General features: G+C 41.1%; 1 protein-coding gene and 1 long non-coding RNA gene across 3 annotated transcripts; one reads left to right on the plus strand and one right to left on the minus strand.

Moving 5' to 3' along the window:
- Positions 1-101,760: 101,760 nt before the first annotated feature.
- On the minus strand, positions 101,761-221,401 carry LOC126069706 (uncharacterized). 2 transcript variants are annotated; one of them, XR_007516019.1, is made up of 4 exons: positions 221,366-221,401; positions 116,493-116,576; positions 107,085-107,140; positions 101,761-102,016 (listed from the first exon to the last, which is right to left on the minus strand). It is a non-coding gene; the product is annotated as an uncharacterized LOC126069706 (long non-coding RNA). The 2 variants fall into 2 exon arrangements; XR_007516018.1 differs by lacking the exons at positions 107,085-107,140; positions 116,493-116,576; positions 221,366-221,401 and adding exons at positions 103,509-103,745; positions 104,386-104,759 and having other exon boundaries at positions 101,979-102,016.
- Positions 220,822-243,417, plus strand: GEMIN8 (gem nuclear organelle associated protein 8). Its single transcript, XM_049873349.1, has 4 exons — positions 220,822-220,905; positions 229,908-229,952; positions 230,598-231,054; positions 242,215-243,417. Exons 2-4 carry the CDS (start codon positions 229,941-229,943, stop codon positions 242,469-242,471), a joined length of 726 nt encoding a protein of 241 aa, XP_049729306.1. The 5' UTR covers positions 220,822-220,905; positions 229,908-229,940; the 3' UTR covers positions 242,472-243,417.
- The last annotated feature ends 18,158 nt before the right edge of the window (positions 243,418-261,575 follow it).

Raw genomic sequence — 261,575 nt, forward strand, 5'->3', positions numbered from 1 at the left:
TCATATTGCTTAATCCAGCATTTTTAAACCTAGTTACTCATTAGCACGCTTTCCGTTCAATAGTAACATCTCACAGGACACTAGCATCCATAGTTTGGGTAAACCTTGGGTTAGGAAACAATAGTGACTTTTCACTAATCAAGAATATGAATTTCAACAGCTTAACCTCTCTACGCTTCAATTTCCTCCTCAGTAAATCAGGACAAGGAGCTTTGGTGGCGCAGTGGTTAAAGAACTCGGCTGCCAACCAAAATGTCAGTGGTTCGAACCCACCAGCTGCTCCACTGGAGAAAGATGTGGCAATCTGCTTCACTAGAGATTTACAGCCTTGGAAACTCTGTTCTATAGGGTCGCTATGAGTCAGAATCCACTCGATGGCAGTGGGTTTGATTTTCGGTTAAATTAGTATAATGGTTTTATGAATGGTTTACATGAGATGTAAAAAACTATGTAAAAGCAATGAATTACTAAGTAAATACAAAGAATTGTAACCATAGTGATTATTAAAAACCACAGTGTAACCATGCAAGTGCCCATTAAGCATAACTGAGAAAGACTACGCATACCTTGAGCCTATGGGGAGGGGAAGAAGACAGAAATAGGCAGGATACAGGTAATGGGAATAAAGAAAATGGCCCATAGCCTTTGTGGGGACATCTGGACATCTTAACGGTCAGTGTTCCAGGAGTTGTGGCAGCCACAGGTTCAGAACAAAGGTGGGATGTTACATAAGCAGAAATCCAGGCACTAGAACATAGGCAAAGCAACCTGGGTAAAGTATCCTCTTAGAAGAGGACGCTAGGTAGTGTGTATGGTGTGAGGAGCTGAAACAGGAGCAAGGCACAGCCCCTGTTGGAGGAAACGTAGAAGAGTTAGGCATGATTGTAGTCATTCATTCAACAAACATTTATTTTCTACTAGGTGCCAGATCTTGTCCAGGCACTGAGTACAGAGCAGTAACCAAGACAACATCCTTGCCCTCATGAAGCTTATATTCTAGTCACTCAGTATTTGAGTTTTTAAAATTCTATTAAAACTGAGTTTTTAAAAAATGATATACAGGACTCAGTCCTATGAATTCTAATTCAACTGAGTTGCAGTGAGACATGGACATCTCTTCAAAGCTCCTTCGGTGAGTTCTGTATGCAACCAGGGCTAACAGCCACTGTCCCCAGATCAATCAGGCTAGATTCTGCTCTGCTGCAAGAATAAATAACGCTCAAATCTCAGTGGCTTAAAATGAAACATATTTATTTCTTCCTCATGCTACGTATCTTTCACAGAGTTGCAGGACTGCTCTGCTCATCATATTCATGCTGATGGGGCAATTGCCATCTCAGATGTTGCCAGTCACCACTCAACAGAGAACGAGAACTCTGGAAGTTCTCATTCCAGGATTAAATGCCCAGTCTGAAAATGACACACCTCAGTTGCCGTCACAGTGCCTTGGCCAAAACAGGTCACATGGTACCACCCACTTACAAGGGGGCTAGGAAGTGCAGTCCTTGCATATGCCCAGAAAGCAGAGAAACCATAAATAGTTGTTGACCAACGTTAAAGAAAGCCGTTAAGGATAACCACTGTTGTCCAGCATTTAAGAAAATCATTAAAGCATCAAGTTGACCCACATTAATGATAATTACTGTGGACCAGTATTAAGAATAACCATTAAGGATACCTATTGTTGACCAGCGTTAAGAATAAGCATTACATTGACCAGCATTAAGGATAATCATTGTGATCAGCTAATACTGATAAGCACTATGTTGACCAGCAATAGGATAACCATTGTGAAACAGCATTAAGGATAACCATGAACAATAAGCGTTACATTGACCAGCATTAGGATAACCATTGTTGACCAGCATTAAAGATAACCTTCCAAGATACTTCCTTCAGGCCAGGGAACTTAGATCATGGATTCACGATCTCTACAAAGCCCATCTCGACCATTCAACCTCCCCGTCTTTGCTGTATTCTGACCCTATAAATGTTCCTGGCCCAGGAGGCATGAAGTAACCCTCTTTTGGGTTTTCATGGCATCGTGAGTTGAATTGCACCACGGTGTGTACCACAATGACTTCAAATAATCTGTTTACATTGCTGAGGGCAGGAACTACGATTTATCTTGGAATCCCCAGCACCTTCCATGGGGTCTGGCACATAGTATATGCTCAAGAAATGTGTGTGAAATTGACCTGAATTAGTGCAGTTCTTAAAATGAGCCCCAGGATCCATAGAGCAACTCCTGGCTGCCAGCTGCATGAGCCTTCCAACTACTCCGTCTCCCTGAATGTATTCCTTCGGTGGGTTAAGCTTCTCTGCCCTGCACACAGTGAGTCCGAATACCCAGGCTGATGAACTGTTGCCACTTAATTCCCCTGATTCGATATGCGACAGGGGTAAACACAGCAATGCCTCTGTCAACATGTGGGTCTGAATTTACTCGTTGAATTAAGCCTCTGCTGTCAACATGGTGAGATGAACTCCAAACAGCAGCAGAAGCACACAGCTTACCATGAAATACAATCCTGGAAAGTTGTTCGTCATAAATACTAATGACTCACCACCTTGCCTGGTCAGATAATATTTCCTTACAAATTATAGCACAGTAAAAGCCTAAGAATGCACTGTGGAGGAACCACCGTATTTTCAGTCTGCTCCTCTTCCGTGTGTTCGCTCTCTCTCTCTCTCTCTCCCTCCCTCCTTCTCTCTCTTTGCACATCTTTCTCCACTTCTCCCTCTCTGTCTCTCTGTACCTCTGTCTATTCTGCTTGTGTGTATGACACTCTGTCTCTTTACTTCTACCTGCCCCAGGTTCTCTCTCTCCTTTTCCTTCTTCATCTTTTTTTCTCCTCCTTTTCCTCTCGGTTGCTCTCTCTTCCCTTATCTTTTTCTCTCTGCACTTGACTCTTCCTCTGAATATCTGTTTCTGTCTGTATGTCTCTGTCGCTCTCATTCTCTCTTTCCCCTCTTCCTCTCTGCCTCTCTCTCTCTTTCTCTGCCTCCTTCTGTGTGTGTCTCTCTCTGTCCACAACCCCTCCCCTCAATGCCTCATTAAGTGGATAACTGTGTGAACACCACTTTAAGGATATATTATAGCCTTCATCTCTACCTAGATAATAGAGTGAAAACCAGGGAAATTGCTCTCAATGGGAACAAAACTCATTTATCACCAATAAACAGCGGCTGCTGATGCTTGATAACAACACTGTCCCTCAGCACACTGAAATATTCAGGCAAGGCCGCGCTAATATCGGAGCATGTTACTCTAAAAATGCTTGATAAACAGAAGTGAGGATATAGGTTGAAAGGGATGTTAAATGAACAAAGATAGCATCTTTTTAAACTGGAAATAAAAATAGGTATCTCACCTCTGAGATACGAGCAGCGGGGCTCTAGTCGGATTAGACAGTTATTTAGCATCTCTAGCCTCACAGAGAAAAATCAGGCTAAGAGACAAATATAGATTATCTGAATGGTCCAATTACCCTCCAGATGCATATTTCTTACATTTAAAATCCCTTTTGTATTGAACAGGGAAGCCTGTACGTAAGAGTCCAATAGAATAAACTAATGAACATGAATTCATGTTTATATCTGCCCCAACAGGGTATCTTTTTGAGATCCTTTTTTTTTTTTTCCAATACCATCTACAGTCTCTTCCTCCATTTTATTTTGTAGCCAGGAAATGGCGCCTGTAGCCCCTAGCCATGGCAAGAAAGTAATCTTAAATAGGTTTCTATGTAGAGCTCCAACAAGTCCTACAAGGGTCCAACATATAACCTTGGCCGTAATAATCCCATCCTCCAACTAGATGTTCTTTTTTCTATTCAGCATATTTATCTTCTTCTCTTAGGAACTGGACATTACTTCAAATGTATCTCATGTAGAGCCACCATGCTTTTATGTCACCCTGTTCCCAAGGTCAGGGTTGATTGGCCCAGAAGTGGACTCTGGCCTCAAGCCAGGCCAATGAGAGTTCTTCCTCATGTGTTTTCTAACTGGCACTGAGTACAAGGTTCTGAATATGCTGGCGAAAACTACAGCATATGATACTTAAGAGCAATTGGCAGCCATGTTCCTTGCTTGTAGAGGAAGCTGGTATGTTGTGGAGAAAGCGGAGCCAACAGGCAGAGATAAGAGACGAAAAACAATCTAAATAGTGTTTGTAGTGGACACTGTAGGCATCCTACCAAGATCCCTCTGAGAATCCCTTTAACTATTTCTGTGCATCCCTTTTCCACCTTCTGTGTGCTTTTGCTGCTAATGGCCTACACCTATGAGTAGATTAGGACTCCAGCCTTTGGGTTATTGGAGCTGCTGTAAAATTTGACTTCTAATGATCTACACCTGTGACTCTATTGGGCCGACAGCTTTTGGGTTCCTGGGGCTCCTGTGTGTTTTTGACTTCTAATGGTCTACACCTGTAACTGACTCTATTCGGCCAATGGCGTTAGGGTCACTAGAGCCTCCTTGCCCTGATATGCTGAGCCAGAGTGCCTGTGAGATACCTCCCCCCATGGTGGGGGGTGAGAGGCTTAGCCAATGACTGACTGGCACAGGTACAGGAAACACAAGCTCCCTGGCCTCTATGTGGAGCAAACTCCAGGGCCCCCCTACAGGATTAAGCTGAGGCTGGGACTTGGTTTGGCAGCAACCTTGGATGCAAACAAAGTAGCATCCTTGTTTGGCTTCTTCACTTTCTCTGTCCTGCTTCCATAATCCCTTACTGGTTTCTCCAAGCAGCACTGGGAACTCAAGCTAAGAAAGTGTTTACATGAGTCCCTGGTCCCAGTCATCCCCATGTCTCTTCTGTATAACTCCAAATTTTGGCTACTAAGATGCCCCAGTGTCCTTCCAAACATTATTTCCTCTTCTTAAACCAGTTTGAATAGGGGTTCTGTCACTTGCGACCAAAAGACCCATACCCAATTCCACAACTGAGACACCTAGCTCAATGGAAGGGCTTATTTTGTAATCCAAAACAGTTATTTTATAGAATATGTTCATGTGAACAGAGCAGTTTATGTGCTTGACTAAACAAATGGTTTGGCTGTTCTTTATTTTTGACAGAATTGATTAGTCAACTTCATGAAAATTATCAAATCGATTTGTATATCTCGATATAGTCACATTTACCATTTATAGCCTTGCAGACAGCATAGTACAGAAGAGACGGTTCTGTTGATCCACCTAGTTTTACAAAAAGTGGCATAGCTGAATACCGAGCAGGATATTAATAACGCTTCCAATCGTATTATGATTATAGACAACATGTGATTTGCAATGAATTTTAAAGGCCCAGGAGAAGTTTACTGATGCTAATTATAAGAAACATTTTGACAGCCACCATCTGGAGCAATGCTTAAGTGAATAAAAGCTGCTAAAAATGAGTTTAATATGATAACCAGTTTTTGGGGCAGGTTACAGAAATATCTCTCTACAAACTATTCATCAGGGATTGAGATCATTTGCTCAAACTTTTCTAACATTTCCCTCCCAGTTTGAAAGGAGGAAGCACAACCACCAAAGACCCAGGCTAAATGAGTTATAGATTTGGGACTAATTGATGCCTGATTAAAGCCATTCAGCCATGACCACGCTGTAAAGTAGAAGCAAGAATGGGGCCCTGGCAGGCAAGCCCATAATTATATGACAAGGAAACAGCATTCTCTATGCTAAATTAAAAATGGAAGCGTCTCATACTTCCTTGAGAAAGGAAGTTCCATCATAAGACTGCCTTTTACTCATATAAATGATCTGTGAAATCCTTATTAAATATTAAATTTAATATTAGAAAAGGTGCCTTGTGCCTTGTTCACACATGATCACTAAGCATTAATTAAGCCACTAACCTCAGAATAATTAAGTGACGGAATGGATATGATGCCAGTTCACAATTGCTACACGTTAGTGGCTTTCAGGTATACAGTCCATTCTTTCCACACAACTTGTAACAGCTACTTAATCAGTCCCGACCAAGCCTGCCTTTCTATTAGCAGCACCATCCTCACCAGCTGGGGATGTCTGGAAATAATCCTGCTGTCCTAAGCTCAGAAGTCCCACACATGTGGAGTGTATCCCAAGGGCCCAAGTACCACGAAGGATGCAAACCATTCCCCTCACTACACTGTCAATCAGCATTAGAATTGATCTTGACTCTGCTTCCTGAGTGCCCTCCAGGCCCCCTCCCTCCACTAGGGCAGGAGAACTTTCCTGATCAACAGACCATTCTATTGAGGTTTATCATGGGGCACAAGAACACATTTAATTTACCTTGTAAACATGCTGGACCTGTTTTGTCTCTGTCCAGATAGAGGGGGACTGTATATTTATCAGGTCCCTGGGTGGTGCAAACGGTTTGTGCTTGACTACTAGCCCAAAGGTTGATGGTTCAAACCCACCCAGTGGGGCTATGGAAGAAAGACCTGGCAATCTGCTTCTGTAAAGATCACAGCCAAGAAAACCCTATGGTGCAGTTCTACTCTGTAACACATGGGATCACTATGAGTCAGAATTGACTTCACAGCAATGGGTTTGGTTTTGGTATATTTATCAGTCATGGGTAAAACCTGCTTGAGGTTTCTCAATCTTTGCCTAACATGATTCCACACCTCATGACTCTGCTCATGAAATTCTCTTGACTTGGAAAAGTTCATTCTTCCTATACACCTGGAAAAAATCCTACTCTATTTAAAACCAAATTCAAATGGCACGCTTCTGTGAAGTTTTCCCCTCTAGATGCCTCCCACTTCATCTACCATCCATTTTCCGTTTCTTTCCAACCAAGGTGTTCTGAAACCTGAGATATATATATACACACACACATAGATATACATGTATATGTGTATATACATACAAATCACATACAAATGCATATATATGTATACATTAAAAAAAAAAACATTGTGGTGGAGTCATTCCAACTCATAGAGACCCTATAAGGCAGAGCAGAAAGAACTGCCCCGTAGGGTTTCCAAAGAGCAGCTGGTGGATTCCAACTGCCAACCTTTTGGTTAACAGCCAAGCTCTTAACCACTGCACCACACTGGAAGCCATAGGATAAAATGGGTGCATCTTTCTAAAAAGTCTATTTTAAATTAAAAAAAATTGATGGAAAATCATTGAAGATATTTCTACAATAAAGCTATAATGAATATCTTATAAATTTATATGCAGAATTCACTTGACATTTTATGATAAAACAGAAGATTTCAAAAAGCTTTGAGTTTTCCATGGGCACCCTTGCACTCTCTCTTCCATTAGGAAAACATTAGTGGAGACATTTGAGAGGTATTTTTTAATTTAATCCTAATAAATGTGTGATGTTCAACACTTTGCACTTGTAGAGGTTGAGGCTCACAGAAGTTATTAATTTGCCCGAAATATTACAGCTTCCTTAATTAGAAAATTTCTACTGACGTTTAAATTTCAGTTTGAACAGAAACAAATAGATGTAAGTGGATAAGGGCCGACCGTAACGTCTCAGTGTATATTATTATATATTAGCACTGACATTTCAAACTGTTATCTTATTCCACTGTTTCTGTCTAAAACAATAAGAAATTTTTTTGAGATCTAACTAAGTGCTTCATATGTACAAAAAACAGAAAACTCTCAAAGCTCCTTATATCAAACCATTTCTATGAGATTTATCATAAACTTTGAGTTGCCTTTCAAAAAGCGGTACTTCACTGATTGCATTAGGGATATCACTTCCTCATGCATTAATTTTACTTGCTCAGAGAGGTTAAGTGATGAGCCCAAGCGCACACAGCTGGCATGAAGAAATTATGGCATAATTTATGATTTCAGTGGTTATTGACATAATAAGGTAAACTCTTCAAGGAGCTACGGGCCACAGATGGAGCCTAAGGTGTAACAACTTCTCTAAAAGAACTTAACTGCCTCAAGACCCTAAAGTAAATGGAAGAAATGATGAAGTAAAATTGCCGAACAGAAAATTTCAAAGGGCGACTCGAGAAGACAAAGTGCAGTATTCTAATGAAATATGCAAAGACCTGGAGTTAGAAAACCAAAAGGGAAGAACAAGCTTGGCATTTCTCAAGTTGAAGGAAATGAAGAAAAAATTCAAGCCTCAAGTTGCAATACTGAAAGATTCCCCAGGGAAAACACTGAACGACACTGGAAGCATCAAAAGAAGATGGAAGGAATACACAGTCACTGTACCAAAAAGAATTGGTCAACGTTCAGCCATTTCAGGAGGTAGCATATGATCAAGAACTGACGGTACTGAAAGAAGTCCCATCTGCACTGAAGACACTGGTGAAAAGCAAGGCTCCAGGAATTGACGGAATACCAATTAAGATGTTTCAACAAATGAATGCAGCGCTGGAGGTGCTCATTCGTCTATGTCAAGGCGTTTGGAAGACAGCTTCCTGGCCAACTGACTGGAAGAGATCCTTATTTGTGCCCATTCCAAAGAAAGGTGATCCGACAGAATGCTGAAATTATCAAACAATATCATTAATACACAAGTAAAATTTTGCTGAAGATCACTCAAAAGTGAGAACTGCCAGAAATTCAAGCCTAATTCAGAAGAGGGCATGCAATGAGGGATATCATTGCTGATGTTAAATGAATCTTGGCTAAAAGTGGAGAATACCAGAAAGACGTTTACCTGAGTTTTATTGACTATGCAAAGGCATTTGACTGTGTGGATCATAACAAATCATGGATAACATTGAGAAGAATGGGAATTCCAGCACACTTAATTGTGCTCATGAGGAACCTGTACGTAGACCAAGAGGCAGTCGTTCAAACAGAACGAGGGGATACTGCATGGTTTGCTATCAAGAAGTGTGTGCGTCAGGAAATTAAGTGGAACAAAGAAATTGTCAACAATACACAAAAAAAGGCATGTCAAAATGGCAACACTGAACTCATACCTATCAACAATAAGGACAGAGTAGCAGAATAAAAAAAAAACACGACCCATCTATATGTTGCCTACAGGAGACACACCTTAGACTTAAACACAAAAACAAACTAAAACTCAAAGGATGGAAAAATATATATCAAGCAAACAACAATCAAAAAAGAGCAGGAATGACAATATTAATCTCTGACAAAATAGACTTTAAAGCAAAACCCCCACAAAGGATAAGAAAAGACACTATATAATGCTTAAAGGGTCAATACATCAGGAGGACATAACCATAATAAATATTTACACAGCCAATGACATGGCTCCAAAATACATAAAACAAACTCTAACGATATTGAAAAGAGACATAGACAGCTCCACAATTATAGTAGGAGACTTTAACACACCGCATTTGGTGAAGGGCAGAACATCCAGAAAGAAGCCCAATAAAGACACAGAAGATCTAAATGCCACAATCAACCAACTTAACCTCACAGACATATACAGAACACTCCACCCAACAGCCTCAAAGTATACTTTCTTTTCCAACGCACATGGAACATTCTCCAGAATAGGCCACATATTCGGCCATAAAGCAAGCCTTAACAGAATTCAAAGCATCAAAATATTACAAAGCATCTCTTCTGACCATAAAACCATAAAAATAGAAATCAATAACTGAAAAAGCAAAGAAAAAAATCAAACACATAGAAACTGAACAACACCATGCTCAAAAACTACTGGGTTATAGAAGAAATTAAGGACAGAATAAAAAAATTCACAGAACCAAATGAGAATGAAAATACATCCTACCAGAATCTTTGGGACATAGCAAAAGCAGTGCTCAGAGATCAATTTATAGCAATAAATGCACACATCCAAAAAGAAGAAAGAGTCATACTCAAAACATTAACCCTACAACTTGAACAAATAGAAAGAGATCAGCAAAAGAAGTCCACGGGCACCAGATGAAAGGAAATAATAAAAATTAAAGCAGGATTAAATGAAATGGAGAATAGGAAAACAACCAAAAAAGTTAACGAGCTCAAAAGCTGGTTCTCTGAAAAGGTCAACAAAATCGATAAACCACTGGCTGAATGGACAAAAGAAAAACAGGAGAGGAAGCAAATAAATGAGATAGGCGATATCACAACAGACCCAACTGAAATGTAAAGAATCATATCTCATATGCATGAGAAAGCTGGACAATGAATAAGGAAGACCAAAGAAGAATTGACGCCTTTGAATTGTGGTATTGGCGAAGAATAGTGAATATGTCATGGACTGCCAAAAGAACAAACACATCTGTCTTGGAGGAGCTACAATCAGAATGTTCCTTAGAAGCAAGGATGGTGAGACTGAGTCTTACGTATTTTGAACATGTTGTCAGGAGGGATCAGTCCCTGGAGAAGGACATCAAGCTTGGTAAAGTACAGGGTCAGCGGAAAAGAGGAAGGCCCTCAATGAGATGGACTGACACGGTGGCTGCAACAATGGGCTCAAGCATAACAACGATTGTGAGGGCGCAGGACCGGGCAGAGTTTCATTCTGTGGTACATAGGGTCATTATGAGTCGGAACCGACTCGATGGCACCTAACAACGACAATAACATCCCATTTATACTATAAACTCAGTGATTTGTTGTTGGTGGTGGTGGTAGTGTTAGCTGATTTCCAGTCAACTCTGACTCATGGCGGGCAACCTTATGCACAACAAAACGAAACGTTGCCCGGTCCTGCATCATCCTCAGGATTGCCAGCGTGTTCGAGTCCATCATTGTGGCTATTGTGCCAACCTATCTCACCAAGGGTCTCCTCACTCTTGCTGGCCCTCTACTTCACCAAACATAATGTCTTCCTCCAGGAATTGTTCTCTCCTGATGATGTGTCCAAAGAAAGCGAGTCAGTGTTCTTTTGTGATCCATAACGTTTTCATTGGCTGATGTTTGGAAGTAGATTGCCAGGCCTCTCTCTGTAGTCTGTCTTAGTCTTGAAGCTCTGCTGAAACCTGTCCACCGTGCTGATATTTGAAATAATGGTGGCATAGCTTCCAGCATCGTAATAACACGCAAGCCACCACAGTGAGACAAACTAACAGACAGGTGGTGGACTTTCAGTGATTAAAAAAAAAAAAAAAGTGGTGGACTCCCAGTGATTAGGGCAGGGAAAATACTACCTTAGGAAGGAGGAGGCTGGAACCCAGTCCCTCTCATGGGGGAGAAGTGGAAAGTTCACCTTCTTCCCTGGTGGGATATGGGGAAGAGGAAGGAAAGGGTGAGAACATGTGACTTGCCTTCCCTACTCTGGGTTGACTCTGCAGTGGAGAGTATGACATGGTCTGAGAGAAAAGTGGAAAACAAGCACGTGGGAAGGAGACTACTTTGTAAAGGGTGGCCACAACTGAGGAAATTCAGCTGTTCAGCATCAATAAAGAAAGCCTGAGGTGACACTCTTGTGTCACCTCCAAGTCCATGTGCCCCAAAGGAGGACCAGGGTAAAGTTGAGAATCTACTAGGAAGCTTGTCACAGAGAGTCCCTGTGGAGGATAAAGCAGCCTAGTATCTGATGGATACAGAGAAGGCCACCCAGGGAGTGGCTGAACAGAAGAGTGAGTCATCCCTTGGAGAGTGCACAAAGCCAGAGAGAATTAAAGTGGGACACAGGAAACAGAAGAGATGGCTGACTGTTCCAAGAAAACAGACCACAAGGTCTACTAGCCATGGACTTCAGCAGTGGACACCAAGGGGTCCGCAGGTCCACAACCAGCACACGTCACAGGATCACAGCCAACACTCAGCCAAGGACCAGACTAACCCTATGAAGGAAACAGCCTAGGCCCCCATCACCCCCTCCCACCACTAGGGACTGTCAACTTCGCCATCCAACCACAGCCGGGGAAGAAATATAAGCAGGAAAACAACCTTAGTAAGTAGTGGACATTCGAATTGACTATTACCCAAAAGAGACTTTTTAAACCAGAAGAGACAGAAAAACTGTTAACTGACAACTTCAGATTTGTCTCTCTTATCAGTTATCTATGGCCATGCATAATTTTCTATTGCTGTTGTAACAAATGACTGGAAATTTAGCGGCTTAAACAATGCAAATTAATTGTCTTACTGTTCTGGAGGTTAGCAGTCCTCCAGAACAGTAAAACATGTCTCCCTGGGCTAAAATCAAGGTGTTGGCAGGGCTACCTTCCTTTCCAGAGGCTCTGGGGGGAATCCATTTCCTTGCCTTTCCAGGTTCTAGAGAACACCCACATTCCTTGGTTCATGGCCCCTTCCTCCATCTCTACAGTCAGCATCTCTCTGATCATTCCTTCATAGCCACATCTCTCTCTGACTGATCCCAGAGGTTCACCATTTTTACGGACTCGTGTGAGTCCATTGGGCCTACCTGGATAATCCAGGATAACCTTTCCATCTCAAGAATTTAACCACATCTGCAAAGTCCCCTTTGCCAGGTGTGAAGGTTAAAGTTGTGTGTCAACTTAGCTGGGTCATGATCCTCCATGGTTTGGCAGTTATGATATATTTGGGCAGATTTTTAATAATGTAATCACCTCCATTATGAGTTCTGATATAGCGTGATCACCTCCATGATGAGATCTGCTGTAAGCAGCCAATCAGTTGCAAAGAACTTTCCTTGGGGGTGTGGCCTGCATCCAATATAGGTGGATTTCCTGGCAAGGCTTGTGGGCTTTTGCTTGCGCTGGATCCTGCAGCTTGCTCCCGTTCGCCTGATCTCTGGTTCTTGGGAATTGAGCTAGCAGCTTAGCTTCCATCTTACCTGCCTATCTCGGGATTCGTCAGCCTCCACAGACTATGAGTCAGAGGCTGGACAACTGCAGTGGCTTGGCTGTGCTCCATAGGTCTCTCATCCTCCAGCAAGTAAACCTAAGCATATTCCAAGGGGATGACAGAAGTGTGAAAGGGCAAGCCAAAATGCTCAAGGCCCCTTTAGGCCTAGACTCAGAACAAGCCCATTGCCACTTCTGCCTCATCCTAGAGCCCTGGCCTGGAGTCAGAGTAGGGCCACCAAAGAGTTGCTTGGCAAAGGGCATGGAACCAGGGAAGGTAGAAGTATCTAGGCCATTTCTGCAGTCTACCACATCTTCCATCCTCTCCTAATACAGCTCCCTCCTGTGAGCCAAAGACAGAAGCTGTGAGCCAACTTAGACTGCTCCATGCTTGCATACAGTGGTGTCACTCAGTGCAGTAACTCATGTTGTCACCTGCCATGGGAGGACCTCCTCACGTACCAGACCATATAGAATCCTTAGTAATGTTTTTTGTACTAATGTTACTCGTAAATCGTAATTGCTGTATATCACTCCTTCTTTTCCTTTAATTACTACTTCATTCTCAAAAGAGTGATTGGTATAGATTCACAAATACTAATTACCACAATATTATAGCTAAAACGCCAAAAAAATTGACAAAATCCGTGACTAGAAAAACACCTGCAGCAACGAAAACAACAGCCCATGCTTATAGCCACGTAATTCAAAGAGTCATTATAATTGGCTAATAATGACAGCTCTGACCAGAGTGCATTAGAAGGTTCAAAAAGTCAATTAGCATAGAGTTTTAGCTTTGTAGGTATATTGGTACATGTAAGCTGGGCTTATGAAAAATGTTTTTGTTGTTAAAACTAACTACAGGGATATTTTTATAAAAAATAATAGATTTTTGAGGAAACACTGCACAAAAATTTTATAGACAGTCTTTTTGGTGTCACCTCCTCTGACAGTGTCACTCGGTATGGTCTGCACCCCCCACACCCCCTTAGTGATGCCACTGCTTGCATACCACTAAGTGGAAGCTGCATTATATCATTAGACACAAGGACACAATAAATGTTAGACAGAATGAATTTTAATTCTACAATGAACAGGATAATTATTATATGAGCCTATCAAAGCCGAAGAGGTCCCTGAGTGGTGCAAATGGTTTGCACTCAGCTACTAACGGAAAGGTTGGAGGTTCGAGTCCACCGAAATGTGCCACAGAAGAAAAGCTTGACGATCTACTTCCAAAAAATCAGCCATTGAAAACCCTATGGAGCACAGCTCTACTCTGACACACATGGGGTTGCCGTGAGTCAGAATCGGCTTGACGGCAACTGGTTTGGTTTATCAGAGCTGAAGAAAATATAAGGTAAATGGGAACAAAATAACTATATCATCTTTGTTTATTTAGTGACTTCTGTTAAAATGATCATGTTTTCTGCTTAATTATCTCCACAATTTGTGGCTTCCAGCCAGGTTTCCTGCTTGTAAATGTAGCTTTTTCCTACATAGTTAAGATTTAAAAAATAAGAGTATCTGCCTGGGCAAACCCTGGACTAGTAGGGAAAAAGTAAAATAAAATATTAACAGAGAAATACATATACTTACTGGAAAATTGTCAAAATCCAAACACTTGTCAAAACTCTACTTTTTTAAAAATTATATTTTGATCCATTTCTCTTTTATTTCACAGTAGAACTGCTTTATAGGTGCATATTTATTCATTTTCAAAAGAAAACCTTAATAAGGTAAGGTTATATAACAAAGAAAACTTGGGGGTTGGTATTTTTTTTTTCCTGAAATAAACTCATTTTGAACAATGAGCCCAAATGGCTTTTTTCTAAAACGATCGAGGCAAGACTAAAAGCATGTGAGTCTATTTGAAAGTAAATTTTGATTCCTCAAAAATAATGAGGAAGGTCATGCCAACACAGTACCTTTGGTTGATCCCCCTTCCAGTACGATTCTGATGATAGATGTTTTCCAGGCCCTCCCTTGTTCCTTCATTTGTCTAGCATTTGTCGAGTCCTTTCCCTGCATTCACTGCTGGGTGCCACCCCCACACACCAGTGCTCCTCACTTGTGCTCCTGAGTTGCTCATGGTTTGGGAACTCTCTGATTTCACCAGTCCCAGAGAGGGTGGAGTGAGGTAGGGAGGCCTACTACATGAAGGATCTTGTATGGCATCTGGGGAGCCCTTCAAGGCATACCCTTATCTCCCCCTACCCTTTCCCATGTCAAGTCATCCCGCCCCATCCTCTGGCAACGGGGACGATTGAAATACGAGTCTGATGAAATCACTCTACTGTTTAACAACCTCCCATGGGTTCTCATTACAAATAGAATAAAACCCAAACTTTTTACAATGGCCTCTATTTTCTGCAAGAGGCAATCTCTACATGCCTCTCCGAACGCATCTCCGTCTCCTATCTCTTAATTCACCCTTTTCCAGCCACTCCAACCTTCTTTCTGTCTCAAGACTTTTGCACTTGCTGTTCTCTCTGCCTGAAACTCTTGATAATTCAGTCCGCAAATATTTTTTATATTGTCAGGCGCTATTCGAGTTCATGTGAACTGTTGTTGTTAGTTGCTGTTAAGTTGATACCAACCCGTGGCAACCCAAGTGTGCAGAGAAGAACTGCTCCATAGGTTTTTCAAGACTGTGATCTTTCAGAAGCAGATCGCCAGGCTGGTCTTCCGAAGTGCCTCTGGTTGATTCAAACCACTGAACTTTCTGCTAGCAGTCAAGCGCTTAGCCGTTTGTGCCACCCAGGGACTCCTTAATGTGAACCGAACAGACGTAAACCCCTGTCCCCTGCCCTAGAAGTGCATAAATTCTCTTCCTCGAATCTTTCGTGGCTCTTTCTGGCCCTTCACTGGTTTTCCTAGCTAAAGAGCTCTCCACCTGTGGTCACCCTATCTCATAAGCCTCTTGTTTTCTTACAAATTCTTACCATGTGTGAAATTATTTGTTTATCAGTTCAGAATGTGATTTTCATGTCTGTCTTGCTCTCTTCTATCCCCCACTGTCTACAACTGTTCTGGGTAAATAAGGGTGGGGAGGGAGCACACAGCAGAGTTCACTAGTCCCTGAAATGGATGTGTCAGCACTCAATCTCTGTTTACATGCTGTTTTCATAGAAAATGCACCTATTGGAATAAATGATCAGTTATTATGATTACCCATTGGAATTCTGCCTAGCAACAGTAGTAACTTAAAAAAACAGCTACCATCGTGTCGACTCTGACTCATGGCAAGCCCATGTGTTGCAAAGTAGGACTGCACTCCATAGGATTTTCAGTGGCTGTGACCTTTTGGGAGTATACTGCCAGGCCTTTCTTCCAGGGCACCTCTGGGTGGATTCAAACTGCCAACCTTTCAGTTAGTAGTCAAGCACTTAACTATTTGCACCACTCAGGGACTCCAGCAAAACAGAATTATGTAATTAAAGAAAGTCCTACAGTAGATTTTAGAGATGATTGTTCTAAAACTTGCTTACTTTTGAACATAATAAAGTGATTTTGGATAAGATGGAAGAATGCAGACCTTGGGAAATAGTTTTTAAAATTGTGATTGTCTATTGTTCTGTCACCCCGAGCTGGAATGGGTAAGCCTGTGACCATAGCAGTTGAGGTAGGTTAGGTTGAAAATTAGGAACAAGGGCTTTGGGGCTCAAGAAGACTGGAGATAGTGGGTTCTCAGGGTTATACGTGAACTTCCTTGGCATCATGGAGGGAAGCACAGTGAGAACCATCCTGGTGCCTCCTTTCTCTCCCTCCCTCCTGACTTTGCTGGTGGGGGTAGCAAGTTGTAGAATTCAGTTCCACTAGGAGCAACATGGAAGGCAAGAGTGATCATTCTTGAACACAGATAAGCTAGGTCTTTCTTCAAGGTTCTAAAGAAGGCTAACCCATACCCAGTGCATTACTAATGCTGGAATGCCTTCAGACCCAGACATATCTGTGGTGGTGTAGAGACTTCATCCTTCCCAAGTGCACCCAAAGAGACTTCCAGTCCAGCAGTGGTGGTTTGTGTTTTTCTTGTCTTCACAGGAAAAGAGGACTGTATCAGGCTGCTTGACCATTAGCAATACCACGAGACAACAACAACAGCAACAGAAGAGCCTGGAACTCCTGGGCCAAAACAACAACAAGGACAAAATATTTCCAGTGTTCTTTGTTCAAGGTAATAATAATCAGGACTGAGCCCCTTGGGCCAAACAACCAACCCTAAGAGTCCTAGAATTATCATCAAGAGTGGACTCCATGTGTCTTAAAAGCCTGTGAGCGGCCATCTGGGATACTCCACTGGTCTCACCGCTTCCGGAGCATGAAAGAATGAAGAAAACTAAAGACACAAGGGAAAGATTAGTCCAAAGGACTAATGGACCGCTTCTACCACGGCCTCCACCAGACTGAGTCCAGCACAACGAGATGGTCCCCCGCTACCACCACTGACTGCTCTGACAGGGATCACAATAGAGGGTCCCATACAGAGCTGTAGAAAAAGGTGGAACAAAATTCTAACTCAAAAAGAACGACTAGACTTGCTACCCTGACAGGGACTGGAGAAACCCTGAGAGTATGGCCCCCAGACACTCTTTTAGCTCAGTAATGAAGTCACTCTTGAGGTTCACCCTTCAGCCAGAGATTGAACAGGCCCATGGAATGAAACGAGACTAGAGGGGCACACCAGCCCTGGGGCAGGGACTGGAAGGTAGGAGGGAACAGGAAAGCTGGTAATAGGGAACCCAGGGTTGAGAAGAGAGAGTGTTGACATGTTGTGGGGTTGTTAACCAATGTCATACAACAATGTCATGTACTAACTGTTTGATGAGAAACTAGTTTGTTCTGTAAACCTTCATCTAAAGTTCAATAAAAATAAATAAATACACACTACATAATTTTTTAAAAAAGTGGACTCCACAGATAAAAGAAAAACATCCTTGCAGATAAGAGGCATCAGGGCTGGGAGCTGATAGTGTATAAATTTTTTTTTAAATCATGAGAAATTATTTTATATCCAACCTGGTAAAGCAGGACATGTCCGTTTCATAAATATTTAAAGCACAATTTTGAAATGAACACTTATTTCCCAAGAAGTAGGATTGTTTACATCCCTAGAAAAGACTCTTAGAATGCACTTTGCTATATCAAAAGTACCCATGAATTTATTTAGAATCAAGTCTAAAGATCCCATTGACATTGAAGGACTGCCTGTGAATTGTTCTGCTCTGTAAGAGATTAAAACTTTTCTTCTTACGCAAGTCTGAAGGTTATTCATAAAAAGAGTGTATAGATAGAATGCAGATCAGTGGTTTCTAGGAGCTAGGGGTAGAAGGTGGGGTGGGTATGATTATAAAGGAGTAGAAACGGATTCTCTCTGTGGGAATGGAGCAGTTCTGTATCCTGGTTTTGGTGGTAGTTACATGAAACTATGTACGTGATAAGGAGCCCTGATGGGGCAGTGGTTAAGCGCTGGGCTGCTAACGAAAAGGTCGACGGTTCGAACCCACCAGCAGCTCTGCAGGAGAAAGGTGTAGCAGTCTGCTTCTGTAAAGATGACAGCTTTGGAAACCCTATGGGCAGTTCTACTCTGTCCTATAGAGTTGCTGTGAGTCAGAATTGTTATATATGTGACAAAGTTGGATAGAACTACACACACATGCACATACTAATGAGTGTATGTAAAAACTAGTAAAATCTGAATAAGTTCTGTAGATTGTACCAATGTCCATTTCCTGGTTTTGATAGTGTGCTGTAAGTGATGGAAGATGTTATCATTGTGAGAAGCTGGGTGAAGGTACACAAAACTACTCTGTACTGTTTTTGCAACTTCCAGTGAGTGTACGATTATTTCTAAATAAAATCTTTTTGAAAAAAGCATAACTTTCGTAGGCCGAAGTTAGAGGCTCCTTGTTCAGGACTTGACGAGAAATAGTCAAGAAGAGGCCAAATGTACTAGGCCTTGCTTGCCTCAGATATGTTACACACAGACAGGCTAAACCATTAGTAATCTAGATTTTGGAGGTCTGAAATGGAAAACAAAATTTCTCCACCAAAAAACTGTCTTTATTTCAAATTTTGGGACCAAAATCATATGTTTTTATGGCTGTCTTAAGTTGGATTCCCCCGAAGCAGATCCTGATACAAGGATGTGAGTGCACATAGTTTATGTGGGATATGATCCTGGGAAGTATCAGTGAGCAAGTTAGACCAGAGGAAGGAAGAAAGCCAATTAGGGGCACATTATGAAGCAAGTTACCACTGTAGGATACTGAAGTCCAGTCTTACTGGGGAACTTTGGACACAGTCTATACACATCAGAGTTATCTTAAATGGGAAAGAGGGAGCTGGGGTATTTCCCAGCAGTCATTGGCTGAGGGCTGCATCAATTCCTCAATACTTCCAGTCTGTTCTGCTGATTGAAAGAGATGGCCCTCAGGGAAAAGGTCTTAGGGACTAGCAGTTAGAAACCTTTGAGTCCATGGGAATGGTGAATATGAGGGAGTATGGGCAGCCTACCAACAGTGCCTTTACAGTGACTCATCAAAAATACCCAAAGGATGATAAAACATAGTGAGTAAAAACATGACATATCTAGTTATGGTATCAGCTATGGATAAAGGTTAAGTGACTTGTCTGAGACTAAATCATGTCTCTTCTAAGGCTTGGGACCTGCTTTTCCTTGATTGCTTCTGAGATTCTCATTGCCTTTGGTATACTGGAATTTCACAAGGATATATCCAGGTGTAATTTTAGTTTTATTAATCCTCCTTGGAATACTTGTGATTTTGGAATCTGAGGTTGAATTAATTCGTGAATTATAGAAAAATCTCAGCTGCTATTGCCCAAATAATTTACTCTTCTACATTCCCTCCTTCCAGAGCTCCAAATAGATGTATGTTGGTTCTTCTGATTCTATCCTCAGTGTCTCTTCATGTTTCTATCTCTTTATATCTCTGCTACATTCTGGAGCGATTTTCTAGTTCACTAGCTCTCTCTCCAGCTGAATCTAATCTGCTTTAAAACTTGCAATTGGATTTTTCATTCTCTTGGCTCTATTGCTCTTTTCTAGAAATATATTTGGTTCTTTTACAAATACACCTATTATTTTTTCATAGTAGTCTTTTACTTCTGTCTTGATGTCTTTAATTATTTCCAACATACTTATTTTATCAGCTTAATCAAATGGTTTTATTATCTAAAGTTCTTGGGGGTGTATGCCAGCTGTGGTTACACCTGATGATTCTCACTTATGGTGGCTTGTTATCCTGTGAGCTTCCCAATTTTGGATTGTGTACTCAAGTTGAATGGGGCTGTTTGCTTAAGAATCTGTGTGGCCAGAAATGACAGTACATTCCTTCAGGATTTCTATATGCACTTTCCAGTTGCACCAAAAGTTTCACTTGTTTATAATCACTTTTCTGTCAATTCTTTGACTTTGTGGTTCCTGGGTCATCTAATTGAAGTACAGGCCTATTATGGCAAATTTTCAGGGGAGACTTTTCACCATCCAGAGCCCAGGCCAAGACAAACAAGATTCCTTTGATTTCTACCTGCTCTCCTTGAAGGATATTTTTTTCTTGTCCACCCCTTAATTAAGTCTACCAGTCAGAATTCAGCCTAGGTATTTCTTGCAGGAATAGCAGTAAGTGCTTACATAAACCGTGGCAGATTTTGGATGTATTAAGGTCAGGGAAAGCGGCCACAGCTCCATTTTCCCACTAGGTTTCAGGTTGGGATTAGTACAACCACTCAGATTAATCACTTCAAAAAACACCTTGGACTAATAGTAAAAAATTACTCTAAAGCAAAGATAGAAGATAAGGGAGAAGGGAACATAGAGAATTGGAAATGGAACAACCAGGACAGAATGAATGAGAATGACGACATATTGTGAAAAATGTACCAATATCACTGAATAATTTGTGTAGAAATTTTTAAATTGGAACCTAACTTGCTGTGTAAACTTTCACCTTAAACACAATAACATACTACTAAAAAAAAAAAAAAAAAAAACAACTTGGAGGCTCACAGTTTCTACACCACCTTGGAGGGTGATTCACAGTATTATACCAAGAGGCCACTGAAAAAATTCACATCTGCAGTTTATGCTTCTGTGTATGACCTATGCATGACAGAGGAATAACAATGACTTTAGCACCTCTTCCATCCTCAAATAGTTCGCACTTGTATCTCATTGGCCAAAGCTAAGCTAGAATCCTGTTTGCAGGGGATTCTGGGAAATATTGTTATTAGGCATCTAGCTACTGCAATATTGGACTGAGCATAGCATTGAGAAATATGCTTTATGCCGACAGATAATCCAGTAAACTAGGAATATAATCCTTAAACTTCTTGGGGGTATGCAGGAGTCATGGTTCCAACTTTCTTCCTCATTTGAGACCAAAGGCTCGTTATTTGTTTCCATATACTAAAACCCAATTTTTGATGATAATAAGACTTGCACCCTCCACTCCATTTACACCATGGAAGCTGCAATTTCAGATCATAATTTTATTTCTCCTTTACAATCCCCTCTTAATTTTTCAGCTCCTGAGGGTTTCTCTCATTTTTTGTGAGCTATGCATTTATATTAATGTTTGTTATAGTTTATCCAACATTTCTAGGCATTTCATAGCATGTGGATTTTCCTATTAGCAAGCTTGCCGCATTGCTAGGACCACCATTGTATGTAATTTTTATCACAAGATTTGCATTGCTGTGGGTTTTAGAACAGATTTTCTTCCCCACTAGAACTTGGTGGTTTTCACTTACCTCATTTAAGTTTTTAACTTTTCAGCTTGGGGTTCCTGAACAACACAGGTAACATCAAATCAGAACCCATTCTTCATGATGTTTTTATTCTCACAAATGACTCTTTTACTCATTCCACATTCTCAGGAAGATGGCAACATTCTTTGTATCACCCTTAAGCAAAGGAAGAGTTATCTGCCTTGCATTATTGGGGCAGCCTTTTGGGACTCTTTACATATAGGGACTCTATTCCAGCATCCTTACATGTACAGTCCCAAGGACCAATCTTCTGTCCCTGTGTAGGCATCAAAGTGCAGTACCTAGCCCCCAGGACCTGACACTCTAATGAGCCTCAACTGCATTATCTTCTGCCTCCTGCTCTGGTGTTCAGTTTACTCTTCACTTCTGGTATCAGGGGGTTTTCTTTATTTGCTTTCAAACTCAACTGTGTTTAAAAAAAAAAAATGCTACATTTTGCCCAGCATCGCTGCCTCTTTCGAGATGTAGAGTTTCCTTCTCCTTATCAGTTCAGTCTGCCATATTGCTGGAAGCTTTGAGGCACTTTCCATTTTATCTAATATCATCTATAAAGGGCAAAGGGCTACAGCCTTTCAAGTGTTCTCTGTAGTTTAAGCTCATAAACATAAAAATAGAATGTGATGAAAAAGATAAAGAACATAAAAGGAATCCATGACATTGAAAATATCAGAAATGGAACAAAGTTTTAAAAGAGATTCCGTCTCAATTTCACATATTTTAGTTTAATAAAGAAAGTACATCTTGAAAACATTGCTCATTTGGTAAATCAAAGGAATCATGGAAATGCAGTGTGTCTTGAAATCAATAATGCATTTGATGGAGTTTTGTGATATTCACGTAGATGGGCCTGAAGCGTATTCACTGTGGGCTAATATGTTTAGGTAGAGGCATAGCTTAGTAAGGATCACTACTGAAATGAGCCTCTTCTTATGACTAGGGGGCTTTTATTATCTGAGAGTAACTGGAAATATTATGGTGCCTGCTCTGAGGTTTCCTTCCAGGGAAAATACGATTCCACTGAGCAGTTGGAGAAAAAGAGTAGTTGTTTTAAGCCGTTTCAAGGTCCTACCCAATCGAGTTCCACTCATTCAATAAAACAGGTACAACCTGTTATTACAACATTTGATAGGAATACTTTCTGTATTTTTCTAAGGCTTATGTTTAATGTTTTGAATAAACCATTGACATTTAAGGCTACAGCTAATTGAATATGGGGCCCCAGGTACATCACCAGAAGGTCGGCTTCATGTGTAATGGTAGATTCATGGTCTCTAACAGATATGAGCCACAGATGTTTGCCCATTTGAAGAAGGGTGAGCTTTTTGCCTAGAAAGTTTTTGTTGAAATTTTGACTATCCATTAAATATTATTCTAGACTAAAATGTTCAGATAAAAAAGGGAGGTGTAGCATTTATATTTGCAAAACAGACAAGATTTGAGTAAGTATAATTCAAAACTTCAAAATTTAGAGTGCAAACTTTCAAAGTGGGGTTTCATCCATTTTTGACTAGTCATTGTAGAACCAATTGGGTTGTACTGCAAATATGATTCAAATGTCATGAAAACCAAAACTGCTATGATGATCATTTTTCTACCTCATCATTTAGTCAGAGCCAGAATAAGGACTACATTTATGAAAATACCAAATCTCCGCTCGTGAGATATGACAAGTTTGTGGCAGATGGTTGAGTGGTTAACTACAGATATTTCATTGCTCAGTTATTTACCATATAATGGTTTAGATATGTTCCTTCTTCATCACTTTTCTCATTAGTAAGGATGGAGAATTTGCCTTGCCATTTGCTTCTTCATGGAAGTGTACTCCTCCAAATGAAAGTGGTATATTATAACTGCAAAGCACTGTGGGAGTAACTGAACCTTCCTAGCAGTGCCAGGGCTTCGGTAATGCAATCCTTCAAGGTCTGTTCACTACGTTTTGTAGAAGGAGAAACAGATGTAGGGAGTGGTAAATAATTCGCTTTGGAAAAAAATTAAGTCAGTGAGAGGAAGCCTGAAATTAAAAATTTGGATGCCAAATTTCATGGCTTCTCCATTCTGCTAGAATTCTTTATTCATGGTACATACACTTAATAAACATTTACTATGTGCCCAGAATTATATCTTTGGGAATTTGAAAGTAGAGTATATGTCTATTGGGGAGGTAAGACTTGTGTACATGAAATAAATAATGATAGTGAACTTCGTGTGGGGCAGTGGTGGCTAAGTGGTAAAATTCTCACCTTCCATACGGGAGACCTGGGTTTGATTCCCAGCTGATGCACCTCATGCAACACCCATCTGTCAGTGAAGGCTTGCCTGTTGCTACGATGTGAACGCATTTCAGAGGAGCTTCTACACTAAGATGGACTAAGAAGAAAGACCTAATGATCTACTTCCAAAAATCGACCAATGAAAACCCTAAGGATCACAACAGAGTTATCTGCAGCCAATTACGGGGATGACACAGGACTGGGCAGCTGTTCATTTCATTGTCCATGGGATCACCACAAGCTGGGGGCCGACTCCACGGCAGCTAACAACGACAGTGGACTTTAGGGAAAATCTGCAAGTAGAAAGTACACTGCAGTTTTTCAAGCCAGCTCTCCCTGCTGGAAGAACTCAGTTCTTGTAGGACCGCCCTTTTTGGCAAGCCATGCCAGGTATTCCAGAAATTTGCCCAATGAAATAGTTAAAGAATATATACAAATACTCAGCTACAAACATGTTCATCCAGCCATGCTTACAGAAAGGGGAAAAAAAAACTCTAATTATCAGCAATGGTGAATTGTATTCAATAAATTGCTATAGCCATACAAAATTCTATACAGTCATTAAAAATAATACCGTAGGTGAACACTTAATAGCATGGGAAGAAGTTCTCACTATATAAAAAAAATTAAACAAGTTATCATATGACTAGTTCAGATCTTGTTTTTATTTATTTTTATTATAACTATATATTGAAATAAAGCTTATTTTCAGTTAAAAATAAATCTGTGCTTTTTCATGGAAAGAAGACAGAAGTGATTATCAATAAAGTGTCAACAAGAGGATGAGAAGATGGGCGATTTAAAATTGTCTTCCCCATGGTGTCAGGGGACATCTAAGTCAATTGGCATAATAAAATCTATTAAGAAAACATTCTGCATCGCACTTTGGAGAGTGGTGTCTGGGGTCTTAAAAGCTAGCAAGCAGCCATCTAAGATGCATCAGTTGGTCTCAACCCACATGGAGCAAGGAAGAATGAAGAACACCAAAGACACAAGGTAATTATGAGCCCAAGAGGGAGAAAGGACCACATAAACCAGAGACTACATCAGCCTGAGACCAGAAGAACTAAATGGTGCCTGGCCACAACCGATGACTGCCCTGACAGGGAACACAACAGAGAACCCCTGAGGGAGCAAGAAAGCAGTGGGATGCAGACCCCAAATTCTCGTAAAAAGACCAGACTTAATGGTCAGACTGAGACTAGAAGAACCCCGGAGGCCATGGTCCCCAGACCTTCTGTTACCCCAAGGCAGGAACCATTCCAAAAGCCAACTCTTCCGACAGGGATTGGACTGGAAGATGGGACGGAAAATGATGCTGGTGAAGAACGAGCTTCTTGGATCAAGTAGACACACAAGACTATGTTGGCACCTCCCATCTGGAGGGGAGATGAGAGGGCAGAGAGGACCAGAAGCTACCCGAAAAGACACGAGGAGAGAGAGTGGAGGGAAGAACTGTGCTATCTCATTAGAGGGAGAGCAATTAGGAGTGTCTAGCAAGGTGTATGTAAATTTTTGTATGAGAGACTGACCTGATTTGTAAACTTTCACTTAAGGCACAATAAAAAATAAAAAGAAAAAATAAATAAAATTGTCTTCCTTTGGCTTGTCTATATTTTGTAAATGTGTAATAAAGATATAACAATTTTTAGCACTATGTAGAGTGAATTGCAAATGGCAGCAGGCCCATGGACAACATTCTGCCTTCTGTTCACAGGACAGACTGGTAGACATGTAGAGAAGCCCCACCCACATCTTTGTAACAACGTCACTTAGGAAGTTGGCTTCATTCTCAAAGCAGAATCTCAAAACCTGATGGAGATGAAAAAACTGTCTGGATGCTCTTCCTGACACTCAAACCATCTCCTGGGGTCAAAGAGCTGACATATATCATCTTAAATGACCTGATCATAAAACTGTTCATAAAGCATTGACCACTGAAGAATTTAAATCTCCCTAATGTTTCGGCAGTCCCCACGGTTCACCCTGAGGACATCCCTATAATAAATAAGACTCAGACAGAGAAAAGAATATGGATAATTAATGGTATCCTTTCAGAAGGAGATTTTTTTTTACATTTCAAAGAGTTTTTTTAAATAATTTTTATTGTGCCTTAAGTGAAAGTTTACAAATCAAGTCAGTCTCTCACACAAAAACCCATATACACCTTGCTACACACTCCCAAGTACTCTCCCCCTAATGAGACAGCCTGCTCTCTCCCTCCACTCTCTCTTTTCGTGTCCTTTTCGCCAGCTTCTAACCCCTTCCACTCTCTCATCTCCCCTCCAGGCAGGAGCTGCCAACCTAGTCTCAAGTGTCCACCTGATCCAAGAAGCTCACTCCTCACCAGCATCCCTCTCCAACCCATTGTTTAGTCCAATCCCTGTCTGAAGAGTTGGCTTCGGGAATGGTTCCTGTCCTGGGGCGATAGAAGGTCTGGGGGCCATGACCACTGGCGTCCTTCCAGTCTCAGTCAGAAGGAGATTTTAAATGATGGCAGATACATAATTTTTGCCATAGTTTAATTATATTTGCAAATTGGTTTTAAGAAATAAGGGGGCAGCTCTTTGGTCACTGGGTGATTTCAGCTTATTGTGCAGTCTATTGAAAAACTAAATTATCATAACATTAAATTCTGAAACAGGCTGCCAAATTGTTGTAAAGATACAGAATGTAAGATAAAATAACCTATTCTCTCAAATTTGAAGATCCCTTTTTGGAAAGGGCTCATGACTAGGAAAGCTGATGACAATGTTTAGCTCATGAATGGCCATCACCACTTGTAGGCAAGGATGAGATCATTTCCCCCTGAATCTAGTCATTATTCCCTGTCTCCACACCTCACGCCCTACTCTGTTGGTGCCTTTTCATAAAGGAAGGAAGTGTGGGTATGTCAATAGAGAGCACTTGAAGTGAACTTGACATTTACATAAAAGTTCAAAACAGGGCCTTCCCTTTTTTTTTAAAGTCATGACTACATTTAAAATAAGATTTAATTTACAAGCATGCATTTTACTCACCATTTGTCAGACACAAGCAAGCACCACAAATTAATACTCTTCCCCATTCCTAAAACCAGTTGCCATTGAATTAACCCTGACCCATGGCAACTCCATGTGTGTCAAAGTAGAACTGTGCTCCATAGGGTTTTCAGTGGTTGTGATCTTTTGGAAGTAGATCTCCTGGCCTTTCTTCCGAGGTGCCTCTGGGTGGACTCAAACCTCTAACCTTTCAGTTAGCAGCCAAGCATAAAAGCAGACCTCTGACTTCAAATCATCCCCCTTCTTCCTAATTCCAGGTAGAGAGAAACCCTAGGGTGGGATCAAATACACTGGCTTCACTGCAAGAAAACATCTACTGTAGGACGACCAACTATAGTGGTTTGCTCAAGACAGCCCCAGTGTTAGAACTAACGGTTCAGCTTCCCAGGGAAGTCCTCAATTCCAGGCAAACTGGGACATTGATTACTCTACAGGCCATCTCTCAGTACTACCTGGCTTTACTTCTTGTTTTACATTTTGTCACCTTAGACAGGTGACTCAATCTGTCTCAAGTAGGTACAAAACAGTACTTATAAGAGTGTAGTGATAAGATGGTTTTGTATGTGTAAAGCCATTATACCATGCCTAGCCCTATTATGAGTACCAAATAAATGGTGTCATTATTATTAATCAGGAGGGTCATAGAAAAAGTGACCTTTCAACCACGCATTTGAAAACAAACATTTCGGTGGATACCTAGGTCAATTGGCATAACAAAATTTACTAAGAAAATGTTGCATCCCACTTTAGTGAGTGGCGTCTGGGGTCTTAAAAGCTTGCGAGCAGCCATCTAAAATGCATCAATTGGTCCCAGCCCACTTGGAGCAAAGGGGAATGAAGAACACCAAAGACACAAGGAAAATATTAGCCCAAAGGACTAAAGGGCCACATAAACCAGAGACTCCATTAGCCTGAGACCAGAAGAACTAGATGGTGCCCGGCTACCACCAATGACCGCCCTGACAGGGAGCACAACAGAGAGTCCCTGACGGAGTGGGAGAAAAGTGTGAAACAGAACTCAAATTCACTTAAAAAGACCAGACTTAACAGTCTGACTAAGACTGGAAGAGCCCGCAAAGCCATGGCCCCCGGATGCTCTGTTAACCCAGAACTTAAACAATTCTCGAAGTCCACTCTTCAAACAAAGATTAGACTGGACTATAAAACATAAAATAATACTCATGAAGAGTGTGCTTCTGAGTTCAAACAGATACATGAGGCCAAATGGACAGCTCCTGTTCAGAAGCAGGGTGAGAAGGCAGGAAGGGACAGGAGCTGGTTGGATGGGCACAGGAAACCTGGAGTGGAAAGGGGGAGTGTGCTGTCACATTATCGGGATTGCAACTAGGGTCGCATAACAATATGTGTGTAAATTTTTGTATGAGAAATTAACTTGAACTGTAAACTTTCACCTAACCGAAACCAAAAACCAAACCCACTGCTGCCGAATCTGTTCTGACTCACAGCGACCCTATGGGACAGACTAGAACTGCCCTATAGAGTTTCCACGGAGCACCTGGCGGATTTGAACTGCCGACCTTTTGGTTAGCAGCCATAGCACTTAACCACCACTTTCACCTAAAGCACAATAAAAATAAATAAATAAACAAAAGGAAAAAAACAGTTAACCAGGAGAAGGAAAGGGCAAAGAGAAAAAGATGGGTAAAAACCAAAAAAAAAAAAAAAAAAAAACCCAGTGCCGTCGAGTCAATACCAACTCGTTGCGACCCTATAGGACAGAGTAGAAATGCCCTGTAGAGTTTCCAAGGAGCACCTGCCGGATTTGAACTGCCGACCTCTTGGTTAATAGCCATAGCACTTAACCACTACGCCACCAGGGTTTCCTGGGTAAAGACAATCCACAGTAAATAGATTATATGGAAATAAAGCAAGATATTTACTTAAAAGCGAAATGTATAAATAGTGGAAAAATGCCAACGCCAAAGAAATATTTTGCTTTCTCTGCTAATTATTTTTAATGACAGACTTGATCTCAAATGCAACTCCCATTACCACATCTTTCTAAAAAAAAATTTCTAGGATGTATTTATTAAAAACTGCAATCTCACCTCCAATAAAACATCCAACTGACAAGCAAAGTTTTACTTATTGAAATAGAAGGAAGGGAAGAGCTGCTGAACATAAAAGCGGGATTCTTATTTATGTCTTGCCTGTTATCTCCTATTTGAGGGAAATAAAACCAAAAGCTGTCAATTCAGCTTTTTTCTGTTGCAAAATCAAAGGAAAAGTTAGCCTGGGATTTCTATCTCAGTAAATAAAGCCATGGCAACTTCAAATTAGCTGAAGTGTCAAATATACTTTCCTTGTATTGCATGTACATATAAACTTTTGTGTCATTATGAAATCACAAAGCCTTACCAATATAAAAATGTTTGCATTGTTGAAAAAAAAAATGATCCAAAATAAATTATTTGAGTTTAAGGCAATTTTTGAAAACTTTTGATAATGGAAACTTTCAGGCAGCCACAAAAAGAAAAATAACAATATAATATAATAAACCCTGATGTACTCATCACCCAGATTCAGCAGTCAACATTCTGCCATCTTTGTTTCATTCATTCACACACACACATGCACACACACACATGCACACATATCCACACAGAGACACACTTTTTTTTTTCTTTTGCTGGAATAGCTTAAACCAAATCCTAGACATCATGTCATTTCACTGTAAATATTTGTTTGTGTCTCTGATAATGGCATCATCTGTAACCTAAAACCATGCCATTAGCTCATCAAACAAAATTAACAATTCCATAATTGTGTTTATTGTTCATAGCAAAAAATCATAATCATGTTTGTTAATTTTACATATACGCACACACAAACATAATGATAGTGAACACACACACACGTACAATTGGAACGATGGTAAATATAAGCAGTCACTGGATGTTCCCCTTCCTTTGGCATTCATAAAGTAGAAGGATGGTGTGATGGTATCGGCTGCCCAACTAGGTTGAGTTCAAGCCTGAGCATCATAGCAACAGCCTGTGGACCACTGTATAGGGCCAGCACTTGGATACAGTGATTTCTCAGATTTCAGAAGAGGTTATAACATCTGAGGTGACAACAGAGTCTAAAACTAGTCATCCAAAGGACTGTAGCGTTTTTGACAGTTGAAGAAGGGGAGGCTTTATTACTGTAAGGTGGAAAAAATATGATTCTGGGTTCATCAACCTAGGTTCAAATCTTGGCTCTACCACTTCAGAGCACTTAAACCTTGAGTAGAGGGGGTGTGAAAGTCAAGGATGTCCGTAGAAAGGTGTGACCCTCAGACTTGATTTGCCACTCTTCAACTCTGTTGCCCCTGGAGCTCTTTGTAAAACCTTCACATGGCTGTCCAGCCTTGACAGAATACCTGGATCTCCCCTAGGTATATCCAGAGGGCAGTTCTACTCAGACACACAAGGGACCGCCATGAGTCAGAATCGACTCGATGGTAATTGAAAACCAGTATGCCAGATACATGGTGAAGCTGAGAGAGAATTGCCCTTACTGTTGTCAGATGTAGCAGCTCCTAGCAAAACTGACTAAAGCTATACCTGATTCAAGGTGGACAAGGATGGAAGGTCATTAAGAGTGCAGATGTGCCCCCATCATTTGTGAACTTCCTGTACTTTGCAGGGCAGACAATTTAAGGTTTATATTTCCTGTAGAGAAGCCACACTTACCCAGGGCTTTGGAAAAGCTCAAAACGTTTATTTGCAAAATGATCACAGATGTTATGCCAGCATTTTGCTACAAACCATAGGTATAACTATTACCTAGGGAACAGTCATTTTGGTAGATGATACAGAAGGTATCCAGATTCTAGGACAAAACATCTAGATTCTAAAAAAAAAAAAAAAAACAAACGAAGCCTGTTGCCATTGAGTCAATTCCACCTCATAGCGGCCCTGTAGGACAGAGTAAACTGCCCCATAGGGTTTCCAAGGCTGTAATCTTTATGGGGAGCCCTGGTAGCATAGTGGTTAAGAGCTAAACTGCCATCCAAAAGTTTGGCAGTTCGAATTCACCAGCTGCTCCTTGGAAACCCTATGGAGCAGTTCTACTCTGTCCTATAGGGTCGCTATGAGTTGGAATTGACTCGATGGCAAGGGGTTTGGTTTTGGGGAATCTTTATGGAAGCAGACTGCCACATCTTTCTACCTGGGAATGCTCGGCTGGTAAGTTCGAACAGCCGACCTTTTGGTTAGCAGTTGAGTGCTTAACCACTGCGTCACCAGAGCTCCTATCCAGATTCTAGGTTTAGCTATTAGAGAACCATGAGTTTATGTGATAAACTAGTTGCTTTGGCATTTTTTTTTTTTTTTTGCTTGTTGGCTGGGCCAGATTGCACCATCTCACAAATCGGTTGCCAGGCAACAGATAAAGCCTCCATTGGACCATGTAAGATCGAGCTCAGTAAATCTTTTAGCTAACACCTCTTCCTTTGGACGTTATGCTCGCCAACATTTTATTCCCCAGGTATGTAGCCTGTAAAGTAGAAGAGTTTAGCTTCACATTTTATTGCCTAAAATGCAGATTTCAATTGGGTGCTGATATGATGCAGTTGACATTTCATTAACATGTAAAATGAATGCAAAGCAGAGACCCAGAGGGAAGGTAGGTGGGCCAGGTTCCCAGATGTTTTTGGTGAGTCCAATTCTGGTGGGAGAGGAGACTCCAGTGGTGCCTCAGGACCAAAGGCGGAATATGTATCGGTTCAGACAGAGGTACCCAGTTGTGAGTCCCAACTCTATCACTTACCGTCACTGAACCTTAAATTAAGCAGGACTTGTTGAGCGACCCAAGTCTCAGTTTCCTCGTCTGTAAGATAGGGATATTAGTAAGAGAATGTGCCTCAAAATGTTGTGGAAAGGATTAAATGAGAAACAGCATGTAAAATGCTTAGCTGAATGCCCAGCAAACAAAAAGCCTAAACAAATGTTCACTATTGCTTTTACACTCCAGTACTTCCCCTTTGTTCTTGTTTGTCCCACTGCTTCTAGCCTATGAGCCACCTCCTTCTGGATGCCAGCTTCAGGTCATTGCACATCTGCCTTTTCCAAGGCTCGATCAACTGTTTAGTGCAGGGAAAAGAGCAAAAACAGCTTGGAATCATGAGACTTGGGTTCAGATCTCAACTCTACCTCATATTCATCCTATGATCTTAGAAGAGGGACTGGGCTAAAAACATGCAGGAGTGGCACTCAGAATTAGGGGCTGGCAGACCACCTGAGCCCATGTGGATCCCAGCAATGGATCCAGGGAGGGGTTGCCTGGGTTTCTGAACCTGGACAGTAGCAGGCAGGTGAGACAGGCCCCTGGCCTCTGCTCCTAGAAAAAAGGAGGGAAGCTTGCTCACATTTAATTATTTACTTACCTGCAGGGCTTTAGTCATCACCTCTGAACACTGTTTTACTAGCTGTCTCATTAAAACCAAACCAGTTGCCTTCCAGTTGATTCCACGTGTGTCAGAGTAGAACTGTGCTCTACAGGGTTTTCAATGGCTGTGATCTTTCAGAAGAACACTAGTCCTTTCTTCCGAGGTGCCCTCTGGCTGGACTTGAACCTCTAATATTTTGGTTAGCATTAACCCTTTGCACCACCCAGGAACTCCAGCTATATCATTAAGTTATACCGTTTGTTGTATAAGAACTCTGGATCTCAGTTTCCTCATCTTTAAAACAGGGATCTTTACACTACCCTATTGTATCCTGCAGTTGCTACCTCCATGATATCCTAGAGTACTCTTTTTATACTTTCAGTTACTTGGTTGAGAACTTCATTCGGTTAATGGGTCTTTTTGTGAGGCTCGATTGTGGTAACATTATGAAAACCAAACCCATTGCCATCGAGTCCATTCCAACTCATAGCAACCCTATAGGACAGAGTAGAACTGCCCCATAGGGTTTCCAAGGAGCACCTGGTGGATTCAAACTGCCGACCTTTTGGTTAGCAGCCGTATCTCTTAACCACTGTGCCACCAGGGTTCCCAACATTGTGAAAGTACTTTATTATATTCTAAAGTATTTCACAAGTCTTAGCTATTTGCTGCAATAATCCCTAACTGGTTTCTCTGCTCTCTCTTGTCTGCATCCTGCACACAGATGTCAAGCTCCTCTTTTTTCTCCACCACCACTTCCATCAGGCCATGTCCCTGCTCGCCGATAGGCCACACTAGAGGAAATCTCAGCTCCCCTCCATTGACTTCAGAGTCCTCCAGAACCTGGCTCCACCCTTGTTGTCAAACTGTGTTACCCTTTGAGATAGCACTGGGCAATCTAGAACGACTGCAAGGTACTTGGTACCCCTCATCAATGTTACCACCCAGGCAAGAGAAAAGGAAACAAGTGTTGAAGACCAACAGATTGCAGGGAATTTTACCTCTTACCAGTGGTAGAGACCTGAGCAAATGTGGCAAGAAGACTCTAAAATGGCCCCAATGACCCCCAACTGCTGAAGTTCACACCCTTGAGTAATCCCTTCCACTTGAGTGTGGGCTGGGTGTAATGTCTTGCTTCTAATGAATAAAATGTGGCAAAGTTGGTGGGATGTCACATGATTAGGATGCAAGAAATTTGGACTTACAGTCTTGCTATTTGACTCTCTCTATTGCCTTCTTGGAGCCCTGGTGGCTTAGTGGTTAAGAGCTCAGCTGTTCGCCAAAAGATAGGCAGTTTGATCAACTCTTCAGACAGGGATTGGACTGGACTATGGGATAGAAAATGATACTGGCGAAGAGTGAGCTTCTTGGATCAAGTAGACACATAAGACTATGTGGGCAGCTCCCATCTGGAGAGGAGATGAGAGGGCAGAGGGGGTCAGAAGCTGGCTGAATGGACATGAAAATAGAGTATGGAGGGAGGGAGTGTGCTGTCTCATTGGAGGGAGAGCAGCTAGGAGTATATAGCAAGGTGTATATAAATTTTTGTATGACAGTCTGACTTGATTTGTAAACTTTCACTTAAAGCACAATAAAAAAATTTTTTTTAATGCATGGCAATGTTTTTTTGCTTGGTTGGTTGGTTTATCGCCTTCTCAGCTTGCAACCTTTGATGAAGCAAACTGCCATGCTGGAAAGACACACGTCACAAGGAACCAAGGGCAGCCTCTGTCCAACAGACAATGAGGAACTGAGGTCCTCAACCTAACAACCCACAAGGAAATGAATTCTGCTAGCAACTATACGAGAAACCCTGGTGGCGTAGTGGTTAAGTGCTACGGCTCCTAACCAAAGGGTCTGCAGTTTGAATCCACCAGGCGCTCCTTGGAAACTCTATGGGGCAGTTCTACCCAGTCCTGTAGGGTAGCTACGAGTCGGAATCGACTCGACGTCACTGGGTTTGGTTTGTTTTTGGTTTAGCAACTATGCGAGCTCAGAAGCAGATCCTTCTCCAGTTGAGCTTTAAGATCGCTACAATTCTGTAGCCTGTGAGAGACTCTAAAGTAAAAGATCCAGGTAAGCTACACCCAGATCCCTGACCCACAGAAACTGGGAGGTAATAAATGGGTGTTGTTTTAAATCACTAAGTATTGGGGTAGTTTGTGATATAGCAATAGATAACTAACACAGCAACTGAGGCTAGCTCTCTAAACCTCAGTCTCCCCACCTGTAAATTAGGTTCAAAAATGTTGTTCTTGTAGGGTGATATGAAGATTAATAAGATAACATCCATTAAAGTTCCCCATATATATTAGACTCTCCATTGATGCTAATTTCTTCCCTTCTACCTTCATCCTCTAAAATTTAGTTGAGATTCAATGCGCTGAGGGCATAAATGTTTTGATTAGGATGGAAGGCGGCGGAAGAATTCTGAGTCAGAGCCCTCTGTGAGAAGAGAAAATCTTAGCTCCTGTTACTCCACAAAATAGAGATAACTTAGCACGTCGACGGCACTGGGTTTTGGGTTAGCACAACAAAAGGATTCAGCAGTTCAGGAATGAGGGACACCTCCTAGGGACAGTACAGGAGAGGTTGACTAGAGGCCAACAACGAGCTGTACCAATCACGAAAATTTCTTATGTAATGACCTCAAACCAGGAATAAGGAGGGAATTCTCTTCCTATTCCACTTTCCTCCAGTTCCACAGACTTCCCAATTTCTAGAATTATGCCATGCTCTATACACAGTACAGGCTCAAGAGACTTCTGTGGTCGGTTTGCCACATAACCATCAATTGCAGTATTGTTGCCATTATAACATGTGCCCTTGCGCCCTTGTAACATTGTAACGTGTGGTCTAAGTTCCAAACAGCCAGCTGACCATTTTCTTAAAAAGTTGTTCAGTTTTAACTTGATAACTCTTTCCAAAGTTAGGGGCTAGAATTACTCAATGAGGAAAGACCCTTGGAGAATATCGATATCAAAACACCAAATGGAAATAGAAAACAGTCAAGTAGCTAGAAAGTCAACTTCCATTTGGGGGAAAACCAAAGCTATAGTCGAGTACAGGAAATCTGAGGAGGAAGGGAAAAGGTAGATGAAGAAGGAGAAGGGTGTAAAAACAACAAGGGAGGTGTGGGGAAGTGTCTTAGTTTCTTAGTGCTGCTATAACAGAAATACCACAAATGGGTGACTTTATGAACAGAAATTTATTTTCTTACGGTTAGGAGGCTAGTAGTCCTAATTCAGGGCACCAGCTCTAGGGGAAGGCTTTCTCTCTGTCAGCTCCGGGGGATGGTCCTTGTCTCTTTTCAGCTTCTGTTGCTAGGCTCTTTGGAGATCTGCATGTGGCATCAATCTTTCCCAGTTTGAACTTGCTTGCTTCTGTGCCTAAGCTGCTCCTTTTATATCTCAAAAGTGATTGGCTTAAGACACACCCTACACTGACATGGCCTCGTTAATATAACAAAGAAAACCCTATTCCTGCATGGGATTATATTCACATGTACTTGACTCAATGGCACTGGGTTTGGGTTTTTGGTTATGCTGTTGTGTGCTATCCAGTCAATTCCAACTCATAGCAATTACCCCATGTGACAGAGTACCACTACCCCATAGGGTTTCCTAACCTGTAATCTTAACCAGAGCAAATCGCCAGATCTTTTCTCCCACGGAGCTGATGGTGGGTTCAAGACCTTTCGAACTCACCATCAGCAGCCAAGCGCTTAGCCATTGTACCACCAGGGCTCATTTCTAGGTGTATAAAAAAACCAAACCTGTTGCCATCCAGTCAATTCCAACTCATTGCGACCCTATGGGACAGAGTAGAACTGCCCCATAGGGCTATCCAAGGAGTGGCTGGTGGATTCAAACTGCCGACCTTTTGGTTAGCAGCTATAGATTACGGTAGTTCTTGACCATTGCACCACCAGGGCTCCATTCCACATGTATAGGGGTTAGGATTTACAACACATATTTTGGGTAGACACAATTCAATCCCTATCAGGAAGGGAGAGAAGAGTGAAAAGCAGCAGAGTAGCCAGTTCTCAGAAAGAAAATCTGAGAGAGCCCTTCCTGCCTTGGAACAAGAATCATGGGATTTACTGTCTCCAGAATAAGAGAAAAATGGGTAAGATCAGAGAGAAATGTAGCTATGTAGATACTTAAGCTTCAGGCTTAAGTTCTGTTGTACATAGGGTTTCTGTGAGTCAGAACCATCTAGACAGCACCTAATAACAACAATAAAGCTTCAGAGGCTACCATTTTCCAGGCTGGGGGAGGGGATGTGGTTGGGCAGCCACAGATGGGGGAGGGGATTGGTCTTCAAACCACCCTTGTCCCACTTAGTACAACAGAAGATGGAGCTCTGTCTATAGCCAGGCTCTTGGTTATTACAAAATGTAATAACTTTTCAGCAGACCTCAGTTCTCCCAGGAGTTCTGCCGTGAGGGCTGAGGTCAGTACCAAGGATAAACCTATTTCTTTTGAGAGTTGGAAGGCTCTCATCTTTATGCTTCAGTTATTCTCTGAAACTCACTTTCTCATACTTTCATCCTTATCTTGTAAAATGGAAAGAAATAAAATTGGACCAAGTCCAGCACCTCTCTTGCTTACCCTTCTTAGAGCCTTCTCTGACAGTTTGGATACATTCAAAATGATGCAGAAGTAAGATATTTCTTATATCCTAAAATGCTTGTTACATTTATAATTTTATGCTTCCAATCATACATAGGAAATGTCACTTTCCTTAAAATATGAAATCTTGATTTAAGCAGACTGGTTTAGAAATCTTTGATTTACTCTGGAAAGGAGGTAAATCAAGAATGTGGTTGGCTGTACATAGGCCCAAGAGTTAGCATTAAGAGATGGGCTTCTGCAAAGGGAATTCAATATTTGTTAATGATGTTCATGTGGCCACCCTCCTGGCAGCAAATTTTCCCACTCGAATCTTCAATTTCTACATTAAATAGTTTTCTCTGTGGCAGTGTGCAAGGTTAAGGACTTGATGGAACACTATTTATAGAGCAGGAGTCGACGAACAACAGCATGCAGGCCAAATCCAGCCCAATGCCTGAGTTTATAAATAAAGTTTTATTGGAATACAGCCATTCCCCCTCATATATATATTGTCAATGGGCTGCATTCATGCTATAATGCAGTGTTAAGTAGTTACAACATGTCTGGCCCACAAAGCCAAAAATATTTACTGTCTGGCCCTTTACAGAAAAGTTTGCCAATGCCATGTAATGTACTCCACCACTCATCTGTCAGTTTATCATACTATGGTGGCTTGTGTGTTGCTGTGATGCTGGAAGCTATGCCACCAATATTTCAAATACCAGAAGGGTCACCCACGGTGGGCAAGTTTCAGCAGAGCCTCCAGACTAAGACAGACTAGGAAGAAGGACCTGGTGGTCTACTGAAAAATTGGCCAGTGAAAACCTTATGGATAGCAGCAGAGTATTGTTGGGTATAGTGCCAGAAGATGAGCCCCTTAGGTTGGAGGGCACTCAAAATACGACTGGGGAAGAGCTGCCTCCTCAAAGTAGAGTCAATCTTAATGACATGGATGGAGTCAAGCTTTTGGGACTTTCATTTGCTGATGTGGCACAACTCGAAATGAGAAGAAACAGCTGCAAATATCCATTAATAATCAGAATGTGGAATGTACGAAGTACAAATCAAGGAAAATTAGAAGCCGTCAAAAATGAAATGGAATGCATAAACATCAATATGCTAGCCATTAGTGGGCTGAAATCGACTGGTATTGACCATTCTGAATCAGACAATCATGGTCTACTATGCTGGGAATGACAAATGAAAGAGAAATGGCATCACATTGACCATCAAAATGAACATTTCGAGATCTATCCTGAAGAAAAACGCAGTCGGTGATAAGATAATCCATACGCCTACAAGGAAGACCAGTTAATATGACTGTTATTCAAATTTACGCACCAACCACTAAGGCCAAAGATAAAAAAACTGAAGATTTTTACCAACTTCTGCAGTCTGAAATTGATCAAACCTACTCTCTCTTTCTGGCTCCATGTGACTGGGTGAGTAAATCCCATGGGAAAAAAAGTCTCAGACTATCCACAGTTCTCCATCTCTCTTTCCTGCACCAACTCTTCCTCCACTTTCAGTTTCTTTTTCTCCTCCTAATCTTCCTTCTTCTTTTTCTTCTTCTCCTCCTCCTCCTCTCTTCTTCATCCCCAACTCATCTCCTTGCGTTAGTCCCTAGGTTTTTATGGGAGAGAAGGCTCTACATGGCCCTGATATGCTCTACCATACTTTTACCGGTGTCTAACTTTATGGATAATCACAAACAAGTACTCTGATTCCCCTTTGGCATTGTTCAGTCAATTTGGGGGTGACATAGGTCTTGGAAGGCAAGCAAGTGCAGGCTGCTGCCAGAGAAGTTATGGAGTTCAGGCTCCAAAAGAAGATGCAGGGAAGCTGCAGCACACTAAAGAGGAGCCAGGAGGAGGAGGCGGGGCCAAGATGGAGGACTAGGTAGACGCTACCTCGGATCACTCTTGCAACAAAGACTCGGAAAAACAACTGAATTGATCACATACATAACAATCTACGAACCCTGAACAACAAACACAGATTTAGAGATGGAAAATGAACAAATATGGGGAAGCAGCGATTGCTTTCAGAGCCTGAAGCCAGCGTCCCAGTCAGCGGATTTTCTGGAAAAACTAGTTTCCCAGTGATGGCTCTGAGACAGCAGTCCATATCAAACCACATAAAGAAGCAGACCATGACAGCTTCTACAACCCCCCAAACAAAAGAATCAAAATCTTTCCCAAATGAAGATACAATTCTGGAATTATCAGATACAGAATATAAAAAACTAATTTACAGAATGCTTCAAGACATCAGAAACGAAATAAGGCAAACTGCAGAAAAAGCCAAGGAACACACTGATAAAACAGTTCAAGAACTCAAAAAGATTATTCAACAACATAGTGGAAAAATTAATAAGTTGCAAGAATCCATAGAGAGACAGCATGTAGAAATCCAAAAGATTAACAATAAAATTACAGAATTAGACAACGCAATAGGAAGTCAGAGGAGCAGATTCGAGCAATTAGAATGCAGACTGGGAAATCTGGAGGACCAGGGAATTAACACCAACATAGCTGGAAAAAAATCAGATAAAAGAATTTTAAAAAAATGAAGAAACCCTAAGAATCATGTGGGACTCTATCAAGAAGGATAACTTGTGTGTGATTGGAGTCCCAGAACAGGGAGGGGGGACAGAAAACACAGAGAAAATAGTTGAAGATCTACTGACAGAAAACTTCCCTGACATCATGAAAGACGAAAGGAAATCTATCCAAGATGCTCATCGAACCCCATTTAAGATTGATCCAAAAAGAAAAACACCAAGACATATGATCATCAAACTTGCCAAAACGAAAGATAAAGAGAAAATTTTAAAACCAGCCAGGGAGAAAAGAAACGTTTCCTTCAAGGGAGAATCAATAAGAATAAGTTCAGACTACTCAGCAGAAACCATGTGCAGGCAAGAAGGGAATGGGATGACATATACAGAGCACTGAAGGAGAAAAACTGCCAGCCAAGGATCATATATCCAGCAAAACTTTCTCTGAAATATGAAGGCGAAATTAAGATATTTACAGGTAAACACGAGTTTAGAGAATTTGCAAAAACCAAACCAAAGCTACAAGAAATACTAAAGGATATTCTTTGGTCAGAAAACCAATAACATCAGATACCAGCCCAACACAAGGTCACAAAACAGAACATCCTGATATCAACTCAAATAGGGAAATCACAAAAACAAATTAAGATTAATTAAAAAAAATGCTCATAACAGGGAATCACTGAAGTCAATATGTAAAAGATCACAATAATCAAAAAGAGGGACTAAATACAGGAGGCATAGAACTGCCATACGGAGAGTGATACAAGGCGACATAGAACAATACAAGTTAGGTTTTTACTTAGAAAAATAGGGGTAAATAATAAGGTAACCACAAAGAGGTATAACAACTCCATAACTCAAGATAAAAGCCAAGAAAAACGTAACGACTCAACAAACATAAAGTCAAAAAAAAAAAAGTCAAGCACTACGAAAATGAGGATCTCACAATTTAATAAGAAAAACGTCTCAGCACAAAAGAGTATGTGGAAAAATGAAATTGTCAACAACACACATAAAAAGGAATCAAAATGACAGCACTAAACACTTATTTATCTATAATTACGCTGAATGTAAATGGACTAAATGCACCAATAAAGAGACAGAGAGTCACGGACTGGATAAAGAAACATGATCCGTCTATATGCTGCCTACAAGAGACACACCTTAGACTTAGAGACACAAACAAACTAAAACTCAAAGGATGGAAAAAATATATCAAGCAAACAATAAGAAAAAAAGAAGAGGAGTAGCAATATTAATTTCTGACAAAATAGACTTCAGACTTAAATCCACCACAAAGGATGAAGAAGGACACTACATAATGATAAAAGGGACAATTGATCAGGAAGACATAACCATATTAAATATTTATGCACCCAATGACAGGGCTGCAAGATACATAAATCAAATTTTAACAGAACTGAAAAGTGAGATAGACACCTCCACAATTATAGTAGGAGACTTCAACACACCACTTTCAGAGAAGGACAGGACATCCAGTAAGAAGCTCAATAGAGACACGGAAGACCTAATTACAACAATCAACCAACTTGACCTCATTGACTTATACAGAACCGTCCACCCAACTGCTGCAAAGTATACTTTTTTTTCTAGCGCACATGGAACATTCTCTAGAATAGACCACATATTAGGTCATAAAACAAACCTTTGCAGAATCCAAAACATCGAAAAATTACAAAGCATCTTCTCAGACCACAAGGCAATAAAACTAGAAATCAATAACAGAAACACTAGGGAAAAGAAATCAAATACTTGGAAAATGAACAATACCCTCCTGAAAAAAGACTGGATTATAGAAGACATCAAGGAGGGAATAAGGAAATTCATAGAATGCAACGAGAACGAAAAGACTTCCTATCAAAACCTCTGGGACACAGCAAAAGCAGTGCTCAGAGGCCAATTTATATCGATAAATGCACACATACAAAAAGAAGAAAGAGCCAAAATCAGAGAACTGTCCCTACAACTTGAACAAATAGAAACTGAGCAACAAAAGAATCCATCAGACACCAGAAGAAAACAAATAATAAAAATTAGAGCTGAACTAAATGAATTAGAGAACAGAAAAACAATTGAAAGAATTAACAAAGCCAAAAGCTGGTTCTTTGAAAAAAATAACAAAATTGATAAACCATTGGCCAGACTGACTAAAGAAATACAGGAAAGGAAACAAATAACCCGAATAAGAAACGAGAAGGGCCACATCACAACAGACCCAACTGAAATTAAAAGAATCATATCAGATTATTACGAAAAATTGTACTCTAACAAATTTGAAAACCTAGAAGAAATGGATGAATTCTGGAAAAACACTACCTACCTAAACTAACACATTCAGAAGTAGAACAACTAAAGAGACCCACAACAAAAAAAGAGATTGAAACGGTAATCAAAAAACTCCCAACAAAAAAAAGCCCTGGCCTGGACGGCTTTACTGCAGAGTTCTAACAAACTTTCAGAGAAGGAAAGCATAGAAAAAGACAGAATACTACCCAACTCATTCTATGAAGCCACCATCTCCCTGATACCAAAACCAGGTAAAGATATCACAAAAAAAGAAAATTACAGACCTATATCCCTCATGAACATAGATGCAAAAATCCTCAACAAAATTCTAGCCAATAGAATTCAACAACATATCAAAAAAATAATTCACCACAATCAAGTGGGATTTATACCAGGTATGCAAGGCTGGTTTAATATCAGAAAAACCATTCATGTAATCCACCACATAAATAAAACAAAAGACAAAAACCACATGATCTTATCAATTGATGCAGAAAAGGCATTTGACAAAGTCCAACACTCATTTATGATAAAAACTCTCAGCAAAATAGGAATTGAAGGAAAATTCCTCAACATAATAAAGGGCATCTATGCAAAAAAAAAAAAAAGCAAAGCCAACAGCCAACATCACTCTAAATGGAGAGAATCTGAAAGCATTTCCCTTGAGAACGGGAACCAGACAAGGATGCCCTTTATCACCGCTCTTATTCAACATCGTGCTAGAAGTCCTAGCCAGGGCAATTAGGCTAGACAAAGAAATAAAAGGCATCCGGATTGGCGAGGAGGAAGTAAAATTATCTCTATTTGCAGATGACTTGATCTTATACACAAAAACCCTAAGGAATCCTCCAGAAAACTACTGAAACTAATAGAAGAGTTTGGCAGAGTCACAGGTTATAAAACAAACATACAAAAATCACTTGGATTCCTCTACATCAACAAAAAGAACATCGAAGAGGAAATAACCAAATCAATACCATTCACAGTAGCCCCCAAGAAGATAAAATACTTAGAAATAAATCTTACCAAGGATGTAAAAGACCTATACAAAGAAAACTACAAAGCTCTACTACAAGAAATTAAAAAGGACATACTTAAGTGGAAAAACATACCTTGCTCATGGATAGGAAGACTTAACATAGTAAAAATGTCTATTCTACTAAAAGCCATCTATACATATAACGCACTTCCGATCCAAATTCCAATGTCATTTTTTAAGGTGATAGAGAAACAAATCACCAGTTTCATATGGAAGGGGAAGAAGCCTCGGATAAGCAAAGCATTACTGAAAAAGAAGAAGAAAGTGGGAGGCCTCACTCTACGTGATTTCAGAAGCTATCATACAGCCACAGTAGTCAAAACAGCCTGGTACTGGTACAACAACAGGCACATAGACCAATGGAACAGAATTGAGAACCCAGATATAAATCCATCCACGTATGAGCAGCTGATATTTGACAAAGGACCAGTGTCAGTTAATTGGGGAAAAGATAGTCTTTTTAACAAATGGTGCTGGCATAACTGGATATCCATTTGCAAAAAAATGAAACAGGACCCATACCTCACACCATGCACAAAAACTAACTCCAAGTGGATCAAAGACCTAAACATAAAGACTAAAATGATAAAGATCATGGAAGAAAAAATTGGGACAACCCTAGGAGCCCTAGTACAAGGCATAAACAGAATACAAAACATTACCGAAAATGACGAAGAGAAACCAGATAACTGGGAGCTCCTAAAAACCAAACAACTATGCTCATCTAAAGACTTCACCAAAAGAGTAAAAAGACCACCTACAGTTTGGGAAAGAATTTTCAGCTATGACATTTCCGACCAGCGCCTGATCTCTAAAATCTACATGATTCTGTCAAAACTCAACCACAAAAAGACAAACAACCCAATCAAGAAGTGGGCAAAGGATATGAACACACACTTCACTAAAGAAGATATTCAGGCAGCTAACAGATACATGACAAAACGCTCTCGATCATTAGCCATTAGAGAAATGCAGATTAAAACTACGATGAGATTCCACCTCACACCAGCAAGGCTGGCATTAATCCAAAAAAACACAAAATAATAAATGTTGGAGAGGCTGCGGAGAGATTGGAACTCTTATACACTGCTGGTGGGAATGTCAAACGGTACAACCACTTTGGAAATCAATCTGGCGTTTTCTTAAACAGTTAGAAGAAATCCCACTCCTCGGAATATACCCTAGAGAAACAAGAGCCTTCACAGAAACAGATATATGCACACCCATGTTTATTGCAGCTCTGTTTACAATAGCAAAAAGCTGGAAGCAACCAAGGTGTCCATCTACGGATGAATGGGTAAATAAATTGTGGTATATTCACACAATGGAATACTACGCATCGATAAAGAACAGTGAGGAATCTGTGAAACATTTCATAACATGGAGGAACCTGGAAGGCATTATGCTGAGCGAAACCAGTCAGGGGCAAAAGGACAAATATTGTATAAGACCACTATTATAAGATCTTGAGAAATAGTATAAACTGAGAAGAACACATACTTTTGTGGTTACGAGGGGGGGAGGGAGGGAGGGAGTGAGAGGTTTTTTTCACTGATTAATTAGCTGAAAAGAACTGCTTTAGGTGAAGGGAAGGACAACACTCAATACATGGAAGGTCAGCTCAACTGGACTGGACTGGACCAAAAGCAAAGAAGCTTCCGGGATAAACTGAATACTTCAAAGGTCAGTGGAGCAAGGGCGGGGGTTTGGGGACCATGGTTTAAGGGGACTTCTAAGTCAATTGGCAAAATAATTCTATTATGAAAACATTCTGCATCCCACTTTGAAATGTGGCATCTGGGGTCTTAAATGCTAACAAGCGGCCATCTAAGATGCATCAACTGGTCTCAACCCACCTGGAGCAAAGGAGAATGAAGAACACCAAGGTCACACGATAACTAAGAGCCCAAGAGACAGAGAGGGCCACATGAACCAGAGACCTACATCATCCTGAGACCAGAAGAACTAGATGGTGCCCGGCCACAATCGATGACTGCCCTGACAGGGAGCACAACAGAGAACTCCTGAGGGAGCAGGAGATCAGAGGGATGCAGACCCCAAATTCTCATAAAAAGACCATACGTAATGGTCTGGATGTGACTAGAGGAATCCCGCCGGTCATGGTCCCCAAACCTTCTGTTGGCATAGGACGGGAACCACCCCGAAGACAATTCATCAGACATGAAAGGGACTGGACAGTGGGTGGGAGAGAGATGCTGATGAAGAGTGAGCTAATAATATTAGGTGGACACTTGAGACTGTGTTGGGATCTCCTGTCTGGAGGGGGGATGGGAGGATAGAGAGAGTTGGAAGCTGGCAAAGTTTTCACGAAAGGAGAGACTGGGAGGCCCGACTCATTAGGGGGAGAGCAAGTGGGAGTAAGATGTATATTAACTTATATGTGACAGACTGACTTGATTTGTAAACATTCACTTGAAGCTCAATAAAAGTTAATTAAAAAAAAAAAAAGAGGAGCCAGGAGGGCCTACTGTAAGTTGATTCCAGCCCTGGATTAGATGCTGGACCAATGGGAGGGTATCTCCCGGGCAGAATTGCCCTACTCCGGCATTTGTCTAAATAATATATGTTTTGACATTTTCATAATTTATTAACTTCGTATCCTTCGCTATGGGGACTTCTCAGCAGAAAATACGAAAGAGTATATTAGAAAAAGAAATGGTGGGGACTTAACACCAGGAGGAAACAAAAGGAAAGGGGATATTCTGACCAAGCAAATGTGTGTTAACCTACACATAGCAAAAGAGGAACAAGACCAACTTACAAAAGAGGTTGAAGTATTAAAAAGTTAGTTCTGCTGGCTTGGAAAGCACATGGAAATAATGGAGAGAAATGGAACAAAAAAGGCACAATTCACAGAGAAAGAATTAGAAGTAAGAAACATTTCTCCTATTGCCATCGGGCTGATTCTAATTCCCAGCAACCCCGTGTGTCACAGAACAGAACTTCATAGGGTTTTCCTGGCTATAAACTTCATGGAAATAGATCACCAGGCCTTTCTTTCTTCAGTGGCACCAATGGGTGGATTTAAACTGCCAGTCTTTTTTAGTAGACAAGCACAAACTGTGCCACTCAGGGACCTTCAGAAACATTTCTAATGCCACTGAAATAGCTTAAGTTACTGAAAAAACCCAAAATTTGTATTTTTAACATGCCTCTTCAGCACACTGAAGGTTGAGAACTACTGGTTTAGAGGTAGGTAGAAGAGAAGAAGCAGGCAAAGGAAACAGAGGAAGAGAGGCCAGAGGAGTAGGAGTGCTCATTCTGCTGCTATGGGGGCTGATAAGAGGACAGCAGTCAATGTCTGCTGGATTGGACCCCACAGAAGTCACTGGTGACCTTGGTTAAAGAAGCGGTGTCAGTGGAGTGGGGAAATGGGTAGAACTGAGAACGGCGGGGAAGGGGAGCTTTCACAGACACTGCTGTGGAGGGAAGAGGAAGACAGTGCCAGGTCATGTAGCTTCTTAAGTCTCGTTTTCTCAAACGAAAATGAGGATAACAGTGAATCTCACCCCTCTATAGTGAGAATTAATGAGATAACAAATGTAAATGTGGTTAAAATGGGCCCTTAATAAGATACTTAATATATTAGCCGTCCAATTATTCCTTCTCTCCCATTGCCTCTAGTCTTTCTTTCCAGGACTCCATTCTGTTCTGCATATAGGGTCGCTATGAGCCAGAACCAACTCAACAGCACCTAAGAATAGCAATTAGGCATATGTTAGAACTTTTTCTATTATCTTTTATGTGTCTTAATCTCTTTCAAAGTTTTTAACTCTCTGTCTATGATAATTACAGCTAATTTTTGCAGATCTGTCTTCTAGTTCACCAATTCCTTCTTCAGTTGGGCCAATTTCCTGTTTAAAACTTACAAAGATCTTTTTTATTTCAATGACTATATTTTCCTTTTCTTGATATTCTATTTGATTCTTTCTCAAGGGCATGTGCTTTTAAAAAATAATATTCAGTTTATTCTTTGGAGTTTTTATTCCTACTTTTCTCTGTTATTTTAAATGCATGTTTTTCTTTGTAATTTTTTTAGTTACTGTAAAAATACAGATAACATGGCATTTGCTGATTCAACATTTTTCATATGTTCAATTCAGTAAAACCAATTACATCATACTGTTAAACATGCTTTTTAAAAAATAGATTCTCCAATTGGATTTGTTATCTCAAATTCCAGGGTGGCTAATCCTCCTGTGTTTTGTATCTGTTGACTCATACTCAAGGTGAATCATTTCTTCATATGATTTGTAATTTTCTACTGTGAGCTCCCCTTCAGCAGGAATTCCCCTACTCCATTAAGAGTCACAGCCCCCTTAACTTGTGAAAGTTTTGCTACAGAACAGGTTTAAATTGTTTCTGTAAAGAGCTCAGTGGGTTTCATCCATCCTTGATGAGTTTTTATGTTAAATTCATAGCTTGGGGAAACCCTACACAAAGTGGATAGCGTAAATTTAGACTCCAAACCCATGTATGGTGTTGGACTCGGGCTCCAGTTTTTCGTGAAAGATTTTATTTTATTTTTTATCCAGTCCCTTAATAAAGACAAGAAAGGTAAGCTTCCTTGTACATCCCCTGGGATGGTGGGCAGAGTTTTTAGTTCCTCTTCTACCAAGGGGATAGTACTTCCATGATCCTGGACTTATGCAGGCTTCTTAGTTCCAGCATCTCCTCACCTTCATTGTGTATGCCAACTCTGTGTTAGTTTCCTAGGGCTGCCTGTGAATATCACAAATTGGATGACCTTTTGCGAACAAAAATTCATTGTCTCACGGTTCCGGAGACTAGAAGTCCAAATCAGGGTATCAGCCATGTTGATTCTTTCTGAGAGAGAAACTGTTCCATGCCTCTCCTAGATTCTGGTCCCTCTTGGCAATCCCTGGCATTCCTTGATTTGTACATTCATCTTTACATGGTGATGGTGACTTCCCCTGTGTCTTTCTGTGTCTGTTCTCTCCTTTTATAAGACACCACTCGAAAGGAATTAGGCCCCATCCTATGCCAGTATGACCTTCACATTAACCTAACAGATAACATCTTCAAAGAAGACTTTATTTCCAAATAAGGCCACATTCACAAGTACAGGGATTAGGGCTTTTTGAAGGATGCATACATTCTGTTATTTATGACGGCATTAAAATCTCTGGCCCTGTTTTGTTCACCTATTGCTATGTAACAAACTTATTGCTGAAATTTACTGATTTAAAATAAAAACATCCATTTATCCTCTCTGGAGTCTATAGGTTGACTGAGCTTAGCTAGGTGATTCGTCTGTTCCATACGTGTAGCATTTGGGGCTGCAGTCGTCTGGAGGATTTACCAAGGATGGAACTTTCAAGATGGCTCACTCATACTGTTGGCAGTTGATGCTGGATGTTGACTGGAGGCTTAGCTGGGGCTTTTGGATAAGATGTATTGGTGCTCCTCCAAATGATCACTCAATGGGGGCTGCTTGAGCTTCCCACAGCATAGTAACTGCATTCAAACAGGGTGCATTCCAAGAGGTGAAGGTGGAAGCTACAGACCTCTTCAGCCATGACCTTGAATGCTACACAGCATCATATCTTTCTCATTGTGTTGGTCAAAGCAAGTAATTGGCCAGCCTCGGTACAAACAGAGAGGAAGTAGTCTCTATTTCTTGGTGGAAAAAGTGGCAAAGAATTTGTGGTCATCTTTAGTCCACCTCAGACCCTATGCCCTTAGGGCTTATACGTATTTGGTCTATTTCCCCCAAACCTCTCTGACCTTCCACTCATAAACGTCCACTATGAGTTTACATTCCATCTTTGTTTCTGGCAACTTGCAATTAATCTCATTTTTCCTTTCAAACTCCGCTGAGCACTTAATTTTTTTTTTATTTTAATTTAGTTCTCATTTCTGTATTTTCCACTTGAGAGCAGTCCTGCCAGAACTCTGTATTTCTTTTGTGCTCTCTAAGGTTTAGGAAACCGAGATATGTTTGTTAAACAAAGCCAATTTTCAGCTATTATTTTCCATAAAGCTGCAAAATTTTTCTGGTATGCCAATGGAGAATTCCTTCCATGAGGAAAAGATATAATATTTTATACATGTGCCCTGTGCCACCACAGGTACACAATTCGCCTGATTTTTTTTTTCTAGCTGGGAAACATTGCTCCTGAGTTGTTCCCTGTTGGCTGATCAACAGAAAGGCCATATCCAACAGCGGCACAGCAATTTGTCTTTCACTGTTAGAATTAATTATTAGAATTAGGTCAAAAAAGAATATCACTTGAGCTCAGTAGTAGTCTAGAATGCAGAAATCACCAGAGAGAACCAACACGGTGAGTTCTGCCTTAGGGCTGCTGATCGAGAAAGTAATGAAATGGAACAGAGAATTCACCCTGTTTCTGTTCCAGTCCAAACGTTCTTGTTCTTTTTAAATGCTAAGACTTCTAAAAAGGTGTATTTGGGTATGGAGTATTGTTTTGGTCCTGCTGACAGAAGGAATCCACCCTCCTTTTAATTCCAGAGTTGTACCCATGTCCATTTAGTGTGGCTCATTTCCTTTCCAAATGAAATGAAATTTGCATTTATATAGACCCTTACACACCACATGGGATACTAAAAAGCCCTACACAGCAGAAACTTTTCACAAGCTTAGAACTTAAGTTTCTATAGCAGACAAATCCATCTTCACAGTCTTAGACCACCAAATGCTATCTGTTCTGAGTGCCGAATGGGCTAGGACCAGGCAGGCAGAGAGGTAAAACAAGGTGTACTTTTAAAAAAAATGAACTGCCTAGGTGTACATGTGCCTGGATTGAGCTGCTGAAAGAGCTCAAATGGAGGTGTAAATGTGTCTAAAAATGTTTCTCCATCGACGTTGATATGGCCCCATCTAATAATAATGTTGATGCTAATGTTTTCTTCTCGTGTTGAATGAGAAGAGAATCAAAAAACAAATGTAAGCAGAAAATGTGCTAAAGGTAATAAGGGACTACACCTAACCTTACACATTACAAAAAAATTAATTGGAGACAGAGCAAGACTTAAGCGTGAAATAAGTCAACACATCTTCTACCTTCATAACCTTAGAGCTACTTAGAGCAGGACAGAAAAAGCATCAACTAGACAAGAAAAGGTTAAGTTAAACTTTACGAAAGTTAAAAATTTCCGTTCATCCAAAGACAACATACAGAGAGTGAAAAGACCAGCCACAGACTGGGAGAAACATTCACAATACATACGTCTAAGAAAAGAGTTATGCCTAAAATATATAAAAAAAGAAGTACTATAAATCAATAAGACAATTTTTTTTTTAATGGACAAAAGATTTGAAGAGAGACTTGATAAAAGAAGGTGTCCAAATGACCAGTGTTGCTGTTGTTGGGTGCCGTAAATTCTGACTCATAGCGACCCCATGTGACAGGTAAGTACACACCACGGTGCTCAACATCACCAACCATCAGGGAAAGGAAAAATAAAAGCTCAAGGAGATACCACCTCACTCCTTCCCTCTTTAGACTCTGGTCTTGAGGTTTGTGAGATTGGGGAGGATGGACCAGAGCATAGGGCTTCCCTGACTTCCCTCTTAAAAAGGCCCAGGTCAAAGAGAGAAGTTTTAACTTTAAATAAATTAGAACTGTTTAATATTACAAAGGCATTACATTCTAAATTCTGAATTGGTTCTGTATTGGCAACTTAAAAGGACATTTGCACAGAAAAGTCACGAGGCTGCCTGAGCTTTTATCCAGGATCAGGGGTAGAATTTCCCCCACTGAATAAGTTGTGAAAGGACAGGGAAGACAAAAATCAACATGCTTTCTGGTTATGTCCCATGAGTTAGGTTTGTTCAACATACTGTTTCCATTTAGAAAACATAAGCGCTGTAGAGTCTTTATTTCTTTAATCAAGGGGGCCTTAGAGAGCATCAGGAGCCCCGTTGGCACAGTGGTTAAGCGCTCGGCTGCTAACCAAAAGGTTGATGGTTTGAACCCACCGGTGGCTCCACGGGAGAAAGATGTGGTGACCTACTTCCATAAAGATTACAGCCTTGGAAACCCTATGAGGCAGTTCTACTCTGTCCTACAGGGTCACTGTGAGATGGAATTGACTAAATGGCAATGGGTTTGAGTTTGGTTGTAGAGCATCAGATATTTTGATTTTACAATTGAGAATTCTTAAGTTCAGAGACTTGGATTCAAATGCCAACTATCACTAGGGAATAAATTTCCTTGGCCAAGGACCTGAGTCTCTTGAGCTTCATTATCCTCATAAGCATATCCAAAATCTCTAAAAAAAAAAGTAATAATAAGAATATCTGCCTCCCTAGGTGTCAGTATCAAATGATACAATGTGTGTGTTGTTGTTAGCTTCCATGGAATCGACTCCGACTCCTGTGCATCATCCTCACCATCACCAGCATGTTCCAGTCCACTGTTGCGGCTATTGTGCCAACCCATCTCACTGAGGGTCTCCCTTTCCCTCGCTGGCCCTCTGCTTCACCAAACATGATGTCTTCCTCCAGTGGTTAATTCCTCCTAATGGCGTGTCCAAAGCGAGCAAGTCAGACAGTGTTCTGTTGTGAGCTATAGGGTTTCCATTGGTTAATTTTTGGAAATAGATCACCAGGCCTTTCTTCCCAGTCTATCTTAGTCTGAAATCTCTGCTGAAACTTGTCCACCATGGGTGACCCTGCTGGTATTGGAAATACCGGTGGCATACCTTCCAGCATCATAACAACATACAAGCCACCAAATGGGACAAACTAATAGACAGGTGGACGATGTGTGTAGAAGTGCTTTAATTGGTAAAAAAGACATACATGTATAATTTGTCGTTATTGCTGGCAACAGGCTTAGGACTAGAATCGGGGTCTTCTGATGTTTTATCTGGTCACTTTGCACTTCACTGCACTCCCTCTGTTTTGCATATTTATGATATATGCCATCAGAGAGGTAAATCCATTTAAAGAATGGATACCTCAATGTAGATACTCTATTTAATTGACAGGTAGTTGACTTGAACTGGCTGATCTGAGAAAATGGTCAACCCATTAGGTTTATATACATATTCTAACATGATTTCATAGCTTCAAAATAGCAATTTGTCTTGAGTTACATTAAAATAAAGCTAGCATTAAAGCTTACTTCAATTACCAGGATATAGTAGATATTGTAGGTCTGGTAGGTTGAACAACACCTATTCTCCAGAATATAACTTAATACATAAAATCTGATATTAGGATTTTACTTTTATGGATCATTTTACATAAGAGGAGAGTGAACAAAATTTTTAAATCCAGTTATTTAAATTTTTTAATTTTTATACTAAATTATATGTGTGTGTGTGTGTGTGTGTGTGTGTAACATACATGCATATATTAAAAAACCAGTTGCTGTCTAGTCAATTCCAACTCATGGTGATCCCATGAGTTACAGAGTAGAACTGCTCATAGGGTGTTCTTGGCTGTAATCTGAATGGAAGCAGGTTGCCAGGTCTTTCTCCCATGGTGCTACTGGGTGAACTCAAAAAATCAACCTTTGGTTAGTAGTCAGCGCAAACCATTTTTACATACATTAAATACCCCTAAAGTCCACATTCCAGCACCTCACCATTACCCAGCATTCTGTGACAATCCAGAATCCACTTCCCCCTGCCCACTGATCTTCTTTCCTACTGTCTCAAGAGAAATCAGTAATGAACCTAAGAAGTGATTCTTTATAACCTGTATCTATGGAAATTACTCAGCAAGCACCAAATAACACACTTTGAAACTAGCCAGTTTCTTGGATGAAAAACACAAAACTATCAAAACAGAGCTTCAGTTCCCCAGAATTCAAGGACTTTCCAAAACAGGAGATTATGAACTCCAACTTAAAAAAAAAAAATAGCAGTATATGTGTGGAGCAGAAGTCAAATGAATGGGTCAGAATATCAGAGGGGGAAGAAAACATTTCTCTTGCAACATTGCATTCTTTGTTAGAATCTGGGCTAGTGGAGCAGTCATCATGGCCAAAAATTGCCAGCACATGTTACAAAAGCCACAGTCCATTTCTAAATTGCCCCTAGCACTGGTTCTACCAAGCTGAGGAAGAAAACAATAATTTTTCAGTAGATGCTAAAAAATCAAAATTAAAAAGCATGCATCTGGTAGATTCACTGTGAAGGAAATTAAAAGGGATGACGTGTCCTTTTAAGCCCCCCCGCCCTTTTTTTTTTTGGAGCAAACTTTAGCGGAGCACATCTACATTACACAAAAATGTAAGTTCATGGGCTTCCCCAGGCCTGGGTACCAGGTGGCTGGCTCCCAGCACCACCCCACCAGGCTATGGGCTAGGACCAGGGGTGGGGAGAAGGAGGGGCGGAGTCATGCGGAATGTGGCATCTGCCAGTCCCTCTCCTGGGTCCTTCCTCTTCCGAGGGCTGCGGGGAAAGGGCAGATGAACCCCTACTCCCCTGAGCCAAACTCCTCTTTGGGAGCCGCAGCCACAGTACCAGATGTCAGGAGTCTCATGCGTCAGACTTTGTCACTAGCTCCTCTCCCTGCTGCCCTGACCTCTTCCTCTTCTACTGACCTTCTACTGACCCGGGAGTTTTTCTTTATGACGGTTCCCCTCAGTGTGGGAAGCATATCCTCTCAGGTTGCCCCCACTCCCTCCTCCTTCCTTCGGGTGATGTTTACCTACAAGTCTTAGCCCACCCTGCCATCATCTCGTCATCTGTGGAGAATTCCAGCATCATCGAATCTGAGAGAGGGAAGCTGATTGTTTCTCGGGGGCAAAAGAAAGCAACCCTTAGGTATCACTTCTCCTTGGACCGCATGCCTTTTTATAGCCAAACTTCTGTGTATTTCGTAAATGGATTTCGCATTAATGGATATTTATGTAATAATTAGACCTCTCCAATTATTGTGAGGGGGGTTGGGCTGGAAAGGGGGAGGGGGTGGGAAAAGGGGTGAGGGGTAGTTCTTTTCTGTTCTGTATTTCCCTTTTTTTTGTTTTAATTTTTTTTGGTCATCTCAAAAAAAAAAGTAAGTTCAGAGGAATTTTCTTTTAATTATGCTCTGGAGACCAGAAACAAGCCACCAGTTTTCCCTTCTATATAATATCAGAATGAATCAACAAGATGATTTTGCAGAGATGACATATGGGACAGGAAAAATTAAACATATTTCTAGGAGGAAATTGCAACCATCAAAAAAAAAAGTGAAGCAAAATCTTGTCAAGTGTACAGGTAGAAAAAATAATTCAGTTTGGTCTCTACTTGTCAGGAGAAAAAGAGAAAGAAGGAAATCAAAATCTCACAGAAGAAACTAGACTACAAGGCTAACAGCCTAAGAAGCCACAGCCTCATCTACCTTGAGACCAGAAGAATTAGATGGTGCCTAGCTACCACTACCAAGCATTCGAATCAGGGCTACAAATAGATGGACCCCGATAGAATGTGAGAATAACACAGAACAGAACTGAAATTCTTAAAATGTCCAGACTTACTGAACCAGTTGAAACCAGAGGACTTCCTGAGACTATCACCCTGAGATAATCTTTAAAACTTGAACTGAAACTATACCAAGGTCACCTTTTAGCAAAATGACATACTGGAACAAAAAATAAAGGATATTACCCATGAGTATGGAGCTCCATTAAAAAATCATCCATATCAGACCAAAAGGTCAACAATTACTCTAAAGCAAAGATGAGAAGATAAGGGGGCAGGAAAACTAGAGTACTGGAAACACAACAACCAGAACACAATTAAAGAGAATGTTGACACAATGTAAAAAATGTAACTAATGTCACTGAACAATTTGTATAGAAATTGTAAAATGGGAACCTAATTTGCTGTTAAACTTTCACTAAAAACACAATAAAATGTTAATAATAATGTTTGGAAAAAAATAAAACTCTGTAACTTCCTACCCCGGAAAACTTCTCCAGGGCTGACCACAATATAGCATTTGTTGTTCATTGTTTTCCTATATCCAAGTGCAGAAAATATTTCTCTGACTTCTAAAGTAATTGAAAAAAAAATTGCCACCAGTTATATATGCATTTTGTGTGCAGATATAGTGTCTCAGTTATCTAGTGCTGCTACAACAAAAATACCACAAGTGGATGGCTTTAACAAACAGAAATTTTATTCTCTCACAGTCTAGGAAGCTAAAAGTCCAAATTCAGGGCACCAGCTCCAGGGGAAGGCTTTTTCTTTCTGTCAGCTCTAAGGGAAGGTCCTTGTCATCAATATTCCCCTGGCCTAGAAGAGTCTCAGCACAGGGACCCCAGGTACAAAAAATGCGCTCCGCTCCTGGTTCTTCATTCTTGGTGGTAGGGGGTCCCCCGTCTCTCTGTTCATTTCTCTCTTTTATATCTCAAAAGAGATTGATTCAAGATACAGCCTAATATTGTAGATTGAGTCTTGCCTCATTAACATAACTGCTTCTAATCCTGCCTCATAAACATCATGGAGGTAGGATTTACAGCACGTAGGAAAATCACATCAGATGACAAAACGGTGGACAATCACACAGTACGGGATATCATAGCCTAGCCAAGCTGATACAGGTTTTGGGAGGAACAATTCGGTCCATAACATATAGATAAATACTTTTTCACTTTATAATGCCAGTTTGTTTAAATGCCATAAAATTGAGGATCACGTCTTGGGCATTTTTATTTCTCCCTATATTAACCTCACCCTCAGCTAACTCCTGATGTGGTTCTTCACCAATAGGTATTCAATAATGTTTGCAGGATCGCTTTCATCTTGGACTACCTTGAACCACTGCCAAAGAACTACTTGTCTGATGAGGATTTTGGCACACTGCTCAAGAGAGAGGCTCAGAGCTGCAGAGATAAAATATTACAGCACGATCACTTCAAACAAGTGTCTCAGGGGCTCAGATTTGAGAGCCCTAGCTATGAAAATCCAGCAGATTCAGACAACGCTTCAGGTGTATGAAGGGCTGTGGGTTGGCTTACCGGGGCTCTCGTTGCAGAAGAGGACAACGTTTTCTATCAAAGAGCTCATCCCAAGGAAACAAAGCTGATTTGGGCACTTAAGTGTCACCCAAGAGCCATGGGTCTGTATGAAAAGAGGGGACACAATCCTGAGTATGTGCCGCTCAAGCTGGAATCTGACTGACAATTAGGAGAGCACAATGGCTAAAGCCTACAATAAGTAGCTCTGTGACATTGGTCGGAAACCCTGGTGGCGTAGTGGCTAAGAGCTACAGCTGCTAACCAAAAGGTCAACAGTTTGAATCCACCAGGCACTCCTTGGAAACCCTATGGGGCAGTTCTACTCTGTCCTATAGGGTTGCTATGAGTTGAAATCAACTCGAAGGCAACGGTTGTGGTGGTGACATTTGACAGATGACTTTAGCCTCTCTAGGTCTGTTTCTTTGGCTGTAAAATTGAGTCATTACTATTATCCCATGCTGTTGCTGTTATTAGTTGCCCCAGAGTTGATTCTGACTCTGGAGACCCCATGTGTGTCAGAGTAGACCTGCTCCATAGGATTTTCAGGACAGTGACCTATCTGAAGCAGACCGCCAGGTCTGTCTTCCACGGTGCCTCTGGGCGGATTCAAACCGTCAAACTTTTGACTAGTCATCAAGTGCTCAAGCATTTGCGCCACTCAGGAACTTCCATAGGGTTGTGAAAACTAGAGTGGCTTCTAGTTTCTGAAAAGCTGACAAATCCATGAAAAGCTGAGGAATCCATGAACTAAAGAAGTAAAATTATGAAAACTTGAAGATGCCCTGAGGGGATGAGAGCAAGGCTGTCACAAATGAGCGGGAAGAGGAGAAGGTAGTACCCTGGGGTGGAAGACAGCAGCTGCGATAAGGGGTGGTCGGTTGGGGGACAGCTTGAAAGTTTGATTGCAATTTTCCTCACATTGCCTTGAGGTTATCATTGTCTGTCTCACCACTGGAAATATCCAGGCTGTCCAGGGGCTGTGAGGGTGATATCCAGATATCACAGAAGTCCTTCTGTGGTGAACAGCTAATGAAAAGAGGTGTAGAATGGAAACGGAAAAATAATAACTCTATAGTGGAGTGACTTGGCAGCCACATCAGTCGTTCGTCACGTTGCTGTCACGTATCCCTGATATGATGCAGTGAGAAGGGAAATTTACCTCTGTGGTATTTTTCCTAAAAACCCAAACCCTGTTATAATTCTGAAAAAAACAACAGGCAAACACAAATTGAGGGACATCCTACTAAATACCTAACCCAAATAAAACCAAACCCGTTGCTGTCGAGTCAACTCCGACTCGTAGTGACCCTATAGGACAAAGTAGAACTGCCCCCATACAGTTTCCAAGGAGCAAACTGCCAGCCTTTCGGTTAGCAGCCAAGCTCTTAGCCACTGTACCGCCGGGACTCCAAATACCTAACCAGTACTCTTCCAAACTGTCAAAGTCAGGAGAAAGAAGGAAGGCCTGGGAAGCTGTCACAGATCAGTGAGACTAAAGGAGATACAACAAATAAATGCAACGTGGGATCCCGGACTACATAGTGAAACAGAAAAAAAGGACATTAGTATAAAAACAGATGAAGTATGAATAAAGTGGGTAGTTTTGTAGATAGTATTGAGTTAACATCAGCTTCTTGTGTTTGAGAAATATACCATGGTTATGTAAGATAGTATCATTAGGGGAAGCTATAGGGTCGCTATGAGTTGGAATCGACTCAACAGCAACAGGTTTCTTTTTTTTTTTAACAAGGTAAATAGTATACAGGAGTTCTTTGTACTCTGTTTGCAACTTTCCTTTAAATCTGAAATTATGTCAAATAAACAGTTTTTTAATGTAAAACAGGTGCAAGAGACTCTGCAGTCCTCAATATTTGCTTATCTAACCACATGCCCTCCAAACCCCCAGGACTGGAGGAGATTGACTCGACTCATGCTGTTTCCTTCTAAGAGTTGACTGTTGAATCCCCAGCAAGTGGAGTTGCCTGGTAGAGTAGCACCAGATGGGGTTTATCAAAAGTGGTTTATGAAGTTCTGTTTCTAGAAACAGTAGACTAGGTTGTTTTGGACCAACCCTTCCACCGAGGACAAATAAAATATTGGACCAAAAAACCCAGTGCTGTGGAGTCGATTCCGACTCATAGCTACCCTAGAGGACAGAGTAGAGCTGCCCCATAGAGTTTCCAAGGAGCGCCTGGTGGATTCGAACTGCCGACCCTTTGGTTAGCAGCTGTAGCACTTAACCACTACGCCCCAGGGCTTCCAAAATATTGTACAAGTATTTAAATGTCTTCTTCAATTCTTCAGGCAGCTACCAAGGAAGTGAAGAATAACAATCCAGGAGTCGGGAAAGAAGAAAACTCAAAGATGTGAGCCTAACTTTTGGGGCTTTATTTCTACTCAGACTAATTTTCAATTCAAATAAAATACAGAATGATAACGGTGATTTTTCTAAATAATAAAAAAATCTTACAAGCAACTATGTGTTAAAAAAATTCGAAAACCTACACTAGATGGATAATTTTCTGGTGGAAAATGCCCAAAAGGAGTAAAACATTTATAGATGAATAAGCATTAATTAAATTGAAATGAGAAGTAAAGACCTTCCAAGCCAAAAAAGAACAAGTCAAGATGGTTTGGCAGGTGAGTTATATCAACTTTCAAGGGATAATTCATTATCTTACACAAGTCATTCCAGAGTGTAGAGAAAGTGTGAAAGTTGCTAACTTGTTTTGTGAGGCTAATATCATCTAGATTCCCAAACTAGTTAAAAGCCAGTAAAACTTAAAAAAAAAAAAACACCTGAACGGGGCCATTTCAACATGTATGAACGTGATCTAAATATCGTAAATAAAAAATCAGCAAAAAAATCCAACAGTGCACTAAAAATGCATCTTATGAAGTAGGTATCCATGCAAAATGGTTCGACATTCCAAAACCAAACCCACTGCTGTCAAGTCGATTCTGACTCATAGCAACCCTATAGGACAGAGTACAACTGCCCCACAGGGTTTCCAAGGAGCGCCTGGTGGATTCGAACTGCCGACCTTCTGGTTAGTAGCTGTAGCTCTTAACCACTATGCCACCAAGGTTTCCCAGGCTCAACATCAGGGGGAAAAAGTTCTATTAATGAAACTCACACCAAGGGAAAATATCTGGTTTTTCTCAACCAATGAAGAAAAAAAAAATTGAACAAAGTTTCAACATCTGTTGTTGTTAGGTGCTGTCAAGTCGGTTCTGACTCATAACCACCCCATGTACAACAGAAAGAAACACTGCCAGGTCCTGTACCATCCTCACAATCGTTGTTACGGTTGAGCCCATTGTAGCCCCCGCTGTAACAATCCCTCTAGCTGAGGGTCTTCCTCTTTTTTGCCGACCCTCTGCTTTACCAAGCATGATGTCCTTCTCCAGAGATTCATATCAATCAGATTCCATTTAACGACATGTCCAAAGTAAGCGAGACAAAGTCTCCTGTTTATGATTTTTTAAAACTTTAGGGAACTAGAAATAGAATAATATGTCCTTAATATTATAAAGATGATAAGCTAAAAATACGCAGCAAATAGTGTACTTATTGGGAAAACTTAGGCACAAACCCTTGAGATAAGGAACAGACAAGGCTGCTCAGCATGCTGAAGATCCTGGCCAACGCTCTAAAGCAAGAAAAGAAAATTAAATGTGTCCATTGGAAGGGAAGATATAAAACAGTGCCATTTGCAGAAAGTAGAATGAACTGCATTTTTAAAAAGTCAACAGAATCAAATGATAAATCATTAGACTGAATAATAGGAGAGCAAGGATACTGATTCAAGATCAACGTAGAAAAATCAATATTTTCCTGTAACAGCAATAACCAACTAAAAATATAATAAAAAGAATGTCATCATAATAACAATAAAATGTATAAAATATCTAAGAATTAACAATAAATACACTAGACCTCAGTAGAGAAATTGTTGAGCTCTAAAAAAAAATTTTTTTTTTTTTTTTTTATTAGACAACTTGCAAGGAGCCCTGGTGGCACAGTGGTTAAGCACTCGGCTGCTAACCAAAAGGTGGGCGGTTCAAACCCACCAGCAACTCCAATGGAGAAAACACCTGGAAACCCTATGGGGCAGTTCTACTCTGTTCAACAGGATCGCTATGAATTAGAATCGACTCGACTGCACACGATGACAATATTAGACAACATAAAAGATCTGAATTTACAGAGAGAGATTTTATGTTCTTGGCTAGGTCAACTTACTACTGTGAAGAAATCAATTCTTCCAAAACTAATCTATAAACTCATTGTAATTTCTATCGGTATTCCAGAGGGATTTAAAAAAAAAAAAACTTGTAAAAATTATTCTGAAATATATGTAGAAGAGCAAATATACACAAATAGCTATTCAACTTCGAAAAAAAAGGCAAAGTGGAAGGACTTAGCCTAGCTAAGATTTAAGATATCCATAAATGCCATAATAAAAAAAAAAAGTAAGACATTGGCCAAAAAACAAGCAAATAAATCAATGGAACCAAAAAGAAAGCCTTGAGATAGATCCATGAATGTATGAAATCTTAATATCTGAAAGTGCACTAGAAATTAATGGGAGAAAGAAGAACTGCTCTTTGTAGCCCTGGGGAAAATTGGTTCATTATACAGAGAAATATAATGCTGGATTTCCTCTATGCATCATACACAATGTGAGCTTGAGCTTAATGAAATATCCAAGTATGAAAAGTAAAACTATAAAATAACAGAAGATAATGTAGGAGAATATCTTTGTGATGTAGGTGAGGGGAAGAGCTGAAACAAAACAAAAGCGCAAGCCATAAAGCAAAAATTTTATTAATTTGACGGGTTTCGGTGGATCGTCCAGACTAAGAGAAACTAGGAAGAAAGCCCTGGCAAGCTACTTCAGTCTGATTCAAAAGATATCATGAGAATGGCATGGGACTGGGCAGCTTTTCATTCAGTTGTGCATCGGGCGCCCGTGAGTGGGCCAAGGGGGACGGACAACACCACAGCAGCTAACAATTGACAAAGAAAAGCAAGACAAAAAACATCACACATCATGGTCAGGTTTTTGGTTTTCTTTTCTGATGGGAATTCTGACTGCAAAGGCAGAATCTAAAAGTTTGCATGTTCAAATTTTCGTATTTTAAAATTCATCCTGCATGGGGTTTTGTAATTTTGCTCAGACATTTGGCAACCCTCAAGCAACTGAGGCCCTTTTAATGAGTCTTCAAAATAAACAAGAAATATAAGGAAAATGAGTTACCTCTGGATAACTCCCCACACATACTTTTCCTCAGTAAATGAATAAAGTCGTGTATTTAAACTCTAAAAGCAGTGGAGATGAATACAACATATTGGTGTAAATCACAGAGATCTAGGGGGAAGAACAGAGTAGCAAAATGCTTAGCACACCAGAGGAGGTCTGAGGAGGAGCTTTTCTGTAAATTCAGTGATGTTTTTTCTCTGCCAAGAGAGAATGTTGCCTAAGAGACAACTTTTATCACCCTGAGAGCCACTCTGCTGAATGCCCAAAAATTGTTCAGCCTTCCCCCAAAGCTCCAGTAAATTTTCTTCCAAATTTTGTAGACAAAATTAATTTCAGTGAAAATTTTCATAGTGTTCAAGAATTCACAGTAAGATAGTACCTACCCTCTTAAGCTACCAGTTAAACTAGTTACCATAGAGTCCATTTCAACTCATGGTGTCCCCATGTGTCAGAGTAGAACTGTGATCCAAAGGGTTTTCAATGGCTGATTTTTTTGGTAATAGATTGCCAAGCCTTTCTTTCGAGGCACCTCTGGGTGGACTCGAACTTCCTACCTTTCAGAACTCCCACACAATCACCACTACCTGCCACTTTACTTTCAACCTAAAACCTCCAATTGAAAGCATCACTCAGACCCTATTGTTAAATAATAACTAACGGACCTCTACTTGGTACCTAGCCATCATGTAACATAAATCCCTCTGATAGCTTGCCCTTTTCCACATATGGTACCAAACCCAAAAAACCCAGGGCCATCGAGTCGATTCCAACTCATAGCGACCCTATAGGACAGAGTAGAACCGCCCCGTAGAGTTTCCAAGGAGCACCTAGCAGATCCGAACTGCCGACCTCTTAGGTAGCAGCCGTAGCACCTAATCACTACGCCACCAGGGTTTCCCCCACATATGGTAAGTTGAACAATATGAAGAAAATTCAGATATGGGATAGTCAACTCTAAACATAAATATTGGTCTAAATGTAGAATTCTTTATTATCTGATAACAGAGCAATATTTGCTGGTAGGATTTTAAAAAACATATTGTCTTAGTTATCTAGTGCCACTATAAACAAAAATACCACAAGTGGGTAGCTTTAACAAACAGAAATTAATTCTCTCACAGTTTAGGGGGCTAGAAGTCCAAATTCAGGGCACCAGTTCCAGGCAAAGGCTTTCTATCTCTGTCGGCTCTGGGGGAAGGTGCTTGGCATCAATCTTCCCCTGGTCTAGGATCTTCTCAGCACAGGTACCCTGGGTCCAAAGTATGAGCTTTGCTCTTAGCTCTTCTTGCTTGGTGGTAATGAGGTTCCTCTCCTCTCTGCTTGCTTCTCTCTTTTATATCTAAAAAGAGATTGACTCAGGATACAACCTAATCCTATAGATTGAGTCCTGCCTCCTTAACAAAATTACCTCTAATTCTGCCTCACTATTTTTTATCATCATAGAGGTTAGGATTTACAACACATGTGGTAATTATATCAGATCACAAAATGGAGGACAACTACGCAATACTGGGAACATGGCCTAGTCAAGTTGACACACATTTTTGGGGGACACAGTTCATCCATAGCACATATATAAGGCATTTTCATTTTTCAAAAAGAGAGCTTGAAAAATTAATGTTTGAGAGAGTAGACACAGCTGAGAAAATGGCAGTGACAGCAGTGGCATTTCTGAATCTCTTCAAGTTCTCACATTTAAAAAATACAGAATGATTAGAGAGCAAAATCAAAAACCCATGTTGTTGATTTTGTCGTTGTTAGGTGCCGTTGAGTCGGTTCCAACTTATAGCGACCCTATGCACAACAGAACGAAACACTGCCCGGTCCTGCGCCATCCTTACAATCGTTGTTATGCTTGAGCTCATTGTTGCAGCAACTGTGTCAATCCACCTCATTGAGAGTCTTCCTCTTTTCCGCTGACCCTCTACTCTGCCAAGCATGATGTCCTTCTCCAGGGACTGATCCCTCCTGACAACATGTCCAAGGTATGTAAGATGCAGTCTCGCCATCCTTGCCTCTAAGGAGCATTCTGGTCGCACTTCTTCCAAGACAGATTTGTTCGTTGTTTTGGCAGTCCATGGTATATTCAATATTCTTCACCAACACCGCAATGCAAAGGCGTCAACTCTTCTTCGGTCTTCCTTATTCATTGTCCAGCTTTCACATGCATATGATAAGATTGAAAATACCACGGCTTGGGTCAGACGCACCTTAGTCTTCAGGGTGACATCTTTGCTCTTCAACACTTTGAAGAGGTCCTTTGCAGAAGATTTGCCCAATGCAATGCATCCTTTGATTTCTTGACTGCTGCTTCCATGGCTGTTGATTGTGGATCCAAGTCAAATGAAATCCTTGACAACTTCAATCTTTTCTCCGTTTATCACGATGTTGCTCATTGGTCCGGTTGTGAGGATTTTTGTTTTCTTTATATTGAGGTATAATCCATACTGAAGGCTGTGGTCTTTGATCTTCATTAGTAAGTGCTTCAAGTCCCCTTCACTTTCAGCAAGCAAGGTTGCGTCATCTGCATAACGCAGGTTGTTAACGAGTCTTCCTCCAATCTTGATGCCCCATTGTTCTTCATGTAGTCCAGCTTCTCAGATTATTTGCTCAGCGTACAGATTAAATAGGTATGGTGAAAGAATACAACCCTTATGGTGAAAGAATACAACCCTGACACACACCGTTCCTGACTTTCAATCAATCAGTATCCCCTTGTTCTGTCCGAACAACTGCCTCTTGATCTATGTAAAGGTTCCTCATGAGCACAATTCAGTGTTCTGGAACTCCCATTCTTCGCAACGTTATCCATAGTTTGTTATGATCCACACAGTCAAATGCCTTTGCATAGTCAATAAAACACAGGTAAACATCCTTCTGGTATTCTCTGCTTTCAGCCAGGATCCATCTGACATCAGCAATGATATCCCTGGTTCCACATCCTCCTCTGAAACCAGCCTGAATTTCTGGCAGTTCCCTGTCAATACACTGCTGCAGCCATTTTTGAAAGATCTTCAGCAGAATTTTGCTTGTGTGTGATATTAATGATATTGTTCTATAATTCCCACATTCAGTTGGATCACCTTTCTTGGGAATAGGCATAAATATGGATCTTTTCCAGTCAGTTGGCCAGGAAGCTGCCTTCCATATTTCTTGGCATAGACAAGCGAGCGCCTCCAGTGCTGCCTCCGTTTGTTGAAACATTTCAATTGATATTCCATCAATTCCTGGAGCCTTGTTTTTCGCCAATACCTTCAGAGGAGCTTGGACTTCTTCCTTCAGTACCATCGGTTCCTGATCATATGCCACCTCTTGAAATGGTTGAATATCGACTAATTCCTTTTGGTATAATGACTCTGTGTATTCCTTCTATCTCCTTTTGATGCTTCCTACGTCTTTTAATATTTTCACCATAGAATCCTTCACTATTGCAACTCAGGGCTTGAATTTTTTCTTCAGTTCTTTCAGCTTGAGAAACGCCGAGTGTGTACCCTTTTGGCTTTCCATCTCCAGCTCTTTGCACATGTCATTATAATACTTTACTTTGTCTTCTCGAAACACCCTTTGAAATCTTCTGTTCAGTTCTTTTACTTCATCAATACTTCCTTTTGCTTTAGCTGCTCGACATTTGAGAGCAAGTTGCAGAGTCTCCTCTGACATCCATCTTGGTTTTTCTTTCTTTCCTGTCTTTTCGGTGACCTCTTGCTTTCTTCATGGATGATGTCCTTGATGTCTTTCCACAACTCGTCTGGTCTTTGGTCACTAGTGTTCAATGCATCAAATCTATTCTTGAAATGGTCTCTAAATTCAGGTGGGATATACTCAAGGTCATCTTTTGGTTCTCATGGACTTGCTCTGATTTTCTTCAGTTTCAGCTTGAACTTGCATATGAGCAATTGATGGTCTGTTCCACAGTCGGCCCCTGGCCTTGTTCTGACTGATGGTATCGAGCTTTTCCATCATCTCTTTCCACAGATGTAGTCAATTTGATTTCTCTGCATTCCGTCTGGCGAGGTCCACGTGTATAGTCGCCGTTTATGTTGGTGAAAAAAGGTATTTGCAATGAAGAAGTCATTGGTCTTGCAAACTCTACCATTCGATCTCTGGCATTGTTTCTATCACCGAGGCCATATTTTCCAACTACTGGTCCTTCTTCTTTGTTTCCAACTTTCACATTACAATCGCCAGTAATTATCAACGCATCTTGATGGCATGTTTGATCAATTTCAGACTGCAGCAGCTGATAAAAATCTTCTATTTCTTCATCTTTGGTCCTAGTGGTTGGTGTGTAAATTTGAATAATAGTCATATTAACTGGTCTTCCTTGTAGGCGTATGGATATTATCCTATCACTGACAGCGTTGTACTTCAGGATAGATCTTGAAATGTTCTTTTTGATGATGAATGCAACACCATTCCTCTTCAAGTTGTCATTCCCAGCATAGTAGACTATATGATTGTCCAATTCAAAAAGGCCAATACCAGTCCATTTCAGCTCACTAAAGCCTAGGATATCGATGTTTATGCGTTCCATTTCATTTTTTGACGATTTCCAATTTTCCTAGATTCGTACTTCGTACATTCCAGGTTCCGATTATTAATGGATGTTTGCAGCTGTTTCTTCTCATTTTGAGTCATGCCACATCAGCAAATGAAGGTCCTGAAAGCTTTACGCCATCCATGTCATTAAGGTCAACTCGACTTTGAGGAGACAGCTCCTCAAAGACCCCCACACGTCTGTCAGTTTGTCATACTGTGGGGGCTTGCGTGTTGCTGTGATGCTGGAAGCTATGCCACCGGTATTCAGATACCAGCAGGGCCACCCATGGAGGACAGGTTTCAGCTGAGCTTCCAGACTAAGACAGACTAGAAGAAGAACCCGGCCGTCTACTTCTGAAAAGCATTAGCCAGTGAAAACCTTACGAATAGCAGTGGAACATTGTCTGATATAGTGCTGGAAGATGAGCCCCCCACGTTGGAAGGCACTCAGAAGATGACTGGGGAAGGGCAAAAACCCATAGACAATATTATCAAACAAACTAGCTGACAACGTATCCCCAGGAACTCCAAGATACAAGTGGATGAGGGGGAAAAAAAATCACCAAGAACCACAAGACTTGCATGGTATCAGCTTTTGTGTGGGAGACAGCAGGGAGATATATCAGGTACTGAAGGGCCAGAGAAAGGGAGAACCTCAAAACAGCCAAGGTGTTCCCCTGGAAGTGGGGTGGACTGGTTTGAGAACAGCAGCTAAAACTGCAGGGTTTGGCCTACTCCAATAGGAAATGAGGACCAGGGGCCTCCGTAAGAAAGACTAGAGGGAATGACACAACCAAGGTCCTCTGTGGAGTCTCAAAATTTACACAGCAGGGCTTTTTTCCAGGACAAGGTCCTACAATTAAGAGAAGCTGCAGGGAGTGGAATCAACATCGAGCAGGACAGGGACAACAGAGATCCAGGAAAGATATAGTCCAGATAATAGGAGAGAGAAAAGCTGAACCAGGAAGTCTCAAAAAAAAATTAACGTATTCTCAAACATCCTGTGGAACCAAGAGATGAGGTAGCTCTTTGAATCTAGAAAGGCTATCCTGAACCTCACTTGCTCCAAAAAGTTCAGGATAATTATGTTTAGGTAAAAATAAGCAACCAAAATTTACCAAGGTCGAATGCCATTAAAACTTATGAAAAGAGAGAATAATAAGTGAAATAGCATCCCCACAGAAAATGCAAGCATGCCAGAAAATCATACCCACAGAATAGGTCAAAACCTTCTCATTCAAAATGAGCTAAAAGACAGTAAGAGAATGATAAAACACATGAAGAGATCAGAGATAGAAAAGCCCAGAAGAGAGGTGATGGAACTCACTGAAGAATTACACAATGAAATGTTGTTGTTGTCAGGCACTGTCGAGTCGGTTCCGACTCATAGCGACCCTATGCACAACAGAACGAAACACTGCCTGGTCCTGCGCCATCCTTACAATCGTTGTTATGCTTGAGCTCATTGTTGCAGCAACTGTGTCAATCCACCTTGTTGAGGGTCTTCCTCTTTTCTGCTGACCCTCTACTCTGCCAAGCATGATGTCCTTCTCCAGGGACTGATCCCTCCTGACAACATGTCCAAAGTATGTAAGATGCAGTCTCGCCATCCTTGCCTCTAAGGAGCATTCTGGCCGCACTTCTTCCAAGACAGATTTGTTCGTTGTTTTGGCACTGGATGGTATAGTCAATATTCTTCACCAACACCGCAATGCAAAGGCGTCAACTCTTCTTCGGTCTTCCTTATTCATTGTCCAGCTTTCACATGCATATGATGAGATTGAAAATACCACGGCTTGGGTCAGACGCACCTTAGTCTTCAGGGTGACATCTTTGCTCTTCAACACTTTGAAGAGGTCCTTTGTAGAAGATTTGCCCAATGCAATGCATCCTTTGATTTCTTGACTGCTGCTTCCATGGCTGTTGATTGTGGATCCAAGTCAAATGAAATCCTTGACAACTTCAATCTTTTTTCCGTTTATCACATGTTGCTCATTGGTCCGGTTGTGAGGATTTTTGTTTTCTTTTTATGTTGAGGTATAATCCATACTGAAGGCTGTGGTCTTTGATCTTCATTAGTAAGTGCTTCAAGTCCCCTTCACTTTCAGCAAGCAAGGTTGTGTCATCTGCATAATGCAGGTTCTTAATGAGTCTTCCTCCAATCCTGATGCCCCGTTCTTCTTATAGTCCAGCTTCTCGGATTATTTGTTCAGCATACAGATTAAATAGGTATGGTGAAAGAATACAACCCTGATGCACACCTTTCCTGACTTTCAACCAATCAGTATCCCCTTGTTCTGTCCGAACAACTGCCTCGTGATCCATGTACAGGTTTCTCATGAGCACAATTAAGTGTTCTGGAATTCCCATTCTTCGCAGTGTTATCCATAGTTTGTTATGATCCACAGAGTCGAATGCCTCTGCATAGTCAATAAAACACAGGTAAACATCCCCCACATGTCTGTCAGTTTGTCGTATTGTGGGGGCTTGTGTGTTGCTGTGATGCTGGAAGCTATGCCACCGGTATTCACATACCAGCGGGGTCACCCATGGAGGACAGGTTTCAGCTGAGCTTCCAGACTAAGACAGACTAGGAAGAAGGACCTGGCAGTCTACTTCTGAAAAGCATTAGCCTGTGAAAACCTTATAAATGAAATGTTACTCATCTATAAAGAGAAATAAAGTCCTGATGCATGCTACAACATGGTTGAGCCTTAAAAACATTATTCTGAATGAAATAAATCAGTCACAAAAGCACAAATACTGTATGATCTCCTTACCTTGAAATATCTAAAATAGGCAAATTTACAGAGATGGAAGTTTATTAGTGGTTATCTGCGGTGGGTGGTAGGGAGGAGAAAAGGGGGACTCATTGCTTAGGGGACACTGAGCTTCAGTTAAGGGTGATGAAAAACATTGGAAACGGATAATGGTAACAATTGAACAACATGTTGAAAACAATGAATGTCACAGAATTGTACATGTGAAGACTGTTGAAATGGCAAATATTTTGTTACATACATATTTACCACAATTTAAAAAAATTAAAAAGAATAGAAAGGCTAAACTAGAAGAAATTCAAGAATGAATGAAAACAGCATGCAGTGCCTTCAGTGAGATAGAAGGTGAACAGGAGAAATTTTGTTTTGTTTTGTTTTGTTTTACAGAAAATGAAGTTAGAGATAAAAGGGATTTGAGAGAAAGTGTCAAATATTGAAGACGGGCAAAGAAAATTCCACATGTGGATAATAAGAATTCCTGAAGAAGAAAAACTAAATAATAAAATCTATGATTCAAGAAAACTTAACTACAACGATAATTTTTTCAAAAAGATTTCAAACTACATATTGAAAGAACACACCACGTATTTGAGAATGTTGTTGTAATTAGGTGCCATCAAGTCAGTTCCATCTTATAGCAACCCTATGTACAACAGGGAAACCCTGGTGGTGTAGTGGTTAAGTGCTACGGCTGCTAATCAAAGGGTCGACAGTTCAAATCCGCCAGGCGCTCCTTGGAAACTCTATGGGGCAGTTCTACTCTGTCCTATAGGATCACTATGAGTTGGAATCGACTCAACAGCACTGGGTTTGGTTTGGGTTGTTTATGTACAACAGAATGAAACACTGCCCAGTCCTGCACCATCCTCACAATTGATATGCTTGAGCCCATTGTAACAGCCACTGTGTCAAACCATCTTGTTGAGTGTCTTCTTTTTTGATGACCTCCTACTTTACCAAGCATGATGTCCTTCTCCAGGGACTGGTCCCTCCTGATAACATGTCCAAAATATGTGAGATGAAACTTCTCATCCTTGCTTCTAAGGAGTATTATTTCGTTGTACAAGGAAACGGAGTCAGTTGGAGCTGCTGCTGCCAAGACTGCTCACCAAGGGTGGGTAAGCAAGTTACTTTTAAAGGGGTTTAGGAGTAGGGAGTTCGTACAAGTTCAACATTCTTAATCATACTAAGCAGACGCAATGGGGTTTGCATATAACCTCCAAGAAAAAGCAGGATTCAAATGCAAAGCTTGGGGAGGTGGGGAGCCCAGCAAAGGAAATGGTTGTTCAATACAGCACTGTAGGGGAGGAAGCCAGGTAAAGAATATAGCACTGTGGGAGCTCTGTCTCATTTTCAATGTAAATGTGGTAAGCTAGAAGGAACTAGAGTAACATATTTAAGATTCTCAAGAAAAAGATGTTAGGCATGGATTTTACATCTAGCAAAATTGATTTTCAAGCACAAAAACTGTTATCACTATTGAGGAACAGAGTTTTTCATTCTTGTGGAATCCAGATTTCTGGATTCCACGGAACTAGAGGTGACCAACCCAAACTATCACTCTCAGATGACCTTTGAACCTTGAGCCTTGAGAAAAATGGTTTCCTAAAAGTCACCTGGAAATCCTGTGGCGTACTGGTTAAGTGCTAAGGCTGCTAACCAAAGGGTCAGTAGTTCGAATCTGCCAGGCGCTCCTTGGAAACTCTATGGGGCAGTTCTACTCTGTCCTGTAGGGTTGCTATGCATCGGAATCAACTCGTCGGCAATGGGTATGGGTTTAAAAGTCACCTTTAAGTCAAACAATTTATTGGCTTAGTTGGTAAAGGACATTTTACCTTGGGCATTGTGTTCTTTTATAGAATTATCTTTTGCAGTTTCAACAACAGAAACTCCAAAGGTCAGACTAGAGCTATGTTTAGGGTTATTTTCATTGTTCTTCACAACAGTGCTGTATGGAATCCTACACAACCCCAGTTTGTTTTATCAGTTCTATTCCTGGCCCTTTTCACATTTCAAAAGTGATGGCTCCTAGGTCCTGGAGGAAACATCCTTGATTCGCATACTTTTCAAAAAGATAGAGAAAATTTTTACAATTACAAGTTATTCTGAAAGAACAGGAGTGGGGAATGGGGAGTGGGGGTGAGGTTTAATTCAACAGGGCGCATTAAAACCTCTTATTTCAATTTGTATTTGTCTTTACATTGTTCTGAGACTGTTGTGTGTGAAATATGGGATAAAGAAAATAAGCAATTATGGGACATTCTGTTCTATAATTTCCTGTGTCCTTGAGAACTGTTGGGAAAATAAAAAAACAAAATCTTCCGCCAACCCAGAAAACCTCTCCACAGAGATGGAAGAGAAGAAAACAGTTTTATTATTAAAAAAGAATTAAAGCAAAATGTGATGCACATCACAGGCAATCTGCTAAAAAGATTGCACAGACAGAAGGCAATCTCACCCTTTTATGTAGCTAAGTGAATACCAACCAAACCAGTTGCCTTCGAGTACAACCTATTGCATAGATGTTCTCAAGATAAACGATAACTAGCCTTCAAGTAAGAGGAATCGGTAACACCATCTGTCACACATAGTCCATCTAAAATTCACCTGGTAATTGGGGTGGCCATCTGTGTTAGTTAGTTGCCTTTATCCAAAGGAAAAATAAACTTCTTATATCTTTATAACAGAAGATAGTTTTGCAACTTGAAATCAAGCTCAAAACATAAGACTCTACCCTCCCATAGGAGGCTGGGAGATAGGAATGCTATCTTCCTTGATGATTATGTTTCAAAGTGGCTCCCAGATCCTTGAGAAAAACATTCCTGGGTTGTAAAACTAGCAAGAAGCTTATTTAGCTTTTAAAAAGATTTACATACATCTCAAAGGGCCAATGAAAGAATTTTCCGTTAAAGGCTGTCTAAAGTTAATACTCTTTTAAGAAGGAGGAGGGCTCATTTCCCATTTTTTTTGGTACCATCAAGAATTTATTTATTTTTTCTTATTTTGGATTTGTTTTCACCCTTACAGAACCTGGATCTTTCTTGTAGAAGGAAAGAGACACGATGTAATACATAAGAGTCTAAGTTAAAAAACCAGTTGTTTTTATTACCTCAATTTTTTTTTTTTTTTTTGACATGAGGCCAGAAGAAATGGATGGTGCCTGGATACCATTACTGAACATTTTGATCAAGTACTCAATAGTCAGGTGTTGATCAAAAGGAAGAAATAATGTGGAACAGAACTTCAAATTCTTGTTGGAAACCAGACTTACTGGATACATTGAGACTGGAGGAACCCCTGAATCTGTTTCGTAGAAACATCTTCCAAGCCTTGAACTGAAAGTATCCCATGAAGTCATCTTTAAACTAACCAGCAGTCGTTTAATGTTTGCCTTGAGCATTGTGCTCTTTTAAAGAAATATCTGTATGAGATTAGATGTATAACTGTAACTCTAAAACACAGACGAGAACTTTAAGGGGCAGAGAGTCCAAGTTAGGTGTGGTGAAACAATATGGGCAAATGTGACCCGAAATACTCCCCAGCATTTTTTTTTAATTTCAAAATGGGCAACTGAGAAAAAAAAAAAGAGAGCTTGACATAAATAATGCCATGATGAACCTGTAAGTTTTTTGCCTTCCTCTGCTTGCCCCCTCCTTCACATACCTCTGTTAATGACTTTGTTTTGACCAAATGTTAATGACTTCGTTCTTTGTTTTAAACTGAGGCAAATAACTTTTTGTCATGTCCGACCACCTGTGGCATACAACCCCCACAAGAAAGTTGAAGCCCAGGTATGGGATATGTGTATCTTTAGCCTAATAAAGCGATGTCTGGCAGGTATCTTTTGTCACTATCCTGTAATGAATGACCCCTCTTGAGCATACCTCCGGCCAAGTAACTACAAAGACACTTCTAACCCTTTTAAAAGTCTATATAAGCTCTAATGTAAAATCGCTCTTTGGGACTCCATAGAGACAGCCTGTGTTGCTGTCCCCAGCGATGTATGCATCTCCTGAATAAACTTTCTTACTCTTTCTGACTTGGAGTACGTTTTATTGGCTAGACTGGTCTAGGGCACAGACCCTATTGGGGTGACAGCAGAGACAGAAACAGTCGTGACGCAATGTGAAGTCTGTAACCTTGTCTGTATATGCAAAAATTGTTGAATGGGTGTGTGTTTTGTTGTATATAGTTTCACCAAAAAAATAAATAAACAGTAGTCTTGAATTTTAATTGGAAGTATCAATAAGACTGAAAACATATTTTATCTTTAAAAAAATTGCAGAGATACATATATTTCCTAACTCTGTCCACTGAAAAGGCTTAGAAATAACAACCATTCAGTAGCAATGGCACCTAGTTGTAGCCCTGAAATATCATTTCTCCTTAAAAAGAACTAGGACTGTTTGAAGGAATGGGTCATTCCAGTTCTGAGACTAGAAATGTGCAGGATGGTCCAGGAATCTTTTATTACACCAGATATTGAGGCAGCTATGAAAGACAACAATGGTCATGTCTGAAGGACTCAAGGGTTAACTTGAAGAGGCCCCCACTGACCAAAGATAGGTGTTTCAAACGAATAATAATCGCAATTGATTGAAAGCCATCAAATATCTTTAAATCCATGACATATAATATTCTAAAAAATTAATCTGTCACCTTTGAAAGACAAAGAGGATGATAGTGGACAAATTTATTGCCTTAAAAAAGTATAAATAAAGGGAAAGAATGAAACATTTATCCCACCTTTCCTATAGGAACTGTATTGCTGGGTAACCAGAGTGTAGCTGGGAAGTGTCTCTTTACAAAAGCATTCAAATTAATAAACGACAAGCAAATCATAAATTAGAATATCATTATTTTGTAACCCCCAGTGAATTAATGAATAAGGAAGACCGATGAAGAATTAATGCATTTGAATTATGTTGTTGGTGAAGAATATTGAATATACCATGGACTGGCAGAAGAACGAACAAATCTGTGTTGGAAGAAGTACAGCCAGAATGATCCTTAGAAGCGAGGATGGCAAGACTTCATCTCAAATAGTTGGGACATGTTATCAGGAGGGACCAGTCCCTGGAGAAGGACATCATGCTTGGTAAAGTAGAGGGTCAGTGAAAAAGAAGAAGACTCTCAATAAGATGGATTGATTCAGTGGCTGCGACAATGGGCTCAAACATAGCAACTGTTGTGAGGATGGCACAGGTCCAGGAAGTGTTTCGTTCTGTCGTACATAGTGTCACAATGAGTCAGAACTGACTAACAACACCAATGAATTAATGGATATTGGCACTGGGAAGCAACAGTCATTAACATCACAAAAACCCATTCAACCAGACATCCTTTGTCTCCTGTAGAAAGAACACACAGCTTCCTCTGTTTTTGGCAAAGGAATTGAACCTGAGTCTGGTCAAGCCTCTGGATCCAATTGCCAATTTTTTTTTTTTTTTAGAGAGGACAGCCCTGGTGGCGAAATAGTTAAGGGCTTGGCTGCTGACTAAAAAAGTCTGCGGTTCAAACCCACTAGCCAGTCCACGGAAGAAAGATGTGGCAGTCTGCTTCCATGAAGATTACAACCCTGGAAACTCTATGGACAATTCTATTCTGTAGTGGTGACAGGAACCACACACTTGGAAATATGTCCCTCTCACCTACCGCCACTCACCCAACTCCTACATCTACATCACCTTCGAGGTCCGCCATCAACAGAAATCATGAATGTCTTGCCCAACTCCTGACTAGGAAAGCAATCGAATCCTAAGGGTAGGATGTATAGATTGTTACTGATGGAATTTTGACCATTTTAAATAATTTCTGGGTTTCATAAGTTTTCTATAAACCATCTCTGTTTCAGGAAGACAGGCTTGGTTCAATACAGATTTTGCTAACAATGGCAAAGGGTTTCGAGAGTAGTATTTTTTTTTTTGTGAACTGTCCTGATAGCAATGGTACAGGTGGCATTTTTCCTGTGTTCTTTCAAGACCAGATTGTGGGAACATTTCCCATGTTTCTTTTGCCTTTACCTGGGCTGACTGTGATTTTTTCTGCTTTCAGTAAGAATGACAAAAAAATCTGAAAAGCCTGTATATCTTAAAGACAAGTCTAGACAAGTGATTAGGTTAAATGTCCCAAACATTTCACCATAATAATCTAAGATGACATGCTAGAGAGGCACAAAGAATAATCCTGTTATATTTACATGCAGATATTGCCCTTGGGGCTGGCCTAATTAGTCCCGTTAATCACCATGGCCCTTTCAGTGCTAACCTGGTGAAAAGCTAAACTAATTAATACTCTCTATTTTTTTTTATTTTGTATCACCAAGCAGAGTTCTGGCTGTAGTGGTGCCTGGGCTCACAGCTCTCAGGGAAATATTGCTGCGTTCTTTTTTTCTTTCCTTCAATAATCTCTGCTCAACTTTCTCCATTCCCCATTTACAAGCGTATGAACAACTCAAGGACTATTTGTCTTCATAGTCTACAGACAGTACACAGAATTGTACAAAGCAGACACAAGGTGCTACGTGTCGAATTCCTTTCATGACAGAAAAAACCATCTGCTGGGGAAGTCCACAACTAAACAAGAAATGTGTTTAGATTTCTTTTTTCAATCGAGGTGTAATTCACATACCATGAAATGCACAGATTTTAGGACTATAATTTGATGATTTTTGCTAAATGCAAACAGCTGGGTAATGCAAACACCTATCAAGATACAGAATAATACATGACCCCAGGGTGTTCCCTTGTGCCCCTTCCAGCCAGTCAGCACAAGTGCCCAGAAGCCCTTCTGTTCTGATTATTACAGTCATAGATTATTCCAGCTGATTCTGGAACTTCATAATATAAATGGGCTGATACCGCATGTTCTTTTTGCTTCTGGCTTCTTTCACACAGCATAGTGCCCTGAATATTCATCCCTGTTGTGGCTACCGGTGATTTGTTCCTCTTTATACCTGCCCAGCGGTCTATTGTATGAATATGACACAGTTTTTTTTTATCTATTCTCTTGATAGACATTTGGTTGTTTCCAGTTTAAGACTATTATGAATAAAGTTGCTATGAGCATTCTTAAACAAGTTATTTTGTGACTATGTTTTGATTTCGTTTGCATAAATATCTAGAAGTGGGATTGCTAGATCATAGGGTAGGTGTATGTTTTCCTTTTTAGGAACTGCCAAACAGTTCATAAAGTTGTCAGATCATTTTACACTCCACACACACACACACTCACACACACACACTCACACACACACACACACACACACAAATATATACCCAGTGCCATATATATGTCCTCTTCAAATTTTGGTGTTGTAATGTTTTTAATTCTACTGAGTGTGTGGCGGTATCTAGATGTGGATTTAATTTGTATTTTACAGATAACTAAAGATCTTGAACAAGTCTTCATGTGCTCATTGGCCAATTGTATATCTCGTTTTTGTGAATTGTCTTTAAGTCTATTATTCATTTATATTTTTTTTATCAGGTTGTTTGTCTTTTTATTTTTGAGTTGTAAGAGTTTTTGTAGATTCTGGAAAATAGTTTTTGTACTAGTTATATGTTTTATAAATATGTTCTCCCAGTCTGTGGCTTGCCTATTCATTTTTATAATAGTATCTTTTTCATATGTATATGTACAAGATACAAGATACAAAGGTATTTTAATGAAACATAATGAGACATTCCAATGTTAGATTTTTTTTTAACCAAAATCACTGATTATAAACATATGCATAATTACAATAGGAATTTGCATTTGTTTTAGTGTTCTTGAAATTTAGATGAATCACCCTTTAGACAATATACTTTAAGAGAAATGTCTAGGCCTCATTTTCAGGACGAATCACTTGGTCTCCTGCTGGTTTTCATGTTGAACATCATTTTGAAATTCACTATCCACCCACTTTAGTAAATGTTGGAGGCCCTGGGCTACTAGCCAAAAAGTTGACAGTTTGAATCCACCCAGAGGCACCTCAGAAGAAAGACCTGGCAATCTACTTCTGAAAGATCAGCCATTGAAAACTCTATGGAGCAGGGTTCTACTATGACATATACGGGGTCGCCATGAGTCGGAACTGGTTTTTTGTTTGTTTTTGTCTTTTGGTTTGAGTAAATAGATGATACTTTGGGGTACTGACTTACAGTAACATACCCTGCCTTCAGCTTCCTGAGAAGGACAGGCCCGTGGACTCTGTCTGGTCCTGAGTGGGCACAGGAGGAGCAGGTCTGGGCAGTTCCTGGTGACCTGCACCTCCTCTACCTGCTTCTGGGGGTCACACAGGGGCTGCTCCAGACTTTGGTGTTATTCTCCCAAATCCATGTAGAACTGTGGTGTTGACGATATCTTTTGATAAGCAGAAGTTCTTAGCTTTGATGAAGTCAAATTTATCAATTTTTTTCTTTTATGATTAGTGTTTTCTGTGGCCTGTCTGAGAAACTTTTGCCTATCCTGATGTCGTGAAGATACTCTCTTGTGTTTTCTTCTAGAAGCTCTATAGCTTTAACTTTTATGTTTGGGTCTATGATATATCTTGAATTAATTTTTGGATGTGATATGATGCAGCGGTCGAATTTTCTTTCCATGTGAGTAACCAGTTTTTCCAGCACCATGTGTTGAAAAGGCTGTTCTTTCACCTTTGTAATACCTAGCACCTTGTCAAAAGTCAGTTAAACATAATGTGTGGGTCTGTTTGTGGGCTCTCTATTCTGATCCACTGATTTATTTGTATATTTTTATGCCAATACACTATCTTGATTATAGTAGCCTTATAATTTTTCTTAAAATCAGAGAGTATAAATCCTCAAACTTTGTCCTTGTTTTTAAGAATTATTTTGGCTAATCTATTACATTTGGCAAGTCTTGTACATTTGTGTGTGTATTTTAGAATTAGCTGACCTATTTTTACATAGAGGCCTACTAGGATTTTGATTTGGCTTGCATGAATATATAAACAAACTTGGGGAGATTTAACACCTTAGCAATATTTAGTCTTCCGATCTATGAAATACATATTCTTATTATTTTTGCTTTAATCAATTCTCTTATATTAAGAAGCTATTTTCAGAAAGTCTTTTACATTTACCTACATGTTTATCATTTCTGGTACTCTTCATTATTTTAGGTAGATGTAAGTTTTCACTGTTGCTCATTCCCTTCAACTTTAAGAATTCTTATGGTGTAGGTCTGCTATAATGAATATTTTTAGCTTTTATTTATCTGAAAATATCATTATTTCTCCTTTTATGAAGGATTGTGTCTCTGGATTCTTGGTTGAGAGTTTTGGGTTTTGTTTTTGTTTTTTGTTTTTGACACTTCATAATGTAATTTCATTGTCTTCTGTCTTGCATTGTTTCTGATAAGATATCAGTCATTATTTTTATCATTCTTCCTGTGTGTAATGTGCCTTTTTTTCTCTGGCTGCTTTTAGAGTTTCTCCTTTGTCTTTGCTTTTCAGAAATTTAATCACTTTGTGCCCGTATGTGGTTTTCTTTGTGTTTGTCTTGCTTGAGATTTTCTGAGCTCCTTAACTGTATGAGTTGATAGTTTTCAACCAGTTTGAAAATTTGTGGCAACTGTTTCTTCAAATTTATTTCTGCTTCCCTCAATTTCTCTTTTCTTTTTCTAATTAAAAATGCATACGTGTTATAACTCTTGGTATTACTATACAGGTTAATAACTGTCCAACAGGTTTTTTTTATGTCTTGTTTTATCTTGGTGCTTCAGTTTGGATGTGTGATGGTTAAGGTTAGCATCAACTTGGCTTGGTTATGATTCTTAGTGGCTTGGCAGATATTATGTAATCATCGTCCATTTTGTGATCTGATGTGAGCAGCCAATCAGTTGAAAGGCCAATCGGTTGAAAGGCCACCAGTTGAAAGACAATCAGTTTCTTTGGGAATGTGGCCTGCATCCAATATATGTGTGGATGTCATGGCAAAGCTCTCTTTGGATCCTGCATTCGACTTGTCATCCTCTGACCTCCAATTCTTGGGACATGAGCCAGCAGCCTTCCCCCTGACCTGCCAAGTTTGGGTTCATTGGCCCCTGCAATCACGTGAGTCAGGAGAAGCCTCCAGCCTGACGCTTGGCCCACGGGTTTGAGACTTGCCAACCTCCAGAAATGTGTGAGCTATTTTCTTGAGATAAATCTCTCTCTCTCTCTCTATGTATATATATATATATATATATATATATACACACATATACTTAACTGGTTTTGTTCCTCTAGAGAATCCAGCCTAAGACATTTGGTACCGAGAGTGGTTCTAGAGGAACAAAATCGCAAGGATGAGTTTTCTTTGAATTGGTTCTCAAGTCTGGCTAGCCTTAAAGGTGCTATGATGACTCTGCCTCCAGTAGTAAGGAGGGCAGTGCTAATCCATGGCATGAGGTAGCAATGGAAATATGAAAAGTATCACCACCAATGGATCAAATATTTGTGAGAGACAAGGCTCTGGGTTATTGCTTACTTGATACTTTCCTACAATTTTGCCTGAAAGAGAAGTATAAGGAAGCTGGTTATTTGGTCCTGCTTTTGCTAGACAAAGTGTTGAAAGAAAGAGATGAACTCAAAACTTCAGAGTCACAGCTCAAGCACCACGTAAAAGACCTGGAAGTTGTCACTTGGCCCTGAAAGCAAGCCTTATTTCTTGCAGAAACAGAGCTGATATTGCTGAAAACGAAACCCAGAGTCTCATCATAAGAGTGGCTGAATTACTATGCCAATTGAATTCCCACTTCAAATGATGTCTGAAGTTAAAATGAGGGCATGGATTGGGAAGACATGGGATCCTGAAACTTGGGATGGGAACATATGGTCAGATAATTAGGAAACTGGGAACACTGTGCCCCTAAATTCTGCTGAATCACTCCTGCCAACAGAACCAGCCCTCTCAATCCATCTGAAGAGATTACCCCATCATTGACTGCAAGGTTACCCCACCCAGTAAAACCATTATTCCCTCCACCTCCATCCGATGAGTTTAACCCAGCTGTGCTTGAAGAGTCTTTGTCTGAGAGATCACCTGGGGTGGCATCTGAGGCATAACCTGGGGCGTCATCTGAGGCATAACCTGGGGCATTGCCTGAGGCGGGTGCCCTACAAGACATTCCTGAATATCCCCAGGATTCCCCCCCCCACCACCCATTTTTGCTTCTAGACCTATAACTATAACTAGACTTAAGTCCCAGCAAACCTCAACAGGTGAAGTACAAAGTGTGATCCATGGGGAGGTATGCTACATTCCAAAAGGACTGCTTGATTAACCTAATATATACATATTATATATATATATACTTCACTAGTTTTGCTCCTGTAGAGAACCCAGCCTAAGGCAGATAGTTTCTATTCACTTATTTTAAAGTACATTGATTTTTTTTTTTTGGCAGTTTCCGATTTGCTGTTAAGCCCATTCAGTAAATTTTTTATTTTATTTTGTATATTTCCATTCTATGGAAACCCTGGTGGCGTAGTGGTTAAGTGCTACGGCTGCTAACCAAAGGGTTGGCAGTTTGAATCCACCAGGCGATCCTTGGAAGCTGTATGGGGCAGTTCTACTCTGTCCTATAGGGTCGCTATGGGTCGGAATCGACTCAACGGCACTGGGGTTTTGGTTTATTTCGATTCTATAATTCCTGCTTAGTTCTTTCTTATAGTTTGATTTTCTCTGTGTGATACGCAGATGGTTCTGCACGATATGCATGCACCACTCAAAAGTGGACAGCAGCAGCACTACAGCCACTTTCTGGGACCTCCCTGAAGGACGGTGGTGAAGGAAAATCCTCCCAATGGGCAGAACAGTTGAGATTTCCCACATGTTCTATTATTGTGTCTATTTTTTCCTTAATATTTCTATTTTTAATAGCTATTTTATAATCCTTTCCCACTAATTCCAAGATCTGTGTGTTCTCTGGGTTTTCTTCTTGGTTATGTTTCACACTTTTCTGCTTATTTACACATGTTATAACTTTTTAAATATATACTTGACATCATGAAAGCTATGTTTTTGAAAGTATGGATGTGGTTGTCTTCTTATAAAGACTGCTGGATTTTGTTTTGGCTAAAAGTTAATTTCTGGTGGATCAGTTTGAACCTGGAGGCTTTGTTTCAGGCTTCTTATGATGGGTCTATAGTAGCCCTTTCTCTACAACTAGAATAGCCCTATCTCAAGTCACGATCTTTCTAGGTCCTCAGCTGAATGCCCAAGGTATTGAATGATGTGTCTTTGTTTTGGTTGGTTGAACCTCCTATTTCTTTTTTATCTCCCAAATCCCCAGTAGCTGTTCTCTACCAGGCTTCACAGAGTCTTATTCTGCACTTGTGCAGCTTAGTATTTGCCCAAAGACTCAAGGAAGCACCTTTACAGATTTCTGGAATTCTTATTCTGCTCAGGTCCCTCGTTTCTAGTAAATTCCAGTCAACTTAAAAAAAAAAAAAAAGCAGTCCCAAAATCTGATCTTTGTTTCCTGATCCCAGCAAGGTCACTGCTCTCTGTTTAAGGTCTATTTCCCTGTGCTATAATTTGGAAAATTTGGCCCAAACAGAAAGCAGAATAAATATGGAGTTTTCCTCAGGGGTTTTCTTCTCTCAAGTTGAAAACCGTGTATTGCCTATTGCATAAAACTTGTTGCTTTATATATTTTGTCCAGTTCAACAGTTGTTTGAGATACGAGAGTAAGTCTGATAGCCATAGCTTTGCCATTGTCAGAGCCAGAATCTTTCATTTTTTATGCTTTTATGCTCGTTCCAAAGATTTCCTTGAGGATGCATCTAACGGCCCTTACTAATAAATTTTGGTGTCTTCAATGTGGTTGTACTCTCCTATGAGAATCTAATGAAAGCTTAGGAACCTTTCTTCAGATAAAATGCATTTTGTAGGCAAGCTCAGGGATTTCATGGATCCCCTGAAGCCCAGCTATGAACGATGGCTGTCAATACACTGAGAATTAAGAAAATCCGTTCAATATCCTTTCTACAGCTCTAAATATGTGGTTGTTTTTTATTTTTTCCAAAAATAAAAACACTCTGATAATAGACAACACAGAGAGTTCAGATAAAACTTATAGAAAGTAAATAGGTTGGGATACCTGAAAGGAATACGTTTCTATGCACACCTCAACAGGTGTATGATTTGCTATGAAATTAGGAAAATTTTTAAGACATTGCAAAGCTTTTTCCTAAGTGAACCTAAACATAGCCACCATATCTTGTTTTTATTTCCACTTATCATGTTGTATGAAAATTGTTCCAATTTATTGTTTTATCACAACTGTCTTAGTCATCTAGTGCTGACATAACAGAAACACCACAAGTGGATGGCTTTAACGAAGAGAAATTTATTTTCTCACAGTCTAGTAGGCTACAAGTCCAAATTCAGGGCATCGGCTCCAAGGGAAGGCTTTCTCTCTCTGTCGGCTCTGGAAGAAGGTCCTTGTCCTCATTCTTCCCCTGGTAGAGGAGATTCTCAGATGCAGAGACCCCGTGTCCAAAGGACACACTCTGCTCCTGGCGCTGCTTTCTTGGTGGTATGAGGTCCCCAACTCTCTGCTTGCTTCCCTTTCCTTTCATCTCTTGAGAGATAAAAGGTGGTGCAGGCCACACCCCAGGGAAACTCCCTTTACCTTGGATCAGGGAGGTGACCTGGGTAAGGGCGCTCTTACAACCCCACCCTAATCCTTTTAAAGTAAAATTACAATCACAAAATGGAAGACAACCATTCAAAACTGGGAAACATGGCCTAACTAAGTTGATGCACACATTTTTTTGGGGGGACATAATTCAATCCATGACAACAACCCATTATTTTTCTAGTAAAAATAGTTTGTCACTATATAGTTAACCTATTCAATTATGTGCTTATGAATTCTTCCATTAATATGAAAGGGAAATACACCAATAAGATACAGTTAAAAACTGCACAGCAGGGCCTCACCTGTCTTTACACTGGTTCCCCCAGAAGCAGAATATGAGATAAGGCCTTGAGTCCAAGTAGTTTTTTAGAAGGTGGTCTCAGAGAACATTTGAAGGGGAGAGGGAAATGAGACAGAACAAGGAAGGAAACCAAGAAAGAGAGCGAGCTGAAGCAAGTTAGTACTTTGGAAAACTAGGCCTTACTCCCATTGGGGAACTCTGGGAACCCATGTAGAATACCCACTTCGGAGATGTCACATCCAAGGAATGAGAGGGCTGGGATATCTGTTCACCAATTCTCATTAAACACTGGTTGAGGGCTGCTCCCAGGGACGGTGATTCCCTGGCACTCTGGCCTGCTCTGTGTAGATGGGCAGAAGGGCTTCAGTGGCCAGACAGATCCCCCAAAAATCACAAATACTGTCTGTTGAAAATCAAACTGTCATACACATACATCCGTGCTAAAGGGAGCTGTTACATTCCTTCAAGTCAAAATAATAATTAGCCCTGATGATGCTTAGAGTAAATACTAGTGTTTTAACCCACCATAAAAAAAATATGGTGGGTTAATTTTACCCCATGTTGTAGTTCCATTTGTTCTGCAGGAAGACAGATGCCTTTCCTGGAGTCACAGTGACTTGGTATCTGTCAAACAACATACGTTCCCTAATACATCGTATTCAGAAAATAACGTTCAAATTTACCGATTTGCTTTGGTTTGTACATTACTTTCCTTCAGCTATGGCAGCTAGAACATCATTCAAACATGTCTTAATAATAAAGAAATACATTCACCACTGAACAAGTTAATTTTCTCTCTTGTACAAATTTATTTTTGCAAGTGACGTCACCATAGGGTTCTACATGACAAGAGAAATAAACAGTCTGTTGAAGACTGCTTTAGCTCATCCTCTGAATTGAAATCTATAGTAACTTTAGGGTGAAAATATTTTCCTGGTGTACTTTGATTTCTTTGAAGTAACTGCCTACTAATGGCTAATATTCTTTGAATGTCAGGCTATTTTCTACGTCCTTTACACGTATGAATTCATTTAAGCTTCGTAACAGCCCCAGAAGGTAGTATTATCAGCCATATGTTATAATTGAAGACACAGAGATAATAAAAAAAAAATCTTACTTACTCAAGGCCACAGATTTAATAAGTAAAAAAAAATCCTAGAATTGAACCACTGCAACACAGTTTCCCATCTGCTTTCAACTAGCATCAAATAACTTTATTATCCTACAGTGTAAGTTCACAGATGACTTTCCCTTTCTCCTTCTTAAAATTTTACTAAATTTGTACTCCATCTGGGTTTTTTGTAAATGCTCCCTGAGAAATAGATCACTTCAGAATCTTGATGTACCTCATGGTAGAGGGTTCCTCCCCTACTGCCAGGTGGTTAGCAGACTAAACCAATGTGCTCTAGATAGGGGTCAACAAGCATTTTCTGTAAAGGATCTGAGAGGAAATATTTTCAGCCCTATCAGCCATAAAACCCGTAAACCAAACCCGCTGCCATCAAGACAATTCTACTCATGGTGACACTATGGGAGAAAGCAGAACTTCCCCATAGGATTTCCAAGGTTGTAATCTTTATGGAAGCAGATTGCCAAGTCATTCTCCCCCTGAGCGACTGGTGGGCTCAAAAGGCCCACCTTGTGGCTAGCTGCTGAGCACTTAACCACTGTGCCACCAGTGCTCCTTACCAGCCATAAATGGCCCAAAATCTATACATAGCCCAAAAGCAGCCATAGACAATTTGTAAACAAAGGGATGTGTCTGTGTGCCAATAAAACTTTATTTAGACACACAGGCAGCAAGCAGGATTTCAGTTACAAGCTGTAATTTGCCACCCCCTTCTCTAGAACTGTAGAGTGCAATGTGTTCTCCATCCCTAACTCCCTATGGGCTCTACTTTCAGAAACCTTTGAATATGTTAAGGCATGATTACACAATTTATAGGAAAAGCTTATATGAAGTTAAAGCTAGAAGGGATTTTAAGACCTCCTAGCCCAATGAGGAAAATAATGTGTTAGAAGATATTTCCACTGAATTTTATCTAAACCGCATCTTTTAGTGCTCCTGAGCTTTGTTTATAAATGTTAGCTAGTGGAGGGAAGATTGGGAGAATTAACCCATTGCTGTCAGTCAATTCCAACACATAACGACCCTATAGGACAGAGTATAACTGCCCCATAGGGTTTCCAGCACTGTAATCTTTATGGAAGCAGACTGCCAGGTCTTTCTTCCATGAAGCATCTGGTAGGTTTGAAGTGCCAACCTTTCGGTTAGCACCTGCACTTAACCACTTTGCCACCAGGACTCCTCAAATCTCATTAAAGGCCTTCAAATTAATTAAATGGAAAAATCAGTGTTAAGTAAGGATCAAGTAAGAATGCCAATAAAACAACATTTACATTTTATGCATAATGCAAAAGAAATAGAGTTCCATTTGTAAACATTTAATTTTTATTCATATTTCTTTTTTTCATATTTTTTCTGGGTTTTTTTATTTCTTATAATAAAATCAGGTGAGTATATTAGTGACTCTTTAGAGGTAACCAAGTGGCACAAATATGCCTAACTTAAGAGATATTTTATACCCAGGAAAGCAGCTTAGATGCTAAGAAAAATTGACTCAATTATATGTAAGAAATCACAATTCTAGAGTCAAGGGTATCTACATCAATGGGCACAACATAGTTTATAAAGACAACGTTCTGCACCCTGCTTTGGTGAGTAGCATATAGGGTCTTAGAGGCTTGCAAGTGGCCATCTAAAATACAACTATTGGTCTCTTACTACCCGAAGCAAAAGAGAATTAAGAAAACCAAAGATCCAAGGGAGCAATTAGTCCAAAAAACTAATAGACCACATGAACCACAGCCTACAAGACCCCAAGACCAGAATAACTAGATAGTGTCCAGCTACCACAACTGGCTACTCTGACTGGGTTACAACAGAGGAGAAAAATTGCAGAACAAAAAAATCAAATTCACAAAAAAAGGACCAGACTTACTGGTCTGACAGAGACTGGAGGAACCCCTGAGCCTATGGCCCTAAGACACCCTTCTGACCTGGAACTGGAGACCACCTCCCAGCCAAAAAATAAACCAGCCCATAAGATAAACAGTAACACCCAAGAGGAACATACTCCTTAGAACAATTAATTATAGGAGATCAAAAGGGCAATATCTGCCCAAAAGCAAAAATGAGAAGGCAGGAAAGGGTAGAAAATCAGGACTGATTGAAACAAGGAACCTAGGTTGGAAATGGGGAGAGTGCTGACACATTGTGGGGAATGAAACCAAAGTCATAAAATACTTTTTGTACAAACTATCAAATGGGAGGAAACTAATTTGCTCCATAAACTTTCACTTAATGCACAATAAAAAAAAGAAAGAAATCACAACTCTAGAATCATAAACTAAAAAAGATCTTAAAACCAAACCCACTGCCGTCGAGTCGATTCCAATTCATAGCGACCCTACAGGACAGAGTAGAACTGCCCCATAGAGTTTCCAAGGAGCGCCTGACGGATTCAAGCTGTCAACCCTTTGGTTAGCAGCCATAGCACTTAACCATGACGCCACCAGGGTTTCCAAAAAAAAAAAAAAAGAGAACTTAGATACCAGCTATTACAGTTCCTTCGCTTTACATATAGGAAACTGAGGCTCAAAGAGATTTGATGATACGCCAAAAGTCACTAAACTAGAAATAAGGTTGGGAGGAAACCCACATGCATTGATGGGAGTCATGTTCCAATTTTAGGACCAAAAGGGTTCAATCCCAGGTGTGCTACTTGTAATTTTATAACTGCAGGCAAATTACTGAAACTTTCTAAGCCTCCATTTTATTATCTGTAAAATGAGGATAACTACTAACCAACCAAGATTTTGTAATGATTAAATGAAATATCATGTATAAAGTTGCAGGTATGTAGTAGTTGCTCAATAAATGATAGTTATATTTCATTAGATAAGTATTTAGTAAGCATTTACTATATAGTAAGCATTATGGGGCCCTGGAGCCCCAGTGGTGCAGTGGTTAAGGGCTATGGCTGCTAACCAAAAGGTCAGCAGTTTGAATCCACAAACCACTCCTTGGAAACCCAATGGGATAGTTCTACTCTGTCCTACAGAGTCCCTATGAGTCGGAATCAACTCTAATGGCAATGGGTTTTTTTTTTTTTTTATGTCACGGAATGGGGCACACTCTGCTCTTGGCACTGCTTTCTTGGTGGTATTGAGGTTCTCCTGTCTCTCTGCTCAATTCTTTCTTTAATATCTCAAAAGAAATTGATTTAAGACACAACCTAATCTTGTAGATTGAGTCCTGCCCATTAACATAACTGCCTCTAATCCTGCCTTATTCACATCATAGAGGCAAGATTTACAACACAGAGGAATATCACATCACATGACAAAATACTGGGAACTGCGGCCTAGTCAAGTTGACACAGATTTTTGGAGGACATAATTACAAAATCCATAATAGGTAGCTACTAGAAGAATATACGGCTCATATTATATTTTACCGGGCAGTGCTGCTCTAGAGGAATGAATGGAAAAGTCACTGAAGGGGACTTCCCGAGAGAAGTAACGTTCGAACTGAGCCTTAAAGTTTTGGAGTAGAATAATGGAAAACTAGAGCATTATTGGCAATCAAAACAGTCTAGGCAATATGATTCTCCTTTTATCATGTGATCTTGAGCACATTCCTTAGCTTCCATGAGCAACCAGGCAATATTAATCTTTTTTTTTGTTTTTTACTTCCTCATAGCACTCTTTTGAGAAGGCATAATTATGTAGTATATAGTACTCCCACTGGTAACTCCAGAAATGCTAGAGAACTTACTTGTACATAGATGGATGGATGGATGAATGGTTGGATGGATGGGTGGATGGGTGGAATGGATGGTTGGATAAATGGGAGGGAGAGATGGAGGGAAGGAGGGAGGTAGGAAAGAAGGAAGGATGAGTACATGGATGGATAGATGGATGGATAGCATTCATTTTATAAATCCATTCACGTATATGTTGATGGCACCTTTATTTGGGTTGATTTTGCATAGTTATGCCTTTAGGAATTGTGGGAAGTCAAGAGTTGCCCCTGAACCTAACGTGAAGAGGAATTTAGTGTGCATTGCAAGTCCTTCCTTAGTTATTATTTAAGCAACATTTATTCTACTTCTAATAATACAATAATTAACACTTACTGAGAGCAAGATTTTTGTTACGTTCTCTACTAAATTGCCGATGTTTGGAATATGCCTGGCACATAGTAAGTGCTCAATGAGAACTTCAACTGAATTGAATTAAATAGCATCATCAGAATTATTCTTGTCAAATATTTCCTAGATATCCCGTACAATGTGATGCACAATATTGGGGAATTCACAATTAAGGAAAAAATTGCAGTAGAAGACTTTTGTCAAGAATATATAAAGAACTCTTACAACTCAATAATTAGACATATGACTCAATTAGAACATGGGGAAATGATTTGAATACACATTTGCCAAAGAAGACATATAAATAAAAAAAAATGGCTACTAAGAAATGCAAATTCAAACCACAAGAGATGTCACTTCATACCCACTTGCTGTTGTCAGGTGCTATAGATGGCATGGCTAAAATGGCTATAATCCAAAAGACAGACAATAACAAGTCTGAGAACCCTTATGCATTGTTGATATGAATGCAAAATGATACATCCATCTTGGAAAATAGTTTGGTAGCTTTTTTAAAAGTTAAACAGAAATTTACCATATGAACCAGCAATTCCACTCCTAAGTGTCTACCCAAGAGAAATGAAAACACACACAAAGACTTGCATACTTCGATAGATACACTATGAACCTAATTTGTAGTTGAATAAACTGAAGCTTGGCTAAATTCAGTGATGCTTCCAAGGTCGTGAAATTAGCCACGGGCAGAGCTAATATTCTAAGGCAGCCTTGCCTAATTCCAGAGACTATGTGTTTTTTTTTTTCACTCTCTGTGCCACACTGTTCCACAGGACTGTACAGATAAAAAAGCATTTTTTGTTGTTAAAAATAAAATATATTCAAAATTGATAATGACATGGACAAGAGATAAAATGCTGTAAAGAGTTGATCCTTTTTTCCATAAAGCTCTATATTGGAGAGTCTTAATAACCTCTCTGTACTTCCATTTCATCATCAGAAAATAGAGATAATGTTGTTGTTAGGTGCCGTCGAGTTAGTTCACTCATAGGACCCTACGTACAACAGAACGAAACACTGCCCAGCCCTGCACCATCATCGAAATCATTGCTATCCTTGAGTCCATCGTTGTAGCCACTGTGTCAATCCATCTCATTCAGGGTCTTCCTCTCTTTTGCTGACCCTCTACGAAGCATGATGTCTTCCTCCAGAGACTGGTCCCTCCAGATAACATGTCCAAAGTTTGAGAGACAAAGTCTCACCATCCTCATTTCTAAGGAGCATTCTGGTTGTACTTCTTCCAAGACAGATTTGTTTGTTCTTCTGGCAATCCATGGTATATTCGATATTCTTCACCAACACCATAATTTAGAGATAATACTAGTACCTAATTCACAGCTATTATAAAAGTTAATTATACAGTTATTATAAAAGTTAATTAATAATGTAATACAAGATTAAGTGCCTAGTGCAGTGCCCCACCCATTTAAATGCTCAATACAAGTTATCTATCATTCTAAATGCTGGTATTATAATCCTTATTTTTAATTATTTCCCCACAGAGGTTGAAGAGAGGAAAGCAGATGTCAGCTAATATATGGGGAATCTTCTCAAGAATATGTTGCATATTTAGCTTTAGGAATTATGGAAAAGTCATAATGGATGCTTTTATTATTTTGCATTGGTACAGGAAAAATGCAAACATGGTGAATATGCTTGGGTTGGGAATGTACTCTCTGAATAAATGAATTTCAGATTATGTTGTACTAGTCAGCATGACGTGGCCACAAAAATGATTTACTTCCAAGCATTGCTCAAATGTGTCTTTCTAAGCAAGATAAAGTAGTTAAGCAACAGTAATTAAGCCCCAAGTCCCTTATGTGGATTTTACAGAAAGTAAACCTGCCCCCTGCTCTGGTGGGTAGGTCAAGGAGGGCTGGGTTAGAGGAGAGAGCAACATTGTACGAGACCTCAGCCCCTGTCAGAGGCTGGGACTGCTCTGGGGTGTGACCTCTCGGGTGTGACCTATTTGTACAAATGCTGACAAAAGGATTATTACCATTACACACATTTCCAGCCAGATTCTTCTAGAAGGAAAAAAAAAAAAGAGCAGACCAGAATAGTGGTCTGAGTTGGAACCAGAATTGGGAGAAGGGATAGAGAAGTGATTGCAACCACTTATTTTTCTTAATTTATACACCCAGTTGACATGCACCTTTTCCTGATTTTGTAGTCCTGGCTGTTGAATGCCCGGTTTAACCTGCCTGAGGGTCAAACTAAGGGTATATAGATGAGTCATCCCTATTCATCTAGCTAGCTCAGGGATCAGCGACCTAGAACAAAAGTTGAAACCAAGGACAGTGCTTGAGGAGCTTCTACCATAGTTGTTCTCAAGGTTGGCGTTTGAGTGAGTCATATCAGAATCACCTGGGGAGCTCTAGCAAACCACACACCCCAGCCTGCCTTTCCTGTTGGGTGTAGAGAATTTTGCTGTGGCTCCAGTTGAGAAGGTCTGTGCTGATGGCACACATCCTTCCTGATCCTCAGGGACCTTGCTTGGCTTTTCCTCCTTTTAAGAAAACAGCAGTACGAAAAAAAAAGAAGGAAAGAAAGAAAACAGCAGTATGAGAGACAATACCCTGGGTCCTCCCCACCATGCCAGGTAGGAGGACAATGGGACAGAGGTTCTCAAGGTTGACCAAAGTGTGCCAAGACTGCCAGGGTTTGGGTGACACAGAGCTCACAAGCTTTGCCCATTCTTCTTCTCTTTAGGGGCTCAGGGCCTGGTGAGAAATTTGAGAAACCAGTGCCCATGCCTTCAACATAAACCTACTGGAACAGAAAATTCCAGAGGCGACAGACAACATTCCCTCTAGGTTTAGGAGTCCAGGTTCTTGTCACACAAATGGAATCCACTGTTTGATATGATACACCGGGCTAATCATGCTAATTTTTCATTCAATCATATAGTCTTCAAAGGCATTTCTTTTAACCTTACCCTCAAATTAATAATCATGACTTCTCTAATGTTTCTTTCTCGGAAGTTTAAATGAATTCCGCTAGATAACACTGGAATGATTTGAGAATAAGAGTAAAGACAACTTTGAGACTGAAAAATAAAAAGATTTTCTCCAATTGATAACAAAAAAGAAACATTTATTGTTAAAGACCAATATCCTTCATGAATATAGATGCAAAAATTCTCAACAAAATTTTAGCCAACAGAATTCAACAGCATATCAAAAAAATAATACTTCACGATCAGGTGGGATTCATACCAGAGATGGGAGGGTGGTTCAACATTAGAAAACCAATCAACGTCATTCACCACATAAATAAAACAAAGGAAAAGAATCACATGATCATCTCAGTCCATGTAAAACAAGCATTTGATAAAGTCCAACACCCTTTCCTGATAAAAACTCTCAGCAAAATAGGAATAGAAGGAAAATTCCTAAACATAACTAAGGACATATATACAAAACCAACAGCCAACACTATAATCAACAGAGAGAGATTGAAAGCATTCCCCTTGAGAACAGGAAACGAGACAAGGATGCCCATTATCACCACTCTTACTCAACATTCTGTTGTAAGTCCTAGCCAGAGCAATAAGGCAAGAAAGGGAAATAACGGGCATCCAAATTGGTAAGGAAGAAGTAAAACTATCTCTATTCACGGGTGATGATCCTATACACAGAAAATTCCAAAGATTTCACATGAAATTACTGGAACTAAAAGAAGAGTTTGGCAAAGTGGCAGAGTACAAGATCAACATACAAAAATCAGTTGGATTCCTCTATACAAGGAGAACTCCTAAAAGGAAATAAAGAAAACAGTACCTTTTACAATAGCCCCCAAAAGGATAAAATACCTAGGAATAAATTTAGCCAGGGATGTAAAAGGCTTATACAAGGAAAACTACAAAAAACTACTCAAGAAACCAAAAAAGACCTACATAGTTGGAAAAACATACCATGGTCATAGATTGGAAGACTTAGCATTGTGAAAATGTCAATACTACCCAAAGCGATCCATGGATATAATGCAATCCTGATCCAAATCACAATAACATTCTTTAATGAAATGGAAAAAAATAATCTCCAACTTTATAAGGAAAGGGAAGAGGCCCCAAATAGCTAAAGAAGAAGAAAAAAGTAGGAGGCCTCATACTTCCCTATCTCAGAACTTACTATACAGCCATGATAGTCAAAACAGCCTGGTACTGGTATAACAGCAGACACGTAGACAAATGGAACAGAATTGAGAACCCAGAAGTAAATCCATTCAGCTATGGACAGTTGATCTTTGACAAAGGGCCAAAGTCTGTTCAATGGGGAAGAGATAGTCTGTTTAACAAATGGTGCTGGCAAAACTGGATATCCGTTTGCAGAAAAATTAAATAGGATCCATATCTCACACCATACACCAAAACTAACTCAAAATGGATCAAAGACCCAAACCTAAAACTATAACATTTCCAGAAGATAAATAGTGACAAAGCTAGGGGTCCTAATCTACGGCATAAATACACTATCAAACATAACTAAAAACAGAAGATAAACTAGATAACTGATGGCGATGATGATGATGATGTTGACTAATGCCATCATAGCGACCCTATAGAACAGAGTAGAACTGCCCCATACAGTTTCCAAGGAGCAGTGGTGGATTCTAACTGCCAACTTTTTGATTAGCAGCAGGACACTTAACCACTGCGCCACCAGGGCTCCAGATAACTGGGACTTCCTAAAAATTAAATACTTATGCTCATCAAAAGACTTTACCAAAATAGTAAAAAGAGAACCTACAGACTGGGAAAATATTTGGGGCAATGACATACCTGATGAGGGTCTAATCTCTAAAATATAGAGAAAATTTCAACAAAAAGACAAACAGCCCAGTCAAAAAATGGGCAAAGGACATGAACAGACACTTCATCAAAGAAGACATTCAGGCAGCTAACAAACACGTGAAGAGATGTTCATGATCATTAGCCATTAAAAAATAAAACCAAACCCATTGCTGTCTAGTCAATTCTGAGTCATAGCAACCCTGTAGGACAGAGTAGAACTGCCCACAGAGTTTCCAAGGCGCATCTGGTGGATTCGAACTGCCCCTCCTTTGGTTAGCAGACATAGCTCTTAACCACTACAGCACCAGGGTTTCCATTAAAGAAATGCAAATCAAAACTACAATGAGATACCATCTCACCCCTGTAAAACTGGCACTGATCAAAAAAAAAAAACAGAAAACAACAAATATTGGTAAAGCTGTGGGGAGACTGGAACTCTTATACACTGCTGGTGGGACTGTAAAATGGTACAACCACTACAAAAAACAGTATGGTGCTTCCTCAAAAAAAACTAGAAATAGAAATACTATATGATCCAGCAATCCCACTCCTAGGTATATATCCTAAAGAAATAAGAGCAGTGACATGAATAGACATATGCACACCCAGGTTTATTGCAGCATTATTCACAATAGCAAAAAGATGGAAACAACCTAAGTGTCCATCAGCAGATGAATGGATAAACAAAATGTAGTACATATATGCAATGGAATACTATGAAACAATAAAGAATAATGATGAGTTCTAGAAACATAACATGGATAAATCTGGAGGACACTATGCTGAGTGAAGTAAGTCAATCACAAAAGGACAAATATTGTGTGATACCACTTTTACAGAATGTCAAGACAATGTTTACACACAGAAAGCAATGCTCTTTGATGGTTACCAGGGATGAGAGGGAGAGGGAGAGAGAATCACTTACTAGATAGTAAACATGTGTTAATTCTGATGAAGGGAAAGGCAATACACAATATAGGGGAGGTCAGCACAATGTGACCAATGTAAATGAAGACACTGAGAGGTATGCAAGAATAAAGGACAACTACGGTAAATGCTATAACATGTACAATTCTATAATAACAGTAATAAATAGCAACCAAAAATTTGTGAGTGGTTACATAGGTAGATATGTATGTTGCGTAGGCGTGGGGAGAGTGCTGACACACTGGAGACACCAACCAACATCACGGAACAGTTTGTTTACAAACTGTTGAATGGGAAACTAATTTGCTGTGCAAACTTTCACCTAAAAAGTAATAAAAAAAAAAAAAACAGAAACATTTATTGAAAACTCCCTTTGTGCATATACTTGGAATTCAAAGTTGAATAAGGCAAAATTCCTTTCTCTCAAACTTTCTAAGTCTGGTAAAGAAAACAGACAAATAAACAACCATTACAATGCAATGCAATAAAAAAAAATTTTTTTTTTTATATTAGGAAGGGCAATATTAGAGGTTACATGGGGTTACTGGGACATGGGGCAAAGAGAGTGGGGGTATACTTCACATGTGATATTGACATTTGAGCTGGATAGGAAAGCTAAGTGGTTCTCCCAGTGAAGGAGGGAGGAAGAGCATTCTAGATAAAGAAATGCGAACGGCAGGAGCACAGACATGGTGGTGTTTTGGAAACAGCAAGCAGCTAGAGTGTCTAGGGTGAAGCTATGAAGTGTTAGCAGGTGAGGCTGAATAAAATCCAAATAGCCAAACTCATTGCCATCAAATCAATTCCCACTCATGGCAACCCCATGTGTTACAGAGTAGAACTTCCCCAAAGGGTCTTCTTGGCTGTAATCTTTACAGAAGCAAGATCACCAGGCCTTTCTTCCGTGGCACCACTAGATAGTTTCAAACCACCAACCTTTAGGTTAGTAGTCAAGTGCAAACCATTTACACTACCCAGGGGCCTTGAGGCTTAATAGAAAGGCAAGTTGGGGCACAAATTTAAGTGACCCTTAAATTTTTTTTCAAATTCCATGCTAAGGTCCATGTTAGCAACAGGCAAGGGGAATGTACTAAAGAGTTTTAAGCAGGATCCAATGTGGTAAGGTAATGCTGACAGTGCTGCAGAAGGTGGCTGAGAGGTAGGAGCCTCCGCAAGACTCTATAGGAAACTGCTACAGAGGTCCCAGCAAGACCTGGTGAGAAGTTAGATTATCTCAGAAGCAAGCAATGACAAAAAAGAAGAACTAGAGGACAGAGATTCCTGGGGCTCACAAAGGGGCCAAGTTGTCAGAACCTAGTCGGTCTATGAGTGTCTGGATTCCCCACCTACCAAAGCCAGTCAGTGACTACAGACCTACGTTTGGAATAAACAAAGTTCCCTGTAAGTAAAAGAGCTGTAAATGCATTAGGACAAAGGTCAGCAAAATTTTCCCATAAAAGGCCAGAGAGTAAATACTTTAAGATTTGCGGGTCATAAGGTCTCTGTCCCAACTACTCATCTCTGCCTTTGTAGGGTGGAAGCAGCTTTAGATATGACATCAATGAATGGGTGATGCTGCATTCCAATAAAACTTCATTTATAAAAATAGGCAGTGGGCCATATTTGGCCCTTGGGCCATAGTTTGCCAATGTTTAGGCCAAAATATCGGATATATAAAATATTTTTGTTTTCCTGATGAGTTAAATCCGGTTTGTCTTTTGGAAATTTGGTGTTTATGTTGAGATTGAACCCAGAAGAATCATGATTTTTATCTGGCATGTAGGCGATGGCTATATTTTACATTCAATAGAACATAGAACTGGTCATGGCCAAAGGGTTAACTCTCGGATGAAGTCAAATAAGAACTCCAGGAAAAAGCAGTCATAAAATATATATTTTCTGTAAATCGATATCATTTCTGAAGGAAAGAAAGTTAACAGAAATATGTGCTCTGCTCTCAGAGTTACCAAAGCAAAACAATTGAAAGAGTAAATAAATAAATAATGGATACATATAAAAATCTTTAAACCAGAAATTTCCCCCAGCAGGACTGCAGGGAAGCAATGGTATTTGGGGCCAAAGGCCCCCAGCCAATTGTGCTTAAATGACGCACTAGAGGCTTCCCTTTGAAAAGCCGAAGTGCCATCATTGGTCATTCTCTAGTTGAATGGACAAGGTGCCCTAAGGCATCTCCGAAGTTCTTTTTCACTTATATTTTAAAGATGAAAGGCAGCAGCTCCTTCTAACACATTAGATCAAGGATATTGGATGAACCTGGATAACCGAGGCCAACAGTAAGGCTGTTTATCTACTTCTGGGCTTAATACCACCCCAGCCAGTACTGATGGTGAAAAGTTTCTAAGTCACTGGCTCCACTCCATGGGCTCTCTGCTCCAGCAAAGCCCCACCTCTCCAAATAATAATAATTACAATAAGAGCGAACATGTACTGGAAGCTTACTATGTACTAGGCATTGTTCTAAGTGCTTTCTGAATATTTACTCATTGAATCGTCATCATAATCCTAGGAAATCATTTACCAGTATTAACACCAGCATCTCATTTTGCAGATGAGAAAATATGAGGACAGACAGGTGAAGTAACTTGAACAAGATCACAGAGCTGGCGAAGAGCTGGGAGTTGGACTCAGCCAGTATGGCTCTGGCGTTCACGCCGGTTAACTGCCTTTACCTCCCCGCTCAGTACTCCCACCTACAAACCTCAACCCCACCCCCACCCATTTCTGGCCTCCTTAGTAGCAAAGAAATTATTCTAGGCAGCTTCTTTGTAGGCTTATTTTTTAAGTAATATATTTGGATGCCAATCATATCAATGAAAAACATGGTATTGGCCACCCTTTTCTCTTTGTGTTGCTTAGTCCGGCCCCACTGAACGAAAATCTCTGTTGAGGACGTGGATCGTTCGGTCAAGTCAGCAACCACGTATTGAGAGCCGACTTTGACTCACGCCACTTTCAGGGCTTACACAATACAAGTCCCATCATCAGGCACTGTGCTGGGGACTCTTTGTAGGGAGGGATAATGAAAAAGCCAAATAAGCATCGTCTCTACAAAGAACTGGCATTCTAAGTGCAGTATTTCTCAATGCTGGTGGCGGCATATGAGCGTCACCCCGGAGCTTCAGAAACAATACCAGAGCCCATGCCCCACTCTCAACCAGTTGCGTTAGAACCTCCAAGGGTGAGCCCAGGACAGTGGCATTTTTTTCGGGAGCTCCCCAGCTGATTTTAATGAGCAGGTCAGGCTTACCAATCACTGGGGAGAAAGACACATGTAAATGAGTAATTATGAGATCCCGTGGTTAGGGTAAGAGCAGAGTGCTATAAAAAGCACTATGACAGAGCCACTGCCTTAGACCAGGGACCCCTCAGAGGCCTTGGCAAAGGAGGGAGACACTGACCTGGTCTAATTGGATAAGCAAATATTTACAGGGTAGAAAAGAGGGGAGCTTGGCTACTGCAGGCAGACTAAATAAAGAGCAAGTGCAAAGACACAGGGTTAGGGAAGAGGAAGGTGCACTTCGAAAGGCAACTCTTGTTTCCCTGGCTAAACAGTGGGTATTGGAAGGTCAGGAACCAGATCTTTAATGGTCTTGGGTGTCACGCTGGGTGCCCTGCTTTGATCCTGCAGGTGAGGGTCCTGGCTGTCCTAGGCTAGGTATAAACCAATACTGTTTCCCTTGTTGTTGTTGTTAGCTGCCATCTAAAAAAAATAGTCGGTTCCAAATCACAGCGACCTTATGTACAACAGAACGAAACACTGCTCAGTCCTTTTTCGCTTAGGTCATTGAAAAGAGGGCTCAATATTTTTTCATAGGAAATTTGCTTCAGAACTAAGGGAGGAAAAATAGAATGAAAATGGGGGAAAATCAAAGCTATAGAAGTGAAATATTTTATATATATAAGTAATGTATACAGCCCTCGTGGAGTAGCAGTTTAGAGCTCGGCTGCCAACCAAAAGGTCGGAAGTTCAAATCCACCAGCTGCTCCTTGGAAAGCCTACGGGGCAGTTCTACTGTGTCCTATAGGGTTGCTATGAGTCTGAACCTACTCGACAGCACCTAACAATAACGAGTAATGTATGGGACACATTTGTCATCCCTAAGAAACTCTAAGGAGCCCTGGTGGCTCCTTAAGCTCCTTAAGCAGTGGCTAAGCATTTGCTGCCAAACAAAAGGTTAGTCGTTCGAACCCACCAGCCTTGCCTCAGGAGAAAGATGTGGCAGTCTGCTTCCGTAAAGATTACAGCCTTGGAAACCCTATGGGACAGTTCTACTCTGTCCTGTAGAGTCGCTATGAGTCAGAATCAACTCGAGGGCAATGGTTTTTCAAGGAACTTGGAATCCCTGGTGATGCAATGGTTAAGCACTTGGCTGCTAACCAAAAGGTTGGCTGTTTGAACCTACCCGAGGCTTTTTGGCAGAAAGTCTGGCAATCTGCCCCCGTAAAGATGACCCGTATTTTTACGCAAGTAATGCGAACTTTCTACGTTTGTTTGCCAACCTCATTCTCTCCACCTTGAGGTATTTTAGTAAGGATGTAACGCTAATTTTTTTACAGCACATGTAAAAAAATTTGACATAGCAGCGCTTACAAAAATACCTCGCAGGGGAGGGTGCAGTTGGCAAACAGACATAGAAGGCACTTATTATTTGTGTCAAAATACGGCGCAGCCAAGAAAACCCTATGAGGCAGTTCTACTCTGTCACATGGGGTCGTTATGAGTTGAAATTGACTCAACGGCACCTAATAACAAGAAGAAACTCTCAGGCAGGAGCCCTTATCAAGCAAGGACCATTTTCCAGGAGGGCATCCAGGAGGAAGCCAGACTTCTTCATTTGGTTTACATTCTCCTTTTTGTGGAACATGGAATGTTCCTAAATCTGCATGTATTTATCAAGGACAGAAGATGGATAAATCTTCCTGCTTGGGGGTCCTATTTTTTTTTCCCAATTCCCCAAGTGCTTAAATAAATCTCTCACTGCAAAATTATAATTCTTGGAGTTTAACGATATAATTATTTTACACAATCAATAAGCCAAACTCAGTGCCGTCAAGTTGATTCCGACTCATAGCGACCCTACAGGACAGAGTAGAACTGCCCCATAGAGTTCCCAAGGAGCGCCTGGCGGATTCGAACTGCTGACCCTTTGGCTAGCAGCCACAGCACTTAACCACTACGCCACCAGGGTTTCCACACAATCAATAGCTACAAGAAATTGCATTAAGGATAGTCATTCAGTAGTTGTACGACTAAACCAAAATTAACCAGACCAAACTGGTTGCTATGGAATCAGTTCTGTCTCACAGCGACACCATGTGTTTCAGAGTAAATCTGTGCTCCATTGGGTTTTCAATGGAAGTAGATCACCAGGCCTTTCTTCTGAGGCACGTCTGGGTGGACCCAAACTGCCAACCTTTCTGTTAGTAGCCAAGCACTTAACTGTTTGCACCACCCAGGGACTGGGAAAAATCATTTAACCTCTCTGAGTCTCAAATTTTTCAATTGTATACTGCAAGTCCCTACTAGCCCTGAGATTCTGTGACTTTGATGGATTCTAAAATTTTACCAGCCCTGAAGTTTGGCGATCAAGATTACTTCTGATGTTAACTCACCATGATTCCTCTGACAGCCCATGAAAGTTATTTTATACCTTGACACCCCTCCCCCAGAGAAATCAACTTATAATGTTGGTCTTTGGCAAAATGTGGGCCTAGTACTTAAAAATGCTGTCAGGTTGCATGCAGTTTGATGGAGCTGCTTAAGAAATCTGTCAACAGCATCCTGGGTTAGATTGTTGAGCAAGCGAACTGATTTTGTACTAATGTAGTTGAATATTTTCTGACAGCTGCAATAGCTTCTTTAGCGCTTTGTGTTCTGTCAGCTACTGAAGATAGTTTCTTAAGGAAGGATGAGTCTTTGTGCATTAAAGAATGTCAAATACGGTTCAGTCACTTACATTTCAAGGACATTCTATGCAAGGCAGCCCTAGGTCTATGTTAGAATGCCCAGAATCGCTCTGCTCCTAAGAAAACTTTTCCGATGTTTTCGTCCTTGAAGATTTGAATTTCATCAAACAGGTTAAGGATCATGGTTTTGGATACACAAAATTAAAACAAATTGCTCAGAACCTGCTTTGGGTGTCCCAGTCTGCTACAGTGGGAAGTTCCATACCCCTACCTCCAACCCTCCTGAGAACCACCCTGATTGCTTACATTGACAGTTTAGAATTGAAGCCCCAAAGGCAAACTCAGATAGGTATTAGTTGTATTTTAACCAAACAAATCCATTGCCATGGAGTCAATTCTGATTCACAGTGACCCTGTAGGACAGAGTAGAACTGTGTCCCATAGGGTTTACAAGGCTGTAATCTTTACTGAAGCTGACTGCCACATCTTTCTCCTGCAGAGTGGCTGGTGGGTTCAAACTGCCAACATATCGGTTAGTAGCCGAGTGCTTAACCACAGGGCCACCACAGTCCTTTGGCTGTACTTTACCCACACCCACACTCTATAAGTGTGAAATATGCTGTTCAGCTCTTATTGCTGCCAAAGTGTCATTGTTACTATTATTGAAGTATTTATGACAGTCCCATGTTCATGTAAGTGTTCTAGTTCCCCCTAACTCAAAGAATGGTTTGTGGCCCAACAGTCTCAGCATCATCTGAGACCTTATGAGAAATACAGAATCTTAAGCCCCACTCCAGACTCACCAAATGAGAATCTGCATTTTAACAAGATCCCCAGGTGATTGGTAAGTGCATTACAGTGTGAGAAGCAGTGGCTTGGCGTATAGACTTTGGAGTCAGACAGATGACCTGTGTGACTAGGCAGTGAAAATAAAACCTGACATTTGCTAAGGGCTTACTGCTGCCAGAACAGTACCCAAGTCATCCTAATTAAATAACACCTATGACGCCCTATTGTTTTCTCCAGTAATAATAACACCTACCTCGTGTGGCAAATGGTACTGCCAAACTGCAAATACCTAAAACTAGGCATCACCATTGATTTCTCCCTCCCACCCCTCATCTTCTGCCAGGCCTGGCTGCTTTCCCTGCAAACTTTCTCTTAAGTCCATCTACTTCTCTCCATCTGCATGGCCAACAGCCATGTCCAAGTTATCACTACCCTTGCCCCAACCACCATCTTCCTCTGTCCATCTACATAGCCAATAGCCTAATCTAAATCACCATTCCCCTTGCCCAAACCACTGCAGTAGCCTCCTGACTGGTCTCTGAACATCCATCCCAATCCCAGTCCATTCTTTACATAAAATTAAACTATATATGATTAAAAACCTTAAACACACCCAAGATACAACAAATGATCTCTACTTACCTGGGGCAACAGAGAAAAAAGGAGACCCAGGAATCAGAGAAGGAAACGGTCTGCAGGTCTAGTTGCTTCCATGAACTACTAGCTCCTTTGCCATGAGACTGGAAGAAATGGATGGTGCCCAGCTATCATCACTGAACATTTTAATCAAGGACCCAGTAGTTGGATCTTGATCAAAAGGAGGAAAAAATGTGAAACAGAACTTCAAATTCTTATTGGAAACCAGACTTACTGGATACATTGAGACTGGAGGAACCAACGAATCTATTGACTAGAAACAACTTTTAAGCCTTGAACCAAAACTATCCCATGGAGTCATCTTTAAACTAAACAACAATTTAACTCATTTAACAAAGAATGTTCCCCTTGAGCATTGCGTTCTTTTGAAGAAATATCTATACGAGATTAAATGGACAACAGTAACTCTAAAACACAGATGAGAACTTTAAGAGGCAGAGAGTCTAAGTTAACAGTGGTGAAACAATATGGGCAGAGATAGAAACAACGGTGACACAATGTGAAGTACATAACCTTGTCAATGAACCATACGTGTAAAAATTGTTGAATGGATCTATGTTTTGTTATGTATGTTTTCCAAAAAAAAAAAAAAAAACAAATTAAAAACCTTAAACCTAAATGCCACAGAGGCAACCTAACATAAGAGCTGATAAGATGTAGTAATTTTCAAGTATAAGCAGAATAGTAACTTCAGAAAGTTATATCAAAATTCTTAAGGACTCGGGAGCCCAATTTGGAAGAATCTGCACATGTGACTCCATCCTTATCAGAGAAGAGGAAGCTCTGACCATACCTGGACATGGTCTCTCTCTCTTTCTCTCCTCTGCACCTCGTCCTCCTCCCTCCTTCCCTCCATATCTCCATCTATCTTTCTATCTCTTTATCTATATGTCTATCTATCTATCTCCTTTGTGGATCTACTATGATAGTGGACATGGATGCACAAGCTAGCACTGAGAACAACCATTTGCCTCCCTCTGATTTTCTCTTACATAGGCTTCCTTTTGAGTATAATTTGGCTTCCCATGAAAATTCTCTTAAAGGAGAAAACGCACTGATAATCACCCTGTCTACCTATCAGTCTTGCTCCTTAGAATGTTAATAAATTTGCACTGTTTTATTCATTCATCCTTCATGAGACTGTTACCGCAAATCGAGGATTCGAGCCCCTGCCGCAAAGCCAATGCTGAGACAAGAGGGAGGTAAGCAGCAAGAGTGCTTTATTGAATACCGGTACCCAAGAGACAGAGGGGATAGGTTCCTTCCAAATTCTGTCTGCCCCAAAAGGGCTAACTAAACAGTTTTATAGGGAGGAGGTCAGGGTTTAGAGATTTCCAGGGGTGTTGGTTCTTCTTTGAGGTGGACATAATGATGAAGTGACCTATTATTGAAGTTTTGCAGGTCTCGTGACGTCATCCTGGTTTCAGTCATACGATGGATCTGAGTTTTGTTCACTTATCTGTCCTGATGGTATCACTCGTTGTTTTGCCCCCTGGGAGAGGAACATAGTTTAATCAACAAAAAAAAATCTTGATTACCTTATTTTTCTACAAAGGAACAATTGTGAGACAGATTTCAGAGCAAGTAACTACATTTCAAAGACTAGAGATTAATCACAGCTTATACAGCTATACTAAAACACTAGAAAATACATTCTCTCTACTTCAATATTAAAACACTAAAGAAAATATATTTTCCCTACTTTAAGACCTTGTGAGAGTTCATCCCTCCAGCCTCAAAGAACTCTGGGTAGACTAATTGAATCATGTTCTTGACATCTGTATTAGTTTGGCTGTATAACAAATCACCCCAAGCACTAGTGGCTTAAAATAAGAACTATTTAGAAAGCTTATGATTCTGTGGGTCAGAAATTTAGGCTGGGATCAGCTGGCTGGTTCTGCTAATTTATGCAGCTTTGGCCAGTCTCTGGCTGGGATCATGCACGTAGCTGTGGTCAGCTGCCAGGCTGACTGATGGCTGCCTGATGGGCAGTGGAGGAAGGATTCATTTCTCCTCTACGTGGCTTCTCATCCTCCAGTAGGCTAGCCTGGGCTTGGTGGCAAGGTTCCAAGAAGAGCAAGAGGGCAAGCCCCAATGCGCAAGCACTTTTCAAGTCTCTGCTCATGTCGCATATGCTATTGTCCCATTGCCCAAAGCAAGTCACAAGACTAAGCCAAGAGTCAATGTGGGAGGGCACTACTAAAGGGCATGAATACAAGAAGTGGTGAACAAATCGAGCCATCTTCAAAATCAATCCACCATCAACACGACCTAGTGATGACATCAAGAAACCACTATGCTGAAAACCAGGTGACTTTTGACTGTCTTGAGTCATTGTCTATCTTCAACACACCCAGCAAGTGCAACTATTCTACACTATTTCCTTAAAGCGAGGTTAGCCATGTGAATGAGATGAATTCAAGCAAAACAGCCCTTAACCACAGGAGACACTGCCACCTCTGCCTGCCCTATATTTGGGTGTTGTTACTATGGACACAAGGTATTGACGCATGACACATCCACGCTGTATCATCAGGAATGGGAACAGACACTAGGGAGCCAATTCTACCCCTAGGCAAAAAAGGAATCACAGTAATAAGTTCCAGCATCCATAGGAGATGTTGGATTTTTCTGGCCTTCTGTGAAATTTGATTCTCTGTGTCACGCACAGTGACAAAAAGAGTGAAAAAGGAAACCATGTATGTTTTTCCAAAATACAATTGGTGAATAGAACCCTTCATACTAACCAAACTGAATTAAGAACTGCCTAAAGCAATTATAGTAGAACTTCATGCCAGATTTCAAAATGATGAATTCAATAAAAACTGGTTTGTCTTCTGGAACATTTTCTGAACACTGTGTGCATGTGGGTTTGCCTTGGGAGATTTTCTCCTTGAGTCCCAAATAGAAAGTGGGGCACAAGCCCTCTCCTTTTTGACACCACCCATCAAACTATGTGGAATTTCTTACTAGTGTGTCTTTACCTCTTAAGATTCATCCATTAACATGGGAAGAAGCAAGAACACTGGTGTCTGGTCTCTTAAATCTTTTTCTCTTTCTTTGGGTCTTTCTCCCAGAACCCAAAGATCTTCCTGTCCAGTGAAGTGGAAGTATCTCTCTCCCCCATTTGCTCCTTCTTTCTTGCACTATGATTTTTGATTCCTCCCATTCTTTCCTTGGCCATAAACCTCATGACTCAGCAAGATGGCAAAGGGGGAAAGCTAACAGAGATAAAAAAAAGTATATCACATTATTATTTTCAAAATATTATTCCACCTACTTGTTTTCTAAATTCTATTTTTGCTTTAGCAGAAATAGAAACATTTTCCAAGTGCAATAGTAGTGTCTGTGTAATGGCAAGAATCTCCCAAAACTTGGCATCAAATTAAACCAGAAAGGAATCTGTGTTGGGGCACAGCATCAGTCTTACATCTGCTCTCTCCTCGTCTCTCTCCCTCCTTTCCATTCCCCTCCCAGATATTAATGGAGGCAGTGCTGTATAGTGGCAAGAAAATGGTTCTGGTCAAGGAACCTGGTTTTGGATCCCAGATCCTCTCTACTTGGTAACTGTATGATATGGAACAAAGTCATGACATTTCCCTGAGCCTCAGTTCCCCTTTCTGTACTCTGGGGACAAAAATACCTTTCCTCACAGGGATGTGAGGAAAATGGAATAAGAAAAGGTATACAAAGCAGATGCCTAGGTCAGTACCTGACCTATACTATAGTAGATGCTCAGTAAATGGCAGTATTATTATACCCTCAGTGATAGATTATTCTACTCAAAGCATACACATCTGAACAGCTCCCTCCGGCTCACCCCTTGACTCTCAGGCAGGTGTTACCAGCTTGAATTCTCACCTTCGCTCCTGTAACAGCTCAGCCTTTCTCTGGAAGATCTTCCTAGCAGATCTGAACTCAAATCCTTCCCAGGGCTGGGACTGGTAGAAGGAGGGAAGGGGGAACGGATTTCTCCCCACTTGCAGGCAGGTGGAGGCCATTCTGTTTGCATAATCTCTTTATGCAATGCCTCAGGTCCAAACAGCTCTCAAAGCACTTTGCAAACTTCACTGCCTTTACAAAGCTGGTTCCAGCTTGAAAGCCCCCACTGAGATGGCGCCCCTCCAGGGTAAGGTGAAGAGGTTGCAAAACTGGTCACAGTAGCTCTTCCCAGCAATTAGGAAAGCCAGTGAGGAGAAATGCTTGACTTAACCTTGAGGCACCGGGAATCTTAGGAGGAAATGACCCTAGTTGGAAGCATAATAAGAAAAGAGAGAGGGCTGGCTTTTATAACCATGGGTAGCCGGGGAAATTAGTTTTGTAACACACCTAGAGATTTAATTTGTTTTCTTCAAACCAGCATAACGCTTGGAAAATCATAAATCAGGGCTTGGCACACCATGGTTTGGGAGGGCTGCAGCAGCATCACTGGAGGTGTTTTTAAATTATGAACATTCCCGAGCCCTCCCCACCCCTCAGGCTAACCCAGGGGATTAAGAGTGAGGCCTGGGAATCTGCATTTTAAAGCCCTTCTCAGGTGGTCATTCTGCTCCAAAAAGTTTTGTCCCTTATACTAACCTGGGAAATAATGGGATGAGGGGAGCCAAGGAACTAGACAAATCCAGAAGGCCCAAGAAACAACTCTGAGGCATTGAGCTTGGTTTGGGCCATGAAGACAAAGAAAACTTCTTCCCCCTACCCCCTCTCTTCCCTCAAGAGAAAGGAAACAGAGTACAATCTTCTTTCTTCTCTCCCGCAAACTGGAAGACTCCCAGAGGCCTCCACAATGGGTATTTCAGCCTTTTTCCAAACTCGTATCTTTAAATCTCCTAAAGACCTCTCAAGAAGAGCCCTGGTGGTGCAGTGGTTAAAGCACTCGACTGCTAACCGAAAGGCCGCCAGTTCAAACCCACTACCTGCACCACAGCAGAAAGATGTTGGCAGTCTGCTTTCAGAAAGATTTACAGTCTCGGAAACCCTGCAGGGTCTCTATGAAGTGGAATTGACTCAACGGTAGTGGGTTTTTAAAGACCTCTCAATTCGGCAGTTTCTACCTTCATTTTCTTTAAGACAATGGCTCTTGATTTTCAAGTCACTGACATTTTGAGACTGATGGAAACTATGAATCTTCTCCCCCCAAAATGTACAGGCACACAATGCTTAGAACTTTTTATTTTTTAGTAATATACCTCAGCTAAAGGTAAGAGAGAATACTAATTTAAACTCCTGATACACTGGAGGGCAAAACACCTTGGTTTTCAGTTACCTTGGAAACTACTTTCTAATTACTAGTCATGAGAACTTTGAGCAAAATTACGACCTGATAAGCGGCTGAGATCCTCTTGTTGTCTCAAACTAAAATGAAATAATGTTCTGGAAACATCAGAACTCATGTTCCCATGAGTCCCCATAAAAATCACCACACCCGCTGAAATCGTAACCATGTGCTGTTTGCAAAGTGAAGTCTTCATTTTAAGTCCAAGGGATAAGGACGAAAAAGGAATTTTCCAAAATATGTACAGATAGTTTCTAAATTTTGGATAGAGCTCATTTGTAAGGTTTTGGAAATTCAGAACACATTTTCTCACAAAATGGTGTCCCAAGAAATGATTAGTTCTTCAGATTAGCTCTCAAAACTTAGTGTAGTTTGATGCTGTTTAGTTCAATGTAGTAAGGTCTCTGGGTGGCAGGAACAGTTTGCTCTCAGCTACTAACCTAAAGGTTGGTGGTTTGAACCCACCCAGCTTTGCCATGAGAGAAAGGCCTGGTGATCGACCTCTTTCCATAAAGTTTACTGCCAAGAAAACCCTATGGAGCAGTTCTACTGTGTAACACATGGGATCGCCATGAGTTGGAATCAATTCAATGGCAACGGGTTTGGTTTTGGTTAGTTTAATGCAAGAAATATATGTTGAGCCACAACTCTGTATGGGGCACCAAGCTAAGGATTAGGGTTGTAGCAGCTACTATTGATGGAAACCCTGGTGGTGTAGTAACTAAGAACTACAGCTGCTAACCAAAAGGTCAGCAGATCGAATCCACCAGGTGCTCCTTAGAAACTGTATGGGGCAGTTCTACTCTGTCCTATAGGGTTGCTATGAGTCAGAATCGACTCGATGGAACTGGGTTTGGTTTGGTTTATTGATGGCCTATCCCATTTGAGCTTGGCTCACCCCGGTGTCTTCCAAGCACTGGAATTCTCCACCTCTCTGCCTGAGGACTCTCTCCAGAGCCACAGCCCATGCACAGGTGGGACACCTGAAAGTAGCAGAGTTTTCACAGGCCCAGGGGCATTATGAGTCAGAATAGGCTCAATGGCAATGGGTTTGGTTTGATTTGGGGGCATCCATTGTCCAAAAAAAAAAAAAATGAGAGATGGGACTTAGTGGGTGACTATTCCAGCTGCCTTTCCTCAGTGGAGCAATTCAGAGGTATGTTCCATATGGTTGTTCAGACGGTTCCCAGCAGTACTGAGGCCCAGTTGCCCACAGCAGTAACACATTCATGAATACCCCTTCTTGGTGCTTCTTTCTCCCTGCCCTCCCCATCACTTTTCTCACCTGTCACACATGGTTCCTGGCATCACCTGTCTATGACCAAGACTTTGTTTCAGCATCTGATTTTGGGAGAACCAAAAATAAGACAAGAGTTTAATTATGAATAAGGCACATCCTCTGCCCTCATGAAGCTTCTAGTCTATTGGCGTTTGCAGACACATGAACACTTCGGTGCAGAATTCAACAGGAGGACAGGAGGAGGGTAGGCGGGGATCTCAAGGAAAGATTCTGGGAGAAACAGCACTGGAATTAACTCTTGGAGAATGAATAGGAATTAGCCAGGTCAAGAAACAAGGAAGAGCTTGAGAAATCACTAAACCAAGGTGTGGAGGCATGAACAAATCCACATGGCGAATCCAAGTAAAATAGCACAAGCTGGTTAGCATTACTGGAGTACAAAGTGTGGAAACCAAGAGTCAGGTTGGGGAAGGTGGGGAGCAGGTCATAGACTGCCTTGTGCGCCTGCTCCAGCCAAAATCCCTGGAGTCATCCCTGACTCAATCTCTACATTTCTCATCCAAATTATCAGCAAATCTTCTTGGTTTTATTTTCAAAACAAACAAAATAAAAAGCCAAACAGATTTGTTGTTGTCGAGTCAATTCCAATCCATGGCGATCTTGTGTGTTAGAGGGTAGAACTGAGCTCCATAGGATTTTCTTGACTGTAATCTTGATGGAAGCAGATTGTTAGGCCTTTCTTCCACAGTGTCACTTAGTGGGTTCAAACCACCATCTATTGGTTAGCAGCCAAGCCCAAACCATGCGCACCACACAGGGACTTTTTTACTTTCAAAATATGCCTTAATTCCAACCACATCTTACCTCTTGGAGTATGATCACCCTAGCCCAACCCAGCATCATCTCCCCTTCTTCTTCTTGTTAGTTGCCCTCGAATCCATTTCGACTCATAACTACCCACCTGGTTTCCTCGCTTCCTCTCTTGTAATCCTTTAGCGCATTATTCAGTTCACATTACTTCCCTGCTCTGAACACTCCAAGGGCTTCGCATCACCTCCTAGTAGAAGCTAGAGTTCTGGGTGGTCTAGTGTCCAACTACTCCTCTGCCCTTATTTCCTACCACCCTCCCCTCCAGCCATACTGGCCTCCAGGCTGTTCCTTGAATATTCTAAGCATGATTACATCTTATGACCTTTGCTTTTGGCATTTTTTTTTCTGCTTTGAGTGCTCTTCCCCAAGATATTTACAAGGCTAACTCTCTTGCTTCATGCAGATTTCTGCTCAAATGACGTCCACGACCGTTCTTTCTAAGTTACAATATCCTCCCAATTCTCCCATCCCATCAATCTCTCTCTATTCCTCCTCTCTGCTTTGTATCGGTCGTTGTGCTTATTAGTACTCAGCATCACACTACATATTTATTTTTCTATTTTCTGACTCCCCCCCTAGAATATACACTTGGTGAAGATGAGAACTTTGTCTCTTCTGTTCACCATTACATCATGACACACAATGGGTAGACAATAAATATTTGTTTAATAAATGAAAGAGAACTATATTCGTCCCATAGTGAACATGGAAAATTAAATAAAGAGTACTATTTTAAGCATTCATTGATTACACAAATATGTCCTTGGTAGATTATCTGCAAAGATGGCTGCCAACAATTCCTATACATGTGTGACACTCCACCCTTCAAGACGTGGATACTAGCTCTTTTCATCTTGAATCTGGGCTAGCCTTGTGACTTTCTTTGACAAATAGAACCCTGTGGAAATGACACTGTGCCAGTTTGAGGCCTAGATCTTAAGAAGTCTGGAGGTTTCCACTTTTGCTGTCTTGGAAGTCAGCTGCCATGTAAAGTTCATCGATCCTGCCGGAGAGGGAGAGACAGAGCACATGGAGGGAGAGAAGCCCTGGAGGATGAGACAGTGAAGGGAAAGAGAGAGACCCAGCCAGGCCTCAGCCATTTGAGCCATCCCAACTAAGGCACCAATGATGTGAGGGGAGCCATCCTGGACCCTTCAACCCCAGGTGAGCAGCTCCAGCCAAGACCACGTGGAACAAAGACATACATCTCCACGGAGCCCAAACTGAAGAATCATGAGCAAGTAAGTTGTGGTTGTGGTTTCACGCCATTAAGTTTTGGGGTGCTTGTTGTACAGCAATAACTGAAACTTGTGTACTGACCATTTGCTCTGCTCAAGACATCATCTTTTTTAACATTTTTTCTTTAAGAAAGTAGATTGTAAGTTCCAACTCAGGACAGTTAAAACACAGCAGCGCTCCCACACCCCAGTGTTGTACCAGCTCTTCAGTTTATCTCGGAATTGTCAATTGTCATTATTTCTGGAGCAATGATTCTCCACCATCGTGTCAAGATGTATCTGTGTGTTTCACCATCTCCCCACACCTCTGCCTACATCCACCAGGCTTCTACCATCTGAAAATTTTTACCACTTTCTTAAGACCCTGTACCATTCTCTCTGCCTGGAAAGTTGTTCTTACTTTGCTAATGTTCATTCATTCTTATAAAACCAATCCAAATGTCAAATTCCTCGAAAAGCTTTTCCAAGTTCCAAACAGAGCTACCTGTCATGTTAGCACCTTTCTTGCAGTTCTTTGTCAATAAAGACCAGATCTGTGCACAACACTGCACCTTTAAAGTGACATTTATCTGTTAGCAAGTCTTCTTCTTCCACTAGACTTGCACTGTCCAGTACCTTAGTCTCACTAACCACATTTTTGGTCCATATTGCTGTTGTTAGGTGCTGTCAAGTCAGCTCCTGACTCATGGCGACCCCATGTTATAGAGTAGAACTGTTCCACAGGGTTTTCTTGGCAATAATCTTTACAGAAGCAGTTCACCAACGCTTTTCTTCCATGGAGCCACTGGGTAGGTTCAAACTGCCAACCTTGGGATTAGCAACAGATTGCAAACTGCTTGCGCCACCCATGCTCCTTAGCTAGCGGCTGCCATGTTGGGTAATGCAGAATAGAACATTGTCATCATCACAGGAAGTTTTTTTGGACAGTGCTGCACTAGATGGTCTGCTTCTCAAGGCAAGGCCTCGGTTCTTTCACTTTGGCTGCCTGGCACCAAATGCCGTACCTGACAGATGCTCAATAAACATCGCGTACGTCAAACCATGAATATATAAATACATGAATCTTAATGGAAGGGGCATGAGCCTGCAGGCTGACAGATCTAGATTTGAACTCTGGGTTCATCTATTACTTGTTTTATGATACTGGGAAAATCATTTAATCTCTATGAGCCTCATTTTTCTTACATGTGGGATGGAGGTAATAAGATGAGACGCTACGAGGACCAAATGATACATGGTATGTCGAGCAGCAGTTGGAGCGCCTTACACAGGGCCATTCAACAATGTTTTTATCATTAGGATCCTCTCGAATGAGTGAATACCTGCCTGATCAGTATGTCAATTAAACACAAAAGAACAGTCCCAACCCCCTAACATGGTAATTCTCAACTGAGGGTGACTTTTGCCACCCAGGAGACATTTGACAATGTCTGAAGGCATTTCTAATCATCACAACTGGTGATGAGGGGACATTGTTACTGGCATCTGGTGGGTAGAAACCAGGGATGCTGCTCAACATTCTACAATGCATGGGACAGCCCCTCAGAGCCAAGCATTATCTGGCCCCAAATGCTAATAGTGCTGAGATGGAGGAACCCTGCTTTGTACTCACAGGACACACTGCTTGGTGGTACCTCCTCTTACTTCTGCCTGACTCCAGCCACTCCCTCACTCCTCTCCACTTACAGCAGCTTTAGAACCATGGAATCGGGTTGAAAGGGACTATCTTAGTTTGGGTCACCCAGAAGCAAACCCTGAGACAAGGGTTCGAGTGCAAGTCATTTATCTGGGAGGTGGAGGAAACATCAATAGAAGAGTGGAGATGCCAGCTGATAAACAACTGGAGCCAGAGTAGGACATGCCTCAGAGTCACCCCACCTAGGGTCAAGGGAGCAGAGGTATTTACCCACAACCCCCTGGCAATCATTAGTTGAGGGCTGCTTCTGGGGCTATTGTGTCCCTGGCACTTTTGGTCTGCCTCACAGGTGGTAAGGCAGAATTCAGAGACCAGAGAGAGCCCTCAAACAACAAAATGCAGGTGCTGGGAGTTCAAAGGGGGGTCAGGGTGCCGGAGGTGGTAAGAATGAGGGAATATAGGCAGGGCAGCCACGGCCTCTGCTACATAGCTTTGTCTCCATGGCTTTGCTCATGCACATGGGCTCTGGAGCCCAAATGCCCGGGTGCAAATTCCAGGTGCGTCATTGATTTGTTCTGTGACCTTGAACAAGTTGTCACTCTAACTTCAGTTTTCTCCACTGTAGAATAGAAATGACAGTGGTGCCGACTTCATAGGGCAGCAGGGAGGATTAAGCAAGAAAATTCAAGTGGAGCACATAAAATGCCTCAGCTACTGCAGTACTCGAGTTCATAATAATAACTGCCCATGGTGGAGGATTTCCTTTGTGCCAGGTCCTTTTTTAAGGTGTGTGGCAGGCACTCACTCATTTCATCTTCCCAATGACTCTTGAGATAGGAGTCATTATTATTCCCACAGGTAAATACAAAGTGCTGGGAGGTCAATCCGGTCAGGGTTAGGTTGTGCTCTTGAGGTCAGGGCTGAAAGCTGAGTGCCCATCAGTTATATAAAGAAGGAGAAAAGAACATTCCAGAAGTAGGAAATTTGTGGTGTTCATGTATGCTAAATCAAAGTTCTCTATTTAAAATCTTTCCCTCCTTGTGTGGTGACAATGTCAGACACTGTGAAATATGACCAAATATTTCGTGATGACCCAAGTGCCAGGTACAATCATTCACCTGGATTGCACAGTGACATTTTCCCCCAGCCCTGTGCTTGCCAAAGCGAACCGTGGGTGGCAGTTCAATCCTAAACAGCATGGTCTTTTTTCACCCGAGCCTGCAATTAAACAATGAAACCTGACCTTTGCTGTTTCCTTTTCAGGTTTTTGAAATGAAGATGTCCGGATTCAAAATTGGGCAACGTTGTCAGCAGAGAGATGCCTGGAAGCGGCAGAATATTTATGGTAATAAAAAACCTGAGCTCTCAAAGGGCCAGCTAAATTACAGTTGGCACAAGGCATATTAGAGCTTGTCCAGATCCACTGTCAGTCCTCGGAATTCATGGCCTTAATAGGCAATAAATTATTGGAGGAGTATACTGCTTAAGCAGATCAGAGGTAAAAATGAAAATAGAGAGCCTATAAAATGAAAATTGTTGAATTCTAGACCTTCTCCTAAATTTTATCAAGATATAAAATTTCCAGACGTGAACTGAGGTATAATAGAAAAGAATCTGGAATTCCTGTAGCCATCTTCTCTCTCAATCTGTTCCCACCTTTACCCCTATATAGGGTGGGGGAGGTCCTCAAGCTGTTTGAAGAAGGAAAAAGATTGAGCAAGAGCCAAGAAATGAATTAGCATCAGTTTGCTCATTTATCTTATTCTGTTCTTGCCCTTCAGTGCTATAAAACTGTGAACACTAAATCTAGAAATTCAGAATTTTTTTTTTTAAAAAAAAAAGAGCCTCCAATATAAGTACCCTGTACGACTTTGTGGTATTAAGTATAGCTTTATTCCTCTTGCGACACACACCCCTCTGTGCTATGAATATCCATAACTTAGAAGTAAATTTAACACATTTATCAAGTTAGAAAATACTGCACCAGTGTTACGTGCCATGTAATAAGGAGACGATGATTAAACATTTATTCACACCATCCTTAATAAGCAAAATGTTTCTCCTAAGAAAGCTGAAAAGAAGTTAAGAAGTGGAAAAAAAAATAAGTGAACATAAAAGAATGCCGAACAAGGTGTAATCAATGGTGAAAATTCGTATCTTACTCCCTGTTTGATAAGGAAACAGCTTTGTTCTGCCTCAGCCCCATATATCCACCTAGCAAGAGCAGCATGGACAGCAGAGCCTGCTGGGAATTAGCTGGAAGGATCCTTTTGTAAAATTTAGCTTTGGCTCAGTCAGTGGTTGGAATCCCTGAGTGGCACAAACAGTTAAGCACTCAGCTACTAACCACAAGATTGGTGGTTCACATCTACCCAGGAGCACCTTGGAAGAAAGGTCTAGTGACCTACTTCCGAAAGGTCACAGTCATTGAAAACCCTGTGGAGCACAGTTCTACTCTGACACACACGGGGCTGCCATGAGTTAGAATCAACTCGACAGCAACTGGTATATATGCATAAAGTACCGCAGCAGTCAACCTGCCTTCCTTTCCCTCTCCCTAAACACAAACCATTTAGTTCTCCAGTAACCGCACAAGCAAAGACAAAACTACAAGGGAAATAGCTATGAATCTATTGCCGTGAGTCAATTCCGACTCATAGCAACCCTATAGGACAGGGTAGAACTGCCTTAAAGGGTTCCCAACGCTGTAATCTTTATGGAAGCAGATTGCCATATCTTCCTCTCATGGAGTGGCTGTTGGGTTTGAATCGCCAACCTTTCGGTTAGCAGCCAAGTGCTTTAACCACTGCACCACCAGGGCTCCTTAGGTAAATAGGAAATATAAATAGCTTTTAAGCACATTTCACCTAGGATAACCATGCCCAAGGGAGTTAAAGGTGACGAAATTCTATCCAGCTTGAGGAATATACAATAAAAGCCCTTCCTTCTTTATACCAGCTCTTGAGAAATGAGATTCCACACCCTCCATTTATAACCCAGCCCAGTTTTTAACAAGAAGAACTGTGAAAGATATTTTCCTTATGTCTAACTTAAATCCTTAATGTTGTACTTTAAACCACGTTTCCCTTTGATTGTCTTCACTGAAAACAGAGAAACTCATTTGCCTAATGGCCATTCTCTTACTTTCCTTTATCTTCTCTGAGCCACCCAATTCCTCTGCCATTCTTATTTTCCTACATTCTAGTTATTTGGGGGGGCTGCATATGAACTCTCCAAGGTCTTTACATTTCATGAGTTTTGGAGCTTAGAATTACACAGGTAATCCTGGGTAATATACAGAGACCCTGACCATGACAGAAGTTATTTTTTATTTCAAATTTTTTATTATAGACAGAAATACATTTCTTTTGTTTAAAAACAAATCAGACAGAATACAAGAAAATAGGTTAAAAAATGTCTAATCCTCTTTCATTCCAAACCACATTCCTCCCCAGAGGTAACTACATTTCAAATTTGATATGTGTCCTCTTGGACAATTGTTTATTTATGTACGTCCATAGCCAAATTTGTTGAATTTTATATAAATAATTTTATCCTTGTTTATTTTTGTTTGTTTGTTTATATCATTGAATATTTGATCACAGGTTTTTTAAATTGGCACATGAAGGCCTATCCATTCAACAGTAAAGTTTATATAATTTGAATTTGTAATACTAAATCTTTTTAAATGTAATTTGTAATACCAAAATTTATGTAATGTTAGGAGTTTTTTTTTTTTTTAGGAGTTGTGTTTGGCTCCTGGGAATGGCTTGAACAAATTAGAATGTTGTTTTCCAAACTACGCTTATTCCTCATGGGCACATATTTCCCAGACTCGCTCACAATTAGGCATGGCCATGTGACTGAGGTTGGCCAATGAGCTACGAGTGAAAGTAATGCATGCCATTTTCAGGTCTGAACAATATATTCCTCACGTCGGTAATACTCCACTCTCCATCTGAAGGGGTGGACTCTAGGATCTAAAGCATATAGGGGAGTCACAAGATGGAAGAAAACCAGGTCCCTGTGGTGCCACTTTGAGAGGGACTTTCAGGAGAGTCATTCAACTAAAACATCTAGGTTGGCCATTTGCATGAGTGAAAATAAACTTTCATTGTGCTAAGCCACTAAAATTGGGGGTTGTTTCTTTCAGCAATTAGCCTACTCTGAATAATGTACTCACATAAAGTAAACCCAAGTTCAGCAGTCCAGGGTGGGGAATGGTGGCTCAATGGCATCATCAGAAATTTGAGTTCCTTTCATCTTTCTGCCTCACCATCCTTACCAAGTGTGATAGAGATTGGCACTGCCTGCTGTGCTCAGAGTCTGAACCTTGTGAGGAACGGAATGTGTGGGCTTCCAGGCTGTCATCCTTCCCATAGTTACAACACGTTGCACGTGTGATGCCTATTCATTATTATATAACCTGTGGACAATACAGCCAAATGGCACTTGTAGCATAGTAAGAAAATGTATCTGTGTTTCGTATATAGTCTCAAAAAAACTATATAGTGTTTCAGAGTGACATTGTTGGGAATTATAAGAGGCTTGGCAGAAACACATTGCTAACAATCCAAGCCCATCTCTCATGAGCAACTGAGGAGACTAGAAAAGGTATGCTTACATGCATCACCCAATTTTGTAACATTTGCTGACAATATATCTTGTGGACATAATTCAGTAAACTGTAGTTCCTACAAAATTTATGTCAGTGAACTCATTTTCACCAAGACTCCATTCCCATTCTTGGCGAAATGGCTTTAGTTGGGCTTCCTCCATGAAGATTATCTCATGGTCCAAGACGGCAGCTGGAGCTCCAGCCACTGTATCTAAGTGTCAGGAAGCAGAAGTAGGGAGGAAGGGAGATAACCTGAAGAAAGCGACATTGCATGTCTTGCTGAAACACTTGGAAATATTAAGTTCCAGTTATGTCTCAGGTCACAGTGACACACATATGAACCTCAGCACTTACCAAGTTAGTAAAAGAAAAAAAAATACATCGAGTGAATGCAAAATTGACTCAATTTCTCTGATATTCTCAGTCTCTTTGAGGCTAAAGATGAAAACAATTCAGAAAATTCACAGAAGAAAGAAACTTCAAGGTACATTAATTGCCTCTGCACAAAAGAATACTCCCAACAGCCTTATGCTACACCAAGAGAGAAGTCCTTGCCCAGAGCACTTACATTCTTTTATATCATATTTTCGTCTTCAATATATACAGGATATCCAGGGAAAAATGGGGCCTGTCACCAGTGCATCCCTTTATGCTGCCAAGATATTTCATTGGTCACAACTTCTTAAATATCTTTATCTTTTAAAGCCCAGTCTGCTGCTGAACTTTAGAGACAAGCCAAAGCCTTCTCCATGGGTAAACTTGCCTTGACATAAAAAAAAAAAAAATGAGTTTCAAATTAAGAAACCACCCATTTGGCACTGGTCATTTATCTTATTGGACATTTACTCAAAATACCAAAACATACAAAAATCCATTCCTAAAATCCTAGTAGAGAAGCATTCTCCTTCTTTTCTGAGGATACATGAAAGATAAACATTTCTACCTAGTTATTCCAGGTATATTCACGTATAAAATAAATCCTAAATTATCATTCATTAAACTTTATCAAATGTGTTTTCTCAACCTAAAGATTATCTTATTTATGTAGCTAAAAATTCTAGCCATAAATCCTAATCCCTCAAGACACTTACCTAAATTCAAATCTTGGCTCTGCCATTTAATAAATATGTGACTTCTGCAAATCTCTTCACCTTTGAAAACCTCAACTTCCCCTTCTGTAAAAGACGGTTAATCATTATTATCAACCACATAAGGTTGTTGTTTCGAGAACTATGATTGGTCTGAGATTTTACCCTACTTGCAAGCTAACAAGTTAGCCTGGACAGTTTCACGGATGCTCGCAGAAGACATGAGACTCCTGAGTCAGAGACAGATGACTTTATTACAGCACAGCAGGCAGCCTGAGCTTCATGTTCCCATCAGTTCCCCTTGCCTTCTTTATTCCCAAAGGGACAATGCAGAGATGGGCCCAAATGGATGCTACGCACACAGTGGGTTTGTGTCACAGATGAGGAACCGTGAACTTAGGAAACCCCAATCTTTTAGAAGGCCCTCAAGCAAACCTGCCCAACCTTTGCTCTAGAGTGAACAATAGTGTTTAGGGAAAACTATTATCTTTATTATCCTGGGCAACAAACAAAGCTTCCCTCTAGACCCAACCAAGAAGTAGTCTTGTGAGAGGACAAAAATGTGACTAGAAAACCAATCCCCGAAGTAGCGGCTTTGAAGTTACATAAAAGGTGCGTTCACCTCCTGCCTCTGCCCTTTATTAACTAGGTGACTTGGGATTAAGCACTTAGCTACTTCAACCCTCAATTTTGCTTCTTAAAAATGGAGATAATACTACTACTTATATCATTAGGTTAAATGAAATAATGCATGTAGAGTACTTAGAACAAAGCCCTGCATATAAAATCAGCTGTTGCCGAGTGGATCCCAACCCTTGGCAACCCCATGTGCATCAGAGTAGAACTGTGTTCTATAGGGTTTTCACTGGCTTTTATCCAGGGCTTTCTTCCGAGGCACCTTTGGTTGAACTCAGCCTTCAACCTTTTGGGTAGCAGCTGAGCGTGTTAACAGTTTGTACCACCCAGGAGCTCCACCCTGCACAGTCACTCCTTATTAAATTAATTAATGATAGCAGAAATATGTACTACTGTCTGAATAACTATGTGCTCCCACATATTTCTCAGTCCCCTTTACTTTAGATGAGGCTATGTGCCTAGTTGTGCCCAGTAGGCTGTGAGTATAAGGAATGTGTGTCACTTCAAGGCTGAAGTATTTAAGAGCTCTTTTCTCCCCTGGAATATTGATCACAGAGGCCACAGGATAAGATGGCAAGGACCGAGGATAGAAATAGCCCGGATCGCTGTCTCCACATGGAGGACGGCTGCCTTGGAGACTCACTGTATTAGATTCCTGGGGCAGCCATAACAAAGTACCACATATTGAGTGGCGTACGACAGCAAAACTTTATTCTCTCATAGTTCTGGAGGCCATAACTGTTCAATGCAGGTGTTGGCTGGGCCACATTCCCTCTGGGGCCTCTAGGGGAAGATCCTTCCTTGCCTCTTCCAGCTTCTGGTGGTTCCTGGCATTCCTTGGTTTGTGGCAGCATAACCCCAATTTCTGCCTCCGTCTTCACATGGCTGTCTTCTGCGTTCTTTTCTGTCTTTTATAAGGTCATTCTCATTGGGTTTAACGCCCACTCTATTCCAGTATGAGCTCACTACCTTAACTACATCTGTGAAGACCCTGTTTTCAAATAAGGTCACATTCTGAGGTTCCGGGTAGACATGTTCCTGGGTGGCACAAACAGTTGGTGCTCTCTCGACTATTCACCGAAAGATTGACGATTCAAACCCATCCAGCAGCACCTCGGAAGAAAGTCTTGGAGGTCTGCCTCCATAAAGATCACAGCTAAGAAAACCCTGTAGAACTAGGTTCTACTCTGTAACACATGGAGTCACCACGTGTCAGAACTGACTCGATGGCAACAGGTTTGGTTTTTTGGTTATTCCACCCGCTTATAGTCACCATCTCTCATCAGACTTTGTGTGAGTGGGAAATATACCTTTGCAGGTTTAGCTGCTGGGATTCAGAATCAGTTTATTACTGAAGCATGGCCTCACTTACCCTGACTAATGCACCATCATAATGCAGTCATATCAGATGCACAATTAACTTCAACAAATTCAATTACACAAGCTGGGCAAAAAAACAAAATTAAGAAAGAGGGAAATACCATGTTAAATACGGAGATTGTGCCCCCCCCCATTTCACTCAGTGAGTACCTGATATAGAGTGAGTGCGAAATAAGAGACATTAACGCACGTATCCCCTGGAGTAGTCTAAGTGGACATAAAGACTGCCCTTCAGTCCCCACTGCTCCAGCAGGCAAGGACAAGGGTCTGGGTCAAGGAGGAAGCAGAAGGCTGCACTTGGGCCTTCCCTTGAAAGCCGTATTCTCCATTTCAGAGAACTTTGCACCGGGGAATGTCTTAGTTATCTAGTGCTGCTATAACAAAAATACCACAAGAGGATGCCTTTAACAAAAACAAATTTATTTTCTCACAGTCTAGTAGGCTAGAAGTCCAAATTCAGGACGCCGGCTCCAGGGGAAGGCTTTCTTTCTCTGTCAGCTCTGGGGGAAAGTCCTTGTCATCAATCTTCGCCTGGTCTAGGAGCTTCTCAGAGCAGGGACTGTGGGTTCTAAGGACACGCTCCGAGCACTTCTTTCTTGGTGGTATGAGGTCCCTCTCCTCTCTGTTCACTTCTCTGTTTTATATCTCAAAAGAGATTGACTCAGGATGCAACCTAATCTTGTAGATTGAGTCCTGTCTCATTACCATAACTGCCTCTAACCCTGCCTCATTAACATCACAGAGGCAGGATTTACAACACATGAGAAAATTACATCAGCTCACAAAATGATAGACAACCACACAATACTTCAAACTGTGACCTAGCCAAGTTGATAGGTATTTCTGGGGGACACGATTCAATCCCTAACAAGGAGTTAACACACTTTGGTCCATCCATTAATAAGTCTGATACACCGCTTGGCTTTTGGTGTTTCATTTATATTCTCCAGCATCCAGAAACTGGGAAAGGAAGAGGAGTGAGTGCAAACTTGCCCCAAATCCCTAGGACAAAAAAAGGCACACCTTTTTGGGGAACCAAAAACAGAAAGCAAGCCAATTGCCATAGAGCTGATTCCGACTCATGGCACCCCGGTGTGTGCAGAGTAGAACTGCTCCCCTCAGGGTGTTCAAGGCTGTGAACTCTCAGAAGCAGATTACCAGGACATTTTTCTGAGGCACCGCTGGGTGGGTTTAAACTGCCATCATTTATGTTACTAGTCGAGTGCTTAACCTTTTGAGCCACCCAGGGACTCCTTTCCTTGGGGCACAACCTGTTAAATATTTCCCTTATAAATTATCCTAGCTCTCTTTCTTACCCTTTGTAGGATTACAGGAGCTATGACTAAAGACTCATCTGGAAATAAGCTGTGATAGCTACATTTAGTCAAACTTAAACAATCTCTTTCATAAGAATCACTAGAGCCGTTCATTCGCTAGTAGCTTGGGAATGGGAGTCTCTTATGAGGTTACATATTAAAGTACTGCATCACTTATGAAAGAAATTACATTGCAATGTTATGATGCACTGCTTTACTGCACAACAGAATGAAATATGTTCAAAGGAAAAAAAAAGAATCTGATATACTCAATGGGCACTAACCAACATTGTTCCTGCTAGGTCTTATTATGAAGACAAATGCTGTAGAAATACGTGTTTATATACGGATATTACACAGACACCAAGATGTATAGGGGTGTGTGTGTGTGTGTGTTTTGCTGAGCTAAAGCCTAACATACGTAATGTAACAAAGTGAGCTAGAACTTTTGGGTTTTTATGAATTACAGGGAGCACATCTTCAGAGTACATCAGAGCACATGGTCATGAGACAAGGGCATGTCAAGCCATGGTGGTCACAGTGGTAGCCAGCATATCTCCAATAAGCTCATTTTAAATCACTGCAACATGCAAACATACTGTCTTTTTAAGCAAATAACAAATGCCTTCTACATTTGTTTGCCGACTGCGCCCTCCCCCCAGAGGCATTTTCGTAAGCACATACTCTAATTTTTTTACAGCAACATGTACTGAACTGGAGAGCTCTCAAACGTTCGTTCTGAGGGTAACGTCACAGATGAAGTTTTTGTCTCATTCTATAAAGGAAAATAAAACTACAAATGCATATTTCATGAAAGCCACTTCATGAGTCTAATTAAGATACTACAAACTCTGCAGTATCTGTGCCAGGCCCCAAACCTGTGGGATTTGCTTTATTATGATGTGAGTGACTATCTTCTACACGTTTCTATTAAGATGGTGCATGCCAACAGATTCCTGCCCCCCACTCTCCAATCCCTCAGGGATTGCAACAGTCCACACACGTCTCCTGATTTATTCAGGTGGAGGTAGTTTCTGTTTGTGATATGCCACTTCGTGTGACTTAATGTCATGCCATATCCAGCCAAATTTTGAAAATTACCCTATTGATTATGAATTCGATTTGATCACATCATACCATGTTTACAGTCCACTACATTTCTTTTTTCCCCAAAGAGTTTTTGAATGTAAACTCAGGAGAAATTTTCAGACAGAGGAAAACTGGTAAAAGTCAATAGGTACGAAGTATAGGGCCAGCAGCTACACCCCTACAGTCTCTACCTGGCACACCAATAATATCCATGTATCTTATCCACATGGGTTATCCACACACCTGATGTCCCCTGTATGCCCTTCTCCAAGTTCATTTTTCTCCCTCTCTCGCTGGCACAGTCGCCGCTTTCCTGAAACTGGTATTTTACCACTCCCATGCATTCCTTTATGTACTTTCTACATGTCTACATACATCCACAGGTTATGTTTTGCAGGTTCTTAAACGCTACAACCACCACCTGTCTATCAGTTTTTTGTATGGTGGTGGCTTTTATGCTTCTGTGATGCTGGAAACTGTCATCAGTATTTCAAATACCAGCAGGGTCACTCATGGTGGACAGGTTTCAGAGGAGCTTCCAGACTAAGACAGACTAGGAAGGAAGGTCAGGCGATCTACTTCTGAAAATTAGCCAAAGAAAACCCTATGGATCACGACAGAGTATTGTCTGATATAGTGCTGTAAGATGACCCCCCTAAGTTGCAAGGAACTCAAAATATACAGTGGCCACAACAATGGACTTGAGCATACCAATGATCGTGAAGATGGTACAGGACCAGGCAACATTCCATTTCATTGTACATGAAGTTGCCATGAGTTGATGCTAATAACAGCAACAAATACTGCATAAATAGTATCAGAAGACATATTTTTCTATACCACGCATTCTCAACCAGGATAATACTATCCCCCCAAAAAAAATTGGCTCTTCAATGGGGGGGTGGGTCTTACTTTTTATGTATACAGCACAGATATACATACAGTACATAAACAGATACCATGTATATCTGAAGTATTAAAATTTCATGGGAGGGGGTATTAGAAAAAAAATCTAAAAAGGCTCATTGGGGGAGTGACAATTTTTTTTAAAAAAAGGCTGAGAAACACTGTTTTACAGTCTGTTATTTCCCTTTAATTTTATGTCTGTGAGATGTGTCCATGTTGACACGTGCAACCCTGGTTCGTTTCCTTTTCACTATGTAGAGTGTTCCAGTGCATGACTATGCCACAGATTATTTGTCCATTCTCCTGTGGATGGGATGTCAGTTGGTTCTGTAATTATGAACACCCTTGAACATGTCTTCTTGTACACACAGGAGTTTCTCTGGAGTATATACCCAGGGATGGGATTGCTGGGGCTTAAGAAGCTGCACTATCAGCCTTACTAAGTTAGTCAAGTATAACAGCCTGCCCAGTTTCAAGGGAAGAGATACAATCCCCACCTCTTGGAAGGAGTTTCAAAGATTTTGCCGCCATCTTTAATTTACTCAAGGGTGGTGGGTACAGAAGACATTCTTTCTGATACCTTGCTTGAATTCTCCCCACTGGAGCAGCACAGAAGAAAAGAAAAATCACTCTCTGTCAGCAACACTCTATTTTCACCCAGTCACCTCTGTGTTGTTGTGATACACAAACTTCAAGGTTTTAAACGAATTTTTGTAGATATTTTGTATGTGTGTGTTTTTGTGTGTCCTAAAGGGTGGTTTTTGTGCAAAGAAAAGACTCTTCTGATTTTTTGTTGTTTTAAAAATTAACATTCAATTTATAAAATTTACAAACTAATTCCTTAAGCTCTTAAAAGCTGAAAACTTTGTTCTAAGGCTAGCAAAATGTAGTAATAACCATTAAAAAGCCCTTGAATAATGTTTGGTCCCATTTAAAATTTAGTTAATTAAATTTCTTTAAGTATTTTTAGCTAAATTTATAAATTTAGTATGTTCAATTTCCTTTCCTTTTCAAGAACTACAATTGTCTGACTTAGCAAACTTAACGTAATGTTTATAAATCTAATCAATTAAATGTATAAACAGTGTACTTCAAATATTCTAATTCAGTTTATAAACGTAGTAAGATTTCAACTTAACAGCACAAATCTAAATTAATTACTCAATTACACTCACTACAGTTTAAAATTGAAATTACAAGGCTGACCTAACACTGTAAAGAGGTTAAATTCTTTTAAACATTACAGATACTTAAATTCTAAACATATACCACGTAAGGTCCCTCGGTGGCAAAAACTGTTTGTGCTCAGCTACTACCAAAAGGTTGACGGTTTGAACCCATCAAGCGGCACCATGAAAGAAAGGTCTGGTGATCCGCTTCCATAACAATTACAGAAAAAAAAAAACCCTATGAAGCTCAGTTCTACTCTGTAACATACGGGGTCACCGTGAGTCAGAATTGACTCAACAGCAACAGCTTTGGTTTTTGGTTTTTACCTTGGTCTGTGTTGAATAGATTTTACATATATCATATCAACTTAGTATTTACAATAGCCCTATGAGGTAGATATTATCCCCATTTTACAGATGAAGAAAACTGAGGCTTAGAGGTATATAGCATGTGAAAATGGGTCCAATGAGTCTTGGAATTGATGTGTAAAATAAGAGAGGTTTTTATCTAGGGTAAGGCATATTTCACCAAATTGGGCGATATTTCAATGTTTTTGATTTTTGTTTTCCTGCTGAAGGAGGAGTTGGCAAATGTTTCCTATATAAGGCCAGTCAATAAATACGTTAGGCTTTGCAAGCCATACGGTTTCTGTTGCAACTACTCAGTATGGCTCCCTTATCATGGAAGAGCAGCCCTGGATAATATGCAAATGAGGGATGTGGCTGTGTTCCAATAAAACTTTATCTACAAAAACTGGTTGTAGTTTGTTGGAGATGGAAATGCTCAGGAGCTGGATTGTGGTGACGGTTTGCCCAACTCTATAAATCATTCGATTGTAGCATTTTAGGATATGTAAAAGATACTTTAATACCAAAAATTACCAAACCAAACCCGTTGCCATCAAGTTGGAATCAACTGATAGTGACCCTACAGGACAGAGTAGGTAGAACTGGCCCACAGGGTCTCCAAGGCTGGAAAGCTTTATGGAAGCAGGCTGGTACATCTTTCTCCGGTGGTGAAGCTGGTGGGTTTGAACCACCCACCTTTTGGTTAGCAGCTGAGCGTTTTAGCCACTGTGCCACCAGGTCTCCTTTAATACTTTAATAAAATAGTTTAAAAACAAAAGTCGTTTACTTCCTTAGATATAAGCATGTTCACTCTCCATGATTTTCCTCGCCTAGAGCAAACCACCTCTTGTCTTTTTTTTCCCCCAAATTCCTCCTCAAATTTTATTTATGGTATATTCCTCTCACGATCATCAGGCAAAGCACCCGGAAACCTACTGATGAACTAGATAACATTGCGCAGAAATGATGTGGCCCTGTGGTTCCTCATTTATATTTACCTTTTTCTTGAATATACTTCTCCTTCAAGCTGAACAGAGGCCGCCAAGGCTATACTGTGAGACAAAAAACAGTTCAGTTCTGGGGGTTCTTTATCAGCTCACTTACAGGTGAGAAACTTAATGCTTCTGATTTGATATCTATAAGCTCAATAAGAAATACCTGTCATTCAACCACACAGACACATTTGATCTTTTTGAAGCAATTAAATATGCACCAGTGCCTGTTTTCATTTCTACATCCCAACACATGACAACGAGGAGGGGTCAGAGCATAGCGCTGCCCACCTTTCATTTCAGCATCTCCTTGACTGTGTAACATGGAACACATTTTTTTTTTTTTTTTTTTTTTAGCTTTTCAGCATAGAAGGAACTTCTTTTATCCTCGTTGAACTCTAAAAGGTACAAAGCAAAGTTTTGGTCTCTTCAGGGTGTAGCTCAATTGGTGATAATTAATGAGGACAGAACTTTCAACTGCTTCCTTCAAGCATCAGCTAGATTCAAGAAAAAGATGCAACTGCACCCAGGTGAAAGTCCCTGGATGGGGGAACAGGTTAAATGCTCAACTACTAACAGAAAGGTTGGTGGTTTGAATCCACTCAGAGGTATCTCAGAAGAAACCCCCAGAGATCTACTTCCGAGAGGTCTCAGCCTTGAACACGTTATGGAGTACAGTTCTACTCTGCACACACGGAGTCACTATGAGCCAGAATCAACTAAACAGCAACTGTTTGTTTGTTTGGCACCAGAGTAACCAAAAAAACCAAACCCAGCCCTGTCGATTCCGACTCATAACAACCCTTAGGACAGAGAGTTTCCAAGGAGCACCTGGCAGATTCGAACTGCCCACCCTTTGGTTAGCAGCCGTAGCACTTAACCACTACACCACCAGGGTTTCCAGCACCAGAGTAGAGCATATAAAAGGTCCTTGCAGAAAGAGTGTGGCTGGGCCATGGAAAATACCAGAAGAGAAGCATCAGGCAACCTTGAGGACAACGCAAGCCCCGGGCCTTTCATGCAAGCTCACTCATAAGAACAACAGCCAGAGTAAAACTGCCCAAGAAAAGGGAAAGAGAGCTTCAGAAATCGCTGCCCAGGAAGAGAAAACCTGTGGTTTTCTGCTGCGTCAGATGCTGGTCACTTGCCAGCAGGCCCCTATTAGGCTGTCAAAATGAAACGAAAGAAAACAATCTCATCTTTGTAATTAATTTCCCTGTTTCCTTACTTAATCTGTACTGCCCAGGCAGTTAATCTTGGCTTGATATGCTTTTATCTTCTTCTGTAATTAAAATCTCCATCTCAGTGAGAAGGTACAGAGCACCACAAGCTGACAGGGGAAGCCCACAGCCAGCCGTGTGGGAGAGGAGACAGCAGAGGTTATAAGGGCAGAGAAGGAAGGTGAGGAGAGAAAGGAGGAAAGGGAGAGATGAAGAGGTGGAGGCAGGTAAGGCAAGGAGAAAAGCTGAACGCTGAGAAAAGAAAAAAAACATTCTTGCTCTCCCAGATCAACCACATGTTGGGAGATAGCCCAGAAGTTCTTTCTGAGGACAGCCTCACCCCTTCCTGTGGGTGATACCTGGGTGGGCCTGCTTCTCACCCTATAAAATCTCAGTGGATTCCTTTTCAAGCAAATGCTCAAATTCCACAAGAGAAAATCAGTCTTACCCTGTCTCTGTTGATTTCAAACCATATGAATCCAATGGTAATTGGCTACGTGGAATCTCTGTATGCCAACTACTTGCCAAAGAGAATAACCACTCACTCCAGGGAACTGCCAGAAATTCAAGCGGCATCTAGAAGAGGACGTGGAACCAGGGATATCATTGCTGATGTCAGATGGATCCCGGCTGAGAGCAGAGAATACCAGAAGGATGTTTACCTGTGTTTTATTGACTATGCAAAGGCATTCAACTGTGTGGATCATAACAAATTATGGATAATATCTAAGAACCCGAATTCTAGAACACTTAATCATGCTCATGAGGAACTTGTACATAGATCAAGAGGCAGTCATTTGAACAGAACAAGGGGATACTGTGTGATTTAAAGTCAGGAAAGGTGTGTGTCCGGGTTGTATTCTTTCACTATACTTACTGAATCTGCATGCTGAGCAAATAATTCAAGAAGCTGGACTATATGAAGAAGAACACAGCATGGAGATTGGAGGAAGACTCATTAACAACCTGCGTTATACAGATGACACAACCTTGCTTGCTGAAAGTGAAGAGGGCCTGAAGCACTTACTAATGAAGATCAAAGACCACAGCCTTCAGGATGGATTATACCTCAAAAAGAAAACAAAAATCCTCACAACTGGACCAATGAGCAACATCATGATAAATGGAGAAAAGATTGAAGTTGTCAAGGATTTCATTTTACTTGGATCCACGAATCAACAGCCACGGAAGCAGCAGTCAAGAAATCAAAAGACGCGTTGCTTTGGTCAAATCTGCTGCAAAGGACCTCTTCAAAGCGTCAAAGAGGAAAGATGTCACCCTGAAGACTAAGGGGCGCCTGACCCAAGCCATGGTATTTTCGATCACATCATATGCGTGTGAAAGCTGGACAATGAACAAGAAAGACCGAAGAAGAGTTGACGCCTTTGAACTGTGGTGTTGACGAAGAATATTGAATATACCATGGACTGCCAACAGAACGAACGAATCTGTCCTGGAAGAAGGACAATGCTCCTTAGAAGCAAGGATGGCGAGACTTTGTCTCACATATTTTGGACATGTTATCAGGAGGGATCAGTCCCTGGAGAAGGACATCATGCTTGGTAAAGGAGAGGGACAATGAAAAAGAGGAAGACCCTCAATGAGATGGACTGACACAGTGGCTGCAACAATGGGCTCAAGCATAACAAGGATTGTGAGGATGGCGCAGGACGAGGCAGTGTTTAGTTCTGTTGTACATAGGGGTGGCTATGAGTCAGAGCCAACTCGACGGCACCTAACAACAACCACACAACCAGAAGCAGTGGAGTCAGCTTCGACTCATGGCGCCCAATGAGTGTCAGGGTAGAACTGCGCTCTATAGGGTTCTCGATGGCTGATTTTTCAGAAGTAGGTTACCAGGGCTTCCTTCCCAGTCACCTCTGGGTGGGTTCAAACTGGCAACCTTTCAGTTAGCAGCCAGGCACGTTAACTGTTTGCACCACCCAGGGACTCCAACCACTCACTTAGCGAAAGCTAAATTTTACAAAATAATACTTCTAGATAATTTCCAGCAGGCTCTGCTCTCCATGCTGCTAACCAAAAGTTTGATGGTTCAAACCCACCAGCCACTCTGTGGGAGAAAAGACCTGGCAATCTGCTCCCATAAAAATTTTAAAAAACAAAACAAAACCCATTGCTGTCTAGTTGATACTGACTCATACCAACCCTATGGGATGGAGTAGAACCGCCGCATAGGGTTTCCAAGGAATGGCTGATGAATTGAAACTGCCAACCTTTGGGGTTAGCAGCCAAGTGCTTAACCACTGTCCCACCAGGGCTCCCCATTACAGCCTAGAAAACCCTCTGGGGCAGTTCTTTTCTGTCACATGGGGTCACTGTGAGTCAAAAATTGACTCTACGGCACCTAACAACAACACTCTTGCATTTACTGAACTGAGCTTCAGTATTTGGGCATGAGGCAACACCAAGGGAGTTGGTAAGAAGTGGTCCGAATTGCTGTTTTATTTTCTGTTGTTTTTTTTTTTTTTAACACAGAGCATGATCCTTCTTTAGGACAAGCCAGGGGAGAAAATTCAGGACCCAGAAGCAATTTGCTCTAAACTGTAAAGTCTTTTTACTTTGGCTCAAGTTTGGATATGAGGCCCATTTCATAAGTGTGCTGGATATTGCATCAAGCTTTTGGTGTGCTAAACTTTTCTCTGGTTTCATTTCATTTATGCTACTATTCATTCCCTTTGCCATGATATTTCTGATTTTTACTGCTTATTTTCTTTCCACAGATGGAGTACGTATGCCTTGTAGATACTATAGAAAAGAAGAAGTATCACTCTTCTCCCTCCACACCCCCACGCCATGATAGTTCATTTAACATTTTGAAGTAAATTGTTTCTTTCCTTTGCCAATGCATTGTTCTTAGTTGCCATTGACTTGATCCTGACTCACAGCGAACCCATGTGTGCAGAGTAGAACTATGCACCATAGGGCTTTCAATGGCTGTGAACTTTCAGAAGCAGATTGCCAGGCCTGTCTTCCGAGGTGCTTCTGGGTGGGTTCAAACTGCCAACCTTTTAGCTAGTAGTCGAGCGCTTGACCATTTGCACCACTCAGGGAGTCTTTTCGATACATACACAGTCTATAAATTTCTTTTACAATATAAAATCATGTCATAACACTCTTTCATAAGCGACTTTTTAGAATACTTTTACATGCCATTATGTATTTTTATACAACTTTATGTTTAGTAGTTACACAGTATTCTATCATTGATTTAATCAGTCTCCTTTTGTGAGACATTTTAGTGGTTTCCAAGTTGCACAACAGAGGCACCACAGTGAACATTGCAGTAACTATTTTCTCATATAGATTCAAATCATTTATTTGTTCTTTCATCTTAAAAGTGAAATTGCAGGCTCCAAAAGGACACAAAATTTTTAAAGTTTCTCTGAATTGGTCTCCAAAATGTTGTTTCAATGCGTGTGCCTATCAGCCCGGTATACAAATGCCTATTTCTTGACCTTTGGCCACACTACATATTATTTTGTTTTAGTCTTCGTTGTTTGTTAGACAGAACTGCATTTCAAATTATTTTATTTTCCATCTCTTTGGTAACTAATAAGATTAAACTTTTTCTTCATTATTTATTATACATTATAATTTTTTTTCCCCAGTAGATACCTATTGGTGCCCTTTGTCCAATTTTTTCTACGGGGATATTTCTCTTTTTCTTATTGGTTTGCAACAGCTCTTTATATGCTAAGAACAACAATCTTTGTCTGGCATCATGTTACAAATATTTTTTCATTTTGTCATTGTTAGAGTTGGTTTTTTTGACGTGTAGAGCTTTTACAATTTTTACTCAAACCAGTCATTGTTTGTTTTATTATTTCTAGCTTTTGTGTGATGCTTGTGTAATTGGAACTTGAGTAAGACTTCCTATAGCTGGAAATTGGCTCTAGGGCCAAAATGCTGTTGTTGTTGCGGGGTGCCACTGAGTCGGTTCTGACTCATAGAAACCTTATGTACCCCCTAATCTGAAAGAGAGCCACAAATACTTGGTACCAAACACATCCCTGTGGGGCTTTCTAAGAGAAGGCTGAACTGCCTGCTACTTCACCTGCTGTCTTCCCCCCACCTTCTCAAACAATGTTAGAATATTGGGGAGGGTGGGAAAGAGTCAAGAGGTCAGTGGAGCACAATGGAGGTCTTCACCAGGGGGAAGGTACTGAGAGGACCAGTGGTAGCGTGTGCCTGCCAGAGAAGACACTGAAATCTGGATGCTGGCTGGACATCCGTCCCGAGAGAAGATGCAGTGCTCTGCCTCTGGGTGACCTGAGTAGGGGAGATGAGAACTGAGGGAGATGGCGGGAGCCTCCTACAGGCCCTCCATCTGGGTAGTCGAGAGCACCCTGCGGGAAGTACATGCACGTGAGCCATCTTACTGGCTCCAACCTCAGAGGGCTGCCTTCTGAGAGAAGAGAGCCAGCTGCAAGCAACCGTGAGGTGCATCACCCACGGCAGTAGCTGAAGAAGCAATGGAAGAGAACATACTACGCTCAGATTGCCACATCAGGAGGTGTGGAATGGAGTGAGCCTCTTCAAAGAACACACTGGTACCCCTGGAGAGGGCCCAACCACTGGGACTCATGTCATACAGACAACAGAGGTCAGTCAGTGTTGGCTAGAGAAACAGAAAAACCAAGAGAAAGAACAATTGAGACCAGTTACATAAAGATACGCTTGTCTCTTTCCGTTCCTGTCTAGTTTGGTGCAACACACTGGAGGGGCCTGAAGGGGGAAGGGAGGAAAAGCATTCCAAAGTAGAAAACCTTCCCTTCTCTTGTTTGCCACGCTCCACGTTAGCCTCACTCTAAATACAAGTCATCTATTATCTGGGAGACAGAACATTATTGATGGGTTAACTCATTGTGAAAGATTAATATTCAGTGAAGTAATATATTATGACACATTTTTATGGGCAAGAAAAAGGATGCAGGTCAGGTATGTTTTGATGAGGAAGAGAAATCCAATCAAGTCTGACCTCCTACCTGTTTTCCAAGAAGGAGAGGCAGTCTTCCCCTAAGGAAAATGTGTCCTGCCTCCCAATTCTGGCTACTGTCATCCCTGGTAAAAGTGGTTCTCCACAGGATGCAAAAGTCAGGTTTGACTTTATGGGTTTTGAGATTGGGCACCTGGTGGTTTTTGACCGAACTGTTTATTCAGGGCATTCACTTTAAAGGAACCCACAGTGCACCAGCAATTGCCTGGGGTCTCTGTGTTAAGCCAGCTGACGATGCATAAGCCATCAGGAGGCAGAAGAGATGGTTCTTAAAACACAACAGAATTTTAACAGAAAGCAATGTCACAACAAACTTAGCCAATAATGAAAGTAATCTATTATTGTTATTGTCAGGTGCTGTCAAGGCGGTTCCAACTCACCCTATGTACAACAGAACAAAACACTACCCTGTCCTGCGCCAGCCTCGCAATCATGGTTACGCTTGAGCCCACTATTGCAGCCACTCTGTCAATCCATCTTGTCAAAGGTCTTCCTCTCTTTCGCTGACCCTCTATTCTACCAAGCATGATGTCCTTCTCCAGGGACTGGTCCCTCTTGATAACATGCCCAAAGTATGTGAGACAAAGTGTCACCATCCTTGCTTCTAAGGAGCATTCTGGTTGTACTTCCTCCAAGACAAACTTGTTTGTTCTTCCGGCAGTCCACAGTATATCCAATATTCTTCACCACCACCATAATTCAAAGGCATCTATTCTTCTTTGGTCTTCCTTATTTGTTGTCCAGCTTTCACATGCATTATGAGGTGACTGAAAACATCATGGCTTGGGTCAGGTGCACCTTGGGATAGACAAGCAAAAGAAAGCCACATAGCAGAAGAGGGGAAAGAAGAGGAAGAAGAGAAGGGGAGGGTCAGATAAGAGGAGTGGAATGGAGAATGTGGGAGGAAGGAGAAATGCTTAATTTCTCCCCTCTTATTATTCCAGTTCACATACTTATTATCCTTACACACCTTCCTCATGTACTGACTTGACTTTCTCCATTTTTTCACTTATCTATCCAACACATCTACTTTGCATCAGCCACTGAGCCAAAACTAACATAAACTTGGAGTTTAGAGTTCAGAGGGTGGGAAAGAGAGCCATTAACTAGTAAACACAAAATTAAACGTAAAATTACACCAATGTTAAGAGCAAGAAGGAATATGAGGGGAGGGCCAGAGAAGGCTTCCTTTGGAAAGAGATGTTTGACCTGAGAGCGGAAGGTGAGTAGCAGTTAACCAGATAAGGAGGAGAGTGAGGTTTTGCAGGCAAAGGGCACCACATGTGCAAAGGCACTGTGGCTGGGGCACATTTGAGGAACTAAAAGATCCGAGGGCCTAGGGCCCTAGAAAGGAGAGCTGGCCAGAGAAGAAGGCCCTTGTGGTAGCCAGCCTCCAAGATTGCCCCAAAGATCCTGACTCCTGGTCGTCAAGCTCTTGTGTAAACTAAAAAAAAAAAAAAAAACACCAAACCTGTTGTCATAGAGTCGATTCAGACTCATAGCAGCCCGATAGGACAGAGGAGAACTGCCCCATAGGGCTTCCGAAGTTGTAATCTTTACAGAAGCAGACTGCCACAGCTTTCTCCCACGGAGCCGCTGATGGATTTGAACTGCTGACTTTTTGGTTAGCAGCCCAGCACTTAACCACTGTGCCACCAGGGCTCCTTGGTGCCCTTGTGTAGTCCCCTCCTAATTTGTACTAAGATTGGTCTCTGTGACCAATAGAATATGCCAGAAGTGATAGTATGTCACTTTCAAAATTAGGTTATAAAAAACGGGTTTCTGTCTTGGGCACTCACTCACTCTCCGAGCTCTTGGATCACTCACTCTGGGGGAGACGAGCTGCTATGTAATGAGGAGCCCTATGGAGAGGCCCACATGGCTTTAAATTTAAAGTATTAAAATTTAAGCAAACAAGAGGACAGCCTCCGGGAGTTATTCCTTGCCACCTGATGTGTGGGAAAGGACTACATCTAGGAACAGCATCTGCAGATCCCCCAAGGCAGAGGCAGCACATTTCTAACATCTGAAAGGAAGGTCTCCAAGGGACTGGGCAGAATTGCACCCTGCTAAATTTACCAGATGGAGCCTTGGTGGCACAGTGGTTAAGTGCTCAGCTATTCAAAACCACTAGCCGCTCCAGAGGGAAAGATGTGGCAGTCTGCTTCGGTAAAGATAACAGCCTTGGAAACCCTATGGGGCAGTTCTGCTCTGTCCTACGGGGTCACCGTGAATTGCAATCGACTGGATGGCAGTGGGTTTAGTTTGGCTTGGTTTAACTTTACCAGAGGTTATCACTTGGGAAGCCTGGAGCATACCAATGTCTGAATTCTAAGGAAGTCTTTAATGGCTTGACATGGTAGTAGCTCTGGATACTTGGTGGATTTCCTATTTATTGGAGAGGAGAGACCTTGAGGTGATAACTCACTTTCAAACTGAACCCTAAGACAGAAAGATAAGCCTGAGGTCCTGAGAGAAGACGTGGGCTGTGGAAGAATATTCTAGGATTTGAGTTAATAAGATGGGGCGGCGGGGGGGGAGAAGAAGTGAGATGTGGAGAAAGCAACTTAAAATGAAATCTATCCAAAAATAAAGCTGTATTGCACAGAAAGTAAATTCCCTTATTTATGACTAACCATAAAACCCTTAATCAACGGTGAGTTTTAGTGATACGCACTGGAAATTTTATGGTAGGAGACTTTTTATTAAATATTTCCCTGTCATTCTCTTTCTGGGGTGGTATGGGGAATTTCATTAGGGTCATAACCACCAAACTAAAAATTCCTTTCTTTTGGTGTAGAAGTCAGAATCAAAAGGCACCAAAAATAAATCTGCTCAGGAAAAAATTATTTGGTCATCTCATCTGGTTAACATTAGAATATGATGCAATTTTGGCCTGGGTAGAGAGAAGAGATATCTCTGTCTTTTTGAAAAGACACTGAAATCTTGTACTCCAGAGCATGGCGAGAAGTTCTGGAAAGTTCACTCATTTTAGAAGCGGTGAGGCTTCCTTCACCAAAGAGCTGAGTCCTTTTTGAACCTTCATGGGTACTACTCCATAGAACCACTGATTCAAGATTCATCCACATGTTATTCAAATGGACCTTATTTTGGTGTATTGGAATATTCATATGATAATTTCTAGGCTGTGCCATCTTCCAGAACCTCAAAAAATGCTTTTTAGATATTGGCACTCTCCCTGGCATAGTGTTCAACCTACAGTAGAATTCCCTTCAACAATGCTTACAAACTTATGAATAATAAAAATAATAATAATTCATAACTAAAATGCCAGGATTGCAATTAGCTTCAGAATAAGGCCCATTTCTTTCTCCCACGTGTTCGTATTCCCATTGTGTCAGTCAGGATGCATTAGGCTCTACTGCAATAACAAATAAACCCTGGAATCTCAGTGACCTAATGCGGAAAGGTTTAGTCAGTCCATCCTCCCTCATTTCGTGTGTGTATCAGCTGGAGCATGTGGCTTCCAAGGGTGATGTAGCAGAAGAGAGAGATGGATATGACACACATTCTTAAGCATTTCAGCTAGGAACTACACATGTCATTTTCAGAGTTCATTGTCCAGAATTAGTCACATGCTCCAATCTAGCTTCTAGGGAGTATAGGAAATGTAAAGGTGGATATGATGATTTGGTCTGCCATAGCCACAACATAAAATACAACAGTCTGAATAAAAGTGGAGATGACATTGAATGATCTACACAGGGGTGGGATAGTTACACACATACTCGGACTCAGCTTCCCCAGACCCTGGTGCCTGAGGCTAGAACTCGCATAGTCAGTGAAATTACAAGCTAGAGGGGACCACTGGTGGTCTAGAGCAGGCTCTGAACAGGGCCAGAAGACCCTCAGCAAGAAGAGACATCTCCTTGGCAGTGGTGGCTTGAAGCGAGAGGTGGCGCATAGCAGGATAGAGAAGAAAAGACACAGGTCAAACTCCTACTGAAATACTTGTGTTCCATCTCACCTTTTCATTAGAGGCTGGAGATTTCAAGTTTCCAATAACTAAGTACTGTTCTTCAGAGACAGAACACGCCTATCTGATTTATACTGGGCTGGAGGGGAGTCTCTATACTGAATAATAAAAAAATATATATTATGTATATTTACATGGTGGGTGACTGGGAAGCAAAGAAGCAAAAGGTATTGTTATCTCCGCTACAAGGAAAGGAAAGTGAAGCGGTAGCACGTGGCCTGCCCTGGGGAGTGCAGCGAGGGCTGTGCCTGCTTTTCCAACTTGCAAGCCTTATGTTGTTGTACAGTTGCTAAATAGGCTCCCATGGTATCTGTTGGCGTTCTCGACAAAGACGGATGAAGTGTGGCCTCAATCGTGTTCTACAGTGCTCTCTGGTGGGCATCTGTGGTCATTGCATGAGCGACATCTTATTTTAATTTCTGTTGCGTATGTGAAAGAAATTTTTGGATCTTTGATCTTCTGTGACTCATTTAAGCTATTCTACTAGACTAAGACAGACTAGGAGGAAAGGCCTGGCTACATACTTCCAAAAATCATCCAATGAAAACCCTATGGATCACAGTGGTCTGATTCACAACATCATGGAAATGGTGCAGGACTGGGCAACAGTTTAGTTCCATGTACGTGGGGTCGCCAGGAGTCAGGCCGGCTCCCATAGCAGCTAACAATAACAACATTATACTACGTGGAGTGACCACCTTTTGCCCTTGAGTTCTCTGATTATTTTCTGCAATATTTTCAAAGGAATCCCTTCCTCTGACTGCCATTATTTCATTTATAACACTACTTTGCAACGCCCATGTCTAGTTTGTGTGCTCCTCCAGGGAAGGAACTTGCCTTATTTACACTTGTATCCCCTTTGCCCTGCAGTGTCTGAACCACTGCTCAAAACGTGTTTGATGAATGAATGAGCGAATGATTAGTTTGGGTCTCATGAGATCAGGAAATGAGGTCATCCGTTATAACCTTACAATACTTTCTTCAATGCCAAACTAAAAAACAAGGTCACTTTTAGAAAAATGTGCGTTGCCCTAAGGACCAAAGGCTATACAACTGCCAATAACCTGCCCATTCCACTTAGAGAAGTTGAACTAAAAGAACGGTATCTTTTGTCTTCGGAGATAGAAGATATTTTTATATCACAAAGCTCCCCAAACAGCTCGAAACCCCAAGTTAGGTGGCATAATTGGAAGACTAGATCATCTCTTACCTAGAGTGCAATGACTCTGCCTCTTTTCTCTCCCCATGCCAATCCATCCTTCCTAAGATGTCTCCCCTTTGCTTAAAGAGTTCTTTGGGTTTTGTTATAAGTTGAATTGTGTGCCCCCAAAAACGTGTTTAAGAACTAGCCCCTGGTACCTATGAATGTGACCTTATTTGGAAATATAGTCTTCGCAGAAATAATTGGTTAAATTAACATGAGGTCATCCTGGAGCAGAACCAAACCAAACCTAACCCATTGCTGTCAAATCCATTCCAACTCATAGTGACCCAATAGGACAGAGTAGAACTGCCACCATAGGGTTTCCAAGGAGCTCCTGATGGATTTGAACTGCCAAACTTTTGGTGAGCAACCGTAGCTCTTAACCACTGCACCACCAGGGCTCCCAAGGCAGAGAAACACACAGAGAGAAAGTCATGTGAAGATGGAGGCAGAGACTAGAGTGATGCATCTACAAGCCAAGGGACACCAAGGATTGCCAGCAACACCAGAAGCTCAGAGAAAGACATGAAGCAGATTCTCCCCAGAAACTTCAGAGAGAGGCTGACTTGATAAAAGCACAATAAATAAATAAATAAAATCAAAAAAAGAAAGAAAGAAACTTCGGAGAGAGCATGGCCCTGCTTACACCTTGATTTCAGACTTCTAGGTATGCAAGAATAAATTGCTGCTGTTTTAAGCCACCCAGTTTGTGACAGTTTGTTACGGCAGCCATAGGAAACTAAGACAGACTTCAATAGCATGCCACATGGGGTTCTTCGCAATCCAGGCTCCAACCTACCCCTGCATTTTATCTTCTTTCATTCATCCCCACAGACCAAGTACAATCTCGCCTCATAGCACTGAGCTTTTCACCATTTCCCCACTGTGACCTGAGGCTCTGAGGCTCTCCATGCTGGTGTAAGAAATATTGCAGCAAACTGTTATTTGCCCACTCAATATCCCATGCCTCTTCTTTTATGTTTATATAACCCTGATTATGTTTTGAGTAAGAATGAGCCTAGCTGAGTCTACCCAGGGCAGGGAGAAGGACAAGGAGTCAAAAGTTACCGTTGAACAAGTTTTGGGTAATACATAGAGGGTAACCCATTGCAGTTGAGTCGATTCTGACTCACGGCAACCTCATGTGTTACAGGGTAGAATTGAGCTCCATAGGGTTTTCTTGGCTGTAATATTTCCAGAAGCAGATTGCCAGGCCTTTCTCCCACAGCACCACGGGGCAGGTGGATTTGAATCAACAACTCTTTGGTTGGTAGCTGAGTACAAAACGTGTGCGCCACTGATTGGGTTTCCAAGGAGCGCCTGATGGATGCAAACTGCTGACCTTCTGGTTAGCAGCCGAACTCTTAACCACTACGCCCCCAGAGTTTCCGAACAGAGGGCAGAAGGAACTATTTCCTCCATGTCACTGACTCAGAAGATTTCCCTCTGTTCTACGTTGTTCAGATGGGAGTTGAAATAGTGATGTTTGTGAGTTTAGCTGAGAAAAGGTATATTTTCTAGACTTTGCATTGTTTGCAAGTCTCTGTGAAATTATTTTAAAGGTTTTTACTCTATCAATGTTTCCTGCACTTCACTACAAATGACATCACATTGCAGGGGCTTGGATAAAATCTTTCTTTTATCAGGAGAAGGCTGCCTTGGCTCAAACACACCACAGGAAGAATCACTACTGTCTAATTCTTTCATGCCCCCTACAGTTCAATTACACCAAGTTATCCATAGCTTCTAAAATTACATTTATTAAAAAAAAAAAAAGATGGACATTCGCATTTTTAATCAAGTGGTTTCCTGAGTAGTAAGGATGGAGTAAGAACTATCTCCGTATTTTGAAACATTGGAGCAAGAATGTAGAGGAAAAAAATCTGAAAATCATGTCGGCAATGAGGTCTAGGAAGTCAGACAGTCATCTCAAGGAAGTTGCTTTTCCATCTGAAAACCAGCTCATCCAAGCTCTCCAAAACCAGTCTGAGCAATTTATCAAGTCCCTTCACTTCATTTTGGAGTAAGTGACAAATGAGATGGTCATCCAAAGTTCTCAGGAAGAGTCAACTTTTTAAGCATGAGAAATCGTGTGATAATGGTTCTCTTAGAACCCTCACTTCAGGTCAGCAAGAAAACCACAGTCTCTGCAAAGGCTCCGTTGGAAGGCATTTATAGGAAACTAGTCAAAATATAGGGTGTACTGCCTTCCTTCCAAATTCCCTCCAATTCCTTGGAAAAATAGATTCTAACACTTTACACAGATGAGAAAGGAAATGAATGTGGCAATAGCAAAATTTTGAGAAATAGGAGCTACTAAGGGTAGCTCTTTAGACACCCATTAAGACCACATCCAAGTTTTAGGTCTCAGGATTTTTTTATTTTGTCTTGACCGGGTCCAGTTGCCACGGAGTTGGTTCCAGCTCGTGGCCATGTGTGTGTCCCACCGGGTTTTCAATGATTGGTTTTTCAGAAGTAGATAACCAGGCCTTCCTTTTGAGGTGCTTCTGGGTGAACTTGAACCTCCAACCTCTTAGTTAATAGCCCTGAGAGTTAATGATTTTCACCACCCAAGGATTGTCTTTACTTGTCTCCTTTTCAAGTAAGCGTGATTGGTTTGGAGATGTGGCTTTGCCAAGTTTGCTTGAAGCAAACCTTTAATTTGCAAAGGAGTTCAGGAGTCTCATTCATCCCGCGCCTGTGCCCCACCGGCTCCACCCAGTCATCTAAAGCATATTAGCTTTTGGAATCAGAAAAGCTCTGTGGTACACTGGAGAGCTCCAAGTCCACCAAATATTTTGTTGAAGTTTGATATCTCTACGTTGTGCTTTTTCATTGCTAAAGTACAGTACTTCATTTACATTGGCATTAATTAACTATTTAATTCATAGCCATGCATTTTAGGTCATCCTGAGCCCAGTTAAAAACATCAGCAGGCCATATTCCACAGCATAGCATTGCAGTTTGTAAGAATATTAACTACATCTGGAAGGAAAATATATCAGACCCACTGGGGGAGCAAAGCGCTCTTGAATGAAAATGTCTGCTCCTGAGGTGCAGAACTCAAGATGTTATGATGTCCCCTCCTTGGTCAGTAGCAGCTAAAGAGACGAGTGCAAGAACGTAAAAGACAAAATAATACAAATGATATACGTGCCTCAAGAAAATTCCACACATAGAGTTTATTGGATCATTACATTTGTCCCTAAGATAATCAGCTTATAAAACTGATTTTATGAGATCCATGGGCTATTCCACTCTTTCAGCTACACTTTGTCTCATGGCTGAATTAATAATGAATGATGTTTATGGTTCGGCAAAGATTACAAATACTGGAGGAGATATTTTCAAGAGCTCACCACAGTTTAATTGCTATATGTAATTATTCTCATTTGCACAGATGAAAGACATAACCCCCAAAATAGTAGCCCCAAGTGAAAATGGTGTGCATAGAAAATAACTTTTCTCATGAAAATGTGACCACCACTATAATACATTCAGAAGTTGGCAGTGATGGGACATATCTTGGTCTCCACCCAAAGAAATTTATTTCCATACTGACATTCAAAAATGATCTCAGAAAAGAATGTCTCATCTATAAATAAGTCCCACAGAACACATACCATCAATATATTACAGTGACACTTGAGTGGATTAAAAAAAAAAAGGCATAGCTAACAATGAAACATTCAGGGAGGTGAAGCTAAGAAAATATCAGGTCTATCGTTACACTTTTTCATCAGCTTAGAGAATTTCCAACCACCTGAATGAAGCCCCTAGGAACTAAGCCCTACCTGATACTTGGCAGTAAAACTTTATCTCCCAATCTACTTCCATCTTCTGCCCATTTCCTAAGATTTATATTCATCTCTCCCTGCCTTTTAGTTACCATTTCCCAACCTGATCCATCTACACACGTGTTTCCTCTCTCCCACCTCTAACACTCACAGGTCTATTTCAGAATTTAGCACCCCCAAAGCTTCCCACCTGATCCCCACTTAGGGTGCTCAGTCCCTTACTTTGTTCCCTCTGAACACATCTTCCTATTTTGCACTTGGCCAAATGGCCCCTCTTAAGAGAAGCCTTCCCTGACACCGATCTAAGTCATTTTCTCTACCACTGTATGCTGATCATATCCTTCGTTGCATATATCACAATTCATACTTGAACTTTTATGCTCATTTATCTGATTATATGTCCCCTCCCAAATACATTGTAAGCTTCATGAAGGAAAAATCTTGTTTTGCTCATCACGCTATACCTAATACCCAACATAAAAAACCCATTGCCATCAAGTCGATTCTGACTCATAGCGACACTACAGGACAGAGTGGAACTGCCCCATAGGGTTTCCAAGGCTGTAAATTTTTACCAAGGCAAACTGCCACATCTTTCTCTCGAGGAGCGGCTGGTGGGTTCAAACTACAGACCTTTCGGGTAGTGGCCGAGGGCTTAACCACCGCACCACGAGGGCTCCTTATATCTAGCATAGTGTCTGCTATATAGTAGGTGCACAAATGAATAATGAGTCCATTGTCCTAGATTATTCCTTTTATGTTTTATTGGACCCAAATCATTCCATGACCCATGTGTCTTCCTGAATATTCTGTTACCCCTCCCTATTACTATGCAGACGTAGGCACACAACAAATGATTAAGAAAACATCTAGAGTCTTCTGAATTGGGTCTCTCTTTTTTTTTTTTTCTCTAAAGGACATTATTAGGACAAGTGGGGAAGTTGAATAGGGTCTGAAGATTGATCAGTGGTAATGAATCAATGTGAATTTCTTGATTTCGATGGTTATACTGTGGTTATGTAGAAGAATGCCTTTGTTGGAAATACTAGAATATTTGGGCTATGAGGCATCAGGTTGAAAACTTACTTTCAAATGGTTGGGGTGGAAGAAGTTCTTCGTACAGTACCTGGAAGTTTTCTGTAAGAATGGGGTGGTTTCGAATTGAAAATAAAATTTAAAGTGCATTTGAAAGAAAAAAGAAAACACCTATATTCAAACTACAGCAGTATTACTTGATGCTCACCTACTGGGTACCAAGCAGAAAACTAGATGCTTTAAAAACACTGTGTCTGAGGTTTTAGGACCCCTTTTGACATATTATTAAGGGTTTTTGTTTTTTTTTAATACCTAGGCAAATTTTTTTAATTTTGTTTTTATTTCAATAATGATCTGAAGAGTTTTAACACGCCACTTTCTAGATCATCCGAGTGCCCTCTTTTTAAACCAAGGACTGTGTCTTACTTCAGAGCTGTCTCTTACTTTGTTTGTTTAACAGTCACTTTGGCCTCCAAGCGATTCCCCAAGCAACAGTGTTTAACTCGCAGCATGTTGATAAGTACGTCTGGCTTCCTCTGGGTTGGCATGTCCTAATGTCCAAATGACAGCAATCGCCACACATCTGCCTTTGAACTCATCCTGAATTCTTGAACCAGACATAAAGGCAAAACTTGACTTTGCGGTAATAAGTCACACTTGAAAGATAAAGTCATAGACTAAGACTGTAGTTTCTAAAGTGTTTTTCAGAAACCAAGACTTTATTTAACATAACAAAAACTTCAGACTGTGATGGAATAAAGTATTTAGCTAATTGTCAAGGGTTAATAAGAAAATGGAGGTAGAAACAATTATACCTTCTCAATAATTAAGGAGAAATAGCCTCACAGAGCACAGTAGAAACCAAAATATTGAAACAATTTAAAAGAGGAAAGTAGTAGAAAATTGGAACATCACGCAACCCTCAGTAATACAGTGAAAGCTGTCAGTATTCACAAATTCATATTAAGAGCTAATAAATCACTTATGCCTTTTTGTAGATGTCAACTTGCAACATTAGGCATTAATTAAAGAAAAATGCATAATAAAGACTAGTTTGTTAAACACATTTCTTTTTTTTTAAGTTTTTCAGTATTGTGTTTTGAGGTTCATTGCCAAATTGATTCCTCCATCAGAATAATTAGTGATTAAAAATAAGTTTATTGTTTATTGGGAAAAATAATAAAATCCCAAATCAAGTAAAACATAAGCCACTCTAATATTTATTTCAACTATTAAATACATTAGTGAATTAATGTTTTCTTTTTATTTAAATTCATTAAATAAGCTAATCTTCATCCCTCTAGTTTATTTAAATGCATTAATTTTGAATTGTACTGGTCTACACCTCCTTTTGTTTGTATATGTTTAGGTGTAACCCTAGGAAAGCTATATCCCATACAGTTCAGTCCCAGAGTGGTGCCAGATTCAAAGAATCCCAATCCAAACATTAGTTTCACTCTTTGCCCAAGGCTCTTGAAGAACATAAAAGGTATTCACAAAGAACTTCTCTACATTTATTTAAAAATCAACTGGCTTCGCCTACTTACTAATATCCCAAGACTCTGGTAAACTTCTCACTTTCCTATTCCAGAAGATCACTCTCCCTCCTATTCATCATTCTATCTTCAAGTTCTCTCACAATCGCTTCTCTTCCCATATCTATCCCCTTGCACGTAAGTTAACATCCCCTGGAATTTTTTCAGCAAATCTCATCCTCTGCCACCACTATTATAGACCCCTGAAGTGAATGCTAAATGCCGAAGGAATTTTTCTCCATAATTCACTCTGGTAGGGATTGGGAGGTAAGTATGTCCTTTCTACCCCATCCCAATGTCCCCAAATTCCATGCAAATGGGCAGTCTGGATATTGGAGTGTTAGAATTGTTTTCAGCGGGCAGAGACCAAAATTGGCAGAGACCAAAGTTGGAAGAAGAAAGCATAAGGCTTATCAGTCCTCTCACATATACAACATTGCAATAAGAGCCCACTGGAATTGGTCTTTAAAAAAAAAAAAAAACAGATCCATATGATCTCCAAGATACACAGTTAAGTAAAAAATATGCCGCCATTTGTGTTTCTAAGAAAAGAGTGTATATCAATATATGCTTGTATCTAGGTATCTAGATAGAATAGCCTAAAGCGAAGCCAAACAAACCCCCTGCAGTCGAGTCGATTCTGACTCATAGAGACTCTACAGGACAGAGTAGAACTGCCCCATAGGGTTTCCAAGGCTGTAATCTTTACAGAAACAGACTGCCACAGCTTTCTCCCACAGAGAGGCTGGTGGGTTCGAACCACCAGCCTTTCTGTTAGCAGCTGAGTGCTTTAACTACTGCACCACCAGGGCTCCTTCTAGATAGAATAGTAATGCATATGTACCAAAAGATGATAACATTGGTTGCCTCAGGGGGATAATCGGGTGAAAGAGGTCAGGAGGGGGAGAGAGACTTACTTTTTACCACATGTCCTTTTTTCTCAAATTTTTCCTATTTTCAAAATTCTTTGACTGACATGAATTGTTGTTGTTAGGTACTGTTGAGTAGGTTCCAATTCACAGTGGCCCTATGTAGAGCAGAATGGGACACTGTCTGGTCCTGCACCATCTTCACTACCGTTGCTATGTTTAAGCCCGTTGTTGCAGCCACTGTGTCAATCCATCTTGTTGAGGGTCTTCCTCTTTTTTGCTGACCCTCTACCAAGCATGATGTCCTTCTCCAGGGATTGATCCCTTCTGATAACAACTCTAAAGTAAGTGAGAAGAAATCTCATCTTTCTCGCTTCTAAGGAGCATTCTGGCTGTACTTCTGCCAAGACAGATTTGTTTGTGCTTTTGGCAGTCCATGGTATATTCAACATTCTTCTCCAACACCATAATTCAAATGCATCAATTCTTCTTCAGTCTTCCTTATTTATTGCCCAGCTTTTGCATGCATATGAAGCGACTGAAAACACCATGGCTTCGGTCAGGCACACCTTAGTCCTCAAAGTGACATCTTTGCTTTTTAACACTTTAAAGAGGTCTTCTGTAGCAAACTTTCCATAAAATCCATGAACTGCCTATTCTAAAATAAAGTAGCTTTATCGTTATCAACAAATGGTGCCAGAACAACTGGCTATATAAAAAGGATGAAATTTGACCCATAACTTACACCATACACAAACATTATCTAAATATGAATTGTAGACTTGAATATAAATAATGATAAAGCTACTATTACCTATTCCAAAATAAAGATGTTTGCAAAAATCCATGAATTACCTATTCCAAAATACAGTTGCTTTAAAAGTTTTTAAAGGGAGATGATCATCCACACATTATTACTCAAGTTTGAGAAACATTGCTTTCAGTTGTATAATACTCACACCAACTAGACGAGATAAACATTCTTATCCCCGATCTACTGATGGAGAAACTAAGTCTCAAGAGTTTAAGTGACTTGGCTAAGTTACACAGATAATAAGTGTCAGGACAGGAATTCAACCTCAGAACCCAGTCTCCAAAGATCGTTATAACTTACCCTACCACATTTCCTCAATACAAACTAAAACAGACAAATGATGTGTTGAAGGTTATGAAGCATCCTAAGCTCACCTCAAAATAAGGATAGAATGCGTTCTAAAAAGAGAGGGTAGGTTTACAACAGCATCACAAAACTTCAAATGTCTAGGAATAAATTCAGTGAAAGATGTACAAGATATCTGCCCTGAAACAACAAAACATTGCTGAGAGAAATAAAGGCAGACATGAACTAATGGAAAGATACACCACACTCATGGATTAAAAAATTCAGTATCGTTAAGTTGTCAAGTCTCCCTAAATCAATCTACAGATTCAAAGAAATCACAATTGAAAGTTCAGCCACTTTTTTGGTGCATATTGAAAAGCTGATTGTAAAATTTATGTAGAAATGCAAAGAACCAAAACTCCTGAAAAAGAAAAACAAAGCTGGACAACTTACATTCTTGCCTTCAAGACTTACTACTACAAAGATACAGAAACCAACACAGTGTGATACTGGCAGACGATCAACAAATACATCAACGAAACAGAATAGAGAGAAGAAAGACCCACATACCATGGGCATATGATTTTTGACAAAGGTTCCAGAACAACTGAATGAGGAAATGAAAGTGTTTTCAACAAATGGTTCTGGAACAACTGGTTGTCCATATAAAAAGGATGATATCTGATCCATAATCCACACCATACATAAACATTATCTAAATATGAATTATAGACTTGAATATAAAAATTTAATGATAAAGCTACTGGAAAAAAAGGGTAGGCACATATGCACACCCGTGTTCATTGCAGCATTATTCACAACAGCAAAAAGATGGAAACAACCTAAGTGTTCATCAACGGATGAATGGATAAACAAAATGTAGTACATACGAACAATGGAATATTATGCAATGATAAAGAATAGTGATGAGTCTGTGAAACATCTTATAGATGGATGAATCTGGAGGACATTATGCTGAGTGAAATAAGTCAATCACAAAAGGATAAATATTGTATGATATCACTCTTACAAAAACTCAAGAATAGGTTTACACACAGAAAGCAATGTTCTTTGATGGTTACCAGGGATGAGAAGGAGAGAGAGGGAGAATCACTTACTAGATAGTAGACACGTGTTAATTCTGATGAAGGGAAAGGCAATACACAATCTGAGGGAAGTCAGCACAATGTGCCAAAGGTAAATGAAGATACTGAGAGGTATGCAAGAATAAAGGACAACTACGGTAAATGCTATAACATACACAATTCTGTGACAACAGAACAGCAACCAAAAATTTGTGAGTTGTTACATAGGTAGATATGTATGCTATATAGGTGTGGGAGGGCATACAGGAGTACATGCGTGTGCATATATAGGTATAGTTGTGGGTAACTGTATATACATATTTGTATATGGTGCATATATATTCATATATAAAATGAGGGGGCACAGTTAATGGAAACTTCTTAGGCATATCCAAACACCTTGTGGGACTGAGTTACTGGGCCTGAAGGCTAAGGACCACAGTCTTGGGGGACATCTAGGTCAACTGGCATAACATAGTTCATAAAGATAATGTTCTATATCCTAGTTTGGTGAGTAGCATCTGGGGTCTTAAAAGCTTGCAAGTTGCTATTTAAGATACAATTATTGGGTCTCATCCTGTCTGGAGCAAAGGAGAGTAAAGGAAACCAAAGACCCAAGAAAGCGATGACTCCATAGGCTAATGGCCCACACGAACCTCCTCTAGCCTGAGACCAGAAGAGCTAGATGGTGCCCAGCTATCACTACCGACTGCTCTGACCAAGGACACAATAGAAGATCCCAGTTACAATGGAAAAAAAAATGTAAAACAAAACTCAAATTCATAAAAAGACCAGACTTCCTAGACTGATATAGACTGGAGGAACCCCCAAGACTATCACCCTAAGACACCCATTTAACCTGGAACTGAAGCCACTCCCGGAGGTCATCTTTCAGCCAAATAATAGATCAGCCTATAAAATAAACAATAAAACTAGTGAGGAATGTGTTCCTTAGAACAATCAACTATGCAAGACCAAATGGGCAATATTTGCCCAAAAGCAAAGATGAGAAGGCCAAAAAGGGCAAGGAAACTAGAAGGATGGAAAAAGGAAAGGCAGGGTGGAAATGGGGAGAGTGCTGACACATTGCAGGGATGTTGAATGGGAAACTAATTTGCTGTGTAAACTTTCACCTAAAACACAATAAAATGTTAAAAAAAAAAGTAGGCAAAGATTTCTTAGAATGCAAATAGTGCCAACCTTTTTTAAAAATTGATAAATGGGACTTCCTTCAAATGTAAAACTTCTACTAATCAAAAGATACCCTTAAGAAAATGAAAATTCAAGCCACAGATAGGACCAAAACATTGACAATACATATAGCCAAACTGTATCCAGAATATGTAAAGAATTGCTACAAACCAACACCAAAAAAAGACAAACAACTCAAAAAATAAGCAAAAGGCTGAACAGACATTTCAAAAAAGAAGACATATGAATGACCAATAAATGCATGAAAAGGTGCTCAACTTTCTTAGTAGTCACAGAAATGCAAATGAAAACCACAGTAAGGCAGAACTACATACCTATTACAATGACTAAAATCTTAAATTGATATATAATATTTAAATTTTGAAACTAACAACAACAAACAACTAGTGGTGAGGAGAGCAACCATAACTCACCCATTGCTGATGGGAGTAAAAAACTATACATTCATGTGGAAGTTTCTTATAAAGTTAAACAAAAAACTACCTCATAATCCAACAATTCCATTCCCAGGGACTGAAGGAAGAGAAAAAAGAATCAAGTCCTCAATGACAATCAAGTACGTTCATTGCCATTTTATTCATAATAGCCAAAAACTACAAATACACCCAGTGCCCATCAACAGGAAAATGGAAAAACAAATTGTGGTATATCCATTCTATGAAATACTACCCAGCAACAAAGAGGTACATACTACTAATGCAGGAAACAACATGGACTAATCTAAAAACCATTCTGTTGAGTGAAAGAAACCAGACACCAAAGAGTATTTATCCTATGATTCCATATATATGAAATTCTAGAAGAGGCAAAACTAATATATGGTAATAGAAATCAGAACAGTGGTTACCTGGGGGAGAGGAGAATTGCCTGGGAAAAGGTACAAAGGAATTTTCTGGATTGATGGAAAGGTGCTATATCTTGATTGGGATGTTGGTTACATGAGCATACGTATTGTCAAAACTCATCAAATTGTACACTTAAGATTAGAACGTTTTACTGTGTGTAACCATACTTCACTGAAAAAAAGAAGAAAACAGAGAAGTAGGAGGAATAACTGGTATAAGATTTTTTTCAGGGCTTCAAACTAGTTTGAAATCGTTCATTCATGGCTGACAGAAACAAGGGCAACGTATGCATTGCATAGCAACCAGAGCTCTTGCCCTTGGGATTTTGTCCCGAGTAGGAAACAGCGCTGCCTCCCTCAGAGATGGCACAGCACACATTCAAAGCAGCATGGTTGGCCACCATCTTTGAGGGAGTCAGCGTTGTTTCCTACTCAGGACAAAATCCCAAGGGCGAGAGCTTTGGTTGCTATGCAATGCATACTCCGCCATCGTTTCCTTCGGCCAGGCCTGAACTGTTTCAAACTGGTTCAAAGCCCTAACTTTTTTCTTTTTTATGACTTTGTTCCATGTGTTTTTATTTTCCTTTAATTGTGGTAGCCCCACAAAATGCTGTTTTTAAGATGTAAGTCATAGAAGTAGGAGCTACATCTGTTTAACTTGCTTCACGTAATACCGAACATATTACAAATTATTAGTGAGGTTGTTTGATGAGGGGGAGGAGGGCAGAGGATGACAAATAACTAAATAACAAAAACTTGCTTTTAGTGCAGAAAAAGAAATTCAGATGGTAAATATCTTAGAGCATTTCAACTTAAAGTATGTCATTTAGGAAGCAGTCTATATCAGAGTGTGCAGAACATCAGTTAAACAGTTTCTAACCGTGTGCACAAGTTTACATTCCATTACTTCTCTACTTCTGTTGAGTTCAAGCAGTACCATCTGTTACATGAGTTTAAAACAGGTGTCTTTACCACGGTAAGTATCTTATGTTCTCTGTCAGAACGGGGGGAGGAAGTGTGTCAGGTAATATACTAGCGATACATTGATGTTATTTAAGAAACAACAAAACATGAAGACCTATGACCCCTTCATCCTAAAAACGAGGCAGAATTAAATGAAAATGATCAGTTAGAGCTCCTAGTTCATGACCAATGAAGCATAAAAATATGAAGTGTTGTGACTGGGCTGGTAAAGATCATTTAAAGGGAAGGGGTTAAAAATATGTGTAGCGTTACTAGATATCCATGGTGGGAAGTCTATTCTGAGAGGGCGAAGAACAAGGTCAGACCTAGTCAATACGCAACAATGGTGACAGTGTCACATCCATGACACATGGGTAAAGTTCAGTCATTTATAGCAGACAAAAAGGTCAGGCAAGGGCCCTGAATCCTCAATTCTAAGAGTCTCAGTAGAGAAAAGTGATGAGGGGTGCGTTTCGAAATCTACTGGTAACTGTAAATTTTCTCTCTAAAGACCAAAAGGAGGGGAAAAAAAATCCGTTGCCATACAGTCGATTGTGACTCATGGAGATCCCGTGTGTTATAAAGTAGAACTGCTCCGTAAGATTTTCTTGGCTGTTGTTGTAATGGAAGCACATCACCTGGCCTTTCTTCCATGGTACCACTGGGTGGCTTCGAACTGCCAACGTTTAGAAGCGGTTTGCGCCCCTACTGTAAACGGATATATCAGAAACATAGGAAAAATGATTTATGGGAACATCAATGACCAGGGAAAAAGAATACCTAGTTCTTCTCTCAGATTTCCACTAATAAAGCTGTTGTAACTCAGGCAGATGAGGTATAACAGCTCCTTAAATGATGTGTACAGAGATGGTAGCAAAACAGCATATGAAATCATGTTTCAGTCCATTACACTAGAAAAGAAGGTTGTGTGGTTCTGTTGAGTCAAAGTATCAGGCAAATGCAAATTACTGTTATTATTTTCAATAATGCTGTCAAACTCTTCTTAAAAGATCCTTTTCAGCTATTAGAGACATTTTGGTATATTTTAAATTTCTAGTTGTGATGAACAAGTAAGTGGTAATGCGTGTCCTTATGATGGGGTAATAGTTAAAATGCCGAGAAAAGCAGCACTTTGCAAATTGTTATTTTTCAGATCTGCCTTTAGAAGGTGTGCCCACAGATAGGAAGCGTACAGTGAATCTCAATGTAAATATCTGGTATAAAATTTTACAACGCAGGCAGTGTGTATCAACATCAATAGATGTTCCTGTATATTATGAGGAGTAACCACATACGAGGGACTGTATTTTTAAAAATTAATCAACGGAAGAAAAATACCAAGCATGAAGCTGTGCATGCAGCAATAACCATAATAGCAGAAAACTAAAAATAACACACGTCTGTCATATCGACTCGACGGCACTGGGTGGTATCATCAGGGAGGAAACCCTGGTGGCGTAGTGGTTAAGTGTTACGGCTGCTAACCAAAAGGTCGTCAGCAGTTGGAATCCACCAGGCGCTCCTTGGAAACTCCACAGGGCAGCTCTACTCTGTCCTACAGGGTCGCTATGAGTCGGAATCGACGCGACGGCAACGGGTTGTCATTAGAGAAACAGTTAAAAACCTAAGGTGCTTCAATTAAATGAGGTATTATTTGGTCATTAAAAACTGTAATATTCATATTCATAATACTGAAGATCTTAAAATACCACGGAAAATGCAGAAATATGTGAATAAGCAAGACTCTAAACTATATGTACCTACTATGCAAGTACAAAAGGTAGATATAGAGACAAGGACACAGGGAGGTGCTCAAAAATCGGCAGGATCATTTTTTTCTTTTTGGAAAAAAAGGTAATGCTATTTTATACTGCTTTGATATAATCAGCAAGCATTTGTATAGCTCTAATTGAAACACAGTAATGACATATTCCATTCATTAAAGATGTTGACTGTGTAACGGACATAGTTCTAAGCTCTTTACACACATTCTCTACCCCCCAATTCAATCAAACTCCTAAGATAACTGATAGACTCTACACTTTATTCCCGAAGACGGCTTTTTTTCCCCCTCACTTAGTAACATATCAGTGCATCTTTCCAGGTCAATATAAACCAAGCCATTGCCATCAAGTCGATTCTGACTCATAGTGACCCTATAGGACAGAGTAGAACTTCCCCAGGCTTCCAAGGCTGTATGTAAACCTTTACAGAAGCAGAATGCCACATCTTTCTCCTATGGAACAGCTGGTGGATTCGAACCGCAGGCTTTTCTGTCAGCGGCTGAGCGTTTAACCACAGTGCCACCAGGGTTCCTTCCAGTTCAACATATATGAATATATATCTAGCTGTAATTCATTTTTCTTATAAACCTTACAGTAAGAATTTGCAGAATTAAATCAACCATTCTTCTACTGGTTGTTCCCAGCTTTACCACTACAAGGAAAAACTTCCCGGATATACCTGTACATTCAACCTTACGTTCAAACCAATTGCCCTCGAGTCGATTCCGACTCATAGCGACCCTATAGAACAGAGTAGAACTGCCCCATAGAGTTTCCAAGGAGCGCCTGGTGGACTCGAACTGCTGACTTTTTTGGGTAGCAGCCGTAGCCTTAACCACAATGCCACCAGGGTTTCCAACCTTACGTTATGGTGTGCTTAATCCAGTGGGATAAATTCTCAAAGCTGGGATTGCTGGCTCAGAAGGTGTATTTGTTTTTCATTTTGACAAATATTAATGGATACCCAGAAAAAAGCCCAGTGCCATCGAGTCGATTCCAACTCATAGCGACCCTATAGGACAGAGTAGAACTGCCCCATAGAGTTTCCAAGTAGCACCTGCTGGATTCGAACTGCCCACCCTTTGGTTAGCAGCTGTAGCACTTAACCACTACGCCACCAGGGTTTCCTATCGATGGATAGGTTCTCATAAAGGTTCTACATATACCTTCCCACCAACAATGCATGAATATCTGTTTTCCCAGGTTGTCACCAGTACTGGATGTTTGTTGTGGTTAGGTGCCATGAAGTCAGTTCTGACTCATAACCACCCTATGTACAACAGAAGGAAACACTGTCCAGTCTTGCATCATCCTCACAATTGTCGCTATGTTTGAGCCCATTGTTGCAGCCACTCTGTCAATCCATCTGGTTGAGAGTCTTCCTCTTTTTCACTGACCCTCTGCTTTACCCAGCATGATGTCCTTCTCCACGGAGTGGTCCCTCCTAATAACATATTCAAAGTATGTGAGACAAGTCTCAATATTCTCGCTTCTAAGGAACACACTAACTGTACTTGTTCCAAGACAGACTTATTCGTTCTTCTGGCAGTCCCTCATTTATTCAGTATTCTTCGCCAACACCGTAATTCAAAGGCATCAATTCTTCTTCAATCTTCCTTATTCATTGTCCAGCTTTTGAATACATATGAGGCGATTGAAAATACCATGACTTGGATCAGGCTCACCTTAGTCCCCAAAGTGACATCTTCGCTTTTTAACACTGTAAAAAGGTTTTTGCAACAGATTTGCCCAATGCAATACATTATTTGATTTCTTGACGCTGCTTCCATGGCTGTTGATTGTGGATCCAAGTAAAATGAAATCATTGACAACTTCAATCTTTTCTCCGTTTATCATGATGTTGTTCATGGGTCCAGTTGTGAAGATCTTTTTTTTCTTTATGTTGAGGTTTAAGCCATACCGAAGGCTGTGGTCTTTGATCTTCATTAGTAAGTGCTTCAGGTCCTCTTCACTTTCAGCAAGCAAGGTTGTGTCATCTGTATAACACAGGTTGTTTATCTGTCTTCCTTCAGTCCTGATGCCCCGTTCTTCATATAGTCTACCTTCTCGGATTATTTGCTCAGCGTAGAGATTGAATAAGTATGGTGAAAAGATGCAACCCTTATGCAAACCTTTTCTGATTTTAACCATGCAGTATCCTCTTGTTCTGTTCAAACAACTGCCTATTGGTCTATGTACAGGTTCCTTGTGAGCACAATTAAGTGTTCTGGAATTCCCATTCTTCGCAATGTTATCCATAATTTGTTATCATCCACACAGTCAAATGCCTTTGCATAGTGGAGAAAACACAGGTAAACATCTTTCTGGCATTCTCTGCTTTCAGCCAAGGTCCATCTGACAGCAACAATGATATCTCTGGTTCCACGTCCTCTTCTGAATACAGCTTCAATTTCTGGCAGTTCCCTGTTGATGCACTGCTACAGCCATTTTTTGAATGATCTTCAGCAAAATTTTACTTGTGTGTGATATTAATGATATTGTTCAATAATTTCCACATTCTGTTTGACCACCTTTATTTGGAATGGGCACAAATACAGATCTCTTCCTGTCTGTTGGCCAGGTAGCTGTTTTCCAAATTTCTTGGCATAGATCAGTGAGCACCTCCAGTGCTATATCCGTTTATTGAAACATCTCAATTGGTATTCCATCAATTCCTGGAGCCTTGTTTTTCACCAATGCCTTCAGTGCAGCTTGGACTTCTTCCTTCAATACCATTGGTTCTTGATCTTGATCATATGCTACCCCCTGAAATGGTTAAACGTCAACCAATTATTTTCGGTACAGTGACTCTATGTATTCCTTCCATCTTCTTTTGATGCATCCTGTGCCGTTTAATATCTTGCCCCTCCAAAAAACAACAACAAAAAAAACAAACCCATTGCCATCCAGTAGATTCCGACTCATAGCGACCCTATTGGACAGAGTAGAACTGCCCCATAGGGTTTCCAAGGAGTGGCTGGTGAATTTGAACTGCCCACCTTTTTGTTAGTTAGCAGCCGAGCTCTTAACCATTGCGCAAATCCTTCAAAATTGCAACTTGATGCTTAAATTTTTCTTCAGTTCTTTCAGCTTGAGAAATGCCAGCATTCTGAATGCTATCAATCTTTTATTTTTTGCAATTAGTCAAGTGAAAATTGCATATCAAATCTGCACTCCTCCTTTAATGAAATTAAACCTCTTTTATTAGTTGATGGAATATCAGTTGAGATGTTTCAACAAACAGATGCAGCAATGGAGGTGCTCACTCATCTATGCCAAGAAATAGGGAAGACAGCTTCCTGGCCAACTGACTGGAAGAGATCCATATTTATGCCTATTCCCAAGAAAGGTGATCCAACCGAATGTGGAAATTATTTTTTTATCATTAATATCACACACAAGCAAAATTTTGCTGAAGATCATTCAAAAGCGGCTGCAGGAGTATATCGACAGGGAACTGCCAGAAATTCAGGCCGGTTTCAGAAGAGGACGTGAAACCAGGGATATCATTGCTGATGTCAGATGGATCCTGGCAGAAAGCAGAGAATACCAGAAGGATGTTTACCTGTGTTTTACTGACTATGCAAAGGCATTTGACTGTGTGGATCATAACAAACTATGGGTGACATTGAGAAGAATGGGAATTCCAGAACACTGAATTGTGCTCATGAGGAACCTTTACATAGATCAAGAGGCAGTTGTTCGGACAGAACAAGGGGATACTGATTGGCTGAAAGTCAGGAAAGGTGTGCGTCAGGGTTGTATTCTTTCACCATACCTATTTAATCTGTATGCTGAACAAATAATCCAAGAAGTTGGACTATAAGAAGAAGAAAGGGGCATCAAGATTGGAGGAAGACTCATTAAGAACCTGCGTTATGCAGATGACACAACCTTGTTTGCTGAAAGTGAAGAGGACCTGAAGCACTTGCTAATGAAGATCAAAGACCACAGCCTTCAGTATGGATTGCACCTCAACATAAAGAAAAAAAAATCCTCACAACTGGACCAATGAACAACATCATGATAAATGGAAAAAAGATTGAAGTTGTCAAGGATTTCATTTGACTTGGATCCACAATCAACAGCCATGGAAGCAGCAGTCAAGAAATCAAACGATGCATTGCATTGGGCAAATCTGCTGCAAAGGACCTCTTCAAAGTGTTGAAGAGCAAAGATGTCACCCTGAAGACTAAGGTGCGCCTGACCCAAGCCATGGTATTTTCAATCACATCATATGCATGTGAAAGCTGGACAATGAATAAGGAAGACCAAAGAGGAGTTGACGCTTTTGAATTGTGGTGTTGGCGAAGAATATTGAATATACCATGGACTGCCAAAAGAACGAACAAATCTGTCTTGGAAGAAGTGCAGCCAGAATGCTCCTTAGAGGCAAGGATGGCGAGACTGCGTCTTACATACTTTGGACACGTTGTCAGGAGGGATCAGTCCCTGGAGAAGGACATCACACTTGGCAGAGTACAGGGTCAGCGGAAAAGAGGAAGACCCTCAACGAGGTGGACTGACACAGTGGCTGCAACAATGAGCTCAAGCATAACAACGATTGTAAGGATGGGGCAGTGTTTTGTTCTGTTGTGCATGGGGTCACTATGAGTCGGAACCGACTCGACAGCACCTAACAACAACATTAGTTTATTAGCTACTTGCATTGCAGTTGCTATAAATATGAACATTGTTTTCTGTTGTGTCACTGTTCCAATCAATTTGTGGAAGTTCTTTGTAAAGTGGGGTATTGACTTTTTGCTTGTCATGTCTACTGTATATATTTGGCCCCGTCTATTCCTTGTCTTTGGACTTGGGTTTTTTTTTTATTATACATCAGCCATTTGTACATCTATTGATCAGTTCCTTGAATTTCTCTCTGTTCCCTGTTGTGATTCTTGCTCTCTCCTCACCCACAAGCTTACATAAACATTGTTCTGAATTTTCTTCTGATACTTATAAAGATTTAATTTCTATGTTAAGGGTTTTTAATCCATTTGGCATATATTTTTGTAAGTGGTACAAGGTTGGACAGAGTAGAACTGCCCCATAGGGTTTATATTTATTATCCTTCCTGATGGATAACAAAATTATACAAACAACATTTAATAAACAAATATTCTTTTCCTACTTAATTGTAATGCCAACTTTTCCAACATTAAAAACAAAACCAGTTGCTATTGAATTAATTCCAACTCATAGCAACCCCATGTGTCAGAGTACAACTGTGCTTCATAGCTTTTCCAATGGCTGATTTTTCAAACGTAGATCACCAGGCCTTTCTTCTGAGGTACCTCTGGGTGGATTCAAGTCACGAATCTTTTGGTTAGTAGTTGAGCACTTAACTATTTTCACCACCCAGGGACTCCTTTTCAATATTTTCCTATGTTCTTGGGTATGTGTTGGGGGTTGTCATGGATTGGACTGGGTCCCCCAAAAATGTGTATCAATTTGGCTAGTCCATGATTCCCAGTATTGTGTGATCATCCATCATTTTGTCATCTAATGTGATTATCTCCTATGTGTTGTAAATCCTACTTCCATGATGTTAATGATGTGGGATTAGCAGCGGTTATATGTTTATGACACAGGACTCAATCTGTAAGATTAGGTTTTGTCTAAAGCCAATCTCTTTTGAGATATAAAAGAGGGAAGTGAGCAGAGAGTCATACATGAGGACCTCATACCACCAAGAAAGAAGCACCAGGAGCATAGCGCATCCTTTAGACCCAGGGTCCCTGCGCTGAGAAACTCCTCAACCAGGGGAAGACTGATGACAAGGACCTTCCTCCAGAGCCAACGGAGAAGAGAAAGCCTTCCCCCGGAGCTGGCACCCTGAATTCAGACTTGTAGCCTCCTAGACTGTGAGAGAATAATCTCTCTTTGTTAAAGCCATCCACTTGTGGTATTTCTGTTATAGCAGCACTAGATGACGAAGACAGGGGCCTTTACTATGTACAATTGTTCTGGTTATTATTTCTCATGTCAGTAACATTCTGTTTTAATTATCATGGAATTATTGTAAGTTTTAATATGTGGTAACACAACATCCTGACCCCAGATTATTCTTCTTTTGAAAAAATAAAATTCGTTGGCAACTCTCACTCATTTCTTATTCCACATAAAATTCAGAATAATTTTTCTAGTTCCAAAAGTATCTTTATTTGGATTCTGATATGAATTATTTTGCATTTACATATGTGTTTAAGAAACACTGACATTTGTATAATACTCAGTCTTCCCAGAGAATACATGGTGTGTTTCTCCAACTATCTAGGTATTTTTTAATGCCCTTCAGTAAAATGCTAAATTCTGTATCCTTACTATCTGATATAGCCTAGTCCTAGATATTTTATAGCTTGAAGAAATATTGTGAAAGAACTTATTATCTACTTCTAACAAGTTAGAAACTGATGTTTTATACATATCTTTTGTACCCTGTTCCTACTTATCTGTTCCTTCTTTGTTCCTACATGCATAAGCAGAGCAGTTTGGCAAGTAGGCCAGTCCAGATATGTGCCGGGGAACACCTCATCCCAGCCAGGGTCCCCCCGTTCATCTTAGAGTCGTACAATGTATGGTTTGATTACTGGGCAAGGAACAGTACAGAATGCTCAGGCATGAACACAAACCTCATTCATCACGCCCAGTGTCCCCCGACTGCCAAATCACCCTGGTCCAAGTATTGTCCTGGACTTAGTGCTGTGCAACCAGAACGGGGACAATTTCCCAGAAGCCCCGGGAGCCTTGCTAAAAAGCCCTCGACCAACTGTGGCAAAGTTCCCCACCATCATATGTTGAAAAGTCTTTCTCTCCTCTGTTGGTTCACGAAGCTATTAAGTTTGTGTGTGTGTGTGATTCTAATATAAAGCCATTCTTGGACTCTATTGTAAGTAGGAAAATCAGCAACATGGTCAAAGATTGACTCACGAAAGAAGACTGAAGACATTTAACCTAAATATCTAAAAACATAGACGTGTTTAAAGAAATTACAGAAGCTAAGAGCTTGGCTGCTAACCAAAAGGCCGGCAGTTGGAATCCACCAGCTGCTCCTTGGAAACCCTATAGGGCAGTTCTACGCTGTCCTGTAGGGTCACTGTGAGTCAAAATTGACTTGACAGCAGTGGGTTTGAGTAATTTTTTTTGTACATCTGTACAAAAGAAGAAGAGCCCTGGTGGTACAGTGGTTAAAGTGCTCAGCTGCTAACAGAAAGGTCATCGGTTCGAAATCACCAGCCTCTCCAGGGGAGGAAGATGTGGCAAGGTACTTCCATAAAGATTTACAGCCTTGGAAATTCTATAGGGCAGTTCTACTGTGTCCTATAGGGTCGCTATGAGTCGGAATTGACTCGATGGCAACGGGTTTGGGGTTTTTTTTTTGTTTATACAAAAGAATTTTATTCAGTCTATATAAAAGATATTTCAAAGACCATTTCATGGCATTGTAAATGCCCATGTTAGCATATTAGATTCAAAGGAAATCTTTCAAGACTGCATATTTAATTTGATTTTTTGGAGATCGTGTGAGAGACAAAAGAGGTAGGAAGTATATACATACAATATGCAATGTGCAGCAGGTTCAAAGTGTTTTTATATATGTGTACAGGGATCACACTACTTTTTTGCTTTTTACTTTTCAGATTTTCTACAGTAAACATAATCAGAGGAAAAAGATAAAACAAATCTGATTTAAAAGCTGTACTCTCTTTTACATTCATCTTATAGGACAGTTAGAGCTCTTTTGTCGTTCACGGTGTCCCTCTTTTTATCATTTACAGTATAATGTGGTAATGTGTCAGATTGGTTTGGAATCAATATTTTAATACTCCTTGTTTCTACTCTATTTTTTCATCGGCAATGAAAATAAGTCTAGTTTGGGGGTGCCAAGGCAAACGGCCCTTTAAAATAAACTTTTTTAATCTAGTTTATAAGGTGCACCTACTAAGAGCATATTCCCAGTTGAAAAGTTTGAAGGAAACATTTTAACTAGCTGTGATCCAAAGATATATTGACACGTGAGGAACGTGCTTCTTAGCTCAATCAAGCATAGGAGACCAAATAGGCCACTCCTGTCCAAAAGCAAGATGAGAAGACAGGAAGGGGCAGGAGCTGGACCAATGGACACAGGGAACCTGGGTGGAAAGGGGGAGCATGCAGTCACATTGTGGGGGTGCAACCAATGTCACAAAATGATATGTGTATAAATTTTTGAGTGGGAAATTGAGCTGTAAACTTTCACCTAAAGCACAATAAAGTTTTTTTTTAAAGATATATTGATGGAATGTGGGAAATGAGAAGCAATTTCCAGTCCAACATGCATCTATAATATCATGTCCTCAATCACAGTATGGATTCTTCATTTAAATGGTTCTAGATCTTTCTATTATGTTTAAAATTCAAGTCCAATAGTTTCCCTAAGACTTCTGTCTGGTGGTCTCCAAGCTCTGAGCTGAGACTGAGTGGAGTGGAGTGGGGAGGGAAGGAGCCAGGTCCCAGAGTGTATGTGGGAGGGCTATAAGTCTATATGCACAACACCTACTATCCACAGATGGAGTATTCTGTGTGGAGCAGAGACGTATGGTGAGGCAATACGATGTAGTGACTAAGAACACAGGTCCATCTGCCCGCATCTGAAGCCTGACTCAAACATCTACTATCTGTGAGACAAACATATCTGTGAAGGTGGGGGTGAGGGAAGAAGAGGAGAAAGTCTCAGCTATGAAAAGCAAAGACATTACTTACTTAATTTGATTCTTATCATCTTTCATGGCCCACCATACTGTGGGGTCTACTTAAATACCTAAAGGTGCTAAGGTGATTATCACTGCCTCTGCCAATGAAAGAAATCAGAATTCCCAAGAAAAAAAGACACTATGAAATTGCTATTATCTAACTAGTGAGTACAGCGGAGCTTCAGCTTACATGGGGGGTGAGAGAGCAGGGTTTGACGTTCTGTAACAAGTTTAAGGTGAAAATGCAGTCAAGTCAAAATTACCCTTGGGTAAAAAGCTCTTCACTGGCCATAAAGGGTAGTACAGTAGCATCTTTCACTAAGCCCAAGGCAGCCAGGTTTTTCTCCAGGTTTGGAACAAGATCACTGAGCACCAGGGGAAGTTGGTGGCTTGTGTTTAGAGGCTGAGTTATATGAAAAATTCATCTAGGCAGGTGGGAAATGAGACTGAAAGAAAAGCAGATTCTACCTCCACTTCACGCCTCAGCTCACGGGGGCCTTTGCTCATTGAGTGGGAAGTTGGATGGAACATTCTCTCACTCTCTCTCATCAGATGAAAGGAATAGTCTCTGTGTGTGTGTGTGTCTTCATGTTTCTCTCTCTGCCTCTCTCGTCAGATGGAATATTCCGTGTGTGTGTGTGTGTCTATCTGTGTCTTTCTCTCTCTCTCCCTCTCCTGAATTCTTGTGGATGATTTGGTAGACTAAATGCAAGCCTGACTGCGACATGACTCTACAGGACAACCAGTGTCCCCAAATAACCAGGTCTTCATAGGACTAAGATTAAAGCAGAATAGGTCAACCCAGCCTTTTGCTCCCAGGCAAAACCACTGTTTGCGTGGGTGAAAGAAAGCCAAGGGTAAAGTCCTCCCTTGGCTAAGAACATCCTCTCTCTCAAAGACCCACAAGACCATTTTACCAAGTGCTTTCTGGGCCAGTAATGGAAAGATGTGGATCTGCCATCCAGACCACCGAGCATTCATTTGACTTTTTGGCCACCAAGCAGAGCTCCCTGATTTTAAAATCATGCTGCTCAGCCAAGTGTCTCTACGTCTGCAGAAAAATTAATCTCTCCCCTTCAGGAAGGGAGTTGTAATTCACAGTTCAGCCCTGATGACAGCATGAGCTAATTAACCGACCTTGGAAACAAAGTCGAGCAGTTTTTATTTTATTTTAAACCTGTTTAATAAATATGATGTGCATAGCTGCTGAGGCAGTAGCCACCGCTAGGAAATTATTATGAACATAAATTAGCAGAGCAGTTTGTCTAACCCACAGGTAAGCAAGTTTTCAGATTGATTTGTTTTTAAAACAGAAATCAAAGTTGTCAAGGCAAAAATTACATGCAAAAATGCTGAGGCATTGATACAGAAACAAGAAAGTAAAGTTTTCAAAAATGCGGGGAACAAACCACAAGGTTGGTTTCAAATCATAGACTCCAAGGCAAATGGAAATGTTATGGTGTCTTAGAAGGAGGAGTAAACCCAAGGCAGAGAGCGTTAAATTCCATTCAGCTGCACCAATTCCATGTGCTCTCCCGGCAGGAAGGGCTTTATAGCTGGGGGCGGGGGCAATGTAAAATTCGGGGTCCATTGTTCATAAATTATTAAGAATTTCAGGAAGGTTGCAGTAAATTATTAAACCAAGCACAGAGCCTCCTCAGCGTGGGACTCTGCAAACACACAGGTCGCACCTGTCTCTAGCTTTCATTTTTTATCACTGAAATGGGAAGAAATAAAATTATATTTGCCTTGCCTCCTTCAAGGGGTGACTGGGATGATAAATTGGAATAATATCGGTAAAAATGCTTTCCTAACTCTGAAGCTCTTTATCTACAACTGAGGCCATGGAGAACCTGGAAACACAAGGAGGGGAGACGTCTCCTGCAAACCCCCTGTCCACTTATAGGAATTTAACCGTTTAAGAAGAGATAGCCAAAGACTCCACCTATATTTATTCAGTGCTTTATAATTCACAAAGTTGAGATTGAGCCCATTCTAAAAAGTTTTCACTTAATTAAAAGAAATGAGCTCAAAATTTTATCAGGGGCCAGAAAGGGTGAAGAGGTGAACTATTGGAGAGCCTGGCCAAATCAGATGGACAGTTGCAGCAGACCTAAATGGCTGGTACCTGACTAACCTCATCCTTAAGACTCTTTGCCCTACCACAATACTAATTATTAATGACTGTTCTGGGCTGGTAAAATGACTGGGAGGGGAAGTTATCCTCCAGGTATCAAATAATCATGGCTAGAAAAGCCAGGGGTGGCCCGCGGTGTGATGGATCACTTTGTGTGGCCTTTCTCGCCGTGGTCTTGTATCTCACCCAACTGATTGGGTGGGATTGTGTAAATAAGGTAACTGTGCCTGTCATGGATTGAATTGTGTCCCCCCAAAATATGTGTATCAATTTGGCTAGGCCATGATTCCCAGTATTGTGTGATTGTCCACCATTTTGTCTTCTGATGTGATTTTCCTATGTGTTGTAAATCCTGTTACTATGATGTGAATAAGATGGATTAGCAGGAATTATGTTGCTACAAGATTAGATTGTGTCTTAAGCCAATCTCTTTTGAGATATAAAAGAGAGAGACAGGGGGACCTCATACCAGCAAGAAAATACATCCGGGAGCAGAGCACGTCCTTTGACCCAGGGTCTCTGCACCTGAGAAGCTCCTAGACCAGGCGAAGGTTGATAACAAGGACCTTCCTCCAGAGCAGGCACAGAGAAAGCCTTCCGCCGGAGCTGACGCCCTGAATTTGGACTTCTAGCCTACTAGACTGTGAGAGAATAAACTTCTGTTTGTTGAAACCATCCACTTGTGGTATTTCTGTTATAGCAGCACTAGGTAACTAAGACAGTGGCTGACCAAGGGGATTGGTCAGTTTTGCCACCCTGCTAGGCTTAAAAGAGAGCCAATTCCAGAGCAAAGAGAGATCTCACCACTATCAAGGAAGAAGGGGCAAGAGTAGAGTGTATACTTTGGACCTGGGATCCCTGTCCTGAGAAGCTCCTGGAACCAAGAGACAGAGAGAAAGAGAGAGAGAGCTGCAACACTGAAGATGGTGAGAATTGGTTGCAAGGAAATACTGGCAAAAGAGACCAGCAGCAGGGACTGGTAGCAGGAGACAGTGTGGTGGGCTTCCTGGACCACAGAGTGAGAAAGTTGAGTGCCTTTGGGCAGGAGTCTTGCTGGAAGGGTAGGGTGCCTCTCAGCACTTCGTGAAGGTAGGTTTGCTGGCCCACTAGCTAGAGCTGGGCGCTTTCAGGCCAAGGCTTACTGGCAGAGTTGGGTGTCTCTGGGCATTTACCAGCAGAGCTAAAAGAGCTTTGTAACACTAGCCCAAACAGGGCAGAAGCCAAGCACCACAGAGAGGCATGCCTGTGAGCACAGCTGAGAAGAGGCTGTCTTGACGGAAGAACTGTATCCTGAGTGTTCCTGAACCTGAATTGTAATCTGTTACTTCCCTAATAAACCCCATAACTGTAGGGGAAAAAAAGAAACCAGCTCACTGAATGCAATGTGGTATCCTGGACTGACTCATTCCTATGTCTGGAGATTGGCTTTCTGTTGGCTTACCCAGTAGAAAAGTACGGTCTTTTCTGGAACAACAGGGGCACCATGGTACTGTTCTACATGTCTCTCTCACCATCATAGCCATTTTATGAAAATTGAGATTGAGCCCACTCTAAAAAGTTTTCACTGAATTAAAAGAAACCGATTAACTAAAAACGCAACGTGGTATCATGGATTGGATCTTGGAACAGAAAAAGGACACTAGTAGAAAAACTGGTGAAAAACTGGAGTTTAGCTAACAACAATATATACCAAAGTTCATTTTTTGGTTTTGACAAATGCACCCAGTTATGTAAGATGTTAGTATTAGGGGAAGCTGGGTGAAAGTTGTGCGGGCTCTGTATTATCTTTGCAACTTTTCCAGAAATCTAAAATTATTGCAAAATAAAAAAAGTTCATTTAAAAAAGAAAGAAAGAAACCAACCCAGTTTGAGTGTAGCTGGGAGGAAATGATGATTCTTATTAACTTGGAGGTAAAATAAGATAAGCTTCTATATTCAAATATGGAAACCTGTCCTAAATTGTCTAGACAGTCATTTTGAATTGCATATACCTAAGTACATCTCAGTCTCATATTATCCACCACCCATCTGCCATTTTTTCATACTGTAGTGGCTTGCGTGTTGGTGTGATGCTGAAGCTTTGCCACCGGTATTTCAAACACCAGCAGGGTCACTCATGGTGGATAGGTTTCAGCATAACTTCTAGACTAAGATAGACTAGGAAGAAAGGCATGGAGATCTACTTCCAAAAGTTGGCCAATGAAAACCCTATGGATTACAACAAAATATTGTCTGATATAGTGCTAGAAGATGATGAGACCCCAATACTCCCCAGCATGTTTTCTCCTTTTTCAAAATGGGCAACTGAAAGCTTAACATAACTAGGGCCATGATAAACCTATAAGTTGTCCTTCCCCTGCCTGCCTCCTTCACATACCTGTGTTAATGACTTTGTTTTGACCAAATGCTAATGACTTTGTTCTTTGTTTTAAACTGATGCAAATAAACTTTTGTTCTGTCCGGACTACCTGTGACATACAACCCCCAGAGGAAAGTTGGAGCCCAGGTATCAGATATGTATATCTTTAACCTAATAAAGAAATGTCTGGCAGGGGACTACAAAGACACTTGTAACCCTTGTAAGATTCTATATAAGCTCTAATGTAAAACTGCTTTGGGGACTCCATAGAGACAGCCTGTGTTGCTGCTGGGTCCCCGGTGATGTATCCAAAAAACAAACTCAGTGCCGTCGAGTGGATTCCGACTCATAGCGACCCTATAGGACAGAGTAGAACTAGCCCATAGAGCTTCCAAGGAGCGCCTGGTGGATTTGAACTGCTGACCCTTTGGTTAGCAGCCGTAGCGTTTAACCACTACACCACCAGGGTTTCCCCTGGTGATGTATAAAAAAAAAATCTCCTTAATAAACTTTCTCACTCTTTCTGACTTACAGTGTGTTTCATTGGCTCGACTGCTCCAGGGCACAGGCCCTAATCAGGTAACAATGAGCCTACTAAGTTGGAAGACACTCAAAATACACAGTGGCTGCAACAATGGACCAGTGATCATGAAGATGGAGCAGGACCAGGCAACATTTTGTTACATTGTGCATGGGTAGCCAACTCAACAGCAACTAACAATGACAAAATCGACAAATACATACATACATATATAAATAGAAAGAAAGAAAAGGAGTAGGGAAGAAAACAGACTAGATTAACAGAAATGGCTTCAAATTTTGCTGCCCAGGAATATTCTACAAATTTCTAAAGGTTTTACTTTGATTCTAGAATCTTCTTTTAGCTAACATTGCTCCAAATTCTTTTCTTATTAACATTTTTTTCCTGATTGCAAGAGTGATTCATGCTTGTTGTACAAAATTGGAAAATACATAAATACACAATTCAAAAAAAGTATCTGTGTCTTGGTTATCTAGTGCTGCTATAACAGAAATGCCATGAATGGATGGCTTTAACAAAGAGAAATTTATTTCCTCACAGTAAAGTAAGCTAGAAGTTCAAATTCAGGGCGTCAACTCCAGGGGAAGGCTTTCTCTCTATGTCAGCTCTGGAGGAAGGTCCTCATCAATATTGCCCTGGACTAGGAGCTTCTCCTCGAAGGAACCCCGGGTCCAAAGGATGTACTCTGCTCCTGGCACTGCTTTCTTCGTGGTATGAGGTCCTTTCGTCTCTCTGCTCGCCTCTCTCTTTTATATCCAGAAAGAAACCAGCTCAAGACACAATCCATTCTTATAGACTGAGTCCTGCCTCATCAACACAACTGCTGCCCATCCCCCGTCATTAGCAGCATAGAGGCAGGATTTACAACACATAGGAAAATCACTTCACATGGCAAAATGGTGTACAATCATACAATATCAGTAATCATGGCTCAGCCAAATTGATACACACATTTTTGGGGGACACAATTCAATCCAGACACTATGATTCTGAGATAGATATATAATCACTGAGTCAACATTTTGACTCACTTTCAGTTACTCTCTTGTGTGTTTGTATGCCCCTGTGTACATAAAATGTATTTTAGAATAATGGAGGCCATTCTATATAAATCAACATTTCCAAAATTATGGTCCATAGAACATTGGGATTCATGTACAAAAAATTGGGGAACATGGCATACCACAGTCTCCTTCTTGGAGATTCATTCTGCGTAGTAACATAGTGAGCAACATGAGAAGTCCTGCTTAAGATTTTTTTTTAATTGTGATAAAATATATATAACAGAAGTGTGCCATTGTGACCATTTTTAAGTGTACAGTTCAGTGACATCAATTGCACCCACCGTGGTGTTCTACCATCACCACTATTTCCCAACGTTTTTCATCATCCCAAACAGAACCTGCATAACTTTTTTAAAAAAAAATTCTTCTCAGTGTTTGAATTCTATTATTATCCAACAGCATACTATTTGGTTATCTCTGGTAAAAATAGCTCTTTTTCACCTAACATGTTACTAAAATTTAATGGCAAATATCGTAATGGCTACAAATATGACATCAGAGGAGTGTACCATTTTTTATTATAGCAGCAGCAGGCAAACTGTTTCTGTAAAAAGCCAGAGAGTAAACATTTAAGGTTTCGTGGGCCAGATGGTCTGTGTCCAACTGGCTCTATAGGCACAAACTCTGCTGCAGAGGCATAAAAACAGCCATAGGCAAGACATAAATGAATGGGCATGAGTATGTTCCAGAAAAACTTTCATATAGTTTTCCTGTGTATTGAAATATTATTCTTCTTTTGATTTTTTTCCAACCATTTGAAAATGTAGAAATCATTCTGAGCTTGAAGACTGCACCCAAACAGGTAGTGGGCCATATTTGGCCCACAGGCCATAGTTTGTCCACCCATTTCTTGTTTTTTCCTCCTATTTTAAACAATATTATATTGGAGATTTGGATGAATAAGTCTTTGTCTAGATTTCTGATCAATTCCTTTGGATGGATTCCTAATAAATTCCTAGAACTGAACATCTAGGCCAAGTACATGACAACTTGGCTAGGCTGTGGTGCCCAGTTGTTTGTGAAACACTAGCCTAGATATTGCTGTGAAAGTATTTTGTAGATGGGATTAACATTTACAGTCGGTTGACTTTAAGTAAAGGAGATTACCCTCAGTGATATCGATGGGCCTCATTCAATCAGTTGTCAGGCTTAAGAGTAAAAACTGAGGTTTCCCAGAGGAGAAGGAATTCTACCTCAAGACTGTAACATAGAAATCCTGCCGGAGTTTCCAGCCTGCCACCAACCCTACAGATTTTGGATGTTCCAGCCCCCACAGTTGCATGAGCCAATTCTTTAAATAAATCTCTCTCTGTCATGTTGGTTCTGGTTCTCTGAAGAACCCTAATATAGCCAAGGAAGATGAATATTAAGTACAAGATGCATGTTGTTAAGTTGCTTTATAGAAAAATGTACAATTTATATGCTTAAGAGCAGTGTCTAAGGGTGTCCATCTCACTACAATCGTACCAGTTTTGACTATTATCATTTTGTAACTTCTGATAATTTAATACTAGTTACTAGCTGCCATTGAGTCAATTCTGACTCATGGTAACCCCATGTATATCAGTCTAGAACTGTGCTCCATTAGGTTTTCATTGGCTGTGATCTTTTGAAAGTAGATTGCCAGGCCTTTCTTCCAAGGCATCTCTGGTTGGAATCCCCAGGCGGTGCAAACAGTGAATGTGCTTGGCTGCTAACTGAAAGGTTGGAGGTTTGAGTCCACTTAGAGGCTCCTCAGAAGAAAGGCCTGGAGATAATTTCATAGATGAAAATTAAAATCATGTTTTACTATGCATTTCTCTGATTACTAGTGAGATTGAAAACTTTTACATGTTTTTTGATCATTTGCATTTCCTCATCTGTGACATATCTGTTCTGTGCCCTTTTCTCATTTGTTACTAAAATCTTCTTTGTCTGGTTTTTAAAGTCATGTGTGTTCTTTATATACTGGGCATATTAACCTTTCTAAATTCTTGCCAAACATTTTCCTAATATGTTGACCTTTTAATTTTATTTATGCTATGGAGCCCTGGTGGCGAAGTGGTTAAGAGTTCCACTGCTAACCAAAAGGTCAGAAGCTTAAATCCACCAGCTGCTCCTTGGAAACCCTATGGGGCAGTTCTACTCTGTCCTGTAGGGTCACTATGAGTTGGAATTGACTCAATGGCACACAACAACAATGACAACAACGACTTTCAGTTGTAGAGTAGATTTTAAATCTTATAGATCAAATCTGTCAATTATTTCCATTTTGGTTTCTCCTTTTGCTTTTATGCTGGGAAAGTCATTTCCTATTCAGAGAACATTTGAATAGTCAACAAAATTTTTTTCTAAATCTTATTATAGTATCATACTTTACCTTTAATTGCTTATATCATCAGGTATTCATTTGGTGCATGGTGTGAGGTAAGGTCTTAAACTTTTTTTCCCAAATTGCTAGTCAGTTTTGCCAGCACCATTTGTTACATAATCCACCCCTCCCTCCACAGCTGTGTGACACATCCTCCCTCTTACATAAATACTGGCGTCTATTTTTGGCACATCTAAGCCATCTCATTTATCTGTTTGTCCTTTCTGACACAAGTACAACATGGTTTGAGTTATTCTCATTTTAGCATATATTTGAATGTTAAATATAAAAATGTATGCTAATTTTCCTGAGGTTCACCCTTCAGCCGAAGAGAGGACAGGCCCATAAAACAAAACAAGACTAAAGGGGCACGCCAGCCCAGGGGCAAGGACTAGAAGGCATGAGGGGACAGGAAAGCTGGTAATAGGGAACCCAAGGAAGAGAAGGGAGAGTGTTGGCATGTCATGGGGTTGTTAACCAATGTCATAGAACAATATGTGTACTAACTGTTTAATGAGAAGCTAGTTCGTTCTGTAAAACTTTATTTAAAGTACAATAAAAAAAAGAAAAAAGGATGCTAATTAAATGGGAACCTTATTTGTTGTGTAAATTTTTACCAAAAACACTATAAAATATCATTTTTTTTAAATGCATGCTAAAATACCAGTCCAGTTTGTTACCCTAAGTTCTTCTCAGAAGAAATTGGAGGGCATCTTGGGGGTATTTATGGTAGGAAAGGCAAACCCAGCATATGAATAATCTACAACAGAAATCATCCATGCACAGATCATTGACATCAAGCTTACTCAGAGAAAAGAACCAGATTTGGACCAAAAAAATTATCTGAGGGTAAGAGTGTGGGACACACACCATCTTGGGAGAAATTCTCTCCTCATTTACTTTAGGCCTGTAGACAATACACAGTCAATTCTTGTTTCTCTCAATTAAATCTGCTACAAAAATGTGGCTAGAACTCCATAGATCTTCAGTCCAAATGCTTTAGCCAACTCATAAAAAAACATAAAATGTGCTCTGTGGGAACAGTATCTTTCTCTCTTCCTTCTCTGCACACCTTCCTTGGATGGGTTGTAAACACAGAAATGCTCAGAAGTTTGTCAGCAGGAGGAAGAAACAGGAGCAGCCCCATCCTGATCAAACCCCAGATTGATTGTGTAGACCTGGGCTGGCAAACTATATCCCACGGGTCAAATTTTGTCCAAAGCCTGTTTTTCTGTAAATAAAGTTTTATTGGAGCATGGCCTTGTTCTTTCATTTACGCATTGTCTATAGCTGCTTCCGGGCTACAATGGCAGGGTTAAGTAGTTTTGACAGAGACCAAATGGCCCACAAAGCCTAAGATATTTACTATTTGGCCCTTTCCGGAAAAAGGTGGCTGATTGTGTAATGGAACATCTGCTTCCTCACTCCCCACTAGTGCCAGCACTCACAAATATGCTGCACTAATTGTAAAGACAGATTATTTCTCTTTTCCTTTCACCTCAGCAATTCTTGCCTGCTTTTAATTAGAATCGACCCCAGACCCCAGCCATTCACTCAGCAAACCAGAGGGTAATGCAATCACAACTTTTCATTTCCCTCCACTGCGCTGCAATCAGTTCATAAATCCAGTCTGATCACCAAGGCCTGAGAAATGCTCAAGCCGGGGCCAAAAAAATAAAAGTAGAACCAGCTAAGAAAAGGACACGGTGCCCCTTTCATTGTCCTATTTCTGATGCGTAAGAGAGAAGCCTAGACTTAGGTGAGAATTCAGTGTGGAAATGTCCAAGTTTCAGGATCTCTAAAATAGATGCATTATTTTTAAGCACATTTCTTCTGCCAGTCTGAACACCCTCAGTGTAAGTGCTGAGACATGTACCCGCCTTTTGCTATCATCGAGGTCATTGTTGGCTCGAGACCGAGGCGCTCAGTTTCTGAGTCACAAACTAAGTGACACTTTGTGCCAATAATCTCATGTTTCCACAGCAGCAAACGAGAACAGCAACAGACCAAATGATAATGATGTTCTCAGCCTGATTTGTGTTCCAGACTTCAGGGTTCTAAGTGTGCAAAGTGTTTGTCAAATCCTTTCCTAGGACAGGGGGCAAAGTTATGAAAACTTCTTAGCTGTAACCAAACACCTTGAGGGACTGGGTCACTGGGCTTGAGGGCTTAGGACCATAGTCTCAGGGGACATCTAGGTCAATTGGCATAACATAGTCCATAAAGACACTGTTCTACATCCTTCCTTGGTGAGTAACGTCTGGGGTCTTAAAAGCTTGTGAACAGTCAGCTAAGATACAATTATTCATCTCTTCCCATTCGGAGCAAAGAAGAGTGAAGAAAATCAAAGACTCAAGGAAAATTAGTCCAAAGGGCTAATGGACCACACGAACCACAGCCTCCACTAGCCTGAGACCAGAACTAGATGGTGCTAGGCTACCACTACAGACTGCTCAAATTGGGATCACAATGGAAGCTTCTGGACAGAATGCAAGAAAAATGTAGAACAAAATTCAAATTTGTAAAGAAGACCAGACTTGCTGGTCTGATAGAGACTGGTGGAACCCCTGAGATTTTGGCCCTTAGACACCCTTCAAACCCGGAACTGAACCCACTTCCGGAAATCACCTTTCAGCCAAACAATAGACAGCCTATAAAGTGAACAGTAACATCTGTGAGGAACGTGTTCCTCAGAACAATCAACCATACGAGACCAAAAAGGCAGCATTTGCCCAAAAACAAAAGTTCAGAAGGCAGGAAGGGGCAGGAAAGAAGGACAAATGGAAACAGGAAATCCTGGGAAGAAGGGGATAGTGTGTTATCACATTGAAGAGATCGCAACTAATGTCAGGAAAAAATGTGTATAAATTGTTGAATGAGAAATTAATTTGCTTTGTAAACTTTCACTCAAACCGCAATAAAATGTTCAAAAAAAAAAAATCCTTTCCTAGAAGCTCATCCACAGCATTTGGTGAATACAATTGCAGGAACACGTCATTTATTCTGCTTTACCAGAATATGAGCTGTTCTGTATAGGTAACGTTTTCAAATAAATAAATGAAGTTTTTGAATAAATAAAGTTGAAATTCAGAATTCTTTGGGACCTAATCATTTTGGAAAGAATTTTCCTTTTCAAAATATGTTACCTCACTTTTTTAAAAAAAAATGTAAAACACTTGATTTTTCAGTGACTGACAGCCATTATTTTGAGCATTGAAGGCTCTGTGGAGAACTATCCCTGCCCTCAAGAAGTTTATAGTCTAGGTGTCAGCAAACATTTCCGGTAAAGAGAGAAATAGCAAACATTTTAGGCTTTGTGGGCCACATATGGTCTTTGCTGCATGTTCTCATTTCTTTAGCTGTTTGTTGGGTTTTTTTTTTAACCCTTTAAATATGTAAAAAATAATTCTTAGCGTGCAAGCCATACAAAAACGGGCTGTGGGCCAAATTTGTCGCACGGGCCATAGTTTGCTGATCCTGGGACTATATAAGAAAGTCTAAAAGAGTAGACATGAAAGGAATTCAGGAATTTTCATCACAGAGGAATAAAATTATAGTTGGACACATTAGGCTTTTTGGAGGATTCGAGTTGAGTCTTCAAAGGAAGGGTAAGGCTCCTTTTTTTTCAAAAGTGAATACACAGGGTGGCCATAAAGTCTGGGAACATAGATAATATTATTTTAAGGTCTTCATGAGTCAGAGCCGACTCACAACAACTAACGACAATAAAAACAACACTGTGATGTACTATCTATAAACCATTTTCTTATGTTAACTTGCCTGTGTTTTCAGATTTTTTGGCCACCCTGTACCCATGTTGCTTTTTTACTGTTGAAGTTATACATGTTTGTTGTAAAAACTCAAAGCATATATATGTATATATATGATAATGATAGCTAAAATGTATAATGCCCTGGCCATCTGCTAACACTATACTGAAATGAAGCAATGCATACACATATGAATCCTAAAATCAAACCTGTGTTTAAGCTCAGTTTAAAAGATGAGGGAACAGAGGCCGAAAGAGATTAAGAAACAGGCCCAAAGAGACCAAACGCAACCAAACCCATTGCTATCAAATCGATTCTGATTCATAGTGACCCTATAGGACAGAGTACAACTGCCCCATACAGTTTCCAAGGCTGAAATCTTTAAGGAAGCTGACTGCCACATCTTTCTCCCGAGGAGTAGCTGGTGGGTTTGAACTGCTGACCTTTCAGTTAGCAGCCAAGTACTTTAACCACTGTGCCATCAGGGCTTCCTGGCCCATAGAGAAAAAGATAGTAAATAGCACAGCCAGAATTGGAACCCCATATCAAATCAAAATCAAATCCATTGCCATCGAGTCAATTTTGACTCATAACGACCCTCTGGGACAGAGTAGAACTGTCCCATAGGGTTTCCAAGGAGTGCCTGATGGATTTGAGCTGCTGACCTTTGGTTAGCAGCTGTAGCTCTTAACTACTATGCCACCAGGGTTTCCTGTCATTGTACAAATGTACCATCATTTATTTATTCAATCCCCTGGTGTTGGGCAGGAAACCCTGGTGGTGCAGTGGTTAGGTACTCAGCTGCTAACTGAAAGGTCTCTGTGGGAGCAAGATGTGGCTGTTTGCTTCCATAAAGATTACGGCCTTAGAAATCCTATGGGGCAGTTCTACTTTGTCCTATAGTGTCGCTAAGTCAGAATCTACTAGATGGCAATGGGTTTGGTTTTTTGTTAGTGTTGAGCAGTGAAGTTGGTTCCAGTTTTCACTTACCGTGTTGTGATAAAACTCCCAACATCTTTAGTCACTTGCTTGATTATGTTCTTAGGATAAATTTCTAAAAATGGAAGCGTTTGCGCAAAAGATATGCCTATTAGTTATTGGGATAAATATTGCTGAATTGCCCACTCCTCAAATTTGTATGAATTTGAATTTCCACTTCTAGTGTATGAGTTCCTCTTTCCTCATGCTATCACTGACTGTGGACATTGACAATCTTCTATCTTTCACTGGTATTGTTGTTAGTTGCCATCGAATTGGCTCTGACCCATGGAGACCTTATGTATAACAGAAGATTGCCTGGTCCTGCACCATCTTCATGATCGTTGGTATGTTTAAGTCCATTGTCGCAGCCATTGTGCCAATCCGTCTCACCAAGGGTCTTCCTCACCCTCACTGGCCCTCTACTTCACCTAACACAACTGATCCCTCCTGAGGATGGGTCCAAAGCAAGAGAGTCAGACAGTGTTCTGTTGTGATCCATAAGGTTTTCATTGGCTGATTTTCAGAAGTAGATCATCAGGCCTTTCTTCCTAGTCTGTCTTAGTCTGAAAGTTCCACTGAAACTTGTCCACCATGGGCGACCCTGCTGGTGTTTGAAATGTTGGTGGCGTAGCTTCCAGCATCACAGTAACATGCAAGCCACCATAGTATGACACACTGACAGAGACAGGTGATGGTTTCAGATAATCTCTATCATGGATTCAGCTGCTAACCAAAAGGTTGCCAGCTCGAACCCACCAGCTGCTCTGCAGGAGAAAGGCCTGGTAGTCTGTTCCTATAAAGATTACAACCTAGGAAACCCTACAGGGCAGTTCTACTCTGTCTTAAATGGTCACTGTGAGTCAGAATGGAGTCGATGGCATACGACAACAACTAACATATATCAGGCATGGTGCTGGGTGTTTTGACTCATGAAGCAGCCCCTCTATCTTCCTTGGTGTGGAACACAGCAACCGATGATGCACCGGCAATTAAAAGCACCAATGTAGGAAAAAAAAATGTAGGAGCAGCCATAATTTGCAGAGCAGATTTGCCTTCAGGGTAGTGGCGTGACACATCTTAAATTAGCAAGGCTCCTGAGACACAGATTGCCCAGTCACCAATGCGCTGTGTTCAGTGCTCTTCAGACCGTCAGATGGCACTCCCAAGGATTAAGAAGGCTGAAGACTTCATTTGCTGCCTTTACACCAAAATATTCTTAAGATCCACGTAAAGCCCTCACTTAGACATGACCATATGTGACACCGAGAAGCAGAATCATTTCTTTGGCTCTAATGGAGTAAATGAAAGCAACACCACAGAAATAAATACACCAAGTGCAAAAGCACAGCGCACTCTTTCATCTCTTAAAAGCCCTGTTTTACTCCGGTGAATAATGCCAGTTATCCTGGAGCAAACAGAAAAGGAAAAAAATCCTCTTTTAAGTAGGCAATTGGATCATCAAAGAATTCCTTTGATTCCTGAGAGTCTGCTTGAATTATAGAATTATGTCTTCACACTCTGCACTCCTGTCATCCACCAGAAAGCCCTTCTCTTTTAAAATGAAAGGCTGACTTTTCCCTTTTCAACACCCAAAGTGAGCAGCTGTACCCACATGAAGGTGAAAATGCTGAACAAAACGCTTTTTCAAATTCGTCATAGGTATATTTTATCTAAATGATGACAACCTACAAAAGTTTTCGTTCTGTTCATATAATGTCTATTTTTTATGGCACTCAGAACATATAATCCCATAGAAATGATATGATACATGACAGTGAGGTTTAGCTGCTGTCGAGTTGGCCCCCCACTCATGGCGACCCCATGCACAATCCAGCTAAATGCCGTTGGGCCCTGTGCCAGCCCCATCATCGGTTATGGACTGGACCATTGTGAGCCATAGAGTTTTCATTAGCTGATTTTTATAATTAGATCGCCAGGTCTTTCTTCCTAATCTGGCTTAGTCTGGAAGCTCCACTGAAACCTATTCAGCATCATAGCAACACATAAGCTTCCACTGACAGGTGGTAGCTGTACATGAGGTGAATTGACCAGGAATCTAACCTGGGTCTCCAGCATGGAAGGAGAGAATTCTACCACTGAACCAAAACAAAAAAAAATGCCCCCACTTAATCCATTAAGTCACTAAATAAATAGTATTATTATAACTCCATCTAGTTTCCATGTATTTCTATGGGAAATTTGTTTAGAATGTTCACACAATAAGGCAAAAATCTAAATTCTCAGCAGTAGCATCTGGAGACAGAAGGGTTATGAGAGTTGTGGTAGACAGTCCAAGGCCAAAAAAAGTTCATGAACCCTTTACATCCACATGAAAGTACTGCCTCTCTAGGTATTGAGTTGGAATCAACTCAAAGGCACACAACAATAGCAAAGGGATTACGTAGATACTTTTTTAAATTAACTTTTTGAATACATACATATTATATCTTCGAGGCTCAAAATTCAAAGTTACAAAGAGCATAGAGCAAAAAGTCTCCTCTCTCCCATAGCTCCCACCCACCCACTTCGTCTCCCATGTTACCAGTTTCTTGTGTATCCTCCAGAGGTTGTCTATGCACACCCAGGCGAATGTGAATTCCCCTCCCTTTTTTTTCTCTCTTCTTTTTTATCCATATTGTATACACGGGAATGTCTTCTGCTGTTTTGCACATACTGATAATGGTCCATTTTAATCATAAGCTATTAATAAGATCTTTAAATCTCAAATTTAGTGCAGTGCCATAATAGGAGTTTCCCAAAGTGTCATCCACAGGACAACCAATATCAGAATGACTGGGTACCTGTTACAAATACAAATACCTGGGCACAGCCTAGACCTAGAGAATCAGAAAGATATACACACTAAAGTGCATGATCTGCAAACGTGGAAGAAAGGGCATTGGCTTTGGAGTCAAATAGATCTGGATTTGGATTCAAATCATGGCTTTGTGTGTGCCCCTTGGCACACTCATCTGGCCAATGGAGGTAATGGTGTCAGCCTTTCTGTGTCCCTGGGAAGAATAGACATAAATTACATGTTCATATTAGGAACAATCTCAGGGACTGGTTTGTGAGCTCATAGGTACCCATACCAGCATCTTACAACCCTCTCCTGGAAGTTCCAGCAACCTCGCCCACCAACCTCACAACTGGGATATTAGGGAGCTTCTTTGTTGCCCACCCTTTTCTTGTCCACTTACCATGCTCCCTTCTCTCCTGTATTTCCCTTGAACTTAAGAGATAGCCCATGAGCAGGAGTTCCACTGGTAGAAATTTTCCAGTCCATTTATTGATTAGGAGCCTAAGGTCAATAGTAAACAATACACCTGCCCCTGTAATGCTTACAGTCTGTGAGGGTGACAGACAAAACTAAAGCAAATAAATTAAAGTACATATTGTAATAAAACCTTAGAAGGAAATGAAGCGAGAAAATACTTTGAATACAGTAGCCAGAGAAACCTGCTCTGAGGAGCTGACATTTCAGCTATCACCCAAAAGATGGCCAGTCAACTTCGGATTAATCTTCCTGCTGAAAACAATTATAAATGTTGAAGATGATATAGACAACAACCATTTGAGGGCGCTGGAGAACGTCAATGCAGGCAAGACAAGCAGGGCTGGAAGCTTTGAGAAAAGAGAAGCCAGGAGGTAAGCTCTACACTCTTGTGGAGCTTTTTCCTGAGAGTACTTTGCAGTCATGCATGGTCCAAGCAGACAGCAGCAGTATACTGAGCTGAGGAAATGGAGGCCACAGTTTGGAGCTGTCGAAGTGTCTAGAACATGAAGGGCAAAGTCCCAGAGAGACTTTGATTCCCAATAGCTGCAGAAAATGTCTCTTCAAGTCATTGGCTGGTTCCAAAGCTGTGTATGCACAGGGCGAGACTCTAGAAAACCCAGAAGCTGGCAGTCTAAAGAGCTGGGCAGAGGTTTCACCAACCACATGGTGCTAGAGGGACAGAAATTGTAGCTGAAATGCTATCAAAGTAGAGGGGTCTTGATAAACACTCCAGACTTGGTAAACATCCCTGGGCCGTGCACTAGGACATAGAAATATGCCTTAGGATTAAGGGAATAACTAAAATCGACTGTTCCTCACAAATTCTAAAAACCAAGACTCAACAGGACCAAGGTGAGCCACTGGTACTCTATTCGCCTGCCCCCTCCCCCCCCCAAAAAAAACCTTCACCTTCTTTACAAGAAGATAATATCATTCAGAGTCTACAATTTTTTATCCACAATATCCTGTATTCACCAAAAAATTATGACTATGCTAAAAAACAGGAATAACTGACCAAAAACCAAGAGAAATAAAATAGGTGATATAAAAGACTGACAGGTGATTCTAATATTAAAATAAGAGAAATAGAATCCTAAAGTAATTAATATAGGAAAAGATAGAAAACTTCAGCAGAGACTTGGAAACCATAATGAAAAGTCAACAAATTTGGGACTCTGCCCCCCCCCCCGCAAAAAATCAATACCTATAGTTAAACATTCAATAGACGGGCTTAGTATTAGGTACAACATAACAGAGGAATACAGGTGAGTAGAAAGTATACAAATTGATGCACAATATATAACAAAGACAGAAAATAAAGAAAAAAGCACAGTAGCCATGTAGGACATGGAGAATAGGCCTAGTATGTGTGTAATTGGAGTCCTAGAAAGAAAATAGAACAGAACCAATATTTGAAGCAAAGCAGTAATGGCTAAGAATTTTCCAATGGTATGAAATAAATAGATGAACAATACAAGCTGACAGATTCAATAAGCTCAGTGAGTCCTGAGCAGAATAAATACAAAGAAAACCACATCTAGGAACATCTTAAACTCTTAAAATAGAAGCTTTAGAGTGTGTTTTTAATCTCTGGTAGGCACAAACATCTCCCCCAAGGAAAAGATGAGAACTAGTAGAGCATGTTTGTATCAGGTGAGAATGTTCCAATAGAAAAGGAGAGTTACCATTACATGTGAGGGAGAAAAAGGGAGGTGGGAGACCCTGAAAGATCTGAATGACCTGATGGAAAGAGTGGAGTACTCAAAAAGCTGTAAGGAAATGGGATCCAGAGATCAAGTGGAGAGGTTAGAAGGAGGAGAACAACAGCACCCAGTGGTAAGTTCTGTATGTTTGTGTGCATGCTTGTGTGTGGAGAGGGGTTGTACAAATTGGGTCCTTCTATACATATTGTTTTGTATTCTGCTCTTTTGCTTTGTATATTATGAAAGACTGTAGTAAATGCTATTAGTGCCCCTACCCCTTATGACTTCAGTGCTTACAGCCCAACTTCCCACAGTCACCCTGCATTTCCTTGCCTGAGGGCTCTCTCTGGTGGTGAAGCTGCTTTGCCCCAGCAGGCTAGAAATGCCAGGGAACTAATGCCTCTTGGGAGCAGCTCTCAAAAAATGACTAATGGGAGTTGGTGTATAAATATCCCAGTTCTCTTGCCACTTGGCTGAGATAACTCTGAGGCATGGTTTATATGGGCTCCCAAAATTTCCCCAGTTGCCATTAGTGGTACCTGGCTTGCTAACCACTTGTTGATTGCCTTTCAATTCCTGTTTCACTTCTCAGCTCTAGAGTTTTCTTTACCTCCTAAATAGACAACTTGCATTCAAATTCTTGAGTCAAGAGTCTTTCTCTGAGGGAATCCAACCTAAGTCGACACCTTTCCATAGGATGAAGAGGGATGTTGTGAAGATTAAAGGAGTGAATATCTATGAAGTGTTAGAAAATGGTCAGGTATCTACTAAGCACTATATGTTTGCTGTCATTATTATTATTACTATTACTCCTACAGCTCCATGTGCCATGGCTGGTAACCTCACTATTAATAATTGCCTCAAAATGTCTTCTACCTTGTTTCACTAAAGAATAGTTTATTCACCAAACAATTGGACCTGGCCCATCATTTCCATTCCCTGTAGGCGACAGCAGGTGTTTACCCTTGGTGATAGTTCTGAAATTTCAATCGCATGTATCTGAATTATATTATTGTGTTGTAATCATTCTCCAAAGCTTCCACGCTCTTCCCTCTTACTCAGATATGGGGTATGCATTATTAATTAAATGACAAAGTTATTACACCCAGTAATTGAATTACTCCATAGCTCCTGCCTGCAGTAATTAACATCTATCAAAATAGGAGACGAGAAGTTGGGTTGCCCTTATTACAAATGGTTTGGTTTCATGGATTTTTGATCAAATTAATGGAATCAAACTAACAAGTGATTGAATTAAATGAAAGTCATTGTACTTATATTGCTCTTATTTGTTCCCAGGCACGACTGAACATCGAGAGTCCACTTTAAAGTCTACATATTTTTCTCTAGCAAACTTTCTCCTTCTCAGTGCAGACCCAGGAATGTGACTAGGCTTTTAAACTGATGAACAGAATTCTCATCAGACTATATTCACTAGCTGTTTTGCACACAAGAAACTACTTGAAAGTAAGTCAAAAACAACCAATTAGATCTAAAAATGATTCTGCAGCCACTGGACCAATTATAGGCATAACCAAGGAGCAGTTTGCGTGTAAAAATACTCATAAAATCAGAATTGTGCCAGAGTCAGTCAATAGCCATCAATTGTGATTAGTGTAAAGCAAAACAGCAATGCAAGGGAAGGCCTGAGAGGGCAAAAAAAATGAATCGAAGGGAAAGAAATTTCCTCATGAATAGGCAAACAGATTGTCTGTCATAAACAAGACACAGGACTGCATGCAGGAAAATCACCAAGGAGAAGACAGACCACCCCCAAAATAAAAGAGCCATCAAACTATATATCTGCACCAATATTCCAAGCAACATGAGCCACAAAAGCATCATTGAATCTGTATTTGTAGCAGTATTTATGACAACTATGGGTCTCAGCAGAAACACAGACTAACCTTTCTTCTTTACCTAAATCCACAATGACAAAATCTGCCTTATCTGGCATCACCCTCTCTTTAGACACTGTTCCCTTGCCCCACTCCAGAGCACATGCAAACACACATGCAACCACAACCATCACTCACAGGTTGGCTTAAAGCAACTTCAATCAACTTGTTCTAGTCCAGGTTGCCTGGGATCATCCTGTTTAGAACTATTGTGCCAGCTAGTAGTTAACAGCTCAGCTGCTAACCAAGAGCTCAGCAGTTCAAATCCACCAGCCGCTCCTTGGAAACCCTAGAGGGCAGTTGTACTTTGTCCTATAGAGTCACTATGAGTCAGAATCGACTCGACTGCAATGGCTTTTAAACTAGCAATAGCACCTTTTTGGCTCTCAAAAGTGTCCTGGTATAAATAAATTATGGTATATTCACAAAATGGAATACTATGCATCAATAAAGAACAGTGATGAATCTGTGAAATATTTCATAACATGGAGGAATCTGGAAGGCATTATACTGAGTGAAATTAGTCAGTTGCAAAGGACAAATATTGTATAAGACCACTATTATAAGAACTCAAGAAACAGTTTAAACAGAGAAGAAAATATACTTTGATGGTTACAAGAGGGGGGAGGGAGGGTGAGAGAGGGGTATTCACTAATTAGATAGTAGATAAGAACTACTTTAGGTGAGGGGAAAGATAACACACAATACAGGCGAGGTAAACACAACTGAACTAAACCAAAAGCAAAGAAGTTTCCTGAATAAACTGAATGCTTCGAAGGCCAGCATAGCAGGGGCAGGGGTTTGGAGACCATGGTTTCAGGGGACATCTAAGTCAACCGGCATAATAAAATCTATAAAGAAAACATTCTGCATCCCACTTTGAAGAGTGGCGTCTGGGGTATTAAATGCTAGCAAGCAGCCATCTGAGATGCATCAATTGGTCTCAACCCACCTGGACCAAAGGAGAATGAAGAACACCAAGGATACAAGGCAATTACCAGCCCAAGAGACAGAAAGGGCCACATGAACCAGAGACTACATCATCCTGAGACCAGAAGAACTAGATGGTGCCCAGCAACAACCGATGACAGGGAACACAACAGAGAACCCCTGAGGGAACAGGAGAGCAGTGGGATGCAGATCCCAAATTCTCATAAGACCAGACTTAATGGTCTGACTGAGACTGGAAGGACCCCGGTGGTCACGGCCCCTAGACCTTCTGTTGGCCCAGGACAGGAACTATTCCCGAAGCCAACTCTTCAGACATGGATTGGACTGGACAATGGGTTGGAGAGGGATGCTAGTAAGGAGTGAGCTTCTTGGATCAGGTGGACACTTGAGACTAGGTTGGCATCTCCTGCCTGGAGGGGAGATGAGAGGGTGGGGGGGTTAGAAGCTGGTGAAATGGACATGAAAAGAGAGAGTGGAGGGAGAGAGTGGGCTGTCTTATTAGGGGGAGAGTAATTGGGAGTGTGTAGCAAGGTGTATATGGGTTTTTGTGTGAGAGACTGACTTGATTTGTAAACTTTCACTTAAAGCACAATAAAAATTTTTTTAAAGTGTCCTGGTTTGAAAGGTAAATTATTGGGTCCCTCTACTGGGTCCCCATCCCCCACATGTCTGTCAGTTTGTCATACTGTGGGGGCTTGTGTGTTGCTGTGATGCTGGAAGCTATGCCACTGGTATTCAGATACCAGCAGGGTCACCCATGGAGCACGGGTTTCAGCTGAGGTTCCAGACTAAGACAGACTAGGAAGAAGGACCCGGCAGTCTACTTCTGAAAAGCATTAGCCAGTGAAAACCTTATGAATAGCAGCGGAACACTGTCTGATATAGTGCTGGAAGATGAGCCCCCCAGGTTGGAAGGCACTCAAAAGATAACTGGGGAAGAGCTACCTCCTCAAAGTAGAGTCGACCTTAATGATGCGGATGGAGTAAAGCTTTCAGGACTTTCATTTGCTGATGTGGCACGACTCAAAATGAGAAGAAACAGCTGCACACATCCATTAATAATTGGAACCTGGAATGTACGATGTATGAATCTAGGAAAATTGGAAATCATCCAAAATGAAATGGAATGCATATATATCGATATCCTAGGCATTAATGAGCTGAAATGGACTGATATTGGCCATTCTGAATTGGACAATCATATAGCCTATTATGCTGGGAATGACAACTTGAAGAATGGTGTTGCATTCATCGTGAAAAAGAACGTTTCAAGATCTATCCTGAAGTACAATGCTGTCAGTGATAGGATAAATATCCACATGCCTACAAGAAGACCAGTTAATATGACTATTCAAATTTACGCACCAACCACTAGGGCCAAAGATGAAGAAATAGAAGATTTTTATCAGCTGCTACACTCTGAAATTGATCGAACATGCAATCAAGATGCATTGATAATTACTGGTGAGTGGAATACAAAAGTAGGACAAAGAAGAAGAATCAGTAGTTGGAAAATATGGCCTTGGTAATAGAAACAATGCCAGAGATCAAATGATAGAATTTTGCAAGACCAACGACTTCTTCATTGCAAATACGTTCTTTCACCAACATAAACGGCGACTATACACATGGACTTCACCAGACGGAACACACAGAAATCAAACTGACTACATCTGTGGAAAGAGACAGTGGAAAAGCCCGATATCTTCAGTCAGAACAAGGCCAGGGGCCGACTGTGGAACAGACCATCAATTGCTCATATGCAAGTTCAAGCTGAAACTGAAGAAAATCAGAGCAAGTCCACAAGAGCCAAAATATGACCTTGAGTATATCTCACCAGAATTTAGAGACCCTCTCAAGAATAGATTTGATGCATTGAACACTAGTGACCAAAGACCAGACAAGTTGTGGAATGACATCAAGGACATCATCCATGAAGAAAGCAAGAGGTCACCGAAAAGACAGGAAAGAAAGAAAAGACCAAGATGGATGTCAGAGGAGACTCTGAAACTTGCTCTTGAGAGTCGAGCAGCTAAAGCAAAAGGAAGAAATGATGAAGTAAAAGAACTGAACAGAAGATTTCAAAGGGCCTCTCGAGAAGACAAAGTAAGGTATTACAATGACATGTGCAAAGAGCTGGAGATGGAAAACCAAAATGGAAGAACATGCTTGGCATTTCTCAAGCTGAAAGAACTGAAGAAAAAATTCAAGCCTCGAGTTGCAATAGTGAAGGATTCTGTGGGGAAAATATTAAATGACACAGGAAGCATCAAAAGAAGATGGAAGGAATACACAGAGTCATTATACCAAAAAGAATTAGTCGATATTCAACCATTTCAAGAGGAGGCATATGATCAGGAACCAATGGTACTGAAGGAGGAAGTCCAAGCTGCTCTGCAGACATTGGCGAAAAACAAGGCTCCAGGAATTGATGGAATATCAATTGAGATGTTTCAACACACAGATGCAGCAATGGAGTTGCTCACTCGTCTATGCCAAGAAATAGGGAAGACAGCTTCCTGGCCAACTGACTGGAAGAGATCCATATTTATGCCTATTCCCAAGAAAGGTGATCCAACCAAATGTAGAAATTATAGAACAATATCATTAATATCACACAAACAAAATTTTGCTGAAAATCATTCAAAAACGGCTGCAGCAGTATACCGACAGGGAACTGCCAGAAATTCAGGCCGGTTTCAGAAGAGGACGTGGAACCAAGGATATCATTGCTGATGTCAGATGGATCCTGGCTGAAAGCAGAGAATACCAGAAGGATGTTTACCCGTGTTTTATTGACTATGCAAAGGCTTTCGACTGTGTGGATCATAACAAACTATGGATAACACTGCGAAGAATGGGAATTCCAGAACACTTAATTGTGCTCATGAGAAACCTGTACATAGATCAAGAGGCAGTTGTTCGGACAGAACAAGGGGATACTGACTGGTTGAAAGTCAGGAAAGGTGTGCGTCAGGGTTGTATTCTTTCACCATACCTATTTAATCTGTATGCTGAACAAATAATCTGAGAAGCTGGACTATATGAAGAACAACGGGGCATCAGGATTGGAGGAAGACTCATTAGGAACCTGCGTTATGCAGATGACACAACCTTGCTTGCTGAAAGTGAAGAGGACTTGAAGCACTTACTAATGAAGATCAAAGACCACAGCCTTCAGTATGGATTACACCTCAACATAAAGAAAACAAAAATCCTCACAACTGGACCAATGAGCAACAACATGATAAATGGAGAAAAGATTGAAGTTGTCAAGGATTTCATTTTACTTGGATCCACAATCAACAGCCATGGAAGCAGCAGTCAAGAAATCAAAAGACGCATTGCATTGGGCAAATCTGCTGCAAAGGACCTCTGCAAAGTGTTGAAGAGCAAAGATGTCACCCTGAAGACTAAGGTGCACTTGACCCAAGCCATGGTATTTTCGATCACATCATATGCATGTGAAAGCTGGACAACGAATAAGGAAGACCGAAGAAGAGTTGACGCCTTTGCGTGGTGGTGTTGGCGAAGAAAATTGAATATACCATGGACTGCCAAGAGAACAAACAAATCTGTCTTGGAAGAAGTGCGGCCAGAATGCTCCTTGGAGGCAAGAATGGCGAGACTGCGTCTTACATGCTTTGGACATGTTGTCAGGAGGGATCAGTCCCTGGAGAAGGACATCATGCTTGGCAGAGTACAGGGCCAGCGGAAAAGAGGAAGACCTCAAGGAGGTGGATCGACACAGTGGCTGCAACAATGAGCTCAAGCATAACAACGATTGTAATGATGGCGCAAGACCAGGCAGTGTTTCGTTCTGTTGTGTATAGGGTCGCTATGAGTCAGAACCGACTCGACGGCACCTAACAACAACAACACACTGGGTCCCCATAGAAGGACTCCGACATATGTTTCCCTTCTGATCTGACATAATAGGAGTTCTGAATCCCAGGAATCATTCTTGAATATCTCTAAGTTTCCTTTGGAAGTACCTCTCAGATGCTAGAGTATGGTAGGCCTGTGGAAGATATTAGGGAAAATGAAATGGATTGGGAGATGAGAAAGTAAAATAAGGAAGGAGAGAGAGGGATAAAGGAAAAAAAAGAAGGGAGCCCAACCATTTACTCAGATACAATTCAATTCTGTGACCATCTGTTTGTGAATCCCTGGTCCTCACGAGAATGTGAGATAATATATACTTGATAAAATATTTCTCCCCTTCTCTTAATACATAGAAGACAGTCTACTAGAGAGAAGCGGGCATGGATGGACACAATGCCTTTATTCTGAAGTAAAGGCAAAGCATCATCATGGAGCTGAGATGCTTCCGTGCTTAAATTTTTTTTTAATAATAAAAGGAAAAAAGTTGTCATTAAAGAATAGTTTCATAAATGCAAGCAGCTCTTTGGTTTCACCATAAAAAAAAAAAAACCCGTTGCCATCGAGTAACAAACTATAGAACTACTAATGATGGAGCAATAGGATCAGGATAGTGGAAGAACATTCTAGAAGTCACTGACCTCACTTTGTCCTCAATATAATAGTATTTTTATCTGGCTTTTACTTGTCTCAAAGAGATCTTCTAAGTAATCATCCATCAAGATGATGAAGTATTGAAAGAGGCCAGCTAAAGGAAGTGGTAGAGGTTCTATCCCTAGAGATCTACCAGAAGAAAATAAATAATCACCTTTCTTGAGTGGTATAAATGTTAATCTTCTGGATCAGCTGATTTTTCAAGTTACTTTCCAGCTACACAAAATCTAGGATTAGTCGGAACTTTGAAATCGTCTCTAGGCAATACGCTAATACAAATGTTACGGCATTAACAGATGCAGGGAAAATGTGACCTTGTAAGACGTGAATTTGTCAGTGCCCGAATTAGACCAGAAAAGCAAAATAGCTCACCAGCTCAAACAATAGAACACAATTTATTGCTTAAAAAATAAATTCTAGTTACTCAAGAAATACATGTTCATTGGGGAAAACTTGGAAAACACAAATATCCCAAATAAGAAAACAAAATCACTCAATTCCAAAATGGTTAATGTCTTATGACTTACATCTTTCCAGGCTTCTCACTATATAGATGCATATTTTCTATAAACTTGGGATCGTAATGTACATAGTGTTTCTTTTTCTTTTGAAATTAGTATTTATTCATTTTAATTGAGGTAAAACTTTCACAGAGAATAATGCAGAAGTCTTTAGTGTAAAATTGGGTGAATTATGATAAATGTATACATCTGTGTAACTCCTACCCAAGGCATAGAACATTCTCATCATCCCCAGAAGGTTCTCCACCCTCCATGGTTAACCACTGTTCTGATTTCTATTACTGTGTAATAGCTTTGCCTGTTTTTGAATCTCACAAAAATAGAATCATAGAATACGTATCACTCAACATAACGTTCTTGAGATTCATGCATGTTGTTGAATGTATAAGCGGTTCATTCATTTTTATTGCTGAGCTATTTTCCACTATATGAATAGAGTAGTATTCCATTGCATGGCTAGACCACATTTTATTTATCCATTCTCCTATTGATAGCCAAGGGAGAGTAGAATCTAGAATGGGTAGTAGAAGAGGGAGGTGATAAATATCAGTTGTGGCCCCAAGACCATCTGCAGTGGTGAAGGCTATAGTACTCACTAAAGTTACTCTTAAAAGTTTTTGCAGGAAAAGAGACCCACCAGAACCATAGAGGAGCTCTTCTCAGAACACACTGTAAGATATAAGGATGTCCAGTGGGCACAAAGGGTGGATGGTAGTAGATGCTCTGGGGCACCATCCAGATCACCCCTTTAAACACTGATTTCCTTTAGCTGAAGAATGTTGATTCACCCAAGGTTATAGCCCCGCCCTAAGAGAAGCCTGCAGCCAATGAGTGGTCATAGTCAGTATAAACGGCAGGCCCCCTTACCTCAAAGCAGGGTAAATTTGAGGGGCTATCTCAACTCCAGAGTTCCCTATGAAATCAAGTGAAGCATCCATTGCAATTGCTTTGCCACTGAATTTCTCCCCCTGCTTAATCCTGCATCCCTCACCCCTCCTGAGTGTCATCCCAGAGAGCAGTCGCCAATAAACCTACTGCATGCAAATGTCACGGTCTCACAGCCTTTTCCCCCATGGAACCTGAACCACAACAAGCAAGTTGTGAAGTAAGGTAGGGTCCTCCAATTGTGTTCCTCTGTTTGATAATTCTAGGTCCTTCACATTGACATGTAAATTTTAAAATCAGCTTGCCCATTTCTACCAAAAAGCCTATTGGAATTTGGATTGGAATTGTGCAGAATCTGTAGATCAATATGGGATTGGGGTTAATATTTTTTTCCGTTCGGATATCCAGTTTTTCCAGGACCATTTGTTGAAAAGACTATTCTTTCCCCCATTGAGTTACCTTGATGTGATCATGTCACCTGCAAATAAAGGCAATTCTTTTATGCCTTTTATATATTTTTTCTTGCCTTATTGCACTGGCTAGTGCTGTTGTACCTCTAGGACCATGTTGAACAGAAGTTGTGTGAGCAAATATGCTTGCCTTCTTCCCGATCTTGGAGGGAAGCCTTCAGTCTTTCACCACTGAGTATTTTAGTTGTAGGTTTTTTGTAGATGCCCTTTAACAGGTTGTAGAAGTTCCATTCTCTTCCTAGGTTGCTGAGAAATTTTATCAAGAAAGGGTGTTAAATTTTGAAAAATGCTTTGGCATCACAAAAGATTGTGTCCGTTTCATCTAAGCTGCTGAATTTTTGGCAAAAAGATGTTCATAATAATTCCCTTTAATATCCGTAGGGTCTGTAGTGGTATTTCCCTCTTTCATTCCTGATTGGTCATTTGTGCTCTCTCCCTTTTTACCAGTCAGTCTAGCTAAGGATCTAGCAGTTTTTTAATTTTTTTAAAGAACTAGCTTTTGGCTTTCTTAGTTTTCTCTATTGATTGTTTTTTAATTCATTTATTTATGCTCTTATCTTTGGTATATCCTTTCTCTTATTTACTCTGGGTTTCATAGGCTCTTATTTGTCTAATTTCTTCTGTAGGAAACATAGATCATTAATTTTAAGCCTCTCTTCTTTTAGAGAATAACTATTTTAACATATAAAATTGCTTCTAAGCATTGCTTTACTTGCTTCCTGCAAATTTTGATAGGTTGCACTTTCATTAACATTTACTTATAAATATTTTCTAATTTCCCTGATCTCTTCTTTGAGCCATGATTTAGAAGTGTGTTGATTGATTTTCAAACATTTGAGGCTTTTCTAGCTAACTTGTTTTTTATTTCAAATTTATTTTTGTTGAAGTCAGAGAATATTCTCTGGCCCTTCACATGGTCAGTTTGGTGAATGCCCCATGTGTTCTTGGGGGAAAAAGCATATTCCGAAGTTATTATATATAAACAACAACAAAAAAAAAAACCCAGTGCCGTCGAGTCGATTCCGACCCATAGCGACCCTATAGGATAGAGTAGAACTGCCCCATGGAGTTTCCAAGAAGTGCCTGGCGGATTCGAACTGCCGACACTTTGGTTAGCAGCCATACCACTTAACCACTACTCCACCAGGGTTTCCTATTATATGTAGAATACTATAAATGTCAATCAGGTCAAGAAAATTAATAATGTTGTTCAAATATTGTATAATCTTGCTGATTTTTTTTTTAGTAGTTCCATCAGTTTCTGAGAGAGGGGTGCAGAAATCTCCAAGAAGGATAATACATTTACTAATTTATAATTTTAGATCTATCAATTTTTTCCTTCATGCATTTTGAACCTCAGTTACTGATTGGGTTCATACACTGAAATGTCTTCCTGATTATTTGACCCTTTTACCAGTATGAAGTGACCCTTTCATCTCTGGAAATACTCTTGTCATGAAGACTACTTTCCTAGGCTGGGTTCTCTAGAGAAGCAAAACCAGTGAAGCACATATATCTCTATATATAGAGAGAGATTTGTTTCAAGGAACTGGCTCAGCGGGTTGTAGAGGCTGGTAAGTCCCAAGTCCATGGGACAGGCATCAGGCTGGAGGTTTCTCCTGACTCACATAGCTGCAGGGGCTGACAAACCCAAGATCAGCAAGTAACACTGCACGCTGCTGTCTCAAGTTCCAAGATCCAGAGGTCAAAGGATGACGAGCCAAATGCTGGATCCAGAGCAGAACAAAAAGTCAGCAAGCTTTGCCAGAAAGTCCACATATATTGAATGTAGGCTACATCCCCAAGGAAACTCCCTTTCAACTGATTGACTGCTCATAGCAGATCTCATCATATAAGCGACTACATTATATCAGGTCTCATCATGGAAGTGATTACATCATTACATAACTGCCAAACCACTGAGAATCATGGCCCAGCCAAGCTGACACACAAACTTAACCATTAAAACTACCTTGTCTAATATTAATATAACCATTCTAACTTTCTTATTGGAAACCCTGGTGGCACAGTGGTTAAGTGCTACAGCTGCTAACCAAAGGGTCGGCAGTTCGAATCCAGAAGGCGCTCCTTGGAAACTCTATGAGGTAGTTCTACTCTATCCTATAGGGTCGCTATAGTTGGAATCGACTCTGCGGCACTGGGTTGGTTTTTAACTTTCTTATGATTAGGATTTCTATGATAGATTTTTCCATCCTTTTGCTTTTTAACCTGTTTGTGTCTTTATATTTAAAATGAGCCTTTCTTGCAGACAGCAACAACTTGGGTCTTGTTTTTTATCCAATCTGACAATCTTTGCCTTTTAAATCTCATGTTCAGTTAATTTACATTTAATGTCATTATTGATATGGTTGTGTTTAGCTGTGCCATTTTGCTATTTTTTTCCCATCTGTTTTTTTGTTTCCTGTTCCTCCTTTCCTGTTTTCTATGTGGTTAATCAAATATTGCTTTACTATTCCATTTTAATTCTTCCATTGACTTTTTTTTTCTTTTTTTCTCCATTGACTTTCTAGCTATATCTCTTTGCATTAGTTTTTAGTGGTAGCTCTAAAGGTTATAATACGCATCCTTAACTTATCAGAATCCATGTAGAGTTAATATTTTAACACTTTACATAAAATGTTAAGTCCCTTGTAACAGGATAATTCATTAACCCCCTTTTTTCGTTACTATTGTCATGTATTTCATAATTACATAGTTATAAAACTCAAAGTAAAATGTTATTATTTTTGCTTTAAACAGTCACTTGTATTGTAAAGAAATTAAGATTTCAAACAAAAAGAAAAAAAGAATGGTGAGTGATACAAGGTGATATACGACATTACAAGTTATGTTTTTTACTTAGAAAAATACGGGTAAATATTAAGGTAACCACAAAGAGGCATAACAACTCCATAACTCAAAATAAAAACCAAGAAAAACATAACGACTCAGCAAACATAAAGTCAAATACTATGAAAATGAGGAAAAGAAAAACGTCTCAGCACAAAAAAGTAAGTGGAAAAATGAAATTGTCAACAACACACATAAAAAGGCATCAAAATGACAGCACTAAACACATACTTATCTATAATTACGCTGAATGTAAATGGACTAAACGCACCAATAAAGAGACAGAGAGTCTCAGACTGGATAAAGAAACACGATCCGTCTATATGCTGCCTACAAGAGACTCACCTTAGACTTAGAGACACAAACAAACTAAAACTCAAAGGATGGAAAAAAATATATCAAGCAAACAATAAGCAAAAAAGAGCAGGAGTAGCAGTATTAATTTCTGACAAAATAGACTTTAAAGCTAAATCCACCACAAAGGATAAAGAAGGACACTACATAATGATAAAAGGGACAATTGACCAGGAAGATATAATCTTATTAAATATTTATGCACCCAATGACAGGGCTGCAAGATACATAAATCAAACTTTAACAGAACTGAAAAGTGAGATAGATACCTCCACAGTTATAGTAGGAGACTTCAACACACCACTTTCAGAGAAGGACAGGACATCCAGTAAGAAGCTCAATAGAGACAAGGAAGACCTAATTGCTACAATCAACCAACTTGACCTCATTGACTTATACAGAACTCTCCACCCAACTGCTGCAAAGTATACTTTTTTTTCTAGCGCACATGGAACACTCTCTAGAATAGACCACATATTAGGTCATAAAACAAACCTTTGCAGAACCCAAAACATCAAAATATTACAAAGCATCTACTCAGACCACAAGGCCATAGAAGTGGAAATCAATAACAGAAAAATTAGGGAAAAGAAATCAAATACTTGGAAACTGAATAATGCCCTGCTGAAAAAAGACTGGGTTATAGATATTAAGGAGGAAATAAAGAAATTCATAGAATGCAACGAGAATGAAAATACTTCCTATCAAAACTTCCGGGACACAGCAAAAGCAGTGCTCAGAGGCCAATTTAAATTGATAAATGCACACATACAAAAAGAAGAAAGAGCCAAAATCAGAGAACTGTCCCTACAACTTGAACAAATAGAAAGTGAGCAACAAAAGAATCCATCAGGCACCAGAAGAAAACAAATAATAAAAATTAGTGCTGAACTAAAGGAATTTAAAAAAAAAAATGAATTAGAGAACAGAAAAACAATTGAAAGAATTAACAAAGCCAAAAGTTGGTTCTTTGAAAAAATTAACAAAATTGATAAACCATTGGCCAGATTGACTAAAGAAATACAGGAAAGGAAACAAATAACCCGAATAAGAAACGAGATGGGCCACATCACAACAGACCCAACTGAAATTAAAAGAATCATATCAGATTATTACGAAAAATTATACTCTAACAAATTTGCAAACCTAGAAGAAATGGATGAATTCCTGGAAAAACACTACCTACCTAAACTACCACAATCAGAATTAGAACAACTAAATAGACCCATAACAAAAAAAGAGACTGAAAAGGTAATCAAAAAACTCCCAACAAAAAAAAGCCCTGGCCCAGATGGCTTTACTGCAGAGTTCTACCAAACTTTCAGAGAAGAGTTAACATCACTACTACTAAAGGTATTTAAAGCATAGAAAATGATGGAATACTGCCTAACTCATTCTATGAAGCCACCATAACCCTGATACCCAAACCAGGTAAAGACACCACAAAAAAAGAAAATTACAGACCTATATCCCTCATGAACATTGATGCAAAAATCCTCAACAAAATTCTAGCCAATAGAATTCAACAACATATCAAAAAAAAATAATCCACCACGACCAACTGGGATTTATACCAGGTATTTTTTTTTTTATGCAAGGCTGGTTTAATATCAGAAAAACCATTAATATAATCAACCATATAAATAAAACAAAAGACAAAAACCACATGATCTTATCAATTGATGCAGAAAAGGCATTTGACAAAGTCCAACACCCATTTATGATAAAAAAACTCTCACCAAAATAGGAATTGAAGGAAAATTCCTCAACATAATAAAGGGCATACATACAAAGGCAACAGCCAACATCACTCTAAATGGAGAGAGCCTGAAAGCATTTCCCTTGAGAATGGGAACCAGACAAGGATGCCCTTTATCACCGCTCTTATTCAACATTGTGCTAGAGGTCCTAGCCAGAGCAATTAGGCTAGACAAAGAAGTAAAGGGCATCCGGATTGCCAAGGAGGAAGTAAAATTATCTCTGTTTGCAGATGACATGATCTTATACACAGAAAACCCTAAGGAATCCTCCAGAAAACTACTGAAACTAATAGAAGAGTTTGGCAGAGTCTCAGGTTATAAGATAAACATAGAAAAATCACTTGGATTCCTCTACATCAACAAAAAGAACATCGAAGAGGAAATCACCAAATCAATACCATTCACAGTAGCCCCCAAGAAGATAAAATACTTAGGAATAAATCTTACCAAAGATTTAAAAGAACTATATGAAGAAAACTACAAAGTACTACTACAAGAAACTAAAAAGGACCTACTTAAGTGGAAAAACATACCTTGCTCATGGATAGGAAGACTTAACATAGTAAAAATGTCTATTCTACCAAAAGCCATCTATACATACAATGCACTTCCGATCCAAATTCCAATGTCATTTTTTAATGTGATGGAGAAACAAATCACCAACTTCTTATGGAAGGGGAAGAAGCCTCGGATAAGCAAAGCATTACTGAAAAAGAAGAAGAAAGTGGGGGGCCTCACTCAACCTGATTTTAGAACCTATTATACAGCCACAATAGTCAAAACAGCCTGGTACTGGTACAACAGGCACATAGACCAATGGAACAAAACTGAGAACCCAGATATAAATCCATCCACATATGAGCAGCTGATATTTGACAAAGGCCCAGTGTCAGTTAATTGGGGAAAAGATAGGCTTTTTAACAAATGGTGCTGGCATAACTGGATATCCACTTGCAAAAAAATGAAACAGGACCCATACCTCACACCATGCACAAAAACTAACTCCAAGTGGATCAAAGACCTAAACATAAAGACTAAAACGATAAAGATCATGGAAGAAAAAATTGGGACAACCTTAGGAGCCCTAACACAAGGCATAAACAGAATACAAAACATTACCAAAAATGGCGAAGAGAAACCAGATAACTGGGAGCTCCTAAAAATCAAACACCTATGCTCATCTAAAGACTTCACCAAAAGAGTAAAAAGACCACCTACAGACTGGGAAAGAATTTTCAGCTATGACATCTCCGACCAGCGCCTGATCTCTAAAATCTATATGATTCTGTTAAAACTCAACCACAAAAAGACAAACAACCCAATCGAGAAGTGGGCAAAGGATATGAACAAGCACTTCACCAAAGAAGATATTCAGGCAGCTAACAGATACATGAGAAAATGCTCTCGATCATTAGCCATTAGAGAAATGCAAATTAAAACTACGGTGAGATTCCATCTCACTCCAACAAGGCTGGCATTAATCCAAAAAACACAAAATAATAAATGTTGGAGAGGCTGCGGAGAGATTGGAACTCTTATACACTGCTGGTGGGAATGTAAAATGGTACAACCACTTTGGAAATCTATCTGGCGTTTTCTTAAAAAGTTAGAAATAGAACTACCATACAACCCAGAAATCCCACTCCTCGGAATATACCCTAGAGAAATAAGAGCCTTCACACGAACAGATGTATGCACACCCATGTTTATTGCAGCTCTGTTTACAATAGCAAAAAGCTGGAAGCAACCAAGGTGTCCATCAACGGATGAATGGTTAAATAAATTGTGGTATATTCACACAATGGAATACTACGCATCGATAAAGGACAGTGACGAATCTGTGAAACATTTCATAACATGGAGGAACCTGGAAGGCATTATGCTGAGCGAAATTAATCAGAGGCAAAAAGACAAATATTGTATAAGACCACTATTATAAGATCTTGAGAAATAGTATGAACTGAGAAGAACACATACTTTTGTGGTTACAAGGGGGGATGGAGGAAGGGTGGGAGAGGGTTATTTACTGATTAGTTAGTAGATAAGAACTACTTTAGGTGAAGGGAAGGACAATAACACACGGAAGGTCAGCTCAACTGGACTGGACCAAAAGCAAAGAAGTTTCCGGGATAAACTGAATGCTTCAAAGGTCAGCGGAGCAAGGGCGGGGGTTTGGGGACTATGGCTTAAGGGGACTTCTAAGTCAATTGGCAAAATAATTCTATTATGAAAACACTCTGCATCCCACTTTGAAATGTGGCGTCTGGGGTCTTAAATGCTAACAAGCGGCCATCTAAGATGCATCAATTGGTCTCAACCCACCTGGATCAAAGGAGAATGAAGAACACCAAGGTCACATGATAACTATGAGCCCAAGAGACAGAAAGGGCCACATGAACCAGAGACTTACATCATCCTGAGACCAGAAGAACTAGATGGTGCCCGGCCACAACCGATGACTGCCCTGACAGGGAGCACAACAGAGAACCCCTGAGGGAGCAGGAGATCAGTGGGATACAGACCCCAAATTCTCATAAAAAGACCAGGCTTAATGGTCTGACTGACACTAGAGGAATCCCGGCGGTCATGGTCCCCAAACCTTCTGTTGGCCCAGGACAGGATCCATTCCCGAAGACAACTCATCAGACATGGAAGGGACTGGACAGTGGGTAGGAGAGAGATGCTGATGAAGAGTGAGCTACTTGAGACTGTGTTGGCATCTCCTGTCTGGAGGGGAGATAGGAGGGTAGAGAGGGTTAGAAACTGGCAAAATTGTCACGAAAGGAGAGACTGGAAGGGCTGACTCATTAGGGGGAGAGTAAGTGGGAGTACGGAGTAAGGTCTATATAAGCTTATATGTGACAGACTGACTTGATTTGTAAACGTTCACTTAAAGCTCAATAAAAATTATTAAAAGAAAAAAGAAAGTCTTTTATCTTTATGCAAATATTTATCATTTACAGTGCTCCTCATTCCTTCTTTCATATTTGAGATATCATTTGATATCATTTCCCTTCAGCCTAAAGAACTTCCTTTTTCATTTCTCATAGTGCTGTTGTGCATGTAATAAATTTCCTCAGCTTTTGTTTATTTGAAAATATTTAATTTTTTCCTTTTATTTTCAGAGAGCATTTTCTCTGGACATAGAAGATATGTGTTTCTTGTTTGTTTGTTTACTAGATATAGAATTCTGCTTGAATTTCTGTTGTTTTTCTTTCAGAAGTTTCAATTTTTCATTACATTCTTTTTGGATCTTTATTATTTCTGATGAGAAGTCAGCCATCATTCATATCACTGTGATCTATATGTAATGTGTTCCCCTCCCCACCAGCTGCTTTTAAGATGTTCTCTTTACCTTTGATCATCAACAATTTGACTACACTGTACCTAAGTGTGATTTTCTGGGTATTTTTCTTGCTTGGTGTTCACTGAGCTTCTTAGATCAATAAATTGATGATTTTCACCATTGGGAACTTTTCAGCCATTATTTCTTCAAATATTTCTTCTGCCCCTTTCTCTCTCTTTCCCAAAGGCCAATTACACCTATGTCAAATTGCTTGATCTTGTCCCACCTGCCACTAAGGGTTATTCATTTTTTTCAATCTTCTTTTCTCCCTACTCCACACTTTGTATAATTTCTATTGATAATATCTTTAAATTCATTGATCCTTTCTTCCACCAATTCCAAGCTGCTCTTAAGCACACCCAGTGAATTTTTCATTTCTGTTATTGTATGTTCAGTTTTACAGTTTCATTTGGTTGTTTTGAATAGTTTTTATTTCTCTGTTGTAGTTCTCCCATTTGTTCACTCATTATGGTGAGTGGACATGTTTTCCTTTAAGTTCTCAAATATGATTATAATAGCTCTTTCGAAGTTCCTGTCTGGGAATTTGGGTATGTTTCTATTCACTGCTTTCTTTCCTGGCCTTGGGTCATGTTTCCGCTTTTTGCAAATCTTGCAGATTTTTTTTCGTATATTGGACATTATGTATGGTATGTTTAGAAATTCTGAATTCTGTTACCTTCCATGAAATATTGCTGCTTTCTCTTTTACCTGTAGTTAAATTACTGGCTGATAACCTTGAACTTGTGGAGTCTTGGATTTATACTTTGTTAGGTAGGATCTGCTTTGATTTGTCCTTAGTCTTAGGGTTAATCTCCTAGTCTTGTGACATAGTTTTAATGCCCTAGGCATGGCCTTTTTGGGGTTTCAATGGAACTCCCAAAGAACTTACCAAGTCCACATAACTTTGCAGGATTCAAACCCCAAACTCTGTCTCCTCTGTGGTGGGCAGGGGATGAAACCTCTACTCAGCTTTTGTAGCCTTCCAGATGTTGCCTTCCACTGCTCTCCGTGGATTCTCTTTAGTGCAAATTCAGTTAAGGGATCAGCCTAGGATTTAAAGGGAGATTAGATACAGATTTTTGGGGCTCTGCCTCTGTACCTCCCTCCTTTCTAGGATTTTACCCCTCAAATTTCACTCCTTTTTCTTCTTTAAATATTTTATTGTGTTTTTGGTGAAAGTTTATAGAAAATTAAGTTCCCATTTGACTATTTCTATACATACTGTTCAGTGACATTGGTTAAATTTTCCACATTGTGTCAACATTCTCATTATTTCCGTTCTGGCTGTTCCATTTCTATTAATCTAGCTTCTCTGCCCCGCCCCCCCCAACCTTCTCATTTTTGCTTTAGGATTAATGTTGACCTCACATAGATGATTTTTTTCTTTAAGGAGCACAGTACTTGTGGGTGACATTGTTTATTTATGAGCCAATCTATTATTTAACTGAAAGGTGACCTTTGGGAGTGGTTTCAGTTTGAAGTTTAAGGGGTATCTCAGGGCAATAGTCTTGGGGGTTCCTCTGGTCTCAATTGGTCCAGTAAGTCTGGCCTTTTTTTTTTAAGAATTTGAATTTTGTTCTAAAGTTTTCTCCCATTCTATCCAGAACCATCTATTGTGTCCCTGGTCATCAAATTTCACTCTTACATCGATTCTCTGACACTTGTAGTCAACATAACCTCAGCTTTCCACTTGAGTTTTGTGTGAAATAGAGAATACTTTCACAGGAAAAGCCATATAAACTTGGATCTCACCCAGTATAATTCCCTTCTTTCAAGAGTCAGATCCATCTTCTACCTTCTTTTGGTCATCCTCCAGTGCCTTCATATAGTTGTTTTGTTAATATTTTATTGAGGGTTTACAATTTATATATGTAGGAGGGTTAGTCAATTCAAGCTGCTCTGCCATAACTAAAATTGGAACTCCTCTGCACATGCTGTTTGGTAACTTACTTTGTTCACTTACCAATTTTGCATGAGTATTTTGCTATATGGTCAGGATTTTGTTCTACAATATAAATTTTCAAATTCAAGTACAACTTTTCAAATTAAACCTTCTCACTACCTTTGTGTCTGAATCATGGAAACTTCTAAAATGCCTAACTTGGCTTTTCTCACAAGATGATGATTACGATTTGGTTTGCAGCACCATAGAGATGAATGGGGTGGGGGGTGAATATTAAGTAATCTTTTGGGAAAATTTAAAACTTCACAAACAATGCCACTGAGAGTTCAAATAACGTGTGATTTCTGTAACCTGACTCTAATCGATATCCCAACTTAACGATATTCAAAAACTGACTCAGACTCTAAAAGTAACCCTCCCCTAAAAAAAATTAAGAGCTCTATGTACCTTTCAAGGAATCCCTGGTTAGCACAAATGGTTAAATGATGGGCTACTAACCAGAAGGCTGGCAGTTCAAACCTACCCAGAGGTGCTTCGAAAGTAAAGCCGAGTAATGTGCTTCCAAAAGGTCACAGCCTTGAAAACCCTATGGAGCAGTTCTACTGTGCACACATGTGGTCGCCATGAGTCTGAATTGACAGTAATTAACAACAACAGCATGTACCTTTCAGATATTTTCATTCCTCAGTACGTGTTCTCAGTATATGTTTATTTCCCTCATAGGAGCTCCAGGTAAAGGAGTAGAAAGAAAAAAATCAACACTAATGGCAACCCTTTACCACTCATCAGAGGTCACCATTACTTTATATTTCAAATATGCTGTATGATTTACAAACACAGTAAAACAAGAGAGCTTGGCAGGATGTGCGAAGCCTGTGCGGAACTCTTCATATATAATGCTGACTGATACACACCCTATCTGTTCAGAAACAAACTGGGGTACTTTTCCTAATATGCTTCTTGGCAGCTCTCACCACTTAGAGTAGATAAAGATTTCAAGGGTTAGTTATCAGGCCTGACAAGATTTATATCCAGGTTTCTTTCTTTCTTCCTTTTAATTCCAGAGTTTGCTAGGCAATTCCATCTCCTGAAAAAGAAAATATCTCTTTACAGTTTTTTTATGCCTGTGTTTATTATTCACTATGGAGAGTAAACAGCTGAAATGAAATGACTACAAAATGAGGTCTCTCTTGAGTCATCGCAGTGTGGGCCACAGCTTTTGCTGGATTATCATTCTGCCATTGTGTTTTCAGAAATGGAGCTGCAATCGTCTTTACTCAGGACACCTGAGCCCTCGCATTAAAAAGCCAAGCATGCTGGAAAAAAACAAGCTTCCCCAGGCCTTAAATCATTAAATCCTCAGCTCCAGATTCTGCAAAGATCCCACTGCAGTTCCCCATGGCGTGGGTAGCAATGCTGGCTGAAAATACAAGTAATAAACTTGGCAAATTATGCCATGGTGCTTACACTAAATTGTTTTAATAAAAAAAGCGTATTTTGAAGGCACGTTTCTTTCCATCAACACACTTGCTTTGCTAATCGGTGGCTTAGACCAAACACCACTGCCACCTACAGGTAAGATAGCTGAATTGTAGGTGAGCTGGTAATTTTGTTTTGTTTTTGTTTGCTACTTTTGTTTTTTAGGGATGAATGAAACACTTTTCATTTGAATCTTCAAACTTTAAATTATCACATCATCCATGAGGAAAATGAGAAATCTGTCTGGTGACCACTAGAGTAGCCTATACACTCTGAATTTTTCAGGAGACGTAGTCAACACCTTATAATTCTAACAATCTTCCCGGTCTGCTCTCAGGAAAAGGTTTAATTCTTATGTACAAGAATGATCTATAGGTACTCACTCAGCTGCAAGAGGCAGGCTGAAACAAATAAGAGAGCTACAAAGAGATGCAATATGACAAATTTCAGCCAAAGGCAGAATGTACTGAATAGATTGATGGTATTTGAAAAGCAGGAGTAATAAAAAAAAAAAAAATTGGAAATGAAGGCCATTGTAAGAGAGGCAAGGACAACTGCTAGGGTAAACAAGGTAACCACATTTGTGGGAATAGATGAAAGCTGGGCTTATCGATGCAAGGAAATGATCCGAGGTGAGTTGAAAGAGAGAGAGAAAATCTAAGAGATGATTGTGAAAGGCAAGCCTGTATGTTAGACAGCAGCCTAATCTAAGTTCTGTACTGCCACAAAACATTGTGCGTCGGTTCTGTACCCCAAAAACGGTACCCAAATATAATTCAGAGAAAGGACAGAAGGAAATACCTCATATGTCCTCAAGAAGTCTCTGGGGATTCTTTGGGTCTACAATGTGAAATGATACGGCCATCAAATAGGAATCTGGAAGATTCCCTTCCTAAAAAGGAAGTAGTATGGCATTTAGGGAATGCTACTGTGGGCTGGGAGCTTTACATGTTATGTTACTTAATCTTCTTAAAAAAAGAAAAAAGATGTATATTATATTCTTTCATTTTTTTAATGAAACTACAGCCGGACTATCATTCATTAAGTTCTTACTATGTGCCGTGCAGAGTCACTAAGTGGTGCAAAAACAGTTAACACGCTTGGCTACTAACCAAAATGTTGGCTGTTTGAGTCCACCCCCGAGGTGCCTCAGAAGAAAGGCCTGGTCTTCTACTTCTGAAAAATCAGCACTTGAAAACCCTGTGGAGCACAGTTCTACTCTCACACATATGGGGTTACCATGAGTCGGAGTGGACTCAACGAGCAACTGGTTTTATGTGCCATGACTGTCTTAAGTACTTTACAAGCATTTTATCATTTTGTCTTCACAACAACCCTTTAAGTAGGTATTATTATTCCCATTTTAATATAATACAAGTATCAGCTGGGATGACCCTGCCCTTTAAGATCTGCAGTAAGCTTGGTGTGAACCTCCATTTTATGACTTATGGAAAACCAATGCTCATAACCAGAGTTCAGAAACTGAAGACTTTTAAAACTCCTTAGGGGCTTGCTTGCTCATGATTTCCTCTGCTTCTGAGTTCCTGCGTCACTGAATTCATTCAGCTTATTAACTGTCTGAACATCGTGTTTGTTTTCCCTGTTCCACTCAGCTCTCCTCTAAACATTGAACCCATTTCCTTTGTTTGATTCACACACACACACCCAAACCAAGCAATTATTTGTGTTTACAGGAAACTTTAGCAAAGGTTGGAAAGACAGAGTGTACTTACAACACATTAATACAAGTAACTCAAAATATTAGCTCTTCCTGCTTCTAAGAGTCATTTGGGCCACCCCAACATTCCATGTAGTCCCAACCTTTCTTACTGCCTTCTCTTCCCCCTTCTTCCCTTACCTCCTCCCACTCAAAGCCAATAAATAATAAATGAATCATTTCTCCCATGTTCTTACATAGGATGACTTCGTCCGTCCTATAGTCTGCACTTCCTTTCCAGGCGCTTCCCTGAGGTCTATACTTTCATAGCCAAATTACCCATCAAAGTATTTTCCCAAATGAAGACAATTGCATCCTGTCATGGATTGAATTGTGTCCCCAAGAAATATCTGTCAGCTTGGCTAGGCCATGATTTCCAGTACTATGTGATTGTCTACCATTTTGTCATCTGATGTGACTTTCCTATGTGCTGTAAATCCTAACTCTATGATGCTAATGGGGTGGGATTAGTGGCAGTTATGTTAATGAGGCAGGACTCAATCTACAAGATTAGATAGTGTCTTAAGCCAATCTCTTTTGAGATACAAAAGAGAGGAGTGAGCAGAGAGACAGGGACACCTCATACCACCGAGAATGCTGCGCCGGGACCAGAGTGTGTCCTTTGGGCCTGGGGTTCCTGTGATGAGAAGCTCCTAGACCAGGGGAAGATTGATGATGACAAGGACCTCCCTCCAGAGCCAACAGAGAGAGAAGGCCTTTCCCTGGAGCTGGTGCCCTGAATTTGGACTTTTAGCCTACTAGACTGTGAGAGAATAAACTTCTGTTTGTTAAAGACATCCACTTGTGGTATTTCTGTTATAGGAGCACTAGATGACCAAGACTCTTCCCTATGAGGGATTCTGATGCCAACACATAAGAAATATAGATGAGGCAATGGAAGATTGGAGACGTTTTGAAACTTGCCCCAGGTTAAGTGGGTAGTAAGTGACAGTCAAGGTTTTTACTCTAGAGCTGCGCTGTCCAATATGGAAGCCACTAGACTCATGTGGCTATTTAAATTGCACTTAATTAAAATTAAATAAAACTAAAAATTCCTCAGTCACACTAGCCACATTTCAAGTGTTCAAGAGCTCACGTGACTAGCGGCTATCATACTGGACGGCACAGGTATAGAACATTTCCATCATTCCAGAACGTTCTACCAGACAGTGCTTCTCCAAATCCTTTAGAGTTCCCAGACTCTGCTATCTCACGCCTATATGCCACCACTGAAGATGATGACATATTTATCTCATTCTTTTCATGTTGGGCTACTCTCTTCTGTGCCATTTATAAATGAGAAGAAACCTACTGTGTGTTTACAAGTGTGGAGTATACGGAAAATTGAACCAGTTTTCTCTGCTGTCTGTGTGAAGGCCACCTCTTACTCTGCAGAGATGTCCTGTTTTTGAGGTAAAGAAATGGCCAGCCTGAGCTTTTCCAGTGTTTTAACCTGCCCTGGAAGACTGAGGAGACCGTTTCTCCCACAAAAACAAGACCCCATTTTAGAATCCAGGCACTGGTCACTTTATGAACTTTAAAGAAGCAGTTGACCTAATGGTCAACAATGACTCTAAAGCAAAGATGAGAAGGTAAGGGGGCAAGGAAACTGGAGTACTGGAAATGGTACAGCCAGAATGGAATGAATGAGAATGATGACACACAGTGAATAATGTAGCCAACATCACTGAACACTTAGTGTAGAAATTGTTCTATGGGAATTGAATTTGCTGTGTAAACTTTCACCTTAAACACACTAAAATATTATTTTAAAAGACAAACACAATAAAAATTAAAAAAAAAGAAGCACCCCGCCCCTTAAAGGTTGTTGTTTTTGCTGCTTCCCCTCCCCCACTTTAAACAATAAAGTACAACTGTCTCTAAGAGAAAGCGCACTGAATTGTCTCCTACGGGTCGTATGGGTGAAGGTGTCCCTGTCCACTTTCTCAGTAACAGTCCGCTCTGAGTCCTTCCGTAATTCTCTGATTCAGTTATTCAAACTGCCACCATTTCTCCATTTTGAACTTTGAGAGCAAGAGGGGTAATTCATCAGGATTGAATGCTTTTAGACCAGGGCTTCTCGATGTGGCTGCACATCACAATCACCTGGGGAATTTGGAAAAATCCAGGTGCCCAGGCCTCACCCCAGGCCAATGACAGCAGAATCTCTAGGGATGGGACCCAGGCATTAGCATTTCTACCACTCCTCAGGGGATTCTGGCGTGCAGCCAAGGCTGCTCACTGCTGACTTAAGGGGAATAATGGCACTGTAGTGGTCTCCAAACCTGGCTGTGGTTGAGCATTGTCTGGGGAAGCTTTTTAAAAATACACATTTCCAGGCTCCTCACCCACCAACTGAGTCACAATCACGGGACCTGAGGTCAAGCTATTTGTATTTTTTTTAAAGAGGCACAAGAGGGCAAACTCACAAAGTGAGACTAATCGGTCTCTTTCTCCTCCTTTGGACTCGGCTCAGTGCTTCTCTTGCAGACTGTCCAAACACCGCAGCCTCACAACTGCTCTCAGGCTGCTCAGACACCACCACCCCCTCCAGCTCCCCGCACCCACTTTCATCAGGCTTGGATTTTACCTCTGCTTTCTAAAACCAGTTGCCATCAGAGTCAACTCCAACTCATGGTGACCCCATGTGCTCCACAGGCTTTTCAGTAGCTGCTTTTTCAGAAGTAGATGGCCAGGCCTTTCTTCTGAGGTGCCTTTGGGTGAACTTAAATCTCCAACCTTTCAGTTAGTGGCCAAGTGCGTTAACCACTTGCCTCATCCAGGGACTCTGCTTTCTAAAAAGGGAGACTGAAATAAAGCTGGGCTCTCGAAAATCCTCAGGGAGAGGATCCCTAGGCAATGGACCCTTTTCCTTTATGTAACGTCTGTGCCTCCAGACAAGTCTTGTCTCTCCATAGCATTCCATAGTCCATACTGCCTAGCATCTTGCCCTGTGAGCAGTAGGTGCTTGTCATGCACTGAATTGCCTTCCCCAAAAGTATGTGTCAACTCGCTTAGGCCATGATTCCCAGTACTGTGTGGTTGTCCTCCATTTTGTGATTGTAATTTTATGTTAACGAGACCTCAGTAACACCCTTACTATGGAATATAGAATTCGTATACATAAATATATTCCCATATTCATATTGGACATTCAAAAAATTTTTAAGACTCGTTTTTTGTTGTTTTTACAGTCAAAAAAAATCCCTTTGGTGAAAATCAAATTAGTTCGGTGGCACATATTTGCATACAAAACAGGTAAGGTAAAACTCTAGGAAATGATTTAAATGAGTAGAAGACGGACCGGCACACTGTCTAATTACTGCCGCGGGAAATCATGTCACTCCCATTTTAGATCAATTTCCTGAAGTTAGAAGAGGCCACTGAAACTTCCTTCCACATATTTGGTTGACTTGTGCTCTTAAATACGTTTAAACTAACCAGAGAACATAAGGGAACAAAGAAATGTTACTTTTCTTCCAGGGCGTTTACTTGGAGAAACCCCAGCTGTTTCAGAGCACCTCAGGCATTTATTAGAACCTCCGCAGGCGCTTTTCCTCCGACTCGACCGCTACCGGCTGCCACCCAGTCAGCTCCAACTCATGGAGACCCCATGTGTGTCAGAGTAGAACTATGCTTCGGGGGGTTTTCAATAACTGGTTCTTTGGAAGCAGGTCGCCAGGCCTTTCTCCAAGGTGCCCCTGGGTGGACTCGAACCTCCGACATTTCAGTTAAGGGCTGAATGCATTAACCGTTTGCGCCTCCCAGGGACCCCAGTGCTCAATTAGGGGAGGTAATTAATTCAGGCTGATAATGATCCAAGGACGCTGATCCAGGATCGTTTAGAAAGTGGTAATGATTATTTCTGGGTGGGGCGATTTTTGTTTCCTTCGTTTTTTGCTTATCTGCATTTCCTGGGTTTTATACAGTAAAAATCCATTTCTAAGTAATAATAAATGTAAGCGTTCTGGCCCCATTGTAGATATTGGGACACACCCAGGTTCAATTTTGTTCAAGTATAAGTCGTTGTTAGCTGCCATCTAGTCCTGGAGATCACACGCACAATGGAATATAACTCTGCACTGTCCTACACCATCCCCATGGTCGGTTATAGATCAGACCGTTGTGCTCCATAGGGTTTTCATTGGTCGATTTTGGGAACTAGGTCACCGGGGCTTCCTTCCTAGTTTATCTTAATCTGGAAGCTCTACTGAAACCTGTTCAGCATCATAGCAGCATGTAAGCCTCCACGGACAGACGGTGGTGGCTGGGCATGAAGTGCACTGGCCGGGAATCAAACCCTGGTCCCCTGCATGGAAGGTGAGTGTTCTACCACTGAACCATCATTGCCCCCAAGTATAAGTGAGTGAGGAGTTTTTCATCTCTGTTCAAAGATGGATTAGGTGGCCAAACTTCTATTCACTACTTGGTTGGAATACTATTCTTTACTGGGAGCTTTCTGTCAGTTTAAACCCTTGATAAGGAATTTTATTTCATGATAGAATATTTTCGCCATCACACAATTTTGTCCAGTTTCATATACCTTTTTGCATTCTTCACAGATAAAGAAATACTTCAAAATGAATCTTAAATCTAGCTTAACAAAATAATCCAAGTATTTGAAAATCTATATCCTGGAAAATCTACTTATAATGGTAAAAATTGGAAACAAGTTAAATGTTTGCAGATAAAAGAATGGCCCAGTAAATGTTAATATAGCCATTTAAAGGAATATTATGAAGTCATTTTAAATGTTGATTATGAAGGACAGATAGTAACCTGGAAAATGCATATTGAATAATATTTTTAAGAAAAAAGACCGCACTAAGTTAGCTATAATCAAAAAGATAGAAAATAACAAGTGTTGGTGAAGACGTGGAAGAAATGGAACCCTCAAAAATTGTTGGTTGGAATGCAAAATGGTATAGCCACATTGGAAAACAGTATGGCAGTGCCTTATAAAGTTAAACGTACACTTACCATCTGATCCAGCAATTCCACTCCTAGCTCATCACCCCTCAGAAATGAAAACATATACCCACAGAAAAACTTCTATCCAAATGTTATAGCGGCATTATTCACAATAGCCAAAACGTGGAAAAACTGATATGTCCATCAGCTAGTGACTGGATAAACAAAATGTGGTATACCCATACAATGAAATATTATTCAGTCAGAAAAAGGAAGTACTGATACATGCTTCAACATGGATGAACCTGGAAAATACTATGCTAATTGAAATAAGCCAGAAACAAAAGGAACCTATCAGAGAAGGAAAACTCAAATAGTTGCCACTAAAACAAGCGATAGAAAATTGGCAAGACCACACCCTGTCAAAGGCGGAAAACTTTTGAGACCCAGAAAAACAAGGCAGCCCTGTCAAGTTCCGGGTCTCGCAGGTTAGGATTCCATTTATATGAAATGTCCAGGCAAATCCACAAAGACAGAAAGTAGATTGGGTTGCCTAGGGCTGGGGGGATAGAGAGATACGGGGAGTGGTTGGCGCTGGATATGAGGTTTCTTTTGGGGGTGATGAAAATGTTCTAACATTGATTATGAAGATGGTTGCACAACTCTCTCAATACACTGAACACCATTGAATTGTACATTTTAAATGGGTGAATTGTATGGTATGTGAATTACATCTCGATAAAGCGGTTACTAAAAAAAATACATAGTTATATGTATACTGTGATTAGAATAGCAGAAAATCATATGCATAGAGAAAAATTCAAATTTCCTCATTTTTTATAATATGGGTGCATTATAATTATAATGACAGAAATACATACATGAATAAAAAATGAATCTGATTAATGGAGAGCAATTGGTGCAGGGATCTCCAGCCTCATTTTGTAAGTGTTCTATATTGTCTTCTGTAAAGATTCATTTTATTAGTTTAGAGCCAGGTTTTATTTTCAACACTTGGGGATTAGCTCCGAGAGTAGGAGGTGACTGTCCCTAAAAGTCAAATGTACTATAAAAGATTAGAAAGGTGGCCAGCAGGCACACAGTAGGTTTACAGTAAATATTAGCTGAGGGGCTATTTCTCAGGTTATATCCTGAGTCCTCTTCTCTCCTCTCCCTACCCCTTCCCTCCAATTTCATTCTCTCCCTTCACTTTGATTCCTTCTGCAGTAATGATTCTCAAGGCTCTTTTTCTAACCGGAATCTCTTTCCTGAGGTGCAGACCCCTATACACATCTGCCTTCTGTTAGTAACAGATATAAAGATCATTAACAAACTGTGTTCATTGTTATTAAGCCCTTGCTATGGATTGAATTGTGTCCCCCAAAAGTATGTGTTGTAAAACTTAACCTCTATGTCTGTGGTAATAATCCCATTTGGGAATGGGTTGTCTTTGTTATGGTAATGAGGCAGGATTAGTGCAGGGGGTATCTTGAGTCAATCTTTTACAAAATATAAAAGGAACAGATTGAGCAAACCAAGATGGGGAAAGATAGATGCCAAACCACATGGAGATCTCCGAGGAACCAGGAAACAGAAGCTGAAGAGACAAAGACCTTCCCCTAGAGCCAGGCCCTGAATTTGGACTTCTAGTCCCCTAAACTGTGAGAAAACAAATTTCTGTTTGTTAAAGCCACCCACTTGTGGTATTGCTGTTATAGCAGCACTAGACAATAGCCCTCTTCCCTTAGAATCAGCACTTTTGAGACTCTCTTTGACTTTTTATCTGACTTAATACAAGCTTATTTATTTGAACATGCCATCCTAACACAAGTGTCAAGCCAACATGTCAAGGTAGAGTAGGAGAGACACGTAAAAGGGGGGGAAGGAACTCCACAGCGTTCTGTAGGACTGTCTCCTCTGAATAACCACTTGGAACCCAAAGCAGGTGCATGCTCAAAGACAAACCCATCCTCCAACCCCTCTCCTCTACTTACTGCCCAATCATGAAATATTAGCACTGAGATTGTCAAGAGAAGGGTCAAACAAATGATCTCAAAGACCCGATGCATTTGAATTGTGGAAACAAGAAATCAAGTGACACATTGCATTGGACAAATGTGCTGCAAACGATCTTTAAAGTGTTAAAAAGCAAAGACGTCACTTTGAGAACTAAGGTGCGCCTGACCCGAGCTATGGTATTCTCAATCAACTCACATACATGGGAAAGCTGGACAATGAATAAGGAAGATCAAAGAAGAATTGACAACTTTGAATTATGGTGTTGGCGAAGAATACTGAATATACCATGGACTTTTAGGAGAATAAACAAATCTGTCTTGGAGGAAATATAGCCAAAATGCTCCTTAAAGGGGCGGTTGGCTAGACTTTGTCTCACTTACTTCGGATGTTATCAGGAGGAACCAATCCCTGGAGAAGGACATCATGCTTGGTAAAACAGAGGGCCAGGGAAAAGGGGAAAGACCACGCATGAGAGGGACTGACACAATGGGTGCAACAATGGGCTCAAACACACCTACTATTGTGGGGATGGAGAACTGGTGGTGCAATGGTTAAGTGCTCAGATGCTAATCAAAAGGTTGGTGGTTGGAACCCACCTAGCAGCTCCGAGGGAGAAAGACCTGGAGATCTGCTCTGGTAAAGAGTAAAAAGTAGAGCCCAGAAAACCCTATAGAGTAGTTCTACTTTGTCACATGGGTTCACTAGGGGTCGAAAATTCACTTAATAGCACCTAACAACAACAGCAACATTGTAAGGATGGCGAAGGACCAGGCAGTGTTTTGTTCTGTTATACCTAAGGTCACTATGAGTCAGAAGTGAATGACGCCTAACAACAATGACAACTACCCCTACAAAAGGCAAAAAAAACACTACAGATCTTACCCCAGAATACACATTATTTGGTGATAATTAGCAACCCAGCACTATGTTAATGCTTCATCTGCATTATTCCATTACAACCTCACATCAGTTCCAAGGTGGGTGCTAATAATATCCACATTTGCAAATGGGATCCAGGCAGGAATAGTTAAGTTGTTCAAGGTTGTATAGCCAGGAAGTGGTGAAACCAGAAATTGAATTCAGGCAGTCAGACTCACTCCATAGATCAGGTACTATCGACCTTTAGGGCTGGTTCATTCTCTGTTGTAGGGGCGGGCCTTCTGCATTGTAGGATATTGAGCCACATCCCCATTCTCTACCGCTAGATGCCAGAAGCAATCCTCCAGTGGTGACAATCAAAAATGTATCCAGACATTGACAAATGTCTCCTGGGGAGCAAAATCACCTTCAGTTGAAAATCACTGCTTTAGAAAGATTAAAAAAAAAATTCCTAGCTAAGAGATCAAATAAATTGCCCATCTATGACAACTAGTAAATAGCCCGACCTGTATTCAAACCTAGGCTGACCTGAATCCACATGTTGTTATGCTGTATTGATCACCATGGCTGAAAAGATCAGGAGCAAGAAAAAAGGCAGGAGGACTAAAAGAAAGCAAATAAGATTATTCCTTTGGAATGATTTGCTTTCATTTAAAAGCATAGGAAACAGAAACAGTCCCTGAAGACTATTAAAGAAAAAGACTGTTAAAGATTGTTAAAGAGAAACAGTCCCCAAAGCACTTAAGCTTAACTAAGGGTAAGCAGAGATAGTGAGCTTTAGCAGCCCTGGTGGCACAGTGGTTAAGTGCTCAGCTGCTAACCAGAAGGTCAGCGGTTTGAACCCACCAGCTGCTCTGGGGGAGGAAGACTTGGCAGTCGGCTTCTGTAAAGATTACAGCCTTGGAAACCCTATAGGGCACCTCTACTCTCTCCTATGGGGTTGCTATGAGTCAGAATTGACTCAACAGCAATGGGCTTTGGGGGGGTTTAGTGAGTTTTAAGAATACTGATGTCTGGGTTCCATCCCCAAGAGATTCCATCAGCCCGGGGTGTGGCCTGGGTTTGGGGTTTTGAAAGCTCCCCATGCGCTTCTAATGTGAAGTCAAGGCTAAGAACCACTGCTATAAAGGATTAAGCTAGTACTTTGCTTCTATGGGTCTTATCAACTACGCGTATTAAATTGATTGCACTCATTTAACTCAATAGAAAACCAAATGGATACCTAATAAATTGAGTATGTACATTATTCTCAACATTCATCGATTCTTTACTGAGCTACTGGTCATCAGATTTATAGACGTTCATAGCATCCTACAGCAGAAGGAAAATAGTCTCTAGTTTCCAACCTTTGGGCCACCTTGTCTAACATCATCATTTTCAGCAGAAAATGAGCAAAAAAGATGGAAAGGATGCTTATTATCGCTTCATAATTTTTGACAATATTGTAAAGATGTGATGGAAGAATTTGTCTTTTAATTATTGGGCAAAACATGGTTTGGAATGATTTCAGGGCTGTAAACACTATATTTTGTATTATTCCAGTATGTTGGATGAAATGATTTTTCTAAAAGCTATCCTGGTCCCTACCCCCATGAAAAAAATACAATGCAATGGGTGCATCAGCTTCTAATATGCAATTTATTCAGATAACGCAACAGGATACTGTAGGCTTTCATTAATATAAAAAAAAAAGAAGAAAACTTTTTTTTTGTATATATAGTCTTCAAAAATAGAAGAGAGGACCATTTTTATCAAGTAGCTTCCTATCACAATGACCAGCAAATCTTGCCTAATCTAGACACAACACCACATGTACTTCCCTTCACTCATGGGCAGTCTATACCTGCACATGGTGAGCAATAAAACAGTATAGACCTGCAGATGACTTCTCCAGTAGTGCTGATCATTTACAATCACAATGAACAAAAGTTTGTGCAGGAATGGGCCTTGATTCTTAGAAGATGGTCACTTCTCATACATTGCTCTAAGTGTAAAATCCCTCCTCATGCATTCAGCCGTGGAATCTGTAAGGTTCTTGAGGGTTAAGCAATAAAAAAAAAAAGGCAATAGAAACCAAAAATTCCCATTACAAGTTATCTTTCAACCACTACTGTGAAGATTAGAGGACGGGTTTGCTTATTTTAGGAGCCTTGGGGGCACAATGGGTAAGCACTCGACTGCTAATTGAAAGGTTGATATGTCAAACCCACCAGCTGTTCTGCGGGAGAAAGATGTGGCATTCGGCTTCCATAAACTTGGTTGTTAGGTGCCATCAAGTCAGTTACAACTCATAGCAACTGTATGTACAACAGAATGAAACACTGCCCAGTCCAGTGCCATCCTCACAATCATTGTTATGCCTGAGCCCACTGTTGCAACCACTGCGTCAATCCATCTTGTTGAGGGTCTTCCTCATTTTCGCTGACCCTCTACCTTACCAAGTATGATGTCCCTCTCCAGGGACTGATCCCTTCTGATAACATGTTCAAAGTACGTGAGATATAGTCTCACCATTCTTGCTTCTAACGAGCATTCTGGCTGTGCTCCTTCCAAGACAGATTTGTTCGTTCTTTTGGCAGTCCATGGTATAGTCAATATTCTTCACCAACACCACAATTCAAACGCGTCAATTCTTTGTTCTTTCTTATTCATTGTCCAACTTTCACGTGCATATGAGGCTATTGAAAACACCATGGCTTGTGTCAGCCACACCTTTAGTCTTCAAGGTGACATCTTTGCTTTACAATACTTCAAAGAGGACTTTTGCAGCAGATTTGCCCAATGCAATGCATCGTTTGATTTCTTGACTGCTGCTTCCATGGCTGTTGATTGTGGATCCAAGTAAAATGAAATCCTTGACAACTTCAATCTTTTCTCCGTTTATCATGACGTTGCTCATTGGTCCAGTTGTGAGGATTTTTGCTTTCTTTATGTTGAGGCGTAATGCATACTGAAGGCTGTAGTCTTTGATCTTCATCAGTAAGTACTTTAAGTCCTCTTCACTTTCAGAAAGCAAGGTTGTGTCATCTGCATAACACAGGTTGTTAACGAGGCTTGCTCCAATCCTGATGTCTCGTTCTTCTTCATATGGTCCAGCTTCTTGGATTATTTGTTCAGCATACAGATTGAATAAGTATGGTGAAAGGATACAAGTTTGACACACACCTTTCCTGACTTTAAACATGCAGTATTCCCTTGTTCTGTTCGAACAACCGCCTCTTGATCTATGTACAAGTCCCTCATGAGCACAATTAAGTGTTTTGGAATTCACATTCTCTCCAATATTATCCATAATTTGTTATGATTCACACAGTCGAATGACTTTGCATAGTCAATAAAACACAGGTAAATGTCTTTCTGGTATTCTCTGCTTTCTTCAGCCAGGATCCATCTAGACATCAGCAATGATATCCCTGGTTCCACATTCTCTTCTAAATCTGGCTTGAATTTCTGGCAGTTCCCTGACGATATACTGCTGCAACTGCTTTTGAATAATCTTCAGCAAAATTTTGCTTGCTGGTGATATTAATGATATTGTTCAATTATTTCCAAATTTGGTTGGATCACCTTTCTTTGGAATAGGCATAAATATGGATCTCTTCTAGTTGGTTGGCCAGGTATCTGTCTTCCAAATTTCTCGGCATAGACAAGTAAGCACTTCCAGAGCTGCATCCGTTTGTTGAAACATCTCAATTGGTATTCTGTCAATTCCTGGAGCCTTGTTTTTCACCAATGCCTTCAGTGCAGCTTGGACCTCCTCCTTCAGTACCATTGGTTCCTGATCATATGCTACCTCCTGAAATGGTTGAACATCAACCAGTTCTTTTTGGTATAGTGTCCCCGTGTATTTTTTCCATCTTCTTATACTTCCTGCACCGTTTAATATTTTCCCCATAGAATCCTTCACTATTGCAACTCAAGGCTTGAATTTTTTCTTCAGTTCTTTCAGCTTGAGAAATGGTGAGTGTGTTCTTCCTTTTTGGTTTTCTCACTCCAGATCTGTAAAGATTACAGCCTTGGAAACCCTATGGGATAGCTCTACTCTGTCCTTGAGGGGTGCTATGAGAACAAGTTTTTGGTTGCTAATTTTGGTGAGTGGTCATTGCCAATTTTGTTGGATTTTGGGGGGAAAAAAAGTGAAGGCTTAGAAGTGTGATAAATTTTCCCAAGTCCTGGGAGTGCATAAATACCTTTAAGAATTTGGTGAAGTTCTAGAGTGGCTAAGGTTGAACTGGAGTCTTACTGTAGACACCAGCACCAGAAGAAAACAGCAGTGACCCCGGGTTGCAGAAATGTCTGATTTATGTAACAGGTATATCCCCCAAAGAGTTCTATATAATTGAAAATTTTATACATTGAATTAAATTTTAATTGCACAAACGTCCACCGTACTGCTATAGCTAATTCTATAGTAAAGAAAGATGCCGGCGGGGAGCATGAATGCGTTCTTCTCGTGAGTTGCCATAGCACCTAGCAACTGCTTTGTGTGTTCAAAATGTGCCTTATACATTCGAACTATGCCTGTTTATTGATTGGCTAAGAGAAAAGGTCCTTGAATCCTATAAATTATTATTCTCGAATTTATTTTTGTTAATTTCGTCTTTCCGCATTCCGTTGCTCCTTTGCAAAATGGAGGTCAATTTGTACGAAGGTGAAGTCTACGACAGGAAAGGATGAAGTGACATGGAAATAGATTTGAGCAGATGTAGGTGTGGGAATTTTTATGACTATTGATTGCTTGACTCTGCTTTCAGTTTCCATTGATTTGTTGGTGTCTACTGGATTTACTATAACTGAGCTTTGTTTGAGAGCCAAGATTTAAACTTTCCCTGCAGCAACATCTCCCTTATGCAAAGGTTGTTTCCCTGAGACCTCAACTTATCCAGGGAACAACCAAGAACTGAGAAGTAAGCCAAGGCACCTCGTAGCAACCAAAATAGTCATTGCCATGTCTCCACTGTAATGTCCAGGAGCTTATTTAAAGTGGAGTGCCCTCTGGAGCTCTCCTCATATAAGCCAGTTGCCATCGAGTCAGGTCCAACTCATGGTGATCCCATGTGTGTCAGAGCAGAACTCTGCTCCATAGGATTTTCAATAGCTGATTTTTCAGAAGTGGATCGCCAGGACTTTCTTCCAAGGTGCTGCTGGCTGGGCTCAAACCTCCAACCTTTTGGTTAGCAGCTCAGCATGTTAACCATTTGTGCCAGCAAGGGACTTCTCTCCACAGAGAATTCTAGTAAGCTCAGTTGTGTGGTTTTCCAGTGAGGCATGTTAGAAGCAGCAAATTTGTTGAGTGGTTAGGAAAGGAAGGCTGCTCAGGGCTCAAAGGGACACTGACACCCCCAAAAACGATACTTGAAAGAAGGAGAAAGACCAAACAAACAAAATCCTGTAAAAATAAGAATCGAGGAATCAAAATTGGGAGGAGATTTGATCAGGCCATGCAGAGGCAAAATACCCTATACTGAACTGCAGTAAGGGCCTCGTTTCATTTTATATTGTGGGAGAGGACTTGACATTCAGCATGGTAACCCTGAGACACACAGAAAAGAATAAAACCTGTTCGGGAAACTGCTGAAGGAGGTGGGAATGTACACAATACATTTTTGAAAGATTTCCAGTCCAAATGGTTTTGTGGTTGTTCTTTGGATGTTTGGAAGAGTCGATATTAGTAAATAGGAAAAACCAGATTCACAATTCATTTAAGTATACCACTTATTCCCTAATGAACTGGATGAATTAGACATTACCACATTTTGAGTAAAGCATGAAAATCTCTTTAGAGGTGTCTTGTGCTACAAATATCGCTATAGTGGCAATAACGTGATTTAGGAAGGGGGAGGAGAGAGGAATGGGGAGGAGAGGGAAAGGAAGGGGAGTGGAGAAGAGGGGAGGGAAAAGGAGAGAGAGACAGAGACATAGTAGTAACTCAACATGTTTTTGCCATTCCATCTTCCTTGCCATGTTTTTCCCAGCCACATATGCTTTCGATTTCTACATAGTGATAACCACGGCACATATATATATATTGTGCTTTTATTTTACATATCATTCATCAGACTTACTCCCCATGCACCTATATAATAGTCATAATTTTCATTTTGATCAAAAAAACAACAGTCGACTTGACTCATGGTACCCCCGTGTGTATTAGAGTAGAACTGTGCTCTATAGGGTTTTCAATGGCCGGTTTTTCAGAAGTGGATCACCAGGCTTTTCTTCTGAGGTGCCGCTCGGTGGACTCAGACCTCCAACATTTTGGTGAGCAGCTGAGCGTGTTAACCATTTGCGCCATCCAGGGACTCCTGCATTTTGATGGCTGCCTAATATTCCACGTTCCGAAATAACTTTCAACTTCACTAATTATCCTTAAATAATACCGTAATCAACATCTTCACATGTATAACTTTTCTGTCCTTTTATAGTTTTGAAGTACTCTTAAAAGGATAAATTCCAAAAAATGGAATTAGAAATATGTCTAAAGTAAAAGAAGAACTGTGTTTGAAAAATGACCTGCTTTATGAGGTTGGGGCATAAATAAGGTGGTAACACTAAGCAAATCCCTCCTTCCAGATAAGCAGATATCTAACGTCTCCCTGCATCCGGACTCCTCCCACTCTCCTGAGTTGCCCAAGAACCTGTGGATTCACTCAGTCAAATGCTTCACAGAGGAAAAACGAGAGAATTTGACAATCATCCCTGTAGAGGACACTTCATGACTTCTTCAGTTACTCCCTTACTATGTCACAGATGACCCCATGCAACTAATGAGCAGACGCTCATAGCTCCTACACTGTGAATGTACGCCAGCCACCTTGAAGGGGGCCCAGGGGGCATTATTGCTCATCTATTGATGGTCCAGTGGTAGAAGTCACACCTTCTATACAGAAGACCCAGGTTTGATTCCTGACCAGTGCTCCTCATGTGCAGCTGCCACACGTCTGTCAGTGGACCCTCGCATGTTGCTATGATGCTGAACAGCTTTCAGCAGAGTTTCCAGACTAGTTGGACTAGAAGGAAAGGCCTGGCCATCTATTTCCGAAGATCGGCCAATGAAAACCCTACGGATCACGACAGTCTGATCTGCAACTGATCATTTTCTGTCCTCACAAGATGCTTTATGGGTCATGACACCTCCATTATCAAATAATTTTAACCAGGTCAAATTAACAGTATTATTTAGAGATTGCCTTTAACCTAATCCTGATCTTGTTGAACAAGTTATAATGTACAAAACAATGTGAAAGAATAGAGTTGGAAAGGCAGTAATGAGAAAACATCCACAAACTATACATTATGAAACTTTAGATGTATGGGAAGACCCAGTTACACATGAGTGACATACATCACTACAGTGTGTGACTTCTAGATTAAAGCCCTTCCTTTTTACTTTAGCTAAAAGAATTTCTCCATCAATAACTTACTACTGCGCCCTCTGCTGGACGAATCTTGGTACTATTTTGTGAGGCTACACATAGGCATGACGTTTCGTAATCACATCTATTCAAGCAGAAATTTCATTTCTTGAACTCTGAATAATATTTCAGTAATTAGTTGGTTCTATTCCACGCCAATCTTCTAATCCTCTTAAAATTACTGATAAAAGAATCTCATCTACAGAAGATTCCAGACAAGGGTAAACATTAGCTCAGTACTGTTTAGTATTATTAACTGATAGGAACTCCTGCTCCTTGTCCAAAAAGGACTCATCATTAAATATAATAAAGTAAATAAGGATTAATCTTTTAGGAATTTCCCAAGTCTCAACAAAATACATCATGAAGCTTTCCATTAAAGTATTTACGTTTGCAAATATCCAAATAACCACAACTACAGTCTCGTTTTATTTCATTACTTCATTTAACCCGTATTAATTCTTGCATAGTAAGATGGGTTTTGAGGACACTGACTGAAATAATGTCTGGTCCCCATTCTGAAGCTGGGCCTGCTAGGGATGCCCTGGGAAATGGACCTTTGCTTTGCCTAGCTTCCAAGAAAGAATTAAGGACTGTTTGGAGTGGTTTGGGAGTCCCTAGGTGGTGTGGTATAAACGGTTAACATGTTCACCTGCTAACTGAAAGGTTGGAAGTTCAAGTTCACTCAGAGCCACCTCAGAAGAAAGGGCTGGCGATCTTCTTTCAAAAAAATTAGCAGTTGAAAACCCTACGGAGCACAGTTCTACTCTGACACACGAGGGGTCAGCATGAGTTGGAGTTGACCTGATGGCAACTGGTTGGGTTGGTTTGGGGTTGGTTTAGTGCCATTTATTTGATCCAGGCGGAGGGGCTGGCTCTCAGCCAGCTTCTCCACGAGTCAGGGGACAGGCTGTCGAGCCGATTCTGATTCACAGTGACCCTATAGAACAGAGTAGAACTGTCCCATAGGGTTTCTAAGGCTGTAATTTTTATGGAAGCAGACTGCCACATCCTTCTCCCTCAGAGTGGCTGGTGGATTCGAACCACTGACCGTTCGGTTAGTAGATGAGCGCTTAACCACTGCACCACCAGGGCTCCTTGACTAGAAGGCAACTGGTTCTTTAATGGAGCCCTGGCGGCATAGTGGTTAAGTGCTACAGCTGCGAACCAAAATGTCGGTAGTTTGAATCCACCACCCGCTCCAAGAGCGCTATGGGACAGTCCTACTCTGTCCAAATCGACTCAATAGCCACGGGTTTTTTTAACAGGGTCGCTAGGAGTCGGAATCTACTGGACCGCAACGGGTTTTTTGGTTTAGTTCTTTAATGGCAAGATTTATAGAATGCCACCAGATGGCGCCAAAACACAAGTAAAAATCCAACCTCCTCTAGCCTCCATCACAGAATAGTTTCTCTCACTGGTCAACCGTTTTGAAGAAACTGGTCTTCCCTTTCAAACGGGGTTGTCAGTTTTTAGGTGTTGAGTGATTCCCACCACCAATGTTTTTATGCAACTGAATTAAAATTAATAATTATTAAAACTCAGCCTGGAAGATAAAAAGTACAGGACCACTTCTTCAATCAGCTACAGAATTCCTATTCACTGTAGCAGCAAGTGGGTGGGAGGGAGAATCTGCTGGCTTCTTGCCTTCTTTAGCTAGCTTTTAGCTGGCCACCTGAAAGAAAGGGAAGCCCTGGTAGCGTAGTGGTTAAGTGCTACGGCTGCTAACCAAGAGTTCAGCAGTTTGAATCCGCCAGACGCTCCTTGGAAACTCTATCGGACAGTTCTGCTCTGTCCTATAGGGTCACTATGAGTCGGAATTGACTCGACAGCAGTGGGTTGGATTGGTTGGGGTCTGAAAGAAAGATAATTCCATGCCTCCCTTACCCTTGTGTTGGCCAAGTGATGACACTTTCGCCATCACTAGGATGTGAGTAGAAGCATTGTGGGTAACCCTAAAGCTGTGAGTCTCAACCAGAGGCAACCTGGTAAGGTCTGGAGACACTTCTTTTTATCTCATCTGGAGGGTGGGTGCTACGGGCACCTAGTGGGCAACGGTCAAGCATGCTCCTAAACAGGCTACAGTGCACATGTCAGCCCCCACCACAAGGAATTATCTGCTCCAAAATGTCAACAGTACCTAGATGGAAAACCCTACCTAAGAGGGAAAGGGCATGTCCTTGGTTTCCCCTTTCCCCTTTCCCACTAGCTGGACGTTAAGTATAGCGGTACGCCATCTTGGACCAGGTAGGCCAAGGCAACAAACTGGGGATGGTGGAGCTATAATATAGGTGGAATTTAAGTCTCTGGTCCCATGGAGCTGCCATACCATCCTGGACTCCTTACACACAGGCTGTTGTGTGAGAGAGAAATGCACTTCCCAACAGTGTGAGCCACTCTTCTTCTGGGTCTCTGTGACAAGAGCTGAATTAACAGCCTACCTAATACCCAAGGTACTCATAGTACCCCAGTAACAGCTCTACCTGAAACACACCACACTAGGCCTGCCTTGGTCAGCCTTTCCCAGACCCCCTTTGCTCTTTCTCCCTGCTGTCTTACTCCTTTTCTCTCTTTCCTTCCTCTCCTGATGTAAGTTCCTTCCCCCAAGGCAGAGTTTTCACTAGGCCTCAATCTATACCAGACTTTTCCCAGAAGACAACAGTCTCCTGTTCCCCCACCACTCTATCCATAGGTCCTCCCACATCCTTTTTTTTGAACAGTAGAGGAAGAATCCTTTTACTTTAATACATGATTACCTTTGTTTCTCATTTTTGGAAATTCTTATCATCTCGTTAATCCTCCAGATTAGGGGTCAGCAAACTGCAGACCACGGGCCAAATGCAGCCTGCAGTCTGGTTTTGTAGATAAAGTTGTATTGGAACACAGCCAAGCTCATTCACTTATGTATTGTCTATGGCTGCTTCATGCTCCAAAGGCAGAGCCAAAAATCTGGCCCTTTACAGAAAAAGCTTGCTGACTCCCATCTTCAACCTCCACTGCCCTAGGGGGCATCCTCCCGGGTATACTTCAACCTCATTTGCGACTTCAGCACTTAGATGGGTATTTCAGTTTTAGTCCATCTCCTACTTTCATTCTTTGAGATTCAGCATCATCTTACCACGCAACTGACACCTTCCTTCTCTGTTGCTGTTAGCCACCCTCCAGTCAACCCTGATTCATGGCAACTCCAGGAAACACTGCTCAGTCCTGTGCCATCCCCAAGATCAGTTACAGATTAGACAGTTGTGATATATAGGGTTTGCGTTGGCTGATTTTCAGAAGTAGATTGCCAGACCATACTTTATACCAAACCGCAAACCCAGTGCCGTTGAGTCGGTTCTCACTCATAGCAACCCTACAGGACAGAGTAGAACTGCCCCATAGAGTTTCCAAGGAGCGCCTGGTGGATTCGAACTAACGGCCCTTCAGTTAGCAGCTGTAGCACTTAACCACTATGCCACCAGGGTTTCCCCATGTCTTAATTTGGAAGCTCCACTGAAATCTGTTCAGCATCATAGCAACACACAAGTCTGCACTGATAGGGAAGTGGTGGCTACGCGTGAGGTGCATTGGCTGGGAATCGAACCCGTATCTCCCACATGGAAGGTGAGAATTCTACCACTGAACCGAAATGTTTATTGTCTATGCTTTACCCAACAGATTGTTAATTTTGATATCAGAAAAAAAGGTCTTGTTCACCTCTGTATATCCAGTAAATCTGCTGTCCAAGAGAAATATAATGCATGCCTCAGATGTAAATTTTAAATTTTCTAGTAACTGTATGTTATGAATTGAGTTGTGTCCCCCCCAAAAGATGTGTTGAGATCCTAACCCCTGCCCTGGTGAATGTGGCCTTGTTTGGGGAAATGGGATTTTTCTTCGCAGATGTAATCAGTTAAATTAAGGAAGTCATGGGGGGGAAGGGGGGACAGGGTGGGTCCTAGTCTCGATCCCTTCTGAATGGCATTTTATAAAAGGACAGGGAAACAGAGTCACACACACGAGGGGAAGACAGTCACCATGTGACTGGAGAGGCAGATGTATCTGTAAGTGAGAAAGGAACACCAGGATTGCCAGCAGCCACCAGAAACTGGGAGTGAGACATGGAACGACCTTCCTCTTTCAAAGCCCACAGGAGGAATCAACATGGCCGAGACCCTGTTTTGGCCTTTTAGTCTCCAGAACTGTGAGAAAACAAGTCTCTGTTCTTTAAAGTCACTCACCTTGTGGTATTTTGTTATGACAGCCCTAGGAAATCAAGACATCGTATTTAAAAAGTAAAAAGATGCAGGTGAAACTCATTTTAATCATATGTTTCATTTAACCTAAACAGTCCTTACCCAACATGTTAAAAAAAAAAAAAACCACTACAAAAAAAAGATTGAGCTATTTTGCATTATTTTTGTCATATTAATTCTCAGAATCCAGTGTTTATTTTACACTTACAAGCCAGCTCAATTCAACTACCACATTTCAAGCTCTCAATAGCCACATGTGGCTCGATGCTATCACATTGGATGGTGTAGAAAATAACAGGTGGCTCATCGGAGGCATCCAGTAAATACTTGTTGAAAGAGTTTAAGTCTATCTTCTACATTATTTTGACTGTTTTTTTTTTATAGTATAGACAAGGAGTACTGGTGGCACAGTGGTTAAAGTGCTCGGCTGCTAACTGAAAGGTCAGTGGTTTGAACTCACCAGCCACTCCTCAGGAGACAGATATGGCAGTCTTAAATCCTTAAAGATTGCAGCCTGTGGGGCAGTTCTACTCTGCCCTATAGGGTCCCTATGAGTCAGAATCAACTCCACGGCAATGGGTTGGGTTTGGTATAGGAAGACAACGGGTGATGCCACCAGTTAATGTGCTAGGCTCCTTAACCTATAGGCTGGAGGTTCAAGTCCACCCAGAGCCACCTTGGAGAAAAGCTCTGGCAATCTTCTTCCAAAAAAGCAGCCACTGAAAACCCTATGGACCACAGTTCTATTGGGACACATGTGGGGTCCGTGGCAACTGGGACAGTACAGGATTACAAAAAAAAAAACCAAACCCGTTGCCGTCGAGTTGATTCCGACTCATAGCGACCCTATAGGACAGAATAGAACTGTCCCATAGAGTTTCCAAGAAGCGCCTGGCCGTACCACTTAACCACTACTCAACCAGGGTTTCCAGTATAGGAATAGTAAAAAAGAGAATAGTATAGTATAAAAATAGGATCTAGGCCACTGACAGAGCCTAATTGACTCAGCCATCCCATTGTTGGACATTTAGAGAGTTCCCAATTTTTCACTTTTTAAAATAATTCTGCAATGAATATCCTATTCACATCTGTTATTTCCTTAGGATAAACTTCCAGAAGTGAAAATTCTAAGACAAAAGTATGCCCCTTTTAGGGCTCTTGACACATCTTGCTTAATTACCCCAGAAAAGAGATGCCACTTAAGACTTCTAGGAGTTTATGCTTGGTTGTTATTGAACTTCCTGGGATGCTAGTGGGGTAGGTATTGAGGATTATGATGGCAAAAATAATGTTAATAATCATTTTTTTTTGTCTGTGATAATGCACCAGGTATTATTCACATTTTATGGGTTAGAAACCAGAGGCTCAGAGAGGTTAAGTAAACTAAGGGCTGGAAATGCATTTGAACTCAGATCTGGGTGAATTTAACTCCAAAACCTGCCCTGGGCCACGACCACTGTCCATTTTAGTTTAAAAATAACAATAATAAAAGGCTAAAGACAAGGGAACGAATATGAGAGTTGAGGGAAGGGCGGAAAATCAAAGGCTAAAGAACACTTGCGGGGAAAGGGCGCCCGAGACAGCGACCCTGGTTTTCCCGCCCCACCCCACCCGTCAGCGCGGACGCGGCCCGCCGGCCCACTCCCGAGCCCTGACCCCGCGCCGCTCCCAGGCCCCGCTCCGCCCCGTGACGTCCCGGAATGAGGCGGGACTTCCGGTCGGCCTGGCCATGTGACCCGCACCGGAAGCGCACCTCGGGTCGCCCCGGCAACCGCGCCCATTCCCGCCCGCCCCCCTCCGTCTCCCCACCGAAAAATAGGTCCTTGCTCGCCAATCGCCCGGAGTCTGCAAGCTGCGTGCCCACGAGGTGACTTCGGGGACAGCTGGGGTTCCTTTCGGGAGTGAGGGAGGAACCTAGAGGCCCCTGGCTCCTTCTGTGGCGGGGAGAACCGAGGTCCCTGGCGGCCACGTTGTGGTACTTTTCATCCCGTGGCCGAAGATGGGCCACAGACCCAGGAGATACCTAAAGCGTTAGTGGTTACTTGTGAGAGGGGACTAATTCCAGAGCCTCTCAACAGGCCGTGCATCCAAATCACCTGGGTGACCTTTTTAAGAACGCTGATGCCCGGCCTCCCCCCACCCAAACCCAAACCAAACCCGTTGCCGTCGAGTGGATTCCCAGTCCTAGCGACCCTATCCAGACCAATGAAATCAGAATCTCTCAAATTGGGCCTCGGGGGTTCCGATGTGCCGAAAACCACAGTTAGTTAAGTTAGTTAAGCCAAGTCTGGAGATGAAATTGGACTTTTGTCTATCCTGCCCAATACCTGAATAGAAGAGCGCCCAGGGCAACCTCAGCCTTGAAGGATGTCCGGGATGTTGGCCTCTCTACTCACTTTGGCATTTTCTTTCTTTGTCCTTGCACTCTGATCTCTGTGGGAGGTCACAGTTTTTGGTGGAAATTTTCTTGAGAACATAATTGGCACCTGGGGTCGTTTGTGCGTCTTACGTGTTGAGGTGGAGCGTGTCTTTTCTCACCTTTCTTCCTCTGTGATGGGGTGGAGCTGAACCGGTGGCCAACGGTGAGCCTTTCAGCTCAAGTCCTGAGATTCTCTTGGCAAAGATTAGATGATTCTGAGCCATTTTTTTTTCAGAGATGATTTTGAAACTTGTTTCACAGGCGAAGCTCTGTATTCAGCTGTTTCTCACGTTGAGTCAAAACATTACTTGGAAATCTGAAAATTAATAACACAAATAACACTTCTGGGGTCATTCTTTTTCAGGGTTCCCATGAATTGTCGATTTACTCTTTAAAAAGCTATTTATACTCTACAGTTTATCAGAGTAACAATCCCTTTGGGATGGCAATGTGAGCAGAAACTATATATTTTAAAAGACTGTTGGTTAGTAACTCTGGACAAGGGTAATTAAAGGCAAGTTCACAGCAGTGTACAAATCCTCTCTGTGTGTTCATCACTGTACTGGAAAAGTATACAAACCAAAGCTCCAGAGAGAAATTTTCATCCTAAAACTGTTTCACAGATGTTAAAGGATTAGCTTGTCTTTTTGGATGCAGCCTTTAGGTTTGTGAGAAGGATAGGGGGAAAAGGTTGACTAAGTAAGGCTAGAGTGAAGTTTGGAGAGTTCACACACTAGGTACAGAACTGAAAATCTGGCCAAAGAACAGTTGGACAAGTGAAAAAAAAAAGAGCCTAACTGTAGTTGCTCAAAGACAGGATGAATTGAAACTATCTTGAATTGAAAACATAGTAACAAATTTAAATGCCTGCTTCTTGAAAACCCGTGAGCCCTTTTAGAGTTAATTTGAGTTACTAGCTACTCAATCCCCCCTCTCCTTTCTGACAAAAGTAGAAGGGGAGAGTGTTATCAGCAAACAACAGATAATCACGAACATCCAAGGACAAGAAATACTAGTCATTATTTTTATGCTGGAAGGAAAACAGGAAACTTAAACAGCAGAATCCATGCCTACAAGTAATTAAGCACCCAGATGAGTAAGGCCTAGTGAGTGCTGCATTCGTTCAGCAGAGAGAGATTACCATGGAAAAATCATGCATGTGTTTACAGAAGAGGGAAAACTTCAAATCATATTCCTGAAAGCTACTGGTGGTCTTAACCACTTTAAATGAGCCATGGTTTGTGCTGATTTGCTCTTAATATGCAGTGCCTGCCTCTTCAATCCGTGTTCCTTGGTGGTCACACTGGGTTTTGCTGTATGAAGGACATGCTTGCACTGAAGTGAACTTCTCTGTTTCCTCTTTTGAACTGTGTTTTCATTATGTCCTTCTCAGTTGTCCCATTGCCTGTTGTGTTCTTGAGTCAGGGTAACTTTGTTTTTGTATGGCCTCCTATTTCACTTCTGATTCTGACCCTAGTCACATTGGGATTCGGTGAATTTGCAAATAGATCCATTCACAAGTCCATCACCCTTGCTGACAAATGAAACCATGCTCTTCTGTGGGTGGAATATCATTTGCATGGGGGGGGGGAGCTTATTTGCCACATCCTTTCTGTCTTTCTCCTTCCGCCTTCTGGACACTCTGTGGCATTACTTCTTATCACAACCAAACCAAACCCATTGCTGTCGAGTGGATTCTGACTCATAGCAACCCTATAGGACAGTGTAGAACTGCCCAACAGAGTTTCCAAGGAGCACCTGGCGGATTCAAACTGCCAACCCTTTGGTTAGCAGCCGTAGCACTTAACCACTATGCCAGCAAGGTTTCCCTTATCACAACACCCCCCCCCCAAAAAAACCATTGCCATCGAGTCGATTCCAACTCATAGTGACCCTATAGGACAGAGTAGAACTGCCCCATGGAGTTTCCAAGGAGCACCTGGTGGATTCGCACTGCCCACCTTTTGGTTAGCAGCCGGAGCACTTAACCACTATGGCACCAGGGTTCCCGTATTACACCATCTTAGAGGGTAAATTGGGATTCGGGGCCAAGGGAATGAAAAGCAAATAAGAGTCAAGTTTTTGGGCTCCCCTGCCCATCAGTTTTTGTGATGGTTGTTATAGATGGTGGCGCAGTGGTTAAACACTCGGCTGCTAACCGAAAGGTCAGTGGTTTGAACCATCAGCTGCTCCTCAGGAGGAAGATGTGGCTGTATGCTCCCGTAAAGATTACAGCCATGGAAGCCCCGTGGGGCAGTTCTAATCTGTCCATTAGGGTCACTGTGAGTCCAAATCGATGGCAATGGGTTTGGTTTGGTTGGGTTATAGATGGGGAAGTGCAGGCTTTGGGGACACAGTGGCAAGTGCATTTATAGAAAACCTGTGTCTGGCCGAAAGGTGGAGCTTGGACTCCTGAGGGTAGTGGAAGGCCATTGGGACTTGAGCCATCTTTGATGTCCAAATCACTAAGCAGGGGCCTTGCAGAGCCACAGCAGGGAGCCCAGGAAGGCATCAAGCCAGATGAACCTGCCAGCCTCCTCTTGAGGCTGGGGACAGGGCAAGGCAATGCTCTCACCACCCCCGTCTCCCATTTTATTATGTATTTTAGTTACTGGGGTGTACTATTGGAAGACATCTCCGATGGGGTTATTATTGCCCGTAAGGAGATTCCTTAGAGCTGCCTTTGACTCAGTTTACGTAATGCAGATTTCTCACTGAGCCTTCATTTATTTTGCCACAATCTTCAGCAGATCCCCTCCTTCTACCTTGGAACAGTTGAAATTGAGGGCCTAATTAGGTACCCCAGGTTATCTGGGGGCTCAGAGAATCATATAGGTGGGAGCTTTACAGGAAAGGTTCTGCTCTGGAGGCATTAGCCGTTGTAGCTTATTTGGAGATTGACTTGTAGTGTGCTTCCAGGCAAAAATCAAGCAAGTGAGTTTTCAGGTATTTAATTTTCAGAATTCTGGAAAATCCAGACATTTCAGAATTTTCGAAAACGAGGATAGAGGGGGAAATCTAGTAGCAGCGTATACATTATCGTTTGGGGAGGGGGGAATTTGTGTTTTTATTTATCTGGTTGCTGTGGCACATCCTGGATCCTATACGAATATAAATGTGCAGTAAAAACAGCATAGATGATGTCACTACCTTTCCACAAAACCACATTACTTCTTTGTGGAATTTTTTAATAGCTTGAATGGAAATGGTCACATTTTATCCATTGAAAACTGCAAGGCTCTTGTCTCTTTGTCTTCATGTATATTTATGAATTTAAAACTCTGTCTTCCAGGGTGAGCACAGATTCCCTGAGAATGAATGCATGTTTTGAGAAAGGCTGTACGGGAAAATATATTTTTCAAGACTTGGAGGCTCTGTCTTTTGCCTGTAGGCCCCGGCAGTGTTTAATGAATGACCTCAACCCTGTTTTTTTCCTTCCTTCTGTGGTGGTTGAGGATGGACAGACAATGAATTCGGTCTCTGTCCTAGCTCGGGCTCAGCTGGGCAATGACTATGATGCCATTGTACTCACTGGGGACGGCTACCCGGTTTGTATTGCTGTGGATCTCAGCCTTCCTGACATCGCCAATCCCTTTTCTCTCAGCTCCACCATCTCATTAAGCAAAAAAGATGCTGTTTGGTCCACAAAGGCTGTGGCAATTTAAGAGAAGACATTCCAGGGAGGTAGGGGATGGAAGATAAAATCGAATAACATTAAAAGGGCATCAAAATCTGCGGCTGCTGTAAGCATTGTTCTTTGAGATGGTGATGGTGTCTGAAAGTGTGGCTATAATGTGTAGAATTATTCTAAATGTTGGCTTTTCAGAAACCCAGGCCTTCTTTTCTTATAAGGTCCTTAAGCTTTCTGTATGGAAGCAGTAACCAGCTTAAAAAAGTTGACAGGACCCATTTTTAGAGATGGTTCTCCCTTTCCCTTGTGATTTAACTGATGAGGTTAGCAGGGAAGAATCTATTACTTCTTCCAGGGAGTAACTGCTTAGAACTGTCTTCTGCTTTCTGTCGTTATGTCTCTGACCAGTACGCAGCAGCTAACAGGCCTCAGTCAGCAATCAGGAGACTACAAGTGTTCTAAGCTTGTCAGCAGATGCTGTTTTGCAGGAGTTTGTTTGTTTAATTGAGCCTTTAAATGTCTATGTAGCTCTTTAAGAAATGGCCCTGTGTCCTTATTTAGTCTTGTTGTGAGGTGCCGTAGAGTCTGTTCTGGCTCATAGCGACCCTATATACAATAGGATGAAACACTGCCCAGTTCTGCGCCATCCTGACAATTGTTGACATGCTTGGGCCCATTGTTACAGCCACTGTGTCAATCCATCTTGTTGAGGGTTTTTCTCTTTTTCGCTGACCCTCTACTTTACCAAGCATGATGTCCTTCTCCAGGGACTGATCTCTCCTGATAACACATCCAAAGTACATGAGACGAAGTCTCGCCATCCTTCCTTCTAAGGAACATTCTGGCTGTACTTCTTCCAAGACAGATTTGTTCGTTCTTCTGGCACTCCATGGTATATTTAGTCATAGAGAACATTTTTTTGGTTATAACCATAGTTTTCCTGTTTCTACTAGTCTTATTCCAAGTCTAATGATGAATGAGCTATGTGGGAATCACAAAGTTCCCCCCTACATCCACGTGAAAAATGGAGAACAATGACGATGCTCAGCATATCGAGGGTAGAGTCTCTACTGCTTGGTGATGCGTTAACCTAAAGCAGCGGAGGGCAAAGGATGGCCCCCAGCTTGTTTCTGTACTGCCAGTGAGCTAAGAATGCTTTTCAAATTGTTAAAGGCTTGTGGGGGGTGGGGGGAAGCAAAGAAGACTCTTCAGACTCTGTGACAGAGACCGAATATGGCCCACAGGCCTAAAACATTTGTTGTCTGGCTCTTTACTGAAAAAGTTTGCTGACACAAAATAAGAAAAGTAATACAAGCTAATCATAATTATCAAGCTCTGTGCAAGCAGCTCCTCCTTTTCTCTGCCTTATTTGATTTTGGAGAGATTAATTAACTTATCATTGCTGCGCAGGAACTATTTGTAATTGAGTATCTCTAGGACTGTAGGGATCTTACAAAAGTACTTCAAATGTAAAAGGATCTGATGCATAGGTGAAGGGATTTGGGAAGGGAAAATAAGAAAGCCAGGGGTGAGGGGGGTAGTATATTCGACATCTAGCCCCACGACTCAGCTTGCTGGAGGGTGGTGGCAGATTTGATGATAAGTGCCTTAGTGGCCAAAACAAATCATCAGAACCAGAACAGAACTGCTCACAAAGTTCACTGTAGTCCATCGGTAACAGAAATCCACCTTCCCTTGATGGCCTGGGTGTTAAAAGAGTCTAGCACCTTAAAAAACGAGTAATTAATATATTTTAGAGACATCAGGCGTACTGGGCTGAGTATGAATTGCTTCTTGTTGGAACACTTGGTTTCCCCTCGGTCAGCTCAGCTTGTTTTCTGGCTTCTTGCACTGATGAAGTGCTCGGAGTGTACCTTGTGGGCCCTCTGAGGCAGTATGGCATGGCAGCCCTTTTCCCAAATGATTTGTTGTATCAAAGACATCAGAGTCCCTGGGTGATACAAACTGTTAAGCACTTGGCTGCTAACCAGTAGGTTGGTGGCTCAAGTCCACCCAGAGTCACCTCAGAAGAAAGCCCTGGTCTGGGGATCTACCTCCAAAAAATCAGCCATTGAAAACCCTGTGGAGCACGTTTCTACTCTGACACACATGGGGTCGCCATGAGTCAACGACACAGCAGCTGGAAGTGGGAATCAAAAGCAGAAGCCACTTCCCAAGTGAGCACAAGCCCTCCAGCTGTTGGCGTTTTGCAGCGTGGACATCACACTCCCACGGGCCTAAACTTATAGCTCTGTGCAGCGAAGCCTCTCGTAGCCATCTCAGGGATTTTCAGAGTATTGTGCTGCCACCTTTACAGCCAGGCTGTATCTCCCGGGCTTTCAGAGATCTGCAGTACTGTTCAGTCACAAGAGTGATTATGACATATTTGAGGTTATTAGACTTCCCAACTCGGGGTAATTGATACTTCCGTCAACCTGGTGCTAAGCATATCTTAGGAAGTGTGGAAGTCTGGATTCAAAGCTCATCATTTCCAGAAGACACGGAGTTGTCTCGTAGGGTTTTCTAATCTAATTCCTGTGCCCCTCGTTAATCTAGCAAACAAATTTGATTGAAATACACTTAAGAGTTTGTTTAAATGTCATTATGTGCTGCAGGCTTTCAGAAAGCAATTCAGATTTTAGTGACAGGAAAATGAAACCGGGCTGCAGTGAATTAGCCACTTAAAGACCGCACCATACAGCTTAGCGCTCGAGTATGTACTGATTTCTACCATCATTGCATTTGTCTTCATTTCACTTCTCCTGAGTGGTAAGCCCCTCGTATTGACTGTTTTATATAGCTCTTCACTAGCCTGGGAAGCACATAGCAGTTAGTCAGATTTTCAGGTAATCGCCCCTGTTTTAAACCCTCGTGTTCTAGTTTGAAAGTAAGATGAACTTAATTTTACACCTGTGTTTTCACTGTATTCATTAGCTCCTTTACAGTTTACAGTCACCGTGTGACTTTAGAACAGGAAATAGGAAGTGTAGGCCACATTTAAGATAAATTTACAGAAGGTCATGTCCAAAAAAAAAAAAAAAAAACCCTCTCGGAAATACCCCGCTTGAAAGCTTATTACATTGAAAAAGAATGTGAATGGTTCTCATTAGGAAATATTGTAAAAGGTAGAAGTGGTCAATTTAACATCTCGATTTTTTACGTTAACGATAGCAAAACATCTGATAGATATTACAAAATAAGCCAAGTTTATTTCTTAAGGCTTCGAGATTTTTTAATGCTACCTTATAATTAAGTGAAGTTGGGAAACTGAGACTCCTTCAGTATCTGATTGCCGAAGTTTCCCAACTTAAGGAGCTGTTTGCTCTGCGTCAGTGGTTTCATCTCACAGATTCTTAAACTCTCATTCATTTTAGGATATTATTTTTGTTTAACTTTTTTTTTAAGGCACATGCTGGCATAAGCTGGGATTTTAGTAGCTCTGAACCACTGAAGAGAAAAAAAAATCTGAATAGATTGTGAAAGGTACAACTGCAGATTAAACTTTAGCTTTTGGTATTTCATACAGATAAATCAGTAAATAACAAGCAGGTAGATAACGGCAAAGGAGCCTTTCTCTCCGCAGAGAAGTGCTGTCCAGAAAGCGGTTGGTGTGGCTGCTCAGTGTAGAGTCTCCCTGGACCGGTTTCTCCCCCTACAAAGAGGCAGTGTGGATAGGCAGGAGAATGTGGTGTCCTCCCAGAGAGGCTCATTGCACTCAAAACCCAAACCAAAGAGAGATCCACTTAGGAGAATGAAAGCCCAGGGCACAACCGAGGCTGGAGGGAGTCCTGCTTTAGAGAGGCTTCTTCAAGTCCCAGACCTAAGGTGAGATGCAACAAAGGTTTCTGGTGAGTCGGAAAGATGTATTCTTCTCAAGTGTTGAAAAATTCAGGGTTAATTTAAACAGGCATTGGCATGAGGTAAGGACGAGGGAAGGAAGTAACAGTTGTAAATTTTTAGTTTGTGTTCTGTGTGTTTAATTTTTTATATACATGTTGTTAGCTGCTTTAAAGTGGGCCCCCGACTCACGGCGACCTATGCACAATGGAATAAGACGCTTTCCAGTCCTGTGCCATTCCCATGATCAGTTGTGGATCAGCCTGTTGTGATCCATAGGGTTTTTGTTGGCTGATTTTCAGAAGTAGGTCTCCAGGCCTTTCTTCCTAGTCTTAGTCTGGAAGCTCCACTGAAACCAATCAGCATCCTAGCAACACGCAAACTTCCACTGACAGACGGGTGGCGGCTGCACATGAGGTGCATTGGCTGGGAATCAAACCTGGATCTTCCCCATGGAAAGCTAGAATTCTCCCACTGAACTACCACTGCCCTCTTAAACACATACCCTCCCAAAAAACCAAACCTGTTGCCATCAAATCAATTCCACGTCATAGCGACCCTATAGGACAAAATAGAAGCACCCCGTAGGGTTTCCAAGGAGCAGCTGGTGGCTTCGAACTGCTGACCTTTTGTTTAGCAGCTGTAGGTCTTAACCACTGCACCACCAGGGCTCTTTTATGTACATACTAACTACTAAATATCTACATGATTATTTTTGCAGGCTTTACTTTCAATAGGGAAACCAGTAATTGAATGCCAAGCCATGCAGTGTCCTGTGTCCCATTTAATGATACCAAAGTGGATCCCTCCTTTTCAAACTATGAGATCATAGCCTAGGTGCCAGGGTCGTGTAGGCATGAAATCAGGCATGGTATTGGGAAGAGGCAACCTCTGAGGAGCTAGCTTTACAAACCATGAAACAGCCCTGGATATCACACACCTGTACTGATGAGATGTTGCCACTGTGGCTGTTCTCTCCTAGGTTTGGTACCTGTTGGGACTGTCACCATCAGAGATGGCCACAGAGGTAAGTTGTTTTTGTTTTTGTTTTTTTAATCTCATAAGAGAAACAAGGGTAAATTTTAGTGTTTAAAGTCTTGGTGTTCTCATTCCATGATGGAGAAGACTGAAGCAATACCTCAGAAAACAAAAAAGTCAAAGTTCTTTTAGGGGCTTTGCTAGATATCTTTTTTAGCAGGCATTGAGGAGTGGACCAGGTCATGGGGCACTTGAGGGCAGAGAAGGAACCAGAGTCCTTCCTGGTCATCAGTCCATGTGGCTCATGGCACCTGTTTCTAACTGGGAACTAGTTGCTTAATTACAGTGGGTACAGATGGCTGAGATGACAGACTTTGGGCCCTTATCTCTCCCTGAATTATATCTAAAAATGGTCATTATTAGCCTCTGTCCCCACTTGATAATGTGCTGTACCCTTGAGCTCATTGTTCTGCGTGTACCTCATGTAGGTGTATTTGCAGAGCCAGTATGTGTACATGTGGTGTCTGTTGTGGCCATGGACCTCTCATACCTTTTTTGGCCCAGTGCTGTCCTAATGTATAGTAGGCATGTTGTAGGCCCTCCATAAATACCTGTTGGTTAGTTGATGAAACATTTGATGGTTTCTCTTGAAGATGAACTGTTTGGTGTCCGCCCTACACCCTTCATTTCATAGGCGTCATCTTCGAAAGATGCTGATCTTTGGTATTCTCATCCGGCATATGCAAGATACTGGCAGCATTATCATCAAGCAATGGCTTGGATGCGAAGCCACCACCATGCCTACAGGAAGGCCATCGAATCCTATTTCAAATCCTCGTGGTACTTCCCCCCTGCACCTCTTCCCTACAGCTATTACGCTAACCAGGGTAGATATCCTCAGTCCTTCTATGACCATCACTCGGCCTCCCAGGACCCCCATTGCACCTACCCGCATTCTCGAGGGTCTGGGCAGCATCCACATGACAGCCATCAGGTCCAGGCATCCACCAGAGAAGAGCAAGCTTCGTCATCAGAGGAGGAGGTGGAGAGTGAGTCAGACGGGGAAGTCGAGTGTGACCTGAGCAACATGGAGATCACCGAGGAGCTGCGCCAGTACTTTGCAGAGACCGAGAGGCACAGAGAAGAGCGACGTAAGTCCAGGCCTGTCTCCTCCTCGTGCTTCCTTCCCTTACCTGCCTTTTGCGTTCTTTCTCCCCTAATACATACAGCTATTTTATAACTCCTTGTTTTGGTGCAGATAATACTTCTCAGATATGGTAGCTTCCAGAGTTATTTCAGTATACCAGAAAACTCATTGCCATTGAGTCGATTGCAACTCATAATGACCCTATAGGACAAAGTAGAACTGCCCCGTAGGGTTTCCAAGGCTGTTATTTTTACTGAAGCAGACTGCCACATCTTTCTCCCACGGAGCAACTGGCGGGTTCAAACCATCGACGTTTTGGTTAGCAGCCAGGTGTTTAACCACTGCAGCACCAGGGCTCCTTTTTATTTTAGTATAGGACTGTTTTTTTTGTTTTGTTCTAGAACAAAGTTTATCCTAATAGCACCCCTACCACTCATTGAATGTCAGACATTTCACAGATAGGGAAGTGTGTGTGTGATATCCCTCATCTACACAGTAGCCCCTCAAGGTATTGAACGCATTGTACAAATGATGAAACGAAGTCTTCAGAAGATTTGCCAGGGTACGTGACTAGTCATTGGTTATTACGATTCACATCACGGTCTGCCTGCCTGACTGCAGCTCCTGCCAGATGCCAGGATTTTTCCTTCAAGCACTCGGGCCCTCAAATGCCACTGCTGCTTTACCAGTACACAGCTCTGAGACGTGCCCCATGCTGCAGAGCTGTGGAATTTGAAATCACTCCCCGCAGAGCGGAGAGCAGTATGAGCCTAAACAGAATAAAGAAATGTCCAGCACTTCAAACATCCCCATTTTATCCTGTATTGAGGCTGGCTGTCCTTGGGGTTAGAGAATTGCAATCATGGTTTTATAGCTTCAGTCAGAAAGTAGGAATTTTCTTTTTATAATTTCTTCCTGACTTGCTACAAAGATCTAGAACTGCTTTTTGTAGTCTCCTGAGTATTAAAAAGGAGCCCCAGTGACGCAATGGTTAAGCACTCAGCTGCTAACCGAAAGGTCAGCAGTTTGGACCCACCAGCCGCTCCTCGGGAGAAAGTTGTGGCAGTCCGCTTCTGTAAAGATTTCCACTGCCTTGGAAACCCTATGGGGCAGTCCTACTCTGTCCAGTAGGGTCGCTATGAGTCGGAATCACCTCCACAGCAGTGGGTTTGGTTTTGGGTTTGAGTATTCAAACTCGCCAGACCATTTACATTTGAAGTGCCGCTGACAGATACACACATGCTTTTCTCCCTATTCTAACTAGTAACCAGTCACACTATTTTTCTTATTGAGGTCTAATTGTATGACATTTTGCCTAGAATTTTCTAATAATAGATATACAAGCCTGGGAATGGGAGGATGTCATTTCCATCTTAAATTATCTGTATTTTCCTAATGATGGACTGGCATTTATTGATCCCCACTGGGTCCCAGAAGTGAGCAGTGGGCTTTGTGTAAAGTGTGTGTCCTTTGGTATCTCTGCCTGTGAGTCTTCACGAAACTGCTGCTTCTGGCGTTTTAACTTCATTTCTTTTGATTAAACCGTAGCATTTGTTTTGATGCATATTAGAAAGTATATCCAAACAAGGATTTTGAAGACAGTATTTTCTGGCTCACCTAGACTACATGTCTTTCCTTGATCGCCAGAAACAAATTTTACCTTTTTTTCAAAATACATAGAAAACAACCGCTAGTGTAATTTCATGAGTGAGTAGGAATTGGAGCAGGTCCACACGTGGTTGGAGTACTGTTGTTACAGCTTTAGAAAAAGAAAATATGATCAAGGCAGGGCATATTTCTGGCACCCTTACCAGGAGGTAGAATAACATTTTTTTCCCCACCAAAAATTGATACTTTTATGATGAACTCGTAACTACAAATGAAAGCCATTTCGCCTTATTTGCTGATTTAAAATAAACCTGATAGTTATTCAGTTGTTTTTTTTTAATGGATATGAATGAAATGAAAATAAAATAATGAAATGTGTCCTTCTAACCAGGGAAACAAACTGAAGCAGTTGAGTTATAGATATGGTTAGGAACCATCCTGGCTCCTATCTCTTGCCACTGTCGGGTATGATTCTAGGTAGTTAAAAGCAGCCCTGAAAATGACATACTGCAAAGTTGTGCCTGGCACTCAATATTATTTTGAATGAATAAATGAAGTATTTCAGTATGAATTATAAGTCTTCAACCAGAATTTTTCAAGTTGTATTCTATAAAGTGCCACCTTGCTGTGATTCTGTGGGAATTCGTAATTACGAAGTGAGCTAGGCTTAGGACGCTTTACAAACTTTGTAAACTTCCTCTTTCGTTTGATGTTGTTCTAGAGTTAGCTTTTTTTACTTCACAGCTCCAAATTGTACTATTGTCATCACTGTGAGAATTTTCATTGTTCCCAAATGCAATCTGTGACTGAGACATCAAGTAAATCGTCCAGGTCTTGCCATCTCTGTGAAGAAAATGCATTATGTATGTATTTGTTTTTTTTAGAGAGCAAGGCAACAAAAGTAATTTTATTAAAACCCTTCCAACCTCCATCTTTAATCTTAGCTTTCAGTATTGACATTATTTGTTATTAAATTTATACACTGGCAGTTGGCAGAACTGCTAAAATCACAGGGTTCAAGCCTAGCTCCAGCACTCACTAGCTGCAGTTTCTTATCCTCTCCTGGGCCACCTGCCTTATGCATTCTGTGCCTCAGTCTCCTCGCCTGGGAAACGGGAATCATCGTTAATGGAGGGGTAGATGTGAAGATTACTGAGATAATATAAAAGGCCTGTAGAACAGCGCCTGGTACAAAGTCATCACCCAACAAATGGCGACTGTTACAGTTAGTTGCTAATAACCCATCCTTTCTGGTGGATTGTTAATCATAAACCGGGTTTACTCTGATACTAAAGCTGTAACAACAGTACTCCAACCACGTGTGGACCTGCTCCAATTCCTACTCACTCATGAAATTGCACTAGCGGTTGTTTTCTATGTATTTTGAAAAAAAGGTAAAATTTGTTTTTGCCTTGGATTCATGCTTGATTGCAGTTCTGCATATTTTTAAGAAAGAGGTTCTGTGATTTCAAAAAGTTCATGTGTTTCTGCCATAGGCAGCACTTTTCAAACTCCTAAATTGATTGAGAACATTCAAAACTTAAAAGAATGCTTTTGGTGTCTGTCAGATTTAGCCCTTAACACAATTGGGTTGAAGTAGCTGTGAACCCAATTTTTAACTCTGTTTCAAAGATTCTTGATACAGTTTAAATAGTAAAATGCACAGGCTGAGAAAATGAGCCCAGTTCCTTTGCTAACAACAGTACTGAAGAAGCTTCTGCTCTTTGTGTTTGTAAAACACATGGTTCTAGCATACTTGAGAACTCCTTGTCCCAGAGAACCATGTGGGTAAAAGCAGAAGTCCCTCTGTGGTGCTGCTGTCTCCTGCAGCTTCATCACGGGGGTGGCAAACTCGGGAACTGCCTGACAATGGTGATGGCAGACTGGGGGGTCACTTGGCCTGGATTTGCTCTTCCTGCTGAAGGCTTGCTCCTTACTAGCAGAAGCTGCCGGCGTCTGATCCTGCCCCATGGCATGGCGATGAGCGGCCGTCTCCAGCATGGCCGGCTCCCCACGCTGAGGGCCACTCCATGCCCCTTCAAACGGTAACTGAATGACGGAATTCACGTGGAAGCCAAGCAAGGCCCGTGGTGGTTTCTGACCCATTTCCTCCCAGGCCCAGTGCACAAAGGCTTGGTGACATACACAGCCGGGATGTGCTTCATACAGAGATGAGGGCCTGAGTAGTGGGAACACTTGACTCAAGTTTTCTGTTTTGGTTTTGCGCTTTGAACCACTAGAAGCTACTTGTTCAGTGCATTCAAATTCAATTTTGAACCTGAAACATTTAGAGAACACAGAATTTTATAAAATATCATGAACAAGGGAAAATGTGGCCACATTTGAAAAGTTTACTTTTTCAGTATTGCTCACATCGATGGGAACATATATGTTAGACAAGCTTTCATCATCTGGGTCGTGTTGAACCTTTTCTCAGGGTCAGATCCTTCTGATTGGACAGGATGTTTTTGTTTGTGAACACTGCCCTTCCTGCTCATCTCTAATTTAATGTATTTCACTGATAAAAACAAAACATTGAGTAGAACAAATAAAGAACTCCTTTTGTGCAGTGGGAGCATACATGCTTTTGATTATGTTACATGTCTCATCTCCTAATGAGACATTTCCGTTATTTAGAACATCAGTGATAACATTGCTTATGGGAAAGTAGGCAGTAGTGAAGTTTACAGGTCAGCTGTTTTCAGTTATTTCTGAAGGCGAATGTGTCTTGTTAGGTTAAGAGAAGTATAAATTTTTAGACATGACTGCAAGGTCACGCTCCTAATACTTGGAGAAAAGATGAGTGAAGGTGATCACCCCACTAGAGAATAGGCCCCCCGAAACAAACAGTGCCATTGTTGTCCCAGGCGTGAGTCATTCAGAGATTTATCAGTTGTGTGTTAGGGTTAAAACAGAGACATGGTCTCAAAGAGCTGAACTCCAGCTGGGAAGGGGAGACAAATGAAATTCAGCCTGAAACCTGGAAGAGCCGAGTCTGGCGGGGTCGTGATTAGTTATGCCATTGATGGGTAGAGCCAGTGAAACAGGCAGGCAGAGAGGAGCATCTCAGGGTGGTTGTGGAGAATGGGCTTTGCTCTAGTCCTTGAGGGGTAGGGGATAGGGTCGGTTCGGAATGAGAGAAAGAAAGAGGGTAAGTCTGTTCCCTGCTTAGAACTCAAAGTGCTGTTTTCACCAAAGGGCCCTGGTGTATTTTTTATACGTTTTGAGGTGGGATTTTTGCTCCGTTGTGTTGTGTCCTACCCCCCCCCCCCCACACGCACCACGCACACACCCCAGTAGGAAGGTTTAGACTCTTATTTTCATAGCAAGTCTTCAGCCAGGTTCCTGGAGACGCAGCTGGCTTTCCCTCAGCGTGACATTACCTAAGGGCTGTGGTGAAGGCTATGTCCAGCATAGTGTTTAGTGAGCTATTAGTCAGCAGATTCAATTTGGAGTCATGTCGACTGGGCACAGTTCTGCCATGTGTGTGTGTTTTCTCTGAGCCCAGATGTTGGGAAGGGTGTGAAGCCAGTAAGTGATCCAGTTCACATGAGGGCAGGCACAAGAGTGGAAGGGAGGGATGGAAATACACTTTATTGTAAAAGCGAAAATGGTGAGTGTCCACTGACTTAGTGACCAGGTGTGTCACTGGTGAGGCTAGGGTTGTGGGCTGAGGGTATGAGACCCTTCAGAGATGGCCCCAGTTCTACTAGTGAGCACCCGTGTTCTGGGTTTGTTGCCACCAACCCAGAAATGGGGTATTCATGATATAAATCAAGTGGATGCTTTCCCTCAGTTGTGCTAAAAACTTGTTGCCATAGAGTCAGTTCCAACTGAACGACTCTACAGGACAGAGGAGAACTGCCCCTAGAGTTTCCAAGGCTGTAATCTTTACAGGGGTGGACTGCCACGTCTTTCTCCCACAGAGTGGCTGGTGGGTTCAAAGCCGAGTGCTTAACCACTGTACCACCAGGGCTCCTTTCAGTTGTGCTGTGATCATTAATTCTGTCAGCATAGCAGAGGATAGAATCAGAAAGACATTCAAATCTCAGAAAAATGGGCAAAACAACCTTCTTTATCCTAGTGTCTTAGTGCTCTGTCCTTTCAAACGTTCTGTCTTTGGATTACTTACCTGTGGAGTAGTGAAGGAATGCTTTCCTCCTGTGTAAGGGCCTCTCCAGGCCACGTGATTTTTTTTTCCTTATGAACCAGAACTCTACAATGGTAACATCGTGTAGGTGTATAGATTGAGGTGAAAAATACCAAGATTTTGGATGGAATCCAGTAAAGGTTCTCTTTAATAGCATAATACTGGTTTGGTTTGTTGTGTTTTGTTTTGCTTTAACCCTGTATGCACAGTAACCCTATTTTAAAGCTGGAATCTAAAAGGATATTTCCGATTTGTATTATAACAAATTGCTTTGGCCAAACATCCTACAAGAAAAAAAGGTGCTTGGTAACATTGAGCCCTATAGCTGTTTTCAATAAAAACGGCCAAACTCCCAATTACAAGGCAGCAGTTGGGTTATGCCCGACGTGTGATGTTCGGGCTTCTCTGCCTTAGAGGATTCTCCCTCTGCTTGGCTGAGCCCTCGCCTCGTTTGGACAGGAAGAAGGACTGCCCGTGACTGAGAATCCCTTCTTTTGTTGAGAGGAAGGAAGCAATAAATAGAAAACAGAATAAGTGGATGCCTTCAAGTGAGTGTATTCCATTCCAAGGTTTGCTTGGTCCCCTGAGTCAGTGTGAGGTAAAGCGCTTTCAGATGCTAGCTGTAACCGTGAGGCACTGGCAGTCTGGGGTATTTGGTTTTAACTGACTGCTTTTCAAATTTGTGGTGTAGCCTCAATACTCTTTTTTTTTTTTTTAATTGTGTGGCTAAGCAAAGTCAAAGCGACCCTGTTGGAAGCAGAACAGCAACAGTGCACAACTCCTGGCACCCTTCCCTTCCTCCTCTTCCCTCAGCCCCTCAGGTTCGGAGGACCCCACAAAGGATACTCTGCCCAGCACCATTGGAGGTTTGAGCGCCGTTTCTCTTTTCCTGGGTTGTCATCGTTTTGACCTTTCTTTAGCAATATCTGGAAGGAAATAGTTGTTTTCCAAAAATACAAGGTCTGGCCTATGTCCAAGTGTTCTTTCAGCAGTCCTTTCCGGAGCACCTGTTTAGTGTCCAATGCGGAGGACCCTGCATAGTGGGTACCCAGGTGCCTGCAGGTCTGTCAGTGCTGGGGAGCAGGCTTCTCGCCCTTCATGTGTGTGCTTTGGGGCAGCTGTGTGGGAAACCATGACATCTCCCAATCTTTTGAGGGGCAGGGAGGGGGTAAGGTCTGACCTTAAATTTTCATGATGAGGCCTGGGTGGGAAGGAAATATGAGAACCCAGGACGGAGGGGAACATCTTTTTTTCTTAAACTGGACAGACTTGATTTTTTATTTTTTGCAAAGTACTGTACCTGATATTTTTTTTCTTTTTGTTGTTATTGTAAAGATATATATAGAATACAACATTTGCCAATTCAAGATTTTTCACATGTAATTTAGTGACACTAATTACGTTAATCATGTTGTGCAACCATAACCAATATCCGTTGCCAAATTTCCCATCACCTTAAACAGAAACTCAATGAACTTTATTAAGAACTAAGCCATGTGATGGGAGCCCATGAGCACATGCTGAGTGCCAACTTGGGAAGTCACCTGGCTTCATTGAGTGCCACTGGGTCTGCTTTGTAGTAGCGTCTCATCCACAGGTATCAACAGTAAGAGAAGATGCCTTTCTAGAATTGGTGGTGGTGGTGGTGGCGTTAGGTGCCTCGAGTCAGTTCTGACTCACAGCGATCCCATGTACAACAGAATGAAACACTGCCCAGTCCTGTGCCATCCTCGCAATCTTTGCTGTGTTTGAGCCCATTGTCGCAGCCACTGTGTCAGTCCATCTAGTTGAAGGCCTTCCTCTTTTTCGTTGACCCTGTACTTTACTAAGCATAATGTCCTTCTCCGAGGACTGATCTCTCCTGATAACACGTCCAAAGGACATGAGACAAAGTCTTGCCATCCTTGCTTCTAAGGAGCATTCTGGCAGTACTTCTTCCAAGACAGGTTTGTTTGTTCTTCTGGCAGTCCATGGTATACTGAATATCTGTAAAACCATTTTTGTCAGGAGGGTAGCAGAAGAGAAAAATCACAATAAGGATGTGTAAATTATAAAATTATAAGGAAAAGAAAAATAGAGATGCAGAAGTAGAAGAGAGAAGTCACACCTCCTGTTGGCCGGGAACACTACAGAAAGTTAAGATTCCAGTGGTTAGTAAAGACTCATATTCAGACAGGAAGCCAAACATCAGTTGTGTCACTAAATGTGTTGGTGGCACTTATAATAGTCTTAGGGCAGATGGAAGACACATGGAGGGCAGTAGACCAGGCGCCTCTTACCACGGGGCTCCATACTCTGCGTACAGAGCCTTGGAGGCACCGCAGCCCCACAGGTGGGCTTCTGAGAGGGCCGGAGGAGGGTTGGAGCGGTCTGAGTCTGCTCATAGGCAGCAGAGTGACTCTGTTGCCCCTCACTAAGGTGGAAACCCAAGCCGTCAGAAGAGTAGTCCTCGAACCAGAGATCCTTCAGTCAAATTCCATCTTTCCTGGAACGCCAAGGCACGGCCTGTCAGCCCACTTCCACGCCTAGCCAGGTTTCTTCACAAGTGCTCTTCTTACTGCCTTTGGAGAAGGCACGCGTGAAATGCCTATACGTTCTCTTAGTGACTCTGAACATATTTACCAGTCTGACTAAAAAAAAAATTTTTTTCTTTTTTTTTTTAAAGTCTGACTACCTACCCCAAAATCCGCTGACCCATGTCACCTTTCATTTCCTCTTCCTTCTGAAAGCATCAAACTAAGCTTTCCTTCCAAGTCTGAAGTACAAAAAAAGATAAGTGTTGAATCCTCGCAGGAAGGAGGCAGGAGAAAAAAAGAGAGACTTCCCCAGGGAGGAGCTGGTCCCCAGTGTGGCATCCCCCCAGCCTCAGTGCTGGTGCCAACACAGAAGTTCCGGGGGTACCTAGGGGCTGCTGGCCAACCGCACAGTTTCACTTGTGGAACTAACAAGCAGGCACGGCAACGGTGGGGCGCTTTTCTTTAGCCCTCTTAATTTTTTTCCTCTCCCTGGAAGTTACCATGGAAGTCAGAGAAACTTCTAGACATGGCCATTTTCCCAGGCTAATTAGGACCAATTTCATCCACTGCCACACTACTCCAACGGGATGCCCTTTGGGGGGCATAGAATTTAAACCCAGGATAACTGAAGAACGTATGTACTGATGTTTCAGACGTGGCCGAAAGAGTGAGAAAGTAAAAAACACTGCTTGGCCTCTCATCCAGCTGCATGTTAGCCATTTATTTTGGTCTAGTTCTGCATTTCATAGTACATCAATTAATATATATTTGCTTTTCACTGGATAAGGTAACAATGACATTTCATTTATTTTGTTTGACAGTTGTTCGGCTCATCCGTGTGTTACTTATGTAAAAATGAACCGCAGATGTTCTAAGGCAGAAAGGGCTACCTACATACGTGATTCCACCCACCTCCCTCCTGTTTCCAGATGTTTTGTTTCACTAGAAATGTGTACATTTTTAATAATGTTTTCAAATTTATCAAACTCCTTCCCTCTGGCTGTAAGGTGATATTTATAAAGAGCAAGATTTGTGAGTTTATGAGAGCAGGTAAATATCTTCCCATTTACCCTTGAGGAGGAGTCCGGGTGGTGCAAACTTTTAACATGCTCAGCTGCCAACCAAAGGTTGCGGTTCGAGTCCACTCTGGAACCTGGGAAGAAAGGCCAGGCAGTCAACTTCTGAAAACTCAGCCAGTGAAAACCCTATGGAGCACAGCTCTACTCTGACACACATGGGGTCTCCATGAGTCAGAATGGATTTGATGGCAACTGGCCTACCCTTGATGAGCTCATGATTGTGTTTCTCTCAGGTGCTAGTGGAGGGAGTATCCATGTTTCCATTGATCTTTCCTTCTGCTACTCTTTTTTTTTTAGCGAGGAAAGTATGGCTTGTATCTTTGCTTTATTCCCCTACAGGCTTCTTTACTCCTTGTTTAGTAAATTCGGTAGCATGGTTTTTAATAGCTAGAGAGATGCACATTCTGCGACCAGTTTCTTGGCAGAGACACTTAGAGAATCGATGTCTGGTGGCTAAATTTTACCTTATGCTGCATTGTTTCATTGGCCTTTTTATGTTGTTGCTATTTACGTAAAAACAAAAATTATAACATTGGGACTTGCTAGAGTGAAACATATAGAGGGGAGAGTACAATGAATATTTATTGTTTTACAAGAATCCGTTGAACGTCGTAGGGTGAAAAGTCTATAAATAATATCTCCTGAAATTTAACCAAGGCCAGCCTGTGAAATGCAGAGTCAAGCCCCACAGTATGAAAATCCACACACTAGCAGAATCCTTAATATCCCAGGAAGATTAGAAGTCAGAGGTCTTAATTTCATTTGCAGACCCGCCCTGTCTTTGCCCTTTTACCTTCCACAAGTGTTGAATCACTTAACCTTTGGCTGCCTGTTATGATTTGGATTTTGAATTTGTGGGAGGACCAGCGTAGCACTCTGCAGGGACTAGGATCTGTTCTTGCTTGGGTTACCTAAAAGCCATGTGTCTCCCAAAGGTGTGATTTTCCCCCCACCACCGCCTCATTTGTGGGGCTTGGGACTCTCCCTAACACTGGATTTTTCTGGAAACTTTTGGTTTCTGAGCTGCCTGGTACAATGTTTGAAACCAAGCATGCTCCATCAACCCTTCCTACCTGGGGAGGGGAGGAGGGGGGCGTGTAGATGGGAAGGGAGGGACCGGGGTGGTTTGATGTTTCTTCTGTATTTTCAAGGCTCATCTCAGAGCTTGGTGGTTTGCGTTTATTTGTTTTAATTGACTTTATTTTTCAGAGCAATTTTAGTTTTACAGAAAAAATTAGACAGAAAGTGCAGCATTCCCATATACCTTCTTCCCCATCATTACAGCATCATACAGAATACTTTCACTGCCCAGAAATGTCCTGCGCTCCCCCTGTTCGTCCCTCCCACAGGTTCGGTAGTTTTGGGTGCTGTGTTTCCTTCCTTGTGGCTTTTTGCCATTTCTACAAGTGTATAAAGGAGCCCTGGTGGCACAACAGTTTAAGCACTAAACTGCTAACTGAAAGGTTGGCAGTTCGAACCCATCCAGCAGCTCCCTGGGAGAAAGTCCTGGCGACCTGCTCCCATAAAGATTACAGCCTAGGAAACCCTACGGGGCAGTTCTCCCCTGTCACATGGGGTCACCATGAGTCGGAATCGACTGAAAGGTACCTTTCAGTGTAGAACCTCTGACAGTGAACAGTGATCTTCGTGACTAAGCAGACAGTCCGCAGAGTCCTGAGAGCACAGCAGCTCGGCCAGCACAGCAGGCGATTTCAGTTTGGAAGGTAGGCCGCGGGCGCCTGGGGCCTGGAGCGGGCCCATCCATCAGAAGCCGAATTCACCATGCTTCTCTCTTGTGTATTGGTTCTCAGGGCGGCAGCAGCAGCTGGACGCTGAGCGCCTGGACGACTATGTGAATGCCGACCACGACCTGTACTACAACACTCACCGGTCAGTGGAGCCCCCGTCTGAGAGGCCTGGCGAGAGACGCCAGGCCGAGATGAAGCTGCTGTACGGGGACGGCGCCGCCAAGATCCAGGCCATGGAGGCCGCCGTGCAGCTGAGCTTCAACAAGCACTGTGATCTCAAGAGGCCCAAGTACTGGCCGGTCATCCCCCTGAAGTTCTGAGTCCCTTCCACTTGGTATACTGTCTTCATCTCCCCTTCACTGTGCATTCTCAGGGGAAGGGGTATGGGGCTGAAAAGCAAACATGTTCGCCAGAATCCCAGCGTGCCCATCCTGGGGGTGGGTGTCACGTCAGCCACGTGGAGGGGCGGCAGGACGCGTACTGTTGCCACCATGAGGTATTCCCTTGCGCACTGTTGCCATCGTGAAATATTCTCTCTTAACAGAAAATGATCATTTCTTATATATTATGCTTTTTTTTAATATTGTCATTAATAGGGTAGGATTCATTAAAGTTCGCACTTGCAGATGCTGCCTAGTTTTTTGCCTTTTGATATTTTCTTCTCTCTTTTACCCAGCTGAACTATTCAGATACCTTAAATAAGCCAGGGGTCCTCTCTAACACCAGCTCCTTTCGATCTCACAGAAAATGATTCAAGCATGCAGTCAAGTAAGTAAATAGCACTTCTCTGTAATGCAGGGCTCGTACACTTGTTCTGTGAAGGGCCAGAGAGTGAATATCTTTGGCTTTGCAAGCTGTATGTGTTGTGACTATCAACTCTGTCCTTGCAGCATTATAGCAGCCAAAGAGGATATCTGAGCAAATGAACGTGGCTGTATTCCAATAAAACTTTATTTATAAAAACAGGCCATGGGCCAGATTTGGCCTGCAGGTATAGTTTGCCCATCCCTGCTTTAATGAAATGAAAGTCACCCGTGTGGCATTATTATTGTTGTCATCTCCACAGAGCTTGAATGTCATACAGAATTGAGAGCCATGAGTAATAATTCCCAAGCCTGGTCACCTCTGTAGTCCGCTGTAGTGTAGAAAATGCATAATTGAGTTCTTACTATATATACCCACCCACTGCTGTCGAGTTGATTCCGACTCATAGTGACCCTATAGGACAGAGTAGAACAGCCCCATAGAGTTTCCAAAGAGTGGCTGATGGATTTGAACTGCCGACCTTTTGGTAAGCAGCCGAGCTCTTAACCACTTCACCACCAGGGCTCCTTACTATATATAGCAGATATTTTTTGATAGGGGAAGATATTTCATTTCTGAGAGTAAAAATCTAAGAATTGGTGTAGCAGTCCATTTATGAAAACCAGCTGCCTTTTAAAAAATAAGTTATTACAGTGTGTTGCTAGGGTGCGCCCGCGTTGACCTGTCACGATTAGCACATCCATCAAAGGCTGGGGAAAAGATTCAGTATTGATGTGTTTCTCCCTCCAGACACTCAGCTTCAAGTTGCAGCCTTCGCCTGGAGACAAATGCATTTTTTGCGTCAGCTCCGGGTGCTTATTTTTCCAAGCTCGTTTTATTACTCGAGTTTCAATTTGTGCTCAGGCATTGCAGACAAAATCCAGAATGAACTTTCCCCTGAGGTGACACATGACTAAAATTTCAAATCTTTATTATTTCTGTTTTTCATCTTAAACTCATATGCCTAAATATGGAATAAATGTGACTCAGGTACAAATGCAAACCACAGTCTGTAATTGCAGCCGGTTTTTAGCCATTCGAGAGTGAAATGTTTCTCTTTGCATAGCACTCTCATACCTTCCCCCAAAGAAACCACCAACTGATCCCACCCCTGCTGGCTTTGTCACGCTGACAAGTCCCTTTTGCCTCTCAGCGCTTCGCTTTCTTGCCTTGAAATGGGGTATTAATCATTCTTATGGGCTCGTTGTGAGGACTACATTGAGTTAAAAACCAGTTGCCATCTAGTCAGTTCCGATTCATGGTGACTCCATGTGTTTCAGAGTAGAGCTGTGCTCCATAGGGTTTTCAATGGCTGATTTTTCAGAAGTGGGTCGCCAGGCCTTTGTTTTAAGGTACTTCTGGGTGGACTCCAACCTCTTGGTTAGCAGCTGAGCACGTTGACTGCTTCTGCCACCCAGGGATTCCTACATTGAGTTAGTGCCCATAAAATGCGTAGTGGGGGGCCACGTGGGAAGGAGTCAATAAATGATGACTTCATTTACTCCCTTTCTTTAAAAAATGCCAGCATGCCAATGGAGGTCCCAGGTTGGCTTCTTGACACCTCATTCCCACCCTTCCTTCTTCCCAGTTGCGTCTCAGATGATTTGTGACCAGAGGGACCCATGACTTGTTCATTTATTCAGCAAATATTTGAGCCCTTTCCATTCCAGGCTCTGGGGATGGGAAGTTGCTAGACTGGAGTCTTCCCTGAAGGAACTTAGTTCTAGGAGGGGAGGCAGATAGGTCTGCGATGACAGTCATTGTAACAAGTGCCCTGCTAGAGGAAAGAGACATGAGGGCAGAGTTTTTCAGCACAGAGCCGTATTGACATTGACTTGTGGCCAGATACTTCTTTGCTGGAGGGAGGGCGGGGTGCATTCAGAGGACATGTCCTGTGCATTGTAGGGTGTTTTGCGGCATCCTCACCTCTACCCACTAGATGCCAGCAGCACTTCCCCACCTCTGTTGTAACAAACAAGGATGTCTCCAGACGTTGCCAAAGGTCTGGGGGGTGGGAAGGGATCACCCCCAATCGAGACCACTGTACACAGGTGAGGAGAAGGAAGAAGGTCAGGGGCAGGGAAGGTCAGGGGCTATCAAATAGCTTCTCATGTTTGGAGAACTACAAGTGGTTGGTGAGGCTGGGCAGAGAGTTCCTTTGGGTGCTGGCTAGAGAGAACACTAGAGCTGCGGTGCAGGTCAGATCACAAAGGGTACCCAACAAATGAGTTTGAGCTTTCTCCCAAAGAGCTACAAGGAGGCAGGGACCATTCTGATAGGTGCAGACTCCTCAGCTGAACTCACACGGGTGTTCTGAGAACCATAAACAACGAGAAGCCAGCTCAAGGCTGGACTGCCAGACTGACCTCTTTCCCAGCTGCCAGCAAATCTGTTTACCCAAGAAATGTGAAAACAAGACCCGCTGTTCCCAGTCTGCCTGTGGATTGTTTTCTCTCCCCTTTCTCGTCTTAATCCCAATTTTGCTTTTGTTTGTTGACAGTAGTCTCTGGCTGTTCTCCTTCGTGGGTACGTGAGAATACCTGAGCAGGCAGAGCTTAACTAAAAGTCTCTAGCTCTCCGGCTAGTGCTAGAAAAATCTGTGGATGTCTAAACTTACAGGGTCGGATGCCCTTTCTCCAAAACACCACCCTGCCACAGAGGGACACAGAGATTGGAGGAGCCAGGTGGAGATGGGGACACCACGTGTAAGCTGCCTTAGTCTCTTTGTGCTGCTCTAATACAAATACCACAAGTGGGTAGCTTTTCAGAACAGAAATTTACTTTATCACAGTTCCGGAGGCTAAAAGTCCAAGTCAGGGTCTCAGCTGCATTGATTTTTTGTCGGTATTCCCAGGCGTTACTTGATTCCTTTGCTTTTAGGTGCTCCGCACATGGCATCTGTCTTCCGCTGTGTCTGCCCTGCTCATTTTATAACCCAGAAGTGATGAAGTTGTTAACATAGCAAACACACACAAACACACCCTATTTCCAAACAGGATTATATCTACAGGTATAGGGGTCAGAATCCAACAGATACTTTGGTGGAATGCAGTTCAACCTATAACCCATGACTATTGCAGAAAAGATGTTCCACCTCACTGGTAATCGGAGAATTATAAATTAAAACATGAGTGATATTTCTTATCTTTCAGATTGACAAAGGTTTAAAAAGTGTGCAAACAGCAAGTGTGGGCCAGGATGGAGAGAACAGGAACTCACACTGCAGTGGGTGTATAGACCGACACACCGTGTTGGAGAGCATATTGGCATTGCCTTGTCAAGTGAAAGCATGCACACTTGACCCAGCAATCCTACCCCCAGGTATATGCCCAAGAGACTCACCCTCCCACATGAGCACAAGCAGGTGCACTTCAGAATGATCACTGCCACATTTGTAGTAGCAAACAATCAGAAACAACATAAGTGCCCATCTACAGAACATGGGCTAGTAGACTGTAGAAAACCCACACAATGGCATACTTTATGAGCCCTTAAGAGAACTGAGCTAGACTCCCCATATGAACCTACCCATCTGTCAGTTTGTCGTACTGTGGTGGCTTGCATGTTGCTATGATATAGGTAGTTACGCCACCAGTATTTCAAATACCAGCAAGGTCACCCATGGTGGATAAGTCTTGGCAGAGCTTCCAGACTAAGACTAGGAAGAATGCCCTGGTGATCTACTTCTGAAAATCAGCCAATGAAGACCCTGTGAATCACAACAGAACGTTGTTGATGTAGTGCTGGAAGATGAGCCCCCTAGGTTGGAAGGCACTCAGAATACACAGTGGGTGCAACAAAGGACTCGAGCATACCAACAATCGTGAAGGTGGCCCAGGACCCAGCAATGTTTTTTTCATTGTACATGGGGTCACCATGAGTTGGAACCAACTCAACGACAACTAACAAAAACAATAACAGCCTATATGAAAATTCTAGTATCTAGTAAAAAATAAAAAAAGGTAGATTAGGTACAGTATGATAGCATTTATAAAAAGCTTTCGAAAATACATACTCATGGACGCACACACATGTATATACTAAAATCTAGAAACATTTCATGGAAATGATTCACACCAAGTTCAGAATAGTGTTTACCTCTGAGTAAGGAGAGAGTTGGTGCACTATCCCAAGGGGCTTTTACTGGCTAATGTTTCATTTCTTTATATCAGGAAGGCTGTAGTAGAAACCCAGTGGAAGATGATGGAGACCCGAAATACATCAACCCCTATACTGACACAAAGTGGTTCATCTTTTACTTCATTTCTAGGGTTAAACATTACATGGAACATTATCAAATATTTATATAGAGCTTACTGATGGACCACACAATTCTCTAATTGAGTTACAGATAACAATTCTTAAACACCTATGACAAACCTATGAGGCAGCTATTACAGGTCAAACTGTTTGCCAAAACCCTTAGGTCAAGTGCATTTCAGAATTCAGACATTGTACATTTCAAAAAGTAAAATAACATACTGCAGAACTCGTCCCAATGGGCTGGGGTAGCAGCCTGTCATCGAAGACATGCAGTGAAATGGAAGAATATTCTAAGTGGGATAAATAAACACCATAAACCCAACCAAACCTACTGCCATCAAGTCGATTCCAACTCATAGCAACCCTATAGGACGGAGTAGAACTGCCCCATAGGGTTTCCAAGGCTGGAATCTTTCAGAAGCTGACTGCCACAGCTTTCTCCCTTGGCGCTGCTGAGGAGTTCGAACTGCCAACCTTTTGATTAGCAGCGTTCCATTCAAGTCAGGTCTCATCACCAAATCATTAAGGTCAAGCTCAGTTTTACTGCCAAAAAAATTATGAAAAAACTAGCTTTCAGAGCTTTTGAGATTTCAGACGTGTGATGAAGGGATATTATTATTCACATTTTACAGATGAAGAAAGTGAAGCACAGAGAAATCAATCACCCAGGTTCGCTTCATGAAGCCTGATATTCTAACTCCAAAACTCCCTGCTTCCACCTGCTTCACTACGCAGAGCACAGGGAAGAATCTGGAGCTGATGACCACCCTCAGCCAGATCCTCGTGCACCCCATGCTGGAGCAAAGGTAGATTCTCGTCCTAGCTCTGCTGGATCCTATTCTGAGGCTCCAGTGTGACTCTGGATAACCCTTCTGCACCCTTCCTCTGCATTTTAAAACGAGGCTGTGGCAGGGATAAGAAGAAGGGACACGTTCCAGAGATACTGAGGACGTAAGACATTCTGTGGTTTGATGATTTGGGCAGGTGAAGAAATAGTCTAGGATGGCTCGGGTTTCTTTCTTGGATGGCGATTCTATTCAATGAGGTCGAGAAAACAAAGAAACGGGTTTGGGAAGGATAATTAATTCCATTTGGGACACAATGAGTTTGAAGAGCTCACAGGACATCCAATTAGGTACCCATCCTGTAAGTTGCTGGGTATGTGGCTTTGGAACTCAGTGGAGGGGGTCTGCATTAAAAATACAGGGTTTTGAGTCCTCAACCTTATGAAGCTTGAAAAGGGGATGGTATAGAGACTAAGAGAAATAGACCAGTGACAATGAAGCCCTGAAGAACAATGCCTTTAAAACAAAGATGAAGATCCCATGAGAGCAACGGAGAAAGAATGGCAAAGGCAAACAAAGAGGACGAAAATCAGGAAGTAGAAATGTCTCAAAAAAAAAAAAAGGTAAAAAAAAATCACATGTAGGACAATCAGATAATATGGCTCCCCACCTCGATGCAAAGATGTCCTGGTGGAGCAGTGGTTAAGCACCCAACTACTAACTGAAAGGTTGGAAGTTCAAACCCATCTAGTGGCTCCACGGGAGAAAGACCTGGTGCTCTGGTTCCATAAAGATTACGTCCTTGGAAACCCTATGAGACAGTTCCACTCTGTCACATGGGGCCACTATGAGTCACAATCAACTCAATGGCACACAACAACAACTGCGATGCATTTGAGAGTTGTCAGGGCCACCAGAGAAACAGAATCTAATCAATATTTGTTAAGGATTGAATTGTGTCCCCAAAAAATATGTGTTGAACTTTAACCCTTATACCTGTGGATGTAATCCCATTTGGGAATAGGGTTTTCTTTGTTAATGAGGCCACATCAGTGTAGGGTGTGTCCTAAACCTAATCACTTCTGAGTTATAAGGAGCAGTATAGACACTGAGACAAGCAAACAAAGGAGGGGTGAAGATAGATGTCACGTGAGGATCGCTAAAGAACCCAGAACCAAGGCTACAGAAGCTGAAGGAAACAAGGACCTTCCCCCAGACCCAACAGAGAGAGAGCCTTCCCCTAGAGCCAGTGCCCTGAATTCGAACTTCTAGCCTCCTGAACTGTGAGTAACTAAATATCTGTTCTTTAAAGCCACCTACTTATATTTCTGTTATACCAGCACTAGAACACTAAGACAATATCCTAGATCTAATTACCAATTTCTGGGACGTTCAGGGGGTAGACTAACATGCCGAAAGATACTAGGAAGATACAATCAACCAAATCCAGAATTTGGGAAATTCTAAAGGGCAGATGACCCAGTTTCTTCAACAAATGGGTTTTTAAAAAATGTGTATCGGGCTGGGGGATGGTGGCAGGGAGGCTGTTATAAGATGTAATGTGTGGACCTTGTGTGGATTCTAATTTCAACAAATTAACTACTTAAAAAACACATTTTTGAGATAATTGGAGAAATCTGGACATGGACTAAGTGTTAGAGGATGATAAGAAATTATTAATTTTGTTAGATGTAATCGTTACGTTTTTGTAAATTTTTTGGCTGTGATAAACTATATAACAAAATATTTGCCATTTCAGCCATTTTTATGTGTACAATCCAATGACATTAATTACATTCCCCATGTGCAACTGTCACCACTACAGTGATCATATTTTTTATCTTAAAGATACTGAAAATGTACAACTGAACTGATATGATGTCTGAAATTTGCTTTAAAGTACTCCAGGGGCAGGGCATGGGGGAAGTGGCAGTTGAAACAAGATTGGCAACCATGTTGACAATTGTGGAAGCTGGGCAATGGCTTCATGGATGCTCATTAGGCGCTTCTCTCCAGTTTTGGTTAAGTTTGATAATCCCATCATAATTTTTTTAATGAAATAGAATTTAAAGGAAAGAGGTTAACAATATTAAATGTCATAGAAAATCATTGGTTCTAAGTTTTCTCTTTTCCAAGTTAAATATCCCAAATTTCTTTCTTTCTTTTTTTTTATTCTGAAAATATTCACACCAAAACGTTCACTGGCACAACTTCCACATTTACAATTCCGTGATACTGAATACATTTTTCATGTTGTGCCACCATTATCGCTATCCTTTTCGAAAATATTCCACCAAATTTCTTTAACTGTTTCCCTTTTATATGACTCACAGATTCTCCTGTGTTATCGTGCCCCTCTGGGCACACCACATATGATACCTCGTTTAGTTCCCCCAGAACAGGACTGAGAGGTCCGTTTCTCATTTTCCAAATACAGAAGTGAACTTTAGTTTCAGTAACTTCCCCAAAGACATAAAGCTAGGAAATGAAAAGGGTGAAGATTTGAACCCAGGCTTCAAATCTTCCCAAGCTCTTGGCCTCTATGCTAGACTTACCGCCTTGGCATTGAGGGTGAGGAAACAAAAGACTTGGGTGAGCCCCAGGATTCTAGCTGGGAGAATGGAGAAAAACCTCACCATTGACTGAGCTGGTGAATTCAAGAATTAAAAAAAAAAAAAAAAACAGATGGGGGATTGCCTGTAGTTGTAGGGAAAAGAACCAGAGCAGTTCTGCTGTTGTTGTTAGGTGCCGTCAAGTCGGTTCCGACTCATAGCGACGCTGTGCACAACAGAACAGAACACTGCCCGGTCCTCCGTCATCCTTACAAGCGTTGTTATGCTTGAGCTCATTGTTGCAGCCACTGTGTCAATCCACCTCATTGAGGGTCTTCCTCTTTTCCGCTGACCCTGTACTCTGCCAAGCACGATGTCCTTCTCCAGGGACTGATCCCTCCTGACAACATGTCCAAAGTATGTAAGACGCAGTCTTGCCATCCTTGCCTCTAAGGAGCATTCTGGTTGTACTTCTTCCAAGACATATTTGTCCATTCTTTTGGCAGTCCATGGTATATTCAATATTCTTCACCAACACCACAATTCAAAGGCGTCAGTTCTTTGGTCTTCCTTATTCATTGTCCAGCTTTCACGTGCATCTGATGCGATTGAAAATACCATGGCTTGGGTCAGGCACACCTTAGTCTTCAAAATGACACCTTTGCTTTTTAACACTTTAAAGAGGTCTTTTGCAGCACATTTGCCCAATGCAGTGCATCATTTCATTTCTTGACTGCTGCTTCCATGAGTGTTGATTGTGGATCCAAGTAAAATGAAATCCTTGACAACTTCAGTCTTTTTTCCGTTTATCATGATGTTGCTCATTGATCTAGTTGTGAGGATTTTTGTTTTCTTTATGTTGAGGTGCAGTCCATACTGAAGACTGTGGTCTTTGATCTCCATTAGTAAGTGCTTCAAGTCCTTTTCATTTTCAGCAAGCAAGGTTGTGTCATCTGCATAACGCAGGTTGTTAATGAGTCTTCCTCCAATCCTGATGCCCCGTTCTTCTTCATATAGTCCAGCTTCTCGGATTATTTGCTCAGCATACAGATTGAATAGGTACGGTGAAAGGATACAACCCTGACACACACGTTTCCTGACATTAAACCAATCAGTATCCCCTTGTTCTGTCCAAACAACTGCCTCTTGATCTATGTAAAGGTTCCTCATGAGCACAATTAAGTGTTCTGGAATTCCCATTCTTCGCAATGTTATCCATAGTTTGTTATGATCCACACAGTCAAATGCCTTTGCATAGTCAATAAAACACAGGTAAACATCCTTCTGGTATTCTCTGCGTTCAGCCAGGATCCATCTGACATCAGCAATGATATCCCTGGTTCCACGTCCTCTTCTGAAACCGGCCTGAATTTCTGGCAGTTCCCTGTCGATATACTGCTGCAGCCGTTTTTGAATGATCTTCAGCAGAATTTTGCTTGTGTGTGATATTAATGATATTGTTCTATAATTTCCACATTCAGTTGGATCACCTTTCTTGGGAATAGGCATAAATATGGATTTCTTCCAGTCAGTAGACCAGGAAGCTGTCTTCCATATTTCTTGGCATAGACGAGTGAGCACCTCCAGCACTGCGTCTGTTTGTTGAAACATCTCAATTGATGTTCCACTGATTCCTGGAGCCTTGTGTTTCCGCCAATGCCTTCAGAGCAGCTTGGACTTCTTCCTTCAGTACCATTGGTTCCTGGTCATATGCTACCTCTTGAAATGGTTGAATATCGATTATTTCTTTTTGGTATAATGACTCTGTGTATTCCTTCCATCTTCTTTTGATGCTTCCTGCATCATTTAATATTTTCCCCATAGAATCCTTCACTATTGCAACTTGAGGCTTGAATTTTACTTCTGTTCTTTCAACTTGAGAAACGCCAAGCGTGTTCTTCCCTTTTGTTTTTCTATCTCCAGCTCTTTGCACGTGTCATTATAATACTTTACCTTGTCTCCTGGAGCCGCCCTTTGAGATCTTCTGTTCAGTTCTTTTACTTCATCATTTCTTCCTTTTGCTTTAGCTGCTCAACGTTCTTAAGCAAGTTTCAGAATAGATTTGACGCATTGAACACTAGTGGCCGAAGACCAGATGAGTTGTGGAATGACATCAGGGACATCATACATGAAGAAAGCAAGAGGTCATTGAAAAGACAGGAAAGAAAGAAAAGACCAAGAGGGATGTCAGAGGAGACTCTGAAAAAAGAGCAGTTCTATGGGCATCTCAGTACACGGCTCTGACCCAGCTGTGGGAGGCTTGGGCCCAAGGCAGAAATTGAGCAATTGTGGACCTAATCATGGTAATAGATTCCATGGGAGTAGATTAAAGCATTTAGGGAGACAAAAAACCAACCCTGTTGCCTTCGAGTTGATTTCAACTCATACCTGCCCTATAGGACAGAGCAGAACTGCCTCATAGCGTTTCCAAGGCTGTAAATCTTCACAGAAGCAGACCGCCACATCTTTCTCCCACAGAGTAGCTGGTGGATTTGAGTCGCCAGCCTTTTGGTTAGCAGGTGAGCGCTTTAATCACTGTGCCACCAGAGCTCCTTTTAGGGAGACTATTTATAAAGGTTAAAAGAAAAGAAGACTCTCTTTTTTTCTTTCCAATAATTTTTATTGTGCTTTAAGTGAAAGTTTACAAATCAAGTCAGTCTGTCACGCAAAAACCATATACACCTTGCTACACACTCCCAGTTACTCTCCCCCTAATGAGACAGCCTGCTCTCTCCCTCCACTCTCTCTTTCCGGGTCCATTTCGCCAGCTTCTAACTCCCTCCACCCTCTCATCTCCCCTCCAGGCAGGAGATGCCAACATACTCTCAAGTGTCCACCCGATCCAAGAAGCTCACTCCTCACCAGCATCCCTCTCCAACCCATTGTCCAGTCCAACCCATGTCTGAAGAGTTGGCTTCGGGAATGGTTCCTGTCCTGGGGCAACAGAAGGTCTGGGGGCCATGACCACCGGGGTCCTTCCAGTCTCAGTCAGACCATTAAGTCTGGTCTTATGAGAATTTGGAGTCTGCATCCCACTGCCCTCCTGCTCCCTCAGGGGCTCTCTGTTGTGTTCCCTCTCAGGGCAGTCATCGGTTGTAGCCAGGCACCATCTAGTTCTTCTGGTCTCAAGATGATGTAGTCGTTGATTCACGTGGCCCTTTCTCTCTCTTGGGCTCGTAATCGCCTTGTGTCCTTGGTGTTCTTCATTCTCCTTTGATCCAGGTGGGTTGAGACCAATTGATGAATCTCAGATGGCTGCTTGCTAGCATTTAATACCCCAGATGCCACTCTTCAAAGTGGGATGCAGAATGTTTTCTTAATAGATTTTATTATGCCGATTGACTTAGATGTCCCCTGAAACCATGGTCCCCAGACCCCTGCCCCTGCTACACTGGCCTTCGAGGCATTCAGTTTATTCAGGAAACTTCTTTGCTTTTGGCTTAGTGCAATTGCGTTGACCTCCCCTGTATTGTGTTCTTATCTACTATGTAATAAGTGAATGCCCCTCTCCCACCCTCCCTCCCTCCCTCCCTCCTCTCATAACCACGAAAGAATGTTTTCTTCTCAGTTTAAACTATTTCTCAAGTTCTTATAATAGTTCTTATAATAGTCGGCTTATATTGTATACAATATTTGTCCTTTTGCAACTGACTAATTTCACTCAGCATAATGCCTTCCAGGTTCCTCTATGTTATGAAATGTTTCACAGATTCCTCACTGTTCTTTATCCATGCATAGTATTCCATTGTGTGAATATACCATAATTTATTTATCCGTTCATCCGTTGATGGGCACCTTGGTTGCTTCCATGTTTTTGCTATTGTAAACAGTGCTGCAATAAACATGGGTGTGCATCTATCCGTTCGTGTAAAGGCTCTTACTTCTCTAGGATATATTCCAAGGAGTAGGATTGCTGGATCGTACAGTAGTTCTATTTCTAGCTTTTTAAGGAAGCGCCAAATCGATTTCCAAAGTAATTGTACCATTTTACATCCCCACCAGCAGCGTATAAGTGTTCAAATCTCTCCACAGCCTCTGCAGCATTTATTGTTTTGTGTGTTTTGGATTAATGCCAGCCTTGTTGGAGTGAGATGAAATCTCATTGTAGTTTTGATGTGCATTTCTCTAATGGCTAATGATCGCGAACATTTCCTCATATATCTGATAGCTACCTGAATGTCTTCTTTAGTGAAGTGTCTATTCATATCTTTTGCCCATTTTTTAATTGGGTTATTTGTCTTTTTGCAGTTGAGTTTTTGCAGTATCATGTAGATTTTAGAGATCAGGCGCTGATCAGAAATGTCATAGCTAAAAACGTTTTCCCAGTCTGTAGGTAGTCTTTTTACTCTTTTGGTGAAGTCTTTGGATGAGCATAAGTGTTTGATTTTTAGGAGCTCCCAGTTATCTAGTTTTTCTTCTGCATTCTTTATAATGTTTTGTGTACTGTTTATGCCATGTATTAGGGCTCCTAGTGTTGTCCCTATTTTTTCTTCCATGATCTTTATCGTTTTAGATTTTATATTTAGGTCTTTGATCCATTTTGAGTTAGTTTTTGTGCATGGAGTGAGGTATGGGTCTTGTTTCATTTTTTTGCAGATGGATATCCAGTTATGCCAGCACCATTTGTTAAAAAGACTGTCTTTTCCCCATTTAACTGTTTTGGGGCCTTTGTCGAATATCAACTGCTCATGTGTGGATGGATTTCTGTCTGGATTCTCAATTCTGTTCCATTGGCCCACGTATCTGTTGTTGTACCAGTACCAGGCAGTTTTGACGACTGTGGCTGTATAATAGGTTCTAAAATCAGGTAGAGTAAGGCCCCCCACTTTGCTCTTCTTTTTCAGTAGTGCATTATTCATCCCGGTCCTCTTTCCCTTCCATATGAAGTTGGTGATTTGTTTCTCCCTCTCATTAAAGAATGTCCTTGGGACTTGGATCGGAACTGCATTACATGTATAGATCACTTTTGGTAGAATAGACATTTTTATAATGTTAAGTCTTCCTATCCATGAGCAAGGTATGTTCTTCCACTTATGTAAGTCTCTTTTGGTTTCTTGCAGAAGTGTACTGTAGTTTTCTTTGTATAAGTCTTTTACATCTCTGGTAAGATTTCTTCCTAAGTATTTTATCTTCTTGTGGGGCTACTGTAAATGGCATTGATTTCCTCTCCGATGTTCTTTTTGTTGGTGTAGAGGAATCCAACTAATTTTTGTATGTTTATCTTGTATCCCGATACCCTGCTAAACTCTTCTATTAGTTTCAGTAGTTTTCTTGAGGATTCCTTAGGGTTTTCTGTGTATAAGATCATGTCATCTGAAAATAGAGATACTTTTACCTCTTCCTTGCCAATCTGGATGCCCTTTATTTCTTTATCTAGCCTAATTGCTCTGGCTAGGACTTCAAGTACGATGTTGAATAAGAGCGGTGATAAAGGGCATCCTTGTCTGGTTCCCGATCTCAAGGGAATGCTTTCAGGCTCTCTCCATTTAGGGTGATGTTGGCTGTTGGCTTTGTATAAATGCCCTTTATTATGTTGAGGAATTTTCCTTCTATTCCTATTTTGCTGAGAGTTTTTATCATGGATGAGTGTTGAACTTTGTCAAATGCCTTTTCTGCATCAATTGATAAAATCATGTGATTCTTGTCTTTTGTTTTATTTATGTGGTGGATTACATTAATTGTTTTTCTAATGTTCAACCATCCCTGCATACCTGGTATGAACCCCACGTGGTCATGGTGAATTATTTTTTTGATATGTTGTTGAATCCTATTGGCTAGAATTTTGTTGAGGATTTTTGCATCTACATTCATGAGGGATATAGGTCTATAATTTGCTTATCTTGTGTGGTGTCTTTACCTGATTTTGGTATGAGAGATATGGTGGCTTCATAGAATGAGTTTGGTAGTATTCCGTCCTTTTCTATGTTCTGAAATACCTTTAGTAGTAGTGGTGTTAACTCTTCTCTGAAAGTTTGGTAGAACTCTGCAGTAAAGCTGTCCGGACTAGGGCTTTTTTTTTTGTTGGGAGTTTTTTTTATTACCTTTTCAATTTCTTCTTTTGCTATGGGTCTATTTAGTTGTTCTACCTCTGTTTGTGTTAGTTTAGGTAGGTAGTGTGTTTCTAGGAATTCTTCTAGGTTTTCACATTTGTTTGAGTATAGTTTTTCATAGTAATCTGATATGACTCTTTTAATTTCAGTTGGGTCTGTTGTAATATCGCCCCTCTCATTTCTTATTCGGGTTATTTGCTTCCTCTCCTGTTTTCTTTTGTCAGTTTGGCCAGTGGTTTATCAATTTTGTTGATTTTTTTCAAAAAACCAGCTTTTAGTCTTGTTAACTTTTTCAGTTGTTTTTCTGTTTTCTATTTCATTTAGTTCAGCTCTAATTTTTATTATTTGTTTTCTTCTGGCGCCTGTGGGTTTCTTTTGTTGCTCTTTTTCTATTTGTTCAAGCTGTAGGGATAATTCTTTGATTTTGGCCCTTTCTTCTTTTTGGATGTATGCATTTATTGATATAAATTGGCCTCTGAGCACCGCTTTTGCTGTGTCCCAAAGGTTCTGATAGGAAGTGTTTTCATTCTCACTGGATTCTATGAATTTCTTTATTCCATCCTTAATGTCTTCTATAATCCAGTCTTTTTTGAGCAGGGTATTGTTCAGTTTCCAAGTGTTTGATTTCTTTTCCCTGCTTTTCCTGTTATTGATTTCCACTTTTATGGCCTTATGGTCAGAGAAGATGCTTTGTAATGTTTTGGATTCTGCTAAGGCTTGCTTTATGACCTAATATGTGGTCTATTCTAGAGAATGTTCCATGTACACTAGAAAAGAAAGTATACTTGGTTGCTGTTGGGTGGAGTGTTCTGTATATGTCTACGAGGTCAAGTTGGTTGATTGTGGCATTTAGATCTTCTGTGTCTTTATTGAGCTTCTTTCTGGATGTCCTGTCCTTCACCGAAAGTGGTGTGTTGAAGTCTCCTACCATTATTGTGGAGCTGTCTATCTTACTTTTCAATGCTTATAGAGTTTGTTTTATGTATCTTGCAGCCCTGTCATTGGGTGCATAAATATTTAATATGGTTATATCTTCTTGGTGGAGTGTCCCTTTAATCATTATATAGTGTCATTCTTTATCCTTTCTGATGGATTTAACTTTAAACTCTATTTTGTCAGAAATTAATATTGCCACTCCTGCTCTTTTTTGATTGTCGTTTGCTTGATATATTTTTTTCCATCCTTTGAATTTTAGTTTGTTTGTGTCTCTGAGTCTAAGGTGTGTCTCTTGTAGGCAGCGTATAGATGGATCTTGTTATTTAATCCATTCTGCCACTCTCTGTCTCTTTACTGGTGCATTTAGTCCATTTACATTCAGGGTAATTATGGGTAGGTGTGAATTTAGTGCTGTCATTTTGATGTCTTTTTTTGTGTGTTGACAGTTTCTTTTTCCCACTTGATTTTATGTGCTGAGTAGATTTTCTTTATATATTGTCCTTTCCTCATATTTGTTGTTGTTGATTTTGTTTCTGCTGAGTCTCTATTTTTCCCTCATATTTTATTTTGATGAGTAGGATAGTTTGTCTCCTTTGTGGTTACCTTATTATTTACCCCGATTTTTCTAAATTTAAAACTGACTTATATTTCTTTGTATCTCCATATCTTCCTCTCCATATGGAAGGTGAATGATTACATTTCTTAGTCCCTCTTTATTATTTTAATGTTGTCTTCTTTTATATAATAATATCGCCATTACCCTGTGTTGGGCTTTTTTTTTTTTTTTTTAATCTTGCTTTGCTTTTTGGATTTCCCTGTCTAGGTTGAGTTCTGGTTGCTCTGCGCAGTGTTCTAGTCTTGGGCTGATACCTGATATTATTGATTTTCTATAATTCTTTCTTTATCTTTGGTTTTGGCAAGCTTGATTATAATATGTCTTGGTGACTTTCTTTTAATGTCTACCTTATGTGGAGTTCGATGAGCATCTTGGATAGATATCTTATCTTTCACAATATCAGGGAAGTTTTCTGCCAACAAATCTTCAACAATTTTCTCTGTATTTTCTGTTATCCCTCCCTGTTCTGGTACTCCAATCACTTGTAGGTTATTTCTCTTGATAGAGTCCCACATGATTCTTGAGGTTTCTTCATTTTTATTTAATTCTTTTATCTGATTGTTCTTCAAATGTATTAGTGCCAAGTGATTTATCTTCGAGTTCAGAAATTCTAGCTTCTACTTGCTCAATTCTGTTCCTCTGACTTTCTATTGAGTTATCTAATTCTGTAATTTTATTGTTAATCTTCTGAATTTCTGATTGCTGTCTGTCTATGGATTTTTCCAGCTTATTAAACTTTTCCTTATGTTCCTGAATAATCTTTCTGAGTTCTTCAGTTTCTTTATCTGTGTGTTCCTTGGCTTGTTCTGCGTATTACCGCATTTCCTTCCTGATGTCTTAAAGGGTTCTGTATATTAAACTTTTGTATTCTGCCTCTGGTAATTCCAGGAATGCACTTTTCATCTAGAAGATCCCTGGATTCTTTGTTTTGAGAGCCTGTTGAGGTGATCATGGTCTTTTTCTTTATGTGACTTGATATCGACTTGTCTCCAAGCCATCTATAAGTTATTGTATTAGTTTATGCTTGCTTACTGTGTCATAGCTGCTTGCTTTGTTTTGTTTTGGTATACCCCTGTGGGTTGCTTGAGTGAGCTAGCTTGATTATTTTTGCCTTTGGAGCTCTAGTGTCCTGTCCCCAGCTGGCTAGAGCTGTTATCACGTATATCAGTCTAGGAGTCCATTTAGTTTTCTTGTATGAATTCAGCTCAGGTTTCCAGGTAGCTGGTCATCAAGTGTGTGGTACAGGCTCTGTTCTACAGTCTTAGAGGGGCAGGGGTGATTGGCGTATATATCGGTATCTGATTGCAGCAGGGGGTCACGCCCTGAACAAGGCAGGGGGCTGAGAACCGACCCCAAGAGTCTCTGAGGAAAACACGTCTCTGTTCCCTAGAGCGTGCTGGTGGGTGGGTTCTGCAAAGGGACCATGGGCACCCAAAGTTTTTGGTTGTAAGGACTAGGAGGTACCAGTTATCTTTGGACCCCTGTTGCAGGTGCCTGGGTGACCTGAGTGGAGCTACCAGTCCTTAGGTCCCTGATGTGGGTAGGTGAGGACCTTGTTTAATAGGCAAAGCAATGTCAAATGTCAAACACCCACCTCTCCACTGCACAGCTGAAATGGTTGGAGTTTGCCAACAAGGGCCTATTCTCCCGAAACAGGCCCACACAGGTCCATGCAGAAGGGAAAGGTGCTCAAGGTCCATGGATGGTTTATGCCTGGACAGGTGCCGCTTCTGTCCTGAGCTCCCCCGGTTAATGGAGCTAGCAAATTATCTTTTCCCTCCGGTTGCAAATTTTTTCCTTCCCCAAGGAAAGAGGACTATCTTAGTTACCTCGTGCTGCCATAACAAAATACCACAAAATGAATGGCTTTAAAGAACAGAAATTTATTGCCTTACAGTTCTGGTGGCTAGAAGTCCAAATCAGGGTATCAGCCACATTGATTCCCTCTGAGGGCTTTGAGAGAGGAATTTTCCACGCCTCTCTCCTAGCTTCTGGTGGCTCCTGGTAATCCTTGACGTACCTTTGCTGCTTATATAGGCATCTGCCTCCATTGTCACATAACATCTGCCTTCCTCTTGTTTGCATGGCTCTGTTTCTGTCTCTTCTCCCCTTTTATAAGCTACCACTCAGAAGCAATTAGGGTTAGGACCCACTCTACTCCCGTATGACCTCATTTGACTTAATTGATTAAAGAAAAATCCTATTTCCCAACATTACCTTCACGGGTTCTGGGGTTAAGACTTCAGTGCATCATTTTGGGGGACACAATTCAATCCGTAAGAACAGCTAAGGGTAGAACCTTGTGAAAAAAGATTTGAGGGATAAATAGAAAGAAAAGTAGCCATGAAAAAAGACTGAGAAGCTTCAAAAACATGCTAAGTGAAAGGGGAAAAAAAAAGTAAAAGAAGCCACACATAAAATGTCACGATTCCATTTATATGAAATGTGTTACTGTTGTTGTTAGTTGGTGTCAAGTTAGCTTCAGCTCATGGTGACCTTATGTGTTGTTGTTAGTTGCTGTGCTTCGTGATCATTGGTATGTTTGAGTCCATTGTTGCAGCTATTGTGTAGTGCGTTCCAGCCTAGGGTGCTCATCTTCCAGCACTCTATCTGACAAATATTCTGTTGGGATCCATAGGGTTTTCACTGGCTGATTTGCAGAAGTGCCAGGCCTTTCTTCCTAGTCTGTCTTAATTTGGAGGCTCCCTGAAACCTGTCCACCATGGGTAACTCTGCTGGTCTTCAAAACCAGTGGTGTAGCTTCCAGCATCACAGCAACACACAAGTTACCACAGTACAACAAACTGATAGACAAGTGGTAGATAAAATGTCTAGAATAAGTAAATCCACAGAGACAAAAAGTAGATTCGTGGTTGCCAGGGTCTGGGGAGGGGGCAGATGGAAAGGGACTGCTAACGGGAATGGATTTTCCTTCTGAGTGATAAGAATATTTTGGAATTAGAGGTGATGGTTATACAACATTGCAGATGTACTAATTAAAGAAAGACTGAGGAGTGGTCTAGGGATAGGAGGGAAACCTGGGACGCAGGCACAGAAGTCATGGGGTGTGTAAGGTTTCCCAGTTTCTTTTTTTGTTGGTCAAAGAACAGTTTTTCCACAGACTAGGTATTAATGTATGACAAACCACTAGTACTCCATGGAACACACTTTGAGAAACACTTTTTCATTGCATGATGCCCCATTTTATCAAAGGGAACAATGCAAGGGTCTCATTTGGCCCCGAGCTCCACAGCAGCCACCCATGTGGCTTCTATAAAAAGCAAAGTTTCTTGGGCTGCACCAATCATTCCTCCATATGAACACTTTTTTAAGCATCCACCATTTTCTAGGTCACTGAAAGATACAAAACGGATCAGAAATGAGTATTATAGCAAACATCATGTAGTTAAGGGATAAA

The sequence above is a fragment of the Elephas maximus genome, chromosome X (assembly GCF_024166365.1).
Source record: "Elephas maximus indicus isolate mEleMax1 chromosome X, mEleMax1 primary haplotype, whole genome shotgun sequence".
NCBI lineage: Eukaryota > Metazoa > Chordata > Mammalia > Proboscidea > Elephantidae > Elephas > Elephas maximus.

Bases quoted from the DNA above. Each gene is read 5' to 3' on its own strand.
- GEMIN8 (XM_049873349.1), top strand. The intron at 231,055-242,214 runs GTAAGTCCAGGC...ATTGGTTCTCAG, and splicing joins GAGGCACAGAGAAGAGCGAC to GGCGGCAGCAGCAGCTGGAC.